Raw genomic sequence first — 238,279 nt, 5'->3', positions numbered from 1 at the left:
TTTTGTTTCTCCACTTTTTTTTTCGAGCAGGTATACATATAGTTATGCCCTTATTTTAAAGACATTTTTTTCATGTTCATTCAACATTTTGAGCTGTATTTATAATTAGAAAGTTTCCATGTATCGGAGTGTTTCCTAAGTGTATGTCCTGTGAGGGGAAAATAGATGCACCCATGTGAACTTAAATTCCTCACATTCTGATTGATTAAGCAAGAGGAACTGTAACCAGTAACTCAAGAAGGAAATAATACAAAACCAAACAAAATCCACTAGCAAGATAGCTAAATAATGTTGTAGCTCTGTTGCTTTAAATACCATCACCTTAAATGCTCTTTTTTGTATCTAATGCTGTCAGACTGATGGTACTGAGACGTAACTAAAATCTTGTTTATCCGCAGAGCAAACACAGTCTATGTCAGTGGTAGCATGCCTGAAGTCTGGTTTTCATGATTGTTATAACATATGCATGATTATATATATAGATGTAATGTATAGATATGTGCTGGATACACATTTTTACATATATATATATATACCGTATTTTTCGCTCCATAAGATGCACCTGACCATAAGACGCACCTAGGATTCAGAGTGGGAAAATAAAAAAAAAAATGGTGTGCTCTGTTCCCGGGCGTCTGTGCATCTTATGAAGCAAATTATGGGAGTGCATAAAAATTTGTTTTTCCCCATTTCGTTTTCGGGTCTGGGAGGGCCATTTCGGTCCACTCCCCAGATCAGAAAACTTTTATTGTTCTCTTTCTGTGGGAAAAAAAACCCACCAAACCCCTCCCCCCATCCCAACCCTTTAAATGTAATTAACTTCAACCCCCCCAACCTCCTGAGCCCCCCAAGACTAGTAAGGGCAAAGGGCCGTCGGCGCCATTTTGATTACTGGTAGCTGACGGCCCAAGTGCAGGAGATCGCTCCTGGACTCCTGCTGGACCACCAGGGACTTTTGGCAGGTCTTGGGGGGGGTTAGGAGGGTTGGGGTATTTTTTTATATTCGCTCCATAAGACGCACAGATATTTCCCCCCCCCCCAATTTTGGGGAAAAGAAAATGCGTCTTATGGAGCGAAAAATACGGTGTGTGTATATAAATATATAAAGATATATATATATATATATATATACACACACACACATAGACATTGCATCTGCAGTGAATGCTGAGATTTCATGCATATTCATTACAGATATTCCAAAAACGTTAGCTTTGCCTCGGGGATAGAGTGGAGAATCAGTGGTCTTGGTTACAGCAGTGCAAACATTCCCTTCCTTATAATCCTGCTACACCAAGCCAGACTTGTGGGTTTTCTCCCCCTACTAGCAGATGGAGACAGAGGACATAACTTTTTCTGTGACATCATCACTGTAGTTACCATAGTGCAGCTCCAGTAAAATAAATAAATAAATGTCTTCTCTGTCTCCAGCAGAGGGCAGGACATACTGGTATGGTGCAGCAGGAATTTGACTCCCAGGCTTCAACCTTTGCCCAGCCTGATGGAGAATTTTTGGGCAGTTCTCTGTCAGCTCAATCTGCTTTATTGATAGTGCACCATGCTTCTGGTGCTTCCCAGTTAAGCGAGCCCTGGGTAAGGCTCCCAACCACAGATGGTTTTGGTGGAAACTTGTTTGTAGCTCAAGAGGAACTTCTGTTTGAAGTGGTTTTCTCCTCCCCCTCCCCTCCCATTCCCTTTTCCCCCCTCTGGCTTATTAAACATTTTTAAAAAATGGAGAAAGTCATTTCTGCTGAAGCAAGCAACTGAACTGGTGGGGGCAGTATCTTTGAGCTTATGTATGTATATATGTATGTATTTATTTATTTAAAAGCATTTATTACCTGCCCTTCCTACATTCAGAGCGGGGTACTATATGAACATACACAGGACGAACAGGACATTACATAATTCTTCAGAAAAGGGGGGAGAACTATATCAGGATAGGAGGAGCAAGGGAGCTCATTCTATAAAGATAGGACAGTAGTCGGCTAAGTAGCACCATCCGGGGAGGGACATGTTGGGGATAGTCCATTATTATTTAGATTTGGGAATGCTTTTTTGAAGAGGAAAGTTTTTAGGGCTTTCTTAAAAACTATTCTTTCTTGGAGACACCTTACTTCTTTAGGTAGGCTGTTCCATAGGAGAAGAAGGCACGTTCTTTGGTTTCCTCAAGGTGTGTGAACTTAGGAGAAGGGACATCTAATAGCATTAGGTTAGATGATCTGAGGGGGCTGGAGGAAGTGTGGATTTTTATTATTGAGGAAATCATGGAGAGTGTAAATGGTGAGCCTTCTCCTTGTCTTCGGACCTGCAGTATTTTTTCATGTAATGGAATCTGGTCTGTGTTGGAGATTTTGTGAGCCAGCACTTCTGCAGTGGTGCTAGCTCCTTCTGTCCTTTTTGCATTGGCAGTGGTTATTCTTCGGAGGAGCTTGCAAAGGCCCCCGAGCCTGGCAGCACAAGCTTGGGAGTTGTCTGGTGCTGGTGTCAATTTTTATTTTCTACTTAGAGGTGGCCATTTTGGTGGTATATCCCACAGGTCATTCCTGCTCGTTTCTCCACCCAAGCAGAGGCTTTGCATTCTCTGGGGAGATGGCATATGGAGGAAACCTGTACTGAAGCTTGCAGGTCCTGCCCTTTCTCTCTAGAGGACTTCTCCCCAGAATATTTTGTTTTTCTTTGGCATTTTACAACATGCCTTCTGAAGATGGGTGGGGAGGGGGGCCTGCAGCTTCCATGGGTCAGGGCTCTGCCTGGGTTATTTCAGCCACTTGATGTGGGATAGCACTAAAAGCCTAATTATCCACAATGGTGTTTGGAATAGGGGACTCTGGAAGAATACCCCCATTTTTTTCTGTTCTGAAGGATAACAATGTAGTCAGTCCTTAGAGAAAGGATAGGTGGCATCTTAGTTCAAGAATGAATCTGTCTTTGGCCTATTTGTAAAAAAAAAAAAAAATTCATATCTCAGGTGGTCATGTCTCTTTGTAGATCATTTTTCAGGTTGTGGAGGTTCTGGTCTGTGACCTTACTCTGCAAAAGTCTTTTTCCTCTTTAGTCAGAGGTGTGGGGTATGCGTCTAATGGAGTAGTAATTCCCTGAGCATAATTCAAAGATGTCAAGGCTTCACCAAGGTGTACTCTTTCTTTCGCCTTTTTTCAGATGCTGCAGGGGGAAACCCTGGGTTTGGTGGATGCTTGCAAAACAATTAGTCTGGTAATAGGGGGTACAGCCAGGATAGAAAGATTTAGGTTCTGTTGAAACATGCTTTTCCATCCACATCATTACTGGTGCAGATTACTAGCTGTGATGTCGATGTAGCTTGAGCGCTTGTGTTGGGCACAGCAGTTCCCTGAAAGGCAAGAGGCAGCTCAGCTGGAGTCCGAGGCTTCTTTCCAGGAGGGCTTCTTATATGACCTTCTTGGGATCTCTTCTAGTTCTGTAGCTTCATCAGTTGCAGAGGGAAGGTTATTGTGGCTATGGCACTGAGTGGGAGATGCTTCCTCCAAACTTGTCTAAGCAAGTTTATTTTCAAGTGGGAAACTGTTCCCTTGATGAGGACTTTAAACAAGCTTATAAAGGACCTAGGGGAAGCAAAATCTCAGGGAAGCAGTTGACTGCCCAATTGTTCAGATTCTGATGAAGAAATCTGTCCTTTCAAGCAACCATAAGGTGAAGTATCCGGTTCCGCTGTGTCCAGCAGTTCCACCCGTAAAAGTCAGTGGTTCACCTCTTTGGGGGTTGTTTGTAGGCATTTGCCTTTAACAATTTACCAGGAGTGATCCCAGATATCTTCGTTGGTTGCACCCTAGTTCTTGCCACTTCAGTTCCCAATGCCTATATGGTCTCTCCATATATTCCACCCACCAGGATGGGAGCTGTTCTTACTACTTTCAAGTAGCTTCCACATTTGCAAGCAGGGATTCCAGTTCTATTTGAAATACATGCGCATGGTCAGTACTCCATTTATTTTGTGGTCCTAAAGGAAGACAGTTTCTACAAACCCATCCTTAATTTGAAAGGGGTAAACAGCAGTCTTTTCATTTCCCATTTCAGTACAGACATCCTCTGGTCCATATTGGTGACTGTGCAGCAGGGCAAGTTTCTTTCTTCTCGAAATCTTTCCAAGACTTATTTCCATATCCCCATCTAGGAAAATCATCCTAGGTTCCTCCATTTTATTTGCATCCTGAAAAAGCACTTTCAGTTCAGGAAACTCCCATTTTGATCTCACCATGGCTCCAAGAACCTTTACAAGATAATGGTAGTGGTGGCAGCTTTCTAATGAAAGGAATGAATTAATGAATTACAGCTTTTCCATATGTTGGTGTTTGCTTAGCAGGACCAAGTCTCAGCAGGAAGGTCTTTACCAAATGCAACATTGTTGTGCATGTTTTTAGTAGACTTAGGCTAAGTAATCTACTTTGCCAAGAGCAAACTGTTTCTTTCCAGTCTCTAAAATACCTAGGATCTCTCTTTCATGCAAAAGCAGGCCAAACCTATTTGATTCAGGAAAGAATGGTTTCAATTGTGAGGCAGGTAGAGACATTTCTTGATCGAGGGCTCCCAGAGCATAGGATGATCTACAGCGCTTGGGCTTCATGGCAGCCTCTTTATATTTGGTTCAGTGGGTCAGGGCCTATATGTGTCTTCTGCAGTTTTTCTGTCTCACTGCTCTCTCAGGATTATGCAGTTTGTCTTCCCATCCCAGGCTTGGGGAGGCAAAACCTCTCTTGAGGGACACCACTGAACTTGCTGAGGGGAATGAGTCTAGAACATAGTTAGTGATTTCTCTTTAAAACAGATGAAATACTGTTGGAGTGAGGAGTCCACTACTCGGACCTAGTTGCTCAGGGGCTCTGGTCAAAGAAAAGGGCTTGTGGTTCATCAACAGGCTGGAAACCAGGGTCTTTCAATTGATTTGCTTCATTTCATCCTCTGCTTCTTTTGTTCTTGGTGAAGAAAATGAAGTCTGGGTTCTCTCTGACGAATGCCACAGCAGTAGTTCATGTGAACTGGCACCTGGAGTTGAGGGGTCTCCAAGGAAATGAGCCTTCTTTTTTTCAATGGGCTGAGCAGACTTCTACAATTTCCATGACTCATAGTGTAAGACTGGGAAATATCCAATCAGTGGAAGTTCAGCTGGGAGACATTTTAGAAAATAGTGAACCTCCACACATAGTTCTAATGTCAACCCACAAGAATGCCAAGGCCCTCTGGTTCTTCAGTTGTCATTGAAAGTACAGCTCTAAAGAGAGAGACATTCTGGTCTAGCTCCGGTGTGTGTTTCCTCCCTGCTTCTGAGAGTAAAAAACTTGAGAAGGATAGTGAAACAATTTTTTGGGTCATTCTAATGATTCCAGATTGGCTAAAGTGTCCTTGGAGTGCAGATCTTGTGAGACTGCATGTTGTTTCTCCAGTACGATTCCTAGGGGATCAAGGTCTCCTAAATATAGGTCCAATTCTCATGGAGGGTCCAGCTCCTTTTATCTTATGACTTGGTTCTTGAAAGGCTGTGATTGCATCTAAGAGATATTTCCTTTTGGTTACATTTACCCTGTTGAAGTATGCTAATTTCATTTGCCTATGTTTGAGTCTAGCAGCTGTTTGAACATGCTGCAGGGAATTGTCTATATTGCTATGGCGATCAGATACTTCCAACATGTTCATCTTATTTCATTGAGGTTGCATTCAGGTTTGATTCCAAATTTCTCTGAAGTTTCAAGTGTCTGCTAATAAACAGAAGTTAGTGTGTTTTTTTTAAAATAGGCAGCTAATAAACAGAAGTTAGTGTGTGTTAGTGTTACATGTGACACTCCATGCAAAAGACTGGGAGGCCCCCCTCTTGCTGCTGGACTGCTGCCTTCATCTCAAATTTGTTCAGTTCCTAGTTAAGTTTTAGTTTGCTATGGGAATAGGAATGTGTCTAATTAGGGTCCTTTAAATGTATTATTGTATTCACTATATATCTGGTAGTGGCCTACAAGGGAATGATCAAACTCTCAATAAGGTGTGGGGAATTTGTGAAGTGAAGTTAAAAGGCTGATTTTTTTTTTTTTTAGTGTGAAAGTGGCATCTGCCTATAAATTAAAGGATGAGCTAGGGGTGAGTGGGAGGGTTGGGAAATACAAACACACTAACTTCTGTTTATTAGCTGCCCTACTAGTTAAAAACAAAACAAAACACTAATTCCCTAGCGTGTAGCAGATGGACTCAGGACCAATGGGTATAGTGTCCTGATAGCAGTTGGAGATGGAGTCAGATTTCAATCTGACGTCAGCACTACATATACCCCTGCAGGAAGCTCTGCTCTTCAGTATTTCTCCATCTCCTTAGCAGTTTGGGACTCTACACATGCTTGCTCAGTGTTAGGAAATCCAAACCAAAGAAGAAAGAAAATTCCAAAATCTTACCTCTACAAGACGAGCCCTGCTCTCCTGCGGTGATACCTAAGGGTCCCTCCCCCAGTAGAGAATTCCTGAGGTGATTTCCAAGATCCCTCAGAGGTAAGCCTCTGTCCGGTAGCCAGTTCCCGGCACGGACTTAGCCCCCAGGAGGGAGCGGCTGAGAGGCAGTGGGTGCAAGACCAAGCGCGGTGGTGAAGTTATTTCCCTCTCCCCTCGAAGCCGGAGACCGCGCAGCCTGAGACCGGGAAGTGCCGAGACAAGGTAAGGTAGAAAACTTCTCAAAGTCTCTGAGGGCCGCACAGATCGCCCATCGGCGTCTGTCCCATCGGGTTGAATAGCCCTGCCCAGGCTAGACCCCGATTCGGTATGAGGGTCTTCCCTCATGGAAACCCTCCGGGGGGGGTCGGGGGATCGCCATCTTGCCCACTTGGTCACCGGCACCATCTCCCCCCCTTGATTGCCGTATTGTCCACACAAGTGAGACATGCGCACAGCGGCGAGCCGGGAGCATAAAATACTTGTGCGCATAGCGGCACGTGCACAGCGACGCATGCACCTGGGCCTTGCGCATAGCAATGCGTACAAAGGTGCCAGGCGCACAGTGGCATGCTCAACGGTTCGCGCATCTCGCCCTAGGCGCACATAGCAGCCTGCACGCACATTTTCCGCAGATTGCATGCACATCTTTGACGCACCCGGAGCACATATCTAAGCCTACCAGCACGCGTGCATAGGCGCACAGACTAGTTTTGAATAACTCCTCGTGCCCAAATCATGGCACCACCGGCCAAGAAAGCCACGGGACAAGCTCTCTGCCCAGCCTGCTACCTGAGAGCGGCACAATAGGAAGTGGCTTCGGCCCTGTGCCTGCAGTGTGAAGAGGCCCTGGAGGAACCAGGACAAGCCCCCCCCCCCCCCCCCCCCAATACAGGAATCCGGCTCCACCGACAGTACACCGGACCTCTCTATCCCTGGCTCAGTCCCTACTCAATTGGGCACCTCGGGGAACACAGCTGGCTTCAATATGGACCCAGGAACCTTTTCCTGGGTAGAATTCTTTAAAGGGTTGCAAACCTTTGTCCAGGCACAATCGGTGCCACTGGCAACAAAGCCACCGCCTCCACCAGAAGACCAGAACCTTCCAGGCCCCTCCCGGCCTCCCCGAGACGTGCCCCCTCCAGACAAAAGCCTCCTCTTAGGGGACACAGACACCTCGGAGGAAGAACCAGACTTCCTGGAGGAAAGAGAAATCCCTCCAGGAACGGAACCATACCGAACCATGATGCATTTCTTCTCCAGAGACGAGTTATCAGACCTCGTGTCTCTGAGCTTGAAGGAACTAGCTATCCCAGGCACAAGCACCACAGCGGAGCCAAAGACGAACCCTCTGCTGGTCGGGCTCCGGCAGGCCTCACGCCATTTCCCAATGCTAGAGGCCGTACAACAACTGATCGACTTGGAATGGAATGCACCGGAGGCCAGTTTCAAAGGAGGACGGGCCCTAGAAGCCCTATATCCACTGGAGCCCTCAGCCAAAGAACTCCTGGTGTTCCCCAAAGTGGACGCCCTGGTCTGCACTGTCATAAAGTGCACTACCATTCCAGTAGAAGGAGGAGCAGCACTCAAGGATGCCTAGGACAGATGTCAGGAATCCATCTTTAAACAATCATTTGATGCAACAGCTATAACACTACAGATCGCTGCCTGCTGTGCCGTGGTGACACGGGCCTGCTTATCACTTGCCAGGAACGCTATCACGCCCATCAAAACATTAGAACCAGCGATATCCTTCCTCACGGATGAGATGTCCGACCTCGTGCGCACCTCAGCCAGGGGCGTCTCATCCATTGTGGCAGCCAGAAGACCACTCTGGCTCCGAAGCTGGTCAGCTGACGTGACCTCCAAGACAAAACTCACAAGAATGCCATTTAAAGGAGCCCTCCTGTTCGGAAGCGAACTAGAGAAGTTAGCCGACAAATGGGGCGAATCCCCAGTACCTCGGCTACCGAAGGACAAGAACAAAAGAAGCCATCGCCCCTCTCCCCGAACATCCAAGGGCAGAGGTTTACAGCGCTTCAGACCATACAAGAATACATACCAAGCACCGCGCCCCGAAGGCAGAGGCCAGTCCTTTCGGAACAAACACAACAAGAGGGGAGCCGGCTCAGGTCCAGGCCCCAGCCACACCCGACAATGAGAATCAACAGACTAATCCACAAGAAGAAGCCATAGGGGGCAGGCTTGCCCTATTCTACCAAAGATGAGTCGAGAAAATATCAGACAAGTGGGTCCTAACCATCATTCGAGAGGGATACTATCTGGACTTCCACAGCATCCCCCCAGACAAATTTGTGAAATCCCCTTGCCACTCCCCCTCCAAGAGGAGGGCAGTGGAAACCACACTGACAAAATTGCTCTCCCTAGAGGCTATAACACCGGTGCCCATGCACCAACGAAATACTGGGCACTATTCCTTCTATTTTATCGTCCCCAAGAAAGAGGGAATGTTTCGGCCCATCCTGGACCTCAAGTCTGTCAACCGCTACCTGAGGGGAGCACACTTCCGCATGGAAACCCTACGTTCGGTCCTAAGGGCAGTACAGCCGGGAGAATTTCTGACCTCCCTGGACCTGTCAGAAGCCTATCTGCACATACTGGTCCATCACGACAACCAGCGCTTCCTATGCTTCGCGATCATGGACTACCACTACCAGTTCCGGGCACTACCCTTCGGACTAGCTACTGCCCCTCGGCCGATCACCAAAATCATGGTGGTAGTGGCAGCGACACAGAGGAAAGAAGGAATCCTCGTACAACCATACCTGGATGACTGGCTGATCAGAACAAAATCTCCAGAAGAGAGTCATCAGGCAACCACCAGAGTCAAGAATCTACTGCAGAATCTCGGATGGGTTGTCAACACAACCAAGAGCTGCCTGCAGCCCTCCCAATCACTAGAATACCTGGAAGTCCATTTCAACACCCAACAAGACAAGGTTGTCCTTCCCCTTACAAGGAGAAGGAAATTGATGGACCAGTTGAGAAAACTGATGAACGGCGCTCGCCCCACAGTATGGGACTACCTCCAAGTCCTCGGCCTCATGACATCGACCCTAGAAGTTGTCCCATGGGCAAGGGCCCACATGCGACCACTACAATGTTCCCTACTGTCACGATGGAACCCGATGTCCCAGGACTACACCGTTCGCCTCCAGCTACCGGCGGATGTACGGATCCAGCTCCTATGGTGGCTACAAGAAGACCACCTGAGCAAAAGGAGTAAGGCTATCCCCACCGACCTGGGTCTTGCTCACCATGGATGCGAGCCTACAAGGGTGGGGAGCCCACTGCCAGGAACTGATGCCCCAGAGACAATGGGACAAGGAAGAGTCAGGATGGAACATCAACTGACTGGAAGCCTGAGCAGTCAGACTAGTCTGCCTGCGATTCAGCCACACACTCCAGGGAGAATCGGTCAGAGTCATGTCAGACAACGCCACAACAATGGCCTACATCAACTGCCAGGGAGGAACCAGAAGCCAAAAGGTGTCCCTGAAAATAGAACCCCTAATGGCATGGGTGGAAGCAAGCCTGCAAGGGATCTCAGCCGTGCACATCGTGGGAAAAGACAACGTCACTGCGGATTACCTCAGCAGAGAAAGTCTAGACCCAGGGGAATGGATGCTGTCGACCACAGCCTTCCAGTTGATAGTAAACTGCTGGGGAACACCAGCCATTGATCTTCTGGCAACCCGGTCCAACGCCCAAGTTCCCAAGTTCTTCAGCCACAGATGAGAACCACAATCCCAGGGGATTGATGCCCTCGTCCAGACCTGGCCACAAAAGACCTGCTGTATGCCTTTCCTCCATGGCCACTACTGGGCGGGATCATCCACAAGATAGAACACCACAGGGGGCTAGTACTTCTAGTGGCTCCGGACTGGCCAAGAAGCCCATGGTACGCAGACATGCGAAGACTTCGGGCGGGGAACCCTCTGTGTCTACCTCCACACAGGGACCTGCTCCAGCAAGGACTGATCCTCCACGACAACCCAACTCTATTCTCGCTTACGGTCTTGGCCATTGAGAGGACTCGCCTGAAGAAGTGGGAGGCCCCCCTCTTGCTGCTGGACTGCTGCCTTCATTTCGAATTTGTTCAGTTCCTAGTTAAGTTTTAGTTTGCTATGGGAGTAGGAAATTGTCTAATTAAGGTCCTTTAAATGTATTATTGTATTCACTATATATCTGGGTAGTGGCCTACAAAGGAATGATCAATCTCTAAATAAGGAGTGGGGAATTTGTGAAGTGAAGTTAAAAGGCAAATTTTTTTTTTTTTTAGTATGAAAATGGCACCTGCCTATAAATTAAAGGATAAGCTAGGAGTGGGTGGGAGGGTTGAGAAATACAAACAACCTAACTTCACTAACTTCTGTTTATTAGTTGCCTTCGTGTGTTTGCTTTTTTAAATAGTAAGGCAGCTAATAAACAGAAGTGGAGAAATTACTTACCTGACAATTTCGTTTTCCATAGTGTAGACAGATGGACTCAGGACCAATGGGTGTAGTGTGCTCCTGATAGCAGATGGAGACTGAGTCAGATTTCAATCTGACGTCAGCACTACATATACCCGTGCAAGGAAGAGGGATTCGGTTTTGTAATGAACTGGGGAAACTTTTGGGGAAGAGGGAGTCTTTGCCGAAGGGATGGGCTCCACCTTAACCAGGGTGGAACCAGGCTGCTGGCGCTAACCTTTAAAAAGGAGATAGAGCAGCTTTTAAACTAGAACAAAGGGGAAAGCCAACAGTCACTCAGCGCATAGTTTGGAGGGAGGTAACTTCAAAGGATATTAAGGACACCTTAGAAGTAGGGCATCCCAACAGTAAGGTTCCAATAATAAGAAAAGTAGTCCAAGTGCCTGTAATTAAAAACTTCCTGAGCTAAAAGATTCCAATTTATCCCTTTTCAATGAAAAAGCTGAATGAAAATACAAACAAAAAACACACATTGAAATACTTGTATGCTAATGGCAGAAGTCTAAGAAGTAAGATGGGAGAATTATAATGTATAGCAGTAAATGATGACATAGACTTAATTGGCATCTCAGAGACATGATAGAAGGAAGATAACCAATGGGACAGTGCTATACCGGGGTACAAATTATATCACAATGACAGAGAGGAGCATCTGGGAGACAGGGTGGCACTTTATGTCTGGGATGGCATAGAGTCCAACAGGATAAAGATCCTGCATGAGATTAAATGCACAATCAAATCTTTATGGGTAGAAATCCCTTGTGTGTTGGGGAAGAGCATAGTGATAGCAAATGTTGCTTACCTGATGTAACAGGTGTTCTCACAGGACAGCAGGATGTTAGTCCTCACAAATGGGTGACATCGAGGATGGAGCCCACCACGGAAAACTTCTGTCAAAGTTTAAACAGAACTTTGACTGGCCCCTACTGGGCATGCCCAGCAAGGCACTGACCCTGCAGCCAGCAGGGGTCTCCCTTCAGTCTGATTTTCAAAGCTACAGGCAGTGCCTAAAAAGGAAAAACAAAACAAACCCAACACCGCGGGGTGGCGGGCGGGTTTCGTGAGGACTAACATCCTGCTGTCCTGTGAGAACACCTGTTACATCAGGTAAGCAACATTTGCTTTCTCACAGGACAAGCAGGATGGTTGTCCTCACAAATGGGTGAGTACCGAGCTGAGGATGTCCTGACTTGAACCAAATGCACCCAATGACGTGCAACAGGCACTACAACGGGGGTGGAATTTGGTAAAGGGCATCCGCACCCTACCGGGAAGGTGGAAGGGTGTTGGTACATCACGTTGGAAAAAGGTTACGCAAGACAGATTGGCCGAAGATGGAGTCCTGTCTTCCAGCTTTGTCCAAACAATAGTGGGCTGCAAAGGTATGGAGAGAACTCCAGGTTGCAGCCCTGCAGATGTCAGGAAGCGGCACCGATCGAAGGTGTGCCACTGACGTCGCCATGGCCCTCACAGAGTGTGCTTTCACACGGTCTTGAAAGGGAATGCCAGCTTGCTGATAGCAAAAAGAAATGCAGTCCGCCAACCAGGAGGAAAGAGCCTGCTTACCCACAGGATGTCCTAACTTGTTAGGATGAAAAGAGACAAATAATTGAGTGCTCTTCCTGTGAGCAACTGTACGGTCTAGATAAAAAGCTAGAGCTCGTTTGCAGTCTAGGGTATGCAGAGTCTGTTCCCCGGAGTTGGAGTGGGGCCTGGGAAAAAAGATAGGTAGTATGATGGATTGATTAATATGAAACTCAGAAACTACCTTAGGTAAAAATTTAGGGTGAGTGCGGAGTACCGCCCGGTCCTGCAGGAGCTTAGTGTAAGGCGGATAGGTAACTAGGGCCTGCAATTCACTAACCCTGCGAGCTGAAGTGATAGCCAAAAGGAATAACACTTTCCATGTGAGATACTTTAACTCACAGGAGTGCAGAGGTTCGAAAGGAGGTTTCATTAGACGACCAAGAACCAGGTTAAGGTCCCAAGATGGGGCCGGAGGACGTAAGGGTGGCTTCAGATGGAGCAAGCCTTTAAGAAAACGTGTTACTAGGGGTTGTACTGAAATAGGGACACCCTGTACACCTTTATGGAAGGCGGCTACCGCACTGACATGCATTCTGATAGAAGAGGTTTTAAGAACTGATTCAGAGAGATGCCATAAATAGTCCAAGAATTTGGAGATTGGACAGGAAAGGGGATCAAGGGACTGAGAAGTGCACCATGATGTGTACCTTTTCCATTTGTATGAGTAAGACTTTCTTGTGGAAGGCTTTCGTGAAGCTATCAGGACCCGAGAAACGGAATCTGAAAGGTTGAAAGGCTGAAGGACTAACCTTTCAACATCCATGCCGTCAGGGACAAGGCTTGGAGGTTGGGATGGAGGAGGCATCCGTCGTTTTGAGTGAGCAGATGCGGGTCCTTTCCCAGAGGAATGTGCCTGCGGATGGAGAGATCCTGGAGTATTGGAAACCATACTTGGCGTGGCCAGTAAGGTGCTATCAGGATCATGGTTCCCCCCGTCCTGGCGTAGCTTCACGAGAGTCTTTGACACAAGAGGAAGTGGAGGGAATGCATAGAGCAGACCGGTTGTCCACTTGAGGGAGAATGCATCCCTCGGCCGAGAGTGCTGGCTCCGAATGAGAGAGCAGTAATCGTCCACTTTGTGGTTCTGAGGGGACGCAAAGAGGTCTATGCGGGGAGAACCCCACTTGTGAAACAGAGAGGGTCGCTACCAGAGGATCGAGTGACCACTCGTGCGGTTGGAAGACACGGCTCAGCTGGTCTGCCAATACATTGTCTACTCCTGGCAGGTAAGTGGCCCTGAGGTACATGGAGTGGGAGAGGGCTTCCGCCCAGATCTGCGCAGCTTCCTGACACAGAAGGAAGGAGCCTGTGCCTCCCTGCTTGTTTATGTACCACATGGCCACTTGGTTGTCCGTCTGGATTAAGATTATCTGATGAAAGAGATGATCTTTGAAAGTGCGGAGCGCATAGCGGATTGCTCGAAGTTCCAGGAAATTGATCTGGTGTTCAGCTTCCTCTTTGGACCATAACCCTTGGGTTTGAAAGTCGTCCACATGGGCTCCCCAACCGATGTGAGAAGCGTCGGTGGTTAGGATTACTTGCGGATCCGGTGGAAGAAAGGGTAAGCCCTGAAGGAGGTTGACCTGAGTCGTCCACCAGGTTAAGGATAGGCGCAGCGCTTGTGTGACTGTGACTATGGAGGACAGAGGCTGAAAAGCTTGAATCCATTGGTGTCGTAGAGTCCATTGTGTTACTCTCATGGCTAGTCGGGTCATGGGAGTGACTTGAACCGAGGATGCCATGTGCCCTAGGAGAATGAGGAACTGGCGAGCCGTGGCAGTGTTCTGAGACTGGAGCTGGCGAGCCAGGGACATTAGGGTGTGGACCCTCTGAAGAGGAAGGTAAGCCTTTGCCTGTAAGGTGTCCAAGTCTGCCCCAATGAAGGATAAGGTTTGAGACGGGACTAAGCAAGATTTCTCGTAATTGACGAGAAACCCTAAGGAAAGGAGTGTTTGAATTGTCAATTTTAGGGAGGATTGAGCTATCTGTTGGGTGGAGGCCCTGATTAGCCAATCGTCCAGGTATGGGTAGACGTGGACACCTTCCTTCCTGAGGAATGCTGCTACCACTACGAGACATTTGGTAAAGACTCGTGGGGCAGAAGCTAGACCGAAAGGGAGGACACGGTATTGATAATGGTCGTGGCCAACTAGAAACCGCAGATATTTGCGATGGGATTGTGTGATCGCAATGTGGGTATAAGCGTCCTTGAGGTCGAGAGAGCACAGCCAATCCCCTCTTTGTAGCAGAGGGAGCAGCGCGCCTAGGGTTACCATTTTGAACTTCTCTTTTTGAAGGTATTTGTTGAGGGCTCGAAGGTCCAAAATGGGACGTAGTCCCCCCGATTTCTTTGGTATTAGGAAGTATCTGGAATAGAATCCCTTGCCTCGTTGAGAGGGAGGAACAGGTTCTATAGCATTTGATTGCAGAAGAAGGGATACTTCCTGTTGTAATTGAGCCAAATGGGTGGATAGACTCCACGCTTGAAGAGGCGGGGAGTCTGCCGGAAGAGTTATGAAGTTGAGGTGGTAACCCTGTGCGATAATTGTTAGCACCCACTGATCTGAGGTGATCTGTAACCAAGGTTGTAGAAAATGGTACAGTCGACCTCCTACAGGGATGTCCGGAAGAGGGGTTTGGCATGTGTTCCCTACAGGGGAGTCAAAGGCCAGCCGCAGGCCCAGGAGGAGGGGCTACAGTAGGCCTTTGTTTCCTAGGCTGACACGGCTGAGGCCTAGTAGAGGATCGAGCTGGACGAGGCCTGGCCAATGGAGGGTAATAACGGCGTGGTCGAAAGAATGACTTCTTAGAGTCTTTCTTTTGCGGTTGCTTGGAGGTCAGCTCAGGTGGGACAGATGAGAGTTGTTTCAACGTCTCATGGTGGTCTTTCAACTCCGCCACAATCTGCTGAATTTGCTCTCCAAACAAATTATCGCCTAAGCAGGGTAAATCAGCAAGACGATCCTGAACCTCTGGGCGAAGGTTGGATGATTTTAACCAAGCCCAACGTCTGGCTGAGATGGCTGTGGCTGAAACTTTTGTGGAAGCATCGAATATGTCGTAGGCAGTCCTAATCTCGTGCTTCCCTGCCTCAAATCCCTTGTGAAGAAGGGCTTGAAGCTGCGGTTGGTATTGGTCTGGTAACGTGTCAGCATAGTCTTGCATCTGCTTAAGGATGGCTCTGTTGTACTGAGTCATATAAAGTTGATATGAAGCTATGCGTGAAATCAACATAGCTCCATGATAGACTTTCCGTCCAACACTATCTAGGAACTTGTTGTCCCTGGTAGGTGGGGTAGAAGAGTGTGGCTTAAGACGCTTGGCCTTCTTCTGCGCGGACTCAACCACAACAGAGCGATGATCCAGTTGAGGTTTTTGGAAACCTGGTGCTGACTGGACAAGGTAGGTGGAGTCAGCTTTTTTGTTAACTGGGGACACTGATGAAGGAGATTCCCAGTTTTTCTTGAGCAGATCCAAAAACACCTGGTGTATAGGGATGGAAGCGATGATTTTTGGAGCATCCAGAAATTGAAGGAGTTCCATCATCTGGTGTCTGTCATCAGCTTCAGATTGTAGTTGAAAAGGTACAACTTCTGACATCTCTTTCACAAAGTTAATGAAAGATAGATCCTCAGGAGGAGATCTTTTTCTACTCTCTGTAGGAGATGGAGGCGAAGGCAAATCCGTGTCAGAAGATGTATCATCATCATCACCCCAGGTATCGTAGGGATCAAGTGGGGTTTGTAACCCTGATGGACCTGGCTGAGGCTCTAAAGGCATCGATGGAAACCGAGGTGGAATCGGTGCCGTAGGTGGAACCAGAAATGGCATCGATGGCTTCGGTGCTGTCGATGGAATCGGTGCCTGGCGTGGAATGGATGGAACCGAAGGATATATCGGTGGAGATATACCAGAAGGCACCGATGGAACCACCCCGGAAGGGGGAATCCGGAACGGTGTTTCTCCTGCCGATGAAAATCCAGTCGGAGACGGTGGTGTTGTCGATGGCACTGGAATCACCGATGGAAGGGCCGTCATGAGCGCCTCCATGCGGCTCAGTAGCGGTGCTAGCGCTTGTATCAACGGCTCGGTGGTCGGTTCCCTCCTCGGTGGCGAAGCCGGTGCCGGTGTCGGTGCCGGGGGCGGCACTGGAACCGGTGCCGGAGACGGTGCCGATGGAGGTTGCAATTTCTTCATCGCTTTCTCGATGGCCTCCTGGACCAGCCGGTCCAGTTCTGCCCGGAGACCAGGGGTAACCATACCCGGCTTGACGGGAGAGGGAGGCTGAGGCAGGGCCGGAGGGACCACCGTAACCGGTGGGATCACGGCCCCCGCACCCCGGGAGGGTGAGGGTTTCCTCGATGCCTGCGAACGAGACGTGGAGGGTGTCCGGTCTGTTCGCGGCTTCTTTGTCGGTGGCTCGGCTTGAGCAGAGGTCGATGGCTGTGGATCCTCGACAGGCCGAGATTTGTGCCGTCGATAGCGGTGCTTTTCCTTCCGATCCCCTCGCCCATCCGGGGAAGGGACGGGAGTCGACGGCCGAGAAGCGATCGATGGCGGACGGTCACCGGAGGGTTGACGATGATGGTACAACTTCGACGGTGCCGGTTCCGATGACGTCGATGCTATCGATGGCGTTGGGGTGGGTGCATGGAAGAGGAGCCCCATCTTCTCCATCCTGGCTTTGCGACCCTTGGGTGTCATTAAGGCACATTTGGTGCAAGTCAGGACATCATGCTCACTACCCAAACACATCACACAAACCCTGTGGGGGTCTGTGATGGACATAGTCCGGGTACAATCCGGACAACGGCGGAACCCCGTTGCCATGGCCTGAAGCCAAAATTTAGGCTGGGGATCGGTAAGTGCCAACAGGCCTCAAGGGCCAAATTCGACGGTAGTCGATGGAAAAAGGCAAAAAACTTACCGGGTTCCGTAAGATGACTAAAAATTTGTCGAAGGGAGACCCCTGAGGGGCAAATTTTCTTAGGAAATTAACTTCCAAATTCCTGTCAGGAACGTGGTTAGAGAGCTCCTTTCACCGCGTGGCAACTGCTGCGCGGAAAAAAGAAGACTGAAGGGAGACCCCTGCTGGCTGCAGGGTCAGTGCCTTGCTGGGCATGCCCAGTAGGGGCCAGTCAAAGTTCTGTTTAAACTTTGACAGAAGTTTTCCGTGGTGGGCTCCATCCTCGATGTCACCCATTTGTGAGGACAACCATCCTGCTTGTCCTGTGAGAAAGGAGTATACTACCGTCCACCTGGCCAAGATGGTGAGACGGACAGTGAAATGCTAAGAGAAATTAGGGAAGCTAATGGAATGGAATTAGGGAAGCTGATGGAATGGAACAGCTCCCCTATGAGGAAAGACTAAAGAGGTTAGGACTTTTCAGCTTGGAGAAGAGACAGCGGAGGGGGGGGATATGATAGAAGTGTTTAAAATCATGAGAGGTCTAGAACAGGTAGATGTGAATCGGTTATTTACTCTTTCAGATAATAGAAAGACTAGGGGGCACTCCACGAAGTTAGCGTGTGGCACATTTAAAACTAATCGGTGAAAGTTCTTTTTCACTCAACGCACAATAAAGCTGTGGAATTTGTTGCCAGAGGATGTGGTTAGTGCATTTAGTGTAGCTGGGTTTAAAAAAGGATTGGATAAGTTCTTGGAGAAGTCCATTACCTGCTATTAATTAAGTGACTTAGAAAATAGCCACTGCTGTTACTAGCAACAGTAACATGGAATAGACTTAGTTTTTGGGTACTTGCCAGGTTCTTATGTTCTGGATTGGCCACTGTTGGAAACAGAATGCTGGGCCTGATGGACCCTTGGTCTGACCCAGTATGGCATGTTATGTTCTTAACCAAATTGGTTGTGCAGTATTAATGGGAGATTTCAGTTACCCAATACTGACTGGGTAAATGTAACATCAAGACATGCTAGACAGACAAAGTTCCTGGATGGAATAAATGACAGTTTTATGGAGCAATTGGTTCAGGGTCTGATGAGAGAGGGAGGAATTTTAGATCTAATTTGGCCTCACTAAATGCCAGCATGGTACGAAATACAGAAAGTCGTTTTCTTTAATTAACATTTTATTATAACTATATAACAGATTTATTTTCTATTTAATGTCAATTTATAACCCGTTCTTAGACAACTTTCACCAGTTCAGTATTCAGACTGAAATTTTAGAGTTTCAAAAAGATTTAATATTTGTTTTCTATAAAAGTCTATAAATACTTTAGAGCTGGAGACAAGACCATTTAAACATGACTCAAACTATAAATATGTTCAGATTTTTTATATTTTTTAATAGCAAAATCTATAAATAGTTATGGTTAAAAACACAATATAGTTAATGTTTAAGCTCTAGTGGCACATGATTGGTTTACAATTTAGTTAATTTGAAGAGGTTGAAGCGGGATGCTTGGCAGGTGGCTCCAGAGGCATAGCGGATCTCTTTCAGCATGCCACTCCATTCCTTCTTCTCCTCTTCATACCTGAAGTAAAAGAAAACACATCAATATCCCTTAACTCTGTGATACATTGTTATACCTGCTACATTTTATCTTTCATTTTCTAAGGATATATTCCTCCAGTAATGTGACAAGAACAAACATCTTCTGCATTTCTTGGATCTTGTTGGAGTTAGTCTTTAATCATATTTCTGAACTGCTCAGTCAGTATTTAACTGATATTTCCCCCCCCCCCCCCCACCTATTAATATTTAGATTTAATTTTAATCTGCAGGCATCTATAGCATAGGATTGCTCCTCAACAACATTATCTCAGTGCAATGCAAACACTCAGTGAATGTGAAATATTGTTTTTGTTTTTGCTTGTTTTAGTGTTGCACAGAGAGTGGTGACCCTGTGCATCAGCCCCGCTAGAGGTAGCGGCAGAAGAAATGGGGCACTCACACAATATATTCAGATGGGTGAGAGCTATGCAATTGATGGTGGGTCACATTTTTCAAAGATGGAACCCCCTTGAAGGAAAATGTTCAATGATTTCCTGGAGACTTACCATAGCCAACTTTTGTTTTTTTGCTTCTGTCTCTTTGGAAACAATGCATGCACCTTATGTCATTTAGAGTAACACGTATACAGTTTCTTTATAGTGACATCAACTCAAAGCAATGGAGATGATGGAGCAAAAAATCACTTTCATACATCTCCACAGCCTATGCCTTAAATAAACCATAGCATCTTTCAAGTTAATTACAAACTTGGACCCAGGCCCTGCTATGCCATCTCTTACATAAGTAAACATTTAAAAGAGATTCCACAAGTCCTTGGTCAGCAATTTTATGAGCTGGGATTTAGAGAAGGGCACCTGCAATCTCTGCCTGCACATGTAAGTACATATCTATCATATACTGCTTTTTAAATTTAGAATCCTGAAAGTGGACAAATTAATAATTGAAAGAGCTAGTAGAACTACTGCCAAGCCTTTCTGTGAATCACAGGAATCTAAGATTACACTTACTTCCACACATCGTTAATTTCAGAAGGCACATATTCTTTAGATTCAAGCTGAACCATAGCAAAACCACCAATAGCATAGAGAGAACCAGCCAAGCTGATTAAACTGATGGAGCTTCTCTCCTGGGGGAATTCAGCTACAGTCTCCCACCTGGGGAAGTTACAGAAAAGAAATTCACACAAAGTAAACAATATAATAATTCTCACATTACTTGCAATAATCCAAGTAAAAGAATTCTTGTTTATTCTCTGTATAATTGAATTTTAAATATCTTTTCTTTTTTTTTAACAAGCTTATGTGAAATTAGAACTAAGTAGTTTATTTTAAAAGATGAAGTTATAGGCATCTCATGTTGAATTTCTGATACATATAATTTTGTTTTGACTTTGGACACATTGAACTGGAAGAAACTAATTTTAAAACATTAATTTGTAACTTAACTTGCATTGTTTTACAAGTATACAATGGAACCTGAGGGGTGAATTCTCAGAGTTACGCATGCAAAAATAAGCATATATATACACACAAACTGCTAAGGAGATGGAGAAATTGATAGGAAAAGTACGTGTGTTCAATGCATTTCATGTGCTTGTGCACAAGCAGATATACGCATATTTTATAAAACACGCGTATCTAATATGTACAGATTATAAAATACTATTATACAGCTCTGCGTGGCCATAAATGTGCGTACATGCAGCCGCGGAGAGTTGTTTGAAAGTTATCCTCTAACTGTATGGTATACAATTAAGGGTAAAAGTAACATAGAAAATGACAACATTATTTACGCCAGAGACTAAGATTTAGAAGGCAGAATAATCTGCACTCACAAAGCTGATCTGCCCTCACAAAGCTGTTTCTGTTTTCTAGTGTATACATATTTTCTCTCCACAATAAGTTAGTAATAAACAGTATGTTGTTGTTTTAGCTACCTAATCAAAAATGGACTGTGTTCAAGATTTTGAGGGACTACTGCAATTGACAAGAGTAAAGCCCAGAACAGGCAAGCACTGCGCATGCTTCCCAAATTCCTGACCTGCATATCCACAGGTGTTTGCAATAAGAATAAATGTACACAAGGTTCAGACCAAAAACAAAACTTAAACCTGTGTCCTTAGTCTAATTTTATAAAAATGTTATTTGTAGTAACAAACAGGTCTATATTCAGTAAGCTGGTGAGTAGACAAGTTATTCCAATAAAGTTACTTGGAACTTCAGCCAAACAGTCAACAGCACTTAGGGGCAGATTTTCAAAGGGTTACACGCGTAACTCCCGAAAAGCTGCCCCTGCCTGCGCCGAGCCTATCTGGCATAGGCTCGGCGGCGCACGCAAGCCCCGGGACGTGCGTATGTCCCGGGGCTTGCAAAAAGGGGCGGGTCGTGGGCGGTCCGGGGGGGCGGGGCGGAGCGTGGCCTGAGCCTCCAGGCACAGTGGCCATTTGCCGCTGTGCCTGGGATCGTGGGCTGGCCATTGGTCGGCGCGCGTAAGTTATGCCTGCCAGGAGGCAGGCGTAACTTCAACAAAGGTAAGGGGGGGGGGGTTCTAGGTAGGGCTGGGGGGCGGGTTAGGTAGGGGAAGGGGGGGAAAAGTGCGGGGGGGGGGGGGGGGCAGAATGAAAGTTCCCTCCGAGGCCGCTCCGATTTCGGAGCGGCCTCGGAGGGAACGGAGGAAGGCTGCGCGGCTTGGCGCGCGCAAATTGCACAATTGTGCATCCCTTGCGCGCACCGTCCCTGAATTTAATAACATGCGCGCAGCTGCATGCGCATGTTATAAAATCGGGCGTAGATTTGTTCGCGCCGGGTTACACGAACAAATCTGCCCCTTAGTGTGGTAAAGCTGTTGCTGAATATACTCAAAGTTAACTGCATAGAGTTATCTAGATAACTTTGCTGCTGACTGGCTTACTGAAAAGAAACAAGTGGCCAAGTCCCCCAATATGAGTTCAAAATATATAAATGATGCACAGCCAAGTAGAAACACCACACACTATCATTTAAAATTGTTCTGTGCCAAGTGGTGATTCCCCCTACCACCCCTACCTTTAACAACAACAAAAAGTCCAAATCTCCCTTCTGCCACAACCCACAAATCTGTTCCAAAAGAAGAGTGGTAACAGAAGAGTCTGTTACTTGCTTCTGCTTTGCTGAATATTATGTACTGATAGCTCTGACAACTACTGGCACATAAGTATTAATTTATTTACTGCACTCGGGAAAGGACTGGTCCACTTCACTGCTAGCTGTCAGTTAATAGCCTTTCTTGCTCCCACTCTGCTTTTGGAACAACTTTGGGAGGTGGGGAGTGTTGGGATTTTGGATCATATTGGAGAAATTACTTACCTGATATTTTGTTTTCTTTAGTGTAGACAGATGGACTCAGAACCAGTGGGTTTATGCTCCCCTGCCAGTAGATGGAGATGGAGAAGCTGACATCACAGTATATATAGCCCTGCAGTGACCCCAGTCTGCCAGTATTCTTTTCAAAAGCAACTGTGGACAGACTAGCAAAAAACGTGATTAAAAATCATGATTAAAAACAAGTAACCAGAACAATACTCAACCAACCATAAACAATGAACTCATGTAAGATTCTAGGTACCCCAAGCTAGGGACTGGATGAACACTTACCAGTAATCTCTTGGGACCCAGAGCACCACAGGAGGCCTATTGACACACTCATGTGGCAGAGAAGGGCGAGAAGCTGTGTCCATCTGTCTACATTAAGGAAAACAAAATTATCAGGTAAGTAATTTCTCCATTTCCTAGCATATAGATAGATGGACTCTAACTGCCCGCAGTCCAGTCAACACCACACATGCAAAAGCTGCATCCTCCTGGGCCTGATCATACAGAAGAGAAAACCTGGAAAAAGTGAGTAAGAAAGACCAGGTTGCAGCTCGGCAGATATCGACAGGAGACAAAGACTAACCTCTACCCATACCACTACCTGAGCCCTAGTGGAATGGGCCCTAACTTGAGTAGGTAATGGCTTTCCAGCATCCACATATGCAGCCGTGATCACCTCCTTAATTCAATGAGCTATGGTAGACCATGATGCTGGAGCGCCCTGTCTACTGCTGCCATGGAGAACCAACAGGTGATCCATCTTTTGAAAAGACTCAGATCTCCAGATACCGCAAAACAAGACACTTAACATCCAAGGAGCACAAAAGGTGAAACTCCTCCACATCCCTGACCATATCCAGGGACGGCAAGAAGATGGATTGATTCAAATGAAAGTCCAAGACTACCTTGGGCAAGAAGGATGGAACAGTACACAGCTGTAACACACCCCCTGGAGTCAACAAAGGAATAGCTCCTGGCAAGACAAGGCCTGCAGCTCAGAAATCTGACATGCAGAATATATAGCCATGCAGTGTTCAGAACGAGGGCCCGCCAAAATGTCAAGCACCAAATTAAGACTCCACAATGGACCCTAAAGGAGGCCTAAGATTCTTCACTTCCTTCAAAGAATTGGCCACATCAGGATGAGACAACAAGGAAACAACATTCACCAGGCCTCTGAAACAGGCAAGTGCCGCAACCTGCACCTTCAAGGAATTAAGGACCAAGCCTTTATTCAATCCATCCTGCAAAAAATCCAAAATGAGAGAGATCTTAACTGAACGAGGAAGAATACCCCACTCCTCACAATAGGCCTCAAAAGCTCTCCAAACCCACACCTAAGCCAAGGAAGTGGAGAACTTAAGAACATAAGAAACTGCCATGCTGGGTCAGACCAAGGGTCCATCAAGCCCAGCATCCTGTTTCCAACAGAGGCCAAACCAGGCCACAAGAACCTGACAATTATTTATTTCGGATTTTTTTTGTTAATTATCCAAACTCTAAGACGATCCCATGCTAATTATCCAATTATCTAATTATCTAAAGATAATTATCTAAATTATCTTTAGATAATCTTTAGATAATTTTTAGATAATCTTTAGATAATTATCTAAATTATCTAAAGATTATCTAAAGATCTAATTATCCAATTATCCAAACTCTAAGATGATCCCATGCTACTGATGCAATTAATAGCAGTGGCTATTCCCTAAGTAAACTTGATTAATAACCGTTAATGGACTTCTCCACCAAGAACTTATCCAAACCTTTTTTGAACCCAGCTACAATAACTGCACTAACCACATCCTCTGGCAACAAATTCCAGAGCTTTATTGTGCGTTGAGTGAAAAAGAATTTTCTCCAATTAGTCTTAAATGTGCTACTTGCTAACTTCATGGAATGCCCCCTAGTCCTTCTATTATTCGAAAGTGTAAATAACCGAGTCACATCTACTCGTTCAAGACCTCTCATGTGAGCGCAGAGTAAAGTAGAAATCACTGCAGAGGAATAACCATGCTTTAACAGGTGAGCCTTCGCAAGGGCAAAACTGTAAGACAGAATTGAGTTGGATTCTCATGAAGAACCAGTCCCTGCTGTAGCAGATCCATGTGTGGCGGAAGATGAAGGGGGGCCTCCATCAGGAGATGTTGCAAATCCGCATACCATGGACACCTGTCCTGTCTAGCACCCAAGATCGAAGGCCTCTAGGGAGTACTGGCCCCTTGTGGCCTTCGATCTTGTGAATTATCCTGCCCAGCAAGGGCCACGGAGGAAAGGCATAAGGCAATCTGTATTCAGGCCAGACCTTTACGAGAGTGTTGATTCCCAGGACCATGGATCTCTCCTGTGACTGTAGAAGAGAGGAACCTTCACATTTCGAGAAGTTGCCAGCAGATATATAAGAACAGAAGGCCCCAGCGATCCACAATCAGCTGACATGCCTTGGCTGACAATACCCACTCTCCTGGGTCAAGACTCTCCCTGCAGAGAAAGTCCGCTCTTATGTTGTCTTTTCCTGCAATGTGAGAGGCCAAGATCATCTGCAGATGACCTTCCACCCATTCCATCAGCTGGTCTAATTCCTGCAACACCTGCTGGTTCTTGGTTCCTCCCTGGTGATTGATATAGGCCACTGTCATCGCGTTGTCCAACATCATACGAAATGCTTGATTCCACAGCCTGTGGCTGAACTGCAAGAATGCCAGCTGTACCACCCTGGCCTCCAGGTGATTGAAGTTCCAGTGGGATTCTTCAGCATTCCAGTGCCCCTTGGCCATTATCTCCAGACAGTGAACCCCCCAATTGTGGAGACTCGCATCTGTCATGAATATCAAACAGGCCGGAAAGGATGAGGGAACTCCCTTTTTCAGATGATCCTCCTGCAACCACTACTGGAGGTGGAAGCAGATATCCTTCAGCAAGTGGAGCTGAACCGCATAATGCTGAGACTGTGGGTTCCAATGAGATAGCAGAGAGCACTGAAGAGGATGCATATGTGCCCTTGCCCATGGCACCACTTCCAGGGTAGCTGCTATCAAGCGGAGTACCTGTAGGTAGGACCACACTGACGGGCGTATGGTATTCATCAACTGACGCACTTCAGATGTCAATCTCTGGATCCGAACGTCCGGTAGGAAAACTCTGTCCTGTCTCATGTTGAACTGGACCCCCAGATACTCCAACGACTGGGACGGTTGAAGATTGCTCTCAGTCAGGTTCACCACCCAACTAACCTCCTGCAATAAGGAGATCACAAATTGTGTCACCAAGTGGTTCTCTTCCTGAGACTTGGCTCAAATCAGCCAGTCGTCCAAATATGGGTGCACCAGGATTCTTTCTTTTCGCAAGGTGGCTGCTCCCACCACCATAATCTTATAAATATTCTGGGAGTGGAGGCTAGACCAAAAGGCAGCAACTGAAACTGATAATGGCACCCAACACCGCAAAGCGTAGAAAGCATTGATGTTCCAAACGGCTGGGAATATGAAGGTAAGCCTCTGACAGATCCAAGGAGATCAGAAATTTCCCTGACTGCACCGCCATTATCACAGAGTGTAAGGTTTCCACTCTGTGACGGTTGACAGTCTTGAGATCCAGAATTGGACGAAAACAGCCTTCCTTCTTGGGCATAACAAAATAAATGGAATATCGCCCCATACTTTCTTGAGACGTGAGCACTAGAACCACAGCTCTCAGTCTGAGCAGCCTTTGAAGCATGAACTCCACTGCCTGCTTTTTCTGGGAGGAGTGGCAAGGGGACACCCTGAATACATCCCGAGAAATACTGCGAGATTCCAGTGCATACCCTTCACGTATCACCTCCAGGACTCACTGGTCTGACGTGATCTTGACCCACCTCCGATAAAAGAGACAGACATCCCTCTATTCCCTGTTCTGGAAGGTGGGTTGGCAAACCTTCATTGGGAAGCTCAGGATCCATGTGCGGCGGAAGACCTATGATTAGAATAACCTCAAAAATACCATACCGTTCTGGTTAGAACAGGTATAGAGGTTCTGAGGTCTTTTTCCTCTTCATCTTAACATCCCTTTCAATAATATCTATGTTAAATTATTCATACATACATGTGAAGCTTTTTGTTTTTTTGATTTAGCTGACCAATTTCAAACCAGAGTTGACGCCTGGCCACTATCACCAAAGTCCGATCACAGCCTATGTCTGCTAAAAAGGTGGCAGTAGGATCCATAACTGCTCTGAAATTCCCTCCAGCCTCATCAACCTCCTGAGTGAGAAACAAACAAGATCTCGCCACTAGGGTGCAACAGGAGGCAATCTGTAAATTCATTGCCACTGCCTCAAAGGCTTGCTTCAGAATAGCCTAAATCCTTCTATCATGTACATTCTTCAAGGTCGCTCCTCCCTCTACCGGGATAATTGTCCACTTAGAAATGGCACATACCGCAGCATCCACTTTGGGAAAAGGCAAATGCTTTCTCACAGCTGGATCCAGAGGGGTACAGTAGTTCCAATGTCCAACCCCCTTTAAAATTTGCCTCTGGGGCATTCCATTCCAGATCAATCAATTCTTGAATGGCATCCATCATAGGGAAAAAACAAGAGGCTTTACTTAAGGAAACCAAAAATGGGATTCTTCCTTGGCTCTGACATTGCATCTGAACCAGGGACACCCAGCTATTTCAAGGTCTGGGAAAATCAGGGCCGGCAGTTCATTTCTATGAAAGAACAGCAACATGGTTAGAAACAGTTCCAGTCCTGGAGGAACTTCCCCATCTGCCAGGGAATCAGGGTTGAACTCATCATCAGTGCCATTCGGATTCCTATCGGGAACACCTGCAGGCAGCCGAGGTGAGCCTCGGCGCTTATACATAGGACTGGAAGAGGGAGGAGCCACCAGCTGAGTGGAGGAAATGGAGGACTGCGCCTGAAGAAAGGCTTGTAAGCCTTGAAAAAATTCCATCCAAGTAAAAGCAGCCGGGTCCAGACCAAGCCAAGAAGGAACTGGAGCTGGTCCGAGAGAACTGCCCTCGCCAGCAGAGGAGCCAGTCAAGGACGAACCAAGATCTGGCATCCTCCCAGTCAAGGTTGTGTCCAACTGATCATTAGAATGAGAAGAGCCAGGTTTAGCAAAATCCTTGGAAGACGACTCTTCCTGAGCACATGAGCAGCGCTGAGACAGATTAGAAGCCAGGTCAGGCTGAGAAGCCCTAATATGACAGGCATTACAAATAGGAAGATGTTTAGGTTTCTTGCTTACCGGTGCCATCGCTGTGGTAAATGTGCATTGGAACAGCTTGTGCTCAAAAATGAAATACATTATCACAAGAACATCATATATCTATGGAAACTGTATTTGGAAATGCTGAAACATGACTTAAACGAGTGACACAAAAAACTTTGGAGCAAACTTAAAAGATACAGCTATAGCCCCTGACAAAACATTCAACGAAACACGAGCCGTGTCGGGCAGGATATTTTGAATCGCTCCTCCAGTGTTTAATTGTTCAGCAAACAACATGAAATAAGTGTTACTTTGCTTGTAACTGACTGAAAAAAGCACAAAAATTATTACTTAAAAAAGGTATAAAATCTGTGAAACAGAGACCAATGATTATAAAAAGGAAAACACAGTTATATACTGTGCTTATTATGTGGTGGTGTACATTTAAAACAACCACACATTTGAGAGCAAGAGTGTACAATATATAAAAAAATTCTCTCTGGCAATATATGAGATCTCGATTCACGAATGAAAATTAACCTGAAGATTCCATAGATATATGATGTTCTTATGATAATGTATTAAGTAGTTACATCATATTGGCAGTTCACTACTAAACAAAATGAAATATGCCTAAAAAATAAGCACCTAGAAAAAGCGTGGCAAGGCGCACGCACAACCTATGCGCTGAGTTAAGCGCATAAAAAAGTTTGTGCATGTAAAAAGCACACCCAAAAACCGATCGCGTGTGTGCAAAGTCGCTGCACTGCACACACCAGCCTATAGAGGGCAGCAGAGCACGCACAAGAACACATGAAAATGGCCACCATGGCCTACCACGTGGCATGCAAGAAAAAGCCTAAGTGCAGGGCCTAGCCCACTGGGGGCCGCTCAACCTACCAGGCTGCCCAGTTCCCCAATCCCAACAGAAGCAGGAATGAAAGTCAGTAGAGCGCGCCGAGAACAGAGACCAGAGGAATTTCTGAAACCCCTCTGTCTCTGATTCAGGGTAAAACGTTCTCCTTTTTTTTTTTTTTCAAACCTTATCTGAGCTCAGCGTTTACCGGCTGAGAACAGAGACGGTCTCTGGATGTGGGGGGAGAGGGTATCTGCCGTCACCACCACACTCGGCCTCCTGCACCCGCTGCCTTTTAGCTGAACTAAGCAGCTAAGTCCACGTTGGGAAACCCAGCTACCGCACCAAGGCACACCTCTGAGGGACCATGGAAATCGCCTCAGGAATTCTCAACTGGAAGGGATCTTTAGGTATCACTGCAGGAGTGCGGGGGTTTCTTTTCCTGAATTTCGAATTTTAAATTTCTCCTTCCAAAAACCTTTAAGCAATCTCCATAGTGAGATGCACATCCACCATCTGCTGGAGACGGGAAATACTGGCAGGCTGGGGTCACCGCAGGGCTATATATCTTGTGATGTCAGCTTGCTCTGTCTCCATCTGCTGGCAAGGGAGCATAAACCCACTGGTCCTGAGTCCATCTGTCTACACGCTACAAATATATATTTTTTAAAGTTAGGAGGAGGGGTTGGGGATAGTACCCTATTTGCTGTAGGACAATTTTAAATTATATTGGGAGGGTCTGCTTGGTCACACATCATATTTACATTTTGGAATAATATTGAGGGGTGGGGAGGGAAATTGGCCGCTGTTTTTATCATCTAGCTAACTTTAGGCCTACAGTTTTTCCCAAACAGTTAACCAGACAACTTTATCTGGCTGGCACTGATATTCAGCGTTAGCTGGATAAACTTAAGCTATGCCCCTCGGAACACCCCACACCACCTCTTTCTTTTCTGGCTAATGACCCTGCTTGGCAGAGTGGGAAATTCAAACCTTGGGGTTTGTCCAGGTAGATTCAAAAGCTGTCCAGATAACCCTTTTAACTGTCAACCTCAAAATGTATAAAAAGTTTGAAAATACACTAACTTGTTACTAGCAAGATCAAATGCTTCAACTGAGGCAGTCAAGCCATCTTCAGTAACACCACCAGCAACAAAGATCTTGCCCTTATGCACAGTCACACCACACATTGAGCGAGCTGTCCTCATGGGAGGAATATCTTTCCAGTCTCCCTTTTTAGGGTTGTATATAAATACTCTGCTGTTGCATTTCCTGTGCAGAATAAAAGAAAGATACAGAAAAACAAAACATGAAAGAACACAAAAAAAGAAAGCTTGCTTCATTAATAAAGTTGCATGGTCTAAAAGACTGGCTTGTCTAAAAAATAAATAAATAAATAAATTACAAACTTCATTACCAGTACTACATTTGCTAAGTATCATTTACAAAAAAGTGATCTCCTTTAAATCAACTGCTTTCACATGTATTATTATAACCAAAATCAAAGTTGTACTATATTAATATCAAACTTAATTTCTTCTGTGGACAGTGGTGATAAATCAAAAAGTATTTGCCCATTTCCAAAACTCAGAGGATTTGATTTTCCATAGGCCAAGAACAGGGCAAATGTTTGATGAATCAATTTTATGGAGGTATTTATTTTAGCAGCTTGTGGGAGACTAAGTGGTACTTCCCTGGCTGGAGACAGAAAGCCACATAGACTCCAGCATTTCTGATGCAGATAAAACTTTATTAAACAAACAATATTTCACAATGGACTTCCTACCTTAACAGTAGTCACTTACACATACAGGGACTGTAGACTGCCTTGCTTCTGGTCAGTGTACACTCACTCTCTTCTATGTTGGACAGAGTGCTTTACAGGACCTGCCTTCCTCCTGGAGGCATAGAGGTCCCCTGAACACAACTGGGCTTGAGCTCTTATCCCAGCCCTAGCTGGGTCATGCCCACAGACCTCTTTTCCTCTGTGGGATTTAAGGTGGACCAGGCTCCCTGTCTGGTCCCCCACACACAAAAGGGAGGAAAACAGGGTCATTCTCTTACACAGCTCATATACTGTATTACCTCACCTTAACATATATCCATTCTTTATGTAATCATTTGAATATCCATGGACATGAAGAGCTGAATATTCAGAGATATCCGGTTATCTAACTTATCTGGATATAAATTATCCAGCTAACTTAGAAGGGATATGCTGCTGAATATAACTGGATAAGCTATAGTTAGGATAACCTGATAAGTTGCCTTGCCTTGATCCACCCATTGTCCACCCCTAAGATATCTGGCTATCTGCTTTATACTTATCTGGCTAAGTGGTAGCTGCTGAACATAGCCGGATATTTAGCAGCTGCCATTTAGCTGGATAAAACCCTATTTATCCAGCTAAGTAGCACTAAATATCAGCCTCATAATGAGGTCCATATTCAAAAGCCGTTTAGACTGATAAGTGAAAAGTTATCTGTCTAAATAGCAAATGTAACATATTCAGCCTCTTATCAGTCTAAATTATATATGGATAAGTAGTTATCCGGCTATAATTTAGCTGGATAAAAAAGGGGCATTTTGGGGGCGTTCCGGGAGGGGTTGAGTTATCTGGCTAACCTAGCCGAATATCGGATATATTCAGCTAGGTTAGCTGTATAATTTTAGACCTGCTTCTGAGCAGCCTTATGTGGTCAGATAACACGCTACTCAATTGGATATCCTTAAAAGATATCCGGCTACGTAGTGCAGCCATTACCCAACAAAATAAAGTACAGACTACAAAGCGTGATACTAAAGCCTTGTCAGTCCGTAGTCTCCTACCCCATCCCCCCTCCCGAAACCTTTTTAAAGCTTGATGAAGTGCACAGTCTTGTATGCCAGGCCACAGTCCTGACTGTGAAACACACCGAGCGGCTGCCTCCCAGCCTTTTCCCCCATCCACCCACAATGAAGAATCCTGGCACCTGCCCCCCCCCCCCCCCCCCCCAAAATTCCATCCCTCTGCCCCTTCCCATTCCGGCTATCTTTTTTATCTGTGCTGGGAGTGAGGGACCCTCTACAACACTCCCGGTGCCTCCAGCGCTGCTCTGACACAGCAGAGCTGGAAGTGTAAACGTCAACTTAAGTTGACACGGCTTTAGTATCACACTTTGCGGGGCGCAGAGAGGGGTTTGGCCACCTTCTAGTCTGTTTTTGAGTGATGACAGCACTTCTTAGCCTGATATATTTTAAAGATATCCAGTTAAGTAGTGCATTATCTGGTCACACAAGGCCGTATAACAAACTTAACTGGCTATATTCAAACATATGATCATATCAAGAACAGAAACGACTGTTCTATCACTGTGAATAAGAATTATTTTCTGTTTGATTTATCAATGTCTTGTGTCAATTTCATTATTGTCGTCAACACCTACACACTGAGTGGATCAATATTTTTTGAAAGACAATAACGAAATTGACACAAGACATTGATAAATCAAACAGAAAATAATTCTTATTCACAGTGATAGAACAGTCGTTTCTTTCTTGATATGATCATATATTAGTGGATCACTGTTTTTCGTGGTGTTTATATAGAGTATATTCAAAGATAGCCAGTTAGGTATTTGTTATTCAGCTACACGTAGCTGGATAACTTTAGGATGGCTATATTCAGTAGGACATTTATCCCGCTGAATATATGGGACAAGTTATCAGGCTAACTTTGGCCAGATAACTTGTCCACTAACCAACTAACAGGCCGATACAGTACAGTGTGCTCCGACGGAGCGCACTGTTAACCTGCCCTTGGACGCGCGTTTTCCCTTACCCCTTATTTAGTAAAGGGCGGAAAACGCGTGTCCAACCCGCGGCACCTAATAGCGCCCTCAACATGCAAATGCATGTTGATGGCCCTATTAGGTATGCCCGCGCGATACAGAAAGTAAAATGTGCAGCCAAGCCGCACATTTTACTTTAAGAAATTAGCGCTTACCCAAAGGTAGGCGCTAGTTTCTGCCGGCACCGGGAAAGTGCACAGAAAAGCAGTAAAAACTGCTTTTCTGTGCACCCTCCGATTTAATATCATGGCGATATTAAGTCGGAGGTCCTGAAGAGTAAAAAAAGAAAAAAAAAATTTTAAATGGGCCCGCGGCTGTCGGGCCGAAAACTGGACACTCAATTTTGCTGGCGTCCGGTTTCTAAGCCCGTGGCTGTCAGCAGGCTCGAGAACCGACGCCGGCAAAATTGAGTGTCGGCTGTCAAACCCGCTGACAGCTGCCACTCCGGGTCAAAAGGAGGCGCTAGGGACACCTTTTGCCCGTTTCTACTGCACCATCTAATTTAAATACAGAATCACGCGCACAGGCGAGTGGCCTGTGCGCACGCCGGGAGAGCGGGCGTTCGTCCGCTCTCCCGCGGACTTTACTGAATTGGCCCGTTACTGAATATGGACCCCAGTGTGTATAATGTTGCATTGTAGAAACTAATTGGGGGGAGGAGGGGGAACTCTTCAGAAAGTGTGATAGGGCAGGAACAGTAAAAAAGCCATCTTCCTTTTGAGTTCAATAAAATGCAAATGATGACATAAGGATCAACAGATCCACTTAGTCTGTCTATTTCTGATGCAATACTACACAGCCTAACCTACCTTAGGCTTTATCTTGGTATCGAAGTACACGCTGTACTATATAACATATAATATTAATTTTATATGTATTTGTTATTGGATGGCAACTATATTTACTGTTTTATTATATGATGTTTGAAGTGAAAAACAAATATTAATTGTCAGAGTATATTTAGTGGATCACTGTTTTTCCCACACCTCCTCCAATAAAAAATAGACCACACTGCGTCTGTTACATCTTCCTCATACTGAGGAACCATATGTTGCTATCCCTCTCCTCGTTCACACCGAGGAACCATGTTAATGTTTATGTTACTATTATTTCTCGTCTATCCTAACTAATTATTTACCCTCTTCCCAGTTTCGAATTCCCTGTTAATATGTAATTTCCATACTTTACCAATTTTTGATGTAAACCGGCATGATGTCCACAACTAATGCCGGTATATAAAAATGTTTAAATAAAAAAATAATTTATCTCTACTAGAGGAAATTACGTCTAATCAGGCTTCTTAGGAAACAAAATGCAACAAAACAATGGGGAAAACCATTGGAATATTAGGGTGGATAACAGAAAGGAGATAATTACTGTACAAAATCATCATTGTCACCCAAGGTAAACTATTGTGTCCAATCTGGAGACCACATCATTGGAAGGCTAAAGAAAGAAAAGTGGCAATCTAGAGGAGAGCTACTAAAATGATACAGAATATAGCTCCATAAACCTTTTATTGCCTGATAGCCTGGAAGTAAAATGCATTAAATCAATATCTGTTCCATGCATTCACATATCTACCTCAAAACTGCAAAGTAAAAAATATATTCCAGAATTCCTTAGAAAATGAAGTAGAATTTAAAAATGGAATATCTTGATTAAGTATCCACCCTCAATTATATTTCTGCAGCAATCCTAAATACTTAAACCCCTAGTGTAACCAATCGCTATCAAAAGCACACACAAAGTGAATTGGCTCCACCTGTGTTAAATAAATACCAAGTCACATGATGACAGGATAAATTCATCACAAAGTCCCTATCATGAGCACCAAGGAGCTGTCTAAAGAACTTTGTACAACAGGAGTGGACATTGTTTAAAAATACAATCTTAGAAGCACAGTCCGGATGTATTCCATGAATTAAGAAATGTGGAAGGAAGGCAAAACGATTACCAGCGTGGTTAAAAGGTGAGCTTAAATAAGCTATTTTAGCCAAAACATCCTTCAAAAATTTGAAGAAGGATCCAGCTGACTTAGCCAAGATATTCAGCAGTGTGGAAGTGCAGCTGAATATACCCGGCTATCTTAAAGTTAGTTGGATATGTTTATCCAGCTAACTCTAGTACTGCTCTTCAGCTATCCTAAAATTATCTGGTTATCTCAGCTGGATAAAACTGAAAATCAGTGTTTATCAGGTCAACTCAGCCAAATAACTGGCTCCACTGCGGAATGCTCCCAAGCTAGCTGGTTATCTTTTTAGCCAGATAACATATTATCCAGCTATCTTGGGACCAGTCAGCACAGAAGGATTTTCAAATGCCACCATTTATACTAAGTACGAATTTAGACAGACACATGGCACTTAACATCTGCTTCATATTTTATAAAATCAAAAAGTATGCCTCAAGTCTCAGCCTTGCCCAGATTCCACCCCCTGGAACACCTGTCCCCTATGTGTATAAAAGTATGCAGTATATACACGTGTAATTTTATGCATGTAATTTTACAACTTATCAGTCTTGTACTTTTATAAAGGGCCACTTCTATAAGTATAGCACTACTTTATCTGCAGAAGTAGTGCTTTACCCACAGAAAATTACCCTATCTGTAAATAGAACTATTACACACAGTTTTACTATATTAAAATTATATGTGCTTTCGAGACCTCACAGGCCTCTTAACAGGCGTAACAATATACAAAGGGGAAATTTACACTTGCCTAATAATTTTCTTTCCTTGAGTCCAACCAGACCAGTCCAGCTGTATGGGTTATGCTAAATAACTTGCGGATTGAGACAGAGATTAACAGCTTTGCTGATGTCACCCCTTATAGGCTCTCATGCTGACCTCAGCCTGCAGTATCTTATAACAAGCTAATCAATTATTTACCAACTCTCCCTCCCTCCAAACCAGGGTACCCTCCAGGACAGTATAGTCTGAATAAACAAACATTTAAAAAAACAGATAGGTTATTGTTATGGTATTGACCTATCAGGCAACATTATTAACTTCTCACATGAACTTTCTCTGTAATTTACATCAGGAGAAATCTCCAGTGTGGCAGCATTGGGCAGATTCTGGACTGGTCTAGCTGGACTTGAGGAAAGGAAATTATCAGGTAAATGTAAATTTCTCCTCTCTCTTCATCCAGCGAGAGCAGTCCAGATATACAGGACATATCCAAGCTACTTCTGCTCCAAACCTATTCTCAATTTTTAATTCTAAATATTTTAATTTATATTTAACACACAATCAATACATCATAACAACTATGTAGAGAGGTGTGACACGTTACATCTCCACAAACCAATGCAGATACACATGTGATACATGAACCACAAACACCTGAAAACTCCCTCACTCTGCCCTCCCTCCCTCTCCCACCCATGCATACTTAGCAGATAACAGAATTACAAGGCAGGCAATAATACATGTTCAACTTTCACTGTGCTGTGTTTACAATTAGACTTCTTGTCCGATGAGGCAGCGATTGTAGATGAGTCTCAAACTTTCAGGAAAGTTTTTTGCTTAATTTTCAAATAAATTTTATGTACATGCAGTTCCATAATACATTGCTGATGGATAGCAAGACAGTTGTATGAGTATAGGGGCCTTGGAGGACAACCACTTCTGTAAAATGGCTTTCTTTACCAGCAACAATACTTTTCTTACCCACAATCTTGTAGACTTATCTTTAAAGACTATTTGATGTAGAGTATCAAAAAGAAAAATCTGGATCCTTAAAGGTATGGATACTTCATAATTTCATGTATATATTGCTGCACTTTACCCCTAAATTCTTTAATAGTGGAACATGACCACACCTATCCTAACAAACCCTCGTCTGACTGACATTTGAGGCCACTTTCTGATTGACAGAATTTCCAAGTAAAAGCTTGTTTACAAAATATGTATGACTGCATGATAAACTTATAATACATTTCTCGCAGGCCTACATTCGTAATAATAGTATGGATCCTAGAGAAATATTTTAGTTATTGAGGTGGGGAAGAAGCCAACTCCAATTCCTACTGCCAATCCATAGTACATTTGTAAATTGAAGCAATGTTTCTCTTTTATTAAGAAATGTATAGAAAAATGATATTGTGTGACAACCGGGATCCTCTAAGTCAAAGAAATCCCAAAGGAACTCTCAATTGTCATGTTTAAATTCTTGCAGATCCAAGGAGTTAGCTTTGTGGTAAATTTGTAAATAAGCATAGAAGTGACTTTGGTCTAACATATTCTCACTGAAGATCCTGAAATTAAAGCATCTCCCCACCTCCTCATCAAAAAGCTGAGTGAGCACTGAAAACTCTTGATCCCCAATCCTTGAAAATTCTGGAATGTAATCCTGGGGCAAGGTTTCTATTACCCCTAATAGGAAGAAATTGGGTCTACCTACAATTTAATTGAGGCTTAATATTCAACCATTTCCATGTTTTGCAAAGCGGCATAATGAAAACACTACTCTGCAGAGGGAACGTCAAAACAGATCTAGGGCTGTACGGAACATACCTAAGATGCAGCGGAGTAAGGAAATCTCTCTCACAGGCCAAAGCAGTTTAAAACTAAAACTCATCAACCAATCCCCCAAATGCCATATGTTACATACCAAACAGTACAACTTCAAATTAGCCAAATCCAATCCCCCCTTATCACGTCTTCTTATTAATATGAATAGGGCTATATGTGGTTTCTTACACCACCATACAAACTGCTGAATAAGTCTATTGATTGCCAGCACCTCCCTTTAGGTTTAGGTTAAAAACACAGATATTGTCTGAAACATATACAACCATTTCAGGAGAAGTTTCATTTGAAAAAGATTTACGCTAACTGATATAGATAATGGAAAATCAATCCACTTTTCAAAGGTCATTTTGGTGTGTGCCAATAGTTCTTGAATACCGAGTGATTACATTTTAGATAGGTCTTTATGTAGCCTAATCCCTAATATTTGAAGGAATCAATAGTCCATTTCATAGGAAAAACAGGACCTGAATCTGTGATCACTGCATCAGATATCAGCAATGCTTCTGGACGGCCGACAATTAAATTTAGATAAGTCAATCTTCCATAAGCTGAAAATTCACCTAAAAGGGCTACCAAAGACATAGCTAGCTCACAAAAATGAATCAAAATGTCAGCAAAGGCTGCCAATTTAAAACTCAAATTGGGTGGTTGTTTCAGAGGCACTCCCTTAATACTATCATCATTAGCATGTATTCTTCATAGAAGTGGTTCCAATGAAATGAGAAAAAGCAGAGATAACAGGCACCCCTGCTGCATGTTGCTTTGCAATGGAAACATTTCAGAACTCATACTGTTAACAAGAATGGAAGCAGTCGGGTTATTATAAAGGACTTGGATAATAAGCAAAAAATGACCATCAATACCTACCTCTCTCAGGGTTTCAAACATAAACATCCAATTCACCTTGTCGAAGGCCTTTTCCAAATCAAAGCTAAGTATGAGGGACGAGAGCTGTCGATGATGGCTAGCCTCCATCAATGCAATAATTCTGCAAACATTATATACTGAACTTCGACCTTGTGCAAATCCTAATTCTCCCCAATCAGTAGCGTAATAACTCATGCCAGCCTATCTGCCATTATTTTGGCAAGCAACTTGGTGTCAAAGTTCAAAAGAGAAATAAGCTGATATGAGTTTGTGAACATATGATCCCTTCCCAGTAACACCATAATAAGGGCAGAATTCGGAATTAACAGGAAATGCCCTTGTTCACTAACGTCTCAATCATTTTCTCTAAAGGAGCAACAAGTTTGTTAGTCAATAATTTATAGAACTTTGCTGAGTAACCATCAGGACCCAAGGCTTTCAACAGCTTAGTTTGGTGTATCCCCCATTGTATTTCTTAAAATAAGATAGGCACATTCAATCTATTCACCTGTTCTCCTGTCTGCTTGGGAAGATTTTCCCTAGCCAAATATTCCTGAACCTGTGATAGCTCCACTTCATTTGCAGCATACAATAATTTATAAAAGCTCAAAATAATGCACAAAGGTTCTTATCTGAATTCACCACTTTGCCCAATGGATCACGCATGGCCATAACATAGCAATGTCCCTCCAACTTTTAAATTGGCCAAAACCCTCCCTGATTTGTTCCCAAAATAAAAGAATTTGCATACGATGTAATATCACCCCGTAATACTACCTTAGATGTTTTCCATAACAGAATCGACAAATTAGCATGTTTTTTTTTATTGTTCTCTGCGAACTCATCCCATTTTCACATCTAGAATTCTCAACATTTTTGGTCCCTATATATATTTGGGAAATCTCCAGGCATGCTCCAAATCAATGGGCTGAAACCAGTCTATATCAAGCCAGATAGGAGCATGATCAGAAATTTCCAGTGGACCAATTTCTGATTTAGTAACTTTGCCAAATTCTTCTCTATTTAACAGCAAATAATCTCTCCTAGAGTATGTATTATGTGCCCTTGAAATGCGTGTGTACTCCTGTTCCAGAGGATGCAAAACTCTCCAAATGTCTACCAAGCCTAAACTCCACGTAGATAGGCTATACCTTTAGATCTTGAGGGCCCTGTAAAAAGTATGTGGCTGGATCTATTTATTTTATCATCATGAATGCATCTAAAGTCTCTTCCTAGCCAACAAGGACCATGTGTATGTTTCGCTAAAAGTTTGGTAATGTTAATAAAAAGTTGTGATCATACGTATTCGGCATATAGATATTACATATTGTGAGAGGCTGACCAAATAGAGTACCAGCTACTAGGATAAATCTTCCCTCTGGGTCTTTCACCACCTTGGAAGGAAATCATTTTGCCAATCATAATAGCTACTCCCGCATTCTCAGTGCCTGATTGAGCAGAATAAACCATCTCCACCCATTGTCTACATAGTTTTTGATGTTCCACTTTATCCAAATGTGTCTCTTGTAACATTGCTATTTGGGCGTGACATTGTTGTAAAGCTTGTAGTATCTTGAACCTTTTAACAACAGACCCAATACCTGAAATATTCCAGGTAACATATTTAATAGTCTGAGGAACCATCAGCCAAACTTACCACATTCTATTATCAAAATGAGAAGATACTGCCACCAAGTCCAGATCGCCCAGCTTAGATAGAGACTCTTCTCTCCCCAACCTCTTTTGATCTGCCACCGGAATTCCCCCTGTGATGTTACTATAGTCTGCTATCCTAGCTGCCTTAACTAACCAAACCCTTCCCCCTTGGCCACTAAAAAATTCCCTGCTTTCCACCCCTACCATCTTCAACCCCTCCACCCCTGCCCATTTTTCTCCTCTGCTAATCTCCCCTTTCCTCTTGCTCCCAACAGAAAAAATAACAAAAGAAAGTACCTTATCATGGGTGTGAGGTAAACATGATGTTACCACTCCATTCTTAATAATTTTGAGCCAAAAGAAGCCTCTTCTTTGGCCATAACATTAGACAATAATGCTTTGAGAAAGAATGTAATGACAACCAAGTTGCAGGCTTACTCCATAGGTGAAACCAAAATTCCCACAGGATGCCTGTGCTCTTGTGGAATGTGCCTTTCATTTCTCAGGTAAGGATTGGCTCTTGCCAATGTAGGCTGCTGCAATAACTTCTTTTATCCAGCATGCCAAAGTAGACTTTGAAGCCACCTCCATAAAGGACAAAAAGATATGACCTTTTGAAACAGTTCATGACATTCAAATATCTTAAAAGCAATCTTTTTATATTTAAACTATGCAGTTTGTGTTAGGATCCAGGCTTCTATGGAACCTCCCTGCCACCAGAGGTCCCCATGGAACTGCACCTGCTCTCACTCCAGCCATAGTCTCCATGGGCTCATGACTCAGCAGCGCTTGGCCTGTTTAACCCTGCCTCTTGCAATACCTGATGCCTTCAACTTGGCTCCCTGCTTGACCCCGTTTTACCTTTTCTTGCTCTATGGCCTGCAGGCCTTTAGCTCAGTTTTTCCTAGTCCTGTGATCTTTGGGCCTTCCAGCCTTGCCTAGTTCTATGGCATCTGGGCCTTCCAGCTCTGTCTTGCCTAGTCCTGTGGTCTCTGGGCCTTCCAGCTCTGTCATGCCTAGTCCTGTGGCCTCTGGGCCTTCCAGGTCAGTCTTGCCTAGTCCTGTGGTCTCTTTGCTTTCTAGCTCCGTCTTGCCTAGTCCTGTGGCCTTTGGGTCTTCTAGCTCTTCCTTGCCTAGCCTCCGGGACTTATGCTTAGTGGCCTATGGGCCTTCTGAACCGTTGCCTTTGGGCCTCTGTGTTCCTTATTCTGTTCCGTCTTGTCCTATCCTGTCCAGTCCTTGTCTGTCTTGTCTAGTTTTTTCCTTGTCTGGCCTAGACCTGTACCTGATATCTGTTTCCCGTGCTGCCAGTGCCTTGCCTTTTCTCAGTCTGCCCAGCCTAGTTCCAACATGTGCCCAGCCCTTGTCTACAGTCCTACCCTAACTTGGTATCTAGTCCTGCACTGCCTCAGTCTCCAGCATTGCCTTGCCTCCGTCTCCAGCCCTGCACTGCCTCAGTATTCAGTCCTCATCTCCAGCCTGTGTCTCCAAGTTCCAGCCTGCACCTTGATTCTAGCTGCGGCCTAAGTCCTGCCGGCCGCCAGGGACACAACTTGCGGGGGAGGTGGCTGGTACAGGCAGAAGATCCTTTCTGCCCCTGTGGGTGTTCCCCAGCTCTAGCCTCAGTTGTGACAGAATGACAAGGCCATACCGTCCCCATGGAAGTTTGTTCAGAACTTCTTGCCTGCCTGGTAAGCCCAGTGAAAATTCTTCTAATCCTATAGAGCCCTCAACTTTCTACTGGGTTTGCACTAACTGCCAAGGCCATACTCCCCCAGGATTTCCAAAGTGTTGCATGTGTAAATCTGGGAGTATAAGGGATGCAAATGTGTAAATCCCATCTCCATAGGGATTTTTCTTAATTGTGATATACTTAAATCAATTTCTGATAAAATACCCACTCTTCAAAAAGCTCCAGTTCCTACAGCACTGCTTTATATCCCTTATTATTGGGACTGCAATGTCTGCCAATGCATGAGCCCACCATTTGAACTAGTGTGTCGTCAATGCACCCTTCCTAATCCTGTAACCCCCTTTTGGAAATATGAAAAATGTTATGTAGAAAATAGTTGATCTGAATAACATGTTTTCACTGCGCTGCTATTAAACCAACTTCTAAGATACAAGATCTAGTTACTGCATAAGTGACCTCTGAAGAGGTAGGTCCTTGTCACTTTCACTCTTTGTTAAAAACTTCTGATGTCTTCTTTCACCATAATGAGAAGGTAAAAACCAAGCCAGTTAATTCTATGTTTAAATTAAAGTCTGTTGAACCTGATTTACAATCACTCAATATTCCTTTTAAAGGTAATCGCTCTCCTCAGAAGGGAGTGAAAGGGAAATGCTACAATGAAGTTAAAAAAGTATATTCTATATCAGAGGACTCTAGTACTCCTGTTGTCTGAAGCAAGAGGAAAGCCTTGTAACTGAAACATATCTCCATCTTGGCTTCAGTTAACCCACATTCACAGAACCCTCTATATTGCGCAGAAGTTAATCCACAATACCAGATACTGGAAAAGGAAAAGCAGTTTCACTCTGCTCCTAAGACACCTGTTTTGACTTTTTCTGAAGGCAATATCTTTTTGCAGAAGTCAGTGGGGGAGAAACTTTACAATCAACTTAAAAGAGAAAAGTATTATCATTCAGTTCCAACAGTATCTGTTTTAATGAATGATTCTTGTGTTTCTGCTTTTTTCTAACACCAGTCTAACTCTTGATTCTACCAGGTTAATGGTTACACTTGTCTGTATTTCATCTCCAGCTAAGATTAACTTACTTTTAAAACCAGCATCTGAACAAGAAGATTTGATAAGCTCCAACTCAACTGCCTCTGGATTTTCCACTCTATTAAATACTGAAAGCCTTGCCTTGAGATCTGAAATTCCAGTTATAGCTAATCAAAGGTTACTTGGCGCTCAAGCCCCACGGAAATCAGCCTGTACATTTCCAACCATTAGACTGGGTCATCTTGCTCTAACTAAGACTAACTATGTGAATGATGCCTTAAAGATTACTTCAGTAGTGGAGGTTACTCCCAGCTCTGATCCTGTAGCAGTGTCTCAGTCAGCTAGGATAATTACCTACCCAGAGCCTTGTTTTAAAACAGACTTCATCCTTAAACAGAATTCAGTGATACACTCAACCCCAGATCTTTTACCTTACTCTCGTGCAAGAAAACTTTTATCTGAGAAGGATCTGGTATTCAGTTCCAAGGATTTGCCTTTATCTCCTTTAGAGAAATCTAACTATGTTCCAGGCTCTAGTTTTGTTCCATATACTGCTCTGAACAATCCAGTCCAGGATGTGAGTGCTACCACAGTGGCTCCAGCCATGCAGTTTCAAGAGGAGCCCAGTCCAGCTATGCCACTCCTAGAGGAGCCTACTAATTTTCCCACTCTAGGAGGAACCCAAGTTAACAATGCCTCTCAGAGAGAAGCCCAAGCCACCACGCCTAAGCAACCTTGACACTCTAGGAGGAGCACAAGTCAGTCTGCCATTCCGGAGGAGTCCAGTCCAGCTTTGCCACTCCAGAAGGAGCCCAAGTTAGGAGCCCCCATCTGCCAGTCCAGCCTTGCCACTCCAGGAAGACCAGTCTGTCATGCCAGTCATGCCAGTCATGCCAGTCATGCCAGTCTGTCATGCCAGTCGTGCCGCTCCGGGAGGAGCCCCAGCCAACTGTGCCGCTCAGAGAGTTGCCCCAATCTGCTATACCAGCCATGCTACTCCAGGAGGCACCCTAGTCTGCCGTGCTACTCTGGGAGGAGCTCCAGTCTGCCATACTAGCTATGCTGCTCCAGAAGGAGTCCCAGCCAGCCATGCTTCTCAGGAAGAGACCCAATCATTTAGACCTACAACTTTGCCTATGAGGGATCCCAGCCCTGCAGTCTTGTCTTTGAAAGATTTTAGTCCACCAACTTTGCTCCTAAAAAACCCAGAGTCTGACAACCCAGTCTCAGGTGTTCTCAGTGGACTTTCAAAGACTTTCATTCAGACCCTGTCTCCTATGATTCCTAATGTTCGGTTCCACTCTGGCTATACCCCCGATGCCCAAAATCCTCCTCCCGGTAAGAACTGGGGGAGGGGTGTTTAAGGAGGGTACTTTTAAGATCTAACCTGCTATGTAGCCTCCCTGCCATCAGAGGTCCCCATGGAGCTACACCTGCTCTCATTCCAGCCATAGTCTCCATGGGCCTATGACTCAGCAGGGTTTGGTCTATTTAGCTGCCTCTTGCAATATTTGATACCGAGTCTACTTTGCTCCCTGCTTGGCTCTAATCTACCTTGTATTGCTCTGTGGCCTCTGGGCCTTCTAGCTCAGTCTTGCTTAGTCCTGTGGCCTTCGGACCCTCAAGCCTTGCCTTGCTTAGTCCTGTGGCGTTTGGGCATTCCAGCTCTGTCTTACCTTGTTCTGTGGTCTCTGGTCCTTCCAGCTCTGTCTTGCCTAGTCCTTCTGGCCTTCTAGTTCTGCCTTGCCTAGCCTGTGGCCTCCAGGCCTTATGCTTAGTGGCCTATGGGCGTTCTGAACCACTGCCTTTGGGCCTCTTGTTCCTTGTTCTGTCTTGTCCTTGTCTATCTTGTCTTTGTCTGGCCTAATCCTTCCCTGGTATCCATTCCCTGTACTACCAGTGCCTTGCCTTGTCCCAGTTTGCCCAGCCTGTCTAGCCTAGTTCCACGTGTGCCCAGCCCTTGTCTCTAGTCCTGCTCTGCCTCAATTTCTAGACTTGCTTTGCCTCCATCTCCAGCCCTTCTTTCCAGCCTGTGTCTCCATGTTCTAGCCTGCACCTTGATTCCATCTGTAGCCTAAGTCCTGCCGGCCAGCAGAACCCAAGGGCTCAACCTGTGGGGGAGATGGCTGGTACAGGCGGAAGATCCTCTCTGTCCTGCCTTGAAATCCTGTGCTGCCCCTGTGGGGGTTCTCCAGCTCTAGTTGGACCCTCAGTTGTGATGGTTTGAAGTACTCTATTCCACAGTCCTGTCTACAGAAAGAAGGAAGGGAAATTACCTAAGATGCAATGATGACACAAGCTTTGAAAGAAAAGAGGAATTGTTTGAATCCTTATTGTCTCTTTGGAAAACATTAAAAAATAGTTCCCTGAATGGCTCCAAAACTTGTCTTGCTGAACATATAGCTACTAAGAACAAAGTCTTGATAGAATTTTAATGGAAATCATCAGAGGCTCGAAGGGAGAATCCGCTAGGTAATTGAGAACTAGATTCAAACTCCAAGATGGAACTGGATCCCTCATGTGCTTCACTTCTCTGAGGAATTGGGGACATCTGGCTCAGCAGAATGAGACCTATCCAGGATCCAACCCCTAAACGATGCAGTAGCTGCTATTTGTACTTTCAGAAAATTGACAGTAAAACCCTTATCTAAGCTACCTTTCAGGAACTATAGAATATGTTACCAAAGCTTTCTTTGCTGATAACCTCCTGTCCATGTACCATCTTCAAAAATCTTCCATACTCTCACATAAGCCAAGGACATAATACACTTCCTATATCTTAGGAGGATTTGAACCATTCCCTGAGAATAATCCTTCTTAACTGAAGGTGAAGTCATAAGACAGAATCAAACTGGATTTCATGCTCCACTGGACCCTAGGATAACAAATCCTTGTGCTTTGGAAACCACAATGGAAATCCATCTAAAGGCCTGACTAGATCCACATACCAAGGACACCTCAGCTATTTGGTCACCACCAGGATCACCAGACTGTGATGCCTGGAAATCTTCTGGACCACCCTGCTCACCAAAGGCCATAGGGGAAAGATATAAAAGTTTGTTCGTCCTGTGGCCAAGGCTGTACTAATGCATAGAGCCCTGATGATCCCTTTTCTTTCCTTCCATTGTAAAATCTGGTCACCTTGGCATTCTTGCTGTAGGCCATCAAGTCTATTACTGGATGACCCCAATGAGCACTTATGAAGGCATTTCAAAAATTCTGCCAATAAGGAGGCATAGGAAGGAAGACTAATTTCTGGGAACAATGCCACTGGCTCTTTAAAGCCCAAAGTGCCCGAGTAATTTTCTGTTGAATCCTGTGCCATGAGAATCAAGCAAGGCAGCTCCCACAGGTTGCGCTATCAAAATGACTGCCATGCCCACCGCGGTAGTGAGTTCACCGACCAGAACAGGCTGGAAAATCTGCCCCAATGGTGCAGCCTCCCCTCCCCCCTCAACAGTGCACACTGTATTTGCTGTTCCATTTCTCTCTCCTTTCTGCAAATGCGGCAAAAATTGCCTCCCCCACTGACTGCTGGCATATCCCACAAAGCGCAAATTTCTTTCCACACCCCGAGGAAGAAGCGATCAGGAAGCTAAAGCTCAAGAATAAATAATGGTCCCACTGAAAACAAATCTCCCAGTTTGGGCACTCACCCCTGAGAAGCTCCTCTAATGTATCAGCTCAGTTTCCTTCATTGTTGCATCTGGCTTCCCAAGTATTAGAGAAATTACTTACCTGATAATTTCATTTTCCTTAGTGTAGACGGACTCAGGCCCAGTGGGCGAAACCGTAAGACAGAATCGAGTCAGATCTTTGTGAAGAACCGGTCCCTGCTGAAACAGATCCATGTTGGGTGGAAGACTAAGGGAGGGCTCCACCAGGAGTTGACGCAAATCTGCATACCATGGACATCTGGGCCAGTCCAGCGCCATCAGGAGTATTAGCCCCCTGTGGCCTTCGATCTTGTGAATTATACTGCCCAGCAAGGGCCATGTAGAAAAGGCATAAGGCAATCTGTCTTCCGGCCAGACCTGTACAAAAGCATCTATTCTCAGGAGCATGGATCTCTCCTGCGACTGTAGAAGTGAGGAACCTTCACATTTCAGGAAGTTGCCAGCATGTCTAAGAATGGAAGGTCCCAGCAATCCACAATCAGCTGATACACCTCGGCTGACAACATCTATTCTCTTGATTCAAACGCTCCCTGCTGAGAAAGTCCACTCTTACATTGTTTGTTCCTGAAATGGGAGAGGCCAAGATCATCTGCAGATGACCTTTCACCAATTCCATCAGATGGTCTATTTCCTGCGACACTTTCTACCTCTTGGTTCCTCCCTGGCGCTTGATATAGGCCACTGTCATCACGTTGTCCGACATCATGTGAAATGCTCGATTCCACAGTCTGTGGCTGAACTGAAAGCATGCCAGCCGTACCGCCTGGGCCCCCAGGCAATTGATGTTCCAGAGGGTCTCTTCAGCATTCCAGCACCCCTGGGTTCTTAACTCCAGACATTGAGCCCACAAACCATGAAGACTCACATCTGTCGTGAGTACCAACCAGGCTGGAGAAGGCAAGGGAACTCCCTTTCTCAGATGAGCCTCCTGCAACTACCCTGGAGGTGGGAGCAGATTTTCATCGGCAAGTGGAGCCAAACTGCATAATCCTGAGACTGCGGGTTCCAACGAGATAAAGAGCATTGAAGAGGATGCATATGTGCCCTTGCCCATGGCACCTCTTCCAATTGCCATCAAATCAAGTACATGTAGGTAGGACCACACCATCGGGCGTAAGGTGTTCATCAACTTACGCGCTTGAGACATCAATCTCTGGATCTGAACTTCTGGTAGGAAAACTGTCTTGTCCCATGTCGAACTGAAACCTCAGATGCTCCAACAACTGGTATGGTTGAAGATTGATCTTGGTCATGTTCACCAACCAACCGAGCTCCTACAATAAGGAGATCACCTTGTGTGTCACCAGGCAGCTCTCTTCCTGAGACTTGGCTTGAATCAGCCAGTCGCCCAAATATGGGAGCACCAGAATTCCTTCTTTTTGTAAGGCTGCCGCTACCACCACCATAATCTTGGAAAATGTTTTGGGAGTGGTGGCAAGCCCAAAAGGCACCACCCAAAACTGATAATGGTGCCCCAACACCACAAAGCGTAGAAAGCGTTGGTGTTCCAATCAGAAGGGAATGTGAAAGAAAGTCTCTGACAGATCCCAGGACGTCAGAAATTCCATCGACTGCATCGCATTATCACAGAGCGTAAGGTTTCCATTCGAAAATGAGTCACCTTCAAGTGACGGTTGACCATCTTCAGATCCAAGATGTGACGAAAGGAGCCCTCCTTCTTGGGCACAACAAAATAAATAGAATATCGCCCCATACTTTCTTGAGGCATGGGCACCTGAACCACAGCCCTCAGTCTGAGGAGCCCTTGAAGCGTGAACTCCATTGCCTGCTTCTTCTGCGGGGAGTGGCAAGGGGATACCATGAACATGTCCTGAGGAATACTGCAAAATTCCAGTGCATACCCTTTGCGTATCACCTCCAGGACTCACTGGTCCGACGTGATCTCGACCCACCTCTGATAAAAGAGAGAGAGATGTCCCCCTATTTCCTGTTCCGGAAGGTGGGTCAGCAAACCTTCATTGGGAAGGTCCATCACCTGAGCCCGCTCCTCTCTTGAGCTGGCAGGGACGAAAGGATTGAGATTTACCGAAAGGCCGAGTCTGCTGAAAGGTCTTCCGTCTGTAGGGACGATATTGCCTGACACGATCCCTTATAGCGCCCCTTTGGTATAACTGTTTCTTATCCTCCGGCAACCGAGGCACCGGAGACTCGCCTCACTTACTGGCCAATTTCTCCTTCTCGCTCCCAAATACGATCAAGCATTTAAAGGGCATCTCGGTGAGATTGGCTTTGGATGCTGTATCAACTGACCAATTTCGCAACCAGAGTTGACGCCTGGCCACTATCATCGAAGCCACTCCTCTGGCCAAGGTCGGGACCAAATCACAGCCTGTGCCTGCTAAAAAGGCAGCAGGAGGCTCCATAACCACTCTGGAATTAGAGAAGCAGACAAGATCTTGCCACTAGGGTGCAACAGGAGGCAATCTGTAAATTCATCGCCACTGCCTCAAAGGCTTCCTTAGGAATAGCCTCAAATCCTTCAAGGCTGCTCCTCCCTCCACGGGGATAGTTGTCCACTTAGAAATGACACATACCAGACCATCCACTTTGGGAAAACGCAAACACTCTCTAACAGCCAGATCCAGGGGATACATTCCAATGTCCAACCCCCTTTAAAATTTGCCGCTGGGGCATCTCATTCCAGATCAATCAATTCCTGGATGGCATCCACCACTAGGAAAAAACAAGAGGCTTTACTTATGGAAATCAAAATAGAATTCTTCCTCAGTTCAGACATAGCATCCGAACCAGGACCACCCAGCTGTTTCAAGGTCTGGGAAATCAGGGCCGGCAGTTCATCTCTATGAAAGAACCGCAACATGGTTTGATATGGTTCCAGCACTGGAGGAATTTACCCATCTTCCAGGGAATCCGGATCAACCTCATCATCAGTGCCATCTGGATTCCTGTCGGGAAAGTTTTGTAAGCCTTGAAATAATTCCACCCAAGAAAAAGCAGCCGGGTTCAGACCAAGCCCATAAGGAACTGGAGATGGTCCCTTAGAAATGCCTTCGCAAACGGAAGAGCCAGTCAAGGGAGAACCAAGATCAGGTGTCCCCCCAGTCAAGACCATGACCAGCCAGGCTTAGCAAAATCTGAGGAAGACAACTCTCCTTAAGAGGTAGATTTTAAAAACATACGCGCGCGCGAACAAAAGTACGCTGGATTTTATAAGATACGCGCGTAGCCGCGCGTATCTTATAAAATCCGGGGTCGGCGCATGCAAGGGGGTGCACATTTGTGCAACTTGCGCACGCCGAGCCCTGCACGCGCTGCCCGTTCCCTCCGAGGCGGCTCCGAAATCTTTCTACCCCCTTGCACCTTCCCTCCCCTAATCGGAGAAGTTACTACTGCCTCCGGGCAGTAGTAACTTACTCGCGCCGGCGCGGCAGGACCCGACACAGGCCGCTGTGTCGGGGCACTCGGCCACATCCCCGGACCGCCCACATGCCCCCAGACACGCCCCCGATCCCTAACCGCGCCCCCTGGCCACGCCCCCGACCGCCCCTTTTTGCAAGCCCCAGGACTTGCGCGCGCACCGTCGAGACTATGCAAAATAGGCTTGGCGCGCGCAGGGGGGGTTTGGGGTAGGTTTTCGGGGGGTACGCGCGCATTCCTTTGAAAATATACCCCTAAGCGTCTGAACAACGTTGACATGGGTTAGAAGCCAGGTCAGGCTGAGAAGCCCTAATATGACAAGCAACACAAACAGGAAGACGCTTAGGTTTCTTGCTTACCGGCACCATTCCTGCGGTAAACGTGCGTTGGAATGGCTCCTGCTCAAAAATGAAATAAGCCCAAAAAAATAAGCGCCTAGAAGAAAGTGCGGCAAGGCGCATGCACAACCTGTGTGCCAAGTTAAGCACATAAAAACATTTGTGAACGTAAAAAGCATGCCCAAAAACCGAGTCACAACACGTGCGCAGAGCCGACAAACTGCGCACACAGACAGCCTATAGAGGGCCGCAGAACACGTACAAGAGCACACAAAAACAGCCACCGTGGCCTACCATGCCACGTTCAAGAAAAAATCCCAAGTGCAGGGCCGCTCAACCCGCCAATCTGCCCAGTTCCCCAATCCCAACAGGAGTGGGAACGAATGCTGGCATGGCGTGCTGAGAACGGAGACCAGAGGAAGTCCTGACACCCCTCTAACTGTCTCTGATTCAGGTAAAAGTTTCTCTTTTTTTTTTTTTTTTTTTTAAACCTTACCTGAGCTCAGTGCTTATCGACTGAATACAAAGATGGTCTCTGGCTGCGGGGGGAGAGGGCATCTGCAGTCACCACTGCACTTTGTCTCCTGCACCTGCTGCCTTTCAGCTGAACTAGCAGCTAACTCAAAGCCGGGCAACCCAGCTACCAGATCAAGGTACACCTCTGATGGACCATGGAAATTGCCTCAGGAATTCTCAACTGGGGGAGGGACCTTTAGGTATCACCGCAGGAGAGTGGGGCTTTTTTTTTCCTGAATTTAGAATTTCTCCTTTCAAAAAGCTCAAAGCAATCCCCATAAGGAGAAGCACGTCCACTATCTGCTGGAGATGGAGATTAGCAGGCTGGGGTCAGCGCAGGCTTATGTATACTGTGACATCAGGCTGGGATCAGCGCAGGCTTATGTATACTGTGACATCAGTATGTATACTGTCTCCATCCGCTGGCAGGGAAGCATAAACCCACTGATCTTGAGTCCATCTGTCTACACGCTAGGAAATTCTTTTTAAACTTTATGTGGAGCACACACAAACTGACTCCTTTTAATTTTTTTTTTCAGGAGACCCAAGAATCACCTAAGGGCAGGAAAATAACAACTGCCGAGCAACTCCTTTATCACAAACCTGGAAGCTCCCTGGCCCAGGGCCCTGCTCAACTGAAGGAGGGGGTCTATAACTTTTATCTCAGCAGCTAACCAACAGGAAGCCTTGAATTTTTTTTTCCTTCACCCTGACCTAACCAGACCTCAGCTCTGAGCAGAGGATGCACTCCCACCATCTGCTGGAGCCAAAGAATACTGGCAGGCTGAGGTCAGCATGGGAGCCTATAAGGGGTGATGACATCAAAGGCATAGATCTCTGTCTCTCTTCTGCTAGTCAGTGAGCATAATCTATATGTCTAGACTGGTCTGGCTGGCTGAAGATGATGATGAATTTTCTCCAGGATCAATACAGCAACTGTACTCTGCACTATGCTATCCATAACACTTTCATAACATATTCTGAACTAATAATGCCCTCAAAGGCATTTAGAATTCTCTCTAATCTGAAGATAATTTTCATAAATGCACCACCAAACTCCAGTCCCCAAAAAGACATAGCTTATGTGGCAATTGGTTTCACCAGGATAATGTGAGAGCTTAGCTTAGATCTCAAGTTATCAGTCTAGCATGAAGATTTAAGGCAAATGACGTACTCTAATAAGCATCTGCAGTATAGTACAGAGCAAAACTCTAATATACTCACTTGTCATCTGTTTTCCCCCCCAGGCAATAAATAACTCCATTGTATGACACCACAGAGTGACCAAATAGTTTGATTGGAAGCTTTTTAGCTTCTGTCCATGCCACTGCCCTGAAAATAAATATTAACAATATCAATGTCATTTCAAGAACATATTATAATTATTGTATACTTTTATATAGCATTTTCCATGCCATCTGGAACACAAGGATTTATATTTTTGCAGAGTTGATGCCTTGACGATGGTGTGCTACTTAATCATTACAAATTAATTCAACTCTTTAAAAAAAATAGTATTAAAATTCAGTTAAAAGCTGGGGATCATAAGGCATGTTGAGGAAAAGTATCTTACTGAAGCTCTGAGTCAAGAGTCAAAGTTTAGACAATGAAACTTTGAGTTCTTGACCCAACTCTCCAAATCTCTAGCCAGGTGGCCACACATTGGGGCGGATTTTAAAACGAGCGCGAATAGCCTACTTTTGTTTGCGCTCCAGGCGCAAACAAAAGTACGCTGGATTTTAGTAGATACGCGCGGAGCCGCGCAGAGCCGCTAAAATCCTGGATCGGCGCACGCAAGGCTATCGATTTCGTATAGCCGGCGCGCGCCGAGCCGCGCAGCCTACCCCCGTTCCCTCCAAGGCCGCTCCGAAATCGGAGCGGCCTCGGAGGGAACTTTCCTTTGCCCTCCCCTCACCTTCCCCTCCCTTCCCCTACCTAACCCACCCGCCCGGCCCTGTCTAAACCCCCCCCTTACCTTTGTCGGGGGATTTACGCCTCCCAGAGGGAGGCGTAAATCCCCGCGCGTCAGCGGGCCTCCTGCGCGCCGGGACGCGACCTGGGGCGGGTCCGGAGGGCGCAGCCACGCCCCCGGGCCGCCCCGGGCCGTAGCCACGCCCCCGGAACGCTCCCGACACGCCCCGAAAACGCCGCGCGGTTCGGGCCCGCCCCCCCGACACGCCCCCTCCGAAAACCCCGGGACTTACGCGAGTCCCGGGGCTCTGCGCACGCCGGTAGGCCTATGTAAAATAGGCTTCCCGGCGCGCAGGGCCCTGCTCGCGTAAATCCGCCCGGTTTTGGGCGGATTTACGCGAGCAGGGCTCTGAAAATCCGCCCCATTATGATTATAATATAAAATATTTAACTGTGCCTCACACAATGAATACAGCTTACTTAAAATCATAGCACATCACTGAATCCATTGCTTCCTCGGACTGAAGATCCTTGCCAGCAACTGCATAAAGAAGACTGTCTGCTTCTCCCAGCCCAAAAAGACATCGAGCTGAAGGCAATGGTGGAAGTCCAACCCATTCACCAGCAATGCTGTCAAGCTGCAAATGCCAGAATAAGAATAACTAAAGAAGCTAACCTTTGAAATCCCAGTTAAAATGTAAAATAGAAGTGATAGCCAAAATAAATATTAATAACCCTCATTTACATGTATATTAAATAACTTTTTGGAGTTTACATATACATTAGTTTTGTTGATAAATATTTGTTAACTCATTACTTTGATGAAATTAATCTCAGTTGTCAAAACATTTTATCACATTAGACATTGAAAAATAGCATCCACTAGTACAAAAAAACAGATATATGGTAATAGAAAATTATTATAAACCAAAATGAAGCAGTGTGGTTGTTGTGTTAGTTCACTTAGATATATAAAAATAAAGGTCAAAGGTCAAACAACACTAGCATACAGTGCCTAGTAAGTTGGTGACTTATCTTCATGTTGTACAGAGCATCGCAGCCAAAGTCATCATGTGTGCTCAAAGGTGTGATGAGTCACTATATTATTAATCTCCTTACACTGGCTTCCCCTCAGGCTTATAATTGTTTTCATAACTCTGTGCCTTCGAGGACCAAGATCTAGCTATCTGCAGGGGCATCTGAAGATGTATTTTTCAGCTTGATCACTCTATTCTAGCCAATTAAATTGGTTAATGGTACACCTACTAGTCCATGGGTATAACATCCATAGTGTACAGACACCACCAACTTTGGATGCTATCACCTCCACTCTGGCTCTACCCCCTCCAAAAGTATTGCTCTCCACACCTATTTTATTCACTGCAGCAACAGTATGATTCATTGACACTGGTGCCACCTCCATAGCTGAATGGCCAGCAGGGGAAGACTTCCTTTATCATGCAGGAAGCCTGCTGCTGTTGTCACCCTGCTGATTGCTATAGCTCCTCCTCCTCAGGACTGTGACAAAGAGGAGAGGTGTGCAGACATGCACGCAGCATTCATGCACACATGCATACATGGTCAGTAGCACTACCTTTGTCATGCCTGTGGCTGCTAGAAAGAGCAAAGATCAATGCAGCACTGCAGAGCATGAGGAGTCTGAATGCTTCCAGTGGAGACAGCCAAATCAGCTATCCCTACTTTACTGACTTCTGCCACTGCTCAGTTCTTTCCCACAACCGAGATGAGAATGGCTGTATTTGCAAATGTCAATGAGCCAGCAGCAAGTTAAAGGCAAGCCTAAAATGGTTGATGGATCATTGGTTTGAGGACTTGGGAGCTGTATGGGATGGGGGCTGTTGGATAATGGATCATGTATTGGGGGGGCCTCAGGAATATATATGGTGGGGTCTGGGTAGGCTGTCATGAGATGGATCACATGTTTGGGGGGGGGGGGGTCAGGGATATGTTTGGGGATATTGGGAGAGGCTCTCTGGGGGGCGAATCACATGTTTGGGGGAGCTCAGGCTCAGGGATGCATATGAGAGTATGAGAAGGTTCTCTGGGGGATAGATCACATATTTGGGACTCCAAACATGTGATCCATCCCCCAGAGAACCTCCCCAGATTCCACCACATTCCTGACCCTGAACCCCCAAACATATATGTGCCAAGACAGCCTCCCCAGATTCCACCATATACATTCCTATGGATCACCCCTGGATCCCATTTTAAAAAGTGGCATTTCAAACATGATCCATCTCCCTGAGAGCTTGCTGGGTCATGATAGATCATGTATTTGAGGGGCTCAGGGTGTGATTGGGTGTCTGGGGAGGCTCTCTCGGGGATGGAGCATGTGCAAGATGATCAGATATAATTCTGTTGGAGGATCTCAAAATTCTTGTTTTTTGGTTACATAGCAGCAGCAAATTTTCTGGTGCCCCAACTTCAGCAGTCACCCTATGCCCTATACTTAACATTTCTATAGTGCTACTCATAAGAACATAAGAAATTGCCATGCTGGGTCAGACCAAGGGTCCATCACGCCCAGCATCCTGTTTCCAACAGAGGCCAAACCAGGCCACAAGAACCTGGCAATTATCCAAACACTAAGAAAATCCCATGCTACTGATGCAATTAATAGCAGTGGCTATTCCCTAAGTAAACTTGATTAATAGCCGTTAATGGACTTCTCTTCCAAGAACTTATCCAAACCTTTTTTTAACCCAGCTACACTAATTGCACTAACCACATCCTCTGGCAACAAATTCCAGAGCTTTATTGTGCATTGAGTGAAAAAGAATTTTCTCCGATTAGTCTTAAATGTGCTACTTGCTAACTTCATGGAATGCCCCCTAGTCCTTCTATTATTCGAAAGTGTAAATAACCGAGTCACATCTACTCATTCAAGACCTCTCATGATCTTAAAGACCTCTATCATATCCCCCCTCAGCCGTCTCTTCTCCAAGCTGAACAAACAAAACAGCGCTGTACAAATAAAACACAAGAGACATTACCTGTGAAAGACCTCAGATTGACCAGAAAAAGAGAGAGGTCGATATTCAAAAGCCATTTTACATCGTAATCTTACTGGGAGCTAAATTCTAGCTGCATAATGAGTTATTTATTTATAAGATTTATGAATCACTTTCCAAAACTTACAATAAGTCTTTCCAAAGCGATGTACAGCAAAAGTAAACAATTAAAACAATGCAATAAAATAAAACTATCACTGGATTAAAAACAATATTGTACTAGGGAAACCTTAATTTAAAATTCTTAAAAGCTCTAGGTTGAGCTCAGAGCCTGGAAGTCATAAGCCAGGACTCTAATTTATGGCAAAAATGCATTAAGCAAGTTTCTTCCCTGATCGATAAGAGGAGATTTGAAAATGGGAGCTGAAGCAGATAGCTATGCTGAGAGCGCACTTTCCTGAGTGAGGACTTCCAGCGGAGTCTAGATGACATATGGGGGGGGGGGGGGGGGGGGCCCAATCCCATCTAAGATCTTAAAAGTGAGGGTAAGTACTTTAAACTTACATCGTAATCTTACTGGGAACCAGTGTAGTTTTTCCAATAGAGGAGCTGCAGATTTGCATCTAGCATGACCCATAATAATTCTAGCTGCCATGTTCTTTACCACTTGGAAGTTTTCTAATTAAAGTACCCGGTAATCCCCAGAATGTAGCTTTACAGTCATCTATAGCTAAAATCACAAGGGCATAAACCACAGATTTTAGAGCCTCAAAGGTTAAGAATGATTTTAATTGTCTAATGAGGCTGGATGGAGGACTGAATTGATGTGATTTTCCATAGACCAACTAGCATCTAAAGATTTTAATTCATTGGAAGATTGCACAGTGCAGCTACCTATAGAGATCTGAAATTTCTCTAGTTTATTTCCTATTAACAGACTTAGGGGTAGATTTTCAAAAGTACGCATGCTACCTGGTGCGCACACGTGTACGCCCAATTTTATAACATGCGCGTGCATGTTATAAAATCGGGAGTCGGCGCACGCAAGGGAGTGCACACTAGTGCATCTTGCGTGCGCCGATGCCTGCGGGCTTCCCCCATTCCCTCCCCTCCAACTAACCTTCCCACCCCTTCCCCTAAACCCCCCCCCCCCCCCCAAAAAATTTCTCACCTTTTGCACCTGCCTGGAGGCAGGCTCAGGTTGTGTGCACCGGCAGCCTGCCGGCACGCGATCTTCCAACTCAACAGCAAATGGCCACTGTGCTGGAGGCCTCTGGCCCCGCCCCTGGACCTTCCCTTTAGTAAAGCCCCAGGACTTAGATGCGTCCCGGGGCTTTACAAAATAGGCCCGGCGTGCATAAGCCGATTTACGCGCGTAAAGCTTTTAAAATCCGGCCCTTAGTGTTTTGTTGAATTTAAAACCAAAAAATTCTCTCCTAACCAGGATCTGATGGCTGACATCAATTCTCTAAATGTGAAGTGGTGATAGCTATATTGTGATCCAAGGGGACGACAATTTGAACATCATCTGCATAAATAAAAGGTGAAAATCCAAAAGAACGGATGATGTCCCCCAATGGGGATAGGAAAATATTAAATAATAGTGGAGAGAGGGAGGATCCCTGAGGCACCTCACAGATTGATGTACCTGATCACAAATAATGCCTTTGAAAGAGTACACTTGATGACCTATTTTGCAGGAAGCTTGAAATCCAATTTAGAAACATCCCTCCTATCCCTAAAGAATGATGAGAAATTAGGATTTTGTGGTCAACTAAATCAAATGCACTTGAAAGATCAAGGAGAATTAACAAAGCAAAATTGCCCTTATCTAGACTAGGTAGAACAGAGTTGGTAACATTATCAAGATAGCCTCTGTGCTGCATCCCCTCCTAAATTCTACCTGAGCAGGATCTATTTTACTATTGTCTTCCATAAACTCAGTGAGTTGGGTAGTAACAACCTTCTCTAATATCTTGGAGATAAATGAACACTAGAAATGGGTTTGTAATTTAGACGTTTTCTGGGGTCTGCATCTTCATTTTTTAAAATAGGAGTGATCACCGCTTTCTTTAAGATTTTAGAGATTTTCCCAGAAGCAAGAGAAGAGTTGACTAGGTTCCTGAAGTTTATCAACACCGTATTAGATAACATTCCAATTAAAAACGATGGGCAAGGGTCCAAAGATGCTCTAGGGAAGGCAGCCTACTAAAATCTTGTTGCGAGTATTGTGTGTACACTGTCTGAAGATAAGGCAGTCTACTTTTGTGTTGAAGTGCTGTGTATAGTAATAAAAGTATAAGGTTGCATTATAAAAGGCTTGAGTCAGTGTGGCTTACTGCCATAGCCCAGACGATTTGCTTAGCCATTCCTCATATATAGTGTCATTTCGGGGATTTTTTTTCTCAATGCCTTGCACAGAGAAAAACCCAAGCCTCCAAGGGAGAACTGTAAAAGAAAGTTTGTTTGTTCCAGGGCCTGCCAGAAACTGGAGGCAAAGCAGGGCTTTAGTATGCACCAGAGTACTGAAGTAAAGCCTGCTGCCACAAAGAGCACAAAAAAAAAGTGAAATTGCCTTTAAACCAGAGAGGGGTCTGTAGGACCTGGCAGGAAAGTAGGTTTACATTTTTCAACAGACTAAAGAAGCAAGCTCTATCTGGAGATAGGACTGTTATATTCAGTGCAGTTAGTGCTGGTGAGGCAGGGGTTCTTTTTAAAAAAAATTTTTACCTTTAAAAAGAAAAAAAAAAAAAAAAAGAAAAATGTTGTGCACTGTGTCTAGAACAGGGCATGGCCCAAACAGAAAGTGGAGCTGCTAGCAAGTACAGAAATAGGGGGTGGTCCCTGTATAAGACTTCAGCTGCCTGTGCGGTACTCCAGAAAACCTGGTCTAGAACCAGTACGTGTTACTGCAGTGCAGGTGAAAGAAGGAGGAGAAGCCAGTGGGCTTAACTGAAGTATGTAACCATTTACTACTGAATAGTGGGAGTTTTCCAGTCCCAAGGGCCGGAAGAAAGGGAAAACCTGAGGAAAGAGGTTTGGCAGCTAGAAAGGCCAGCCAGGCTAGTGGAGCCAGTGAATCCACTCCCGAATCCCATGGCTTCTCAGAGAGCTAAGTGGCTACACCTGATTGCTGCAGTACAGGATATTGCAGTAGAGATGACCCAAATGGAGGGGGAGCTAAGGAAACCCGGCAGAGAGAACACAGTCAGGCCTATTCAGTAAACTGCGCGGGAGAGCTGATGCTGCGAGGCGAGCACCTGCTCTCCCAACGCGTGCCCAGGCCACTCTCCTGGGCACGCAATTCAGTATTCAAATGAGGGCCCATGCTAATAAGGAGGCGCTAGGGACACTAGCGCATCCCTAGTGCCTCCTTATTGGCGGAAGCGGCGGCTGTCAGCAGGTTTGACAACCGAAGCTTAATTTTACCGGCGTCGGTTGTCGAACCTGCTGACCCGGAACACAGATGCCAGCAAAATTGGGCATCCGTTTTCCAACCCGTGGGCAGATTTTTTTATTTTTGGGGCCTCCGACTTAATATCGCTATGAAATTAAGTCAGAGGATGTACAGAAAAGCAGTTTTTTTTTCGCTTTTCAGTACACTTGCCTGGTGCCGGCCGAAATTAACTCCTGTATAGAGCGTAACCAATAGGCTCATCAACATGCATTTGCATGTGATGCGCGCTATTAGTTTCGGGGGGGGGGGGTTTGGCCGTGCGTTTCCCATGCGCTATTATCCCTTGCTCAGCCTGAGCGCACCATACTGAATTGACCTATATGTTAGTGAATGAACTGAGAAAAACTCCCAACCTGCCAGAAATGAAGCTAGGCAAGGCTCCTGGAAGCTGAAGAAGCACAGCAGCTGTTTGTATTATATGACTCACACTTGACCCTTCAAGTGGCTCCACTCCAGAGAGAGTGGTAAGTACCAAAGTGCCTGCGAGAGGCAGTGGTGAGAATGGCACAACAGAAGGCCCAGAGGGAGATGCTGAAGGGTGCCCAAAACCCAGAGAAAGCCCAGAATAGGGGCTATAAAGACCTAAGAGAGGGGCTATGGAGGCACAAGAAGGGGGCGATATGTTATGGCCTGCTGGATACAGCACTACAGCACTGATTGGCCTTGGGAAGCAGTCTGGAGGAACCAGAGAGCAGTGTGGCAGAAATGTCTGAGGGAAGCACTGTGAAGACCCCAGTGAGAGGGGCTATGGAGGTGCCAATGCTTGGCACTGCCGAGGAGTCAGCGAGAGACGCTGTGCAATCGCCAGTGGGTACTGGTAGTGACTGTGCAGAGGCACAGAGATGCGTGAAAAGTACTCACCACACACCCCAAAGCCAGTCCAAGGAATCCCAACTAGGTTGGAAGTGGAACCCGGAGTGGAAGATGGACTCAGATAAAGGACTGAGGGTGTACACTGAGTGAGGGCCGCATGGGATGGTACTTACAATGTTGTCTGGGGTAGCCCTAATGTGAACCTGAACATAGAACCCCTTTCCCAAACCTAGCTGGCGGGAGGCCAGATGAATGGGAGTGGTGTGTGTGTGGTACTTCCGTGGATGGGATCCACGGGAAGTAGTGATGCTTGTCTGATGGGTGGGGTGGAAGGGGTATGTTACAGAGTAATCCTGTTTTGCCATTTGTATATGCAGGAACAGGCTAGAAGCCTGCTCCACCATAAATCCCACAGAGGGAGAGAGCTCTGTGGGCAGGACCCTGCTGAGTCAGGGAGAGGCCAAAGGGCAGGACCAGCTGGGGAGCATAAGTGTTTAGGCCCAGCTGAGTTCAGGAGGCCCCTGTCTCCAGGAGCAAGGAGCTCCTGACTCTCTCTAAGAGTACATTGCCCTAGGGAAGACTAAAGAAGCGTTATGAGTATTGTATGTACACTATCTGAATGTATGGCAGTTTACTTTTGTGTTGAAGTGCTGTGTATGCTAATAAAAGTATAAGTTTGCATTATAAAATGCTGGACTCAGTATGGCTTACTGCTCCAGCCCAGAAAATTTGCTCAGCCTTTCCTCACACTGATATTCGGAGTTAGCCGCTTAACCTATGTGGCTAACTCTGGTCAGGCCGTAGGGCTGTCTTAAAGTTAGCCGGTTAGACATAACCAACTAACTTTAAGAGAGCTGGGTATATTTAGCTCTGCAAATTTATCCAGCTAACTAGCAGAGCTGCACAGCAGCTGAAAATGGACCTCAGAATGTTCATTCACAGGGAGGGATGCTGTCTTATGGAACTCGATGCCACTTGAACTTAGAGCTAAGCTCAACTATTCAACATGATGAAAAGCACTGAAAATCTGGCTATTCAGTCAGATTTAATGCCATGACGTTAGTCTGTATGGCAATTGGTCGGTCCTTTTTAGACTTTCTAGGAGGCAATTAACCTTAGTGTTTTTGAGCATCTGACTTTATCTAGACAAGAATGTTGAGTCATTGATATAAATACCTTGGCCCCCTCTAGGCTAGTGGGCTTCATTATTTTGGGTTGGTAAGATCACTCCACATTGAGTTTTTACAGGCTAAAGAGTAAAAATGAGTTAACATTCATGTACACCATGGATATAATCAGATAAGGAATAGGCAGGTGGGGGGAGGGCAGGACTGATCTGTAATTAAGGGATTTGATTTTATGGTAACTCAATTTTATGGAGTGAAGGGAGGGGTTAAGAATATTGTAACTGTATTATTTCAGATTATTATTAAAACTATTGTTTTTTTAATGAAATGATAGAAGTGTACATGATGAATAGGATATACTTTATTGTCTGTAGGGGTGAATATTTTTAAAGTGTAGTGTTTATGATAGTTGTATGTGTTAAATTTGTTGTAATCTGCATTGAACAAGTGTGGGAATTTGGATACTGCAAAATATATTAATTTAAACAAAAGTTGTAGGCAATAATTTATTGGATTAAATTAATATATTTGTGACTACTTTTTAAGAGTAAAACTGTCTTCTTTTAACTCTCAAAAGCTAGACACCAAATTATGCTATGGACTATCACAGCTTGTTTGTTGAAATATAAATCTGTCATGGTTGCATTTAAAAACAGATTCCATAAATCTGCAGCTAAAAACAAAGTTCCAATCACAATTAAAGAACCTATTTTCTGGAATGTGTGCATGTACATGGATTTGAAAATCACACCCCTGTCACCTCTTCCTCTCCAACATGCCCTGAAACTTTTGTGAAGACAGGACACCAAACAAAAAAGTTATTAGGGCCAGATACACACACTTCCATAAGCTTTCTTTTCCTTCAGAAAGCAGAGTGATGAAAAATGACATTGAACAAGTAGCTAGGACTCATGTAAGAAATCACAATCCTTCACATTCCACCTGTGTGAGAGCTCTGGGTGGTTAGTATATATGAAAGGCACAGCCCTGGGCCAATATTTTAATTGCTCATATTTTGACTAGCACAAATAACATGAAAATGTTTTACGTTTTGACATTCATAAGCATTTGTCATGTGATTTTAAATACTTCATGTTAAATTATTTGAGGCTTTTTTTTACACATAAATGCTAAAGATATTAGAAAAGACAAAAGGCTATTAGTCAAAAAATTATGGTTTTCCAGGCAATACCAAAATTTGCGGTAAATTAACCATTAAAATACTAAATTAACTATATTTAGCTAATACTAACAATAACAAAAATAAACAAATGTATCCCACAACTTAACACTGAATAGATATTGTTAAAGGTTTTTGTTGGGGATAAAGTGCTATTCTTTAGGATTTCTTAAACGAAATAGAAGTCAAACAAAAATTTAGTACACATGTAAATACTTATTACTGTAAATAAAGCTGCTTAATATTTAACATCAAATAAGATCTATATGATCTATATATATTTTTTTACCTGGAAGAAGTAGGACTGTAAAGGTTGATCTTTGTTCTCTTCATCCACGTACAGTCCACCAACAACATAGACCTGATTTGATTTGGTGACAATGCTGGAATGATTCCTGGGAATCTGCTCTGCCAGTGCTACCAGATAACATTCATTCTCTATAGGATCATAAGCAACTGCTGCTGTATCACTGACCAGGAGGACAAGATCTTTAACAAACATGCCATGCCTGGGAAGATCATTCAGATATCCTGGAAGTAAATCTTCATCACCTACATCCCCATTTACTGCACCTTCACCAGATTTTCCTTTGCTTTTGGTAGGTTCAGGCAATTTTCCAGCAAAAGCATCTTTAATGACCTTAACCTTTTTCATAATGTCAGGATTACTTTTGATTAAGTCGTCCTTTTCCACGTATTCTTTGAAATACTTTTCTGGCATAAGACGAAAACGAATGCAGTCAAAAATTTCTCCAAGGCTCTTTATCCTGGTCTCTTTATCTGTTCTGGCCCATTTCATTGCAGCCTCAAATACCACTTGTTCCTTTTCTATGTTTAAAGCGTCACTTGAAATAATCGAGATAAGTTCATGAGGGGCAAGTTGCATAAAATCTTCTTCCTTGCAGATTTGCTCAAAACGGTCAGACACATAATCACGCGCAGCCACTGCAAGCCTAGGGCAATCAAGAAGAAGACCTAATCTAAAAATGGCCAGACAATTACTGGGAGCAAGGCGTCTCTGAAGATAGGTAACACACACAGTGAACACAGAAGGGATCTGAAAGCGGCTAGCCAATGCAAAAATATCTTGCACATTAGTATCATTGAGATCAATATCAGCAGAATACAGATACCTGATGATCACCTCCATGACCGTGGGGTCAACATTTTCTAAAACTACCTCACGTTTCTTCTCTTCGTTTTGTTCAGTTAAAAAGTACTCACGGAAATAAGGACTGCAAGCTGCCAGGATCAGTCTGTGGCATGGAAGATTTTTGTCACCAGCTTTTAAGAAGCAATCAATGAACTTTTTTTCATCTAAAAGCTCCTTCAGACCATCTTGAAGTAGGGTGGACTGATAAAGCCGAAGCTCGTCTGTGAGTTCTTTGCTTGGATTCATTTTGTGAACGCTTTTTGTCCTAGGGAAGGCAGAAGGCCTTAGGTGCTCTTAGCTCAAAAGGCTAGCTGTAAAAAAGGCAGATCAATGTGCTCTGCCTAGCTTGAAGGCTTTGCAATTTAATCCTACCAGCTAAATATAGGTACAGGCTCTAGCAATGAGGAATTTAGGTTGGCCAATTTGGAAGGAAGACTTGTTCCTGCAGCTGTCATAGATTGAAAGAAACAAGTGTAACTTTTAGTCACTATAGATACAACAGGACTCACAGACAATTAAATGCCAAGCATGTTCACAAATCAAAGTTTTATTTTCCCCACACCCCACAAAAAAAAAAATATATATATAACTGCTTCAACACAATAATGTTCAAAGCATACTGCAAAAAGCAATGTGCCATCCCCATAATCTGCGACATAGTTCTGAGTAGTGCAGTGGACCAGAGTTTGGATCCTTATCCAGTCAGGCCTGGGCATACCACATAGATGGTGCACTCATGCCTAAGGAGGGCGGGAAGACAGTTGCTGCTACTGTGGTAGTTCTTGCTGGACAAGTGGCATATAGATAATGCCTCCAGTTTTCAGATCAATAAGGGTCCCCTCAGCTGCCTGAACATGCTATTTGGGAAGGAGACAGTGGCAGAAATCACAGAGTAATAAAAAATGAAAAAAAAAAAGACCTAAGAAAACATTAAGTAAACTTTATTTTTGTCAAACTATTGTTTTAGCTGGCACTTGTCACACTGAATTTTATTAACCTAGCCACACAAAACCAGATTGTACTGTAAGTTTATATCTGGTTTTAAATGGAAGACTAGTTTTTAATAGATCGCTCAGTACTGATTACCCCAGAAATGTTTCAAAACAAAAAAAAAAGTTATTACAACTGAAAGGTATTTTTGTAGTTATATTAAATCTAATACTACACATTAAAATACACTGCATATTTCTCCCAGACATGTTCAACTCTGTGGCCAATGATGCCTTTCCTCTCTCTCTTTTTTTTTTTTTTTTAAGCAAGATAAAGAAAGCTTCTTTACCAATAATAATTCTGTGTATACTAGCAGCTTTCCAGTTTACCCCCCACACCCTCCTGCCTTTCCCCCACTGCACAGGCTGCATCCTATAGCTGCTCTCTCATCTCCCCCTACATTGTTTCCTGCAAAGGCTGCACTCAGACGCTGCTATCTGATCCTGCCCATCATCCACCACAAAGGCTGAATTCCAGGAACTTTTCTTGGATCCTCCTCAGAGCCTCCTGCAAAGGCTGAATTCCAGATGCAGCTCTCTGATCCTCCTTGTAGGCCACTGAAAAGTCTATACTCCAGAAGCTCCTCTCTGATTTTTCCCAGAGCCCCCTGCAAAAGTGCACCAGAGCCGCCTGCAAAGGTGCACTCCAGGTGCTGTTCTCTGATCCCTCCCAGAGCCGCCTGCAAAGGTGCACTCCAGGTGCTGCTCTTTGATCCCTCCCAGAGCCGCCTGCAAAGGTACACTCCAGGTGCTGCTCTCTGATCCCTCCCAGAGCTTCCTGCAAAGGTGCACTCCAGGTGCTGCTCTCTGATCCCTCCCAGAGCTTCCTGCAAAGGTGCACGCCAGGTGTTGTGCTCTGACCCTTCCCATGGTATCTTGCAAAGTTGTACTCTAGGTGCTGTTCTCTTGAGCCTTCTCATGGATCCCTGCAAAGGCTGTATTTCAGGAGCTGATCTCTGACTGGCTGACAGAAGATGGAAATGGCAAACTAGATGTATTACCAACACATTCCATTACAAAAAAAATTCCTTCCTTTTAGATTACAGAGCTACAAAAAAAATAAATTATTTGATTTATATTCTGCTTTTTGGCACTTCAAAATGGATTATATTCAGGTGCTGTAGGTATTTCCCTATTCCCAGAGAGTTTACAATCTAAGGGCTGGATTTATTAAGGCTTTTATCCCATTTATAGCATTCATTTCTAGTAATGCTATAGCTATAGACAAATACACAAAGTCCAGGAAGTGTTATAACAAATACAACTTTGCACTATAACGTCACGAGTTTGTGAACTAAAAAGAGTAGCACAAAATAAATTATCATCCATTTATTAAAACTCCATTTAGTATCTTTTAAAAATGGTCGACATTCTTTGGCTTCATCAAGGTTATGACCTAAATCACATATATTTTCTGAATTTATGCCTCAACATAGAGCTTTAGAAAAATTGTAAAAACAAAATGTTTATATAGGTTGTGATACCTTTAAAAGTACCAAAGATAGTGTAGTACATGAGCTTTTGAGACAACACAGCCCTGTTCTTTAAGTATTAGAACGCACTAAACAGGGCAGTACAGAATTGAATGATGTGGGTTGGTTGTGACCGTCTGTTGCTATAAATAAATCTGGCTAAACTTTTAAATCAAGTTCACTACATTCAGTTGTGCTTCAATAGATACATTTAATAGATTTCAATTAGTTACAAAGGTAATATGGTTTTACTATAAACATTTGCTGTGTGTGGTACAAAACTAAAAAAAAAAAAAATGATATAAGAAGAACCTAGAAACGCCTAAAAGTTTCCTCTGTTTTACAACTCATTGAAAGCAGTTGATGTCAGCTGCAAATACAACAGCTGAAATGAGAGCTCATTTGATGTTTTTTTTTTCCATGTATAGAACATAGTGGTATGGTGTCCACTCACATCAAAACGTAACACCTGTTTCACCCCTTATAAAAAAATAAATGACTCAGTTCTCTCTGTATGTAACACAGTGTTCTAGAGGTCTAATGAGTCAAGATGTAAAACTGACATTGTGTACAATCTACTGCACAGTATCCCAATAGAATTTTTCACTAACTTAAGAAAAAAAATCAGTTCTGAACAATTTTTTTATATAATGCATGACATTTTAATATAGAATTAGCATTTCAGTTTTCTTTCTCCATATATAAATCAGGGTTATTATGCACACATTTTTTTTTTTTGCACCTAAAATATATATGTGTATCTTTATAAAATAGTTAGAGAAAGAATGCATTTTCTTACATTAGAAATATTCACAAGGAGCAGAAATATGTTATATTTTATAAAAACTGTCCCACCACACAATTTATAAAATACTAGTATTAATCTCTGCACATTCACTTACGCACATAAATGTGTATCGCAGATATGTTTGAAAGATAGGCTCTAAGGTAATTTTCAAAAGATTTTACATGTGTAAAAGGGGCTTTTGAAAATTACCTCCTAAGGTTCTAACGGTACTCGCTTTTGTTGTACGCAGAGATGGGCAGATATTGGGTTGGCAGTGATACTATCTAAGATGACAGAGCTCCATCCAGGTATTTTTTTGGAGATATGCTTTTCTTGGATTCTCATCAGGTTGGGAATAGTGTTATTTTACTATGATTCTTTCAGATCAATAAATCTATTCACAAGTTGCGATAAAAAAAACAACAGTTCACCTCTACCCCCAAATTACAGAGATGAAGGTCTACCTTTTGAATCATGATCAACTTTGATACGTATAATACTTTAGAAAGAATGTCATGAGTAATGCTGGAGTATTCTAAATTAACCAGGATCATTAACCAAATTTGCTTACTATAAATGGTGTTTTCCATAAATGGCAGGCTGAATTAGCCAATACATGTGGGTGACGTCTTCTGGCAGCACCAAACTGACTCTTCTCTCCAAGCTAGTAAATCTTTGAGCTTTACTGAGTATGTGCAAGAATTCCCGCGTGGGCGCTACCTCATGAGTTTCCTCAGTCCATACCAGAGCTAACCTAGAGATGTAGTATACTCTTCAGGGAGACACGTGGGTATTCCATGGCTAATTCATCCTGCTATCTTTGGAAAACACCATTTACGGTAAACAAACTTGCTTTTTCCATCAACAAGAGGTTGAATTAGCCATTATATGTGGGGAGTCCCAAGCTGAGGGTTATAGCGGAGCGTTTACTTAGTAAGCAACCTTTGCTCTCACGGTGGAGAGTGGATTACTGCAAGACCAGACTACAAAACTGCTTGTCCATATGTAATGTCAGTCTTTGAGATGTTATCAGGGCTTAATTTGTGGGAGAATAGACAGGAAGTGTTCCCCCTCTTCGGGGAGAATAGACAGGAACAGTGTTCCCCCTCTTCTTTTCAGACTTGAGAGGCAGAACGCTCCAGTGCCTATCCTCAAAGCAACCTGCAAGGAAGAAGAAAGGAGAGGGTGAGCCTGAAGGAGACAGAGCAGAGAACAGCTACTCTGCTCCCTAATCCAGTCCCTTCCTTCCTATTGATTCCCCCTCCCCTTCATGAAGAGAGGGGGTGTGGAATCCCGAAGCAGACACGGCAGAGTAAAGAACATGCACAAAAGGGAGCTAAATTAGCACAAGTTTGAAACTTGTGAGCAATAACCCCACTCATCAAGGCTTCAATCCTGGCCTTGATAACCGGTACTACTGCTCACAAATTTCAAACTGGTGCTAATTCAATCCCTTTTTGTGTCTCTTAGTTAGGACTTAATTTCTAATGAAGCAAACTAGAACTGCATTCTGCTACCATTTTTCTGAGACCTGAGTAAGAGAACCATGAGAAGGAATAAGGAATACTGGGGGAATCATGGGAATGGGATGGGCTAGTGATGGAGGACCAAGATCACCAGGGCAGAAAGGAGGGTAGAAAGGGTCCCCATTCTCTACCCTCTTTCTCTGTACCCCAGTGATCCTCTATCCCCAGCCTTCCTTCTCATTGAGAACTGGTAGATGAAGAAACACTGGGGGTTGAGTGCTGGCGATTAGGGTTGCCAACTTTTCCACAGATCACGACTGGACACTTGAGGACCAAGGGCGATGTTTCTTCCCTCCCCCTTTTGCATCAATTTGCATTTTTTTTCATATCATGCAACTTGGAGCCCATACGGTATTAGGCCTATTGTAAACTGAAGAAGTGGAGTAAACAACACACACATGCAAATGAATATCAAAAATAGGAGGATGTGTGACATCAAAGTATAACTATTCAATATATATAACTTCAACTTTATTAATTTTAAGCCAGCAGGAACTACACTTTTTTTTACAATATACAATTATTAAAGTGAAAGCTTTTCAATAATAGTATATTATTGTTCTTTCAATTACTGAAGTGAAAGAATTTCAATAATTGTATATTATTGTTCTTCAATACCTGTATATTTATTTATTTATTTTTATTTAACGGCTTTTTTATACCGATATTAAAATACACATCATATCGGTTTACATCGTAATGAAAGGTAGAAATTACAATGAACGGGGAGTGGGGAAACAGGAGAACAATAAACAATAGAAAAGGGGCTATGAGGAGGAGCCAGATATTTAATATTATTCTTTCACTTCAATAATTGTATATTGTAAAAGAGTGTAGTTCCTGCAGGCTTAAAATTAATAAAGTTGAAGTTATATATATTGAATAGTTACACTTTGATGCCACACATCCTCCTATTTTTGATTAGGCCTATTGTAAGATGCATTGGGTATGGGCTTAGCCCTCAGAAATTTATGAGTAACCAAGTACCATTAAAATATAGTAAATTGTCATACCAAAACAGGACTAACTGCCAGCAATCAAACAGTAACAACCCTACCTATAAAAAAGCAACATTGCACATATTAAACCAGGCCCTAAGACAGCAATAGACCTCCTAAAGGAAAACAAGCCAAGCTTCTTTTCTGGTGTAGGGATCTAAAAGCTATCTAGAAAGTAAATTAACTGAAATATATGCTAGCAGAATAAATACCTCATCTTGATGAAACATGCAGAACACAGCCAGACCTTCACTAAATACAAACAAAGAGATCATGAAGTATAAATAGAAAGTGTGCTGACAAAAAATGAACTGGATACTACAAGCTGAACTCTGTATGCAGTGCAATAACTGAAAAAACAGAAACATCACCATTCCTTATAAAACATCAAACCATAAAATCAAGAAAAATAAAACATAATAGTAAAATCATAAATAAAAAGAATATTTCAAAACAGCTGACATATTTCATCGTTGTTCTGATCTGTACAGGAGATGACAGAGGTTGAGTTAATTGATCCCTTTGGGAATGTAGACCCCACTGGAGTGAGACTCCATTGGAGGTAGTGTATGTGTAGACAGGTCAGCAGAACCACATGGATGGCTGCTGCCATATGTCAAAGAACCACTAAAAGTCACCTTGAAGAAGAGTGAGGAGAAGAGAGCAGGTTGTGGATGAGAGATGTCATGGTGTTCGCTCAGTCAGGAAGCAGGAATGCTCGTTCCTGAATCGAGTTTAAACAAGCCCTGATAAATCTGAATGGGTTCCATGGTTAATTTCTCAAAGCTGTGCAAAAAACCTAAGCATTGTAACAGAGCTATGGTTGAGCTCAAAGAACATAGTACTTCATCCCTTGATTTTGCTGTTCTGATCCAATTGTCCAGGCATAGGAAAACTTGTATTTCCTGGTGACAGAGATGAGCTGCCAAAACTGCAAGGCATTTCATGAAGATCCTTGGGGCTGATGAGAGGTCAAACAGGAATACTTTGCACTGGGTAGTGGGAAGAATCCATTTGGAAGTGAAAGTAGCACCAATATGAGTGTATGCATCCTTCAGATCCAAGGCACACATCCATTTGTCCTGTATATAAGGTGGATCATACTAAGAAAGTTCATTTTGAATTTTTCTTGGAGTATGTTCAGGCATCTCAAGTTGAGAATGGGCCACAGTCCTCCATTTTCTAGGGGATAAGGAAGTATCAGGAATAGAACCCAGTGGCATGTTGAGACGATGGAACTGGTTCTATTACTCGTTTTTGGAGAAGCAACTGGACTTCCAGTTGAAGCTATGGTAAATGAGATGGATCTGGATGGAACACTGAATAAGGTGGGAGGAATGGAGGCTGGGAGAAATGCAACAGATGCTACTCCTCCACAAAATGTTGGATTCTTCCCCCCTATTGGGAAAGTCAGAAATGAATTGTAAGGAGGGATCAAAACCTAGGCCCTGGTTTGGGTCTGTTGAGCAGCATTCTCTTTGACAAGGGTGCTGAAAGTGGCTACTGATGCAGCAAGGAGTGGCAGATGGTATTGTTGAAAAGACCGGTAAGGCTAGAAGTGATGTCGTGTGGTGGAGGGCTGATCAGGAGTTATTGAAAGTGACTGTACTGCTACATTCTGGTCCTTAATCTGGGCAACTGTTTCACAGAGCTTTTCAGCTAAAAGACTGTCACCTAAGCAGGGGAAGTACACTAGTTTTTTGTAGATGTCCTCACGAATGCTACTCGCTCAAAGCCATGCCATATGTCTAGCCCCAGGACAGACGGTTGAAGCACATGAAATGGAATCAAATAATTCATATACAGATCAGAGAAGCTGGTGGATGTCCTCTTCTACATCTAAGAGTACTTGTGGATATCAATTGTCTTGTTGTATGGCAGGTAAGAAAGGCTTCAACATTTGAATGCAGTCATATATATATACTGCACCATGTGGAATTGATGGATGGTAATGCGAGCAGAGAACATTGTACTTTGAAAGATTTTCTTGCTATAGTTATCCAGGAGTTTGTGGTCTTTTCCAGGTGGAGAATTTGAGTGAATGCATGTTTTCTTCACTTTCTTCATAGCAGATTCAATTACTACAGACTGGTGAGGCAGTTGGACAACACCAAAGCCTGGTGATTGTTGGACTTTGAATTTGAGATTTAACTTCCTAGCAGTTGGAGTGACCAAAATGGGAGTTTCTACATTCTCATTTGTACAGCATTGAGAATTCTGGGAACTGGAAGGGCCACCCTTTGGCTGGAGAGTCCAGTATTTGAAGAAGCCCCAGGAGCTTGGATCAGGGATCTTTGTCTTTGCAGACATGAACGTCCAGTGTAGTACTCATCTTTTTCACAGAATAGGTCAGATCTTCTAGTGATGAGGTGTGGTCCAGAGGATCTGGAAGAGGATCAGAGGGTATGCCAGCAGAGTCTTCACCCAAGCCTAAAGGTATAGGGTCATTTATTGTGGACTCCAATGATGAAGAGGGCAAATCGACAGAGGCTTCCAGTTGACTCAGAGGAGGAACCACCTTGTCTAACACTTCCAACCTGCTTGAATCCACTGCAATAGACTATGAAGAAACCTCAAGTAAGATGAATGCACCCTATATATGATATCAAGACACTGGTCAATGGAATTGTCATAGCAAGCGTGGAGAGGAGAAGCTGGAACATTCCTTCTGTCTCCTTGGTCACGGAGATAAAGAAACTCTGCACTAAGTCTGCAATTTGGATGAGGGACTGATGGGTCCTCTGGCCTGATGTAGATGGTGGAACATCCTCTTCCGAAACCACAACAGGCTCCTGCATGAGGACAGGTGGCCTGTACGATCACTCTACTATAGAGCTCACTGGGTCTGCAGTCTCCAGTCAAAGTCCCTCCGCCAGTGGTTTACGTGGGGTAAGTGTCCTGGTTATTGGCAGTGGCAGGGGCAACCTGACCCCCTCTCCCGCCAATCTAGGATGGGTTGTATAGAACTATGTTGGCAAAGCAGCTTGATAAATCGAAGTCTGAGGTGGATACGTTGATGGCTTTGATGGGGTAGAATCTTTGCATGCCTTGGCATGCTTCAATGGGTCTTTGGAGATATGCGTCGAAATCTGGAGCAGACTGATACTGCTTTGGTTGCATCGGAGCTGCACTGTGGATTCGTGCATTGTGCAACACGTGGTCATGTATAGAGGCTAGAGACCTGCATAGTGTCAGAACATTAAGTATATTACTGCTTCCTGAGACAGTACATCATGCATTGAGTGTGTCGAGTGCATTGGATGTTTGTGCGTCTAGCATCTCAATGCATTCCGTGTTAAGTGCCTCGATGTGCAATGTGCCGCTGGCATCGATGGCAGTTGCATTGGGTGAGTTGATGTACTGTGTGTTGCTGATGCTGGACACATCAACAGTACCGGCGCACAGTGCTTAGAATGCTTATATTTCTTCGACGCAGGATGTGATGTTTCCAGTGATTGATGCCACTAGTGGAACTTGACCCCCATGGCTTTAGCCTGAGCAGACGGGGGAGTTTTAGATGAGCTCCTGCTCAACTGTTTTCCTGGCAAGGCAGATGAGGTGGCACTATGAGACAAAGACCTACTGCGACTCTGGAAAGATTTATGCAGTTCCTCGATTCAAAGAATCCTGGACCTCTGTGAGCTCAGGAACATCTGTTCACAGGCATAGCAGTTCTTCTGATCATAACCTAGGACATCCATAACACAATTCATGGCTTTCAATGAGGGACATAATCTTCCCATAGACACAAATCTTAAAACTGCTCACCATAGTTGATTTTTTTCTTCTGTTTGGACATGGTAGAAGAGAAGGCCACACTTAGCAGTTAAGTTTTTGTGGTTTTTTTTTTTTAATTAGCACTGAAAAGTGCAGTTATCAGGCTGCAGAGGGAGCGAGGCAACTTAGGAAGATGAAACTGAAAAAATATCAAATAAAGGAGTTTTAGGATTTTTAAAGAAAAAATGTAGGAGAAACAGATCACATCCGTGCTGTGCTTGGACAAAAAAATGACTGCGGAAACTCACGAGGCAACGCCTGCGCAGGAACTCCTACACATGCTCACTAGCTTGGAGAGACGAGTCTGTTCAGTGCTGCTGGATGTTGTCACCCCACATGTAATGGTTAATTCAACTTGCTTATCAAAGAAAGAAGAGCTCAATAAAAAATCTACTTGTTTTACAGCAAATCTGCATGCAAATGTAGCATACAAAATACTGTAAATCATTTTAACTATTTTGAATTTACTAAAATTATTACAGGATTATGCATTAGTGTTCCTTTCACTTTACAAAAATGTTACTTATTCCTATTTACAGTAAAAGAAAATGTTGAAATAGATAAGCATTGTCAATACAATCAGTTTTGCTTATATTCATAAAGTATTAAAATTACAGCCAAAATCAAGTCACCATCTCCCATAAACCCTGCAGTGTGAATCCATCCTTCAGTTTTTCTATTGCAAGACCCAATTCTTCTGAAAATACAGGTTCACGATCTTGTTGCTTTTATTGGATGAGAAGGACCAATGAAGAGAAAAAGAATAAACAGCTGAGTAAATATGTGAATACTGTGATTAAACATGACCATTTTTTAAGAATTAAAAAAATGTCCAGCAGTACCTTATTACTATCAGCAAAATACGCCTGCAAAAGAAAATACTGATATTTAATACAAAAGAAAACATTTCATACTATTTTCTTTATATAAATTGTTTTCTCATTCTATTTGATTGCTGTTAAATTTTGCAGTTGATACCTGGTGTTTATGTATTTCAAGTTATACCTTTACATTTATCTTTTTTCTAAAGACTGCCTAAGGCAGTATTTGATTTCTATTTTGATCAATTGCCTTGCCAACATTTTTCCTTAGACCACATCTCCATAAAGGTGAAAAGCCTCTTCATTTCCTGGAATGTAATGGGCCAATTTTAAAGGTCCACGCGCGTAAAAATCAGGTGTGCGCCCCACACCCATTTTAGAAAGGGCTTGGCCACACTCATAATCCCCATTATGTGCAGAACTGCCAGGTCAAGTAAAAGGGGTGGGCCGGAGAGTGTGGTCTGGGTGGGTAGGGGGGGGGGGGGGGCAAGCCGGGACAACGCCATTAGCCAGAGAAGTTAAGTATAAAAAAAAAATTGGGGATAGAGACAGTTTAGGGATCAGGGAGGAGAGAAGAAGAGGGAGGAAGGATAGGGCTAGGGTTAGGGAACTGAGAAAAGCCTACATGCGTTGCTGCATGTATTTTAAAAAAATACAACACCCCCCCCCCCTTCGTTGCGTGCGTGACAGACACCCGCATGCACATGTGTGCAGATATCGTATTTTATAACATGTTGGCGGCGATGCATGCATGTTCATTCACAACTACACTGGGCTTTTCCCCCTCCCAACTCCACCCAGTCATGGTAGCAATGGTTCCTGGTCAAGAGCCACAAATTTTGGCTCACTCTAGTGGACCCTACATCTAAACACTAGGTGTCACCACTAAGCGATTGCTGAATCATCTTCCTCTCAGGGACCAAAAGCCAAGCCAGGGAACTGCATGGCAGTGTGCAGATTTCCCACTGAGGTAATTCATAGAATTCCTGTTTTAAGAAGCTCTTTGCTTGAGTCCAAGCTTCAAGCTTTGTATTCAACATGAATGAATGCATGGAATTCAAATATACAATGTTATCTTTCTTGAAAATAAAGGTGCTAGTACTCACATGCAGGATGCATTTTTTTTTAAGAGACCACAGGTGGAGAAAAAAAAGTGCCGGTGCTTAGCACCGGCAATTACCCCTGCATATAGGAATTAACATAGGAACAATCAAATGCATTTAGATTAAAAACAATAAGTGGTTAAATAGGAGGAGCTTTAAAAACTTTAAAGTACTAACATCACTTGAAGAGTTAAATAAGAATCTGAATAAAAACGGGAATCTTAATGATTTTAATTGTCAAATGAATTACATAAAAAATTACTAGCACTTTTGCTTTAAGTCTTGCTGAATAATTCAGCAGTAAGCACAGTCTAAATCTCTACATGACTGCCTTGTACTAGAGAAAACATAACTAATATAGAATATTCTTAGAAAAAAGTTTTAACAAAGTAACTTACGTTTATTTAGAAAATTAAAAATAAATTGAAATCACCAGTATGATGTGCCCATCCTTTCGCTTACCTTGTCTTAATCAATTCTAATTGTGAATATTATTATGAATGTTCTGTTGTAATCTGCCATGAACCTTGGTGGGTGCAGGATATAAATCTTTTCAAATAAATAAATAAACCAGACTTGCAAATGTACTTTGCTCTCTGAACTTTGTCATTGTTTATCACCACTTTAACAAGTATCTTAAAGTCGAATCCTAGTACTAAATCTTTGCAATATATTGTATTTAACACTTTTTAATTAATTAAATTAGAAATTCATCTAAATGGAATGGAAAATATGCAAAATGAATTTCACCACAATTAGGACAGCATAGTGTTGCTAATCAAAACATTCCTCCACTCACCACAGGAGTGCTCATTAGAGCAGTCAAAAATATAGCAGAGAGTAAAAATACTTTCCGAACACTGATAAAACTAATCTTTAAAAATTAGACACCCCCAAGAATTGGTGTACTTTAGGTAATCCATGGATACGGGCATAAAGCAGTCACCATCATATGAATCACAAGTCAACATTGTAACAGAATTACCAGATGAGAACAGAACAACAAAATGTGAAAGTGCATTACTTTAAGGATTTGGTCACAAGTCATTTTGGCAGACAGTATTAATAAATCTCGTTATTTCTGGATGAGCTTACCACAAAGGCATCAGTTTGTTCATCAGATTCTATTTCCACATCATCCTGAACTTGTTCTATCGTCAGCTCTTCAAGAGGCTGAGGCTATAAACCAAATCACAATGGCTTTTATCAGAAAAATAAAATTGACACCAAATCTGACAACTGCAAAACTAATTTATCAGATTCCTGTTCATATCCCAGATCAGTCCAGACAAATGGGTTTTGCATCCCTACCAGCAGATGGAGGCAGAGAACAAAGCTTTGAGGCACCTGCAGTCCTTCAGTATTTCTCTTTCTCCAGCAGATGGTAGAGAAGCAAACCTGCAGACTGGACTTTTTGAAAAAAGAGAAAAAGCTTAGAAAAGGAAGAAAGAAGATTCCTGGCAGGCTTCTCGAGGTGTTAGGTTCCTTCGTGGGCCATCTCTTGGGTAGAGCAGGGCGAGCGGGGAGTTGGTGATCCCTGAGCTAGCTCAGTCCTTGTTGATCAGGGGAGTTGAAAGCCAGAAGTCCTGGTTCCTTCACCCCCTCTAAGTCATCATCTCCAGTGCGGCTTTCTCCTGGCATCCAGAAGCAGGGAAGTAATCTTTTTTTGGTTTCTTTGCTTGCTTGTTGGCTGTTGTCTTATTTTAGTTTGGCTGTGCCTTTAAGGAAAAAAAAAACAGGAGACAGAAGACAGCTTGCGGAGGAAGCTTGGTGGAGTGCTGATCGGCCGGTCTGCTGAAAGAAACTTTTTCGATCGCTTTGCTGGGTGCTTGGGGCAGCATTGGGAGCGCATAGCCGCTGGTGTTTTTCGGCAGCAGGGGCTATTTTTAGACTCGATCATGAATCATGCTGATGTCCACTCAGTATGGGAAACGTTGCCAAGGCTGCAGCTCAAGATGGGTGCAACCATGCAGAATGTGCCTCAGGAGGGGCTGGAACCTCCACGGGCCCCTCGGGGGGCAGCTGGAGCACGAGGTCGGCTGGGCCTGTGCTGGAAGCCTGGGGGTGGGGGCAGTTGGAGGAGTCACCGGCCATTTTTGCTGCACATGGCAGGAGCCAGGAGGCAGTTCCAGGGCCTCAGGACTCCCCTCCCCCACTGTTTCCCATCGATAGAATCCTGATGGTGGCTGAGAAGGGGAAGGAGTCCAGGGGGACTATGAGCAGGATCAGTTCTCTTGGGGTTCGGAGCAGTTTTCCACTGATTTTTTCCTGCTTTTTCATAAGGCCTATTTGGTCAAGAAAGAGGCAGGATCCAGGCAGCAGCTTCCTAGAAAGACCCCCATGGCTAAGAAGCCTAGAAGGGGGAAGGAGGCAGGCTCGGGAGGGATCCTACATCTCCTTGGACTGGAACGGTCCACAGTTGGGGGTGGGGGTCACAACAGATGAGTAGAATGTACCCAATCAACAGCAAGGTGGTCCACTGGATCCAGACAAGGACCCAGTCAATAATTTGGTAGATCCTATGTAGGATGAACGATGTCCCGACTGCTGAGGGAGATGACCCTTGGGTGGTCAGGTTGTTCTGCAGAGAGGAACTGGGTCTGATGATTCCCCAGTTTTTGGATGAGTTACGGATTAAGGTCATGCAGGAAGATTCGGACAATCAGGGGGTGACTCTGGTCCTAGAGAGGCTTTGAGGACCCCCTAGGGCCTTTCCTTTGCCCAAAAAAGTGAAGAAGTTGGTGGATTCGGAGTGGGAGTCTCCCAAAGCAGGCCTGAAAGTAGCCAGAGTGATGGCTAAGTTATATCTTTTGCTGGAGCAAACCTTGGAGTCCTGGTTCCCAAGGTGGATGCAGCAGTGTCTGCAGTGATCAAGACAACCATCCCAGTTGCAGGCTTGGCTGCTGTAAAGTATATCCAGGATCAGAAGCTGGAATTCCTTTTGAAGAAGCTTCTGATCCTGGATATACTTTAGAGCCTTAATCCTTCAGGTGGCGGTCTGCGGGAGTCTGATGCAGACAGCCTACTTGTGTTGGATGCAGAAGGCACATGAGAACTTGTCAGGGACGACGGTGGAGTCCGCTCAGGCTACCTGTTTGAGGCAGATGTGGCCTATGTGGTGGATGCCTTCTATTTATTATTTATTTATTTATTAGATTTATATATCGCTATTCTGTTTGACAATCATAACAGTTTATAAATATAAACAATTAAAAACCATCTAAACATTATTATAGCAAGCAAAATAATAAAAAAAGCATAAGTGAGAAATACAGGATAACACAGTTATATAATAATAAAATATACCAGAAGTAACACACAAAAATAAAAATAAGAAATAAAATAAAAAATCTAATAAAGTAATAAAATAAAATAAGCCGCAATCAATTTACTTTCAATAAAGTAAATTTGCTGTTCGGAGCAGATCTGGAACAACTCATGAAGCAATTGCAAGAGTCGAAGGACAATAAGTTGCCTGAGGACAAGAAATCCACCAAGAAGTCCTTTCTCCCATGTGTTCGTTTCCAAGATGCAAGATGATTTCGTTCGAGCAGATCCTCCTTGCATACGGTACAAAAGCAGAGCTTGAACAGGCAGCAATCCTTTCTAGTGCAGTGTAGACCTCCTCGGGACGGTGGTTCCGGGAGGTGGGGGGGTGGAAACAAAATTGGCCAATGAAGGCAGGCTGGTCCACTCCTCTCTGGAGGCGGTCGGAGGGATCCTCTCCCTCTTTTACGGGGAGTGGATCAGGATCACGTGAGGCCAGTGGGTGCTGGAGGTGATAAGAGACGGCTACGCTTTAGAATTTTCTCGGCCGCTCAGGGACGCCTTTATAATCTCCCGCTGGGTCTCCTGTTCCAAGTGAAAAGCGGTACAGAATACTTTGCAAAGTCTTCGTCTCCTACGAATCATTGTTCCGGTACCTCTTCAGGAAGGAAGGTACTCAGTGTATTTCGTGGTTCCCAAGAAAGAGGGGAAGTTTCACCCCATTCTCGATCTTCAGAAGGTCGATAATGCCCTCCAGGTGCCATGTTTTTGGATGGAAACGTTGCAGACATTGATAGAGGCAGTACGCAAAGCAGTGTTTCTGGCATTGTTGATTTGACGGAGGTCTATTTTCATATTCCCATAAGGGCTGAGCACCAGAAGTTCCTAAAATTCATGGTTCTCAGAGAGCATTTTCAGTTTCGGGCTCTTCCCTTTGCATTAGCGACAGAGCGCACGTTCACAAAGGTGATGGTGGTAGTGGAATTTGCACTCAGGAGGGAAGGGATCCTGGTGCATCCATACCTGGGATATGCTGGAATTAGAGTGTTGTGGTACTTCACCAGGGTGAAGCTGGAATTAGAGTGTCGTTGTTTGGCTCGCCAGGTCATGCAGCTCCTGGACTTGTTGGACTGGGTGACGAATCTGGCGAAGAGTCATTTGGAGCCGTCCCAGTCTTTGGAATATCTGGGCGCTCGGTTTGATACCCGGATAGGGAAGGTGTTTCTGACCACAGAGAGAGTGCTCAAGCTGCAGAGTCAGGTTTTCTGTCTTTTGCACCCTCCAGGCAAGAAGGTATGTTCGGCCTGGAAACTTAATTTTATGCTTAGAGTTCTGTGTGGTCCTCCGTTTGAGATGATTAGGAAGGCATCCTTGAAGGATTTAACCTTGAAGTCTGTTTTCTTGGTGGCTATCTGTTCAAACAGAAGGATATCGGAACTACAGGAGCTGTCATGTAGAGATCCTTTTTTGAGGATTTTGAAGGATGGGGTATCATTGTGAACAGTACCTTCCTTTCTGCCTAAAGTGATTTCATCCTTTCATCTTATTTATTTATTTATTTTATTTATTTGAAGCTTTTATATACCGAGGTTTAGCACATGCCTTCACCCCGGTTTACATTGGAACGAAACAATGATACATAGAACAATTTGAGAAACAAAAGTATATGCAACTAGCATATGGAGAAGGAAGTAACAGGAATAACTAAAAAATAATTTAATTCAAATAACGAAAAAGAAAATAGAAACGAAAAACGAGGAAGGTATGTACAAACTCGTGCTCTGAATACAAGAAAGTCTGAATGGGAAAAGTAGGAAATGAGGGGGGGATGGGGTAGGTAATGGAAGGAGGAAGGGGTAGGTAAGCGGAGAAGAGAAGAGGGGAGAAGGATGGGAAGCATGAGGCATCACAATTGTGGATTGCTTAAATCATCATTGAAAGTCTGGCTGAAGATCCAGGTTTTCAGTTCTTTTTTGAATGATTTATTTTCGATGATAGTGGTGAGGTAGCATGGTAGGGCGTTCCAGAGTTTAGGCCCAGAAGGTTGAGCTACTGGCCTTTCCAAATTTGTCTCCAGACAATCCAATGGCAAAGGAGCTTCACCTCTTGGATGTGCGAAGAGTGCTCTTGAGGTATCTTAAAGTGACAAATTCCTTTTGCAGATCAGATCTTTTTGTCCTTTTTAGTTGAGCAAAAAAGGGAAATAAAGCATCCAAGGGCACGATCGCAAGATGGTTGAAAGAAGCTATAAATTCAGCTTACATTTGTAAGGGGCAATTAGCTCCAGTAGGGTTGCGGGAGTATTCTACGAGGGCGCAGGCAACTTCTTGGGCAGAGTGTTAATGGATATCTCCGCAAGAGATTTGTCGAGCTGCAACATGGTCTTCTCTTCACACTTTTACCAAACATTACCACTTGGATTTGCGGGTGCCAAAGGAGGCAACATTTGGGGAAAGTGTGTTGTGCATGGGTCTTTCGGGTTCCTGCTCAGTATAGGGGAGCTTGGGTACATCCCACTTGTCTGGACTGATCTGGAATCTGAACAGGAAAGGACAATTTTTTCTTACCTGATAATTTTCATATTTGTAGTACCACAGAGCGGTCCAGAAATCCATCCCCTTCTTTCAAAAGACTTTCTCGCTTCTGGATGTTGCTGAGACGGTATATAGTCATATGCAGAGTTTCTGAAAGTGTACATAGGTTAATATGTTCCTTTTTGTAATCAAGGGGCCCTAGTTTTAGTGGGCTCCAACTGTATTTTTCTGCTTGCCCTTAGTTTTTGTTGGGGTTTGTTAGTTTGAATGAATTGGCTGGGGTACAGGTCAATACTGAGGGGACTGCAAGTGGCACTCTTGGATATGTAGCAATGCTTCAAAGTTTTGTTCTCTGCCTCCATCTGCTGGTAGGATTGCAAAGCCCACTTGCCTAGACTGATCTGTGGTACTACAGGAGCTAAAATTATCAGGTAGAACAAATCTTCCTTTTCTGTTGAAAATGATCAGGGTTTAGAGCACCTCATGCCTACATTTTAAAAGAAAGGAAAAAATAAAGAATCCAGGAAGCAGAACATAGGCATTTTATTTTGAATAGATCATATTTAACTCTTGTGTGTCATTAAAGTTACTGCTGGCAGATTTATTTATAATGACAGCAGAATGTTATTCCACAGTACCCCAAAAATATGCCACTCATTACTGCCAAAAAAAGGCAAAAGTTCCATTCAGAATTTTCATTGATTTAAAAAAAAAAATAAAATAAATAAATATATATATATATATTTACAAACTGGAGTTATAGCAACTTTAGAATCATTTCCTGTTCAAGAACAAAACACCATAGGGCGGATTCTAATAACCAGAATTTACTGCAAAACAGCATACTTTAAAACACATTTAACATTTGCATATCTCAATGGGGTTTGCATTAATATTAACAAATCTATCAGGGAAATTATCTGAAGTTACAAAAATATTTCTTAGACTTTGCAATTACACACTTATACCCCTTTTCTGAATGTATATCACATATTCCTGACTAATTACAATATGTGTGAATAATTTATTATTATTGGTTAAAAATTATAAATAAAATTAAAAAGTATTTTGTGCTACATGGATTCTGTGCATCAGTAACTCAGTTTTGTTATGCATATTAGGATAGATTATTCAGCTTTCCCTACCAACACAATCAATAGAACAGGGTGCTTATGCCAAAAGATAAGAGCTGGTTTCTCAACAAAGTGCATACCTGCAGATATAAGCTCTGGACCAAAGACAACACACAAACTAGTATCCTGATCATCACGGAGTTACTTACCTGCTTCTTCCTTCATGCTGACAAACTGTAGCTCATATATTGGACAATAAGTTTTGTTTTTGCTTCAATATGGCCTATGAATTAGTCATATGGGTAATCCAAAATAATTCTTATATATTTTAACTATCTTATCAAAATTGTATTTATGCTGTTTACATTCTATTTTCATAGGCCATTCTGCTAGGAAATAAAACGTACTCAGGGAGGGGAATTTTATAATAGAATGTGCAGAGCTGTACATGTACAACTTCAGCCCCAATTTTCAAAGCACACTAACAGGTGAATTTTAAAAGCCCAATGTGAGTAAAATTTAGCAGATACATGAATATGTTAGGCTCGTGCACACTGAGTGAATTTTAAAAGCCAGCCTATATGTGCGTAACTCCTGCTGTGCGCACAAATGAAAAGTTTTCAAAAAGGGGCATGGGCATTCCGGGATTTGAACTTGAAATTTGTACGTAAATACTTGTGCACACTGGCGCACGCCGGAGTCCCCTGCCGCATAACTTTACTTCTGCTATGTATGATGTGGAAGTGATAAAACAAAAAAAAATCTACGCAGATTAGTGGGGTTTTATAGATTAGGACTAACAGGGGGAAAAGGCAGTTATAAAATTAAGTTGGTTTGGAATACCTATCCCTTAACTAGGCGAACTGGGAAACTGGTTTTAGTGGCAATGGCTTTGGTGCGCGTCCCTTTTAAAATCCCATTTATGCGGCAGAAGCAGGATTTGAATGCACAGGCGCATGCCCACTTAAAATTGAGCACACATGTGCGCGTGGCCAGGCTATTTAGTACGTTATAAACCAGCCACATCCCTGGGCGTGGGCCAATGAATGCATGCACATGGATGCTTGAGTGCTGCTTTGAAAGTTACCGTCCCTATGAATAAGTCAGCTTTGAAAATTAGTGGGGCCACACTTAATAGAGACGGTAACTTTCAAACCGGTGCATGGGCATACTTTGGCACGTGTGCACTGGCGCACATACAAATATGTGGCCATTTATTTGTGCGCATATATGCGTGCAAATTGTAAAATAGCCTGGCCGCATACATGTGCACTCAATTTTAAGTGGGCATGCAAATTCCGATTCTACTGCGTAAGTCAGGATATTTTAAAACGGGCACGCATCCACACCATTGCCAATTTCACTAGTTCGTCCACCAGTCTGCCCAGTTAAGAGCTAGGTCCTCCAAACTCCACTGGCTTGATAGCCTGTACTCCCACCAGTTACCCCATACCCTTTAAACCTGGCAAAAATGACTAATTTCCTTTATTTTTTAAGTTACACCTCCTCCTTAGCAGTAGTAAAGTTACACAGCAGTGGACCAGGGTATTTATGCACACATCTCTTGGCCACACCCTGAAATGCCCATGCCCCGCCCAGACCATGCCTACACCACGCCCCTTTTTGAAATCAAGTGAGATGTGCACACAGCAGGATTAACGCATGCATCTGGGTGTCTTAAAATTTGGTGGGTGTGCAAAAGCACAACTTGTGTGCACATTTCTCAATTTTGGAGCATGCAAGGTTTTTAAAATTCCCCTTTTAGCATGGTGCAGGTGTAAATTTGCATACAAATATTTACATACTTTCTTAAAACCCCACCCCCCCAAAAAAAAAACTAACTTGCTTAAGCAATTTTCCCGTACCCAACTCCGCCCCTAGGAACACCTCTCTGCAGTACGCATAAAAGTATATGCAAAATCACTTCTGTATATACTTTTTACATGTACAACCTTCGTGGTAATTTTCAAAAAGTCCATTTACCCACGTAAATGCTTTTGAAAATTAACCCCATAATGAAACATTTTCATGGGATGAACTTAAATGGCCAGAAAAATGTTCAATAGTTAATCTAATCAAATGGTTTATCTTGGAAATTATCACTAATATGGATTCTACTGATATGTCATAGTTTTAGATTATACTCAAATAGCATTCACAAAAAATAATTTTTTATTAATGCAACATCAAGGCGCGCAGTATGTCAAAAAGACCGTCATAACACCCGGAATGGTGGAGCATTCAATACTGCTTCCCAATATATAACAAGTCATATATATATATAGTAATCATCGGTCTTAAATAATATTATACAGTCCAAGAAAATTTAAAAACATTTTAAATGCAAGTAAAAAGATGCACTTCCCTTAAATAAATGTGTGTTGAGGCTGTGCCAACCCCACATAACATTATGTTTTGAGGTAGGAAAAGCTCTGCATCAGGGGTTCCACGCTGCCATGATGTCTCTCAATTCACTAAATTGAATCACTGGGGGGGGGGGGGGAACAGGGCAAAAATTTTAATTTGACACGAACAATACTAGATTTTTCGCTTAAACACTATCATCCCTAAAAGCTTGAATATCGATACTGAATGGATTCATACCATCTGATGACTGTCAGGCAATCTGGTCATTTAGAACAGCTGACTTCTGTCAAAGTTTTCTGTCATGCATGATTACATCATTGCATTAGTACTTCCTCTAACGTACCTTGTGATTTAAAAAGCCTTCCATAGTGGCGGCGTCTTTCCCGCACTCAAACTCCATTCTGTATGAATTACTAGTGAAAGTTTTTTGAATGCGGAACCAGCAGTATGAACGCATAGGGGCGGATTTTAAGAGCCCTGCTCGCCTAAATCCGCCCAAATCCGGGCGGATTTAGGCGAGCAGGGCCCTGCGCGCCGGTGAGCCTATTTTACATAGGCTCACCGGCGCGCGCAGACCCCGGGACTCGCGTAAGTCCCGGGGTTCTCCGAGGGGGGTGTGTTGGGGGCGGGCCCGGTCGTCGCGGCGTTTAGGGGGCGTGTCGGCAGCGTTTTGGGGGCGGGTCCGGGGGGCGTGGCCGCGCCCTCCATACCCGCCCCCAGGTCGCGTCCCGGCGCGCTAGCGGCCCGCTGGCGCGCGGGGATTTACGTCTCCCTCCGGGAGGCGTAAATCCCCCGACAAAGGTAAGGGGGGGGTTTAGACAGGGCCGGGGGGGGGGTGGGTTAGGTAGAGGAAGGGAGGGGAAGGTGAGGGGAGGGCGTTAGAGGATTCCCTCCGAGGCCGCTCCGATTTCGGAGCGGCCTTGGAGGGAACGGGGGTAGCTGCGTGGCTCGGCGCGCACCGGCTATACGTAATTGATAGCCTTGCGCGCGCCGATCCAGGATTTTAGCGGATACGCGCGGCTCCGCGCGTATCTACTAAAATCCCGCGTACTTTTGTTGGCGCCTGGAGCGCCAACAAAAGTACACCAATGCGCCTTGTTTGAAAATCTACCCCATAGAGTTTTATGTACAAATGATATTGCCCTCCTGTATTGCTTAAATTTCTAACTATATTTTGTTCATTTAGTGAATTGTGAGACATTATGGCAGCGTGGAACCCCTGATGCAGAGCTTTTCCTGCCTCAAAACATAATGTTATGTGGGGTTGGCACAGCCTCAACACACATTTATTTAAGGGAAGTGCATCTTTTTACTTGCATTTAAAATGTTTTTAAATTTTCTTGGACTGTATAATATTATTTAAGACCGATGATTACCATATATATATATGACTTGTTATATATTGGGAAGCAGTATTGAATGCTCCACCATTCCGGGTGTTATGACGGTCTTTTTGACATACTGCGCGCCTTGATGTTGCATTAATAAAAAATTATTTTTTGTGAATGCTATTTGAGTATAATCTAAAACTATGACATATCAGTAGAATTCAGTCCAGTACTTGGTTTTCTAGACTACTAAAATAATATTTGTCTGTTATCTAACTGTAAGAACACAAAAAGCATACAGTATGTGTGTTTGTGAAGATACAAGCAAAGAGTCTTAAGATAGAGATTCAGTGATGTGCCTAACATTTTACTAACCCACTATGAAGAGATGGTTATTAATCTCACAGTAGAAGAAAATTATTCCTTACCTGCTAATTTTCGTTCCTGTAGTACCATGGATCATTCCAGACTGTGGGTTATGTTCCCTGTCCAGCAGATGGAGTTAGAACCAAAAATTCCGGACCTATATATCCAAGCTTGATTACTGTAACGCCATCCTCCTAGGATTACCAAAAAGCACTCTACAACCCCTACAGCTATTACAAAATGCTGCCGCACGTATCCTTACAAACACTCACCGTCATGACCACATCACACCCGTCCTTCAATCATTACACTGGCTCCCCGTAGCCTCAAGGATTATATATAAAGTACTCACGCTCATACACAAAGCCATTCATAACCAAGACATGCAATGGTTCCCAGAACATCTCCTGCTCCATACTCCAACAAGACCCACAAGAACACATCACCAGGCCAAACTCCAAATACCCTCTCCTAAACTCATGAAGCATTCCACCTTTAGAGATCGATCCTTCATCATCACAGGAATCGCCCACTGGAACAAAATGCCTTCCCAACTACGCCAGGAACCCTGCCACAAAATCTTTAAACACAACCTTAAAACATGGCTTTTCAAACTAGCATTCCCTGACTAACGAACTATCTCTCACCAAAGATACTTCTTGACCGCCTGACCGATCCCCGACCTCTCCCCTCCTTCCCTACCCCTGTAGGTATACTCCTCCTCCTCCCCTCCCTCCATTACTTTCCCCCCATATACCGTCACTGCCTTATTTAACTCATTTGTTAAAATTAACATGTACATTTGTATATTATTCCTGTATATAATTCATGTTTTGTCCCCTGTTAACCCTCTCCCTGTTAATGTTAATATTGTAAAGCTGGTTGCTAAGTTATGTTATATTGTGAACCGAGGTGATGTTTTGTTTTAAAACATGCCTCGGTATATAAGAAACCTCAAATAAATATAGCCACGCCTCCCTCGCCTCAATCCTCAGTAACTGGACTACCAAAGCCAAGACGAGAAGAGACAGAACCAGAGGAATCAATTAATCTCAAAAATATAGAGAAAAAATAACAGCTGTAAGTGACAGCAACTAACTTGTACTCAAAAAACTGTAACTGAGAACTTGCAAACAGCACTGTGTTCAAATCACAGCTCGCAATAACTAGAGATACAGAGTGAAAATATTGTGAAGACAGGAAAGCAGGGATGGCCCACAAAGAACCCCCAAAACCAGGGAGGGGTCTGGAATGATCCATGGTACTACAGGAACGAAAATTAGCAGGTAAGGAATAATTTTCTTTTCCCTGTACGTACCAGGATTATTCCAGACTGTGGGATGTACCAAAGCTTCCCCATCATGGGTGGGTCGCGGACAGCCCTGCCCGTATGACCCTGTCTCCAAGTTGACCGTGAGATGGCGCGCGAATGTCTAGACGATAATGTCTTGCGAAAGTGTGGAGAGACTTCCATGTGGCCGCCCTACAGATTTCCTGAGAAGAAACTGCAGAACTTTCCGCCCACGACGTCGCTTGAGCGCGGAGAGAATGCGCCTTAACAGCTAAAGGTGGAGACTTACCCACTCCGATGTATGCGGCTATAATCGCTCCTTTCAGCCAGCGAGCGATCGATTGTTTGGATGCCATGCAACCCTTCCTGGGTCCCGACCAAAGGACAAACAAATGATCGGAGAGTCGAAATTCATTAGTGACCTCCAAATAATGTATCAAAGAACGTCGGACATCCAACCGACGCAGGTCAGAAGAATAAGAGGATAAAAATGACGGAAGCTCTATCGATTGGTTGAGATGGAAAGTCGAGACAACCTTCGGCAGAAAAGATGGAACTGTCCGTAGGGATACTCCCCCTGGTGTGAAACGAAGGTATGGCTCCCTACATGATAGAGCTTGTAGTTCAGAGATCCGACGTGCTGAGCTGATCGCCACCAGGAAGATGGTTTTAAGGGTGACATCCTTGAGTGTGGCCGAAGTCAGAGCCTCAAAAGGCGGTGCACATAGAGCCCGGAGTACCAAATTGAGATTCCAAGAAGGACAAGGTGGCCTAATTGGAGGCTTCAAGTGTTTTACCCCCTTTAGAAAACGTAGGATATCTGGATGTGAGGCCAGGAGCTCCCTGTCATTACTACGTAGGAAGGCTCCCAACGCTGCCACCTGCACACGAAGAGAATTATAGGCAAGGCCCAAATCCAGACCAGCCTGTAGGAAGGAAAGCACATGTGTCACCGAGGCCTGCGTTGGTAGAATCGATTTTGACTCGCACCATTCCTCAAAAACCTTCCATACTCTGACATAAGTAACCGACGTGGATGTCTTCCTAGCTTTCAGGAGCGTGGAGATGACAGATTCTGGATATCCACGCCGTCTCAATTGACGCCTCTCAAAAGCCAAGCCGCAAGACAGAAGCGATCTGCCTCCTTGAAAAATATTGGTCCTTGGCGAAGAAGACGTGGCAGATGACTGAGCCGAAGAGGGCCGTCTACTGCCAGATTGAGAAGATCTGCAAACCATGGTTGACGAGGCCACTCTGGTGCAACTAGGATCACCGGATCTTGATGCGTCTCTATCCGTCGGATAACCTTGCCCACTAGAGGCCACGGAGGAAAGACATACAGGAGACACTGTCGAGGCCAGGGAAGAACCAGCGCGTCTACTCCTTCCGCGCCGTGCTCTCGCCTGCGGCTGAAGAACCGGGCGGCCTTTGCATTTGTCGCGGTTGCCATTAGATCCACATGGGGTCTCCCCCAACGCTGTACTATCCTTCGCATTGCGTCCTCCGAGAGTTCCCACTCTCCGGGATCCAGGTGTTGTCAACTGAGAAAATCTGCCTGAACGTTGTCCATGCCTGCTATGTGCGAAGCCGCTAGCCGTTGTAAGTGTAGCTCCGCCCATGTCATCAACTCGGTCTCCAACGAGACTAGATGGCTTCTGGTGCCCCCCTGGCGATTGATGTACGCCACTGTGGTTGCATTGTCCGAAAGAATCTGAACCGCTCGACTGCGTACCAGTGGGTAGAACCCCTGCAGCGCTAGACGGACTGCTCTGGTCTCCAGCCGATTGATGGGCCAAGTGGACTGTTTCATCGTCCATCGGCCTTGGAGAGACCTGTCCTGACAGACCGCCCCCCAGCCGGTGAGACTGGCATCCGTGGTGACGACCACCCAATCCGGGTTTTGTAGAGACACACCCTGAGCTAATTGTTGAGGGTCCAGCCACCACTGTAAGCTGAGCAAGACAACATCCGGGATGGGCAGTACTGCTTGAAAATCTCTCGACACTGGGTTCCATCGCGAAAGCAGAGACCTCTGGAGAGGCCTGAGATGAGCGAAGGCCCACGGAACCAAATCGATTGTTGAGGCCATGGTTCCCAGTACCTGGAGATAATCCCACGCCGTGGGAGCAACTAGTGCCATGAACCATGTTACCTGAGCACGCAGAGCCCGAGCTCTGTCCGGGTGCAGAAATACCTTGGCTCGGCTGGTGTCGAAGTGTGCTCCCAGAAAATCCAGTGATTGGGACGGTATCAGTTTGCTCTTTGAGAAATTGACGATCCATCCCAGAGACTGAAGAAGCTGTACTACCCTGTCTACAGCACGGTAACTCTGCGTCCTCGACTTCGCCCAAATGAGCCAGTCGTCTAGATAGGGATGTACAAGGATACCCTCCTTGCGGAGCGCCGCCGCCACCACTACCATGATCTTGGTGAAGACACGCGGAGCCGTCGCCAGACCAAAAGGGAGAGCACGAAACTGAAAATGCTGTCCCAAAATCTTGAAGCGTAAGAAGCGCTGATGATGGTGATGGATCAGGATGTGAAGGTATGCCTCTGTAAGGTCCAAAGAGGCCAAGAATTCTCCCGGATGCACGGATGCTAACACTGAACAGAGCGTTTCCATACGAAAACGAGGAACTCTGAGACACTTGTTGACCGTCTTGAGATCTAGGATAGGTCGAAAAGTGCCCTCTTTCTTGGGAACCTCGAAGTAGATTGAATAATGACCTTTTCCCAGTTCGGAGGCCGCTACCGGTACTATCGCCCCCAGCTGTAGCAGACGATCGAGAGTCTGTCGGACTGCTAATTGTTTGAGACGGGAACCGCAAGGAGAAAACAGAAAACGATCTCGGGGTTCGTGTACAAAATCTAATACGTAGCCTTGTCTTAAGATGTCCAGCACCCATTGATCCGACGTAATTTGGGCCCACTCCTTGTAAAAGAGAGTAAGGCGACCCCCCAGGTGGGGAATCCCCTCTTGGGTCCTTCTGGCATCATTGTGAAGCCTTCGAGGAAGAACCTGCCCCTTGAGTATCCTTACCGTGGCGGCGCCCCCGAAAGGACCGGTTCCAGGTGTGTGATCGTGTAGAAGGAGCCCGAGGTGTCTGCTGTCTAGTAGGATGTGACCTCCGTTGATTCCGGTACCTATTTCTGGAGGAATAAAAAGATCTAGAAGAACGTGGACGATCTTCTGGTAGCTTGTGCACTGCATTCTCATTAAGAGATTTGATGATCTGATCCAAATCTTCCCCAAATAGGCACCTACCCTTGAAAGGAAGGGAACTCAGGCGCGTCTTAGATGAAGCATCTGCCGCTCAGTTGCGTAGCCACAAAAGACGACGAGCGGACACCGCTGCCACCATGGAACGAGCGAGGACCCATAACAGATCATAAAAAGCATCAGCTCCATAGGCAACCACCGCTTCAAGTCTATCAGCCTGAATAGTCTCTGCCTGTGGCAAAGATTGGGATGTGAGAAGCTGTTGTACCCAACGCAGAGCTGCTCGCTGTGCTAGGGAACTGCAGATAGCAGCCCTCATCCCCAACGCTGAAACTTCGAAGATATGCTTGAGGTAAACCTCGAGCTTGCGATCCTGGACATCCTTCAACGCCGTCCCGCCCGTGACCGGGATGGTAGTATGTTTCGTGACCGCGGATACCGCTGAATCAACAGCAGGAATCTTAAGAATCTCCAAGAAATCAGTGGGGAGAGGGTATAACTTTTCCATGGCTCGACCGACTCGAAGATTGGCCTCAGGAGTATCCCACTCCCTTGAAATCAATTGCAAGATGTTGTGATGCGTGGGAAAAGCTTTCGCTAGAGGTCGTAAGCCCGCTAGGAGAGGATCCCCTTTCTTAATCTTCGGATCCTGAGCCACAGGATCCGGAGGAGGGTCAATGTCCATTTCCTGGAGGATGTGAGGGATGAGATCATCCAATTCCGCTGCTTGAAAAATACGGAGGACCCTCGGGTCGTCACCTTCTACCTGGGCCGCCAGGGAGGGATCATCCGCATCTGGATCTTGCCATGGATCCCCCGACGGTTGTTGCAGCGGTAAAGGAACCACGGGGGGGGGGGGGGGCTGAGTGGACCCCGCACCCCCTGTGGGCAAAGAAGCCCTCCCTAAGGGAGGGTCTGCCGTCGAAAGCTGTGTCAAGCAGGCCAGTTTGGGGGGAGGGGGACCCCAAATTCCAAGATTCGGATCCCTGCTCTGTAAAAATGCCTTGTGCATTAAAACAATGAATTCTGGCGAAAAAGCGGGAAGTGCTGATGAGGGGCCCCCCGAGACGTCGTCCCCTTGCCTGCCCTGGTCCGTTGCGCTCCGAAACTCCATACTGTTAGAGGAAACCTGGAGAGGAGCGTCGACGTCCTCCTCAGAGAGAGCTGCCTCCGAGTCAGCTGAGAAAATGGCCGCCGTTCCCGCGCTGAGGGGAAACGGGGCATGCCGCTTCCTGCCAGCGCGGTCCGTCTCTCCTCCAAGCTGCCTACCAGGTAAGCCATACTCCCCCTCAGGAAAAGCTGAAGAAAATCCCTCTGAGGTCTGCTGAAGCCCGTGCCGAGCTCCGAAGCCGTTCGGCGATTTTTGCATCGCGGCGGGAGGGAGGGGGAGGGGCGGCTGCGGTGCGCGGCAACAACTGAAGCGGCGAATTAATAAAACTCTTCGGCCTCCGGACCCCTCACCGTCCCCAAGAGACCGTTGGGGAAAAACGCCGTCCCGACGGTGAGCAGCTCCGGGGAATGGGTCGTCGCAGAGCTGCAGGGCGGGAACTCCAATCACTCCCTGAAAGGGAGGAGGGGAAAAGGAAAACTCCGGGGCTAGGAGGAGCGGTCGGCACTACAGACTTTCACCCCTCATAAATTCCTGTTCCTACCAACGACTGTAAATGAAATAAAAATAACACTTACCACACTCTAGCCAGGCAAGGAAGAGGAAAAAAAACCAAAGAGATAGGAAGAGAGAAATAAAGTGACAGGCAAAAAACACAGCCTGTCAGCAAGTTCCTGACTGGAAAACAGTGTCTCTCTTTGAACGGAGTGGTCCTGTCAGAACACTACAGAACCTATCCCTTAGAAGAAAACCTTTATCTAATATTATTTAATTGATTCCTCAAAGAGAAAATAAAACTAGAAAAGTGCTGGGGACCACCATGTCCCCTGCTCAATCTGCTGGAGTTAGAACTATACTGAGGATTGAGGCGAGGGAGGCATGGCTATATAGGTCCTCCCCTGGGAATTTTTGGTTCTAACTCCATCTGCTGGACAGGGAACATAACCCACAGTCTGGAATGATCCTGGTACGTACAGGGAAATATGTTTATCACTGGCTTCTGACCAAGTGTGTTCACACTAATTGGCTGCAACTGTCACAGCCACTCAGGATTGCAGTTGAAAGCTATTTGTCTGAATTATTAAGCAATTCCAAAACTTGTTTTCTTCAGTTAAACGTCTGTGCAGAATGTATTTTTTTCTACACTATACACTGAAATGACTCAGTAGAAATACTACTCTTTTACGGGTACTATTTGGCAACTGAGTGTTACAAAGCAATTACATGAAATTTCCACTAAAAATGTATTTATTTGTAACATATCTAATGTGTGGGGCCCAGTCAGTTATCAATTACACTTGTGTCCAATGCCAGGAGGCGGACATTTATTACTGGAGGCCATGGTCAGCAGTGGCTACTGACAGTCAGACAAGCCCTGTTTCCCATGCTTTAGCTTTGTTAAACATGGTATAATATGATATGCTATTAACATGAATAGAAGTCCAAAACTTTATTTACAGCCATCCAATGATCTTTCAAAAACTGCTTTGTAAACAAATACAAAAATAATACTAGAATGCCCCATTTATAATTCATTTGTTCCAAATTGTCATGTGTCAGTAAACCACTAAGTCACTATTATTGAAGTACAAGCTTTCTGAATTGAACTTTTAAGATATTAACTGTAATTGCAATCCCCTATGAGCTGTTTAATAAGATAAAGAAATTATTACCTTTTCCTCCATTTCATAGTCAACTCCAAATATAGGGCTAGCTGAGTAGACTCTGTGCAATGAATTTATTTCCTTCACTGCTTCTTGCAGTTTCTCCACAGGGTCTATTTTAAAACCAAGCACATAGCCACCACTCTACAAAACAAAATAGCTGAAAATATAATTCTTAGAGCTGAAAAACATCTATAGCAAACTACAATTGTTTTAGCCAGTTAAATAGTTTAATTTAAACAATTAGTATATATAACAATGTACTTTTCAAAACAAAATACTAAACTCTTTATTTAATTTTCCTTACCTGCTGAGAGCTTTCTATGACAAGTGCCAAACCAAACTTGGAGTCTCTGATCTTTATTGAGCGCTAATCAAAAAATCAAAGACAGACAAAATGTAAATCAATCTGTTCTTTAAATTTCTTGTTACTAATAATATGCATTAGACTCCAACCACTGTATCATGTGAACAAAACCTCAGTATTACAATTGAAAGTTTCGGTTAAAGGAGAATTTCAGTCATGCTGTTTCCACCACTAGCAAGCCTTCTATTGTAGCACTATTGTAATATCTCATATTTTTAAAAATAAAAATGCAACTCAGCCTACCATAGGATTATGATAATGCAGTATGAGGCATTTCTACCATCTATGCTTGTGAGTAATCAGCTCTCTTTTACATGGTATAAAGGCAATTTTCAAACTGTCCACACCGGGACAAAATCCACTGGTACTGTTAAACTGTAGACTTTGCCCAGTTTTTTTTTTGTTTTTTGTTTGTTTGTTTTTTAAAGAAAAATGCCCGATTTCATTCATTCTAAAACTTGCTATGAGTATGAAGTACCTGTGGGCATTTGCATCTACTTTTTCAGAGGGTACATTTTTCATGGAAGATAATGCACATAGATTTCAAAATGCAATCTATAAGGATTATTTCTCTCTTCTGACAAACAAATGCCTAGAACACCCCAAGGTGGCTACAAGTCTGAGTGTTATGGAACAATGTGCAGATTTTTAGCCATATTGGGAGAAAGCTGTTTTCAGACAGATAATCAACATGAGCAAAAATCTTTATAATATATATAAATCACTTTGAAAATTTTGCTATCAAGATATTTTATTACTAAATATTTTTAAAATGGATTAGGTGATTAACCTAAGAGAAACTTCTGTACATCCTGAAACTGCGTATGTTCCTATGCACATAATGGGGTAAATTTTCAGAGTTATGGGTGTTTGTGCGCAGAAAATTAGGATATACGCACATATGTAACCGGATATGTGGTAAAGAAGTTTGCTTAATGGTGTCTTCGTAGATAGCAGGATGAATTAGCCATTACATGTGGGTGACGTCATCCAGTGGCACTGAATGGATTTTTCTCCTCATGCAGTAGACCTTTTAGCTCTACGAGCACGTGTGGGAATTCCCACGTAGGCACTGCTGCATAAGCCTCCCCAGTTAGTGACAGAGCTGAATTTAGCTGTGTAGTCTACTCCCCAGGAAAGTAGGTGGATATTCCGTGACTAATTCATCCTGCTATCTAAGGAAAGCACCATTTACAGTAAGCAAACATGCTTTTTCCATGGATAAGCAGTCTGAATTAGCCATTACATGTGAGGATTTCCAAACTGAGGTTTGCAGTAGAGTGGTTACTACATAAGCATACCAGACTCCCTGTGGAAAGTGAACGACTGAGAACAAGTTTCACTAAACTGCTTGTCCAAAACTATTGTCAGTCTGTGAAATGGTGGTAAGACAGTAATGGGACGTGAATGTATGGACTGTTGACCATGTTGCAGTCTTCAGATATCTTTGATGGGTACTTCTCTGAGATGAGCAACAGAGAAGCCATGGCTCATATTTGATGAGCTTTGACTGAGTCTGTAAGCTGAAATCCTGCTAGGCTATAGCAGTGATTGATACACTCAGTCAGTTGACTAAACTCCGTTTAGTGGTTAGGGTTGTATGAGACGAAAAGCTGATTAGCTTGATGAGGAGGAGTATGATATTTGTAATATGCCAAGGTCCTTTTGCAGTCCAGAGTATGGAGGGCTTTTTCTCCCTTATGAGCATGCAGCCTTAGAAAGAAAGTAGTAGTACAACAGACTGATTTAATATGGAAAACCTAGATTATCTTCAGTAGAAATTTGGGATGGGTTCAAAGAACCACCCTGTTATGCTAGAACTGCCGATATGGAGGGTAGTGTATGAGAGCCTGGAGTTCAACTCTTCTCGTCAAGGTGACTGCAACAGCTGTGAATATACTAGATGAAGATCTACTACCACTCCTTAGAGATTTATGTAGTTCTTCCATGTGCACAGCCTTGAAGTACTGTGAGCATGGGGACATCCATCCACAGGCGTCACATGTTTTCTGGTCATGGTCTGGTCCCAGACAACGGAGCATAACTCATGGCTATCAGTGAGGGGCATGATTTTTCCCACACAAGCAGTTTTTGAAACTACTCACCATTGTTTACTTTTTCTTGTGGCTCGACTTCTTGTAACAGGAAAAATTTCCTTTGCATTTTTTTTTCAGGTAGCGCTACAGAAGCAGCAAGGCAAAGCAGAATAGGATTCTTAAAGAAAAAATTTAAGTTTGAAGTAAAAAAATAGAGAAAAGATGAAGTACACGTCCATGCTTCAGCTCAGACAAAAAATGACTTAAGGAGGCTTACAAGGCAATGCCTGCGCAGGAAACTCCCGCATATGCTCAGTATATGTCAAAGTTCTACAACTTGGATAGACAAGTTTGTTCGGTGCTGCCAGATGACATCACCCACATATAATGACTAATTCAGCTTTCTTATCAATACAAAAACCACATTTTCTGAAGAGCAGATCTCAGAATCCCCTAATCTCAGAAATGAGCCATGCCTCCTAACCTTTAGGAAAAGACTAAAGACATGGCTGTTTAAGCAAGCCTTCCCGAACTCCAATTAACACGCCTCGCCAGCAAATATTCTACACAGCAGCAATATATATTGTTTAATGTATATATTGTATACTTGTATATAATTAACCTCTTCTATCTCTCTTTAATTCCTCCACCCCAGTTCAATAGTCCTTGTTAATTGTAACTGCTTCTCTTCATCACGTTTAATCTATGTTCGTTGTTATTTCCATTGCACCCCTGTTCTATGTAAACCGACATGATGTGAATTTTTTCATGAATGCCGGTATAAAAAAACCTTAAATAAATAAAAATAAATAAATAAATCTAGGCATCATAGTGGATAACACATTGAAATCGTCGGTTCAGTGTGCTGCGGCAGTCAAAAAAGCAAACAGAATGCTGGGAATTATTAGAAAGGGAATGGTGAGTAAAACGGAAAATGTCATAATGCCTCTGTATCGCTCCATGGTGAGACCGCACCTTGAATACTGTGTACAATTCTAGTCGCCGCACCTCAAAAAAGATATAATTGCAATGGAGAAGGTACAGAGAAGGGCTACCAAAATGATAAGGGGAATGGAACAGCTCCCCTATGAGGAAAGACTAAAGAGGTTAGGACTTTTCAGCTTGGAGAAGAGATGGCTGAGGGGGGATATGATAGAGATGTTTAAAATTATGAGAAATCTAGAACGGGTAGATGTGAATCGGTTATTTACTCTTTCGGATAGTAGAAAGACTAGGGGGCACTCCATGAAGTTAGTGTGGGGCACATTTAAAACTAATCGGAGAAAGTTCTATTTTACTCAACGCACAATTAAACTCTGGAATTTGTTGCCAGAGGATGTGGTTAGTGCAATTAGTATAGCTGTGTTTAAAAAAGGATTGGATAAGTTCTTGGAGGAGAAGTCCATTACCTGCTATTAAGTTCACTTAGAGAATAGCCACTGCCATTAGCAATGGTAACATGGAAGAGACTTAGTTTTTGGGTACTTGCCAGATTCTTATGGCCTGGATTGGCCACTGTTGGAAACAGGATGCTGGGCTTGATGGACCCTTGGTCTGATCCAGTATGGCATTTTCTTATGTTCTTATGTTCTCCTGCTCTTGGGCCGTCGGCTGCCGGTAAGCAAAATGGCGCCGGTGGCCCTTTGCCCTTACTATGTGACAGGGGCTACCGGTGCCATTGGTCAGCCCCTGTCACATGGTAGGAGCAATGGATGGCCGGCGCCATCTTAAAAAATGGTGTGGGCCATCCATTGCTCCTACCATGTGACAGGGGCTGACCAATGGCATCGGTAGCCCCTGTCACATGGTGAGGGCAAAGGGCCACCGGCGCCATTTTGATTTCTGGCAGCCGAATGCCCGAGAGGGGAAGATTGCTCCCAGGACCCCTGCTGGACCACCAGGGACTTTTGGCAAGTCTTTGGGGGTTCAGGAGGGTGGGGGGTTGTAATTAATTAAATTTTTTTGTATATTCGCTCCATAATAAATTGTTTAATGGTTCAAATGTTTCTGTACTGCTACCCATTTGTTAAGAATCTGTTTTCTGTTCTTACTAATGCTCAGTTACAAGATATTGTACACTTTTGTAAACCGTTATGATGGCTCAACCGAATAACGGTATATAAAACGCATCAAATAAATAAATAAATAAATAAGACGCACAGACATTTTCCCCCCACTTTTGGGGAAAAAAAAGTGCATCTTACGGAGCGAAAAATATGGTACATACTTACCATGTTGTGTGCGCTTCTCTGCAAGTAAAAAAAAAAGAGGGCGTTCTGCGGTGGGATTCAGAAATACATGCACAGGTACTTTATAAACGGTGTACATGCAATTTAAATGCTCGCTTTTACGCTTGCTATTCAAGTCATAGAAATGAAATCGCACATGTCTTCTGTCTGCAATTTTTGGATGGGAGGTTTGGGTTAAGTGGTACAGTCTATGTGACCCGATGTTAAAAGTATCTGCACAAGAAAGGCATTCAGGAAAGGAGACGTTGTTACCTGTCCCTGGTTTGAGACCATCAGCCTGGTTGTGTTCCTGCTTGATGTCATACTATTTTGCTACGTCTAAAGTCATCAGACAGAGCTGAAGTTACCTATAAAAATCTAAGGCCTGTGGTATTTGAACAGGGTATTCAGGAAAGGAGACTGATTACCTGTCCTTGTTTCAAGACCATCAGCCTGGCTGTGTTCCTGCTCGAATGCATATCAATTCGCCACAACTGATGTCATCAGATGGTGCTGAAACTGCCTATAAAAATCTAAGACCTGATGTTTTGCCAAAGCCATGCACCAAAAGGCTGCACAAATATGTGGAAATCAGGACATCATAAGAACATAAGAAACTGCCATGCTGGGTCAGACCAAGGGTCCATCAAGCCCAGCATCCTGTTTCCAACAGAGGCCAAACCAGCCCACAAGAACCTGGCAATTACCCAAACACTAAGAAGATCCCATGCCACTGATGCAATTAATAGCAGTGGCTATTCCCTAAGTAAATTTGATTAATAGCCATTAATGGACTTCTCCTCCAAGAACTTATCCAAACCTTTTTTGAACCCAGCAACACGAACTGCACTAACCACATCCTCTGGCAACAAATTCCAGAGCTTTATTGTGCGTTGAGTGAGAAAGAATTTTCTCCGATTAGTCTTAAAAGTGCTACTTGCTAACTTCCTGGAATGCCCCCTAGTCCTTCTATTATTCAAAAGTGTAAATAACCGATTCACATCTACTCATTCAAGACCTCTCACGATCTTAAAGATCTCTTTCATATCCCCCCTCAGACGTCTGTTCTCCAAGCTGAATAGCCCTAACCTCTTCAGTCTTTTCTCATAGGGGAGCTGTTTCATTCCCTTTATCATTTTGGTTGCCCTTCTCTGTACCTTCTCCATTGCAACTATATCTTTTTTGAGATGCGGTGACCAGAATTGTACACAGTATTCCAGGTGCAGTCTCACCATGGAGCGATATAGAGGCATTATGGCTTTTGCCATTTTATTAACCATTCCCTTCCAAATAATTCCTAACATTCTGTTTGCTTTTTTGACTGCTGCAGCACACTGAGCCGACGATTTTAAACTATTATCCACTATGATGCCTAGATCTTTTTCCTGGGTGGTAGCTCCTAATATGGAACTTAACATCGTTTAACTACAGCAAGGATTATTTTTATTTATTTATTTATTTAGCATTTTTATATACCGACTTTCCAATAACAGAATTACTGATCAATTCGGTTTACATTCTAAACAATAACATTGACAAGTAAATGTCTTACAATGAACAGGTCGATATAACTTGGATTAGTACATATGGGGTTAATAACATAAGTAAAAGATACGGTGCCTAATGTAGGCTAAATAAACAGTTGATAGTTATAAGACTGGGTTTTGATATTAGACTGCCAAAGTTCAAGTGAGTTCTAGAGATGATCTAAATAGTTCTCTAGTGGATTACCACCGAAGGGATCATTGGCAGGGATATTCCGCAGGTTGATGTTATGGGAAAGCTTGGTTGAATAACCAAGTCTTGAGTCGTTTTTTAAATGTAGTGGAGCATTGCACTGATCTGAGTTCTGGCGGGAGAGTGTTCCAGAGTTTGGGACCAGCTGTGGAGAAAGCTCTTTTGCTTAATGCTGACTTCATCGGTGGGATATGAAGGTTGTTTCTATAGGCTTGTCTCACTGGTCTGGTAGAGGTGTGGAATTGGAGAGGGATTTTGAGCTCAAGTGGTGCCAAGTTGTGTAGTGCCTTGTGGGTTTTTCCCTATATGCAACACCTTGCATTGTCCACATTAAATTTCATCTGCCATTTGGATGCCCAATCTTCCAGTCTTGCAAAGGCCTCCTGTAATGTATCACAATCTGCTTGTGATTTAACATCGATCACCTTTCGTAAGTCATTTCCTTCCTATGATTTCTTATTGATCATATGGGGAAAAAGAGAAAGAGGAGTGTTAGACTTAACCCATCAGGGTTGACTCCCTTGTCCTCAGCAACTCAATTGTCCATACAAAGTTTTTTGTCTTTGAAATCTGAGCCTGTTTAACTTGGCGCATCCAGCACTGCTTCATTTGGGACCACTATCTTCCTCAGCCCAGATGTTCGCTCTCCACCTAATTGCAGGTTTGAATTGAGGCCCCAACCTGGAGATAGGATTTCAGTATTCAAAATGATTTTTGAATCCAGTCCCTTGATGGGAAGGTTGTGGGCCAGGTGGATTGTTGTTTGGGAGCTAGTGAGAGACCTGGCAATTCTGCTTTAGCTCCCTCAGGATTTACCAATGATTTTCTCCTGTCTAAACCAGCATAGATTACTTACATTAGATACATTATGGCTGGCTATCTCAGAATTAGGCAAATCACTATCGAAGAAAATGGATTCAGTATTGTCTGGACATGGTGAAATTCAAGTGTGTAACCTTTCATGATAAAACTGTTAAGACTCATGAGGAGAAAGTGAAAAATTTAGAGGATCAGTGGGAAGTTGTACATAAATATGATCTGTCCTTGGTTAAGGATAAAGAATGGCCTCATTATCGACTTCAGAATTTTGAAAATTATATCAAAAGATCTGATTTAAGATTATTGTATTCCTAAATCTAGTTTAGTTTCTCCTAAGGATATGTTAAAAAAAGGTTTTATACTGAGGTTTTAAAAGTCCCTATTGAATCTTTCCCACCAATTACTAAAGTGTTTTATTTACCTGGGAGTGATTCTGAGGTCATTAGTAAGAATTCATATAATATAGTATTACCTTCTGAAATTTTAGATATAATGGGTTTCCTACAAGATTCTCAATCAGAAATTCCTACTCTTGCAACTTTGTTAGTTAATTATGCCCTTGAACTGGGTAGAATGGACTCCAGTCATTTTTTTGTATTAAAACCTGTTTCTTCTTAGGATGTAAAGTAGCTGTTTTCCCTGATACAGTAAAAGCTATTCAACAGAGATGGAAATTATTTTTGATGATGAGGCAGAGGATTTTAACTTTTAGATCCAGCTTTACCCTTAAACTTCCCTGTAAATGTCAAATTAAGTGGGAGAGCAATGTTGCAGAGTTGGACCCTTAGCCTGAAGTGGAGTTGGGTCCCCACCGTCGGGAAGCGAAGCTAAACGGGAAGCGGAGGCCGTCTGGAGCTTCGCTAATACCAGCCCTCGTTCCCCGCAGATTGAGCCCTTGGGTACTGGGGCCGACTGGTCTTAGGCGGGCCTCCGCGTGATTGATCCAGAAGAGAGTGTCCAAGGCAAGGAGCCAGAAAGCAGTGGAGATGCAGGGTCCAACAGAGCTGGGCAGAGGACAGGGCCTGGGTCCAGAAGCCCGGTCAGGCAAAAGCAGGCTAGGAGTCAGGAACAAGTTAAGTCCGAGCTTACAAATAGGCAAGAGTCTAAGAAAGGCCAAGTCCAAGGTAGTCAGTTAGAGGCAGGGTCAAGTTTGAGCTGAAGTCAGGGCAGGCGGCAGGAGACAAGGTCAGGTTCAAGCTGAGGTCAGGGCAGGCAGCTGGAAACAAGGTCAGGTCAGAGCAAGGGTCAAAGGCCAAGGAATCCGTCCAGAAATGGTCAGGAACAAGTGAGGGTCAAAGCCAAGGAATCCATCCAAAGCATGGTCAGGAACAAGCGAGGGTCAAAGCCAAGGAATCCGTCCAAAAGGTATTCAGGAAACAGGAAGCTGGAACTGGAGCACAAGGACTGGAACAGGAACATGAAGACTGGAACTAGATGAGGTACAGGAACAGGGACACAAAAGAGCAGCAACTAAACACACGACAGGAAGCATGGAGATCTGTTGCCAAGGCAAAGACCGGATGGCGGAACTGCCTTAAATAGTAAGGCCTGGAGATGTCATCATCCGGGGCCGCGGGAAGGTTTCCCGCCGCGGCCCCTTTAAAGTCAGTGAAGGTGGGTGCGAGCGTGCCTAAGGCAGACCGACTGGAACTAGGTGATGGCAGAATCTCCCCTCGACGCATGGGGGGAGACCCGACTGGGAGCGGAGGAGGCTGCGGAGATATCTGGGAACACAGCATGAGCGTGAGCGCGTAGGCGACTGCCTACTGCTGCCAAAGAGGAAGGGCCAAGTCCGGGACCCAGGCGTTGGGGGCGAGTATAGCCGGTCGTGGGCTGCCGTGGCCAGGAAACGCAACAGAGCAATTACTATGTTTTTTATGATCCTATTCAACTTGAGACTTCCCTTTAGAACAGAGAGAATCAGAATAACAAAAGTGAGCATAAAGAATAGTGCATTATATTGTGTTTTTTCCTTATATTTACTATTTTTTTGTAATGTTTCTCGTTTCTAGGAAATTATTTTTGACCTGTATTTTCTTTAAAAGTTTCAATAAAAATTAAAAAAAAAAACCATGCACACAAGTATTTTCATATATGGAGTTCACACATAGGCTGTAAAATTCCTGCTTCCATGCATGCATCGGGGATTATAATGTGCACGGGTTACAATTATTTCCCCAAGAACAAGCAGGATGGTAGTCCTCACACATGGGTGACATCATCGGATGGAGCCCAGCACGGAAAACTTTGACAGGCACACTGAGCATGCCCAGCATGCCGTTAACCATGCATCCACACGTGGTCCCTTCTTCAGTCTCTTCTTTTCCGTGGAGCTGTCGCCTCATGGTTTCAGAGCTCGCGCTTCTTTTTTTTATAATTAGCACTGCAAAGTGATTCTATTTGCCTCCCAAGCATCGCATAGAGTCCCTCACCCTCCTTGGTCTGTGATTGGTAAGTTTTTCGAGTCATCGTGGTCGATCGCCGACAGTGTCTCCCCTCGGTACTTGCTGACTATCGACCGTGTGTCACACTCTTTTTCCAATGGCATCAATCTGCTTCCGCAGGTGCCCCCAGTGCCCTCGGACTATGTCCATCAGAAACCCCCATGAGGTCTGTGTTCTTTGCCTGGGGGCTTCCCATGATGTCTGCGTCTGCGACCTCTGTACCCAAATGACCTCCCTAAGGGTTGTGGGGCCCATCTTGACAAAATGGAAAAACTCTTCAGGTCCAAGCGTTCCGAGCTGTCTTCGGCGTTGGGAACCTCCACCCCGCTTAGTAAGGAGCCCCCGGCCTTGCTCCGTCAGGTTCTCCTTCCCTTGCCTTGCTGGGTCCTAAGCTCAGAGCAGGGGACTGACTGCTGTACCTTTCATCCTGTTCACGATCAGGTTCCTCAACATCGCCATCAGCATTGGGCAAGGACTGCAGTGATCGTCAAGAAAGGTCCAAAAAGCACCGGCATCAATCATCATCTTCCTGCAAACCAGACTGTGAGAAGGCATCGACCTTGGTGCCTCCCACGAAGCGGTCGAGGGCGGAGGAGGCCATTCCCTCTGATCCCACCAATGCCTCCAGCGGGCCTCCACCGACACCAGTGGAGGGCTGGATTCCCCTTCAGCCAGGGTGTGCACAGATTCCACCAGCTCCTCCTCAATCTGTTTTATCCTCACCAACTTCTGAGGAGGAGCTAGAGAGGCATATGCGGCTGGCTGTGCGGCTGGCTGGTCAGCCAGGCCCTGCAGGGCCTCGAGCCTCCGGTTCCCTGGGTATCGCCTCCACCATAAGAGCTTGCTCCACTGGTGCTTGCGCCTTTGTTGGAGCGGCTCGAAATGCTGCTCGGTATGCTACCAATGCAGCCGACTCCATGCCCCAAGCCCCTCAGCAGCCCCTGGGCGGACAGCTGCCATTGCCACCGGCCTCCATACCAATGAGTGACTTCTCTGAGGAGGAAGAGCCATCGGGCTCGATGGTGGGCTGGAAACACGTGGTGCCACCTCACCATCCAGCTCTCCCAGGATCCTCGGAGTCGATTCCACCGATTCCTTCGGTACCCCCGGTACCCCTGATCCCACTAACACCATTGGATCTCTCACCTCCCTTGCGGTCGTGAAGTCCTCTGATGCCTCTCTCGGTGCCTTCGAAGACCAGGCTGTGCACACCAATGGGCTTTCAAGCCCCCCCTCCCGCATCCCCAGAGGGTTGCAATAAGGGTGAGGCCCCCTAGGACCCCTGGGAGGGTGAGGCATCCTTATCCTCCTCAGAGGAATCGGAGGATCTGCCTTCTGAACTTTCTCCCCTGGAGAAACAAGGCAATTTCCCCCCAAGGACCTCTCTTTTGCGGGGTTCGTCAAAGCCATGGCTGAGTTGGTGCCCCTCCAATTATTGACAACTTTTCACAGATCAATGGATCTCAATCACATCGGACTTCTGAGTCCTATCCATTGTTCACCAGGGTTACTGGCTGCATTTCCAGTGACTTCCATCCCGCTCCCCTCCATCTCCCAAGTGGAGAGCTGCCTGGGACGTTCGAATACTTCGGGTAGAGTTCGCTGCCCTCGTTTCTGCTCAAGCGGTCGAACCTGTTCTGACCAGCCAATGGGGCTGGCCTCAGACACATATTGGACCTGAGAGCTTTAAACCGCTTCTTGGTAAAGGAAAAGTTCAAAACAGTCTCGCTGGGTACCCTGATCCCCCTTCTCAGGGTGGGGGACTGGCTCTGCTCCCTCGATCTACAAGATGATTACCCCCATATCCCCATTTTTCAGGTGGATTGGCAGAACCTAAGATTTCTGGTCGATGGACACCACTATCAGTATCAAGTTCTGCCCTTTGACCTGGCATCTGCAACCTGAGTTTTCACCAAATGTATGGCAGTTGTCAGTGCCCATCGTCGAAGGCAAGGAATTCATGTGTTGCCCTATCTCGACAACTGGCTCATCAAGGGCAACTCTCGTCAAGGGGCTCAGAGTGCCATGCGCCTCATGATCAAAACTCTGGAAATCCTGAGATTCTTGATCAACCTTCCCAAGTCCCACCTTCAGCCAGCCATGCAGCTAGACTTCATTGGGGCGTGCCTGGACACCTTCCAGGAGAGGGTCCTCCTACCTCGGGACAGGGCAGAAACCTTAGCAGCTCTTAAATGACATGTCTCCAGCTGCACACATGTCTCTGCTTGTCAGTTTTTACAGCTGCTGGGCCTTATGGCAGTGACAGTGCATGTCACCCTGTTTGCTCAGCTACTCATGCACCTTGAGCAATGGACGCTGCGCTCTCAGTAGTGTCAGGCAATGGATGCTCGCATCATAGTCACGGAAAGGTTGTGGCAATCCCTCCTGTGGTGGACAATTCCTGCAAACCTAGAGCAGGGTTGCCTCTTTTGGACTGCTCAGCCTCAGGCCATACTCACCACCGATGCTTCTCAGATGGGGTGGGGGAGTGCATGTTCTGGATTACCGCACCCAAGGGTTCTGGTCGGTTCAGGAGGCATGACTCCAGATGAACCTCTTGGTGCTGCGAGCAGTCCGCTATGAACTTCGGGTGTTCAGAGAGCTTCTCGTGAACAAGGTAGTTCTAGTTCAGACCGACAATCAGGTAGCCAGTGGTACCTGAACAAGCAGGGAGAAACCGGGTCATTTCCCCTCTGCCAGGAGGCAGTACAGGTCTGGGCATGGGAGCGGACAACATCCTGGCCTTTACCTTGAGTCGGTTATTCAGACCCACGAATGGTTCCTCAATCAGAAGATAGTAAACCTCATCTTCTGCTTTGGGGGATCCCGGACATAGACCTATTTACCTTTGTGGAAAACAGAAAGGTTCACTGGTTTTGCTCCCTCAGCAAGAGGGGCAAAGGATCGATGGTGGACACCTTCTCGATCCACTGGGGAACAGGCTTGCTATACGCCTACCCGCCCCTTCCTCTCATATCCAAGACACTCCAGAAGGAGCAGCAGGATAGAGACTCCATGATCCTGATCGCTCCCTGTTGGCCCCATCAGGTCTGGATCCCGACCCTTCAGGACCTAACTACGCACCCCCAAACCATTTGGGAACGGCTCCAGACCTCATCACTCAGGACTAGGGCAGACTCTGTCACCCCAACGTGCGAACCCTGGCCCTCACAGCTTGGATGTTGACCGGGTGTCGGTAGAGGCCCTCGGCCTATCGGAGGGGGTATCCTGTGTCCTTCTGGAGTCCAGTAAACCTTCCACTAGAAACTTCTATTATCTGAAGTAGAAACGGTTCTCTTCCTGGTGTGAGGGTCGCAGTTTGGATCACTTCTCTTGCTCCCCTTCTGCACTATCTGTTGTTCCTCTCAGTCCAGTCTGCAGACCATGTCAGTGAGGGTTCACCTCAGTGCCACAAGGGCATACCACTGGAGTTCGGATGGTTCTGCAATTTCTTGCCATCCACTCGTGGGCCAGTTCATGAGGGGCTTGCTTCAATTGAAGCCTCCCATTCGTGCCCTGGCAGTTTCCTGGGATCTCAATGTGGTCCTCTCGTAACTCATGAAACCTCCATTTCAGCTGTTGAATTCTTGTGATCTCAAAAACCTCTCATGGAAAGTGATCTTCTTGGTTGCGTTCACACTGGCTCACTGGGTAGGTGAGCTGCAAGCATTGGTGTCGTATTCGTCTTAAATGAAGTTTTGTCATGACAGGGTGGTCCTTCGAACATACCCCAAATTCCTACCCAAGGTGGTTTCGGAGTTCCATTTCAACCATCATGCTGTCTTTGTTTTTCCCCCAAGGTCGCATGCTCAACCTGGTGAATGTGCTCTGCACACTTTAGATTGCAAGAGGACGCTTGCCTTTTACTTGGAATGGACAGCGCCCCACCGCGCCTCTACTCAACTGTTCGTGCCTTTTGACAAGAACAGACTAGGAGTCGCTGTCTCCAAGCAGACACTATCCCACTGGCTAGCGGACTGCATCACCTTCTGCTATGCGCAGGTGGTCACATCAAAGCTCACTCTGTCCGGACCATGTCGGTCTCGGTGGCTCACTTGCATGCAGTTCCTATCCACGAGATCTGCAGAGCGGCGACCTGGAGTTCCCTCCACACTTTCGCCTCGCATTACTGCCTGGACAAGGATGGCCGGCAAGACAGTCATTTTGGAGAGTCTTGTCCTCTGTAACCTCTTCCAGCCATAAAAAGCCAACTCTCCCTCCGTGGACCCCCATCCTTAGGTACAGGCCTGCTCTCAGGGGCGCTGCAGCGCTGGCTGTGGTACATACCTGATCCTAAACCCCGCTGCAGACATCTGGAGTGGCCTGGAGCTACTTATTCACCCATGTGCGAGGACTACCATCCTGCTTCTCCTTGGAGAAAGCAGAATTGCTCTCCTGTTACAGGTGTTTTCCCAGGACAGCAGGATGTTAGTCCTCACAAAACTCGCCCACCTCCCCGCAAAGTTGGAGTTTTTCTTTCAGTTCATTGTTTTATTTTTCGTGAACTCTATGTTATAAGACTGAAGAAGAATCCCGCGTGGACGCGTGGATAGCAGCATGCTGGGCATGCTCAGGTGTGCCTGTCAAAGTTTCTAGAAACTTTAACAAAAGTTTTCCGTGCCAGGTTCCATCTGATGATGTCATCCATGTGTGAGGACTAGCATCTTGCTGTCCTTGGAGAACACCTGTTCAGGTAAGCAACTCTGCTTTCCCATGTAAAACATATGAACATACTTTTATAATATAGATGCACAAATTATGCAGATCCCTGCATTAAAAAATTGTGTGTGTATCGATACATACATGCAGACTTTTGTAGTAGTTCTGCATTATTTTAAAAATTGTACCACAGCTGCTACAGTTAATAAATAAAGCCTTAATTTTAGACACATCGACTTATGCTTGTATATGCTGACTTATGCACACTATTGAAAATTACCCTCAATAAGCGAATCCTAAATTTGTCCCACAACCTGGAGTCACCTAGTACTCCAGAGAGGAGCAGGTGGCTAAATAAAGCAAACCTAAATTTACTATGCACCCATCCTAACTTTCCCCATGTATCAATCTATAGCAGGAAGAGATGGTGACTGAATTTACTCAATACTGCACTCCAAAAGCCAAGGAAGATATCATTTCTTAATGGTTAGCTGAGAAATAGAAATGGCAGGCTAGGACAGCTAGGATTGTTAGGCACCCCAGATCCAGTATTATACTTAAGCAACATAATATAATATTCTTTCAAGTAATTTTGAATTGTACTACAAGATACTTATAACTAGATCACTTGATTGGGGAGAAAATATACTGACTTATAGCAGAAAGTATTTCACTTTCCTTTTTTTTTTTTGGACCCAGGAGTTTTTTCCTCCTCCTTTAGGCTTCCAGCTCAATCAGAACAGAAGATGACCCTTCATTTGTCCTACTTTATATTCCCTAACTTCCAACTTTAATCTAGCCATTACAGTTGTCAGCTAGGTGCCATACATGAGGCTTCCTTCTGAAACCCTGTAATCATTGGACCTAAAGCCAGCAACAGGGCATCGCCATTGCACAGTGATTGTGACTCCCTCCCCCTAGGGGCTGTGAATACAGTATCCCTAGCCATGGCTAACCTGGGGAAAGCAAAATTGCTTACCTGTAATAGGTGTTATCCCAGGACAGCAGGATGTAGTCCTCACATATGGGTGACATCACTGGATAGAGCCCTATCACGGAAAACTTTGTCAAAGTTTCTAGAAACTTTTGACTGGCACACTGAGCATGCCATGATCCCTCGAGCCACAGGGGTCTCCCTTCAGTCTCGTTTGTAGCAATAAGCGTTAGCAAAAAATAAAATAATAAAACGTTTCGGACCCAACTGCGTGGGGTGGCGGGGTGGGTTTCGTGAGGACTACGTCCTGGGATAACACCTATTACAGGTAAGCAATTTTGCTTTATCCTAGGACAAGCAGGATGATCGTTCTCACATATGGGTGATTAGCAAGCTACAGGCTGAGTCATCTTTGTGTTGGACCAACAGTGTACAACTTGTGCAACGGGCACAACAACTGGTGTACTATTGGAAAAATGAGGCAGCCTGAAATCACAGCAGGTTGGATGTGGAAGGAGTTGGGATTATACTGGAAATAAGTTCTTTAAGACAGATTGTCCAAAGGCTGAATTTTGTTGTCCTTCCTTGTCCAAGCAGAAATGGGCTGCAAATGTGTGAAGAGAGCTCCATGTTGCAGCTTTGCAGATGTCAGTAATCGGTACAGAACGATAGTGTGCTACTGAGTTTGCCATTGCTCTAACTGAATGCGCCTTTACTCGTCCTTGGAGAGAAAGGCCTGCTTTTTCATAGCAGAAGTCTATACAATCTGCTAGCCAGTTAGAGAGTGTTTGCCCACTGCTTTACCCGGTTTGTTTTTATCAAAAGAAACAAAGAGCTGAGGGGAATTCCTATAGACTTTAGTGCGTTCTAGAAAATATGCTAGCGTGCGTTTACAGTCTAAGGTGTGTAAAACTCTTTCGCCTTGGTACGAGTGAGGTCTGATTCAAGTGGAAGTCAGTAACCACCTTGGGAAGGAATTTAGGGTGAGTACGGAGTACCACTCAGTCATGGAGGAAACTGGTATAGGGTGAGTATGTTACAAGTGCTTGTAACTCACTAACTCTTCTAGCAGATGTAATAGCTACTAGGAAGAGAACTTTCCATGTAAGAAATTTAACATCGCAGGAATCCATGGGCTCAAAAGGAGAATGCATGAGCCTTGTTAGGACTACATTAAGGGCCCATTCTGTGACTGGTGGCTGTAACGGGGGTTTAAGCTGAATTAAACCTCTCATAACTCATGCGCTGATATTGGTGCATCCCCTACTCCTTTATGGTAAGCTGAGATAGCACTCAAGTACACCCTTACAGACGAAGTCTGGAGTCCAGAGTCTGAAAGTTGCCAGAGATAATCTAATAAAGATGATGTGGGGCAGGAAAATGGATCAATACTTTTCTGTGTGCACCACGTGGTGAATCTCTTCCACTTACAACGATAGGATTTTCGTGTGGAAGGCTTTCGTGAAGCTACAAGCACTTCAGATACATTAGTTGAAAGATTGAACGGTTGCAGGATCAAGCTTTCAACATCCAGGCTGTGAGGGATAGGGTTTGAAGGTTGGGATGGCACAACCTGCCCTGGTCCTGAATTATGAGAGTGGGTGCTGCGTCCAGGTGAATTGGTTCCCTGATCATGAGGTTGAGGAGTATGGGAAAGCATACTTGCCAAGGCTAGTACAGGGCTATGAGTATCATTGACCCTTTGTCCTGTTGTAGCTTCACTAGAATTTTGGGTATTAACGGTATCGGGGGATACACGTATACCCTGTTTCCCCGAAAATAAGACAGTGTCTTATATTAAATTTTGCTACCAAAGATGCACTAGGCCTTATTTTCAGGGGATGTCTAATACTGTAGAGCTGCTGGCTGCCCCTGTGTCAGCCATGCCTCACCAGTGTGCTGTCAAAGAGAGGTAAGAGTGTGCAGCATTCATGGTAGTCAGCTTGGGCTGACTCTGCTGCTTTTGAACCTCTGCACACTGCTTGGAAGGGGTCCCCCGACTGGTACTGCCACCATCCCCAGATGTCAGTAATCTTGCTGCCACTGTCACTGCTGCCACATGGCTATTGGGGAGGCACCGATTGCTGCTACTGACACTGAAGCCCATTCTGCTGCCTCCTCTGTGCAGGCCCCGTGGGCTTCCACTTTCTCCATGCTGATCTCGTACATTGTGGGATCCGCATAGAGAAAGTGCTATTCTTGCACATTCCCAAAGATTACATGTGCCAATCACTAAAAAGTAATTTATTTATTTTTTTACCTTTGCTGGCTGATGTTTGTTTTCTAATCGGTTGGTCACAGGCTTTTTTTTTTCCACCTTCCCTTTCTTATTTTTTTGCTGCGAATCCCAAGTCGCAGCGGCCCAAGAAGAGGAAGAGGCCTGGTAGCAGGTCAGAGGAAGATGCCCGGTAGCAGGGCCGCCGCGGCCCGAGAAGTTCAGGGCCGCTGCAGAACCCATCCTGCGGCGACCCACGAAGAGGAGGCCTGCAGTGGTATCCCGAGGGGAGCCGATGCCCCCGGGCGCAAGGAGGCTCATGCGGCCGCTGAGCCTCCTTGCCCGAAGAAAAAGATCGCGTTCAAACGCGCTGATGCTCTTTCTCCTTCCTGCCTGTGCGCCCCGGAAGTAAACGTTGCCGGAGCCGCGTGGGCAGGAAGGAGAAAGAGCATCAGCGCGTGCAGAAGAGGAGCCGCCGTGGGCTGCTGCGAATCCCAAGTCGCAGCGGCCCAAGAAGAGAAAGAGGCCCGGTAGCAGGGCAGAGGAAGAGGCCCGAGAAGTTCAGGGCCGCTGCAGAGCCCATCCTGCGGCGACCCGCGAAGAGGAGGCCCAGAGGTGAGAGAGAGGCTGAGGGTTTGTAGAGGGTGTGTGCGTGCGTGTATGAGATGAGTTGAGAGATTGTGTGTGGGAGTGAGGATCTGAATGTTTGCAGAGGCAGCATGTGAGAGCCTCTGTGTGTGTGAGAGAGACAGCGTGTGACGGTGAGAGCCTATGCTTGAGCAAGACAGCATGTGGGAGTGAGAGAGAGCCTGTGTGTGTGAGAGTCAGACAGCATGTGCCAGTGAAAGACTGTGTATGAATGATTGTATGAGAGAGAGCATGTGAGAGTGAGAGTCTGTGTGTGTGTGTGTGTGTGTGTGAGAGAGAAATGCATGTGAGAATGAGAACCTGACTGTGTTTGAGGGAAGAAGATGGAGAGAAAAGAAATACGGAAGAAAAAAGGACAATATAAAAGGAATTGGCAAAAAAATAAGAAAGGGAAGGTGGAAAAAAAAAAGCCTGTGACCAACCGATTAGAAAACAAACATCAGCCAGCAAAGGTAAAAAAATAAATAAATTACTTTTTAGTGATTGGCACATGTAATCTTTGGGAATGTGCAAGAATAGCACTTTCTCTATGCGGATCCCACAATGTACGAGATCAGCATGGAGAAAGTGGAAGCCCACGGGGCCTGCACAGAGGAGGCAGCAGAATGGGCTTCAGTGTCAGTAGCAGCAATCGGTGCCTCCCCAATAGCCATGTGGCAGCAGTGACAGTGGCAGCAAGATTACTGACATCTGGGGATGGTGGCAGTACCAGTCGGGGGACCCCTTCCAAGCAGTGTGCAGAGGTTCAAAAGCAGCAGAGTCAGCCCAAGCTGACTACCATGAATGCTGCACACTCTTACCTCTCTTTGACAGCACACTGGTGAGGCATGGCTGACACAGGGGCAGCCAGCAGCTCTACAGTATTAGACATCCCCTGAAAATAAGGCCTAGTGCATCTTTGGTAGCAAAATTTAATATAAGACACTGTCTTATTTTCGGGGAAACAGGGTATACGTGTATCCCCCGATACCGTTAATACCCAAAATTCTAGTGAAGCTACAACAGGACAAAGGGTCAATGATACTCATAGCCCTGTACTAGCCTTGGCAAGTATGCTTTCCCATACTCCTCAACCTCATGATCAGGGAACCAATTCACCTGGACGCAGCACCCACTCTCATAATTCAGGACCAGGGCAGGTTGTGCCATCCCAACCTTCAAACCCTATCCCTCACAGCCTGGATGTTGAAAGCTTGATCCTGCAACCGTTCAATCTTTCAACTAATGTATCTGAAGTGCTTGTAGCTTCACGAAAGCCTTCCACACGAAAATCCTATCGTTGTAAGTGGAAGAGATTCACCACGTGGTGCACACAGAAAAGTATTGATCCATTTTCCTGCCCCACATCATCTTTATTAGATTATCTCTGGCAACTTTCAGACTCTGGACTCCAGACTTCGTCTGTAAGGGTGTACTTGAGTGCTATCTCAGCTTACCATAAAGGAGTAGGGGATGCACCAATATCAGCGCATGAGTTATGAGAGGTTTAATTCAGCTTAAACCCCCGTTACAGCCACCAGTCACAGAATGGGCCCTTAATTTTATTTATTTATTTATTTAGAGTTTTTATATACCGGCAATCATGAAAACATATCTTGCTGGTTTACATAGAATGGGGGTGCAATAAAATACATAGAACTTAAGAACAAAGAACTAGAACTGTGGTGACAGAAGGTACAGTTACATTTAACAAGGTGGCCAAACTTGGAGTAGGAAAAATAGAAAAGAGGATAGAAAATGGTTAAACAATATACAATTTAAATGTAGTATACAAAATAGATAAATGTTATAAACAAACGGCAAGGTGATTTAGGAGTTATTGGATTGTGTCATTGAGTTGTGTCCGGAAAGGCAATCCTATAATGTAGTCCTAACAAGGCTCATGCATTCTCCTTTTGAGCCCATGGATTCCTGCGATGTTAAATTTCTTACATGGAAAGTTCTCTTCCTAGTAGCTATTACATCTGCTAGAAGAGTTAGTGAGTTACAAGCACTTGTAACATACTCACCCTATACCAGTTTCCTCCATATTTATGTTTGCACGTTTACCTAAAAATTCCTAATCCTTTTTTCAGAAACATTTACTAAACAAGTATAATATTTATTTCATTACAAAAATGCCATAAACATTTCCAAAATTTAATCCATGTACAGTTAAATTATTTATAATATTTATTTAACATTTTGCTGGCCAAATGTTTCCTGATTCTGTCACCATGCTTACAGGTATTTTTTTTTCTCAATCTGTAAAATAATGAAGCCATCTAAATTGTTACCATTTAGTTCATGAAAATAGCATTCAACAACCTATTTCTTATCTTTCTGTGTAATATTGTTAGATATTTTTTAGCTTCCTTACGGTTCATACAACATATTTCATATTTCTCAGCCCTTCATTTTTTTTTTATTTTGTGCAATCTGCAGCTAATTAATCAGAAGTAAAGTGTGAGCCAGTCTAGTGGTTCAGTGGCCATGCTGTACTGTACCGCACCATGTGGAGGGACTTGAATTTGATTACCGGCTCAGATCTTCCATTATCCCAGGATAAGCAGGATGATAGTCCTCACAAATGGATGACATCACTGGACGGAGCCCTATCATGGAAAACTTTCTGTCAAAGTTTCTAGAAACTTTTGGCTGGCACACTGAGCCCACTGAGCATGCCCAGTATGCCATGATCCCTTAAGCCACAGGGGTCTCCCTTCAGTCTTCTTTTTTTCTGTGCTGCAGTTAGCCTCGCGGTGAAGGAACCCTGTGTGATTGTTTCACAAATTTTTCCTTAGGGAAAAAAGTTTTAAAAATTTCAAATTTCATCCCCTTCATAGGGGTCTCCCTTTATCCACAGATTGGTGAGTACTCATTTTTTCTCCAGTGATACCGTCTCACACTTTTTTTTCCAGTCAGAAGGCCGTCAACGGCTGTCCAGCCTACAAAATGGCAATGGGTTTTTAAAAATGTCCGAATTGCCCTCGCACCATGTCTATCACCGACCCGCATGTCGAGTGTGTTCTCTGTTTGGGTGAGAAACATATTGTATCTACGTCTCCACAATGTGCCGAAATGACAGCAAAAGGCAGATGGGCCCGTCTGGAGAAGATGGAACATCTCTTCCAAATTCAATTAATTCCATCGACGTCGACATCAACACAACCATCTCCAGCTGGAGTGGCCAAAAAGTTAGTTTTCAAAACAAAACATCGTCCTGATGGGAAGCTGTGACCGACCATCTCCGACTCCATCTCGGTCATCGATAAAATCAACATCGGTGCTTGAGAAAAAAAGCACCGAACATCGTGAAAAACATCGCCAACGCCATCGACAGACTTCGACCCCCGATGTCGGATTGATTCCTGGTTCGCCCTTGATTCCCATCGAGCCGTCATTGAAAAGGTCTCGAGTGGAAGAGCCATCGATACACTCGATGCCTCTCACTCCAGCATGTCCTATACCTCGCATCCATGTGGGGTCCCTCTTCAGTATCATAACATAGAATTGCGATTAAAAATAAAAAAATAGGAGAAACTCAACTCCACAGGGTGGCAGGCGGGTTCTGTGAGGACTAACATCTTGTTATCCTGGGAGAGCACTTGTTACAGGTAAGCAACTCTGTTTTCTCTAAGGAGAAGCAGGATGGTAGTCCTCACACATGGATGAATCCCTAGCTACAGGCTGCTCCCCAAAACAAAAGGGTCCAACAGACACCAACTAGGTGCTGTTGGTAACAGAGGGGGAGACAGCCTGAACCCAAACAATGGGCTCTAGGCAGGGAGAATTGGGTTCTACACCTCAAAGAGATTCCGAAGGACAGACTGGCCGAACCTACTGTCACGTCGGCCATCCCTATCCAGACAATAGTGAGATGCGAATGTGTGGAGAGAACTCCATGTTACAGCGTTGCAGATCTCCTCCACAGGAACTGTTCGCAAGTGGGCCACCGACATTGCCATGGATCGGGCAGAATGAGTTTTGACATGACCCTCAAGATGCAGTCCCGCTTGGACATAACAGAAGGAGATGCAATCTGCTAGCCAGTTGGATAGTGTCTGTTTGGCAAAGGCAACTCCCAACCTATTGCTATCAAAAGAAATAAAAGTTGGGTGCACCGTCTATGGGCTTCTGTCCACTCCAGATAGAAGGCCAAGGCTCGCTTGCAGTCAAAACTGTGCAGTGCTTGTTCATCTTGGTGCGAATGGGGACTGGGAAAGAAAGTTGGCAGGACGATAGACTGGTTAAAATGTAAGTGCATCACCACCTTAGGCAGGAACTCAAGATCACCCTGTCATGATAAAATTTAGTAAAAGGTGGAAAAGTCACTAAGGCCTGGAGCTCGCTGACCTTGCTCACTGAAGTGACCATCATCAAAAATATGACCTTCCAGGTCAGATACTTAGGATCAAAGGAATGCAACAGCTCAAAAGGAGCTTTCATCAGCTGAACTACAACCATGCTGAGGTCCCACGACACAGCGGAAGGCCTTAGAGGAGGCTTCAACTGAAGCAGGTCCTGCATAAAACATACAACTATAGACTGTACAGAGATGGGTGTACCATCTACACCATGGTGGTATGCGCCACTTGCACTCAGATGGACTCTAACAGAGCTGGCTTTCAAGCCAGCCTCCGATAGGTGTAGAAGGTAATCAGACAGTATTTTTGTGAGGCAGGGGAACGAATCTAGGGCCTTCTGCTCACACTACACAGAAAATGTCCTTCACTTCAGTCCGTAGGATCTTCTAGGGGAAGGCTTTCTAGAAGCCACTAGGACCCGAGACACATCCTCAGAGTGGTTTCAGGATTAACCTCTCAACATTCAGGTTATGAGCAACAGGGCCTGGAGGTTGGGATGCCACAACATAAAATCTGGAGAAGTCCCCAGACTAATTGGTTTCTGGATGAATATTTCCTATAGGAGTGGAAACCAGACTGTCTTGGCCAATGAGGGGCTACAGAGATCAATGTCCCTTGCGAAGCTTCAAGAGAGTCTTCACCTGCAAAAGAATTGGAGGATATGCGTACAGAAGACCCTTGCCCTAATGACGGGCAAGGGCATTCGAGACTGTTATGCCATCCATCCTGTACAGGGAAGAGAACAGAGTTACCTTCCTGTTCCAGGATGACACGAACAGATCTATGTCTGGGCAGAAGATCTCAGAGGCAGAAGATCTGATTTGCCATCTCCTGGTTCAAGGACCATTTGTGGGGTCTGAAGGCATGACTCAGACTGTCCGCCACCACATTCTCCGTACTTGCCAGATAGGTTGCCCTGAGCCCCATCCCATGGGACAAGGCACTTGACCCAATCTGGACCGCTTCTTGACACAGGAGGTACGCACCTCCCTGCTTGTTAACATACCACATCGCTATCTTGTTGTCTGATTGGATCAGGACTACTTTGATGGACAGCCAATCTCTGAAAGCCCAGAGCGCGTACCTGATTGCCCAGAGCTCCACTAAGTTGATCTGTCAACAGCTTTCCTGAGCAAACCAGAGGCCCTGAGTGTGGAGCCCCCTCTATATGAGCTTCAAAGCCTTCATTAGGATAATTTGTGTAGTTCTACTCCAGAAAGAGATCCCCGTTCCAGATTGGAAAGTACCCACCACCAGGACAAATAGTCCCAGAGAGACCGGCTGACTCAGATGTAAGTCTGGAGGCTCTGCGTGGACTGGTGCCACTGTGACCTCAGGGTCCACTGGGCTTTGTGCATGTATAAACGTGCCAAGGGAGTGACAGGAATGGTTGCGGCCATGTGGCCCAACAACCTCAACATGTACTGCACTGACATCTGCTGGCTCCTCTGGATCTCTGCTACAATGGATGCCAGGTTGGAGGCCCTTGAACGAGGCAGGAAGGCTTTTGCCTGAGCTGTGTGTAGCAGAGCTCCTATAAAGTCCAACTGAGGTGATGGACTGAGATGGGACTTTGGATAGTTGATGAACCATAGTAACTCCAACCCCTGGATGGTCAAGCTCATGGACCGAATGGCCCCTGCCTGAGAATTGCTCCTGACCAGCCAATCATCCAGATAGGGGAAGACATGCACTCCCAGCCTGCAGAGGTGCACCGCCACCACGGCCAAGCATTTTCTGAAGACACGTAGGGCTGAAGCTAGCCCAAACGGCAACACTCTGTACTGGAAGTGCTGTTTCCTCACCACGAATCAGAGAAACTTTCTGTGGCCTGGGAAGAACTTGACATGAATGTATGCGCCTTTTAGATCGAGGGAGCATATCCAGTCCCCGCCTTGTAGAAGGGGGATCAAGAACTTTTCTTTTCTTATAGGAACTTTTTCAAGGTCCTTAGGTCTAGGATAGGACGGAGTCCTCCTGATGTCTTTAGAATCAGGAGGGTACCTGAAGTAGAATCCCTGTCCTGTCTACCTTACTGGAATAGGCTCAACCATCCTGGCCGTTAAGAAGATGGAAAGCTTTGCAAGCAGTACTTCCTGAGGTGCTATCAGCCCCCAAAAAGAGCAAGGAGAGCAATTTGGCAGGACACCCACTAGTTTTAATTGGTACCCCTGATGGACAGAACCCTACTGGTCCTGGGTTATACAGGGCCATTGGTCTGTGAAGACCCACAGCCTGCCCTCGCCAGCATCTTAGGTACAAGCAACTATCTTATGCTCCCTCTGATCTAGTCAAAACCCCATCCTGGGAGTTGACTAAGATGCCGGCTGGGGCTTGGGAGCTCTCTGCTGCCTGGAGCGGCCACAGGAGCTAATATGCTGCTGTCGGGAGTCAGGGGGCAGAGGACAGTACCTCCTATGGTGATACAAAGACTTCCTCTGCCCCTGCCTCACCAACCTCCTGGATGAGGAGGACGGGTTCAGAGCGCCAGCAGAGAGCTGCTGAAGGATCTCATGGTAGTCCCGCAAATGGGCCACCACATCCCTCACCCTATATCCAAAAAGATACTCCCCAATACACGGCACGTCAGCGAGCCATTCCAGTACCTCTAGACAAACATCCAAGGCCCACAGCCATGTTAAGCTGCGGGCGCCGATTCCCGCTGAAGAGGCCCTCGCTGCAGTTTTGAAAACCTTGTAGGTCTCCCAGACCTTGTGTTTTCTGTACTCCAGGCCCTTCTGCATCTGTGACTGGAGGGTCATGCTGCTGCTGAGGCAGCTGCTCAGCTATCTCCTGCACCTGCTTCCAGAAGCCCCGGGAGTATTGGCTCATGTAGAGCTCGTAGGAGGCAATGTGGGCAACAAGCATGGCTGCCTGGAACACTTCCTTCCCAAGAGCATCTTACGCCCTGTGGTCCTTCCCCAGGGGTGCCAAGGAATGGGTCCAAGACGCTTGGCCCTCTTGAGGGCGGATTTCATGGGGGATCTGACACTTATCAAATCCGGTAGCCTTCTGGTTGAAGTAGACCCCGTCCACCTTACTGTTATGGGAGGCACTGTGAAGGGGTGTTCCCATATCCTCAACAGCAGCTCCTTAAGGATATCGTGCACTGGGGACTGCCACAATTTCCTTAGGAGGCTTCACAAACTGGAGGATCTCCAGCATCTTGTGTTTGGCATCTTCCTCCATCAAAAACTGAAATGGAATGGCTTTCGCCATTACCCGCACAAAACCTGGGAAGGGATAAGTCCTCCAGCAGGAATCTCCTTCACTCTTCTTAAGGAGACTGTTCTGAAGGGACCCTCATCCTCACTGTAATCAATGGGGCCCTGGGTGCTCGGCCTTTGTCCAGAGGCGCAATCACTGGGCAAACCCGGTGCAGACCCCAGCAAAGCTGGACGGGGGCCAGCAGGTTGTGGTGTCTCTGCCAGCCTAGGTGGAGCTTCCTCCTCCAAGGAACCGGCAACGACCACCGCATCAGTCAGGGGAAGCATCGGTGCCCTGCCAGGCATTGATGGCCTCCAGAGAACCAGTGCCAGCTGGGCCGGTAACACAACGATGAGTACAGTGAGCCGTTCCAGCTGCAATTCCAAAGCAGACAGATCCTGTGCTGGTGCCACAGGACAGATGTTCTGCAGTGTCCACTCCATCACCAGCTGGAAGAGCTGCTCCAGCTCCTTCTTGAAAGTTGCCGAAGCCAACACTGTCTGGTAGGAAGGAGTGTTGACCAGATCTTCTTTGAATCCTTGAGGTGAATTGGCAACTGGCAAGAGGCCCAGTGGAGACCGTTGTGGACCCCCCACATCGACAGAGAATGGACACTCCTCACCATGTGGTTGCTTCAGGGGCATCACAACTTGAGCTGGCGCATCCCCATGCCCAGCACCAAGTATTGAAGGCAACCGGTGCTGATGCTTCCTTGGCTTCCCTCGATGCTTGGCCCGGTCTTTCCCCGGGGCTGAGGTCGAAGATGAGGAACCCAGCTTCCTTGACCTGGAGGAGACAGAGCATGGTCGGTCTCCGGCGTCTCTATCCACCAGTGGCATCAACGAAACAGACGGACAATTTTGATGGCGTGGTGTCCATTGATGCGGCTCCAAGTTCCATCGGTGCCGATGCTACTGAAGCCTAAGCCAATGGCTCGGATTTCCCCGACTCGAAGAGTTTCTCCACCTTGTCAAGTAGGGCGCAACATCTCTTCGGGGTCATTTGGGCGCACTTGTGACAACCCTGAACGTCATGCGATGCCCCTAGGGCAGAGGACACATATATCATGGGGGTCCATGATAGACATGGCCCTTGGACACCGATGAAAACCGGTAGTGGCCATAACCAAAGTGAAAAAAGAGGGACGCAAAATGACAACAGTGGCGGCAGGGAACAATGATTGTTGGGAACCGAGGTACCGCCGCCACAGGCAAGGTTGAAACAAAAGAAAATGTACCCGAAAACGCCAAGAAACCTAGCTGAGGAGGCTAAGGGAGGGTCCCGGTTTGATGGAACTTGAAGAAACTCCAAGAAAAATCAGGGTAAAAAGTTTTCTACAAGTTTTAAAGACAAAATAACACCACAATGCAAAGCTCCACGGAGAAATACAGACTGAAGAGGGACCCCACATGGACGTGTAATATAGGGCATGCTGGGCATGCTCAATATGCCAAGTCAAAGTTCTGGAAACTTTGACAGAAGTTTTTCCATGCGGGACTCCATCCGATGATATCGCCCATGTGTGAAGACTACCATCCTGCTTGTCCTTGGAGAATTGAAATTACACTGCCATGTATTTTTTTAAAACGCATTTCTCATTAATTTTCTGTAATGTAAATATCTGATGGAAATCTTGAACATTTATCTAATTACTAAAGGAAGCCTGATAATGTTTTAATCTGAGAAAACTTTACTTTTACAGATTAAAATATTTAAGTTAAGAAAGTACATTAGAATGTTAGCATACTTACAATTTGAAGATATGGTATACTGACATTAAAGCTATCATTCATGTTTGCATGCCAAACAATTCTTACGTTGGTTATGAAAAATGTTCCCAAATTTCCCTGTAGAAGACAGATGCAAATTAGCAGTCTTACAGAATCTCAATGACATATAATGTTGTATTCCATCATAACAACACTATTCACTTATAAAGATGAAATACATTAAAATGTGAAACAATGTTAAGAATGCTGGGTTTTTTTGGCAAAAGTCTCTGAGTTTTTCTCTTTTTCTATACCTTTAATAAATAAAACAGTCTGAGTCCTGCCAAGATAAAGGACAAATACTGCCTGAATGAAAACTGAACACAGTTATCCAGTCACAACTCTACAATTTTTTTTTTAACTCTTTTTGTCTTTTGAAAATACGTAGTGCTGATTAATAATGCTATCAATACATAATGACATAATAAATACTTATGACCCAAATAAACCCAGGGCTTTTTTTCTGCCAGTACTAGCATTTACCCCTCTTAGCTCACCCCATCCATGTTCCCTACAGATTGACAGGCAGGAGAGGGACTGGAGCAGATAAGAACTGCCATGCTGGGTCAGACCAAGGTCCCGTGAGCCCAATATCCTGTCTCTAACAGTGGTCAATCCAGGGCACAAGTACCTGGTAAATCTCAGAAAATAGACCTAACTCCCAGGGACAGCAATAGCTTTCTTTATCTGTTATGGACTTTTCCTTCAGGAACTTGTCCAGCAGGGGAGGGACAATGGCTATCATGCCACAGCATGGGCACACAGGGCTCTGCTCCCTAATCCAGCCCCTCCCCTGCTGTCATGTCCACACCCACATCCTTTTGCCTAGAAACAGGAAGGGAGGGGCTGGAGCAGACCCACAGTTCATTTTATTGCTGGGACTCGGGATGTGGCTGCCAGCGGAGGGGAGACCAGGAGAAAGAAGAAGAGGTGAAGGCTGTAAAGGGGGGAGTAAGGTAAGAATGCTTGGGAGATGGTGGTGCAAGGAAAGAGACAGTGATGCTCCGGAGTGTGTGTGTTTGAGAGTGAGAGAGAGAAGCAAGGGAGATGGGAAAGGGGAGGGAGGAAGGCACCAGTGCGTGTGAGTGTTTGGGGTGGGAGACAGAAAAAAACCAGTGGCGAGGGAGGGGAAGAGGGGGGTACGAATGAGAAAAAAGCTCCAGTGGTGCCTCTCTCTCAACCCCTCCCTCCTGCCCAGAGCTTTTCTCCCTTTCCTCTTCCCAATAGTGCTCTATTAATTACAACTTTTATACTGGATGTCCTGTCTCCAGACATGCTTTCCTATTTATTTACTGTTGGTCTTGCTTCCAAAGCAGTTTTCTGTTTCTATTACTAATGCTGTTTGTGCTTTACTCTGTATAGGTTCTATATTTGCTATTCTACTGTCACTCATTATCAGCCTGCACACTCTCAGCTTTTGCTAAATTCAGTGCAGTTGGCTCTACAGAGTTAACTCTGAAAGCAGGGGTGCCTGGGAGTTTTTCTTGCCTTGTGGGTTTTTTCCAGTCTTCTCTGGTCAGGCCTATGTTAATCAACAGCTAACCTGGACAACTCTATATAATTATTTTCATTTTACCTGTCCTTGTGTTTGTGGCCCAGACTATGCTGTTCACTGTAACCTTCAGTTTATGCACAGTATGACTCTTAATTGTTTTACCTGTTAATAAATTGGAGTTGAAGAAGCAGCCTCCTCCATCTGTGAGTAAAGACCAAGTTAAGCTATCTGTTAAAGCTGTGCATAAGAAATGCATAACGGAGACAGAATACTGGATAGAAAGAAAATAAACTTAAGCAGAATTTTCAAGATTCCTGAAGCAAATATTTGTCCATTTCTTTACCTGGTCACTGGATAAATTCCAAACACCATTGATTTTGTCATACACTTGTTCTTGTGGTAAAAGCCTCAGCTGTTTGTTTTGAATCAGTGCACCCCTCAGCTTCAGATCACGATACATTTTAGATGTTTCATATGCTCTTTAATAAATACAAAACAAAATATTTTAATACTTACCTCTATTCATAGCTCATACTTATATTTCAAATTAGTATTCTAAATTTTTGTTTCTCCTTTCCTCCACCCGCACTTCTCCTCAGCAGTCTCTACCATTCCCTCCTCCTCAGACAGTATGTCTGGGTAGCTGAGGGGATCCTTGCCAGCCCAAGAGCTAGAGGAGCACCTCCTCCACAGAGCACCTTTAATACCACTTGTTGGCTGGCAAAGGTCACCATAATATTGGCAGCCATTTTCCCTTCCCTGGGCCCAAGTGCACCACCTCTGCAGCACACCAAGGTATGACTGGCAGTGAATGATAAGACAGCCAAACTCAGACCCCTCATTGAAGCCTCACATGGCTGGCCCAACACATCAATTTTATTTGCAAATCACAGAACTAAATACAATACAAAGAAATACAATAAAACATAAAAAGAAAAAGAGAAATAAGATTATTGTGGAATTTAATGCTATGAAATATACAACTACATCGCATTGTGGTGGTTTTTCTAGTGATTGGATGGTATGTCCCCAGATTACTGATTGTTTGGGCGTGTAGTTTGTGACTTTGTGATCGATTGGTATTGGCCCACATGGCGTCCTTAGGGGAAGAATGGAAAAACGTTCTGAGCTTCACAGAAGAACATGTTGCAGCAGTAATAAAACAGTCCTCCTTATTTGATTCGGGGGATATATGGGAAGCTAATACGTCCTGGACAGATTTGACAGCGATTTCTAAAGGTCTGACTTGGGCAGAGATGCACCAGGCTACAATGATTGAATATATCAAACAGTAGATGATCCCACTGGGCCTACGGATGCAAAAGGAACCAAGAGTGTTTCAAGAGGATTCAGATTTTGTTTCTAAATGGATTGCAGTGCTAAATAAATTCTCTCTTGATCTAATGTTACTGATTGTAGAACGTACAGCAACATCCATTGGGGATTTACGAAGTGAAGTTTTGGAGATGAAGACACTTAATTACAAACATCAATGAATACGGAGGTATATGAAGCTTCGTGTAAACAGTTGGAGAGCACTATAGCTCAGTTCAGGACTCAGTTGAAACATTTTAAGATACAATAATTTCGCAGAGACGAACAGGACTATAAATCAGAACAAGTTTATTTTTGGCATGCAAAAAAATCGGGGACCATACATCCACATGTTACTTTTCAAGACTCTTCTGCGGATTCTCCTACAAGTGATGATGAGAGAAGTGAAGCACAGGGACAGGTTGCATTACCAATACCATCGCATGCCTCAAATTTTTTAGGGCATTTTCAAGACAACAGAAACTGTCCGGGAAAAAAATTTTCTCGAACACGCTCCAGCGAATGGGATGGACCAAAGACTCTGTCGACAGATTGGGATGGACCGCCAACAAGAGCACAGTTTCGAATCCAAAAGCGGTACTAAATTTATCTAATATCACACTTACTGAAGAGACCATTAGAGCTTTAAATAAAGGGTTATCTTATGTTCCTGAAAGTCCATATAATTCTTTTCAGACAAGGATCAGCTTATTTCAGTTTTTTTGGTCCCTACAAATTAAACTCTATTTTGGTGATATGTTGGGGAACAATCAATCTATCACTGTTCCAAAGTCCCACTGGATACCCCCTGGACCAGTGGACCCTGTGATTGTGACATTTATGCAGTTGGTGCTGCGAGACCTAGACAGTTTGGAACATTCTCAAGACTTCAAATGGAGATTTTCATTGCAAGAATGGTCAAAGGCTCAACAATGGGCTGTCAAACATTTGTCAGATAATTGTGATGTGGTGGTTAAATCTGCCGACAAAGGGGGGGGGGCATTGTGGTACAGAACAGAAGAGATTATGTTCAAGAAATCTATTGCCAATTAAAAGATACGACATACTATCAGTTGTTACCAGGGGACCCGAATCCAGAATTTAAAAATCGTATTGGAGAGATTAAATGTTTAAGTATGAAAGAGGGTTTTCTCTCAAACAGAGAGATACGGGCATTGAAGGTAGCTCATCCAGTTTGCTCGGTTCTATATAATTTACCTAAAATCCATAAAAGTTTAACATCTCCCCCAAGGCGTCCGATTGTGGCTAGTAGAGGATTGATCCTGGAACAGTTATCAAATTTTTTTGATTATTTTTTTTAAAACCTTTCGTACAACATATTGCTTCATTTTTACAAGATACTACTCAGATGTTGTGTTATTACAGTCTCTTCCTCCTCTTCCTAAGGATTTTATTTTAGTAACAATAGATAATGAAGCACTGTATAAAAATATCTCCCAAGTGGAAGCTTTTGAGTTGATGGAACATGTTTTGGAAACATGTGAACGTCCACATTGAGGGCCTACGTCTTTTCTGATGTCTCTGTTAGAGTTGGTGTTATTTCATAATTTTTTTCATGTTTGAAGATTGCTATTATCTGCAGATCCAAGGGGTTGCAATGGGGGCAACAGTAGCCCCAGATATAGCTAATCTTTTTGTGGCCAAATTTGAGGGAAAAAAGTGTTCTACCCCTCTCCGTGGTTTAAGAACATGTGCATTTGGCGGCGCTATATAGATGACATCTTCTTTATTTGGTTGGCATCCCAGGAAGAGTTACAGAATTTCTTATTATGGATTAACAATCAAAGTACCCATTTGAAATTCACTATGCAATGTCATGAATATTCTTTAGCATTCCTTGATATAACCATCATCAGAGAAGGGGAAGGGTTGAGGTCAACATTACATCGGAAAAATACGGACCATAATCAATTTTTGCAGTATTCAAGTTGCCATCCAAGGAAGCTAAAAGATAGCTTACCCATTAGTCAATTTTTGCAATTGAGGAGAATATGCTCTACGATGTCAGAGTTCAAGATACAATCAGAAATGATGTCGTCCCGATTTTTAAAGAGAGGGTACTCATGGTTTTTAATTAAAAAAAAGCCTACAAGAGAGCATTATTTGCTAACAGAGCTCTTCTTTTGGACTATAAAACTGAGCATGGAAACGAGGGGCTAACTTGTGTTTTGCACTACAGTAATCAGGTGAAAGAGGTAATTGGGATCGTACAAAAACACTGGTCTATGTTATCCCTACATGAAAGGTTGGGTATGCCTCCACACTTTGCCTTTGCCAGGAACCACAATCTCCACGATAAAATTGTGAGAGCTTGTTTAAGATCGGAGCCTAGAGAAAGCCCTGAAGTGCAGATCAAAGGAAATTCTTAGTGTGGCGCATGTGAGATGTGCGCTTTGGCATTGGTCGGGTCGGAATGGCAACAACCGGGTTCGAAAAGCACAATTTTTTTGAATGGGTCTACAAACTGTAATTCCAAATGTGTGATTTATGTTCTCCAATGCCCATGTAATTTAATTTATGTGGGCCGGACAAAGAGAAAAATCCAGACGCGGTTTTTAAAACACAAGAGTTGTATCAAAACATCAAAATTGACTGCTCCTGTTGTAACTCACTGAGTGGAAAAGAGGCATCAATTTAAAGAGTTTAAATGGACTATTTTTGGAGTCAGTATGTACCTCAGAGAGGGGAGAAGATATTCAGTGTTAAACCGCCATGAACAATCTTGGATTTCTGAATTAAGATCGGTGAAACCTGAGGGATTGAATGAAGTGATTAATTGGTATGCCCTGTTTTAATTGAAGTGATGTCCTTTACTCCTTTGGATATAAATAGTGGTGGTGGATGCCATGTTTTGTTAAAGTTTTATGAAGAGAGTTTGCAAATGAAGTTTGTCTTTCGGGGAGCGGAGCGATGAATTAAAAGAATGAGAGAAGATATCATACTATAGAGAAGCCCCCTGATGCAGATGGGACAGCAAAACATGGATCCATGTCGGGGCAATGATTGAAACATTGAAGTTTAGTTTGGGTTCTTTTGCTCTCTGATGAAATAAGATACTTACAAGATGGCTCCTGTTGGGGATCTTTATTATGAGTTTATGATCCAGAGATCCGGTGGAAAGTTTTAATATAAAATGAAGTGAGATGTTAAATAAATAATAAAGCAAAGCTGGACTTACAGAGAACGCAGTTTGCATCTATTACAAACTGTACGTGTGAAGGTTCCACAAAGAGATACAATAAAACATAAAAAGAGAAATAAGATTATTGTGGAATTTAATGCTATGAAATATACAACTGTGAGGGAGTCGGTTTGGACCATTAGATGACAGAGGGGTTAAAGGGGCTCTTAGGGAAGATAAGGCCATTGCAGAAAGACTAAATGAATTCTTTCCTTCCATGTTTACTAATGAGGATGTTGGGGAGATACCAGTTCTGGAGATGGTTTTCAGGAGTGATGAATCAGATGAACTGAACGAAATCACTGTGAACCTGGAAGATGTAGTAGGCCAGATTGACAAACAAAAGAGTAGCAAATCACCTTGACCGGATGGTATGCATCCTAGGGTACTGATGGAACTCAAAAATGAAATTTCTGATCTATTAGTTAAAATTTGTAACCTATCATTAAAATCATCCATTGTAACTGGAGAGTGGCCAATATAATCCCAATATTTAAAAAAGGCTCCAGGGGTATTCCGGGAAACTATAGACCAGTGAGCCTGACTTCAGTGCTGGGAAAAATAGTGGAAACTATTCTCAAGATCAAAATCGTAGAGCATATAGAAAGACATGGTTTAATGGAACACAGTCAACATGGATTTACCCAAGGGAAGTCTTGCCTAACAATTCTGCTTCATTTTTTTGAAGGGGTTAATAAACGTGGATAAAGGTGAACCGGTAGATGTAGTGTATTTGGATTTTCAGAAGGCGTTTGACAAAGTCCCTCATGAGAGGCTTCTAAGAAAACTAAAAAGTCATGGGATAGGAAGCGATGTCCTTTCATGGATTACAAACTGGTTAAAAGACAGGAAAGAGAGAGTAGGATTAAATGATCAATTTTCTCAGTGGAAAAGAGTAAACAGTGGAGTGCCTCAGGAATCTGTACTTGGACCGGTGCTTTTCAATATATATATAAATGATCTGGAAAGGAATACGACGAGTGAGGTTATCAAATTTGCGGATGATACAAAATTATTCAGAGTAGTTAAATCACAAGCAAATTGTGATACATTATAGGAGGACTTTGCAAGATTGGAAGATTGGGCATTCAAATGGCAGATGAAATTTAATGTGGACAAGTGCAAAGTGTTGCATAGGGAAAAATAACCATAGCTGTAGTTACATGATGTTAGGTTCCATATTAGGAGCTACCATCCAGGAAAAAGATTTAGGCATCATAGTGGATAATACTTTAAAATCGTCGGCTCGGTGTGCTGCAGCAGTCAAAAAAGCAAACAGAATGTTAGGAATTATTAGGAAGGGAATGGTTAATAAAACGGAAAATGTCAATGCCTCTATATCGCTCCATGGTGAGACCGCACCTTGAATACTGTGTACAATTCTGGTCACCGCATCTCAAAAAAGATATGGTTGTAATGGAGAAGGTACAGAGAAGGGCAACCAAAATGATAAAGGGGATAGAACAGCTCCCCTATGAGGAAAGGCTGAAGAGGTTAGGGCTGTTCAGCTTGGAGAAGAGACGGCTGAGGGGGGATATGATAGAGGTCTTTAAGATAATGAGAGGTCTTGAACGAGTAGATGTGAATCAGTTATTTACACTTTTGAATAATAGAAGGACTTGGGGGCATTCCATGAAGTTAGCAAGTAGCACATTTAAGACTAATCAGAGAAAATTCTTTTTCACTCAACGCACAATAAAGCTCTGGAATTTGTTGCCAGAAAATGTAGTTAGTGCAGTTAGTGTAGCTGGGTTCAAAAAAGGTTTGGATAAGTTCTTGGAGGAGAAGTCCATTAACGACTATTAATCAAGTTTACTTAGGGAACCAGTTACTGCTATTAATTGCATCAGTAGCATGGGATCTTCTTAGTGTTTGGGTAATTGCCAGGTTCTTGTGGCCTGGTTTGGACTCTGTTGGAAACAGGATGCTGGGCTTGAAAAAAGGGGCGGGGTGTGGTCTGGGACATGGGCGGGGGCCTCCGTAGGGCCACTTGGCCGGCGCGCACAACCTATACCTGCCTGGAGGCAGGCGAAACTTGTTAAACAAAGGTATGGGGGTGGGTTTAAGTAGGGCTGGGGGGGCACGTTAGGTAGGGGAAGGGAGGGGAAGGTGGGGGGGGGGGCGGAAGGAAAGACATCGGGGCTCCCCAGGGCTCGGCGCGCGCAAGGTGCACTAGTGTGCACCCCCTTGCGCGCCCCAATCCTGGATTTTATAACATGCGCGTGGCTGCGCGTGACTGCGCGCTCATGTTATAAAATCGGGTGTATATTTGTGCACGCCGGGTTGCGTGCACAAATGTACGCCCGCTCATACGTCTTAAAATCCGGCCCTTAGTGTTTGGTTACTTGCCAGGTATTTGTAACCTGGATTGGCCAGTGTTGGAAACAGGATGCTGGGCCTGATGGACCCTTGTCTGGCCCAGTATGGCAATTTCTTATGTTTGTGCACTCCCCATGCTGACCAATAGCAACTTAGCATGCCCTAGTGTAGGAAGCTGTATAGTAGGGATGTGCACTCATTTGAAACAAAAATGGAAAAGGGGACAAATTAGCACATTTTCATTTTGTATCAAATGAAATTAATTTGACCACCAAAACATTTTTTGTTTTGATTTGTTTTCGGCAAGTAGTGCGCATAGTTTGCAAATTATGTAAACTATTTACTGAAAACCACTTGGAACAAAAAACGAAAATATTTAAATACAGAAAAACAAAATATTTAAAAAAAAAAAAAAAAAAGGAAAAATGAAATCATAAACATTTTTTGGCCATATACATCCCTACTGCATAGTAGGCAAGGAAACGGGAACCTAGAAGTCAGTCATGGGCCAACCTGAGCAGATCCCCAGCTCACACTGCCAAACATGAATGTTTAAATGATTAAAATGGTAAGAATTTGCCATTTAAACGTTCAATATTTTACACCCCTAAATTTAAATATCTTCTCTATCTTGAACACCATATAAGTGATAGCGCAGTACAAGTATGGCTTAATTATTATAATACAATACTAATTCTGAACCTGACATCCCAAAACACACTCAAAGCTCATTTTCTACTATAACACTTCCATTTAGATCATATCATCAATATTTTAAATATAATCACAAGGTACATTAAGCATACAAAATACTGTAGATACCTGTGCACAGCAATGACTGAAGTGAAGAGTCGAGGGCTTCCAGGAACCAGATTAGTAAAGATAAACTCAAAACGAGTATTATTACATTTAGTTAATATATAAAGAGCCTCAGTCTGGCCACGTAACTTCTGTAAGAACAAGTTGTCAACAAAAAATCTTAACACAGTCATAAAATGTAAATGAGACTATGCAGAAACTTAGGGATTTTGCACACCAAGAAAAAAATGGAAGAAGTTATTCAACCATCAGATGTATGAAAACAGAGAGGTGGACTGCATGCTGCTAAACAAGTGAACAAAGATGGAGTAACAGTAACATGACAAAGAAGACACATTCACAATTAGAGAGCTTTGTTTTAGTTTTTTTGCCAAGTTTACATATCAAGAACTGTAAAAGTGAAAGTGAAGCTTTAAATATTGTAATTTCAATTATGTTAGGACCTGCAATTCTTCTGCTATCCTAAAAACAATTTTGGCACTAATTAGAACAGTAGTTTTTCAATTTGATTTCATGTGATCATAGGCCAAAATCCACTAAATGTGGATATGAAATCACAAATTTTTTATGTTGTCAACTAATGGGGAAGCAGGGTTGTCTACAACACAAGAAAATTTCTATTACTTGCCTAGAATGGAGTGGGACCAAATTTTTTCAAGACAAAAAATGCTATTTTATATAATAATTTTGTTTAATTAATTAATTAAGAATTTTGTTTAATTACTAAATATTTTTTATTTTAATTTTTCAGTGTGTGGATACATTATTAAACAATCATGAGATGTAATTAATCAACAAGAAAGCCTCCTTGTGAGATATATATGAATATGAAGGCTCTACTATACGGATAAGTTGTCCACTGTGAGATCCATTAGTCCCTGAGGAAGCCTAGTTGAAAGGCGAAACGAAGATATCTTTTGTTGGACAAAGGTTTTAGAAGACCTATAGCTAAAAGAAGTTTATTGAGCTTCAGTTGAATAGTAGTTAATACACCCAGACATTGTATTGGTATTGTTGTATACATATTGATGTATTTAATTGAATGTTTATACAGATAGTGCTTTTTGTGCATAAATATGTTTTTAAAGATGGAATGAGTGTGATTGTGGAATGAATGTGCTAGTTTAGTTTTTAATATGTTTACACAGGTGAGTGTGTTGTGATGTTTTATAAATGATTATACATTATATGATGTATAATCAGAGAGTTTTTGTAAATAAATTACCCTCTGTATTAATTTGCCCCATCTGTGGCCATGATCTAGAATGACAGATTAACAAATAGAAAATGAAAAGAAAACAAAAAGAAACTTCCCTAAAACTTAGATGTCAAAAAATGAAAAAAGGGAATAAATATATTATATAATCACATTAATTTTTAAATAATCTTTATTATGAGCTACATGATAGAGACTGAGGTAGGTATTATACTTGGGTTCACATATCAGGCAGTGAAACCCTAATCTAATTATACTTACTGAATTAGCAGTTCTTGTAGTAATATTTATAATGCAGTTGTAACCAACAACTGAAAACAAATCATAAAGAATATTGTCAAAATGTGTAATATTCAACTTCATAAATATTGGTGAAATGACAAAAGAATGATGTTAGATTTATTGTCGCTGGTTAAATAATCTTCTGCTAGATAAATACAAATTTAAATTCAAGAAGAAATTGAAAACAGTGAAAGAGACCTTGACTTTCAAAGGGACAGTATGTCAATTAAAGAATGCCTTATTCAAATTATTATAGAATAAAGAAAATATTAAAATTAGTATAGTAGGTCAACAGCTAATAGCTGCACCGTTATTTTAATCTGGATTTATTTTATAATACTGCAGAATCCTTCACTATGGTAAAGTACACTTTCAATTGAACTGTACAACCAAACAAGATCACTTTCTGAATGATTGTGGCTACTTTCCTTATCAATTGATTAGAATCAAACATCCAGCAAACTGAATTCCCTTCACAAATCCTACTTCATTCGATAGGAATTTATTATTCAGTGGAAGTTTTTTTTTAAACCCACATGGGTTTGTATGTGCCTGCATACATGTAAATATGGGGGGATATTGAGAGAAGGTGCCAGCAACATTAGATGCTATCATGAATAGCCTCATGAGTTCGGTGGAATTGCGGCTCACCAGACTACTAGTGCGGATGTAATCTAAGTGCCAGGGCTATAATATCCGGCCTGCAGTGGCATTTCCTTGAGGGATCTTGAGAGAAAGCGCTAGCAACATGATATACTACCCTGAATAGCCTCAGGAGTTTGGTGGAATGCAGCTCACCTGATTGTGCTAATAATCATCTAGGCACCAGGGTTATAATATTCCCTCTGCTTTAGGTATGGGCAGGAAACGGAAGGGGAAGACATTTGGAGCCCCTGTGAACTCAACGCCAGTAAGAGGCACCCTAGATGACCACTTAGAGGTAGATTTTAAAAGTTCAGCACGCACATCAATTAGGGGATGCGTGCACAAGTCGGGCTTATGCACCCAACCACATTTTAAAAGCTGCCCAGATGCGCGTGTATCTCCTGCTGTGCGCATATCTCATTGGAGTTCAAAAAGGAGTGAGGTGTGGGCGCAGTCTGGGCAGAGCATGGCCATTTCAGGATGTGCCCAAGAGATGTGAGCGTAAATACTAACGCGCCCCAGTCCACTGCTACATAAGTTTACTTCTTCTATGAAGGAGGTATAACTGTAAAAATTAAAATAAACAGCCAGTTTGGAGTGGTTTAAAGGGTCTGGGTAACTAGGGGAAGTGCAGGCTAATAAACCAGGGGGGTTTGGAGGATCTTGTTCCTAACTGGGTGAACTGGTGGATGAACTGGTGAAACTGGCAGTGGCGTGGATGCGACCCTGTTATAAAATACCCTGACTTATGCGGTAGAATAGTGATTTGTGTGCCTAGATGCATGCCCACTTACAACTGTGCGTGGCCAGGCTAAATTATAGCATGCCCACAAGTTATAAAATAGCCGTGGTATCTGGGTGCGCACCAACACACGAGCCAAAATGCACTCGTGTGCCAATTTGAAAGCTACAGTCTTAGGCCTAGATTCATCATTCTGCTATATATTTATATATAGCAGAATTTCTGCTATATATAGAATTTCTGCTATATATTTATAGCAGAATGATGAGCCATGCAAAAATTAAAAAAAAAAAAAAAAGAGCCGGGGGGGGGGGGGGGGGGGGGGGGCGAAATTGTACAGCCGGCCTTATCACAGCGATGCATTTTCGCCCGCCATCATTGCGGCCAGGTCTCAGTTTCACACCCATAGCGTCACAGGAAAAGGTGTAGTTATTTCCCACGGTACTGCCAGTGATAATGTAGAAAACATTATCGCCCGCAGAGTTGCCGAGACATAACTCCACCCAAACCCCACCCATACTCCTTCCCTTCCCCTAATTTGCACTGTACCGCCACGATGCGGCCGGTATTATGGTTTGATGAATGACCCAGTTAGAGAGGTTAAATGGTGGCGTTACAAATTTTTTTTTCCCATTTATATTTTTTTTTATTAGTCATGTAACAACATACAAAACAGCAATCTGTAAATGATAAAATACCTAATATACATTCGGCCATGACATATTTTCCATTAAACCCCTTCATCCCCTGGGAGACACAAATATATTCAAGTGCTAAAGTAGCTAGTCTCTGAAACAGTTGGAAAGAGTCAATAATGTTGATACCATTTCAGGAACAGTTCCCATATTTTTTACATGCTTCAGCACCTTATTCTTCTGGATCACAGTAAGATAACTCCTAAACTGGTAAATTTTAAAAGCTTGGCACACGCCAAAGCTGGAAGATATACCTGTCTCTTGGGCTGGTGCGCACTGCACGGATTTTTAAAAACAAACATATCTCCCAGTACAAGCTTAAAAATGTTTTTGGAAAAAAAAGAGCGGGGCGTAGGCAGGATCTGGGTGGGGAGCGGGCATTCCTAGATTTTAGCATTAAAACAATGTGTAACTATTTATGCGCACAGGCGTGCGCCGAAGTCCCTATCCATGTATCTTTACTTCTGCTATGGATGGCGTGTAACTAGTATAATAAAAAAAAAAAACAAAGCTCATTAGCAAGGATTGAAGGGTTGGGCTAAAAGGGAGGTAGGTTAATTAGGGAGGACATGAAGTCTAAGCCTTTACCTGGATAAACTGGGAACGGACTGGTAAACTGGTAACTGCATTGGCACGTGTATATAATAAAATCCACCCACTTTCGCGGTAGAGCCGGTATTTGCGCTCGCTCATATAAAATTGTGCTTACACATACACGCGTACTGCCGATTTTATACCAAATGCGCATATATGCATTAATGTTATAAAATGACTGTGTCCATTCGTACGAGCAGACATACTTGCGTATATACACCTAGTGCGGCTGTTTGAAAGTTACCATTACAATGAATATTTCATAATCTACGCACCAACAGGCACTCTGTAGGAGGCTCTGGGTGTTTCCAGTGCATCGCCACTTCATATTGGGCTGCACCAAGGATGTGATTAATTAAATGCTTCAGATCCACTGGCCAGCTATCTGGATAATGTGATAAAGCAGAGTTGCTTACCTGTTTCAAGTGTTCTCCTAGGACAGCAGGATGTTAGTCCTCACATATGGGTGACATCATCAGATGGAGCCCACCATGGAACTTTGATCTCAAAGATTCTAGAGCTTTCAGCATGCCCTACTGAGCATGTGCAGCTGTAGTCATCACCCGTCTCCCTAGGCAGAATCCCTCAGTCCATGATATAGCTAATACATGGAGAAACCAACTCCCAGGGCAGGCAGGAGGATTTTGCAAGGACTAACACAAATCCCCATGCACAGCAGGGATTCCTGAAGAAGGGGAGTGATGCAAGTGCAAACAGAAACAACTGCGCATCATGGAAGACAGTACAAGCAGGGTTTCTGACAAAAACAGTGGATCTAGATCCTCCTGGATACAGAAAGGACCCAGAGATACAAACAAGAGAGACTCTAGGACGAAAACCGCACAGTTTCCTTCGGTTAAAAAACCCCCCCAAAAAACTGAAAAACAAACTGGGGTCCAAGAGCCCTCCAGAAGAAACTGTCGACCACTGGCAGCCAAAGGTCTGGAAAAGAGTGCCCAGGTATGGCTGGTAGGCCGAATGGACAGAAGAAACCCACGCCACACTTGAAAGAACAAGCAACAAATCACGGCAGGGCCTGGGACAGACACTGCGTGCCGAAGAATCAGATGTAGCTGACCGTGCAGGACAGCGTCAAGAGTTTCAAGGGATGAGAGACAACCCCCAAAATTGACCTATAGCCCAAAAACTCCCAAGCAGGGAGTGAGGTAGGCCTGAAGCCCCCTCAAGAGCATCTGTCAGAACAGGTTCATCTATCCTGTAACAGGTTCGCAAGGAGAGCAGGAAGGACCTTTGGGCAACCTAGAGAATGAGAAAAAACTAAGGCAGTATTGGCCAGAGAATGACAAAAATAAGTAGAAAAAGATGGTGTATCCTTCCCTGCAGGTATACAGAGATATACCATGGGCGCCTTAGCTTTACCTACCCTCCTCCCGACAATCCAAAAGGAAGTCGGAAGGAGTGAAGAACAAAAGGAGGCAGCCCAGAGGACTGCCGGGGCAAGCACAAGTTGCCCAGTTGATAAGCAACCCTAACCCTATGTCATAATGCTTCTGTATCGCTCCATGGTGAGACCGCACACCTTGAATACTGTATACAATTCTGGTCGCCGCATCTCAAAAAAGATATAATTGCGATGGAGAAGGTACAGAGAAGGGATACCAAAATGATAAGGGGAATGGAACAACTCCCCTATGAGGAAAGATTAAAGAGGTTAGGACTTTTCAGCTTGGAGAAGAGACGGCTGAGGGGGGAGATGATAGAGATGTTTAAAATTATGAGAGGTCTAGAACGAGTAGATGTGAATCGGTTATTTACTCTTTCGGATAGTAGAAAGACTAGGGGGGCACTTCATGAAGTTAGCATGGGGCACATTTAAAACTAATCGGAGAAAGTTCTTTTTTACTCAACGCACAATTAAACTTTAGATTTTGTTGCCAGAGGATGTGGTTAGTGCAGTTAGTATAGCTGTGTTTAAAAAAGGATTGGATAAGTTCTTGGAGGAGAAGTCCATTAACGGCTATTAATCAAGTTTACTTAGGGAATAGCCACTGCTATTAATTGCATCAGTAGCATGGGATCTTCTTAGTGTTTGGGTAATTGCCAGGTATGTGGCCTGGTTTGGCCTCTGTTTGAAACAGGATGCTGGGCTTGATGGACCCTTGGTCTGACCCAGCATGGCAATTTCTTATGTTCTTATGTTCCCCTGTGCAGTCTGCTATTTATTAAAAAAAAAAAAACCAAAAAATCTGCTCCTGCAGCTTTTTGTATTTGTGTCTTCTCTTTGCTCTGTCTGTTTTTCTTTTATTTCCACAGTGCTGACAGGACCGGACTATGCAGTCCGTCAGTGATCTGTGTAGGCCGCTGAGCCTGGGGACTCACTTGAGTTCTACCCGGACTGGAGTTCCATGGCGGTTCACAGATCGCTCAGCATCGGTGGATTCAGACAGTGGAAGGATCGAGGACTTTGCCGTTCCTGTGGGGAGAAGAGCTCATCCTTTCCATGTCTTGAAGAACTAGTCTCCATGGGCAAGAGCCCTGGATGAAGTTGCCTCCCCTCCTGCTTGCCAGCCTTGGCAATGCAATCTCCCTGTGAGAGAGGGTGAGCGGAGCCTGGGCTAGCAGCTTACTGCCGCACTTTGGTGCCATGCCCATGAACGGTTGCCCGTGCACAGCTATGACCAATGCACCGTTCATCCAACGCATCAATGTCGGGACCGCGTCGGGGACAGGGCCCATCTTCAGGTAACATGGTATGCTTGATGCTGTCAAGGTCCAGGGTCACCCTTGTTGCATCGAGGTGTGTGACCACCCACGATGTCATGGTGGCCTTCAGTGCCTTTGGAGTCTATGGAAGTGGAGTCTCGCTGCACCAGTTTGGGCATCGAAGCCTCTATGCTCTCAGTGCCGTGATGCGGTGCACTCAATGTCACAGTACCCTTGATGCACTCGATGCCACAGTGCCTTTGATATACTCGATGGCATGGTGCCTTTAGTGCACTTGATACCTTGGCACGGTGCCCTTGATGCACTTGCCACGTGAACTCGGTGCACTCTATACCTTCTGTGCATTTGATGCCTCAGTGCACTCTGCTGTGGTGACCGCTGTACCCTCGATGCCATCAACACCCTTGATCCATCAAGGTGTATGCATGGCCACCTAGGGGCTGACGAGATCAAAACAGTGGCAAGTCCTCGATGCTGTCGACCCCCACTAGGTTATCGAGGTGCATGACCTCAGTGCCAGCATGACCTCAGTGCCATCATTTTGTGGTGCTGCCCCAATGCCCTTGAGGCCATCAAGATGTGGGGCTATTGGAGAGGCCTTTGGACCACTGTTGCCTCTCATTACTGCCTCGACTATGTCGAGCCCCACCGACCAGGCACTGGATTCACCATTGTGTGCCCTTGTTGCCCATGAGGCCATCGACCACCATGACTCTCTGAAGCCCCCGCATGGCCCTGCAGCCCTCGGGGGGCAGGGGTTCTTGGCCTCTTACAGATCGAGCACAGGGGTCGCCATTTACTCACCAGCACGCTTTGTGCAGTGGAGGGCTTCCAATTGCCCTCTTATCACCTGGGTGTTGGTGTGTATGTATGTGGATTGTTTCCTCCAGGTGGTCATAACAGGTTGTGTTCCACAGCCACAGGGATGGCCTAGGACTGCACTTCTGGTCAGATTCTGTGATGAGTGGACATTGCAAGAGTAGGTTCAGTGTCCTCTCCTTTCTCAGCAGAGGCATATGTTTTTTCTGATCCGGAGCCCTGAGGACAGGGCCAGGGAGCGGCAACGGCAGTTGTTGGATCATCTTCAGCTGAGGCCCCTCTGGGGACTGCAGTGGTGACCTCCCCTATCTGACTGCCTTTGGTGGGTTGGCTGTATCAGTGGTTCAGCGATTGGCGATTGCCTCAGCTCTCCTTTGGGGGGTTGCTAGGCCCTGATGCCGCTGCTTCCCTTTCCCCTCTGGAAGGAGAGACTCGATTGGGTTCCCCTCTTGATGCCTGACTATGCACCCCTTCAAGGTACACCCCTTCGTTTTCCATTCCCAGACAAGGGATTACATTGTTGTGACTGGCACCAGCCCCGAGAATAGTCAAGAATACCACTCTTCCTTGGGCGCTTTAAGACACAGCAGGACTATCCATGAGGGAGTCTGTCCAATGTTGCTACACGGTTATCCTCCAGGTTCCCCCCTGTTCGGGAGTGACTTTGGAATCTGCTGGACTCCGGTGAAAGTCAAGGATCGCTATCATCAGCCATTCTTGCCTAAGGAACCCTAATCTGTGAGGAGAGTTTCAGTCCATCAGCTGGGCGATTGTGGCTTTCACCCTTTTGCCGTGTCCATGGCTGAGGGAATTGGGTGCCGAGTACCCCCGCAACAGAGGCACTGCCCTTTGCTTGCAGTAGCTTGCAAGCTGTTTTCCCCCTTTTTCAGGATCACCCCATCTGTGGACAGAGGAGTCCTGAGTCATGCAACATTGTCCATTGCTGGGCCATGTGCTCCCTTAGGATGGGAAGTTTCTCCCCTGGAGTAATCGCCTTCAGTTTCCACTGTTTCAAGAAGACTGAGTGCTCCATCTCAGTGGGTTACTCCCTGCTGGTTTCAGCAGGGAGTTGTTCACTTAAGAACATAAGAAAATGCCATACTGGGTCAGACCAAGGGTCCATCAAGCCCAGCATCCTGTTTCCAACAGTGGCCAATCCAGGCCATAAGAACCTGGCAAGTACCCAAAAACTAAGTCTATTCCAGAGATGTTTGTTTTGAGAGAAAAATGGCCAAATCAAGTTCCATTATCATATAGAAACATAGAAATGAAGGCAGAAAAAGACCAAACGGCCCATCCAGTCTGCCCAGCAAGCTTCCACACTTATTTTCCCATACTTATCTGGTTCACCGACCACCAAGTTTAGGGCCCTTGTTGGTAAATGTCCGACTCAAATTTCCTGCCACTCCCCGCCACAGAGAGCAATGCCGGAACCGCATCAAAGGTGAATCATAAGGCTTAATGGTTAAGGGCAGCAACCGCTGCATCAAGCAAGTTACCCACATGCCCGTTTACCCAGACTGCACAGATCAATGCCTTGTTGGATGTTGTCTGAATGTAAATCCCCCCTTCCACATTTCCCCCTGCCGTTGAAGCAGAGAACAACGCTGTATATGCATTCAAAGTGAAGTATCAGGCTTAATTGGTTTAGGCTAGTAACCGCCGCAATAAGCAAGCTGCCCCCATGCTTATTTGTTTGCCCAGACTGTGTAGTTCAGTCCTTGTTGGTTGTTGTCTGAATTCAAATCCTCTTTTCCACATTTTCCCTTGCCGTTGAAGCAGACAGCAATGTTGGAGTTGCATTAACCATGTGAAGGCTTATTGAGTAAGGGTAGTAATCACCAGGTAGTAGCCACCATTCCAGCAAGCCACCCCCATGGCTCTTCTCTTCATTCCCATCCTCTAGCCTTTATGGATCCACAGTGTTTATCCCATGCCCCTTTGAAATCCGTCACAGTTTTAGTCTTCACCACATCCTCCGGAAGGGCATTCCAGGCATCCACCACCCTTCTCCGTGAAGAAATACTTCCTGACATTGGTTCCGAGTCTTCCTCCCTGAAGTTTCAAATCGTGACCCCTAGTTCTACTGATTTTTTTCCCAACGGAAAACCTTTCAAGTATCTGAAAGTCTGTGTCATATCACCCCTGCCCCTACTTCTAGGTTCTTCAATCTCTCCTCATAAGTCATTTTATGAAGACCATCCACCTTTTTGGTCACCCTTCTCTGGACCGCCTCCATCCTGTCTCTGTCCCTTTGGAGATACAATCTCCAGAACTGAACACAGTACTCCAGGTGAGCCCTCACCAAGGCCCTGTACAAGGGGGATCATTATTTCCTTTCTCTTACTAAATATTCCTCTCTCTATGCAGCCCAGCATTCTTCTGGCTTTAGCTATCACCTTGTCACATTGTTTCGCCGACTTCATATCGTTAGACATTATCACCCCAAGGTCTCTCTCCTGCTCCGTGCACATCAGCCCTTCACCTCCCATCAAATACAGTTCTTTCGGATTTCCACACCACATATTCATGGCTCTGCACTTCTTGGCATTGAATCTCAGCTACCATATCTTCGACCACTCTTCCAGCTTCCTTAAATCCCGTCTCATTCTCTCCACTCCTTCTGGCGTGTCCACTCTGTTGCAGATCTTAGTATCATCCGCAAAAAGACAAACCTTACCTTCTATCCCATCCGCAATGTTGCTCACAAAGATATTGAACAGGACCAGTCCCAACACCGATCCTTGCGGCACTCCACTTAACACCGCTCTCTCTTCAAAGTAAGTTCCATTTACCATCACACATTGTCTTCTGTCTGTCACATTGTCAACCAGTCTGCAATCTAGGCCACCACCTTGGCACTCACTCCTAAGCTTCTCATTTTATTCACAATCCTCCTGTGCGGGACCGTATCAAAAGCTTTGCTAAAATCCAAGTAGATGACATTGAGCGCTCTTCCTCTATCCAATTTCCTAGTCATCCAATCAAAAAAGTCAATCAAATTTGTTTGACAGGATCTTCCCCTGGTGAATCCATACTGCCTCTGGCCCAGCAATACTTCTGACTGTAGATAGTTCACTATTCTTTCTTTCAGTAGCGACTCCATTACTTTTCCCACCACCTACGTGAGGCTAACCGGCCTGTAGTTTCCAGCCTCCTCTCTGCTCCAACTCTTGTGAAACAGGACCACCGCCGCTCTTCTCCAATCACTCGGCACCACTCCCATTTCTAGGGATCTACTGAACAGGTCATGCAGCAGACCCGCCAGTACATCTCTGAGCTCCCTCAGTATCCTGGGATGAACCTCATCAGGCCCCATGGGTTTGTCCACTTTCAGTTTTCCTAGCTCTTCCCATACATTCTCTTCTGTAAATGGAGTTTCATCTACTCCACTTCCCTCCAGTTTCTTGTTAACTAGCGATGGTCCTTCTCCACGGTCCTCTTTAGTGAACACCAAACTGAAGTATTCATTTAATATTTCTGCCATTTCTTAGTCTCTCTCCACACATTGATCCTTTTCACCTTTCAATTTCACTGTACCACTTTGGACTTTTCTCCTTTCTCTGATGCATCTGAAAAATGTTTTGTCACCTCTCTTTACCTCTTTGGCAATCCTTTCTTCCGCTTGACTTTTTGCTTTCTTGATTACTTTCTTCGTCTCCCTCAATTCCAACAGATATTCTTCCTTGTGATCCTCCCTTTGGAATCCTTTATATTTCTTAAACGCTGTTCAGCCACCTCCTTTGAGAACCAGATAGGTTTCATTTTGCTCTTGCTTTTCTAACATATAGATTAGTAGCCTTGGTAATTGATCATTTTAGTTTGGCCCATTGTTGTTCCACATCTCTCATTTTCTCCCAGCCTTCTAGTTCTTCCTCCAGGTACTTCTCCATTTCAACAAAGTCTGTGTTTTTGAACTGCAAAACTCGGGTCTTCGTGCAACTTCTCCGTATCCTATTTGTGATATGAAACCATCAAGTCTAGAGGATGTGAATAAAAAGGCAACAAAACACTGCACGGAGCGGCAGTAGCCACATAGGCATTCACGGAGCAGGATGCCAGTGGTTGGTGTTCCACCTTCATGGAGCGGAAGGATGGAGGGCTGCCATCTCCAAAAAAAAAAAAAAAAAAGGGGTGGGTAAGAGTATGGGGCAGGGGTGTGGCCTGCTTGTTGCAGTGGTTGCTACCCCTAATTGAGCTGGATGTTCACTTGGATGCAGATCCGGCGCTGCTCTCTACATTGGTGGTGGGGTGGAGGGGAATTAGGGCTGGAGGGTACTGGAAGCCAATAGTAACAGGTGGGTGATAGAAAAAGATTAAAAAAAAAAAAAAGGATAAAGTGCGTAGCTTGCTGGGCAGACTGGATGGGCTATTCGGTCTTCTTCTGCCGTCATTTCTATGTTTCTATATGTTTCTATGTAAACCATACCATTTGATGATCACTGGTGCTGAGGTGGGCACCCACCCGGACATTAGAAACATTATCTCAGTTAGTGAGCATTAAATCGAGTATAGCTCCCTCCCTCGTGGGTTCCATTACCATTTGTTTGAACAAAGCCCCTTGCAGGGCTTCCACTATCTCTCTACTACTGTTAGATTCTGCAGAAGAGATTCTCCAGTCTACATCCGGCAGATTAAAATCTCCAACAATCACCACTTCTCCCTTCTTTCCCATCTTTTGGATGTCTTCAACCAGATCTCTGTCAAGTTCTTCCATTTGATGTAGAGGCCTGTAAACCACTCCAATAAAAATGGATGCCCCATCATCTTTATTTTTTTTTTTTTTAGGACGGCCCATAATGCTTCTTCTTTGCCCCATCTTCCTTGCAGCTCAGATGCTTGGATATTGTTTTTGACATAAAGAGCCACTCCTCCCCCTTTTCTGTCCTCTCTGTCCTTCCTTAACAAGTTATAGCCCGGTATTTCTGTATCCCAATCATGAGATTCTGTGAACCTCGTCTCCATGACAGCAACAATGTCCACGTCCCCCTCCACCAATAGAGCTTGCAGATCTGGGATTTCATTGCCCAAACTACGAGCATTTGTGCTCATAGCTTTCTAGCTTTTCTCGTTCAGGTTACTGCTTTTCTGGTACTCCTTTTGTGATTTATTTAGCTGACTTTTGTTATCCACTTCACCCTTTTCCTTTGCATTTGGGGGGTGACATTCTAATTTCCTTCTGCCACCCCCGGCATCTAGTTTAAATGCCTTATGACATAGGATTTGAATTTATCTTTTAGGATCCTTTTTCCTGCCACAGAGATGTAAGCCATCTTTGACAAAGAGCTTTTTACTGTTCCATACACGGCCCCAGCCCCCAATATTTATTTATTTATTTATTTAAACACTTTTATATACCGACAACCGTTTGCACATCGTGTCGGTTTACATATAACTTAAAACCAGGGTATATATAGGCATAGCCTTTACATAGAACAAAGAACAATTAAAATACAGTAATAAAACAAAAAGCTAAATAAATTGGAGGAGGGAGTCAAACAGGGAGCAACATAGAATGGGAAGGGGTGGGAACAACAATGAGGGGGTGGGGTTATATACAGGGATATATATCCAAATATATCCTTACATCAGGATTTGAGCCATACATTGAAGTTATCAATATGGCTTAGCCTCTCCTTCCCCTTTCCTCTCAAACGACACAGCTAGCTCTGGAGATATACTTAGGATGGAAAACTTCCCCCATATATCCCATCAATAGTCCCTTCACTAATATTAGTTTCAGCCATATAATTCATGGTAAAATTGAAAAATCTGCTGCCTTATTTGATCATTATCATACAAAATAGCACCAACCATATACTTAATTTTCAAAATCTGATTGTGAGCAGTTTTCCATTTTTAGTTGCCATGCCAATAATTTTCTAGGTTTATTTCCTCATTCATAATATTCCTGATGGCTAATATCTATCCAATTGAATCTCTTCACAAGTGTTATGTTCGGGGTTTTAGTGTGCCCATGGGCCTCAGCTCAACCCCGGCCGTCCAGGGCCGAACCAAGGGTTGACGGTGGCCCCGCATGGTGGACACTCTACCCTCTGCCAGGCCGGCAAGCTCCCATGGCCAAACATCCGAGGATGTTGGAAGGTGAATGGTCCTCAGACCATTCTGGGCCCTTTCGGACCTGCTGCGAGCAGTATGGAGCAGCAGGCCTGGCCTGAGGTTGAGGGCAGATGGGCCTTGACATGGAAACACTGAAGTTGATGCAACGGCATCACATGACACGAAGACACTTGGCAGAAGACGTGACATCGGGGCTGTGGATACAAGACACCAGGATCGATGCGGACGGCATCGCAGACAAGACACTTGACGAGGTTGACGCAGACGGCAACCAAGACGAGGATTCATGGCTGGGATGATGCGGACGGCATCCGAGGCAAGACACGTGGCTGGATAAGGCAGACGAAGACACATGGCATCAAGGCAAGACACAAGGCAAGGACATTGGCACTGTCTCTCAGGGCGCCCTACTCAGGCCACCCGCGGGACTGAGTCTCGGACCACCCTGTCCGTTACGCGCCCTACACAGCCCCAAGGCTGGTCGCGGACCACGACGGGAGCGGGACAGCACAGGAACACACAGCAGGCTTCACGGCTCAGGAGCACAGGACAACCGTCCAACGGCAGCCTAGTCCACCCAGGAACTACATCTGGGGAACCCCCGGCCTACCGGTACCAGAATGCTCCAGAGCGAGGACGAGGCGGAGTGAAGGCAAGAACATCAGGAAGGCAGGACACCAGGACGAAGACGAAGAAACCTGGACATGGACCTCAGGCGAAGACGTGGACATGGAACAAGACAAGGAGCTCCTTGAAGATGAGAAGACCTTACAAAATCTCTGGCAGGCCGGAGCCTCCAGAGCGAAGACTGGAACACGATGCAAGGCACTGGAACTATGGGCTGAGCCAGGAAGTAGTCATTAAGGTGGGGCCCAGACACTTCCTGTGTCTGGCCCTTTAAATAACTTGAAGAGACGCGGCCGCGCACCTAAGCAAGCAGGAGCAGGGCTGTGCAGGACCCTGGACAGCGGCCTGCACAGCGTCTGCACGCCGGCGACGCAGAAGAAGCAGGAAGAAGCCAGGGAGGCGGAGCCAGGCGTCGGCAGCGGCTCCAGCCGCTGCGGGAGGCCCCGGGGGCGGCTCCTGCCGCTACTCGAGCCCGGGGCTGCGGCCTAAACGCCGCGAAGATCCAGATGACGTCGGGGGCACTCCCTGCCCCGTGGGAGGCCGCGGCTCCGACCGCGGAGCCAGGGATGGTGGTGGGCGGCCTCCAGGCCGCGTGGGAAGGCCGAGGGCAGCATCCTGCCGCCTCGGCGAAGAAAACAGCGGTGAGTCAGCTTGCTCGCGGGGGGAAACCCCGCAGGCGGCGAATTCATAACAACAAGTAATAGCTTGTAATCTTGCTCTCTTCTCATCATGTTCTCTAAGAAATTTAATACTCCCATTTCTCTGATGACTGAGTTGTAGCTTTTTGATAGATGCCTCTTAATCTAACTTTGCTAAAAAGACCCAAACGAGAAGGAAACTTTTCTTACAATTAAAACAAAGTGTAATTGACTTAGGTGCATCCTTTTTCTTAAAGTTCCCATTTAAATGTATTATCATTTATCAAGGGAACAAGTTTATTTTTATTATTTCTGTCCATTTAGAAACATTTCCTGTTGATAAAACTGTGTGATTATGTTGGGAATGGGTGGTTATTAGTACTAATTAGCTTGCTGGCACCTGACTGTTGTTGTTTTTTCTTTATTGATTTCTTGTATTTTCTCTCTTGATAGGGACTAGAGGTGATTTGTAAGATGCAATATTTCTCTTTTCTTGTTTTCCTCATATGTATTATGCTTATATATCACTTTTAACTTTAATCTTTTGTAATGGATTATATGTTAATAAAGAGATAATTTAAAAAATGTAAATATATAAATATATATAGGGCCAGATATATGAAATATGTTTCCCATAGACACAAAAAACCTCTTTAGTACATCAGACCCATAGCTAGAGAGAACAGATAAATGCAGGAAGAGAAAAATACACATCATGTAGTGCTATAGTGCTGTACTGTATTTTAAGTGCCAGTACACTTTCAGTAAATCAGTACATGCAGCCAAGTCGCAACATCGGAACATAGAATATGATGATATAATGAACTTGGAAACAAGAAGCTATTTTCAAATCCTGCCTCTCCCACCAGCACTCATTGTGACTTTGAGCAAGCCACTGAGGCCAAATTTCAAAAGCCATTAACCTGGGTAAAAGCAGAGCCGTAGCGTGCCTATGACCAATATGGCCACGGCCTTAAGCATAGTTACCAAAAGGCACCAAAGAGAGCTGTGCGGCTGGTGGGTCCTCAACAGAAGAAAAAGCAGCAGGGCCCTGTCAAAATCAACAGCAAGATTGGCACGGCCTTAGTAAGTGGAAAAGCAATGCAGCCCCGCTGGCAACGCTGCTGATTCTGGTGAAGCCATGCTGGTTTTCCAGTTATTAAGGCAGCGCTTAAAATGCCTTCAATTTTGGTAGGGCCACGCTGCTTTGGAGGAGGAGGAGGAGTGTGCCCTGCTGGAAGTAGTCCAATGCCCCGAGGCCGGAAGTCATTCCCTTGGCCACGGGGGCTGAAGAAGGCAACTACTGCTGCCTGCTAAGTCATGGGAAGTGAGAGAGAGAGAGAGAGAGAGCGCACATGTGCATGTGTGTGTGAGAGTGAGAGCATGTTATGTGGGAGAGTGCGAGAAAGTATATCTGCTTGTGTGTGGGAGAGTGAGAGAGAGCATGTGTGTGGGAAAGTGAGCGACAGCATGTGTATATGTATGTGGGGGAGAGAAAGCATGTATGTGTATGAAAGGGAGTATGTGTGTACACAAACTACCCCAGTTACTCTCTGCCTGCTAATCCACTACAATTTCAGGGCATCTGGAAATCAAAAGTTCCACGGTATGGATAATAGGGAATTTTTTAAAATCCTTAATTTAATTGTTGGGCGTTATTTGATGTGTCTGCTTTGAAATATTTTATAGATGTTTTGAAGGTTTTTATATGAGTTTTTAATTATTTAATGTTATTCTATTCATTAATTATTTTGAATTATTCTTTTTATTGTTACGGTTTTACTAATTTAGTTTTATGAGGAATGATGATGTTTCTGTTTTTTATATTGTTGCAGTGCATACGGAATTTGGCTTTTTGCGGTATCCAGCTCAGTTTTTGTCTGTGCATTTCTGTTTATACTGTATGGTCTCTTTATTCTGTATTTGAGGGTCTATCTGTGTTTTCCACGTGTGACTGAACTGAGTTACTCTGTTAGTGTGTAGTTTCTATGTAGGGATCTATAGCAGCTTGGATTGTTCTGTTTTCCTAATAGGGGGTCTATTACTATTTTAGGCCTGGTGTAATATTTATAACATTAACTTTCATAGGTAGGGTTGTTGCTGTTTGAGTAGCTCTCTGGGGTCATGCCCAAGATGCATTACAATAAGCCTATTACCATATAGGTTCCAAGTATCTCTTGCTTTTTTGAAAGATTTTCTGGTTGGCACCTAAGTAGTGCATGTAAATATAATATACATATTGTAAATTATATTTTTACCTCATAAGACTGTGCCTTGAATGTTCTTTTTCATGTAAAATCTGGTGTTATAAATGCATAATTTGTAATTGTGTGTGAGGAGAGTGTGATGAGGTGGGGGGGGGGGGTGCAAAGCTGTAAAGTTTTCCTAGGTACCTAATACTCTTGCACTGGCCATGGGCATTGCTGTACAAATGCTGAACAAAGACTCCCAATTCGTGGTGTCATGTGTTGTGTAATGGGTGAGGGCACAGTTTTTCACCCGGCCATAGGCATCAAATTGCCTGGCTACAGCTCTGGGTAAAAGGACTGCCTGAAAAAAACTGCCCACCCTTAACCTAGTTAAACGTACACACGGGGTTCCACAGAATGCACACTTGTATCTAGCTTAAGGGGAGGCCTTCCCAGGGATGTAGTGGATTAGAAAATAGTGTGTACATTGCCATTTTGAAACACATGCATGCTTTTTCTCAATCAAATTTAGCCAGAACACAAAGCAGATGCAAAGTCTGCAGGCCAGTTGTACCTGTGGGCAATTTTCAAAAGAGAAAAAAGTTACCATGGACTTTCCCTTTGAAAATCTGTACTCTTTGCACCTGGACAGGCTAATTTGAAAACTGCTCTTTTTATATTCTATTGCCTCAGATACCCACTCTGATTCAGGGACTCATATCTGTGTGTAATTTGTTGCAGTGTGTGGTGACTTAGGGTGCTATATAAATGCCAAAACAAACAAAACTGCCAGCAAGTGTTTACTCACAGAAATAAATAAGATACAAGACAAATCCCTCAAGGACCAGCTATTCTACCCATTTCATATATCTACTACAATACTGCAGGCACAACTTCATTTCTAACTTCATTCTACCTTACCCCTAATTAAGAATCTATGCCCGACATGTTTTCTTGAAATCTGATATCATTTTTGCCCCAACACCTGCACTAGTAGACATTTCCAATCATCCAGCATTCTTTTTGTGAATCTTTATTTTAGCTGACAAGACTGCTGTTATACAGCACTTGATAATGTGTGTATGTGTTAAATAAATGACTACTCTTAATATGAGAGTGTACATACCAAGGTTGACTCGCGGTAATGCCATGGAATGCCAAATAATTCGTAAATTTGTCACAAGTAGTCTACCTAAAAGTAAAGACACAAACATGGTCTTAAACTAAATACTAATCCACACTCGAAGGCAAAATATTAAAAAATAATTTCAAACATACTTTAAATGAAATTCACACCAACAAAACTCAAAGAAAATGTATGTTGATGAGAATCCCTTCCCAAAATATTTAATAGTCAATTTAAAATAGTTCTATTGGTTAAACAGCAGCAATAGCTAAATTCTTGAAACTATCAACCTGCATGTTGATTTGTATTTCCTTTCTGAGTTTTATTCCAAGGCCTCCTTGGTGATCTAATAGAATTTATTTCTAATATTTTTACACTTTTGTGATTACAAAAAGGGTATACCTCCAAAGCTGCCAACTCATTAAAATATTTTTACTGACAAACTGACAACCTAACTTTCTTTGACCGACATGTTTTACCTTTGCCATTTTGTGTTGAATTTACTCTATGCCCAGAGACATTGCCCCTAACTGGTGAGTACTGCAGCCTCAAAGAACCTGAGGCTACAGCACAGGCCTATCACGCATGACATTTTTATTGAAATGAAATTCTTTTTATAGACCTTTTCTTTTGTTACTGTCAGTAAATTTACTAACAGTTGGCAAACTTATATGCCTGCCTTTTAAAACAGTCATACCTTCTATTTCTAACAAATTCCTTCATTGAATTCACTCTTGTTGTTTGTGCTAAATTAAACTTAGCCCCATCTTCCCAAAAAAATTAAACAGCAAACTGAATTATCCAAAAATATTTGTTGCTAGTATCATTGGTTTAAAATAACAGTCTCAGAGTCTTCTGAGTTGTCTGTATGTGGTTGTTTTGGTTTCTAGCTTCTAAGTACCCAGTATACAAATTAAAGATACTATCCATGTTAGGAAAATTTTCCTCCTTCTTCTGCAGTAATTTTTAGATTGGACTTTTCCCATTTTCTTATTCCTTGCTCCACATCAGAGAAACAGCTGCTCTGAATCTGTAGCTGATGTCATCAGATAGTCCCTTCTAAAAACAGCAGCTACTTGTCAGATGGCATCAGCTACAGAAATACATAATCTGAGCTTCAGTTTCCACGGTGGATTAACCAAGTGTGTAAAAGGCACGCTGGTGCTAGGATATTAGGTGCCCTAAGCAAACAATCAGCCTTGCGCACCACCCACCCTATGACTTACCTAACGAGAGTGGCTCTGGAAAAGCACTCACTCCAACACAGCACCCACCCCTCAGTCTCTCTATCCTGCTGCCCAACAGCACCACCCCTTTTTCTCCTCCCCCTACCAGATGAAAAACTTTCAGATTTCAATACAGGGAAGTTTATTGGATATGTAAAATGATTTTCCTCCCCTGACTCATATCTCCATAGAGTCTGCATTTTCATAGTCTCCAACACACTCAGTTCCTGAGCACACAGTCAACCTGCATCCTCAACAAAATCCAGCAAGACCCTTGAAAAATTCCCAGTACTCTTGGAGGATGTGTCTGTCCCTTTGTGTGGAAGAGTGGTGAGGAGAGGGGTGGTTGTGGTGGAGGAGGATGCAGCATGGAAGGCATGGAAAGAAAGGAGAGGAGAAGGGGGAAGAGAGGAGGGGGAGGAGAGGAGGGCAGGAGAGATAAGAGGAGAGGGAGTAGCAGTAGAGCAGGGGTAGAGATGGTTAGGAGGGAAGGGATAGGAGGAGGCAGGTGAAGGAGTGTCTAGGCAAGCGAGTGAGGAGGGAGGGAAGAGGATGGCAGAGTAGGGCTAGACAGAGAGGACAGAGTGTGGGGGAGTTGGGAGGGCAGGTGCAGTGGGGGAAGGAAGCGAGGGGAGCGGAAAGTGGGAAGGAAACCAAAGGAAAATTAGTTTCTTACCTGATAATTTTCGTTCCTGTAGTACCAAGGATCAGTCCAGGACACCTGGGTTGTGACTCCGCACCAGTAGATGGAGACAGACTAAAACTTGTGGGCGGAGCCTTATATGCCCCTGTGCCAGTCACAGCCCCTCAGTCATACGTAATGTCAAAGTAGAAACCCAATTAGGCAACCATAGCTAACTAGCCAAACTCGCTACTTAAACGGAAACAATTCCAACTCATTACAACTCTTGCAGAGCGAACAAGCAGAGAGCATACGGAAACAACGATGAGCGGACTCTCCGATACCTTAGCGTAGTACTGCGGGCGGGATCCTGGACTGATCCTTGGTACTACAGGAACGAAAATTATCAGGTAAGAAACTAATTTTCCTTTCCCTGTACGTACCAGGATCAGTCCAGGACACCTGGGATGTACCAGAGCCAACTTACCGAGGGTGGGAAGCAGAGAGTCCCGCTCGGAGTACCCTCTCCCCAAAACCTCCGGCCTCAGCGGCCTGAACATCCAGACGGTAACGTCGGACGAAGGTATGCAACGACTTCCAGGGAGCCGCCCTACAAATCTCTTGAGGCGACACCTGAGAAACCTCCGCCCAAGACACAGCGTGAGACCTTGTCGAAAGAGCCCGAAGATCCACCAGCGGAGGCTTTCCCCGTACCATGTACGCTGAACCTATGGCCTCTTTGAGCCAACGGGCGATCGTCGTACGAGACGCTGCAGCACCCTTTCTTGAGCCGGAAAGGAGGACAAACAGATGATCCGTTACCCGAAAAGGATTAGTGACCTCCAGAAAGCGAAGGAGGGACCTCCGCACATCCAGCTTCCGTAAATCTCTCGATTTCGGATCCGACGACTCCCCGACCGCGAAAGCGGGAAGTTCAACGGATTGGTTCAAATGAAAGCCGAGACGACCTTAGGAAGAAAGGAAGGGACAGTCTGCAAGGAAACGCCTGTGTCGGAGATTCGCAAGAACGGCTCCCTACAGGACAACGCCTGCAATTCCGAGAGACGGCGAGCCGAAGAAATCGCCACCAGAAACACACGGTCTTTAACGTGAGATCTTCGACAGTAGAGCGCTGCAAAAGCTCAAACGGCGCCGAACATAAGGCCGAAAGAACCCAATGGAAATTCCAAGCCGGACAGGGAGGACGCAAGGGAGGATGGAGATGTTTTTAGCCCCTTTCAGGAAACGGGCTATATCCGGGTGAAGAGCCAGGGAGGATCCCCCGACCTTCCCCCGCAAACAACCAAGTACCGCCACTTGGACCCGTAGGGAACTGCACGCCAATCCTCTGGCCAGTCCCGCCTGGAGGAAAGCCAGAATATCAGGGACCGCAACGGTAGTGGGATCCAAACCTCGCTTCACACACCAATCCTCAAAAACTACCCATACCCTGACATAAGCCAGGGACGTAGACTGCTTCCGGGACCTCAGTAGCGTAGCAATAACTGTGTCTGAGTAACCTTTTCTCTTCAACAGATTCCTCTCAAAAGCCATGCCGCGAGACAGAAGTGATCCGCATCCTCCAAACACACGGGGCCCTGAAGCAGCCCCGCGAACCCCTGAAGACGAAGGGGAGCCGTCACCGACAACTGTATGAGGTCTGCGAACCATGGACGGCGTGGCCACTCCGATGCCACCATGACCACGTTGGACGGGTACGATTCTATGCGCCGCAGAATCTTGCCGATCCTTGGCCACGGGAGAAACACGTACAGCAGCAGATCCGTCGGCCAAGGAAGCACCAACGCATCGACGCCCGCTGCTGCCCTCTCTCGACGCAGACTGTAAAGACGCGGAGCCTTCGCGTTGTGCCACGTGGCCATCCGATCCATGTGGGGAACTCCCCACGTCCTGCAGATGAGAAGAAACGCTTCGTCCGCCAGTTCCCACTCTCCGGGATCTAGACGATGCCTGCTGAGAAAATCCGCCTGCACGTTGTCGACCCCGGCAATGTGAGACGCTGTTATGCTACTGAGATGTTGTTCCGACCAGGCCATCAACATTTGCGCCTCTTCCGCCATCAGTGGACTTCTCGTCCCGCCTTGACGATTGATGTAGGTCACGGTGGTGGCGTTGTCCGACAGTACCCTGACCGCCTGTCCCCGCACCAATGGTAGGAATGCTTGGAGAGCCAGACGGACCGCTCTGGTCTCGAGGCGGTTGATGGACCACTGAGCTTGCGATTCTGACCAAAGGCCTTGCACCGACCTCCCTAGGCAAACTGATCCCCAGCCGGAGAGACTGGCATCCGTGGTCACCACCGTCCAATGTGGAACGAGAAGGGATATGCCACAGGACAGATGACTTGGATCCAGCCACCAAAGAAGACTGGATCGTGCCGGACCCACAAGCGGGAGCGGTGGGTAGAAAACCTCCGAAATCGGCTTCCAACGGGACAGCAAAGAAGACTGCAATGGCCGCAGGTGAGTGAACGCCCAGGGTACCAACGCGAGCGTTGAAGCCATAGGGACGGCGAAGAGACAACAGACGCCTCACCTGAGATTGCCGCTTGCATATCCGATCGACTCTTGTGGTAATTGACCACCCAGCCCAGGGACTGCAAGAGCTGGAGGACCCTGTCCACCGCCCGTCGACACTGTCTCTCGGACTTCGCCCGAATCAGCCAATCGTCCAGGTAAGGATGAACCAGGAGACTTTCCCGTCGCCGCTGCGCCGCCACTACCACCATCACTTTCGTGAATGTCCGAGGCGCCGTTGCAAGGCCAAATGGGAGCGCCCGAAATTGGTAGTGCCTCCCCAGGATGTAGAACCTCAGAAACTGCTGGCACGATGGCTGAATGCCCACGTGAAGGTACGCCTCCGTGAGATCCAGAGAAGCCAGACATTCGCCCGGACGCACCGAAGCGATAACTGACCGAATCGTTTCCATTCTGAAGTGGGGGACGCGAAGACATCTGTTTACTCCTTTCAGGTCCAGAATTGGTCTGGAAGAGCCGTCCTTCTTGGGAACCACGAAGTAAATGGAGTAACGGCCCGTGCCGCGCTGATCGACAGGGACGGGGGATATGGCCCCCAAGCTTTCCAGCCGACGGATGGTGTCCAACACCGCCGCCCTCGTCCCGGAGGCCTTGCAGGGCGAGACCAGGAATTTGTCCGCTGGGATACGAGCAAGTCTAACTCGTAGCCGTGGCTGATCACGTCGAGGACCCATTGATCCGACGTCACCCTGGTCCACTTCTCAAGGAATAAGGTTAATCGCGCCCCTACATTTGGAACGGCGTGCTGCGGGCACGACGAGGGGTGGACCGGCCGAACTTCATTGGGAGGGCTTGGCCCCTGCACCCGACGGGGCTCCTCCTTGCCTCCCGCAACATATCCCACGAAAGGACTGCTGCCACTGAGTGTTCCGGGAAGAAGATGGCCTATACGAAGGTCCGGCGGATCTTTGAGGGCGCGATTTCCTGGGCCCCCGGTATCGGAACCAGGCCGGAAAAGAGGACCGCGCTCTGGCCCTATCCTCGGGCAGCTTGAATGCCCTGTTCTCTCCCAGAGAAATCATCAAATCATCCAACTCCTTACCGAACAACGACTTTCCCTTGAAAGGTAACGAACCCAGGTGGGCCTTGGAAGAGCCATCTGCTGCCCAGTTGCGCAGCCACAGGAGACGGCGCGCTGAAACTGCTGCCACCATGGACCTAGCCGAAGTGCGCAGAAGGTCGTGGAGGGCGTCAGCTCCATAAGCTATTGCCACCTCCAATCTAACAGCCTGAGACGTCTCTTCCGCAGACAGGCCCGCATTCGCCTGAAGGACTTGGGCCCAGCGTAAACCAGCTCGCCTGGCGAAGTTAGTGCAGATTGCGGCCCGCACCCCTAGGGCGGATACCTCAAATATCTTCTTGAGCTGCACCTCGAGTTTCCTGTCTTGTAGATCCCGAAGGGCCGTCGCCCCCGTGACCGGGATAGTGGACCTTTTCGTCACCCGCGGAGACCGCTGAATCCACCATTGGAACAGAGTGGACTCGCCGGAAGGAGTGGAGAGAATGAGACGGGATTTAAGGAAGATGGAAGAGTGGTCGAAGACATGGCAGCTGACATTCAATGCCAAGAAGTGCAAAGTCATGCATATGGGGAATGGAAATCCGAATGAACTGTATTCGATGGGGGGAGAAAGGCTGATGTGCACGGAGCAGGAGAGAGACCTTGGGGTGATGGTGTCTAATGATCTGAAGTCGGCGAAACAATGTGACAAGGCGATAGCTAAAGCCAGAAGAATGCTGGGCTGCATAGAGAGAGGAATATCGAGTAAGAAAAGGGAAGTGATTATCCCCTTGTACAGGTCCTTGGTGAGACCTCACCTGGAGTATTGTGTTCAGTTCTGGAGACCGTATCTCCGAAGAGACAGAGACAAGATGGAGGCGGTCCAGAGAAGGGTGACCAAAAAGGTGGAAGGTCTTCATAAAATGACTTATGAAGAGAGATTGAAGAATCTAAATATGTACACCCTGGAGGAAAGGAGGAGCAGAGGTGATATGATACAGACTTTCAGATACTTGAAAGGTTTTAATGATCCAAAGACAACGACAAACCTTTTCCATAGGAAAAAAATCAGCAGAACCAGGGGTCACGATTTGAAGCTCCAGGGAGGAAGATTCAGAACCAATGTCAGGAAGTATTTCTTCACGGAGAGGGTGGTGGATGCCTGGAATGCCCTTCCAGAGGAAGTGGTGAAGACCAGAACTGTGAAGGACTTCAAAGGGGCGTGGGATAAACACTGTGGATCCATAAAATCAAGAGGCCGTCAATAAAGAGTGGGTGGCTAGCCAGAATGACGGCTACTGCCTGGAGACAATACCCTTATTCAATAAACATACACATGGTTACTGTGACTCCAACATCGCTCTAAGCTACAACAGCAAGAGGAAATGTGGAAAAAAGGATTTGCACTCACAAAGTGGGGAGTAGCTGGCTTGTTACGGCGGTTACTACCCCAAACCAAATAAGCCTGATACTTCACTTTCAATGCATATCCAGCATAGCTCTCTGCTTCAATGGCAGGGGAGAAGAAAAACTGATACTTCACGCATATACAGCATAGCTCCCTGCTTCAACGGCAGGGGAGAAGAAAACCTGATACTTCACGCATATCCAGCATAGCTCTCTGCTTCAACGGCAGGGGAGAAGAAAAACTGATACTTCACGCATATCCAGCATAGCTCTCTGCTTCAACGGCAGGGGAGAAGAAAAACTGATACTTCACGCATATCCAGCATAGCTCTCTGCTTCAACGGCAGGGGAGAAGAAAAACTGATACTTCACGCATATCCAGCATAGCTCTCTGCTTCAACAGCAGGGGAGAAGAAAAAAGGATTCGCACTCACAAAGCGGGGAGTAGCTGGCTTGTTACGGCGGTTACTACCCCAAACCAAATAAGCCTGATACTTCACTTTCAATGCATATCCTGCTTCATCGGCAGGGGAGAAGAAAAACTGATACTTCACGCATATCCAGCATAGCTCTCTGCTTCAACGGCAGGGGAGAAGAAAAACTGATACTACAAGCATATCCAGCATAGCTCCCTGCTTCAACAGCAGGGGAGAAGAAAAACAACCAATAAGGGCTGAACAACACAGTCTGGGTAAAACAAATAAGCATGGGTGTAGCTTGCTTATTGCGGCGGTTACTTCCCCTACTACCCATAACTAATCAAGCTTGATATTTCACTTGGTTGCAGCTCCATCACTGCTCTCTACATTAATGGTGGGGGTGGAAGGGAAATAGAACCAAAGAGCTAAGAGAAACAGATAAGTATGAGAAAAAAATGTGAAGCTTGCTGGGCAGACTGGATGGGCCGTTTGGTCTTCTTCTGCCGTCATTTCTATGTTTCTATGTTTCTATGGAAGTCGAAGAAGTTCCAGCGCCTCCTCCGGGAGCGGGTAGAGCTTATCCATGGCCTTGCTGACTTTCAACACTAACTCCGGGGTATCCCACTCCCGGAACAAGATATCCGAAGAAAAATGAAAAACCACCGCCGGTCCCGTGAGACCTCGCAGAACTGGATCCATATTGGCCTCCTGGCGGACCACCACGGGTGGAGCCTCTATCCCCAGCTCCTGGAGGATGGCCGGGACGAGTGGCGACAGTTCCTCTCTGCGGAACAGGCGGACTACCTTGGGGTCATCCCCGTCCGCTGCCGTGTACCTTTTCCCGCGCCGGGCTGGGCGGAATCATCCGGCCCTGACGCCTCGGCCCCCCTCGGGGACTCTTCGGGATCATTAGTATCCGCCGTGGAGGAATCTTCTGAATCTGCCTCCTGGGGTACGCCCTGGGGCCGCCGTTTCCCTCGCGAGGGAACCTGGGTGTGCACTGCGGTATTTTTTTTTTTTTTTTTTCTTTGCCTTGCGCTTTCTCGGTGGGGCCTGGTGGGGGGCCCTCCTCAGAGCCTCCCCCCTCGGGAGCGCTTGCTACGCTTGTACTTAAGTACCTTGCGCATCAAAACCGCGAAATTCGCCGAAAACGACCCCGAGTCAGAAGAATCGGCCCCGGAATCCCCCCGGGGCCGAAGCCCCTCCGCGACGCCCCCTCCCGCCGTGCCCCGCTGCGGGGAAAACGCGGGAGGTAGAACCGAATTTCCCGCCGCGGTCCGCGAGAATTCCCTGCCGGTGGCCCAAAATGGCCGCCACTCCCGCGCTGAGCGGGAAAAGTCCTGAGGCCTAGCTAATTGGCCTACCCCTCGCGGCGGCGAACGCGCGCTCCGGGCCCGAGCCCCTCGCGATGCCCCGGACGTTCCTTCACCGCCCGGGACGCAGGCCGAGTCGAGGCCCTCCAGAGACAAACGCGCGCGCGCCGATCCGCAGGCTTGCAGGAAGGACCGCGCGGCATGCCGACGAACGCGGGAAGAAAAACTGAGGCGCGCATCAAAATTAATCAAAACTAATTCGGCGACCTTCCCCCCTGCCAGCGGCGCCCCCCCCGCGTGAAAAACGAAGGAGTAGCGACGCCGAAGCAACGGAGAGCCGGCCGTAACAAAATAAAACAGGAAACTTTTTTTTTTTTTTTTTAAACGCTGACGCTGGCCGCTGTCCCGGGTCCTGGAGCCCTAGTCCTGCAGGGGTGAGTGAACCGGGCTCCCCGGTGTCACCCCTGACGCTGCCACTAGCCCAGCCGGGTCCTCGACCCTGGCAGCGGCCTCAACCGGGGGAGGGTAGTCCCCTCAGGACCTCTCAACTCCCCTGGGAGGCAGGGCACCCGGGACTAAGGATTAAAAAACAAACCCCAAATTGGTCATAAAAACAACTAGGCCTAACAAAAACTAACTCAAAATTCAAACCTGACTAACCACCAGAATCAGGTCAGGCAGGGCTGTGACCGGACCTGCACCATCTACTGGAGACAGAGTAAGACTGAGGGGCTGTGACTGGCACAGGGGCATATAAGGCTCCGCCCACAAGTTTTAGTCTGTCTCCATCTACTGGTGCGGAGTCACAACCCAGGTGTCCTGGACTGATCCTGGTACGTACAGGGAAAATGGGATTTCTCTTTGGCTCAGACATAGAACCTGCCCCAAGAACTCCAAGCATTGTCAAGGTCTGGGAAATCAAAGCTGGTGGTTCATCTCCATCTGCTGGTAGGAATGCATAAACCAGTTATTCTTGATTCATGACTGGACGTTAAGATATGGCATTTTTAAGCAAGGACCACCAAACAAAGTGGAGATCAAGAACACACCAATAGGATAAATCCACTGAGATGGGGGTGTATCAGATTACGTGCAACATCTACAGGCACAGAAGCCATACTGACATAGCAAAAGTTGTTTTTATTCTATTAACATGTATCTTTTATTGGAACCAGAGCAATGACCAACATAAGCATAGTATACAGCTAACTAAATGACATATAAGTTAAAATACAGCCAAAGTTGTCGGTATAACAGGCTACAACTTAATGCATTCCCCGAGATCTATTTTACATTATTGTAGAAACCCCCTTTCCCCCTCCCCATAAACACAGACCATACACACACATACCACATTCATACTACACACACCCAGATGGCCTAGACAGTAGGAGCCAGAGCTTTATAGCCTTTATAAGAGATTAAGAGTTCGTTCCCACAACCGGAAATAACTATGTAGAGCAATTTGAGTTTTTGGGTGAGAAATGGAGTTTTTTTCGTAAGAGTTCCATTTGCGCTGTTTGTTGCATGGAACTTTCCCATGCTTGTGAGGTGTGTAGCAGATCAGAGTTCCATGTCAGTAGAACTTGTTTTTTTGCCAGTACCAGAGCAATGCATATCTACCCGCTCTGAAGCGGTGAGAGTCCCAAAACCTAGCTCGAGGAGGGAAGACTTTCTTAGAAGATCTTTTATCTTCCGGCAACCAATTGCCCTTGGATTCGGCAAGCAGCTTTACTAGCTGATCCAGATCCTCCCCAAACAGGAGCTTGCCCTTAAAGGGTAGATTACAAAGCTGGGAATTGGAGGATAAATCCGCCGCCCAATTTCGCACCCAGAGGAGACGCCGCGCTGACACCAAGGACACCATACCTCTTGCCGAGGTCCTCACCAGATCATACAAAGCATCTGCAACATAAGCAATGCCTGCTTCAAGGCGGGCGGACTGCAGAGCCCCACTGTCGCCCGTACCAGCCCCAGCAGCTGAATCCTGGACCCAACACAGACAGGCTTTCTGCATTAGGCTAGAGCAAACCGTCGCCCGAAGGCTTAGCGAAGAACCTCAAATGCTCACTTCAACTGGATCTCCAGCTTGCGGTCCTGCATATCCTTAAGGGCAGCCACCCCAGCAACCGGAATAGTGGTCTTTTTCATGACTGCTGAGACCGCGGCGTCCACCTTTGGAATCCTCAGTAAATCCAAAACATCAGACGATAATGGGTACAGTTTCGCCATAGCTCTGCCCACCTCTAAGCTGAAATCCGGAGTCTCCCACTCCCGGGTCACTAGTTTGCGAATCTTCTTAGGCAGAGGAAAAGATGTTGTGGGACCCCTAATGCCATCGAGGACTAGATTGACACCCTCGTGGTCAGACTCTTCTTGAGAAACCTTAAGTCCCAGAACTTCAAGGACCTGGGAAATAAGGGGTCTTAACTCATCCCGCTTGAACAAACGCACCATGCTGGGTCATCCTCCTCTGCAGGAGGGTCATCGGGCTCATCCGGATCATCAGTATCCACATCAGCCGGATCCGGCCGTGGATCCGGGTCTGCCGCCCCTACTACCCGAGAAGCTGGCCTCGCCCCAGACCCGGGGTCGGAACTCGTGTACCCTGGGGAGAATCCTGCCCCCAGGAGACCGGGCCGCTTTACTGCCGAGCGTTTCCTTGCCAGGAAAGCCTGGTGCATAAGGAGGACAAATTCTGGAGAAACCCCTCCGGTTCCCTCTCCCCCACTGGAGAGTCGGCTGGGGTGATATCATCAGTTCCCCCGGTGCGATCTTCCCTCACTGGGGCTAGAACAGGCGGAGAATCCTCTTCCCGCGAAGCTGAGACAGACATTCCCTCCCCGAGGGAGGAGGCAAGAAGCCCTGAAGAGCCCTCTAACCCCGGGGAACACACTGCGCATAAGGAGGCTGCATCTAATGCCTGTCCGCGTGACCCACACGCGCGGCAGGCCTGAGATTCTGTTTTCGGTCCCATCTGCAGCAGCGCACTGATAGTCTGAAGTGAAATAGAAAAGGGCGTGAATAAAAAAAGAAACACTCGGAGCCGCGATGCAGAGAAAATTTCAGTCAGGCAGGACCAGAAAAAACAAACTTTTCGTGCTGCGGGCTAAGAGATTACCGACCGAGGAGAAAAAACCGCACGCAGCCGTGCCGCGGGAAAGGAGCCTGTCTATAGTAAATCGCAAGGCCCCCAGCAGGGAAGTGGTGAGTAAACGAGGCACACGGAGAAAAACTCACCCTTGCCCTCAGAAAACGACCCGGAGCCCCGGGAGCTGAGGGGAACACTGCTGACAGCTTCCCCGGCAGGCCTTAAAAGACCCAGTCCCTCCTGCACCTCTCCTTACCTCAGCACTGAAGACTGTCAGTCAGCCGCAGTGAAAACAGCTTTTTTTTTTTTTTTTTTTAAATTAAACTTTACCAAGACACAGAGAAAAGCTGTTGCAGGAGACAAGGGAGCAGCTGTAGCAGAGACGGTGGCGAGTAGCCAGGAGCCCCTGGTCGTCGGACACCGAACTGTGGCGGGCGAAACCCCGACAGGAATATCCAATTCCCCAGACGCCCGGCTTCTACTGAGGGATGGCCCACGAAGGCGCCTAACACCTCAGGAAGCGATCGTAAACCAAAAAATTAAATTCAAACTAACTAAATAAAAAATATAACTAAAGACTGCAGGTGTGCATCTGTACCACCCGCTGGAGTCAGAGAAATACTGAGTGACTGCAGGTGGCACTCTCGTTATGTAGCAGTACCAAAGTTCTAATTGTTCTCTGACTTCACCTGCTGGTAGGGATACAAAACCCACTTTTCTGAACTGATCTGGGTATGTTCAGGAATTAGATATACAAAGTAACAAAATGCTGTTAATGTGGTCAGGGAACCAAAGTAGCAGAAATCTGCAGATAGTCAAAGAAGGTGATGAACGATGAAGCACTATCTTGCAGAAAGACAAAAACATTATGTGCAAGGTGAAAAAACAGAGAACATACCTTATAAAGCCCGATCTTAAACAACGTGTCTGTCTGCAGACTGTCTGCAGCGAAGTGTATGAGTTAAATCAGGTAAAGCACGCCAAAAAACGAAGTGGGGGTGAGGCTAGCGTGGTGACGTAAAGTGCCGAGCTCCGGGGCTGCAGTTAATTTTGCCTCATTAAAAAGTGCACATTAGACACTCAGAGACTTTCTGCATTGGGGGTAATAGCTAATAGCCTCATCTACATGGAATTTACATGTAATGAGTGCTATTAGCTATGCATTTCTTTGGTCACGCAAATCCCCTTATTGTATCGGGAGTTAGTCTAGCACTTCCAAAACGCACATCCAGCCACACGTTAATCTGTGCGCTGGGCTGGGCGCATATTATTGCATTGGCTTGAGATAATGTACTCATCTGAAAAAGAAACTTGTGTGGTCTCTTAAGTTCATGTACTGCAGCATCGTTTTTGTTGGTCTTTTAAAAAGTATCACAGCCTACAAGGATTTCAGTTTTTCCAGGACCAATGGAGCTACAAGACTGCACACAGAGAAAGAGAAAATGATACAAAGTTTTTGTTTTTATAATTACCTCTGTCACCGTTGTTTCCTTTTGTATCTTCTATTGAATCCAAACAGTCTATAAGAGTCTCTCCTGCTCTTGTTTTCATTTGCCTAAAATAAAAAAGAAAGGCTTTAAATTACAAATTTACATGAGAACTTTTGTGCTTCAGAATCAGAGTCCTATGGATACAACTAAGTATCCAGTGAAACTCCCCTCCCAGGAAGGGATGAAGAAGAAAGAACATGCTACCATTGAAATGAATTGCAGGAAAGAGACAATATAACATAAGCCACCAGCCTAGAAATCAGAGGAAAACTAAAAAGGTTATCAGACCCCCTACTGTGAAGGTGATCAAAAAACTATTGATGAGATGAGTCAATTTCAGTTTAGGGGATTTGCATGGGACAGACTGAGTAAGATGGTTAGGGTATGCAAGGAACACTGGATCTGACTTATTTTGAGTGCTGGGAACAGTAGCAAAAGAGCTCTGTCAGCCATATGCATCAGCCAAGGTAACTAACTGAGCCTGTTGCTCACACCACACTAATTTCTTCCTTCTTCCTTGTGAGCTGATACACTGACAGGTTCATATGTGTCTTTGCCCCCTCTCTTCTGTTTTGGAAGAGAGACTGGTGGGCTTTCAGTGGATTCCTAGCCCTTTTGGCCACATAAGTCCTCTCCATGTCTGCACTGTCAGGCCGATACAGTACAGTGCGCTCCGACGGAGCACACTGTTAACCTGTCATTGGACGCGCGTTTTCCCTTATCCCTTATTCAGTAAGGGGCGGAAAATGTGCATCCAACCCGTCGAACCTAATAGCGCCCTCAAAATGCAAAGGCATTTGCCCGCTCTCCCACGGACTTTACTGAATCGGCTTGTGTGTCCTCTGTGGAGGTTAGTGTGCCTTACAACATTTTTGTTAATATAGGTTTGCTTTAGGTGTGAAAAAATTAGAAAACACTGGCCTAAGGAACCATAAAAGCAGCGGACTCTGGGTAGTACACAGTCAATGAAAATGTGCTGGAGTGGGGAAGGCCCTGAGAAGTGGAGGCAATCTACTGTCAGAACAAGAGGGGGGTGAGGCAAAAAGAGTTCTTGTGCAAGGTTAACGAGGCTTCTGTCTGTGAAGGCTTGGCTAAGCTCTGAAATGGTCAGGTGGCTGTGGAACCAGTAAGTCTCCTGGAATGTGAGAGAGTTCCTAGAAGGGAACCAGCTGCTGCAGGTTGAAGAAGGGCTAGCAGCAAGTATCAACCTTTACACAATGATGCGGCAGTGCTGGGGCAGGGAGTACTCACTGAATGAGCAAATGAGCAGCAGCACAACAGTAAATGTCTTTGTGTGTGGGTGTGTGTGTGTGTGTGTGTGTATGTGTCTTTGTCTATGTCTGATTGTGTGCATCTGAACCACTTGCTGGCAGTATGGTTGTCTCATTACTTGAACTGATTGGTTGGCAGAAGACTAACACCAGACCAGGAATCCAAGATATTGATATAGGAGATGTAACCAAATTTGTGGGGGAGGGGAGGACTGATTGAATGAATGGACAGAAGTGGGACTGCAACTCCGTTTATTCACCCTGGGTCTAGGATGTGCTCTACTTAACTGTTTAGGAAAAACTTGAAATTTATGTTGGGAGATATTTTTGTCTCGGTTTTGCCAGGCTCCAAGTGATGTGATGATACCTCTCAATGATTATCTTGGTGTGCTTTTGGAGCTGTTGAAGCACATGCTGCATAGTGCATGAGAAAGTCAGATACTCAGTAGGTCGGTTTAGAAAAAATCCCCCAGGTTGATATTTTCCTGCAGTCCACCCCTGACCAGCAGTACCCACTAGCTCAGTTGCATTTCTTTGTATGGGTGAGATTTGGGGTACAGTGGGAAGGAAAAAGGGGGGAGGGTAACTATTGGATCAAGGGGAATGAAAGAGATTCATTCTTTTCTATATGGTGATTATCTTGTAAGGACTTACACCCCCAAATAGCCAAAATGTGCCAGTTGATATCCTGTAGAAATGTATATAGTTGTGCAGTCTGAGACCAATGACCACAAGTAGATGAATGTACTGTTTGATATCCTGTAGAAATGAATATATTCATGCAGAAATGTATGCAATCATACAGTCTAATAAAACCTGTATATATATTTGTAAATACTGCCAGCCCTGCTTACAGTCCCATCTGTTTTTTTGGGTTTTCCTGGGGTGAAGGAAGGGAAATCATACCTTCTTCCCCAGGTTGAGGCATCAGGTGTGAAGCACATGAGGATCACTAGACTGGAGGGCTCACACCAGGCCAGTCCCACTGAGCACAAGGTTTCCATGCGAAAACAAGTCACACACAAATAATGGTTGACTCCTTTGAGATTCAGGATGGGACAAAAAAAAAGTCCTCCTTCTTGGGTACCACGAAATAGATGGAATATTGGCCCATATTTTCATGAGACGTGGGCATCAGAACCACAGCCTGCAGGCTGAATGAGTCTTGACAAAGTAATCTCCACTGCCTGTTTCTTCTGTGGAAAGTTGCAGGGAGAAATCAAGAACACATCCCAAGAACACTGTGAAACTCCACCGCATAGCCATCCCTTACCACCTCCAGCACCCACTGGTCTGTTGTGATCTCGACCCATCTCTGACAAAAAGTTACTAAGACACATCTCCTTCAGCTGAAAGTAGGACAAGCCAACATCACTACCTGCTCCAGCACAAAATGTTATTTCAATTTTCCTTTCCCTTCCTTCATACCTCGGTCTCTTTTCTTAACCTGTCTCTAACCACTCCAGTGCCCCTTCCCCTACCTAACGGTAGTGTAGGAGAAATGCCAAAGACCCTAATTAAGGATGTGCATTATAAACTTGAGGCCTACTCCTATGCACACTTATTGAATCAAAAAGTCAGGCCTAAGCAACACGTGGAGTCTACAGCCATGGGATGATTTTGGCAACTTTATAGGAGACTGTGATTCATACAGAGGAGAAGAGACCAATTATTTCTCTATATCAGGAGAACCTTGGACACCAGAACTGTGAAACATGTCCTGTTTATTCCCACTATGGAGTATAAACAGCTGGTCTATCTTTCTGAGAGGTTTAGAAACTTTTAAATACCTCAAGATAAACCTTTTGACATCCAAGGGCCGTAACAGGCAATATTCCTTTGCATCTCTTGCCCTATCCAGAGACGGCAGGGAAATAGACTAATTCATGTGAAAATCCGAGACCACTTTTGGCAGAAAGGAAGGAAGGAAAAGTACACAGCTGTATCGCCCCTGGATGTCGCTCGTAGAAACAGCTCCCAGCAAGACAAGGCCTGAAGTTCGGATACTTGTTGCGCAGAACAAATTGCCAGAAGAAACACTGTTTTTAAGGTCATTAGCCTCAAGGAAAGGTTACGTATCGGTCGAAAAGTAGGACCTGCTAAAATATCCAAAACTAGATTAAGACTCCGCAAGGTCACCGGTAACCGCAAGGGAGGACGAAAATGCTTTACTCCTTTCAAGAAACAGGCTTACCATTCATCTGATCTGAGAAAAACAGGCAAGAGCCGCCATCTGTACCTTTAAGGAATTAAGGGCCAACCCTTTACTTAATCCATCCTGGAAAAATTCTAAAATGAACAGGATCTTAACCAAACAAGGAAGAATGACTCTATCTTCAACCAAGCCTCAAACACTCAACAAGCCCGCACTTAGGCTAAGGAAGTTGAGAATTTTCTCGCTCGAAGCAAGAGGGCAATCACTGCAGTAGAATATCCACACTTTAGCAACTGAACCCTCTCAAGGGCCATACTGTAAGATAAAATCAATTTGGTTCTTTGTGAAGAACAGGCCCCTGCTGTAGCAGATCCCTGTGCACCGGAAACTGGAGGGGAGAGTCCACCAGATGCCTTCACAGATCTGCATATCATGGTCTCCTGGGCCAATCTGTTGCCACCAGAAGCACCAACCCCCTGTGCCTCTCGACCCTCTGAATCATTCTGCCCAACATGGGCCATGGCGGAAAGGTATAAGCAGCTTGCCCTCCGGCCACTCCTGCATGAGGGAATCGATACCCAAAGACTTTGGATCTCTCCTGCGACTGAAGAATTGAGGAATTTTTGTACTGTGAGAAGTCACCAGCAGGTCCAGAAATGGAAGGCCCCAGCAATCCACTATCAACTGAAATGCCTCGTTTGATAATTCCCATTCTCCTGGATCCAGACTGTGTCTGCTGAAAAAGTCTGCTCTTACATTGTCTTTTCCTGCAATGTGCGAGGCTGAGATCTCCTAAAGATGAACTTCCACCCATTCCATAAGTTGGGCTATTTCTTGTGACACTTGTTGGCTCTTGGTTCCTCCCTGCCGATCGATGTAAGCCATCGTCATTGCATTGTCCGACATTATCCAAACCGCTCAACCCTGCAATCTGTCACTGAATCACAAGCATGCCAACCAGACTGCATGGGTTTCCAGCTGATTGATGTTCCAGAGAGACTCTTCTGCACTCCAGCGCCCTTGCGCTGTCAGCTCCTGACAGTAAGTTCCCCAACCCTGAAAGCTCGCATCTGTTGTGAGTACTAGCTAGTCCGGTGAACTTATGGAAACCCCCTTTCTTAGATGATCCACTTTTAACCACCACTGTAGTTGAGAGCAGACCTCCATCGGCAGGTGGAGCCAAATCGAATAGTTTTGAGACTGTGGGCTACAACTAGACAGCAGAGTGCGCTGAAGAGGAAGCATATGCATCTTCGCCCACGGCACCACCTCTAGGGTTTCCGCCATCAATCCAAGCACCTAAACATATGACCACATTGTCGGGAGTATTGTGTTCATCAACAGACACACTTGCGCCATCAGCTTCTGAATACGGCCTCCGGCAGGAACACCCTGCCCTATTTCATGTCGAACTGAACATCGAGATACTCTAGCGACTGAGATGGCTGAAGACTGCTCTTAGCCAGGTTCACGACCTAACCTAGCTCCTGCAACAAGATCATCATCTTGCGCAAAACCCGTAGACTCTCTTCCACATTCGTGGTCCAAATCATCCAGTCATCCAAGTACGGGTGTAACAGGATCCCATCTTTTCTCAACTCCGCCGCCACCACCACCCTAACCTTGGAAAAAGTTCTGGGTGTGGTGGCTAAACCAAAAGGTAGCGCTTTAAACTGATAATGACATCCCAAAACCGCAACACGCAGGAATGATTTATGCACCAATCAGATGGGAACATGCAGGTATGCCTCTGACAGATTCAGAGATGTCAGGAACTCCCCCAGCTATACTGCCATTAACACTGAGCACAAGGTTTCCATGCGAAAACAAGTCACACACAAATAATGGTTGACTCCTTTGAGATTCAGGATGGGACAAAGAGTCCGCCTTCTTGGGTACCATGAAATAGATGGAATATTGGACCATATTTTCTTGAGACATGGGCACCAGAACCACAGCCTGCAGGCTGAATGAGTCTTGACAAAGTAACCTCCACTGCCTGTTTCTTCTGTGGAAAGTTGCAGGGAGAAATCAAGAACACATCCCGAGGAAAACTGTGAAACTCCACCGCATAGCCATCCCTTACCACCTCCAGCACCCACTGGTCTGTTGTGATCTCGACCCATCTCTGATAAAAAAAAAGTGAGAGGCTACCTCCTATCTCCTGATCCTAGACATAGGTCAACACACCTTCATTGAGAGGCTCAGGGTGCTCCACTATCTGAGCTTGCACCCCGTTTGTGTCGCATATCCAGGCTATGCTCCCAGGTTCCTCCGGCAGCTCCTCTGCCTCCTCCAGTCCCAGTTGGGTCTCCCCACGTGCGCTGAGGGGAGACGCCGCCACCACGAAGTTCCAGTCTGTCTGCCTTAGGCTCATGCACCTCCCCCGACTTTAAAGGGGCTGCGGAGGGAAACCTTCCCACGGCCCCAGATGATGTCTCCAGCCCTGCTATTTAAGGCAGGCTCCATCCGGTCTTTGCCTTGGCAACAGGTCGCCAGACTTCCAGTCGTGTGCTTAATTGCTACTCGTTCGTGTTCCTGCTCCTGTACCTGATCTGTTCCAGTCCTGCGCTTCAGTTCCAGTTTCCTGTTCCTGATTCCCCTTTGTACGGATTCCTGGCTTTGACCTTCGTTTGTTCCTGACCATGCTTTGGACGGATTCTGGCTTTGACCCTAGCTTGTTCCTGACCACGCTTTGGATGGATTCCTGTCTTTGACCCTAGCTTGTTCCTGACCACGCTTTGGACGGATTCCTGGCTTTGACCTTCACTTGTTCCTTGACCTTATCTCCAGCTGCCTGCCCTGACTTCAGCTTGGACCTGACTTTGCCTCCAGCTGATTACGTGGACTTTCTTAGGCTTTTGCCTATTTACAAGCCCGGACTTAATGTGTTCCTGGCCTCTAGCCTGCTTCAGCCTGTCTGGGCTTCTGGATCCAGGCCCTGTCTTGAACTCAGCTTCTTTGGACTCTGAGTCTCCGTTGCTTCCTGGCCCCCTACCTTGAGCATCCTTCACGGGATGAACCACGCTGAGGCCCGCCTAAGACCAGCCGGCCCCGGTACCCAAGGGCTCAACCTGCGGGGAACAAGGGCTGGTATTGGCGAAGCTCCATTCGGCCTCCGCTTCCCATTCTGCTCCGCCTCCCCTCGGGCTAAGGGTCCACCTCTGCAACAGTTTGGCCTGCCTGGGATGAAAGGTCTGAGATCTCGAGACCTCTGAAAAGCTGCTCCTCTATAGGGGTTGAAAACGTCTGAACCCTCTAGTACGACCTCTCGTGTTGAAGGACCATGGCACCAGTCTCTAATCCTCTAGTAATCGAGGAACCAGGGACTCACTCTACTTACTGGCCATTTTCTCCAGCTCACTCCCAAATAAGAGCGAGCATTTAAAGGGAAACTGCATAAGGTTAGGTTTTGAGGTTATACTGGCTGACCAATTCCTCAGCCATAAGTCTATGCTTAGCCTGCATCTGCCAAAAAGGCGGCTGCTAGTTCCATCACTGCCCTGGAATTTACATCAGATTCACTGATCTCCTGAGAGAGCAATAAACAAGAGCGAGCCACCAGGTAACAACAGGAAGCTATCTGCAAATTCATTACCATTGCTTCAAAGGCCTGCTTAAGGATAGCATCAATTCTCTTATCCGGTGCATCCTTCAAGGCCGCTCCCCCTTCTATGGGAATAGTCGTTCGCTTGATAACAGCACATACAAGCACATCCACCTTTGCAAAACGCAATTGCTCTCTTGCAACTGGATCCAAGGGGTATAGTCCATCCAAGTTTCGTCCCCTTTTAAAATTAGCTTCTGGGGCACCCCATTCAAGATCAATTAATTCTTGAATGGCCTCCATAATAGGGAAGAAGTATGAGGCTTTAAGCAAGGAAATCAAAATGGGATCTTTCTTTGGCTTAGACATGGATTCGGTCCCAGGTACTCCCAGCATCTTCAATGTCTGGGAAATCAGAGCCGGTAACTCATCTCTGTGAAAGAACCTTGACATAGCTCTATACGGCTCCAATCCCAGAGGAATTTTCCCATCCTCCAGGGATTAAGGATCAGTCCCATCATCCGTGCCATCTGGGTCCCTCTCGGGAAGATCAGCTCCAGGTGTAGCCCAACACTTACCCGTAGCACCAGGCATGAGGGTTTCACCGCTTGCAACCCTGAATTGTTAAGATTGGCTGGGGCTGGGGTTGGGGCTGTACCTGAAGGAAGGAGTGCAGTCCTTGAAAAACATTTTACCCAAGAGAAGGCAGAAGGATCCATGTCTAAACCAGGGGTCAACTGTCCTGTACCCAATGAACTACCTTCCCCAGCTGAAGAACCAGTTAGGGGAACTCCAAAATCAGGCGACCCTTCTGACAGCTCTTTTTCCATTCCCGCACCAGGCTGGGAAGAACTAGGCTTGGTAAAATCAGAAAGGGGTAATTCTCCCTGAGCCTCCAAACAGTGCTGACACAAATTAGAAGGAACTCCAGGTTGAGATGCCCGTGTATGACAAGCAACACACAGGGCAAGGAACTTAGGCTTCTTTGCTATGGGCGCCATTAGTCTGCCAATATGCCCAAACAGGTGTCTTGACAATAGTGCACCAAAAAAATTAGGCACTCACAAAGAAGGCACACAACACTGTGCCTATATAAGTGCCCAAACTGAGCTCTCCAGGATGCTCAGGTATTGTGTCCAACTAGGCGCACAACCAAACGCACAATGTGCCGCATAGTCAAGCGCACAAGCACAATCTGATGGAAACTGAAGAAGGCAGTCTGTGGCGCACAAAAATGCCGCCGCAGCCTACCATGCGGCGAATCAGACGAGCCTTGGAGCGGAGCATAGTTGCAAGGGCTGCTCAACCCACCAGGCTGCCCCTGTCCCCAGAACTCCACCAGAGACAGAAACGACTGTCGGATTTCGTGCCGAGCACGGAGACCGGGAGGGGGGAATCCCTACTCAACTCTCCTTCTCTTTATAATTTTTTTTTTAATTATCCTTTTCCTGAGCTCAGCCTGTGCCGGCTGCGTACAAGGTCGGTCTCTGGCTGGGGGGGGAAGAGGGCAGAAACCTTCACCACCGTGCTCTGCTTCCTGCACCTGCTTGCCTTTCAGCTGTTTTTTTTTTTTTTTTTTTGGGGGGGGGGGGGGGTTGTTTTTAAACAGCTAAGTCCATACCAGTTGAAAAGCCAGCTACCAGACCAAGGCACTCATCTGAGGGACCATGGAAATTACCTCAGGAATTCTCAACTGATGGGGGGACCATAAGGTATCACCACAGGAGAGTGGGGCAAATTAAATTTCATTCTTCTTTTCTCCTTCTAAACGTAAAGCAATCCCCAGTAGGGAGATGCATGTCCACGATCTGCTGGAGATGGAGAATACTGGTGGGCAGATGTTACTGTAGGGGTATATATACTGTGATGCCAACTTTGCACCATCTCCATCTGCTGGTAAGGTGCATAACCCACTGGTTTTTGATTCACCTGCCTGTATGCTAAGAAATCGAAAGTATGCAGTAAATGGTTTCCCTGTCCCAGTCCGCCTGCTCCCCTGGAACACTTCTTTCTAGTGCACAAAAAAGTATATGTAAAATTGTTACTGCATGTACTTTTACATGCACAACCTCCTGGTCAATTTTCTAAAGTCCATTTACGTGCATAAATCTTTTTGAAAATCAGGTTGTAAACACCAGATGTACAAAACTAATGAGATGCAAAGTCTGGCAGTATTACCATTGCTGCACTTGTCAATGCAGCCAGGATAATGTTGATGCACTCTGCATAAAAATGTTTCCTGATACTAACTAGTCAAGTGTGAGGGTTGCTTAGTGCAAACTAATTCTCCCCCCCCCAAAGTGAGACTCAAGTTTCTTTGGCCACTTAAACCCACCTCCGAATGTTGGACCTCCGAACCCTCAAAATCCTCACTCCCATACACACCTGTGAAATAGGCCTCCCGTAAGAACATAAGAATTGCCATGCTAGATCAGACCAAGGTCCATCGAGCCCAGCATTCTGCTCCAACAGTAGCCAATCCAGGTCGCAAGAACCTGGCATATCCCTAAAATAGATCTATTTCATCATACTCAGTCCCAGAGATAGCAATAGCTATCTTTAATCCACCTGGCAAATAATATATTATGGATTTTTCCTGCAGGAACTTATCCAAACCTCTTTTAAACCTTCCAGATCTTCACCAGTAGAAAGGAATCAGTTTCCTTCTGCAGACTGCAGCACCAAATTCAAAATGGGCCTAACACACCTAAGTTTGCTTTAAAAATTACCAACCAACACTACCCGCACACAATTACACCCACTATTGGATGCATGCAAATGTTTCTTGAAATTTTATGCACCTAGAATTGTGAACCCCTCCCCAACTCAGTTCAGGTAAATTTATGCACATACAAGACATATGTATACAAATTTATCCACATTATTAGGCAGCCAGTTTTATAACAGGCCATTCACGAAAATGCCTTTGAAAATTGCCTATGCCACTCAACTCTCTCCTTCCCACCAAAGTACAGCCTCCCCCTCCCGTCACCACCACTTTCTTCTCCTCGCTCCCCACCAGCCTTTTCATTCTCCTCTACTTCCCCAGCCCCATTGCAGTTGTCTCTGTCCTCCCAGGCATCAATCGGGACACCAAGACATCTCCCCCTCCCAAGGGGCCTTATCTCTGCCACTCCACCTCACCCCGACCTCGTCCGCAATAAAATAGAAAGCGGGAGAAAATTGACATTGGCAGCTCTGAGATAGAAAAGAAGTGGCAGAGTAAAGAGCTGCCTCTGCAGTAAAGCGGAATTTTCTGTACTACTGTCTTCAGGGCCCAATTGGACGCACATGCAATTCGGTCTGCAACTTTCCCACAACAAAAACCGAACGAATACTCACTGAGGTGATATATCGAAGCGGACATCTCTGTCCTCCCATAGCGCGTCTAACACCGACAACATTCCGCAGCCTTTCCACCGTCGCGAGCTTGAGGCTTAGCCCAGACAGAGCCCGTTACCCTGGCAACCAGAGTACAGCGCGCGGCAGAGGACACGCCTCTTCCTCCTCTTCCACATCTCGCTAGCACTACACGGGATGTGGATACGTCACGCTCACCCCGCCCCCTACGCCATCTAAAGCCTTTCACTGGGTCAAGTAAGGAAAATTCTCATCTGTGGATTCTGGAGACGGTTTAGGCAGCAGAACCCGCCAAAATCAACATCGGGCCGCATAATCACCTAAGCATTAACCCTTACGCTTTGGCCCAATAGAAAGAAAAAATAAAAGCAAGGAATGAAGGGTGATAGAATGGAAATACTAAACTTTTGTACAATTATTGGAATGCTTTTTATGATTCACATATATTTTCTGGCAAAATGTCATCTGCTCATTCCATTTTTCATGATCCAGAAATGCATTTGTTCAATAAAAAGGTAGCACCTTATATTTTTATTTTTTTCAGTTTGTTAATCTTTATTTTCCTGCATTCAACTGGACTAACGGAAACCATTCTAGAGTGGGGCAGGGGAAAGAGGATTGAGGGGATGAGAGGGATGAGTGGGGCAGGGGAAAGAGGATTGAGGGGATGAGAGGAGAGTAGTGCTGGGAAAGAAGAGAAACAGATGACAGCAGATAAAAACCAGGCGACCCACCAAGTCTGCAAACTGGCTAATTTTTCCTCAAGTTTCTCAGCGATGCTGCTAATAAACAGGTCTATCCAGTACCGAGCGGTAGGAAGAGTTGCGTTAGTGCCTGCAGCACCCGCGGTTGCCGCACGCACAGTGCAGCTCACCTACCGCTCGATCCTGAACACTAATTTTATGTAAATGTAAACTGCGTCTGTGAAGCCTTAGGCCCGCGCAATCCATTGTACTGGATAGAGCGCCTATACAGTATCCTGGGTGCGCGGGCCTAATGCTTCACGCCATGCTGGTATCTGTCATTTCAAATGTCATTTGAAATGACAGATACCAGGAAGTCGGGACTGCCAGAAGCAAAAAAAAAAAAGTTGCTTCGAAGCGAAAAAACCAAAAGCAAAAAGTAAGTCGCTTCACTGTCAGTGTCTCTTCTTCCCTCCTCCCGGAGCAAGGCTGCTTTTCGCGCCCTGCTCCGGGAGGAGGGAAGAAGAGACACAGCGACGAAGCAACTTTTTTTTTTTGCTTCGCCGCTGTCAGTCTCTTGCTCCGGGAGGGGAAAAGAGACACTGACAGCGGCGAAGCAAAAAAAAAAAAGTTGCTTCGCCGCTGGGTCTCTTCTTCCCTCCTCCCGGAGCAAGGCTGCTTTTCGCGCCCTGCTCCGGGAGGAGGGGAGAAGAGACACAGCGGCGAAGCAACTTACTTTTGCATCCCCGACCTGACCCGACTTACTTTTGCAGCCGTCCGGCCATCTAAAGAAGATATCGTGGCTCCTGCCTCCCGGAGGAGATGGCTGCCAGCACGGGGGAAAGCGGCCCCTGTGCATTCAATTGGCTGCTCAAGACGTGACGTCACATGCCGTGACGCCAAACGTCGTGACGTCACGTCTTGAGCAGCCAATTGAATGCACAGGGGCCGCTTTCCCCCGTGCTGGCAGCCATCTTTCTCCGGGAGGCAGGAGCCACGATATCTTCTTCAGATGACCGGACGGCTGCAAAAGTAAGTCGGGTCAGGTCGGGGATGCAAAAGTAAGTTGCTTCGCCGCTGTCAATGTGTCTCTTCTCCCCTCCTCCCGGAGCAGGGCGCGAAAAGCAGCCTTGCTCCGGGAGGAGGGAAGAAGAGACACTGACAGTGAAGCGACTTACTTTTTGCTTTTGGTTTTTTTGGGAGGAGGGGAGAGGACTGGGGCTGCCCCGGAGACCGGCACCCATGATCGCGGCCGGGGCAGGTGAGCGGGGGCTGGGGGAAAGCTTGCCACCTACCCTTACCCCTGCCTCTACCGCAGGGGTCAGGGTAGGCGGTAAGTTAGCAGGTTAAACGCGCGACAAACGGAAGGGAAAACTAGCGATAGTCGGGGCGCGGGTTACGGGATGCTAGGGAATAGCTAATTCGCTCGTTTGCATGCAATATACATGCCGCGTGCGGAAGGGGTTGCCCGGGGAATTTAGGACGCGGTAGGAATAGGTTAAAGGGGATTCGGGATCGCAGGAAGGGCTAACGCGGCCGGAAAGTGAGTAGAGAGCCGGTTAGGGACGGGGAAACCGCGGACGCACTTTACAGGATAGACCTGATAGGGACTGATGTAATAAGGTCTGCTGCGCTGTCTGAGCCTGTGCTTCCATTAGGCAGTTGACTAGAATGCCAAATGTTTGGGGGACAGCAAAATTCCACTAGTGTGAGGCTCTCAACTGCTGGCAAAGCCCATCTTGGCAGTGGTTGAACAAGAAGCTGCTGTATTAAGAGGGCAGAGAGGGAAATGAATGTTGATTAAGTGTATGGGGGGCGGGGAGAGAAGGTGAAGGGTGGCAAGAGAGTGTGCAGGAGCAGTGCGATCACCAGAGAGTGCTGAATGGGTGGGGATACAGAGAGGTTTATGATCTGAGCAAGAGGGAGTGGAGAGAGAATGTGCTGAGTGGTTGGTGGGGTAGATAAAGAGAAGGTGCTGAGCAATTGATGAGGTGGAGAGATGGAGTGTGCTGGGTCATTGAGACAGGTGGAAAGAGGATACTGGCACTGCAGAAAGAAGGCAGAGAAATTGGGCTGATCCTGATATGCTAGGCATGGAGCGGACAGGAGAGGAAAATGCTGTGCTAGGGACTAGGGATGTGCATTAGTTTTTCACAAATTAGACAATGTCAACTATATTGTCTAATTCATCACAGTTCGGTAGCACCGATATATGAAGTGATTTTTGCCGAAATTTCAGCAAAATTCGTATTTCGTGTTAGTGCGCACTAACGGAGTTACTGGGCACTGCATATTTCTTAGTGCGCAGTAATACCAATTAGTGCACACTGTTTCTAGCTAATGAACTCATGAATTGATACTTTTTAATTTTTAAGTAGCATTTTTTTAGTGCGCACTAACATTGGTTACAGCTTCTTACTACATACTTCGTGCGCTGTAAGTTCTATTAGGGTGCACGAACTAACCTGTTAGTTCGCACTAAAGAGCCTTAATGCGCATTAACATCTAGCTAGAGAGCACTATCTCAGGCGGTGTACTGCGCACTAATGCGGAGATAGTGCGCACTAACTGGTTGTTAGTATGCAGTAAGGCCCATTAGTGCGCACTAACGCACTTTGTTGAAAATTGCCGGAAAAAAAAAAAATGAACCGAGGGAAACCGAAATTTTCCGCAGAGCGCCCGATCCGAACTGAAATGTTTAAATGAAGCACATCTCTTACTAGGGAGAGAGAGAGATGATGCAGTGCTCTTTGAGCAAGGAGCAAAGAGGGGGGTGCTGGGCAGAAAGTAAGGAAAGAGATCAAGAATGTTGCGATCCCGGGTCGGCCCTGTGACCGCCACTCACCCCCAACTTGGGTCCGGTCCGCCTCCGGCTCCGTTGGGCCCGTGCAGGCCTCTGACGCGGCGCTCCCGCTCCGGAGGAGCAGCCGGCGTCCTCCCGCGGTTGGCCCCGCCCCCTAGCCGCGCGTGCGCGCTAGGGCTCCAAATTTAAAGGGGCCAGCGTGGGAGAATACTACCTCCCTGCTGATGACATCAGACGCTGCAGGGCTATTTAAGTTGGAGCCTTCCTTGCCTTGCAACGAGGTTCTTCAGGCTTCCTGATTCTAGTTGCTGCGTTCCTGACTTGATCACCACCTTGACCCGGCTCGTCTCCCGATTCATCCTTCGTCTTCTCCCTTGGCTCTGGCTTCGTCTTCTGATCTCCGGTTCTGACCTGCTTCCGTCCCCGACTCTGCTCTTGGCTCTCCCTTTGGCTCCGGTACGTCCTCTGACCTTTGGCTCTGACCCAGCTCCGTCCTCGACTCCGCCTCTTGACTCTTCGACTTGACTTATTCTTGGACTCCGTCTCGGACCTTCGTCGCTCCGTGGTTCCTGGGTTCACCGGCCCCGAAGATTCTCCTAAGTCCCAGTGGCTGGGCCCCTACCGGCTCCTCCTGGGGGGGCTCCAGCTTCCAGGGCGAATCTCCAAAAGTCCCAGCGGCCGGGCTCCTACGAGCTCCTCTCGGGGGAGTGCCGGTCTCCAGGGTGAAGATTCCTCCGGCTACAGGGCCCAACGTCGTCCGTCCTCCTTCCCATCGCCGAGTCCTTGGTCAGATAGGACTCCACCTTGTTCCGGTATCCAAGCCTTCCCAAGTCCGTCGAGCCGCCTCCCGGTCGGGACCTTTTGCTGTGGCCCTCCGCAGCGTTCCGTCACCTGTCCTGACCGGCCCAAGGGTCCACGTTTTACAACAAAGAAGGCGGTTCTGTACCAGAGCCAATGCCACCAAAAAAGGGAGCATTGTGCAACCACCAGTAGGTAAACTGGGTGGGAGCTGGGAGAGGGCAACAAGACTGATGGTTCACCTACTGGTCGATACTGTAACGTGCGGTTGAAGATCTCCCGTCTGTAACGTGCTGGGAGCTCACAATTCGGACGCGTAAGGCGATCCAGCGATACAGTCTCCAGTTTCACGCGTCCTTAGCGCTTCTTAAAACAGACGCATAACCCTTTCCGCACGCAGCATGCATATGATATGTAAATGAACGAATTAGCTGTATAATGAAGGAATTAGCTATTCCCCTACGATACTGTGACGCGCGCTCAGATTATCTCCTTTGTAACCCGCTATTTTGCCGCAGCCTTAACCTGTTAGTTTACCGCCACCCTCTACTTGGTGTTAGTGTGGTGTTCGAAAATTAAAACGGGAATAAAGTGTAAAAAATGGTGTAAAAAAAGTGTAAAAACATTGCTTACCTGCCCTGGCCCCGTCCGGTCTCCGGTGCAGCCCCAGTCCTGTCCCCTCCTCCCGAAGCAAAAAAAAAAAAAAGTAGCAAGGCTCGGGCCTGCTACGGTAGTCCCTTCTCCCTTCTCCCTTCCTCCCGATTTCGGCGCTCAAGGCGGCCGGGTGGGCGTGCATTCATCCAGGCAGAGGGAGCCAGCGGCCAAAACGGCCTCCGGCTCCCTCTGCCTGGATGAATGCATGGCCCCCGCCGGCAGTGAATGAATGCCCGTGACGTCACATGCCGTGACGTCACGACGTCACGGCATGTGACTGCCTTGAGCACCAAAATCGCACGGGCATTCATTCACTGCCAGCAGGGGCCGTGCATTCATCCAGGCAGAGGGAGCCAGTGGCCGCTTTCACCGCCGGCTCCCTCTGCCTGGATGAATGCACGCCCACCTGGCCGCCTTGAGCGCCGAAATCGGGAGGAGAGGAGAAGGGAGAAGGGACTACCGTAGCAGGCCCGAGCCTTGCTACTTTTTCGTTTTTTGGTTTTTTTTTGCTTCGGGAGGAGGGGACCGGACGGGGCTGCAGGAGACTGGACTGGGGCTGCACTGGAGACCGGATGGGCTGGACCGGAGACCGGACGGGGCCAGGGCAGGTAAGCGGGGGCTGGGGGAAAGTTTGCTGAGCATCGGGGGACATAACTGTCCTGGTACATTTGAAATAACAGATACCAGCGCGGCTGTGAAGCGTTAGACCCGCGAACCCAGGATACTGTATAGGCGCTCTATACAGTAAAATGGGTTGCGCGGGCCTAATGCTTGCCTAAGGCTTCGCAGCCGCGGCATGCATTTGCATGCAATTTGAAGAGAGTATCGAGCGGTAGGTGAAGAGAACTGTGCGTGCGGGGAGCGAGGGTGCGCCTGACACTGCCGCACTGTTTCTACCGCGGCCTTAGAGTATCGACCCGCTAGTGTGGCCAAGCTCCTGTGGATTGTCCTCTGCAGTGATGTGAGCAAGGATAGAAAAGCAGCTCACTACCCATCTCTGGGAGAGCACTATGTGTGTAGTTTGAGCAGGCCCTTTTCTAAAAAGGGACTGTTTACTCTCTGAGTTGAAATGCTTGTGGAGGCCAAACTCCTGCAATTGATAAGCCTTGCAGCAAAGTGTGCCATTGACAATTTGAAAGCTCATCACCTCTTGTCAGGACTCAAAGCGAGCCTACTAACTCAAGAGTTTCCATCCTGGCTCCCAGCCCTTGAATCTGGTTGAGCAATAAAAGACAGTTGACAAGTAGGGTTGCCAACTTTCTGGATTTTTTCCAGACTGTTCAGATTTTGGCATTTCTGTCTGGAAGCCAGACACAGTGCTGTAGAACCGGAAATGGTCCAGATTTTCATCCCCAGAGCCCTACTCTGACTGCAGACTGCAGCTTGGGCAGTCCCCATGTCAAATCCTTCCCTGGTTAGAACAGCTAAATCAATGCTTTGTTGCTACTGCAGCACCTGCTGTGTGCCGATAGATTGATTGTAGCAGTGTACAAGCTGCATGTGCAAGCCAGCCTCACAGATCATGTGTGCCTTTAATATGTGTAGAAGTTCCCTTTAGCTGTGCTCTGCTGCTGGAGGAGTTGGAGACAGAGCTTGACTTGTCTGCAGAGTCGGGACGGGGACATGGTTTTTTTCTCCTGCTCTGGGTGCCTGCCTGGACATGGTCGGCTGTGCTGAGGCTGACACCTCTCAATGCCCGTGTCCTCCTGTGAGTTCCTGAAAGCAGCAGGAGACTCCTGCCGCTGGCCCTCTGCTGCCTGTCTGCAGCCGTGCACTTGATCAAAGCACACCTCCTGTCTGGCTCGCTCACTCCTGCTGTGCTGAAATGCTGCTTGCATTAAAAAGGTAAAATACAACTATTTACTAAATAAAACTACATTCTGACTTCTTTTTTCTTTTTAATTTTTTATTCATCCAACATCCAATACTGATACAAACCCCAAAAATAGAAGAATACAACAACTGTATCATCAGCCCATAAGCATTCAACCCCATAGAGTATACATTATAATAAAGTGATATAATTAGGCTTAAATATAATAAAGAAATTACAAATAACCTTTGAGAGTGGTGTGTTTCATTACAAAAGCATTATGTATTTTATATCTATCATGTAGTTCCAAACTGTTCTGTCTTGTTTCTTTGTCTTCTTGTCCCCCACCCCTTGATCCCAGAGTAATTTCGGCCCCCTATCTCCCACCCCCCACCCCCCATCCCACTATCCCTCCTATGAGTAGGAGTACTAAATAGGGTTCTCCTTCAGGAAGTGATATCTATGTTCATTGTTTTTGACACCAAGTCTGATAAGGTTGCCACATCTTATAGAATTTGGTCAATTGTTTCCTTTTGAGGGCTGTGAGCCTATTCAGATAATGGGTACGAGCCAACTGCTGAGTGACTTTCAGTAGGGGAGGGACCACAGGTGATTCCCAATGGCAAGCCACCTCACAGTGTGCTGCAATTATCACCTGTAGAGTCAAGGCAACCCCTAAAGAAGCTTCTTCCGCTATATTTAATAGAAATAACTTAGGGTCGTTACTTATATTTTCTCCCAATATGTCCTGCACTAATACCACTATACCATCCCAAAACTGTGAAATTTTTGGGCAGAGCCACCAAATATGTAGATAGGTACCACGCTGACCGCAATTCCTCCAGCAACTATCATCTAGCACGGGATATAACCTACATAACCTCACAGGGGTCAAATGCCATCGATAAAGCATTTTATAACTATTTTCTGTTATAGAAGTTGAGATGGAACACCCTTTGATCGCACTGAAGCATTGGTCCCTTATCCTCCAGTTTACAGCCCAGGTCTCTTTCCCATTTCCGTATGTGGGTGGGAGTGGGAGATAGATCTTTATTGAGCATGCGATATAGTCTGGAAACCCATTGAGCATGCGATATAGTCTGGAACATGGTTGTTCAACCAAGCTTACCCAGAATAAAAAGTCATCAACCCGTGCCAATACGTCTACTCCCTTTTTCTCATATTGAGGAACTATGCTTTGTTATAATCCATCTCGTGACCGTGAGGATCCTTGTTTTGTTTACCCTGTCTTTTCTTAGCTGCCTATCGTTACCCCCTCCCAGTTTGAACTTCCCTGTTAAAATGTAATTTTCCAAACTTAACTTGTTGACTGTAAACCGGCATGATGTCCACAACGAATGCCGGTATATAACATGTTTTAAATAAATAAATAAAATAAACCCCTTTAGTAATAGATTTAGCATTATCGCAAAGACCCTCAAAGAGGGTTTTCCCCTGGAGCAGGTCTTTTTTCAATGCAGATTGGGAGATAAAATGACCGATCTGTGGGTAGAAATAATAATCAGTGTGATCAAAGCAAAATGTGTCCTGTAGGTCTGGAAATGTTTTGGCTTGCGTTCCATTCCAAAGCTGTTCCAGTCTGCTGCATCCTTTGCCTTCCCATCTACCCCTCTTTTGCGCCAAACCACCTGGTATGAACTCCCTGTTCATAAATATGGGAGTTCTATAAAAGTATATCCAATCTCCCACCAGCTGCGCTTTCCACTTATCCCAGATATTCAAGGTTAAAGCTACCAGTGGTGGAAACGGCATGTGGTAGGTTCTGGCGTTCCTGGCTAACCACACTAATCTGTCCGGTGGCATACCATTCAAAAGTGCTTCTTCCAAGGCCACCCAGCGTTTCCCCTCTCCCCCCTTATGCCAATCCAAGATAATTTTCAATTGTGCTGCTACATAATACCATTCCAGGCACGGAACCCCCATACCTCATTGCTCTTTAGGTAAATATAGGATTCGCCTGCGTCTCTTCCAAATAAATCGCATTAGTTTCCTTTGCCATAAGGATAGCTGCGGGTAGAGATTGCCACAGGAAGTGATTGGAATAAATAGGGGAGCCTTGGGAGTGCACTCATTCTTATGGCTGCTATTCGACCTAGCCACAATAACTCACATCTTTCCCATTTAAGTAAATCTGTTTCAATTTTTTGCCATAGTCCCACATAACAATTTGTCTAGGTTGGCTCCTAGCTTAACCCCCAGGTATTTTACTTCCTTTTTTTGGATTTTAAAGGGAAATTTACTCCTAATATTCAGGACAGACTCTTCTGGTACAGAAATATTCAAAAATTCAGATTTCTCCGCATTAAGTCGATAGCCAAATATCCTGCTAAACTCTTCTATCTCCTTCATCAGACCACTGAGGGCTCATTCTGGATGAGCTACTGTTATTAAAAGCTCTGTTGTTAAAGCTGGGAATTAGCAATCTGTTATTAGAGCTCTGTTGTTAAAGCTGAGAGATAGCAATCTGTTATTAACGGAGTTGCTGGAGATAGCAATCTGTTATTATTTAGAATAGTTGTGGATGGATCCTTGGACCAGTGGCAGGTGACCACACCCTCGGGGGAGCTCCCGAGAGGGACCACTGGTCAGGCTTAGTGTAGGAGACAGACACAGACTAGTTCTTTTATTAGACAATATATTAAACCACCAGAGGTGGCAGTAGTGAGCTGGAAGTGCCCGGCTGGGCTGTAGTCCCTCAGGTACTGGAACAGCGATCCCAAGGCGGCTGAGCTTTAGAGAAACTAAGAAAGTGAGTAGGCAAGACATGCAGAGTTCATGAACAATTCCTTGATGGTAACACTCACACAATAGTCTCTTGAGGCAGCCCAGGAGTTGGTATGCATTAGGCCCTTGAGGAGCAAGTACCCGGTTCCAGGGAAAACTCTGAGAGATAGATAGAAACTCACTGATGTTATAAGCAACAAAGTAAGCAGTATATTAAACCACCAAAGGTGGCAGTAAGATGGAAGGGCCTGGCTGGGCTGTAGTCCCTCAGGTATTGGAACAGCGATCCCAAGGTGGCTGAGCTGTAGAGAAACTAAGAAAGTGAGTAGATAGGATATGCAGAGTTTTGGAACAAGTCCTTGGTGATAACACTCACACTATAATCTCTTAAGGCAGTCCAGGAGTTGGAATGCAGTAGGCCCTCGAGGAGCAAGTACCCGGTCCCAGGGAAGGCTCTGAGAGATAGATAGAAACTCACTAACATTGTAAGCAGCGATGACTTCTTAGCAGAAGTGGTATTCAGGAGCTGGTCCAGGATGTGGGCCCTCGAGGAGCGAGTACCGGTTCCGGACTGCGACCTGAAAAGAAAAAGAGAGAGCGAGGCCCCTGAGGAGCGGGTACCTCTAGCGAAGTCCGAGGAGGCAGAGTAGCTAGGTTTGTGGAAAGCGAATCCCATCCGCAGCGACCTGGAGGAAGCAAACCCTTGCTAACTCATTTTGTTAATGAAAACTGAGACCTTAAATATCTGGAGCTGATGACGTCATCTCAGGGGGACGCCCCTGAGGTACACGCCAACGCTGGTACATCAGTCGGGCCGCGCGCGCGCTCGTGCCCTTAGGCATCTGGTCAACATGGCGGCTTGCAGCGTGGAGCCGGTCCGGGAATGCCGGAGGAAGATGGCCTGGAGACGCCACAGCAGCTAGCCTTCCATCAACCCCGGAGGGAGTCGCCAACAAGTAAGGTAGGCGGAGCAGAGACGTCGGACAGCAATGGTCACAACAGTTACTGTGAACAGGATATCGTTCGTGAACAGAGATAGTTTGATTTATGGGTCCCCTACTTTTAGGTCCTGGATATCAGAATTAGCTCGGATTTTAGAGGCCAAAGGTTCAAGATACAGGGCAAAAAGTAGAGGGGACAGTGAGCATCCCTGTCTGGTTCCCCTCCCAATTGGGAACATGTCTGAATAGGATCCATTGACCTTTATGCACGCAGAGGGGTTATTGTATAGTTTACGTATTCAGGTACAGAAGTTTCCTCCCATTCCCAATTTATTCAAAAGCGCAAATAGATAATCCCAATGAACCAGGTCAAAAGCCTTCTCGGCATCAATCATAAGGAGAGCCATCAGGACTTGGGTGATCTGGGCTTGCCATATTAGATTTATAACACGCCGAATATTGTCTGCTGCTAGTTTACCCAGCATAAATCCGGTTTGATTTGGGTGGATCAGGTCACCTACTACACTGCGGAGCCTTTTCGCTGGGATTTTGGCCTCCCCCATTGTTTTCGCTGCCAAGGATTCAAATGAGAACTGCTTGAAATCAGGGATTTTTCTTCTCGCCAACATGCTAGAGCTCCTGGGAGGTAAGCAGCTGATTTTTTCATCTCGCAGTGCTAAGATGTTGCAGATCAGGAGGGATTTTCTGATTCGGGGCTTGGAGCTGTTGGGTTAAGCCACCATTTGCAGCGTGAATTCACTTTCCCCCCCTGCATCCTCTCTTCTACCTCTGTGGTGAACTTCGAGGAGCCTGAGAGTCAGATTCAAACAAAAGATTCTGGCAGCCATGCGTTGCAGTTGAAACTAGTTTCACCTAGGGAGCTCCTCATGGTTCAGACCATAGTCAAGCTAGCAGAATCATTTGCTTCAGCCTGCCAGAGACTCAGATTTAGAGAGCTGCAGGCCTGCCTGAGAATGGAAGTATAGAGGAATTTTGCATACATGAGGGCCGATGCAATACAATGTGCTTAGCCCATCACACTGTTAACCCGCAGATGGACTAGAGACGCTAACTAATACCCTTATGCAAATGCATGTGAATGAGGCTATTAGCTATTCACTCTCTATGCAAAAAAAAAAAAAAATGCATCTAGGACGCACATTTAGCAATCAGAAATTAACGCCTGCCTGGAGCAGGCGTTAATAGCTGAACGCTCCTTAAACCAGTACAGAAAAGCAGAAAAAAATGTTTTTCTGTACTGCCTCCTACTTAAAATTGTTGCGATATTAAGTAGGAGGAAAAACTAAAGTAAATCAACCAAAAACAAAAAAGTAAAAAAAAACAAATGCCGGTAGTCAGGTGCAGGAAACGGACGCTCAATTGACAAGCATCCGTTTCCTGAACTCCTGGTTGTGCGGCATTTAGGGAAACCGACGCCGATAAACTCGGTGTCGGTTTTCCTAACCGGCGGATAGCCAACGCATTCGGGCTCTCCTTAGCAAGGAGGTGCTAGGGGTGCACAAGTGACCCTAGCACATCCTTGTTAGCAAGACCCCCTTATTTAAATATTGCATGGCGCCCCCAGGGGGGTGCCTGGGGGTGCATTAAAAAAGTGGACGCTGACTGTTCAGCGCACGCTTTCTGTGCAAAAGTATTGCATCAGCCCCATGGTGTCTGCATTAGCATAAGATGGGAGATGAGAGCACTGCTGGGATTGTTGGCCTGTTCAGAACCCTGAGTGCAGAGGGATTGTTCCAGCTTGGTTCGAGGGGGGAAATAAAATGCGGAAGGAGATAGATGAGCATGGCAAGGAGCAATGAAAATTGCCATGGGAACACGAAGAGGAGCCAGGCCCTGGAGGTGAGTGGCCAAGCAGTGCAGGCTGTTGAGTTCCACAATGTGACCCAAAGAGTGCCCATTACACAGATAGGAATGGTATGCAGGGGGCTTGACTCACAGTGAGGGTGGCTAGTTGTAAGAGTTGGGGGCTCTGCAGAACTAGGTATAGAGCGCTGCTCTGCTTTCTGCAGGGAAGGTGTAACGTTGATGGTCCCCTGCTCTCCCCCCCCCCCCCCCCAACATGCTCTAGCATGAGTGCACCTACAAAATCTGAGATGCAGATGGCAGTTAGCCAGGAAATGTGAGGAGCGGATCTAGTATTCGGGGGTGGGGGTGGGGGTAGGGGGGAGAACAACTTGGTATCAGGCTGTACCATAGAGGAGCCATCACAGCCATGGCAGGGGCACCCCTTACCCCCATGCAGCTTCATGAAGTAGAGAATACCAAGGAAAAAGACTTGAGCAGAGAAGATTCGCTGAGCAAAATTCCTGGTCCAATAGATGTGCTAAGTCTCAGTCTTTTCCACTTTTGAAATTCCTGTACTGAAGAGTAGTGTGGGAGAGTTTCCCAAGTGGAAACTGTTGAAGTTTAGTGTATTCATAGTAACATAGGGGCAGATTTTCAAAGGGGTACGCGTGTAAGATACGCGTGTACCCCCCGAAAACCTGCCCCAAGTTCCCCCTGCGCGCGCCGAGCCTATGTTGAATAACTCGGCGGCGCGCGCAAGCCCCGGGACGCACACAAGTCCCGGGACTTTCCTGGGGGGGCGTGTCAGGGGCATGTCGGGGGGCGTGTTGCAACGGCGCGTAATTCGGGGGCGGGGCCGCGGGCATGGTTCCAGCCCGGGGGCATTTCGGGGGCATGGCTGAGGCCTCCGAAACTGCTCCCAGGCCAAGGAATCGCGCGCTGGCGGCCGGCCTGGCACATGCAAGTTACGCCTGCCTCGGGCAAGCGTAACTTGTCCAACAAAGGTAGGGGGGGTTTAGATAGGGCTGGGGGGGGTGGATTAGGTAGGGGAAGGGAGGGGAAGGTGCGGGGGGGGGGGGGGGGGGTGGGAGGAACGGAGGCAGGCTGCACGGCTCGGCGTGCGCAGCCTGCCGATTTTGGGCAGCCTTGCGCGCGCCGACCCAGGATTTTAAAAGATACGCACGGCTACGCACGTATCTATTAAAATCTGGCGTACTTTTGTTTGCGCCGGTCGCGCGAACAAAAGTACGTGCGGGCGCAGTTTTTTTAAATCTACCCCATAGTGAATGACAACAGATAAAGACCAAAATGGCCCATTCAGTCTGCCCAACAATTTTTTTTTAATTTTATCTTACTTTCTTTAGTTTAGTTTTAGGGTAGTAGCCACTGCTGCTCTGTGCAGGCCATGCTCAAGCCTAAATATAAACTGTAAGCGCACTTCTGGGTGGTACCATTTTGTGATTAGTGATGGTGATAAACCATGACCAACAAACTGCTCAGCATATGTAGTAGAAATCCTCAAGCGAACTTATCACTATAGTGGAATGGAAGCAGTTTGGGTTCAAATGATTTAACATGTTTGTGTGAAGATTTCCACTACACATGCTGATCGGTTTACTGTAAAACATCTTTTGTCCTAATGCCGAAACAGTCTGTGTCAGTCTCCTTTGTAGAAGCAACCAAAGATTCATGCTCCTAAGATGAGAAATGTAAAAGTGAGTTGAAATATGGTACAGACTTTCTAACATGTATGATTTAGTTTTGGGAAATAATAAGGTTGATATTCAATGCCACATAGCCAGCTAAGTAAGAACTTATCCAGCTAAGAGGTGGCATGGCTGAATATCTGGCTGCATTTAGCAGTCGCCACTTATCTGGATAAGTAGGGGGGTGGGAATTGGACATTTTGAGGAGGAGCTATTTATCCAAGTAAATAGCCGGATAAGTAGCAATATTTGGACTTATTCTGCTATGTTAACTGGACAAATCAAACCTGCTCAATAAGAACATAAGACTGTCATAATGGGGCAAACCAAGGGGCCATCAAGTCAAGTATCCTGTTTCCAACAATGGCCAATCCAGGTCACAAGTACCTGGCAGGATCCCAAGGGATAGATAGATTCCAAGCTGCTTATCCCAAGAATAAGCAGTGACTATGTGCAATGCCACCTTAATAATGGTTTATGGACTTTTTTCCAGGAACTTCATTTTATTTTTTTTATTAAAATGTATTAATCACTTAACACAAAAAGGTCTAAGCAATGTACAATAAAAAAATAACACTCATAATAAAAACATAAATATCAAAATATAAACATAAAAAGAGATTCAATAGACCAACAAACAAGTGGTTACAAGCCACAAAAGTCAAATAAAAGCCAAATATTAGAAATCTAGCAAACAGTCATCAAAGAAATGCCCGCTTCAATAAAAAAACTTTTTAAAAGAAGTTTGAATTTCTTAAGACAGTCTTGTAGTCGAAGCTCCATTGGTAATGAATTCCAAAAAGTAGGTGCAGCAACTGAAAAAGTAGATTCCCTTGTAAACGCAAGATGAGCATTAAGTACAGATGGAATATCAAGAAGTCCGTGTTGAGATGATCTCAGTTCTTGAGAAGATTTATAGATTTTCAGTAAAGCATTAGCCCATGAACAAGGGGGCTATGGCCTTCCAAACTTTCAAAGGTATTCATGGGCAGCAAACCTCTGCTTTCTGGGGGACTGGGTGCTGGGTACTTCAGAATACACAGACCCTCAACTCATCCAAGCTATATGCTTGCCTTTAGACCCTTGCTTTATTTTACATGCTCCGACTCAGACGTCCCTCCCCATGACACGACATTTTAGCCTAGTGAAAACGATCAGGAGGGTTTGGGGGTACACTCGTCGTCTCCTGGGGTTACCCATTCATGTGTCTTATCACTATCCCATGAGGGGCTCTACTTTAGAGTCTCTCACGTATATCCCAGTGCACCACCAATTTAAGGCTCTCCCAAACTGGCCTCTTAGGGCGCTTCTTGACCCAGAAACTGGGCGGTTATGGACCTTTGCTCAATGTCAGGAGAGGTTAGGCATGCAACCACATCATTTTTTACTTTATGGGTACCTCCGAGCCAAGGTGCAGATTCTGTTGAAAGGTATAGAGAGGGATATTGATAACTCCATTCAAGATGATCTTTTTGAATGCTTTCGGGCTAGGAAGGGATCGTTGTCATGTTTATATGCCTTTTATAACTCTGTACACAAATATTCTGGTTTTACAAATCTACTTCCAAAATGGTCACGTGACTGCACGGAGGAGTAGGAGGAGAATGTGCTCAAATATTGCTACCTCTCCATATACCAGATCACTAAAAATGTAGGATTACGGGAATTGCAACAGCGGATATTTCATCGCATTGTCATCTCGCCTGCACGGGCCTATAAAATGGGACTCATTTCGTCAGACACTTGTCTTAAATGTGGCCTGGCCCCAGTTTCATTAATGCACTGTCTTTGGTAATGCCCGCCTATTCAACAGTTCTGGGAAGCTATTCGTTGTCAGCTATCAGATATCTTTCAAAACACTATACAATGGTCACGTTCCTTTTGTATCCTGAATAATGATACTGGAGACTCAAGTCTCAATGTCGACAATGTGGGGTTTATGTCAAAAGCTTGTTTGATTGCCAAAAAATGCATTATGCTGTGATGGATAGACACCAAGCCCCCCACAAAAACGGTATGGACTGTTGCGGTCCCGGTCGTGACCGGGGCCTTACCTTCTCTTCTTCCCCGGTCCCGGCGGTGCAAACATCGATGGCGTCCCCGTGGAGGCCGCCGTGGGAACGCCCTTTCCCTAGGCGCGCAGAAATAGCTGACTTCCCGCCTCGCGACGCTCCGCCCCTTCTCCTGACGTCAGACGCCAGGGGGGATTTAACCCCGGTGTCTGCACTTACTCAGGGCCTTGCAACCGGGTCCCTCCTAGGTCCCTAGTTGCTCCTGGCCCCGAGGTGTGCCTGCTACAGAGTCTGCCTTCCAGCTTCAGAGTCGGCCTGCCTGCTTCAGAGTCTCCCTGCTTGCCTGCCACCGTACCTGCCTGCTTGTCTGCTCCGTTGCCCGCTTGCTCCAGTGGCCGGGCCCCTACGGGCTCCTCCCAGGGGGGCTCCGGTCTCTGCCATAGTTCCTGCCTGGCTCCAGTTCTGAGTCTTGCCTCAGTTCCTGCCTGGTTCCAGTTCTGAGTCTTGCCTCAGTTCCTGCCTAGTTCCAGTTCCGAGTCTTGCCACAGTTCCTGCCTAGTTCCAGTTCTGAGTCTTGCCACAGTTCCTGCCTGGTTCCAGTTCCGGTCTCTGCCACAGTTCCTGCCTGGCTCCAGTTCCGAGTCTTGCCTCAGTTCCTGCCTGGTTCCAGTTCCGAGCCTTGCCACAGTTCCTGCCTGATTCCAGTTCCGAATCTTGCCACAGTTCCAGCCTGGTTCCAGTTCCGAGTCTTGCCACAGTTCCTATCTGGTTCTAGCTCCCGCCCACTTCAGTTCCTGCCTGAGCCCGGATCCCTGCCTGCCTGCTCCAGTTCCAGCTTCCGTGATCTCCTAAGTCCCAGCGGCCGGACTCCTAGGGGCCCCTCCCGGGGGAGTACCGGCTTCCAGGGTGAAGCTCACGTCCAGCTCCTGCCTGGTATCCGCCTCCAGACCTGTCAGTCACTAGAGAATATAGTACACCTTTCCCCTGTCTCTCACAGGTCGGCCCAAGGGTCCACTAAACAGCTCATTCACAACATGGACCACTCTAATGACAGAGCTATATCAACTAGAATATGGGTCCATGTATAAGCGATTTAGTCCCCGCAAGAAACGCCTTTTTCATGAAATATGAGAGGGTTATTACCGAACCCTCTCCCAGTCTATCCAAGATTTGGCTCCATTGCCTGGGATATTGGATCTGAACAACCGATTTTCCTTTCATTTTTCTCATTGTTGGCGTTTGGGCGTAAATGTATCTGACTTCTGGGAGTGATATATTCTGCTGGATTTTACGATCATGTGTGTTGCTTGACTGTGCCAGATTCTTTTAATCTCTTTTCTCTGAGGTTCTCTGTAAGGAGGGGGGATTCGGGGGGTGGGGGGGGTTCCATCAAAAATTAGAAAAATGTTATGAGGTTCCTTTATGCTGTTATTTAAACTGGTTCAGATTGTATTGTTTCTGCCTCAATAAAAGATATTGGAAAAAAAATGTACAGCTATAGGCTGTACAGAGATGGGCGTACTATCTACACCATGGTGATATGTGCCATTTGCACTCAGATGGACCCTAATGGAGTTGGTTTTCAAGCTAGCCTCCGATAGGTGTAGAAGGTTATCAAGCAGTTTTTGTATGTGGCTGGGGAATGGATCTAGAGCCTTCTGCTCACATCACACAGAAAATCTCTACTTCAGACTGTAGGACCTTCTAGTGGAAGGCTTTATAGTAGGCACTAGGACCCGAGATACATCCTCTGAGAGATCGAGTAGTTGAAGGATTAACCTGTCAACATCAGGCTGTGAGCAACAGGGCCTGGAGGTTGGGATGCTGCAACCTCCCCTGATCCTGCAAGATGAGATCTGGGGAAGTTCTCAGACTCATCGGTTTCTGGATGGTTAATGTTGTGACTGTCGCTGCCCGACGTCTCCACTCCGCCCTCCTCACCTCCTTGGCGACTCCCTCTTGCTCAAGTGGAAGTTGGCTGCCGCGGCGTCATTCTGACGTCTTCCTCCAGTGTCTCCGGAGCGGCTCGACGCTGCAATCCGCCATGTTTCACAAGGGCCTAAGGGTGTGCGTGCAGCATGGCCCTGACTGATGTACCAGCAATGGCGTGAACCTCAGGGTCATCCCCCTGAGATGACGTCATCAGTACCGGATATATAAGCTCTTAGAAATTGCTAACTAATCGAGTTAGCAAGGACCAGTTTCACACTCTCCTAGCTCCTCTGCCTCCTCGGACTTACCAGGGGTACCCGCTCCTTGGGGGCCTTGCTCTCTCTTTGTTTTTCAGGTCACAGTCAGGAACCGGTACTCGCTCCTCGAGGACCCATGTTCCCGGACTAGTTGCTGAATACTTATTCTGCCTGGAAGTCATCACTGCCTACTACACCAGTGAGTTACCATCTCTCTCTCAGAGCTTTCCCTGGAACCAGGTACTCGATCCTCGAGGGCCTAACTCATTCCAACACCTGGACTACTTCTAGAGACTATTGTGTGAGTGTTACCATCAAGGTTCTGTTCCTGAACTCTGCCTACTCACTATATTCAGTTTCTCTACAGCTCAGTTATCCAGGATCGCTGTTCCAGTACCTGAGGGACTACAGCCCTGCCGGGCACTTCCAGCTCACTACTGCCACCTCTGGTGGTTCAATATACTGTTTAATAAAAGAACTAGTGTGTGTCTGTCTCCAAACTCTGAGCCTGACCGGGGGCATGGTCATCTGCCACCGGCCCAAGGATCCACCCACAACTACCTCAAACACCAACAGTTAACTCCCGTAGGAGGGGAAAACAGACCTGTCTCGGCCAATGAGGGGCTATGAAGATCATAGTTTCTCTGTCCTCACGAAGTTTCAAGAGAGTCTTTGCCAGCAAAGCAATTGTAGTATACACATACAGAAGACCCTTGCCCCAATGATGAGCAAGGGCATCCAAAGCTGGTTTGCCATCTGTCCTGTACAGGGAGCAGATCCGAGTTACCTTCCTGTTCCGGGGGGATGCGAACAGATCTGTGTCTGGGCTCCCCCAGAGGTGGAAGATCCGATTCGCTACTTCCTAGTTCAGGGACCATTCGTGGGGTCTGAAGGCATGACTCATTCTGTCTGCTACCACATTCTCCGTACCTGCCAGATATGTTACAATGACCAAATCTGGACTGCTTCCTGACACAGAAGGTATGATCCCGTATCTCCCTGCTTGTTGATATACCACATCGCTACCTGGATGTCTGTTTGATCAGGACAACTTTGTTGGATAGCGGATTTCTGAAAGCACATAGTGCGTACCTGATCACCCGGAGTTCCAGGAAGTTGATCTAGCAACAGTTTTCCTGAGTGGACCAGAGGTCCTGGGTGCAGAGCCCCTCTACATGAGCTCTCCAGGCCAGGGTGGATGCATCCGTGGTTAGGAAAATTTGTATAGAACTACGGAAAGAGGACCCCATTCCAGATTGGAGAGTACCTGCCACCAGGACAAAGAGTACCAGAGAGATGGGGTGACTAGGATGCAAGCCTGGAGGCTCTGTTGTGTTTGGTCTGGTGCCGCTGCAACCTCGGTGGTGTAGGGTTTTGGGGCCAGTTTACAAGCAGAGTAAGACGTATGAACAGCACAGTAGACCTCAGTGAAGAATTGAAGTCATTTGGGTGAGGAAAGTCAGACTAAGATGAGATTACTTCAATATTCCTCTACCCTAGCTTGACCCTGGTAGAGAGTCCATCAAACTAGGGTGAGAGAACATAGTAGAAATCTCATTTTGTGTGACTTTCCTCACTCCAAATGATGTCAAATCTTCACAGAGGTCTACTGTGCTGTTCGTACATCTCACTCAGCTTATAAAACTGGCCTCAAAACCTTACACCACAACTGAAACCTCACCTCGAGTTACTAGCTGGCCCTCCTATAGCAGTATACATAGTTGACCACTATGGATGCTATCTCAGAGGCTCCCTCTCCCTCTAATACAGTTGACATATTTGTATTCATACTGTGTACTGCAATAACTATCATGGGTGTTAACACCATAACACATTTTAATGAATGACCCTGTTAGAATCAAGAGGAAACACTTTTCTAGCAAATACATTTAAATTGCATCTGATTATCTGTCTTTTGCATTTTTTTTATCAAAAATCCATTGGCACAATCAGTTTCAGTGGGTATGAAAAGTTTGTTTATTTTAATTATTTCACATAATTTACAAGAGTACTTTTCCTCCTCTCTGGCTTGAAACCAATTCATCAAGGACACCGGACTGTTTTTTTTTAATCCTAACTAAGAATTCTGGGATTAATAGTCCTGCAATTTATATGAACAAAACAGGATGACAGATACCAGAATGTGAATGGATGACATTTATTAAACTAGGACTGGCTCTGAATGCACCACTGGATTGGTTTTACTTCAAAGGTATGCTCCTCTAGTTTCTCTGGATTCCCTTGGACTTCGTTCAACTTCCTTGATCTTCCCAGTTTTCTTCTTCCCTCTTGCCTTCCTTTTTCTGCAATTTCTAAGCTGGAAAGCAATCAGTCCTATCTTAAGTGGAACCCTAAAGAGTAGTTACTCCAGTAACTTCATTAGAAGTAGAACAGCGCATTGGAGGACATCGTTATTACCAAGGCTGCACCCTTTTTTCCAGTATAGTGAAATTCAACAATCTGTACTTACAAATATGCATAATAAATACAAAATGTATCTTTAACATCCAAATGAATTACAGAGTCTTTTTCTATAAATGTAATTTATAAAAAATACATCAACTTGACATCCTTATCAATTTTATACCGCAATTATTTTCTGACTATAAATTACAGTATACTGAAAAACAAACTTCATTTGATTAAAATGGTTAAAAAAATGAGTTATATTGTATGAGACAGAAAAATAAAAATCAATTTACAAATTTAAAAATTGCTATAGAATTGAATGAGGCCGATCTAATGCCTGTTGCTGTAACAATCACCACCATCATGCCTTTACACCCCTTGAAAAGTAGATGTTGTACATCACATTTCTAACAAATGGAAGTGAAGCACACATTCATAAAAATAGGCTTCTTATAAATATTTGTCCTTTTCTTTGATGAGGTAACACAGGAAGGCAATATCTGTCAAACGGATACATCAACCCTGAGAAGTACTTGTTAAAAAAGTGAAACATGACGGGGAGATTTTGAGAGGCCTGGAAGATGGTGGCAAGATAATGATCTTATTCTGTGGTATAAAATGCCAAAAGAAAGTAACAAGTATCAACAAAGTCACAAAATTCTCTTTTAAAAAATGGGAGGAAATCCTGCTTCAACTTGAGGTATCACTGAGAGTTTTAATACTATACAAAATAATTTGAAAGATAAATAAAGCCATGTGCATTAACTAGTTCTTGGGAAACAAAACTATGTAGCAATATTGTTAAGAGTACAATAGCAATTGCTGATTGCATATTATTAAAATCTGTATTCTGTTTGGCTTAGAACATGCCAGAACTCTGACTGATCAGAAGCGAGTCTTATCAGAATATAAAAAGTCTTATAGCATACTTTCCATTTCAGTTTGGTGTACTAGCATGCACCTAATTTATTATGCTTTTTTGAAGCATCTGCTTTTTGAGTGACTATATTCTTGCTATTATAAGCAAATTAGAAGAAATGACAGGATTTGAGAGTTTGAAACTTTCATGTTGTAGTACCCATGCAATCCATTCCTTCTCAAGATTGAAAAGGTGTATTCCGTGTGATACTCTGTGCTCTTTACATTATATGTGTTTCTGTTTGTGTCTGCACAATCTCCCGTCCTGTCTCTCTTCTTTCCGTTAACTCGGTCCTCTTTCCTTTTTTCTGTCCCTCACTCCATTCACCTCACTCAATGCCCCATAATCATGCCTTAATCATCCCCCTCAATGAAACCCCCCCCCCCAACTACCACCACCAGCATTTCCCTTTCAGCCTCAGTCATCCTATCTCAGCTTTCATTTTGGTTCTCTTCCCCCCCCCCACACCATTCTCAGCAGCACCCCCAGCCTTCATCTCAGCCTCAACAGTCCCCCCTTCCCCTAGTCTCAGTTCTTCTGTGTGTGTGTGTGTGTGTGTGTGTGCGTGCGTGCGTGCGTGCGTGTGTGTGTGTGTGTGTGTGGTATGTTATATGAATGATTTGACAAAGTAGAGGGGAGATGCTCCTTTCATCGATTAAGAGAAACAAAACTGGAGTATTGAGACACCAGCCAGCAGTGTGTTTGCTTGGCTACTTGCTACTGGTTCAAAAGCTGATTGGTTGGTGAGAGACGTTGTGATGTCAGATTCCTTTTATGGAAATGTGACAGACAGAAACAAGATAAATGCTTTTAAGGATTTTTTTTTTTTTGTAGTCACAATCTGCAGTTGGTGTTATAGTTAAATACCACATTTTATAAAAGCAAGCAATTTTTCAGTGCACGCACTGCAGTTAAGCCTTCAAGTTTGCTAAGAAGTCAGCAAAAATCCTCTTCTTTCACTAGGAAACTGCTGAACCCAATTCATACTTCTGCAAAGAAAATAACCATATTGTTACTGACAGAAGACAGCTTATACAGGATTATCCCAGTAGCAGTGCTGTGTGCTGCTGTGCAGAAGATATAGGTTTGATTCCTGAACCCAAACTCCGGCTATTCTTGGTAAATGGCGGAATAACAAATATCTATAAATAAATAAATAAATAGAGATGGAGAGTGCTTGGCTTCCTCTGTATAGCAACACCTACTGGCTAATATAAGAGTGTGCTTGTTTTGAACTCTAAAGGGAGATGTAGTCCATGCCTAATGGCCAGACGGGGGGGGGGGGGGGGGGGGGGGGAAGGGACAAAGATTAGAAGAAAAACCCTGGTGATCTACAAATGAAAACTCATAGTATCCTAGAAGACAGTTGGAGCTGGATGTCCATAATGAGCAACAGGGAGCTTCAGGGCAATAAGCAGAAATGAAATTACTTAAGCAATATCTACAAATTAGAATGACCTCATGTTGGTTTCCTTATATATTAAACACAACTAAGAGAATTTCTAGGTGTAATTTTTATTACACAGGCAGACAAAATGCTGAAGCACTCTGCTAGCTTACCAAAAATAAAATTACTCAAAAGAAAGTCAATAAAGTATTTCAACAGAGCTAAGACAATATCTCAGAAGTAGTCTCCTACAAGCATGCAATTTGCTTAAAATGTTATATTTTCTGTTAGGGGGTTAGCCATAGGCTAGAAGTAGCATTTTAGGTACTAATTATCTCCTGTTTTTCTTAGTTATGCATGGGGCCAGAATAAAGCTTTGAAATGAAATCCTTTAATAAGGCAAGATTTGGACATGATAGATTTGCAGAGTGTTTATTATTTCTATATATGCCAAGATTTATTTATTTTGACTTTTTAGCTCTTGCTTTATCATTGGTAGCGCAAGGTGAGTTCCATTCAGGTGCTGTAGGTATTTCCCTGTCTCCAGATGGCCTACAATCTAGGCAGGGCCTGATTTTACTAAGGACTTTTTTCCCATTCTAGGGCTGATGCAATAAAGTGCATGCAGCCTAGTGCACAGATTTACATATGATTGGACATGTGTTTTGGATGTTAACATGTCCAAAACAAGCATTCAAACAAATGCATAGCTGATAGCGCCCATCAGTTATAAATTCCTTGTAGATGAGGCTATTAGCTATTACCACCTGATGCAAAAATTGCTGGCCACCCAATGTATACTTTTTAATGCGGAAAGTCAATCCGCAAGTCATGAGAAATTAAAAAATAAGATCCTCTGTGGTTTCTCCTACTTAGCATTGTGACACTTAAAATTATTGTTTGTGGTGTTGAAAAATAAACGTATATTGACTTGATTTAAAAAGAAAATAAATTCTGGATGCACAATTTAGATGCCCATAGCAAGGGTTACTTAGCTATAGGCATCTTCAGCAACCTCAGCAAACTCAGCCAGAAGAAGCGAAATAAAAACAGATGCTTGTATTGAGCGCCCGTTGCAATTGTGAGCACCTGATGCATTGGAGCACTAGGGATGCACAAATTTCCCCTAGCATATCCTTTTTTCACAGGCCCTCATTTAAATATTGCATCAGGTGCTTGGGGGATGTGGCTGCGTGCACGTTAGGAAAACAGGCACTCAATATGAATGCCCATTTTTATCATGCGTCTTATTGCATCAGCCCCTCTGTGTCTATGGGGAAAAAATGCAGTAAGTTTGTACCTGAGGTGATGGAGGGTAAAATGATTTGCCCAAGGTCACAAGTAGTCAAGTAACTTAGTTGAGAAAACAGGATTTGAACCCTGGCATCTCTAATTCTTAGTCTGCTGCTTTAACTTCTAGGCTACTCCTCCATTCCATCTCTATGAGGATTATGGAAAAGGAAAGACAGAAACATCTTAATCTTTTCATTGAAATGTGTTGGTGAAAGATACATTTTAGGCATGAGAAAGTGTAAAATCCCTTTGTGAGTAACAAAGGGAATCTCAAACCTGCAAATAAAGAGAGTGGGCAACTCAGCTATTTGGATCCAAGGTAAAGTTGCATCACTATCCACATGTGCATGCGAGTTATTCTAAAGCTGGGATAGATGAGCTAGTTCAGATGAAATCCATATACCATCCAAGCTTTGGAGGGTTCAGATAATCAGAATCAAGTTGGGTCAAGCTACACATCTCACGCAGATTTATCTGAGCAATTGATGGCTTCACTTGAATCTCCGTATTGATCCAGGTCAGATTCAGATAGCCATAAATTTGCACTTATGTTCAAACTGCAACTCTGCTACTGCTATCTTAAAATATGTCACATCTGCAAATATTTTTAACCTGAGCAAATATGATTTTTTTTCAAAAGGTAGACCAGAAAAGAAAAAGGAAACAGCATAAACATTAGCAGGTGGGGTGTGAGGGAGGAGAGGGAGAAGTTAAAATTAGATATGTCATACCTCCAAAGAAAGATACACAAGTCTTTTTACATTCTTCCTCAGCATCAAAACGATTAGCATTTCCATTGCAGCCACCGTACCAAAACTGAGCACAGGCATTGGCCTGCTTATCATAGTACCATTTTATTATATATGTTCTGCATGGCCCTTGATCCAATATTAACCTGCATCGTGGGTCTTGGACATTATCTAAAACAACAAAATGTGGAAGAAAGTTATGACTATGAAAAAATGTAGTAGTTTAACACTAGACTATGTTACATTTAACAGTGTCACAAAGTTCATATTGGTTCATATGGATAAGTATTTTGCCTTTGATTTTAAAAGACATGTCTAAATAGGCAGCTTAAAATGTTAAACTTGAAACAAAACCTGTGATATATAACACTAAAATATAATGCTTTGTATAATCTTAATGTAAACTAGAGGCTTATTAAATTGTTTCTTTTCCTATCGTATAGCCAGATGGACTCAGGACCAATGGGTATTGTGCTCTTCTGCTAGCAGATGGGAGACGAGTCAGATTTCAAAGCTGATGTCACTCTAGATATACCCCTGCAGCAATCTCAGCTCTTCAGTATCTCTCCGTCTCCTAGCAGATGCAGACACTATCCCACACACTAGAATAGTGTTTAGAATTACAGCAAAGAAGAAACAAACTTTACCTTAAGGAAGATCAAGCCCCGCTCTCCTGCGATGATACCTAAGGGTCCCTCCCCCAGTCGAGAATTCCTGAGGTTGATCTCCGATATCCCTCAGAGATGTGCCTTGGTCCAGTAACCGGTTCCCAGCGAGGACTTAGCCCCCCAGTGTGGCTGAAAGGCAGCGGGTGCAGAAACGAGCACAGCAGTGAAGGTAATTCTCTCTTCCCCCGCAGCTGGAGACTGTCCAGCACACGATCAGTAAGCGCCGAGACCAGGTAAGAAGAAATCTTTAAATTCAGGTCTCCGGTCTCCACAGCTCGGATTGCCATACCGAATCCGTCCCGGCGAGGTTAGAAGGGAGCACCGATCGGGTTAAGCAGCCTTGGTTAGGCTAGGCCCTGATCCGGTGCAAGGGTCCACACACGTGGAGACCCTCGGGGGGGCACTATCTTACATGCAGGGGTCGTCGGCGCCATCTTCTCTTCTCCCCAGCGGTACGTGTGGGGCAGGCCGGGCGGCCGATGCGCTTAACTTGAGCGGGTCTAATACAGACGCACGCATAGTTGCGTGCATGGTGGCGGACATACCGGTGCGCACAACTGAGCGCATCCATCGCGCACAACTGAGCGCACCCCGTGTGCATAACTACATGCACAGCCGCGTTTACAACTGCATGCACGCAAACACATAGAGACAATGGCACCAGTGCCCAAGAAGGCCAGAAGGCACTCTCTTTGCACAGCTTGCCACATAAGAGCCGTGCAGCCTGAATTGGAGTCCTGCCTGTGTTAACATTGTGAAGAAGCCCAGGGGGAACCAAAGCCTGGTCCCTTACTGTCGGGAGATGGTTCTGGAACTACAGACGATCGCTCCCTGGACCTAAGCATCTCCAAGATGGCTTCTCCACAGGAGGGCACCTCGGGGGCCCCTACTCCGACTCCCCCTGGATTAACATGGACCAAGGGACCTTCTCCTGGTTGGAATTTTTCCAAGGGCTGCAAGCCTTCTTTCAGGTGCAATCAGCCCCAGCTGCGCCCCAGGTTCAACCCCTGCCGGAAGCACAAGATCCTCCCGGCCCTGCTCGGATGCCTCGAGACATGCCTCGCCTAACCAAAAACTTCCCTAACAGGGACCCAGACACCTCAGATGATGAGAGTGACTCCCTGGAAGAAGGAGAAATTCCTCCAGGAATGGAACCATACCGAACCATGCTTCGCTTCTTCCACAAGGATGAATTACCAGCCCTTGTTTCCCAGATTCTGAAGATACTGGGTATTCCTGGTATGGAACTTATGGCGGAACCAAAGAAGAACCCCATCTTGGTGTCCCATCGTAAGGCCTCATGCTACTTTCCAATGATGGAAATCATCCAGGAACTGATTGACCTGGAATGGGATGGCCCGGAGGCCAGCTTCAAAGGGGGTTGGGCCTTGGAAGCCCTATACCCTCTAGAACCAGTGACCAAGGAACGCCTGTGTTTCCTGAAAGTGGATGCTATGGTCTGTGCCGTCTCAAAGCAAACAACGATTCCCGTTGAGGGAGGGGCTGCATTGAAGGACACTCAGGACAGATGATTGGAATCCATCCTTAAGCAGGCCTTCAACGCAACAGCAATGACACTGTAGATTGCTTCCTGCTGCTCACTGGTGGCATGTTCCTGCTTGCTCCTCTCGAGAGAGGCAAATAACTTCGGAACATATACTGGTGAGATGATGGAACCTGCAGCAGCCTTCCTCACGGACGAAGCTCAGACCTGGTGTGCACCTCAGCCAGGGGCGTTGCCTCGGTAGTGGCAGCCAGAAGACAACTATGGCTATGGAATTGGTCTGTGGATGTGACATCTAAAGCAAATCTCACAAGAATGCCTTTTAAAGGATCTCTCTTGTTTAGAAGCGAATTGGAGAAGTTAGCCAGAAAATGGGGCAAATCCCCAGTGCCTCGGCTACTGGAAGATAGGAGTAAAAGATCTCAATGTCCCTTCCCCAGAAGAACCAAGGGCAGAGGATCGCAGCGTTGTAGACGCTATAGGAACTTACAGTTCCAGGCACCTTGTCCCTCCGGAAGGTCCCAGCCCTTTCAGAACAGACAGACCAAGAGGGAAGCAGGCCCGGGGGCAGGCTCCAGCCATGCTCCACAATGAGAATGGGCTGACCCATCTACGGGAAGAGGATATAGGGGGTCAACTTGCCCTCTTCTACCAAAGATGGGTCGAGATAATGTCGGACAAATGGGTTCTAAACATTATTCAAGAAGGTTACTCTGGAGTTCCGCAGCATCCCTCGAGACAAATTTATGATGTCACCCTGCCACTCCTATTCCAAGAGACTGGCAGTAGAAACCACTCTTAACAAGACTACTCAGTCTGAAGGCAATAACTCCGGTTCCCACGCCCCAACAAAATACAGGGCGCTATTCCATCTATTTTATCGTTCCCAAGAAGGAAGGATCTTTCTGGTCCATCTTGGACCTCAAGAATGACAACCGTCATCTGCGGGTTCTACACTTCCACATTGAATCTCTTCGCTCCATAATAATGGCAGTACAACCGGGAGAGTTTCTAACCTCCCTGGACCTTTCTGAAGTCTACCTTCACATCCCAGTCCATCGGGATCACCAACGCTTCCTGCACTTTACGATACTGGGTCATCATTACCAGTTCTGAGCACTACCCTTCGGCCTAGCAACCGCCCCCAGAACCTTCACCAAAATCATGGTGGTCATGGCGGCAACACTGAGGAAGGAAGGGATCTTGGTACACCCTTACCTGGATGATTGGCTAATCAGGGCAAAGTCTTCGGAAGAGAGTCGGCAAGTGACCAGCAAAGTCAAGAGTCTACTGCAGGAACTCAGTTGGGTCGTGAACACGGGCAAGAGCAGTCTGCAGCCCTCTCAATTGCTAGAGTACCTAGAGGCCCATTTCAACACCAAACAGAACAAAGTCTTCCTCCCTCCCCCGAGGAGAAGGAAACTGATGGAAAAATTAAGACGATTGATGAACAATGCACGCCCCAAGGTCTGGGACAGCCTACATAGAAGCAGGAAAGCCCTTACCTCTACAGGTTAAGGCTCATTGTATGAGGGCCCAGGCAGTCTCCTGGGCAGAAACCATGCTCCTGTTGCCCGCCGAGATCTGTCAGGCGGCAACGTGGTCCTTCATACACACCTTCTCCAGGTTCTACCACCTGGATGTTCAGGCCCAGGAAGAAGTGGCCTTTGCAAGGGCAGTATTAAGTGGGACATGGGCAGCCTCCCGCCCTGTCCGAGTGTAGCTTTTGTACATCCCATTGGTCCTGAGTCCATCTGGCTACACGCTAGGAAATTTCGTTTTCCTTAGTGTAGGTCATCTCGCCCATGGCTGCCCCGGAACAGGAAAACCTTGGATAACAAACCTCGAAACTAAGAAAATACGGGTAAGCTGCGGCCTACCCTTAGAGTTCAAGACACCCACAGTTTGTCCGGTGTCGGCGTTAATTGGTTGAGTGCACTGGCGGTCTCCAGTTTGGAAATTAGTTGAACCAGTTCAAGTTTAACTGAAGTTTAATCAAGTTATTTAAGCAAAGATATATCCACAATGTCTTTTCGAAGAGATTACTGAAGAGCTGAGGTTACCACAGTGGTATATCTAGAGTGACATCAGCTTTGAAATCTGACTCCGTTTCCCATCTGCTAGCAGAAGAGCACAATACCCATTGGTCCTGAGTTCATCTATCTACACTAAGGAAAACGAAATTATCAGGTAAGTAATTTCTCCATTCCCTGAATGGCTATAATAAATTAAATTTAAAAGAAGATAGCCTTAGTTATTTCTCTTATGAAGTCAGGAGTGCTAAGATAGAACAGAAAAACTGGGTTCAAAAGACAAATGCTGACCTTTAAATAACTCCTTACAACAGGGCTGGAGCAACCCTCTGTGCACTTGCACAGGGCAGCGGCCTGGATGGGGCGGTGGCCTCAGGGCTGCAACTAAATTGAGTCAGCTGCTGCTGCCGCCACCCCGCAAAGAAAAGGAAGAGCTGCAGGCCACAGCGGAGAAAAGGAGGAACTTGCAGGGCCCTAAGGCGGTTCCCAACCTGCCACACAGCGAAGATGAGATGGTGGCGGAGGACAGCACGATGCTACGGCTCCTTCTCTTCTTCGCTGTACAGTGAAGAAGAACCTTAAGGCCACAAAATGGTTCACAACCCACTGCTCGGCAAAGATGAGAGATTTGCAGGGTTCCGCAGCGAAGCAGAGAAGGAGCCATAGTGCTGCACGAGGAACAAGAGGAGCCCTAGAGCTGCACAGTGGTTCCCAACCTGCCACATGGCGAAGAGTTGCAGAGCTGCAAGGTCAGAATGAGCTGCAGGACCATGTGCTAGGCAGCCAGAAGGAAAAAACAAGCCACCAGGCAGCTCCTAACCTGTCCTGCCAAAGAAGTGGAGGGCCAGGGCTCCACTTTGGTTTATGTATGAGCAGGAGGAAACGTGTGTGTGTGAAGGAGTAAGGCTTCAACACCAGCCCAGCAGACAACCAGAGGAAAAGAGGAGAAGCTGTCAACCCCGGCCTGTCAGTTAGATAGTGAATTAGAGACCTTTAAATATTGGAAGCGGATGACGTCATCTCAGGGGGACGCACCTGAGGTTCGCTCCCTTGCTGGTACTTCAATCAGAGTCATCAGGCAACCGGTATTCGCTCCTCGAGGGCCCATGTTCCTGGACATTCTGAAGATTCTCTACTGCCTGGAAGCTATCGCTGCTACAAACAATTGTGAGTTACCATCGCTTTCTCAGAGCTTTCCCTGGAACCAGGTACTTGCTCCTCGAGGGCCTAAACCTTTCCAGCTCCTGAGCTTCCTTGAGACCTTATGTGAGTTTTTTCATCTAGTTCTGTTCATGAACCTTGTCTACATTACCTACTCACTTTCTACAGTTTCTCAACAGCTCAGCCATCCTGGATCGCGGTTCCCGTGCCTGAGGGACTACAGCCCTGCCAGGCATATCAGCTCACTACTGCCACCTCTGGTGGTTTCCAAAACCTGTTTAATAAATGAACTAATGTGTGTCAGTCTCCATACTCAAGCCTAGCGGGTGGTCCCTCTCGGGATATCCTCCTGGAGGTGTGGTCATCTGCCACCGGCCCAGGGATTCACCACTACTATCTCAGATTCTTAACAGATATAACAGATTGCTAAACACCAGCTCTAACACAGAGCTTTCACAACAGATTGCAGTCTAACTGTTAGGTTTTGGCTCCCAAGGAAGGCGGAGATAGGAATCTGTTATGATGCGGCTCCTACGGAAGGAGGAGTTAGCAATCTGTTAAGTTTTACTCCTGCGGAGGGGAGGAGTTAGCAATCTGATACTCTTTGCTCCTGTAGAAGGAGGAGTAGTAATCTGTTATGAACTGGCTCCTGTGGAAGGAGGAGTTAGCCATCTGATATGCTCAGCTCCTGTAGAGGGAGTAGTAAACAATTTGTTAAGGTATAGACTGCAGAGGTAGCAATCTGATATGAATCTGTAGCTGAAGACTCATGATGGGAAAGTAGCAATCAGCGGATTGCTTGGAGAGGACACTCAGCTGTAGAGGAATGGAGATAGGTGGATCCTTGCGCCGATGGCAGATGACTGCGCCCCCAGGAGGATATCCTGAGAGGGACCACCGGCTAGGCTTGGATATGGAGACACAGATAGTTCTTTTATTAGACAGGTTAGTAGAACCTCCAGAGGTGGCAGTAGTGAGCTGATATGCCAGGCAGGGCTGAAGTCCCTCAGGTACTGGAACAGCGATCCCAGGGTTGCTGAGCTGTAGAGAAACTATAGATAGTGAGTAGACAGGGTATGCGGTGTACATAGCCAGAACTGGATGACAAAACTCACAGAAGGTCTTAATGAAGCTCAGTAGCTGGAAAGGGTTAGGCCCTCGAAGAGCGAGTAACTCACAAATTTCTGTATCTGCGATAGCTACCAGGCATTAGAGAATCTTCAGAGTGTTCAGGAACATGGGCCCTCGAGGAGCGAGTACCGGTTCCTATCAGCAATCTGAAATAAAGAAAAGAGAGAGAGGCCCCCGAGCAGTGGGTACCCCTGGTAAGTCCGAGGAGGCAGAATAGCTCAGGAGAATCCCCTTGCAGAGTAGCTTGGACAGCCGAAGCGAGTCCTTGCTAACTCGATCCGTTAGCGAATACTGAGACCTTTTATATTGGAAGCAGATGACGTCATCCCGGGGGATGCCCCTGAGGTTTGCGCCCTTGCTAGTACATCAATAGGAGCGCGTGCGCCCTACGTCATCAGGCAACATGGCGGATCCACAGCGTCGTGCCGGTCCGGGGACGCCGGAGGGAGACGGCAAGAAGATGCCGCGGCTGCTAACCGTCCATCAGACCCGGAGGGAGTCGCCACAGAGGTAAGGAGGGCGGAGTGAGGGCGTCAAACATCGACGGACACAACACTAACTAACAGCAGATTTATTACAGATTGCTATCTCCTTAGCAAGACAATATCTGAGATATTACAGATTGCTAACTCCTATCTGATTGCTCCTCCCATCAGATAGCGGTTTCATAACATATAGTTACAAAATGTTAGGTTCCATATTAGGTGCTACCACCCGAGAAAGAGATCTAGGCGTCATAGTGGATAACACATTGAAATCGTCGGTTCAGTGTGCTGCGGCAGTCAAAAAAGCAAACAGAATGTTGGGAATTATTAGAAAGGGAATAGTGAATAAAACGGAAAATGTCATAATGCCTCTGTATCGCTCCATGGTGAGACCACACCTTGAATACTGTGTACAATTCTGGTCACCGCATCTCAAAAAAGACATAGTTGCGATGGAGAAGGTACAGAGAAGGGCAACCAAAATGATAAGGGGAATGGAACAGCTCCCTTATGAGGAAAGACTAAAGAGGTTAGGACTTTTCAGCTTGGAGAAGAGAAGGCTGAGGGGGGATATGATAGAGGTGTTTAAAATCATGAGAGGTCTAGAACGGATAGAAGTGAATTGGTTATTTATTTTTTCGGATAATAGAAAGACTAGGGGGCACTCCATGAAGTTAGCATGTGGCACATTTAAAACTAATTGGAGAAAGTTCTTTTTCACTCAATGCACAATTAAACTCTGGAATTTGTTGACAGACTCCCTCTCTCTCAGTGGTGTTCTGCTTCTTCGTATAGGCACACTTCTTTTGAGCACTCACAGTCCCCCTGCGATGGCATCTCTAACTGGATAGGGGGTAAGGAGGATCTCCCTCACCGGCACTGCTTTCCCAATGGACTCCCTCACTCTCAGTGGTGTCCCTCAACTTTGCTTCTTAAAAAAAACCAATACCCAAGCCAACACCCAGAACCCTTTCTTTACCTTTTTATTAAATTTTGCAATAATTACCACAGCCACCAAAGTTAGTGAAGCTGTTGTAAAATAGATCTGGTCTGCCCACGCTCCATTAATGTTTGGAATTTAACTATGGTATCTCCATGCAGGTCTGTAGACATCCAAATACACTATTGAAAAGTGTCATTTTTTTTCTATAACCACAAAATCTGTTCCTTCCTTTCTGAACATTATCTCCAAAAACCTTAGGCACTCTTTTATCACTTCCCACTTAGACTACTGCAACCTACTTCTCACAGTTCTCTCATTGAACTATCTATCTCCATTACAGCTTATTCTAAATTCATCTACTTTACTTCCTCCAATGTCATTATAACCATGTAATCTCTCTTCTTAAATCACTACATTGGCTATCCTCCAATTCAGAATACAGTTCAAGCCTCTCCTTACCTACAAGAGTATTCACTCTGTGGATCCTCATCACCTCTCCTCTATCTCCTACTGCACTCCTCCTAAAATCTATTCAATAGGCAGGCATTGCTCCTACTCAGAGGATCGTTGACATAGCCCTTGGATAAGGCAAGGAATCAAGGGGAAAGGAGGATCTGGGGGCCCACTTAAGGGGTAGAACATTGTTATTGATATTTGGGTAGGGTGTGGTGATCATTTGATGATAGGTTGGGAGGGAATCTCTTGGGGGATGGTTTCACTGCTGGGGGGGGGGGGGATTTGGACTCTGCTCTAGGGCTATGGCTCATTTCAGGCTAGAAGCTCCTTTTAGATTTCTGCAGGAGCAGGGATAGGTGGGAGAAATGGTACCCAACATCTGCATTAATGGTTGCGCTTATCTTGCCGCACGCAAAGATACGTGCTATTTTATAAACTATATGTGTAGATTATAGAATACTCTTCATGCGCACATATCTTATCTGTGCTTGGAAAGAGAGAGCGAGAAAGTGAACATCAGTCTGATACCCTATGTATGGACCATTGTAAGGGGGCACTTTGAATTGGGGTGAGTTTTCGGGAGGTGGGTTGGGGTTGATGGGGGTGGTGTTACAGACACATTCAAAGGTATCCATTGTAAAATTGACCTCATAAAAGAATTTTAGACCTTATAAGTGATGAAAAGGAGTTGATTTGTACAAAACAGCTAGTAGAAACTACAGTGTACAAATCAATGTCTCTTGCTAGAATTTTCATTAATATATGCACACTTTTCCTGGCTATTTAAAATTTGCATAGCTCCTGCGTGGTCCACTTACACAAGTATGTGGCTGTTTTTGCGTGCACAAGGCTTTTAAAATCTACCTCTATGTTTTTATTATTAATGAACTTCTGGCAGGCATTTGAATACAATGCAGCTCATTAATATTTTCCTCACATTGGGCCAAAAATGTTTGTGTTCTCAATAACACTCACATGAGTATTACTAATAACTTGCATTAAAATGATTTTAATTTGTGTTAAGTGCCAAGTTTTTCATTTAACAAGCATTAGTTAATAGAGATGTGAATCGTGTGATCGATCGTCTTAACGATCGATTTTGGCTGGGGGGGGAGGGAATCGGATCGTCACGGTTTTGTTTTTTTAAAAATCGTGTAAATCGTAAATCAGGGGAGGGCGGGAAAACTGGCACACTAAAACATCCCTAAAACCCACCCCGACCCTTTAAAATAAATCCCCCACCCTCCCGAACCCCCCCAAAATGTCTTAAATTACCTGGGGTCCAGTGGGGGGGGTCCCGGTGTGATCTTCCACTCTCGGGCCACGGGTGCGTTAATAGAAATGGCGCCGGCGCTACCTTTGCCCTGTCATATGACAGGGCAAAGGTAGCACCAGCGCCATTTTGGTTCCTGTCCCCCGACGTCACGAGCGCAAGAGATCGCTCCCGGACCCCCGCTGGACCCCCAGGGACTTTTGGCCAGCTTGGGGGGGCCTCCTGACCCCCAGAAGACTTGCCAAAAGTCCAGCGGGGGTCCGGGAGCGACCTCCTGCACTCGAATCGTATTGTCGTATTGCAAAATGGCACCGGCCGTATGGCCATTTTGCAATACGGCAATACGATTCGAGTGCAGGAGGTCGCTTCCGGACCCCCGCTGGACTTTTGGCAAGTCTTGTGGGGGTCAGGAGGCCCCCCCAAGCTGGCCAAAAGTCCCTGGGGGTCCAGCGGGGGTCCGGGAGCGATCTCCTGCGCTCGTGACGTCGGGGGACAGGAACCAAAATGGCGCCGGCGCTACCTTTGCCCTGTCGCCGGCGCCATTTCTATTAACGCACCCGTGGCCCGAGAGTGGAAGATCACACCGGGACCCCCCCCACTGGACCCCAGGTAATTTAAGACATTTTGGGGGGGTTCGGGAGGGTGGGGGATTTATTTTAAAGGGTCGGGGTGGGTTTTAGAGTTGTTTTAGTGTGCCGGTTTTCCCGCCCTCCCCCTTCCCCTCCCCCTTCCCCCGATTTACGATTTTTGACGATAAATCGGGGGAATTCCTATTGTATATCGCCTCTAACGATTTTTGATGATTTAAAATATATCAGACGATATTTTAAATCGTCAAAAAACGATTCACATCCCTATTAGTTAACACATTAGTGTGATGTAGTCAATAAGCCCCTGAATGCTAGTTGAATGACAGTCACTTTCAAACTAACAATTATCTATAGCAAAGCAGTGCCTGGAAGTGATGTATCCCTTTATTGTGGTTTCTGAAATAGATAAGAAGGTATGGCTTCACTTTTTGGCTTATTTAGTTCTGAAATATGACCTGATGTTCATAACTGTGATAGCATAAAACTCCCAAACCGAATCAGATAACATTTTTCCTATTTCACAAATAAACAGTAACCTGTTCCAGATGCAAATATCACAGAAGAATCTATTGAACCTGAAGATGGCAATATTATAGTTGAAGAAGAAGAAGATGATGATGATGATGGTATTGAGGATATCTTTACTGTGGAAAAAGAAGAGAAAATAAAAACAAAATTAATTCTTGTGTAGTTGTTAATTGAAACGACACTAGTCTATACTGATTACATGCAGTATTATCTTTTACTCTGATATCAGCAAAACTGCAGAGTGGTATTTGGAATAGAACAGTAGATACTAGCTGGTGCTGAAAGCTGACCTTCATTGTTTAGTAATGGTGTGGGAAGCTTTTCTAACACCTCTGGTTCTTCTTCATAGTCGTCCTCATCATCATCATCATAGACCACCTCTGGTGATCCTTTGATCTGTAAAGTATTTACACTTTAATTTTTAAGTACATTGCTCATTAACTCATTAATTTTCAAGTATTATTCATTACCTTTTACTATAAGAATAAACCTCATAAAATTATATCCATAAACTTGGGTACTTGAGGCCCATTTTCAAAAACTATAGGGAAATTTAAAGAGAGAGCATCCAATATTTCACAAGCTAGCTGACTTGTCTTAAAAATTTGTGCCATGTAATTTAAATCCTTTGTATAATTAAAATTGGCAGTTAAGTAAAATGCTGAGCTCAGATGATTGGTTTAATTTCCTAAAACCATTCAGTATCATAAAATTAATCATGGAATATTTGTGCAGAAGATCAGGGTTCAATAGCCGGGGTTGGTATCTGCTCACCTACCAGCTGAGGATAGGAAGGCCATGGAAGCTGAGCGCACAGCCCTTCAGATGGAGAGGAAATTCCAGCCTTTGTACAATGGTAACATCTACTGGCAAGACCCAGGGTACACACATACCAGCTTCCAGAGGGAGCCATGATCTGTAGCCCCTAGTCAAGGACCATCTCTGTAATGGTGGGACTACTTGGGACTTGTAAATGTAGGTAAAAAAAACCCCCAAAAAATCCTGGCTAGAAGTAAATGAAGGCTCTTACTGCCATTTTCAATTGCAGCTAGTTCTGTGTGAGCCAGCAGCCCATAGTAGCAGGAGGAAACCATCAGGCCAAACACAACATTTTTACTACTGGGGAATTATTGTCATGGCCCAAGCCACTTCAGTGTGGCATACCTCATCTATCAGTGACTTCTACCTTGTTATTTCATCTATATATAAGGCCATTGACTGCTCTTCTTACTGAACTTAGATTTCAGGTCTTCTGCTATGCAGATGACATTCAGTTCATCATCCCTTGTATTCAGGTTGAAAAAAATCCCTTTCATTTAACAAAAAATAAAATAAAATAAAAATTGGGGGCTTGCTTACAAGAAGCAATCTTTGCTTACATTCTAGCAAAACAGAAGTTTTGTCAGTAGCCCCCACCCACCAGATAAGTATTTGAAATCTACTTTACTTTTGGAAGGAATGATACTGTCTCCTAGTGAGTCTTATGTAAAATGCTGGAGTCATGTTAGATACAGAATTAAAATCGAAGAAACATATTTCAAAGATGTCTCAAAATATCTTTTTCTTAGTGAAATCTATCAGACATATATGCTTATCTAAATCCTGCTGATCTGGTTTAGGTAATCCAGGCAGTGATAATAAGCCATCTGGCTCATAGCAACTGTTATTTGCAGGTCTTCCTGCAAAATCTATCCGGTTTCGTAAGTTTATGCAAAATTTGGCCACCAGGATTCTCTCTGGACTGAGTTTAAGGTACCATATTACTCTTAGGGGTAGATTTTGCATAGGCTGCCGGCGCGCACAAAGCCCCGGGACGCGCGTAAGTCCCAGGGCTTTGCTTGAGAAGCGTGTCGGGGGGTGTGTCGGGGTGGCGTGGCATTTGGGGGCATGTCCGGGGGCATGGCGGCGGTCCATGGGAGGGGCCAGAGGCGTGCCGGCGTTCCGGGGGCAGGGTCAAGTGCTCCGGCACAGCGGCCTGTGCCAGGGCAGGGAGCCGGCGATGCGCACAAGTTACACCTGCCAGAGGCAGGTGTAACTCAATGAAATAAGATAGGGGAGGGGGATTTAGTTAGGGCTGGGGGGTGGGTTAGATAGGGGAAGGGAGGGAAAGGTGGGGGGGGGGGGACGACAAAAAAAAAGTTCCCTCTGAGGCCGCTCCAATTTCGGAGTAGCCTCGGAGGGAACAGAGGCAGGCTGTGCGGCTTGGCGCGTGCAGGCTGCCGATTTTGCGCAGCCTTGTGCTTGTCGACCCCGGATTTTAAAAGATACGTGCGTATCCAGTAAAAAGGCTGACTTCTGGCATTTAAAGCCCACCAGGAAAATGGCTGGCTGTATCTTAGAGAGCTAATTGCATAATATACACCCCTATGTACGCTTAGATCTGTAGGAAATATCTCAGTTCTTGCTAACAAGGACAAGCAGCTTAAGATGGACCCTCTGACATCAGTAAAAATGGACATTTGCCCATTTGGGATATGCACAGCAAAATGCAGAGAAAATGGGCAGCCAAATGCAGTACTGTGAATGTGACAAGCCTGAAGGATTTATTAGCCCTGTTAGCCGAGCTGGCACCAAAATGGGGCCAAAAGAAACATCAGCACAGATGGTCCGGTGTGGGAACTGGACCTGCAATAATAATGTGGCCTCTTTTTATGGTCTTAAATGTCTATCTGGGATCATAGTTTATCAGAGCCTGCCAAACCCATAATTAAAAACCTTAATTATGCATTCACCTGACTATGCATGAGCTGTTGAATTATGCATAGATGAGCCCTTGAAAAGGGGCCAGCTAACAGCACTCTTGGCTGTCTGTCATCTGCCCATCATTACCCATCCTGAAGAGAAGGAAGCAGCCCATCTGAATGCACTGGCTTTCAACCCCTGCTTTGCTCCCATGTATCCTGGGCCGAGGTGACTTGAGGAGACAAGATCTAAGAGACAGGAGAGTTGAACAGTCTGTCACTTTGGTGGCTGTGACTGTCCTCTCTGCCTCTGTGTTGGAGACCTTTGAAGGGAGGGACTTTCCCGGCCAGCCCGAGAACGTAAGCTACTGCCAGCCGCATAGTAAGAACCTGGGCTCCATTTCCTAACCGTGGTTTAGTAAGGTAGAGTTTAATTAGCATTCAAAAGTAAGTCTCTGCTAAAAAGAGATGAGACCAGCAGAAATTTAATTAATTTTAATTTGATAAGTACCAGATGTTAAATATGCTTTCTTAACTATTGTTTTTCCTATTGTCTGTGTCCCCAATTGCCTTTGTATTTCCTGATGCAAAGTGTTAAGCTTAGCCCTGTGTAATTTTGGAGTAAAGGAGATTTGTTTTGTTTGGCAGTTTGGCTAATTTTCTAACAATGAACAGTAGGATTGCTGGTAAATAGTAGGAATATATAAAAAGGGAGGTGGGGGTTAGAAATCAGAGCTCTTCTCCCTATAGATCTTCACAAGCTGCGTAAATGGTGGTTCCATCCCTTAAAACTGGCTGATTGTCAGGCACATGATGCCATGCCTTTTTGTGTCACCTGCCTGCCTTTAGAATAGCTTATTAGTTGGAATTAGATTAATGCAGGACTTGGCTCTTTTTTTAAAAAAGCAGTCAAAATATGGCTGTTTAGACAGGCTTTTGGAATTAACTAGGGTGTTAAATAGCGAGGCCAGCCTTTTGTTCATTGATAATGGATTGTTAATAAGATTTTAATCTTATTTGAAACATATTTATTTTTATATTATGTTAGGTGATGTGTTGTGGGGTTTTATTATTTAATTTGAGTTGTACTTAATGTATTGCTAAGTGACATATTTGAGTTATATATTTTACTACACTTGGAGTTCTCTGATTGTAGGCATATAATAAATCTACTTCTAAACTTGTAAAACTAGTTTTACAAAAATAATGAAAAATATAATGATTTGAATATTCTTAAAATTTATAATTGAAATTGTAATTTATATAAGTTGGTCATACCTCACCTCACTGGAATGAAACCCTCATCTTTCAATATACTCATTCTCCCCTAATATTCACATTTGGGCATCTGCGGGATTGAGGTTCTTAGGTCAGCTGGTGGATGATGAACGAATTAAATCTTTTACAGAACTGAGGGAGGACTTTGGTATTTCCACTTCAACCCGATGTTTATATTTTTGTATACGGCAAGATGTCTCCGTTATAGCACGAGACATGCTGGAAATCGAGGCGGCTGAGGGGATAGAGGGATTATTGCGTTGCAGGAAACCTCCTTCCCACTTTATAGCGGTTTTGTACAAAATCTTTCAGGCCACCCTAAGTGCAAAGACAACCACTCCTAAACTTATTCGGCTATGGAATGAGAATTTAAATTCGACATTGGAGAACAAAGAATGGAAGTCTATATGGACAGCCTCACGTCTTATTACATTGTGTTACAAGGGACAAGAGATGCAATATAAACTATTGAATAGAATATATCGAATCCCAGCTTTTTATGTTAAGTTTAGTAATGTTAACGACACCTGTTGCAGGGACTGTGGTTCTTTGGGGATCTTTTATCATATGTTGTGGGAATGTCCTGAAGCACAAAAGTTTTGGATCCGGGTGGCGGAGATTATCTCAGCCATTTGTGGTCAAACTCGATGGGAGATGAGGAGATGCAGACAGCTAGTGGGGTTAATGTTACATGCGGCACATCTTATAGAAGCTCATCAATGGAAAGGGTCACCCACCATTACTCTTTGGGAAGTCAAGCTAGTAGACATCGCATTTATGAAAAAACTGACCCTCTCCTTACAAAATCAAAGAGAGAAATATCAGGCAATCTGGGGGGTCTATTGGACATGGAGGGAAGGGTGGTAATGATGATATTTAGGGGAACTTTAGGTGGCAAGTACAGTGGGGTTCCTAGGCACTGTAATAATTATATTGTCACATTGGATGCTTTATAATTATGCAATTCCACATGTATTGTTTTAAAAATAGTTTATAAATAAAGAGCTAAAAAAATTGTAATTTATAATAGCAATAGTTTCCTCTGCATATTATGTTGCTTACCTGTAATCAGGGCTCTCTGTGGATAGTAAGATAAATCAGTCCTAACACATGGATGATGTCAACTGATAGCACTGACACAGACCTCATTTCTCAGAGCTCAGAAGTGTTTCTGATCATGTCTGGGAGTTCTTGGTCTCTTCCAGAACTTAAGCTTAAACTGGGTAGTCTACCCTTTAGGGAGGTGGGCACATAATAAGTATATGATTAATTTATCCTGCTGTCTATGGAGAAATCTGGTTATAGGTAAGCAACTTTGCTTTCTCCATTAACAAGCAGGATGAAATCAGCCATAAGGTGTGGGGAGTCCTAAGCTGAGAGTTGACTTGCAGGAGTAAAAACTTAGAACAACTTAGACCCCACCCAGTGGAGAGTGAACTACTGGGTGGAAAAAGCTATGCAGAACTGCTTGTCCAAAGGAACTAACTCTTTGGGACAAACTGTCCAGACAGTAGTGGGATATGAAGATGTGACTAGACGACCAAGTAGTAGTTTTGCAAATGTCTTCAATGGGAGTGGCCCTCAGATGAGCCTCTGAACTCTTACTTGATGAACCTTAGCAGATTCTGTAAGTTGTCATCCAGTTAGAGCATAGCAGTGAGCTATAGAGTCCACTAGACAATTTGACAAAGTTCTTTTGGCTACTACCCTTCCCATACAGTTGGGATCAAAGGACACAAACAGCTGAGAAGTATGATGATGAAGTTGATTCTTCTGTAAATAATATGCAAGGGCTATTGTACAGTTCAAGGAGTGAAGAGCCCATTCTCTTTTGTGTGCATGCGGCCTCAGGAGGAACATAGACAATTGCCTGATTAACGTAGAATGCAGATACCATTTTTGGAAGAAAATTAGAGTGAGTTTGGAAAACAACTCTTTTGTGAAAGAATTGACGATATGGTGGATAATAAACCAGGGCCTGTAATTTGCTCACATTGTAGGCCATAGTGATGACCATAAGGAACACCTTCCAGGTAAGAAACTTCAGAGTCACCAACTTGAGATGTTTGAAAGGAGATTTCATGAGTTGAACCAGGGCCACATTAATATCTCATGGAACTGGTGGTTTACTGATTGGAGGCTTCATATACCACAGTCCCTTCGTGAACTTGGATACCAAAGAATGGAGCAAGATAGGAGAACCATTAACTTACTGGTGATAGACTATGATGGCAATTAGATTCAATTTGACAGCAGAAGAGCAGAGGCCTGATGATGATAGGAAGAAAAAATACTGGAGAAAGTTCCTTGGACTACAAAATAAAGGGGTCCAGAAGACTGGATTTACACCATGTTCCAAATTACCTCTGCCAACTGAGAAACAGATCATTATTACTAACAAAAAACATACTTTGAAATATCTGTATGCTAATACCAGAAGTAAGATGGGAGAGTTAGAATGTACAGCACTGAATGAAGAGGCAGATTTAATTGGCTTCTCAGAGACCTAGTATATGGAGTAAAATCAATGGGACAGTGCTGTATGAGGGTACATACTATATTGCAATGAAAGGGAGGATCAACCTGGTGGTGGTGGGGGGGGGGGGGGGCTTAGATCCTGCAGGAAACTAAATGCACAATAAAATCTTTATGGTGGAAATTCCTTGATGAGGAAGAGTATCACAATAGGGTTATATTATAGTCCAGCTGGCCAAAATGAACAAATGGATGATGAAATGCTAACAGAAATTGGGGGAGCTAACAAATTGTCAACACTGTAGGAATGGGAGATTTCAATTATCCTGATATTGACTATGCAAATGTAACATTAGGCTATGCTAGGGAGGTAAAATTTCTAGATGAAATAACTGCTTTATGGAGCAGTTGATCAGGAAACCGATACGAGGGGGGAGCCATTTTAGACCTAATTCTTAGTGGAACACTAGATTTGGTGCAAGAGATAACAGTGGTGAGTCCTCTCAGTAACAGTGATCATAATGTGATCAGATTTCACTTAATGACTAGAGGGAGGACATTAAGAAAATCTACAGCTCTAGTATTAAACTTTCAAAAGGGAGACTGAGAAAATGAGAAAAATAATTAAAAAAAACCTGAAAGATGCAGCTACAAAGGTCCCCCTTCCCAAGCATATCTGGTAGGAAACCAGAGGAAAGGGAATGGGAGGGCTTGGACTCTCCTGAATGGGATCCAGGAGGGAGTAGGAATGCTTGGCCCAGTGGGTCCAAGCTGAGGGAAGGGGTATGTGAGGCAGTGCCCCTATTTACTTGTGCAGGATCAGGCTATATGCCAGATCCACCTTAAATGCCTTAAGGAGAGTATGCTCTATGGGCAGGATCCTGCAGGGCAAGTGGAGCTCAGAGGGAATAACCAGAGACTGGAGAATAAGAGCTGGGATCCAGGAGGGGATAACCAGACCAAGCCCAGGTCTCCGGGAGGAAGGCAGCTCCTGTAATGTAACACTGTCCAAACACTGAGCTGAGATGAAGCAGTACAAACTGTGTGTAGAGAGAGTACACTGTCTGAAGGTAAAGGCAGTCTACTGTTGTGTATATGATTAAAGCTGTGAATAAAGATTGCTTTAAGACAGGCTGGGGTCATACTGAATTTCTGCCTCCAGACCTGTGGGAATCACCGCTTGTTCCCACAACATCCCAAAACACTTTTACTAGTCTGGGAAACTTTATATTCTGCCTGTCTCTAACAGGGTGATCTTCTCAGGGGCTTTAATCCTAATGTTCACATCACTATTACTAATCTGAGATCTCCTTCTGGCAACATGGAGGTAAACTGTTCGCTAGGCCAAGCACTAAACCAACCACCTGCTCTATGTGCCTGGAGTATGCCTAGACTCACCCAATGAAATCTGCTCAATATCTCAGAGGTAAACTGTCATTGGCTGACCCCATAGTTGGAAGCCTTAAGCTCTGGATATCAAGGTTTAAACCAAAAGACCTTATACTTACCCTGAATCTACTAGGGGAGTCTGCCCAGTACCCCAGGGATATCCCATGTGGGTCTGGGGTAAACCTAAAATTCCTAAAATTTGACTCTCTGATGTTGGCATGCTCAAAACACCCAAAGCATGTGCATTTCTTTAGGTATCAGAAAGGGGATAACAGAGGTTTTGGTATTAAGGAAAAGGAAAATCCCTTATTTACCAACCAAATAGATCCCCCTTCTGCAGCCTCCTCACACAGGGCACCTTCCTGAGCTGTTACACTCAGTTAATATGTCACTGCCCCTAAACGTATACACTAATGGGTTAGTTTGTTTGTATAACATTTTTCTACTGGTTGACATTAGTATTTTATTTCATATATGTTAATAAAATTGCATTCTTGTAAGTCATATGATTTCTTGTAAATTGAGCCCAGAAGGCTCAACTCAATGTTGACCTTTAACATTCTGGTTAACCTTAAGCATACTTTTTAGCATTTGTATAGTCTTGGCTATTTCTACAAGTCTGATCAGTGCAATCTCATTGTGCTGTAATTATCTTTCTATTTCTTCATCACTACCAACTAGTTTATCTCTAAAGAAAATCCCTCAAAGCACCCTTAGAAACCATCTGGACAGTGTTGGAACTAGAGATTGACACACACCAGTTCAGAGGAAGGCATAAAAAGCGCAAGCAATAGCAATGTTCCACAATTCTCAGTAGCCACTTAACCTTTGTGATATGACGCCAATCCCACAAGAAGGATTGAACCCTCCCCCCTATCAGAGAAGGTGGAAGATGGACAACTATTGCACAAGACATCAAAAATTTGGCCCAGATTTTGGCTGCAGTTGTAATTGTGTTTTAATCTGTTGCTATTCCCTCTGCCAGTCTCTGGTAGGCATCTGTTGAGAATGCACTGGAGGAACTCAATGACTCTAGAAAAGATGAAATGGTCTTATTTGATGGAGGGAGTGCTTGTAAAAGTATGTCCACCTGGAAGCGGTGGGCTGTTCTCCCATCACTCTGAATGGTGATTACAGAGTGGACTGGTGCTTCTTGATAGATTACTACTGTTCTCTGCATCTTGTCCCTAAAGAGGTTTTCCCCTGTGCACAGGACATCTGCCAGGTGATCATGAACAACCTCCTGGAAACCACTCACCCAAAGCCACGAGAGCCTCTGACTCCAATAGACACTGCTCAAATTCTGGCTGCAGTGTCAAAAGCCTCATAAGTGGAACAAATCAGCTGTTTGCAATATTCTTCCACATCTACCAAGGCCTGCTTTAAGTTTGCTTTATGAGTGTACTCTGAGTCCAGTAGAGGTTTTAGCTTCTGCACGCATTTATGCATGTATTGCACCATGAAGAATTGCTGAGTTGCAGTCCTTGCACTAAGCATTGACCTTCCCAAAGTATACCAGAGCCTTCAGATCCTTTCCAGGCAGTACACTAGAATGCTTCCTAGAGTATTTAGTTCATATACAAGTGGTGAGGGAGTTGGATGATGCCGAATATCAGATAGGCCTGAACTCTTATTTAAATTCAATCTTGTGCTCCACTGGCAAGCATGACATGGGGTTCTAGCTCATTCTCATCTGAAGGTCCATCAAAAGTCCATGGACCAGGAAAAAAGCAGTCTTTGCTGGGGGCTGAATAAACTACAGAAGCCTGAAAATATCCACCCTTGGTTTGGTCCCCTTCCTGAGATTAATAGACAGCAAACTTCATTTTCTCCAGGACCTGAGAATAACTGAGGTCCTTGGGAAGTGAGGTTGTTAAGGTTAGCACAGAGCTGGGGTAGATGTACGCATTAGCTTAGCATTAGTCTGAGAGGCCTAGTCAGTTAGGTTAAGAATGGTCAGCCTATTCCCCTTGCTTTGTGTCAGTATACAGAAAGGACTTCTGGTGACATCATGAATACAGTTATACTTTCCCACAGAAGAGGGAACATCAAGGACATTTGACATGGAACATGGAGATCAAACAACCAACTGCAAAAAGATACTTCCTCCAATGTGCTAACAAGCTACAAGACTAATTTGTTGTGAACCTGCCCACGGTTCCCTACCTTCGCGGCCAGTCGGGCCACTGATGCCTTCCTCCCAGCTGCTTTCTTCGCGGCAGTCATGCTGCCGTCACCGGGCTCCTCCCCGGCCGCCTCCTGCCTTGCGTGGCAGAGCCAAGCCGCCAGGAGTCTTCCCACGTGGCTGTGGCCGTCGCAGCTGCTCCTGCTTCCTCCCGGGGTCCTCGGATGGCAAGGAAGTCGTCCTTGCCGCTGCCCAGGTCTTCAGCCAGCAGGGAAGATGTCCCTGCCGGTGCCTGCTGCTGTCTTCGTCCGTCTTCGCGGCCGGAAGCTGCTCCTGCAGACTGCCTTTTCTCCAGCTTCATGGCAGGGCTGGTTCCGTTGCCTGCCTTGCTCATCCTGGGCCCTCCACGTGGCTGGGGACGCCACCTGCATGTCTTCTCTTCTCCAGCTTCTTTCTAGGCGCGGGCGAGCGCCTCTCTTCCTCTTTTAAAGGGCCAGCGGCGGGAAAAGGTCTCGTAGCCCTCATCGGAGAAAATTCTTTTTCACTCAACGCACAATAAAGCTCTGGAATTTGTTGCCAGAGGATGTGGTTAGTGCAGTTAGTGAAGCTGGGTTCAAAAAAGGTTTGGTTAAGTTCTTGGAGGAGAAGTCCATTAATGGCTATTAATCAATTTTACTTAGGGAATAGCCACTGCTATTAATTGCTTAGTGTTTGGGTAATTGTCAGGTTTTTGTGGCCTGGTTTTGGCCTCTGTTGGAAACAGGATGCTGGGCTTGATGGACCCTTAGTCTGACCCAGCATGGCAATTTCTTATGTTCTTATCAATGATGTCATCAGCCAGCCTTGCTTCTGCCCTATAAAAGGGGCCCTTTGTCTTCGCAAGGAGTTAGATGCTCCTGGATGTTCCTGTCCTTCGCTCCAGGAGTCTTCACTGTTCCATCACTTCTTCAAGGTCCTGTGTTCCTTGTTCTTCGTTGGAGCTCCATGTCTTGACCTGATGTCCGTGATCCAGTCCAGATGTCTGTCTTCTGTTCCTGAAATCCGTGATCCAGTCCAGTTGTCCGTCCTCCATTCCAGATGTCTGTGATCCAGTCCAGATGTCCGTCCTCTGTTCCTGATATCCGTGATCCAGTCCAGATGTCCTGAACCCCTAGTTCCTCATCGCCACCCTTCCAGGTGTGCCATGTTGTGGTCTGTGACCAGCCCCACGGGCGGGCTGAGTAGGGCACCTCATGGTACAATGCCTTCCTCACTACCGCAGCTCAAGCCTCTGCCTCCGCCTGAAGCCTTGTCCTTGGTCTATGGAGTTCCTTGCACCTGCTCTGCCCATGCCAAAAACTCTGCCAGAACCTGTACCATTCCAGTGTGGTCCGTGGCCAGCCACTGGCAGCTGTGTAGAGCGTGCCCCGGTGCAGGCCTCTACAATTTCTGGGACATGTTCCTCTCAGTTATTCCACTATCTCACCTAGAGTCTACGTCGGTTCCAGCATGGTCCGCGACCAGCCCCGCGGGTGGGCTGTGTAGGGCTCGCTGTGTCGCAGTCTCAATCCAGCTCTTGATCCTGTCTCCTTGTCTTCAGAACCTCGCTCCTGACTCCTTGTCTTCAGTGTCTTGACCTGAGTCTTCGTCCAAGTGTCCTCACCTGAGTCTTCGTCCAAGTACCTACGTTTTCGCCTGAGTCTTTGTCCAAGGGCTTCTGTTGCCCCTGGCCTCTGTCCGGCCTGCCACTTGTTGCCGTTAGCCAGCGGCAGGTCCGAAAGGGCTTGGAATGGTCGGAGGACCATTCAAAAGACCACCATTGCATTGTTGGTCTTCCCGAAGTATGCAGATCCGGTGGAGGGTCAGTACCTTCAATCATCCTTGTCTTCGCTCCAACCTTGTTCCTGCTCTGGATTCCATCATTTGTCTTCAGTCCAGCCTTGCTCCTGTCTAGCCCATGCTCGGGCATGCCTCGCCTGCCTCAGCACCTCTTTGGAGTTCTTCTGGGGTCGAGCCGTAGTCCAAGAAGACACAATCCCCTGGAGAGTGGAACCACTCTCCTAGCGCTTCCTAACATAATTCAAGGACAGAGTTTCATCAAGCAAGTGACATGGTCTCCTACATATGCCTGCAAAGACATCTGTCCATGGTTCCTGAGAGAGATAACCAGTTACTGGAAGAGCTCAGCCAAGCATGGATTAAACAATTTATACTGTGAATTGGAAAGATAAGAGAAAAATCTGGCCTGGGACACAGCATAGCCAGTGAAAAAATGGGCTGAAATAATGTGTGTGAGAAAACTCGCAAAACAGCAGCACCAGAGAGTAAAGAAGTAGCAGCAACTAACTGACTGGGTCGGACATTGACATTCCTATTTCCTTTACTTCTGGCTAAAGCGGGGAACAAACTGGCTTGGGGGAAAGATAATCCTGTTCATGGTAGCTAGGCATGGAAAGATATTTCTGTGTGAATCTGGCTTGCTGTGGGTTCTAATTTTATGCTTTGTTTATATACCAGGGTTACAATAAATGTTAGAGTATTAATGGTTGATATCTCCTCTGTCTATATCCCACACACACTTCCTGGGAGTTGCATTAGTGCTGTAACAAGCTGTACCTTGGCAAGGATGGAGCAAGGTCAGAAGGTATCTGTGTGCACCCCTCTTTCTCAGACCATTGCAGCACATTCATCCATGACCCAGATGAAGAAGAGGGTGGCTGAGTGAAAGATTTCTGGTGTTTCAATGGGGAGAAGACAGGAAGGAATACCAAATGAATTGACTCTGTCTCCTTGTTTCCTGAATTCCTGGGCTGGGATGTTCTGAGGGAAGGCAAAGAGATTCCAGACTACCTCCAATAGCTGGACCTCCATCTGCAGAGGGGCCCTTTTTGCTGGAGTAGATGGGGAGATATCTTATTCTGACACCCAGCTGGGTTCTTTCTCACTGGACACTGTAGTGACTGGTGGTAATGAAGAGGAGCTTTGTGGAGCAGGCACTTGGGCCAGGGAAACACCTAGCACAATGTGCTACTCTGGCTGAAAGCAGGTCTCTCTATCAGTGTCAGTAAGGATTCTCTCTGCACCAAGATTCTACTCTCCAGGGACACAAGCAGCTTTCTCCTCAGCATCAAGTGTGTCTAGGGAGTTGGGTATTGGGAATCTAAAGAGTCAGATGTGCCTAGGCTGGTGCCGACACATTGTACGCCGACTGGTGCTAAAGACAGGACATCTGGGAAGATTAGGCTGCCCAGCACCATGGAGAAAGGGGCTGTTTCAAGGAGCTCTCATCAATGAGACAGAAGGCACCCTTCTCGGTATCGAGAGGGGTTCCGCCACAAAGGAACCCTGCACTGACAGCGCCATCTTCTTCTTCACCAAGACTGATAACTCCAGAGGCGATGCCTCACGCAACTTAGGAAATCTTCTCGGTGTCTCATCCTGCACCTTGGATTTCCACACCATGCTTAAATCCTCTCCCATGGCAGATCTGTGAGATGGCACCAACAGGGAGATAGACTCCTGATATGATTCACGCTGTCCCTTATGGTGCCAGGAACCGGAGGAAGCCTCACTCCAGAAGGCAGATTGGCTCTGCAGCCCTCCCTTGCAACAAGGCTTCAGGGCCTTACTTGATCCCACCTTTCACAGGTCATCCATCCTCCAGGCATAAGTCTTCAGTGCCCACAGGAACATCCAGTCATAATTGGGACAATTCAGATCATCATGGCCTATGGCCAGGCAGCAGTAGCAGACAACATGAATGTCCATGATGGCCATCCAGCACCCACACCTGCAGGCCTTAAAGCCACTGACTGCTGGTTTCTTCAGTTTAGCTTTTTGTAAATCAGACATTTCTTTCTTTTTTGGTAGAACTTGAAAGTTCTGTTGAGGTGCTACCGAGGCAGCAGCACGAAGAAGATCTTTACAAAAAATAGAAAAGGAAAACAGCAAAATTCGCTAAAAGTAAGAGAGAGAGAGAGAGAGAGAGAGAAAACATCCATACAGTAGTTCTGATGATAAAAGAATGAGGGGCTCACAAGGCAATGGGTCCGTGCACTGGAACTCCTGCACATGCTCAGAAATGCTTCTGAGTTCTGAGAAACAGGTCTGTATCAACACTGTCAAATGACGTCACCCACGTATTATAGCTGATTTCATCCTGCTTGGCAACGGAGAAATATCTTTTCATTGTGGTGTTTAAGCAAAATGCATTTGTACCGTAATCACAGGCCGAGCTGAGGTGATCATGTTTTCTTGTTGCAGTCTTTCTTGCCTGTCCAGTGAGACAGTTTGTTCATGAACATTTCTGCTGCTGTGGAGGAGAGAATGTGAAGGAATTGCAGTGCCTGGGTGTATTGACTGTCCTCTATAGTTTATACCATTTCCAATGCGATTGTAAATTAGGGCTCCATGTTCATCTTCACAAAACTGGTTAACTAACTTGGATTCCAAGGCTTAAAAAGAGAAAGAAAAATAGCAATTATTTAAAGGAAAAATGATCAACTTTGTTTTCTTCAAATCTATTTCCAGCAAGTCTCTAAAGTGTTTACTAGAAAAGTTTATCTGTGAAACATGGTCAGTACCTGTGTGGTGGCTTCTGTATGGCTTCCTAGTCATAGTCGCTCAATTTACTAGTTATACCTCATTTTATACACATTCTGGGTGTGGATTGAGAAGCTTGCACTCATGGCATAATTGGGCAGCAGAGTGGTATTTATCTAGGCCTCAATATAATGAGATGTGCTAGGCTCTGCACACATTAGTGTGTGGTTTTGTGCGTAAAATGTACCCCCAATGTGGCAAAGAGTTTTACACACAAAAAATGTGCACACAACTCTGAGTAAAAATATGTGCACAGATTAGCACTCCTTCATGCAAATCCCATGTTAATCAGGACATTAGCTATTATTCCCCAAAGCAGAGAGGTGCATAGACTTTACTATCCGTCTAACTTTAGAGGCATGTTCAATAGTTCATCCGCACTATTGAATATAGCCGTTATCTTAAAGTTAACCAGCTAACTTTAACAGCTAACTTTAGAACAGGTCTATGTGCTGATCACATTTAGCTTGCTAAATTATCCAACTAACTCTGAATGTCAGAATTAGCCAATTGACTTAGCTGGCTAACTCAACTCCTCCCAGTTATGCCCCTGGAACTCCCCCTTATTTGGCTGGCTAACTTATTAGCTAGCTAGAATTTAGCCAGATAAATGCCCAGATTTTCATTTAGCTCGCTAACTTCCTAATATGGACCTCAATATGTTTTGTGTGTGCACCCTTTTATGAGTCAATTTATGATCCTAACTCATTTTGTGTGCACATCTTTTAAGGGCACAACTTATGGTGTGTAGAGCATAATTTTTATGTGCATAATTCATGTTTTCTGCAACAGCAATTATGTTTGATACACATAAACCATTTTTGTGCGTGCTAAGTACATTTTTGTGTTAGCATGCATTTTCTAACTCCAAATGCATTAGCATACCATTAGCTTACAGCATCAGGAGTTAAACCTTTTTTAGTTCATGAGTACAGAACTTCAGCACACATTTTTTACTCATTTTTTTATTACAAAAATCCCTAGTGAGCAAGGAAAGGAAAGCTCAGCAGAATTATTCATGTTAACTGAGCACGCAGAGCCCAAGGTAATAAGAGGTGAGTAAAAAATGTGCCCTGAACTTCAGTGCTCATTTTCTTTACTCATATGCTGAAAAAAAAGAGTTAATTCCCAGTGCATGACACCAATGGTATGCAAATGCATTGGGACTTTAAATATGCTATCTTGAAAATGTGTGTATATAAATATGCTTATCATGCAGACAGCATAATTTATGCACATAAAACATATTTTATACCCTGAAAACATGATTTGTATTTTCTGTGCATAAAGCCAGAGTATAAGAGCCCTGCACCATGAGCTCTCCATAGGCTAACATTAGCTCCAGAAACTTTATTCCACCTCTGATCACCAGGATTGAGAAAACAACCGAGGGCCCCAACTTCTATGATCTGGGACACTAATGTGCAGACTTAAGGGAAAAAGCACAGGACTGCTTCTACAGCCTAGTACTAAACGAAATGAAGAAAGCGTGCAGTGGGTAACTTGCTGGTGCGGTGGCTATTACCCTTAGCAAAGGCATGGAGATTACTATCTTTAACCAATCAGCTTTGATGCTTTTAATGCAACTGCAACATTGCTCCCCACTTTGATGGCAGAGGAAAAAGGGGTATTGGATTCAGACAACAACCAAAAGGGCCCTGACTTCTACGATCTGGGGCACTGATGCACAGACATAAGAGAAAAAACACAGGATGCTTCTATGGCAAAGTCCATAAGCAAAGCATGTCAAGCAGCACTGTCTGAATTTTCAATGACGCTCATCACTCAGTAAAAAATGTTGCAAGCTGAAATTATGGGTTATCATAAAGCTTGGGGATAATTGCATGGAGCAGCAGTTATTACCCTTAAGAGAAACTTGGGGATAGCCTGCACGGAGTGGAGTTGCTATCTAGGAAAGCTTGCTGGGCAGACTGGATGGATCAATTGGCCTTTTTCTGTCTTCATTACTATATTATTGTGTAATTTTCCAGCATTAAGAAAACATGAGTTAAGCCTATATACTGTACTCTGCATTGGAGAGTAATAGCTAATTCCTTGATTATCATGAGATTTGCAGGGAAGGGTGCTAATATGTGCGCATATTTTTTGTACACTTAAGGGGTAGATTTTCAAAGTGTTCCGTGCGTAAATCCCGGGGATTTACGCATGTGACAGGCCATACGCATGCCGGACCACTTTTCAAAGGCCCGGTAATGCGCGCAAGTCCCGGGACCTCGGGAAAGGGGTGGTGAGGGGGTGGGGTGGGGCTAGGTTAGGGTTAGGGGACGGGTAGGTAAGGGAAAGGGAGGTTAGTGTAGGGGGTTGGGAAGTTCCCTCCCAGTCTGCTCCAAAATTGAAGCGGACTGGGAGGGAACTGAGGAAGGCCACTGGCATTGGCACGCGCAGGATGTACAAGTGTGCACCCCTTTACGCGTGCCGACTCCCGATTTTATAACATGCGCGTACCTGTGTGCATCTTTGAAAATCTACCCCTAAGCTTCTTGTTAAATCAGGAGTAAAACTGCATACAAAAATGTGCGCAAAGCCAAACATACTTATTACATCGACCTATGAGAAGCAAACAAAGGACTGCATATAGAAAACTGCAGATGGGACTTGGAAGCCATATTTCAGCCACTCACAGATTGATATTAAACATAGATACTTGAAAGATTAATAGTTTGTATAAACAATATTTGTAGTTTGCTGAATGAGAGTGGCATCTATCAAAAAAGATTATAGTGAACATGAAAGACTGAAACAATTCCTTTTTGTCTGCACAATCTGAAAGCAATTTCATTAAGACAAACGCTAGTCTCAGTATAGAGTTTGGTACCTTTAATCATTAATAATTTAACTCTCTTGAAAGTACCTACTGCTGGCCACCATCAGAGACAGGACATGGGCTAGATGGACCTTTTGGTTTAACCATTTTTATGTTTTTTATTGAACAGTCAGGTGCAAGACCTTGCCATTCAACAGCTGAAGTTGGATCTGGTTTTCAGGTATACAATAGGAGGAAAACCCGGGTTAGTTTAGAATGAAGGTGCACGGCACAACAGCCCAACAAAACTGGACCAGTTTTGATTGAGCTGTAAGCCCAAAAGAGGAGGAGAAAACTGCAGGTCAAATATGCTATCACAATTTATGTTTCCTTAACTCCCCTTAACCTAGATGTTCTGTCTGACTGTTGTGCACATCTTCAGTATTAGTTAGAAGCCTGCCCTGCAACTCATCTAAATCTGCCATCACTGATGTTTCATTACCCCCCATGTTACAAAACCTCCTAAATCCCATTCCTGATGCTCTCGTAACTCATTTATTGTAACCCCATCTTGGTTTATCGTCTCCATTCTTGCCTACTCCATCTCCAGCTCATTCTAAATGCTACAGTCTGCCTTATGTCAGAGTCTCCCCCCTCACACACTTTCCTCCTACATTTACTGCTTTTTTCTTTGGCCACTGCCCGCAGCACATTACAGCCTCCAGCACACAATCTTCATGTTTGCCAGTTCTGTGGTTTACCACACGTTCCCTGTCCTACCAGTAAAAAGAAAATGTTTTCTACTTATGTTTATACGCACCGTACACTCCATCCCCCTGCCAGTTAGTGTTTCCATCTTATCCATATGCTTATTTGGATCTCTGCTTTTTTTGTTTTTTTTTTGTGGTCCCCACAATAGAGGATTCAGCTTTCTTTTATCCATTAATCCTGACCTCCACCCTGTTCAAATTTGGCTTTCTTGACTTCCCTGATTACTGGCCTCCTCTTTTATTAAATTTCTACCTGCCTTAATGTGATTCATAGCTGCTCATCCCTGCCTATGCACTGTTTTTAGGATTATTTTAAAACTGTGATTTGGAAAGAGACATTATATAAGAAAGAGAAAACATACCACTTTGATCTCATCTCCAGTAATCCCCCCCACCTCCAAAAAATAAGGAAATTATGGGGAGGACAGTTTTCAAAGCCATTGTTTCTGCGTAAAACGAGTGTCTGGCAATTGCCCTTTCTCAAAGTTACTAAAAGTACTTGCGGAGTTCCATAGCGTGTAAACTTTTAGCAGGATTGAGGGGAGGTGTTTTGGGCAGGTTTGGAAAACAAGAAGTGCAGATTGGATTTTCAAACCTACGCACACTGCTTTTTAGTGAAAAGTGTGTCCCGCAGAAAAAACAGGTGCAAAGTCCATGGGTTCTTTGTACCCATGGACGCATTTAAAAAATAAGGTATAATGTCCTTGGGTACAGAGAATCCATGGACTTTGCACCTTGGAGGGCTGTTTGTAGTGAACAGAGAGATGTTTAGGTTTGCAGTGATATATTTAAAAGCTCTGGAAACCAAAGCAAAAGCTAATTGTGCTGCTACATTATTAGAAACATTTTTCGCATAATAGATTTCTAGCTATTGAACATATGAAGATGAAATTAATATGAATATAGAAATTGATGTTCTTACATTCTACATTTTTTATGCTGTTTATATTAACTTCATAGGTCACACAGACAAACCTGGAAGAGTGTTGAAGTCATCAATCAGAAACATGTGTTCTTTGTCAGGATCCGACGCAATCAGGTTTAGCTCACGCAAGAATTCAATTTGGGTTGGATCTGAAGTGTTTACAATTCCAATTGCATACATCTCAATGTTGGCAGCATGGGCTTCTCGGACTGCTATGTCCAGCTTTACAGGTTCTCTCTTATCTGCTTGGCCATCTGTTAATACGATAGCAATTTTCCTCACACCTATCCGAGCTGCAAAAAATCCTTCCTGAGTTGCTTTGCGGATAGCAGTGCCGGTGTATGTGCCTTCTCCCATGTACAACATCTTCCTTATTGCCTGTTTCACGTCCTGTTGAGTTGTATACCTGTTAAGTCCAAATTCTAGCCGAACTTCTAAACTGTAGAGTACAAGGCCAATTCTGGTAGCATTTCTCCCCACAGTAACTCTGTCCACTAGAGCAGTGACAAAGTCTTTGATTATCTCAAAGTTTTCTGGTCCTACACTTTCAGAGCTGTCAATTACAAATACAAGCTCCATTGGTATTTCCTTGCACTTCACACCACAACCTAAAGGATGAAAAATGCAAGTATCATATAAATAGATCATTTTATTAATATGCACTTACATGTTTGACATTTGTGTGGGGCATTTATAGAGCACTATAATATATTCCACCTATGCTTGATAACATTGGCATGTAGACAGCTTTAGTAATAACCGTATGCAGTTAATAAAATATTATTCAAAGAAATTCAAGGAAAAAAAATATAAACTCACCACAAATTTCTTTAATCAATTTAATTATATCTTCTCTCTGGAAGTGAAAACAGGTTTGATGTCTCTTATTTTAATTTTGTTTTCTATATCTGATATATTAACTTTACATTGTCACTTTATTTTGTTGCATAACTTCTTATATATTATTCATGCTAATCTGCTTTAGTTTTCAGATAATTTTTAATCTGAGTAAAACTGTACAGGCTCAGAACAGATAAATTGTAAGATTTTTTGTGCCAAAAATAGTTGAATTAGCTCAAACTTGAAACCTGTGAACAGTAGTTTCCATCATGGATCCCCTTTCTGGCCAAGGCCATCTGTTGTCAGAATTTTCTGAAATATGCTTTAACAAAGTTGGTAAACCAAATACAAAATTGGCCCATGAGGTAATTCAATGAAAATAAACTGATATAACCCTCACTAATTTTACTTAACTGTATTTCCTTTACAAGATGGAAATTGACATGCTTTTAATAATTTTAGTCAACTCAATGTGTAACACCACTAAAAATTGTTCTCTGTTAACAAGTTTAAAAAATGTTTTTTAAAAAACGCAGACTATGCTGTATTAATTAAATCACCACTATAAAAAAATTATATAAGGGTGGAGTGGAAGGTTTCATCCAATTTCAGCATTACTGCCCAGTAATGACATGATCACTTTTTAATAATCAACCATCTAGCCTCCATCCATTTTTTAAAATATTTCTGAACATGATAATTCAATAAATTTAAAGTGTATTACTGCAAAACAATTTTTTCAAAAATTATTTAAAAACATTTTTTTAAACTAGAAAATGTGCATCTAAATTCAAAATGTTGAATGTTTGACTGTACAATTCCATAAACTCTATATATTCATGCTAGCAGCACATCGTGCTCTCAATTATGTCTAAATTTATAAATTCTAAAAGTTTAATTCAACATGAATCAAAAAATATACCGCCCTCCTGATGAGGCCACATTTCAGACATCCACAGTCTTTCCTCAGGGGATAATCCTCTTAAATCCATCGATTCCTTCCAGCTATTCCATACTACTTCATGAATTTGTTACTCAAATAATCGTGCTATTCCGCAAGCTTAATTTCTTAACTAGTCCAGATGGATGAAGGCTAGATGGTTGATGATTAAAAAGTGATCATGTCATTACTGGGCAGTAATGCTGAAATTGTATGAAACCTTCCACTTCACCCTTATATCATTATTTTTATAGTGGCGATTTAATTAATATAGCATATTCTGCATTTTTTAAAAACATTTTTTTAACTTGTTAACAGAGAACAATTTTTAGAGGTGTTACACATTGAGTTGATTTAATAATTTTAGAACAATTTTATTATACAATTTCAGAAATTTGACCTTTTTATTAATTCTAAATACTCAATATTTGTGCAATTCAAAAAATTCCTAAGAACTAAATGGAAGATGCAAAAGTCCTTTTTTAATAAGTGCAAATCTCTCTCTCAATCTTAAAGTGCAAAGTTCATAAAATACAATCCATCATATCTTTGAAATTGGAAGCTCTTCATTTTTATCAAATTCTCTTTTAAAAAGTACAGAACCCCTAATTGGATTTCTTATCTAGAAGTAAACGATTCTTTAGACCACTCAGTCATAAGTTACTTATCTCCATGACGATTTGGAAAGAACTGCTGGTGACCCAACAGTGCAATAATCTCCCCAAACATCCAATTCATCTCTCTTTCTTCACAGAGTAGATGGGGTTGCTTAATTAGTTGACATGTACATGTTTTGCTAAGCTGCATCAGGACAATTTATGAATCCCCATTCAACTAAAATTAAAAACACAATCTTATTGCTATAAATATACGTGTATACAGTTTCACCACCTCAAACATATAACTAAAACTTATACATAACACTCATGGATCAATTTTTGAAACTCAAATCCTCCTTATAAGTTTTTACGCTTTTCTAATCTATCTTTCCACTTGTCTAAAATAGTAAAAAGAAATTGGGAAGTTATATCACTTGTGCCTAGTTTTAAAGATACACAAATTCATTTTGATTATTCCAAAGATAGGAATATCCATGAAACACTTTGTCCTTCAATGTTACCTGAAAGTGAAATGACTTAACTATGGAAAGAAAAAAAGTGACTGGTAATTATCAATGTGGCCATTGTGTTAGCTGTATAAATATGCATGTTACTAAGAAATTCCAGAATCCTTTGGATCAAAAGAAGTACTTTCTAAAAGATTTTTTTAATTGCGCAAGCAATTAAGTGGTTTATGCCTTAGTTTGTCCTTATGCCAAGGTATATGTGGGGAAAACAATGAGAGCTATGTGCACATGATTGGCAGAACATAGAAGTTGCTTGTGCTCTAAAAAAAAATCACAGCACCAATTTTTCCACATTGTTTGAAGTTCGATCATGATTTTAAGCATATTAAGTGTACCATCTTAGAACGTGTGCCAATGCATATCAGAAAGGGGAACAGAGACCAGATTCTAATGAAGAAAGAACAGAGGTAGATTTTTAAATTAAATAGTTTGGAACCCTTGGGTTTAAATTTTAAATTGATTGGAATCTGTTTCTCTAAAATAACTGATTGATATATACACCTGAGAGAGTATCCTGCTGAACCATATATCTGTGACATTATTAATAATAAAATTTGGGGATGTATTTAGATTTTAGGTCAAATTTGACTAGGTTAAGATATCAGGAGAACCAATGAGAACATAAATTTGTAACCAAAGTAATGATGTTTTACATAAATAACTGTTTTTATAGGGTTGTCTATTAGTAGTTTTGGCACAATTTTTTTGCAGAAAGAAACTGAAGAATGCTGAAGCAGGGGTTTATAAGGAGGGTTTGAGTTTCAAAAATTGATCCACAACTGTTATGTATACATTTCATTATATGTTTGAGGTGGTGAAACTGTATACACATGTATTTATAGCAATAAGATTAAGTTTTAATTTTAGTTGAATGGGGATTCATAAATTATCCTGATGAAACTTAGCAAAACATGTACATGTCAATTAATTAAGCAACCCCGTCTACTCTGTGAAGAAAGAGATTTGAATTGGATGTCTTGGGAGATTATTGCACTGTTGGGTAGAGATGTGAATCGTGTCCTCGATCGTCTTAACGATCGATTTCGGCTGGGAGGGGGAGGGAATCGTATTGTTGCCGTTTGGGTGTGTAAAGTATCATGAAAATCATTAAAATCGTGAGCCGGCACACTAAAACCCCCTAAAACCCACCCCCGACCCTTTAAATTAAATCCCCCACCCTCCCGAACCCCCCCCAAATGCCTTAAATTACCTGGGGGTCCAGCGGCACACTAAAACACGGCACACTAAAAACCCCCTAAAACCCCCCCCGCCCCTTTAAATTAAATCCCCCACCCTCCCGAACCCCCCCCCCCAAATGCCTTAAATTACCTGGGGGTCCGTAGCAGCGGTCCGTAGCTTAAATTACCCTCCGTAGCCTTAAATTACCCTCCGTAGCGGCGGTCCGTAGCTAAATTGGGGGAAGGGGGGAGAGCAGGAAACCGGCACACTAAATCGTGTAGTCTTCAGCCGGCGCCATTTTGCAAAATGGCCGCCGCAAAATGGCGGCGGCCATAGACCAAAACGATTTGACGCAGGAGGTCGTTCCGGACCCCCGCTGGACTTTTGGCAAGTCTTGTGGGGGTCAGGAGGCCCCCCCAAGCTGGCCAAAAGTTCCTGGGGGTCCAGCGGGGGTCCGGGAGCGATCTCCTGCCGGAAGCGATCTCCTGCCAGAACCCTCGCTGAACGACCTCCTGCAGTCGATCTCCTGCCGGCGCCATTTTCCGTACGGAAAACGATTCGCGGCAGGAGATCACTCCCGGACCCCCGCTGGACCCCCAGGAACTTTTGGCCAGCTTGGGGGGGCCTCCTGACCCCCACAAGACTTGCCAAAAGTCCAGCGGGGGTCCGGAACGACCTCCTGCGTCAAATCGTTTTGGTCTATGGCCGTTCAGCGAGGGTTCCGGACCCCCGCTGAACGACCTCCTGCAGTCGATCTCCTGCCGGCGCCATTTTCCGTACGGAAAACGATTCGCGGCAAATGTAAAATTAGTGTTTATTGATGTTTTCAAGCGATAAATAAAATCAATTGTGAAATGCTGACACGTGCTTGTATTCCACTCTGGAAGGAGTGTTTTTTGGTCTTGATTGTTAAACACTAAAAAATAGGGATATTGCCTGAGAGAGAGAGAGACTACCAGATCTGTACCAGAAACCAAAAGGATTGTACCATTAGCATAGGGGAATAGAAAAGTATTTAGTGTGGGCTTGTAATTCCCCCATATGGGAGATGGAAAGTGGTGGAGCTTCAAACATGGCGGAGCTAAAAACTTGGCATTTTTAGTTGAACCTTTCAAGGACCACATGTCCATGATTTTTGTTATTTTTATAGAGAAAGGCCTCTGGAGACTAGGGTTGAAACATGGATTCACAATGGTGTCATAGTGCCTTTACTCATTTATAAGGACCATATTTTGGAAACCTTTCTTTTCTCTTAAGAGAGGAGTTTTTCCATCCTCTTCATCTCATATTATTTTGGTTTCTCTTTTTGTTTTTCTAATATGCATGAGTATTCACTAGGGGCTCATTGTATGCTAACTAGAGGAGCAGTGTGTCTCAATCAGAGAGCACAGGTAGACTTTGCTTAGTCCTGGAGAAGAAATGGGTTTGCATCTATTTCTGGAGGAAGGAGTAATGGAAAGAGAAAAAGACTGTGTGGACCCATCCTTAGGTTCACTATCATCTCTCAGAGAAAAGGAGAAGAGCAATCAATTCAGTACCCAACAGGTTTTATATGAGTAGTAAGAATGAGAAGGAAGAAAAACTACAGGAAAGAACTGTACAGACTTAGAACAGACAAGTTCTAAGAATTTTTTGCATAGAAAAATGGTTGAATTAGCTCAAGCTTGAAACCTGTGAGTAGTAGTTTCCATTATGGAACTATGCTGTAAGAATCATGTAAGCTGGACTAGGGACTATATTTACTAACCATATTGGAGGGAAGCTTTCCACTTGCCCTAAACCACAAGAAAGGGAAGAATTAACAAAATTTAATTGGAATTGGTTTGATCACTCTAAAAGCTTTGATGGAAGTTAGTCACAAATCTTTTGAGACCTGAAAATGTAACATCAAATTGTGGATAATGAAAACTGTAAAGAACTTTCATCAATTTCACCATTCATCAGTAAAAAGTTATATTGGAAATCATATCAGTTTCCAGTGTGATTATTGCTGCTGTGATCATTACTGCTGTATAGAAGAACTTTGCCATGAGATTTGCAAAATGCAATGCTCAGGGCCTAGAAGATTCGTTCCCCCCCACCCCCTCAGGGAATCATGGACACTCAAAGAAATGGCGGAAATATTAAACAAATATTTCAGTTCAGAGTTCACTAGAAAAGATCTTGGAGAAGGACCGTTGCTAATTGACAAGGCTGTGGATGGGGTGGAGTAGATGAAACTCTGTTTACAGAAGAGAATGTATGGGAAGAGCTAAGAAAACTGAAAGTGGACAAGGCCAAGGGGATGGATGAGGCACATCCCAGGTTACTGAGGGAGCTCAGAGATGTGCTGGCGGGTCCGCTGAAGGACTTGTTCAATAGATCCCTGGAAACAGGAGTGGTGTCGTGACATTGGAGAAGAGCAGTGGTAGTCCTGCTTTACAAGAGTGGGAGCAGAGCAGAGGCTGGAAACTATAGGCCAGTTAACCTCACTTCATTGGTGGGAAAATTAATGGAGACTCTGCTGAAGGAAAGGACAGTGAACTATATACAATCTGGTGGGTTGCTTGACCCGAGGCAGCATGGATTCACCAGGGGAAGGTCCTGTCAGACAAATATGATTGATTTTTTAAATTGGGTGACTAGAGAACTGGATCATGGAAGAATGTTTGATGTGATTTACTTTGATTTTAGCAAAGCTTTTGATACGGTCCCACATAGTAGATTTGTGAACAAAATGAGAAGCTTGGGAGTGGGTGCCAAGGTAGTAGTGTGGATTGCAAATTGGTTGACTGACAGGAGACAGTGTGTAATGGTAAATGGAACCTACTCTGAAGAAAGAACGGTGTTAAGTGTTTTTTGGGACCAGTTCTGTTCAATATCTTTTTGAGCAACCTGGCGGAAAGGATTGAAGGTAAAGTTTGTCTATTTGCAGATGATACTAAGATTTGCAACAGAGTAGAACGCCTGACGGAGTAGAGAGAATGAAAAGTGATTTAAGAAAGCTTGAAGAGTAGTCAAAGATTTGGCAACTGGGATTCAATGCCAAGAAGTGCAGAGTCATGCATCTGTGGTACAGCTATCCAAAAGAGCTGTATGTGATGGGCGGTGAAAGAATAATGTGCACGGAAAGGGAGAGGGACCTTGCTGTGATAGTGTCTGATGATCTGAAGGTGGCGAAGCAACATGATAAGACGATAGCTAAAGCCAGAATAATGCTGGGCTGCATGGAGAGAGGAATAACCAGTAAGAAAAAAGAGGTGATAATACCCTTGGTGATAATGTCCTTGGTGAGGCCTCACCTGGAGTACTGCATTCTGTACTGGTGGCTGTATCTCAAAAATGTTAAAGACAGGATGGAGGTGGTCCAAAGAAGAGCAACCAAAATGGTGAGGGGTCAGCATTGGAAGACTTATGAGGAGAGGCTGAAGGATCTGAATATGTATTCCCTATATATGTTTGTGTTCTTGTGTCATTTTATATTTTGCTATGTTTTGATGTTTTAATAGTTTGTAATAAAGCTTGCAATAACAAGTATTTTTCATATCAACTAAGATAGTGGTGGCTTTACTTACCATGTGTGTGTGTGTGTGTGTGTGTTGGTAATATCATCCGTACCTCTATTTTCGCTGACCTGATGAAGCTTGTATAATTATTGAAAGCTAGCCACAAATATATTTAATAGATCACCTGCAATATGTTTACTGACATTTCTGTCTTGGGCCTAACTTAGGGAAAGACACAATATCAAATGTTTATAAATGCAAACTGTAAATGTGCATGGACTAACATGGCATTACATTATTAAAGGGATAGTTTTATTTAACAGCCCACATAAATTGGACAGCAAATTCACATATATTACTACATAGATTTTCAAAGCTAAAGCTTGCATGAACATGAGTACTTTCTCTTTTGAAAATTATTCCTCCAAAACTACCCTCACACCTGCCAGCTAAACCAAATGCAGAAGATTTTTGTGAAATTTCACACGCAAAGTTTTGAAAACACAAAAGTATGCACCTAATTCCAATTCTATCCTCAATTCTATCCTGGAAACACTTCTGCTCAGTCAAGGTAAACTTAAGCGCAAATATGACATGAACATGTAAGTTTATCCAACCTGCGTATCAGGCAGGCAGTTTTCTAAAAGGCATTTCTGTACATAAATACTTATTTTGCCCACAGACGTCTCTCTGAAAATTAACATGTAGTCACTTACTGTTAAGCCAGTTGCTCCTTTTGGTCCTGGTCTGCCCTGTTAGAACAAACATTATTATTATTATTGTCTAACTAAACATTAATTCGCCATTGCATTTGCTTGGACAGTAATTGACATTGATTTATTGATTGACTTGACTCACAATCTGAAATTCATGCTTCATTAAAATCTCCCGTTTATGACAGGGTGTCTGAAGCTGAGGTAGCATGAGCCTTTATTCACAGGTTTCAGGAGTTTTCCCTTTATTACATCCGCCCTTTCTCCCTCTATAACCCAGGCATCATAGCAATGGCTCCCTTAGTAAGGGGCCATTGATCACAGCTCCCTTGAAAACATGGATCCCATCTGTTGATGTCACTGATGAGGGCTCCCTTTCTCCCTGCACTGTGATTCCTGTTTCCGCAGCATCCCCCTGCCTTTACTAGCCTGGGTAGAAACCAAAATGAATTTTTCTTGCATGTCAGCCCCAAACAATAATGGGGCAATAACCAGAAGTATTTACTTGAATAAACTTGTGTATCAGTGTAAAAATGCAGTCTGATTATTGGCCCCCCCCTTCTGTACTGGTAAAAGTACAGGCACTTTCACAGCACACAGTCTTTTTCATCTGCTGAGAAGGAAGGGCAGAGTTAGGTCACAGAAGGGAAATTACACATGAAGACTGCATAATCAGAACTCCTTGTGTAATTTCCAGTGTGTGCTTTGTGTCTCTTTCAATGCTAGCACAAAGGGCACAGGTACAAACCACGAGCCAAAAGAATTTTCAAAAGGAAAATCTGTGAGAAGTTTCCCCTTGAAAATGAACCTGCAATCCCACTGCAGGTTCCATGGGGAGATTCATTATTGCCCTCAGTACTTAAAGGTTTAAAGTTAAGGTTTTTAATTCATTTTTTAAAATAACTTTATTTAAAGAAACACACAAACAGCTATTTGCACTTGCAAACACAATACCAATATGCTAGGGGAAATACATGTATATAGATGAAATCCAAAGGGCTGTACATAGATGAAATTTCTGTTAAATATTTACTTACAATATATAGTGATTTGCGATAATCACATCAAAACAAAAGAAGGTATTCTCACAAACACGTCAAACTCTTAAGGATTTCTAGTTTTTCAACTCTAGTGTGGTCCTCAGACTTATTTATAAAGATTGGATTTGTACCTTGGGTTTACTTCATTTTACATACCACCTCTTATTTAAAATCAAAGAAGTTCACAATAAAATACAACACAACAGAACACAATATAATTGGTGTACTTGTTTAGATTTACTATATAATTCTGAAGTTTTACCTGTTCTTTCCATGACAAAACAGCATTGATTTTAAAATATCAAAGACATTCTATAGCAATAAGCAAACAGCAGGTAATAATACTCACTCTGTACCAATTAAACAAACGTAATACTGCCATTCCTCTTCACTCAGGCAGGCCAGTCCACACCAGTGGGTTATGCACTCCTACCAGCAGATGGAGACGAAGTAAACTGTCTCACTGATGTCACTGGCATATAGCCCTGCCCCGACATTAGCCTGCCAGTATTCTCCATCTCCAGCAGATTGTGGACATGCATCTCCCTAGTGGGTACTGCCCATGTTAAAAAAAAAAAAAAAGAAAAAGAAAGAAGAAAAGGAGAAGAAAAAAGGAAGAGATTGAGTTCCTGAGGTGACACCAGGTTGGTCCCTCCCTTAGTTGAGCGGCTGAGCCTCAATGCTTGGCCAAGCTTAGGTTTAAAAAAAACAAAACAAAAAACAAAAGAGTGAGCATCTGAGGACAAGGGAGAGCTCGGTGGTGAAAACGTATGCCCTCTCTCCCTGTAGCTGCTGACCCAATCATGCTCTCAGGCAGGGAAGGACTGAGCTCAGGTAAAAAAGAGATAGGAGGGAGGTGATAGGCACCCCTTTTCCTTACCAGGTTATTTCTCTCCCCCAGTGCTAAAAAAACAAAAAACTTCCCTCTCACATCTCCGGGGAGTTAATGGAGAGTGGATGTGGCATGGGTCAGCAGGTAGATCAGCATTCGCTTCTAGGCCTCATGTTGCAGGCCCTGTCAGTTGGCCATATGATGGGTAGCTAGGCCGCCGCGAAGTACATTTAGAATGCAGCAGTTAGTTTATTTCCTTGTGCTCAGGAGCACTAGTGATTACTTGCGGTGAAGCTGTGGCTTAGAGTAGAGCACGTATGCATGTGTGTATGCGCGCAAGCCTGTGGCCTAGATTTGAGCATGTAATTGCACATGTATATCCTCGTGCATTTTGGGGTGCGTACAGGAGACCACGTGGAAGGAGCGTTGCCTTATGGTGATGGATAATGGCACTGGGGGCTAAAAAGTCTAAACGCCTCTCTAATTGTGCAGGTTGCCATATAAAGGCAATCCAGCTGTCGCTCTCACTTCGCCTATGCCAGCACTGTCTGGATGATCAAGGTGATTTGCTTCCCAAAGATTTTGCTGCCATTGTAGCATCTCCTCTACCAATGGAGAACTTGGTGGAGGTGGGCACAGGAGACAATACGATGGACAGTTTCCCTCCCCCCTTGTTCTCGATGGGCGGGACATCCCTAGGGGAGGGTTCAAGATTGCCATGTTTGGTCCTATGGGCCTTGATATGGATTCATTCTCCTCCTCCTGGGTAGACTTTTTCCAGGGGTTTTAGGCCTTTGTGAAAGGTGTCTAGCAGAGGCAAAGTAGCCCCATAAGAAGCGAACACATCATAGGTCTTCCCACTTGGTGTCTAAGTCAGGCAAGTGCTGTAGAGAGGTTGTCCTTGGTGAGGTAGAGGAGGATGAGGATCGTGACCCATCAATTGATTCCAGTGACTCTGGAAGAGGAGGAAATTCCACCTGACTTGGAGCCACATAAGACTCTACTCCACTTCTTTCACAAGGACAAGTTGCCAGGCCTGTTAACTCAGACCCTGAAAATGAAAGGCATAGTAGGGATGATGTTTATTTATTTTATTTAATATATATTTCTATACCGGACTTCACGAATAGAAATTCACATCATCACATCATTCACATCATCACATCATCACATCATTGCGGGATTACAAAAGAAAGATCCCATCTTGGTTAGCTTGTGCAAGTATCCTGTTTCTTTCCCCTCCTGGAAGCAGTTCAAGAGTTAATTGACCTTGAATGGAATGCTCCAGAAGCAAATTTTAAAAGTGCTGGGCCTGCACCCCTTGGATCCGAAGGCAAAAGAGTAGTTGAGATTCCCAAAGTTTGATGACTTGGTGTGCATTATCTCCAAGCGAACCTCCATCCCGGTCAAAGGGGAGGCAGCACTGAAGGATGCCCAGGATAGAAGGTTTGAGGCCATCCTCAAGCAGGCATTTGAAGCAATAGCAATGAATATGCAAATAGCTTCTTGCTGATGCTTGGTGGCACGAGCAGATTTGTGTCCCTCTTAGGAGACTCAAGGAGTAGAATCGGTTAACGGGCCAATGATGGAACCAGAAGCCACTTTTTTAGCTGATGAGTATGGCCGCTAGAGGTGTAGCTTCCATGATAGAGACAAGATGCCTGCCATGGCTGTAGAACTTGTCAGGAGATATGATTTCTAAGTTGAATTTGACAAGGTTACCCTTTAAGAGTTCTCTCTTGTTCGGGAGTGAGTTGGAGAAGATGCAAATCGATGTGACTAATCAAGATTCCGTGATTGCCAAAGGACAAGGCAGCAGCATTGTATTCTTTTGGGGCAAAAGGCCGATCTAGGGACTCCTGTCATTTTTGCCCTTACATAGGGGCGGCATTCAGAAGTCACATCCCTTCAGAAGACCTCAGTCCTTTCGGCCTAAGAAGCCACATAAGGATGTGGACTTTGGACCAGAGCATCTTGATCTTCACGATGAAGGTGCAGGGGCCCACCTACGTTTCTGGAGATAGGCGGATGTCTATCTCGCTTTTATCTCAAGTGGGCCCAAATCATGATGGACCAATGGGTCCTGGATGTAATAAAAAAAAGGGCTATGCTTTGTAATTTCTCAGAATTCTTTTGAATGTCTTTATGGTCTCTCCATGCAACTCGCTAATGAGATGTGGAGGTGGAGACTACATTGAGAAGGCTGCTAGACTTCAGGACCATGATTCCAATTCACAGATCTCAGGAAAATTCAGGGTGATATTCTATTTCTTTTCTCATTCCCTAGAAAGAAGAGGGTTCCTTCTGACCGATCCTGGATCTGAAGGGAGTTAACCGGCATTTGCACATGACTCACTTTAAAATGGAAACCTTACGCTCCATAATTATGGAAGTACAGAAAGGGGAGTCTCTTGATCTGGCGGAGGCCTATATACATATCCCCATTTGACAGGAGCATCAGCAATTTCTTCATTTTACCATTCTAGAGCACTAGTATCAGTTTCAGGCCCTACAGTTCACTCTGGCTATGGTGCCAGAACCTTCTCCAAAGTCATGGTGGTGTCTCTGCACAAGGAGGGCATTTTAGTCTATTCATATCTGGTCAACTGGTTGATTTGAGCCAAGAGTGCGGAAGAGAGTCAATTGGCATCTTGCAAAGTGATCTGCCTCCTTCAGGAGCTAGGTTGGGTGGTGAACTTAGCCAAAAGCAGTTTACAGCTGATACAGACCGTGGAATACCTTGGAGTACGAGTTGATATGGAGAGGGTGTTCCTGCCAGAGAAACACCCTCCAGAAGTTGGTTATTCAAGTTCAGTCCTTGGAGATGGCCATT

General features: G+C 45.1%; 3 protein-coding genes across 6 annotated transcripts in view; all 3 read right to left on the bottom strand.

Annotated features, from left to right (window-relative positions):
• Positions 1-18,810: 18,810 nt before the first annotated feature.
• On the bottom strand, positions 18,811-62,905 carry KLHL41 (kelch like family member 41). Its single transcript, XM_029605682.1, has 6 exons — positions 61,714-62,905; positions 52,353-52,510; positions 51,186-51,293; positions 29,496-29,681; positions 20,013-20,159; positions 18,811-19,024 (listed from the first exon to the last, which is right to left on the bottom strand). Exons 1-6 carry the CDS (start codon positions 62,821-62,823, stop codon positions 18,913-18,915), a joined length of 1,821 nt encoding a protein of 606 aa, XP_029461542.1. The 5' UTR covers positions 62,824-62,905; the 3' UTR covers positions 18,811-18,912.
• Positions 62,906-65,422: 2,517 nt separating this feature from the next.
• On the bottom strand, positions 65,423-170,756 carry BBS5 (Bardet-Biedl syndrome 5). Of its 4 annotated transcripts, XR_003857369.1 has the most exons (14): positions 170,607-170,756; positions 160,274-160,356; positions 147,166-147,231; positions 130,304-130,353; positions 128,830-128,957; positions 121,516-121,651; positions 119,660-119,755; positions 92,576-92,638; positions 92,278-92,412; positions 75,146-75,229; positions 72,969-72,992; positions 72,118-72,851; positions 68,562-68,601; positions 65,423-66,986 (listed from the first exon to the last, which is right to left on the bottom strand). XR_003857369.1 is itself a non-coding variant. In XM_029605683.1 (12 exons), the coding sequence occupies exons 1-12, from the start codon at positions 170,666-170,668 to the stop codon at positions 72,750-72,752; spliced, it is 1,029 nt and encodes a 342-aa protein (XP_029461543.1). In that variant the 5' UTR covers positions 170,669-170,756; the 3' UTR covers positions 67,842-72,749. The 4 variants fall into 4 exon arrangements, 1 of the variants encoding a protein (XP_029461543.1); XR_003857368.1 differs by having other exon boundaries at positions 68,562-72,851; XR_003857367.1 differs by lacking the exon at positions 65,423-66,986 and having other exon boundaries at positions 67,842-72,265; positions 72,375-72,851.
• Positions 170,757-195,441: 24,685 nt separating this feature from the next.
• The window catches only part of LOC115093639 (collagen alpha-1(XXVIII) chain-like), a 271,500-nt gene continuing 228,662 nt past the window's right edge, over positions 195,442-238,279 (bottom strand). The window contains exons 32-38 of the mRNA XM_029605681.1: positions 233,578-233,613; positions 226,111-226,147; positions 225,342-225,899; positions 220,449-220,684; positions 206,594-206,699; positions 206,312-206,419; positions 195,442-195,702 (exon numbers count right to left, since the gene is read on the bottom strand). Coding sequence (XP_029461541.1) covers positions 195,458-195,702; positions 206,312-206,419; positions 206,594-206,699; positions 220,449-220,684; positions 225,342-225,899; positions 226,111-226,147; positions 233,578-233,613 — 1,326 coding nt within the window. The 3' untranslated portion in view covers positions 195,442-195,457. The remainder of the gene's footprint in view (positions 195,703-206,311; positions 206,420-206,593; positions 206,700-220,448; positions 220,685-225,341; positions 225,900-226,110; positions 226,148-233,577; positions 233,614-238,279) is intronic.

Source organism: Rhinatrema bivittatum, chromosome 6, assembly GCF_901001135.1.
Source record: "Rhinatrema bivittatum chromosome 6, aRhiBiv1.1, whole genome shotgun sequence".
Taxonomy (NCBI): domain Eukaryota; kingdom Metazoa; phylum Chordata; class Amphibia; order Gymnophiona; family Rhinatrematidae; genus Rhinatrema; species Rhinatrema bivittatum.
Note: the sequence above shows the minus strand (reverse complement) of the source record. Positions and strands in the feature narration are given on the sequence as shown.

What these genes read in the sequence shown, in the direction of transcription:
- KLHL41 (XM_029605682.1), bottom strand. Translation starts at nt 62,823, where the DNA reads ATGAATCCAAGCAAAGAACTCACAGACGAGCTTCGGCTTTATCAGTCC. An exon ending in GGGGGGAAAACAGATGACAA is followed by an intron (nt 29,682 to 51,185) that starts GTGAGTATATTA and finishes TATTCTGCACAG; the next exon opens with GAAATGCAACAGCAGAGTAT. An exon ending in GAAATTAACGATGTGTGGAA is followed by an intron (nt 19,025 to 20,012) that starts GTAAGTGTAATC and finishes CTTTTACTTCAG; the next exon opens with GTATGAAGAGGAGAAGAAGG.
- BBS5 (XM_029605683.1), bottom strand. Translation starts at nt 170,668, where the DNA reads ATGTTGTCGGTGTTAGACGCGCTATGGGAGGACAGAGATGTCCGCTTC. An exon ending in ATTACCGCGAGTCAACCTTG is followed by an intron (nt 130,354 to 147,165) that starts GTATGTACACTC and finishes ATTTGTTTTCAG; the next exon opens with TTGTTGGTTACAACTGCATT. An exon ending in TCAGTCATTGCTGTGCACAG is followed by an intron (nt 121,652 to 128,829) that starts GTATCTACAGTA and finishes TATTTATTAAAG; the next exon opens with AGCATATGAAACATCTAAAA.